At 47.9% G+C, this 243,385-nt stretch overlaps 6 protein-coding genes and 1 pseudogene across 9 annotated transcripts in view; 4 read left to right on the top strand and 3 right to left on the bottom strand.

Moving 5' to 3' along the window:
• Nucleotides 1-20,520: 20,520 nt before the first annotated feature.
• Nucleotides 20,521-120,690, bottom strand: PTH (parathyroid hormone). Of its 2 annotated transcripts, XM_083164079.1 has the most exons (4): nt 120,587-120,690; nt 111,637-111,782; nt 22,796-22,886; nt 20,521-22,383 (listed from the first exon to the last, which is right to left on the bottom strand). In XM_083164079.1, exons 3-4 carry the CDS (start codon nt 22,879-22,881, stop codon nt 22,080-22,082), a joined length of 390 nt encoding a protein of 129 aa, XP_083020205.1. In that variant the 5' UTR covers nt 22,882-22,886; nt 111,637-111,782; nt 120,587-120,690; the 3' UTR covers nt 20,521-22,079. The 2 variants fall into 2 exon arrangements, with proteins under 2 accessions (XP_083020205.1, XP_083020204.1); XM_083164078.1 differs by lacking the exons at nt 111,637-111,782; nt 120,587-120,690 and adding an exon at nt 28,257-28,411.
• On the top strand, nt 83,323-115,290 carry DHCR7 (7-dehydrocholesterol reductase). Its single transcript, XM_083164077.1, has 8 exons — nt 83,323-83,460; nt 99,544-99,639; nt 101,140-101,362; nt 102,595-102,685; nt 104,931-105,144; nt 107,901-108,105; nt 110,836-110,967; nt 114,414-115,290. The coding sequence occupies exons 2-8, from the start codon at nt 99,545-99,547 to the stop codon at nt 114,876-114,878; spliced, it is 1,425 nt and encodes a 474-aa protein (XP_083020203.1). The 5' UTR covers nt 83,323-83,460; nt 99,544; the 3' UTR covers nt 114,879-115,290.
• A 67-nt stretch (nt 120,691-120,757) lies between the features above and the next one.
• Nucleotides 120,758-148,940, top strand: ZDHHC13 (zDHHC palmitoyltransferase 13). The gene is made up of 17 exons (XM_083164076.1): nt 120,758-120,913; nt 125,216-125,355; nt 128,300-128,422; nt 128,509-128,586; nt 134,513-134,657; nt 134,755-134,819; nt 136,518-136,680; nt 140,202-140,327; nt 140,781-140,914; nt 141,284-141,388; nt 142,510-142,630; nt 144,864-144,926; nt 145,745-145,838; nt 146,456-146,539; nt 146,624-146,781; nt 146,953-147,050; nt 147,795-148,940. Exons 1-17 carry the CDS (start codon nt 120,902-120,904, stop codon nt 147,931-147,933), a joined length of 1,848 nt encoding a protein of 615 aa, XP_083020202.1. The 5' UTR covers nt 120,758-120,901; the 3' UTR covers nt 147,934-148,940.
• Nucleotides 148,941-156,993: 8,053 nt separating this feature from the next.
• CSRP3 (cysteine and glycine rich protein 3) lies at nt 156,994-175,771 on the bottom strand. 2 transcript variants are annotated; one of them, XM_083164068.1, is made up of 7 exons: nt 175,328-175,770; nt 164,820-165,100; nt 162,374-162,501; nt 160,683-160,851; nt 158,261-158,393; nt 157,745-157,838; nt 156,994-157,221 (listed from the first exon to the last, which is right to left on the bottom strand). In XM_083164068.1, the coding sequence occupies exons 3-7, from the start codon at nt 162,483-162,485 to the stop codon at nt 157,145-157,147; spliced, it is 585 nt and encodes a 194-aa protein (XP_083020194.1). In that variant the 5' UTR covers nt 162,486-162,501; nt 164,820-165,100; nt 175,328-175,770; the 3' UTR covers nt 156,994-157,144. The 2 variants fall into 2 exon arrangements, with proteins under 2 accessions (XP_083020194.1, XP_083020195.1); XM_083164069.1 differs by lacking the exon at nt 164,820-165,100 and having other exon boundaries at nt 175,328-175,771.
• Nucleotides 175,772-180,788: 5,017 nt separating this feature from the next.
• Nucleotides 180,789-204,514, bottom strand: E2F8 (E2F transcription factor 8). Of its 2 annotated transcripts, none has more exons than XM_083164066.1 (13): nt 204,308-204,514; nt 195,609-195,677; nt 195,298-195,519; nt 194,620-194,776; nt 191,683-191,973; nt 191,085-191,246; nt 190,303-190,440; nt 189,102-189,299; nt 188,932-189,013; nt 184,804-185,194; nt 184,109-184,226; nt 183,614-183,888; nt 180,789-183,376 (listed from the first exon to the last, which is right to left on the bottom strand). In XM_083164066.1, the coding sequence occupies exons 2-13, from the start codon at nt 195,624-195,626 to the stop codon at nt 183,209-183,211; spliced, it is 2,220 nt and encodes a 739-aa protein (XP_083020192.1). In that variant the 5' UTR covers nt 195,627-195,677; nt 204,308-204,514; the 3' UTR covers nt 180,789-183,208. The 2 variants fall into 2 exon arrangements, with proteins under 2 accessions (XP_083020192.1, XP_083020193.1); XM_083164067.1 differs by lacking the exon at nt 204,308-204,514 and adding an exon at nt 196,179-196,255.
• An 11,142-nt stretch (nt 204,515-215,656) lies between these two features.
• On the top strand, nt 215,657-215,876 carry LOC146046477 (U2 spliceosomal RNA; annotated as a pseudogene).
• Nucleotides 215,877-239,624: 23,748 nt separating this feature from the next.
• Nucleotides 239,625-243,385, top strand: part of NAV2 (neuron navigator 2) — a 426,783-nt gene continuing 423,022 nt past the window's right edge. The window contains exons 1-2 of the mRNA XM_083164058.1: nt 239,625-239,901; nt 242,505-242,967. Of these exons, the coding sequence (XP_083020184.1) occupies nt 242,893-242,967 (75 nt within the window). The 5' untranslated portion in view covers nt 239,625-239,901; nt 242,505-242,892. The remainder of the gene's footprint in view (nt 239,902-242,504; nt 242,968-243,385) is intronic.

Here is a 243,385-nt window from a genome sequence, read left to right as displayed (position 1 = left end):
ATAACCATCGATGGCATACAACTGACGAGACAGGGACCATCATTTGTTTCACCCACCCCCTGGTTCTCCATGTTTTAGGTATTACCATCATCATTGATGTTTCGAACCCAGCAAATGGTAGAGAATCAGGGGTAGAGGTAGAGAAACATATCAGGCTTCCCACCATCGATGATGCCAGCTTGGTTTGTTTTCCATCATTTTCCATACTGTGGCTTAAGGCGCATCCACTATTGATTGTTGCTACCAATGGTAACCTACTATGTAAACGGAGACCATTGATGGTTTCATTCAGATGCACAGCATCTATTCTGTGAGACCGAGGGGCTGGGGGTAAGAGGTTGGGCATCCCCATTGCTGTAAACGGTTCCACCCTGGTCAGGACCTGAGTAGAAGTCTTGTTTTTTAATGGACACAGGTTGACCCCTTGTACACCGCCGCTGACCCAGGTCCACGAGGGGAAACCTGGGTTTTTGTGGCGGTGTAAAAGGGGTATTAAAGATTTGGGGGAGCATTTATCATTAAGAAGCGATGGCGGTGCGGTCACCGCACATTGCTGTCCATCGCATTGCGGTATTTTGCAATGCTGCTGGGATGTATCAAAGCGGCAGTGCCAGGACAGCGGGTGCGAACAAAGGCTGTCCCGGCGATCAGTGGCTACAGTGGGAGAAGTGTCTTCTCACATTGAAGACACTCCCCTATAGTCACCCGGGCCAATCAGTGTTTTGAAGGCGGGCAAGTAGTGCTTCTCCACTGACCTGCAGTGCAGAGTGCAGGGGTGAGAGAAGCAATAGTAATCTGCCTGAAGTGCAAAATATTTTTTTACAATTTCTGCATTCCTCTCCCCAAGTTATTTTAAATAATTGTTACATTTAAAGAAATATTTATATATATATTTTTATGCTTGGGCATTCCGTGGAGTCAGGGGAGTCCGTGCAGTGGTTGCCGGTGTTCGGCTCCATAATATTAGTGTGCCGGGAGAAGAGACAGCAAGCGGGTGAGCATTGCAGGGGGAGGGATCGGCACCTTTTTTATGTTTACGCGGCCTCAGCATTGCTATACTTTGCCGTACAAGATCTGAAAGCAAAATACTTTTGGATCTTGATACATTTGCAAACATCGCAGTTCCGATTATAAACATAGGAACTGCAAAAAAACAGTACAAATGCGATAACTGTGCCCTGCTTTTTGTGAAATGCGATAGTCATTTGATACATTTGTGGGATACTGAAATTTTACGTTAATGGCCATTTTTTCGAATTTTTTTGGTCATTATCCCCATGATAAAAGCATCCCTTGGTAATAAATCTCCAGTTTTTTTTAAAGCGGGAAGAAAGTGTCAGGAAGAGAGAGACAGTGTCAGGTGGAGAGAGAAAGTGTCAGGAAAAGTGAAGCAATTTCATGGAGAGGGGGAGGAAGGGAGACAGAGGAAGAGAGAGGGGAAGAGGGGGGATTTTTTTCATTACAGGACTCTGAGCACAGCAGTCAGCCACATCTCTGATGGGGCAAGCACTTTCCAACATTAGCCCCCCCCCCCACCCCCCAAATACCCATGAATCGCAGCACCGAAAGTAGTTGGCCAGGTTGGGGAAAACTTTGCCTTGTGTGTGTGTGTGTGGGGGGGGGGGGGGCACCACTACATCCTCCACGACTGCAGCTAGCGGGGGCCCTTGAGCAAGAGTCTATGACAGTGGCCACCCTCTCCAGCAGGGCAGGAGGAGAGGTGATCTTTGGAGGCAGACTTGAGAGGGTGCAAGGAGAGCTCCAAGCCCTGCCAACAGCATTGGTCCCATAGCTCTGCACCCTCGGTAGTTACCCCACTGGCTATGACCAGAGTGCTCCAGTTTGATTCCTAGGCAAAGTTAGTAGGAAACTGTTCACTGTTTTCTAGTTTTTATGTTTCTCTGCAAAGTACCAGGATGCCTGCATGACACGGAGACGGCCTTTCGCCCAGAGAATAGTAAGCCTGTGGCTGGGTACTCCTAGGAGGGGTGTCTCTGGTATAACCTAGTTATAGTTACTGGGGAACATTTTTACCCTGTTCATTGGAGAAGCAATAATGGCTAACTAGAACCCGTCTACCAGGGATCATTTATTTGGGTGCGTTTGCGGTAGGGTCTCATCCTGCTGCTTAGTAAATCTGGAATTTCCATAATTATAAAGCAAAAAAAAAAAAACCATGGACTTTAGATCGTGAGTTGTTTTTGTTAGAATGCAGCGCCTTGCGTCTGTCTCCATACACTGTTTAGTGTGCAGCCTACGGACTGCCTTGTCCCCTTGCAGCCACTGTAGCTAGACGTCACCCTGAGTGACAGCTCACATAGCGAATAGCAGGGCAGAGACCCCTGACCCTGCTGGCAGCGTTTCCTTTCCTGTAGGGAAGTGATAGCGAGATAGTGTGCCTCAGCGCGTGTGTGACATCCTCCATGCCTGTTTGCAGCTCCACGTGCATCGGAGCGCGTAAGAGAAAGCCCCGCTGTACTCCCGTTACAAGCGTGACCTTTACACAGGGAGATCCATCATCTGTGGCAGCAGGTCCGCTGGGAGAGATACCGCAGCGTAAACCAGTCAATTGCCATTAACCCTGCACAAGCTGAACGCTACAGTTAAGTAACACCTGAGACTGTGATTCCATGCATCAGTTGTATTACACCTGAAGTTAACTACTGAAGTACTGTTATATTCTACAAGCTTGTCACTTGAATAAACCTCAAGCTGGTTATATCTTCTAAGTGTGTCGTCTAACAACCACACAGCACGTATTTATAGACACTCTGCCAATAGGTTATGGGCCCAGCACGTCACGTGCGCGAATATTAACCCCCTAAAGACCAAGTGCTAGCGCAGTACATAAAAGAACACAAAGGAATTATTTCTAAATTGTCATTTGTGGAAGAGTTAACGAGAATGCACAGTACAGGGCATAGCATGAACTTTCCAAAACTCAAAGGCTCAGAGAATTACACTACATGGAAGTTCGCTATGGAAATGCAGCTTAAAAGGGAGAAGCTATGGAAAGTCACAATAGCCCCAGGAGATAGTCCAAACCCAGAAGAGGTAGACAAGGCCATTGGCACAATAGGCCTGGCTGTAGAGCAGCATGTTTATTCTACAATCTGTGGGAAAGAGTCCGCTAAGGACATGTGGACAACTCTACAAGGTGCTTATGAGAATAAAGGCCTAATGAGGAGGATAAGTTTGAGACGCACACTGTATGGAACAAAGTTGAATGCATGCAAGGACATGAACGATTACATTGATAAGATACTATCAATAGCTCAGCAATTGGCATGTGTAGGAGCAAAAGTGGATGAGGAAGAAGTGGCGATGGTAATGCTGCAGAATTTGACAGAAGAATTTGACTTCCTAGTTGTCGCACTAGAGTCAAATGAAACCAAGCTTACAACAGAAGTTGTGAGGGCCAAGCTACTACAGTTCCAAGAGAGAATCCACAAGGAAGCCATAGCTGAGGGTTCTGCCTTAGTAGCAAAGGGTGCAAAACCCAAGAAATGCACAATCAAATGTTATGTGTGCCACAAAGTAGGGCACAAGGCTTCAGAATGCAGGATGAAGAACACTAGTGGTATGCACAAGCGGCATGACAAGAAGAACGAGTCAGCACTGAATGTAGCAGACAAGCCAAGGAGGGATCGCTGGTACATGGACTCGGGAGCCACTAGACACTTCAGCTGCAACAAGGAGTGGTTCAATTCTTTAACACAGTGTACACCCACAACAGTTACCGGGATTGGTGAAAAGGTCCTTACTGCATCAAGTGTTGGGACAATCACAGTGAGACTAAGAATTGAGGGACAGACAGTAGTCACAGATATCCAAGACGTCCTGTACGTACCAGAATTGGGAAGTAACCTCATCGCCATCAGCGTACTCGAGGCAAAAGGCTACAGAGTCCAGTTTGCAAAGGGCAGGTGTATGGTGCATAATGAAAGAGGGACTGTAATTGCTTCAGCAACCCGATGCAACCAACTATATGTCCTAGACACAGATGAATGTGTAGCTTTGGCAGCCTCTGCTGAAAATGAATCGATGGAACTCTGGCACAGACGTTTGGGACACTTAGGATATGATAATGTCCAGAAATTAGCTGATGGGATGGCAACAGGGATCACAGTGAAAGACACCGGAAGACCTGTGTGCGAGAGTTGCGTAAAAGGCAAGCAGACCCGCAACCCATTTCCCAAGTCAGCAAGCAGAGCAGAAATACAGTTAGCTCTGGTGCACACAGATGTGTGCGGACCAATGGAAGAGGAGACAACCAGTGGTTACAAGTACTTCATGACTCTCATCGATGACGCCACAAGAATGACACACGTGTACTTCATAAGGAAGAAAAGTGAGGTGGTCAAGAAAATTGTGGAGTACAAGAACCTAGTGGAAACTCAGACGGGCCTAAAGCTAAAAGCCCTGAGATCCGACAATGGGGGAGAGTACGAAAATGAAGAACTAACCGATTTTCTCAGGAAACATGGCATAAAGCATCAGCTGACGATGGCCTACACGCCTGAACAGAATGGCGTAAGTGAAAGGGCGAACCGAACAATCGTTGAAAGAGCACGAGCGATGGTAAACGATGCTGGCCTAGAGAAGAGTTTTTGGGCAGAAGCTGTATCTACTGCAGTATACCTGAAAAACAGAACACCCACAGTGGCCGTGAAGGGAAAAAACCCCTAAGAGGCCTGGTCTGGGAAGAAGCCAGACATCAGTCATCTCCGTGTCTTTGGGAGCAGAGCTTATGCGCATATACCAAAGGAGAAAAGGAAGAAACTTGACCCGAAATCGAGACAGTGCATATTGCTAGGCTATTGTGAGGAGAGCAAAGGGTACAGGCTCTGGGATGCAGAGAACAGACGTCTTTTGAAATCAAGAGATGTGATATTTCAAGAAACAGCACCACCCACAAAAGCAAAAGAGCAAGAAAAGCAAGCACTAGTAGAGGTGTGTGAAATAGAAAGCATACCTGAAACAGAAAATACTGAAGAGGGAAGCGAACCAACAAACAGAGCTTCCGTAAGAAGTAACAAGGGCATACCAGCCAGAAGATATGAGGAAGAATATGCGAACATTGCTTTCAGTGAACCTCAGAGTATTAGAGAAGCGAAAGCGTGCAGTGATTGGGCGAAATGGAAATCTGCAATAGACACAGAGCTATCAGCACTGAAAGAGAACGATACTTGGACCATAGTAGATAGGCCAAGCAACCGCAAGACAGTCAAGAACAAGTGGGTCTTCTGCAAGAAGTTAAATTCAGACGGAGAAGTTGCCCGTTACAAAGCCCATCTTGTTGCTAAGGGATACACACAGAGATCCGGAATTGACTATGGGGAGATATACTCACCAGTTGCGAGGTATAACACTCTTAGATTAGTAATTGCAGTCGCCACCTTACAAGACTTACTGCTATACCAACTAGACTTCGACTCAGCGTTCCTAAATGGAGAGCTACTTGAAGAAATCTATATGGAATCACCAGATCATTATAATGAGGATGAACTTCAGACAGAGAAGGTGTGTCTTCTGAAGAAATCCATATACGGCCTAAAACAGAGTGGTCGTTGCTGGTACATAAAATTGGACACAGTACTACTTGAAATGAATTTTATTAGATCAGAGACTGACCACTGCCTTTATCACAAAACTCTGGGAGAAAAGTTGTTCATCATAGCAGTCTATGTGGATGATATACTTATAGCAGGTCACGAAGATCACATCATAAGTGTGAGAGATCAACTGAAACAGAGATTCAAGTTGAAAGACTTAGGTCCAGCCAATCATTTGTTGGGAATGAGAATTGTCCAAGACATGCAAAAGGGAACAGTCACAGTCGACCAACAAATGTACATCGAGGCAACAATCTTAAAGTATGGGATGGCAGACTCCAAGTCAGTAAATACACCAATTGACAAAAGCATCAAGATTACAAAAGGTATGTCACCAACCACACAAGAAGAAGTAGAGGAAATGCAAGATGTTCCTTACAAGAACGTGGTTGGAAGTCTTATGTATGCAAGTATTGGAACCCGTCCAGACATCACTCATGCAGTCAGTCGGGTGAGCCAATTTGCAATAAATCCTGGAAGGCAACACTGGATCGCAGTGAAGAGGATTCTGAGATACCTAAAAGGTACAAGTTCCTTGAAATTAAAGTTCGCCAAGACAAGCAATTCAAATTTGAAAGTCTTCTGCGATGCCGACTGGGGAGCAGATGAAGATGATCGTCGTTCCCACACCGGTTACCTGTTCACACTGGCCGGGGCAGCAGTTAGTTGGGCGAGTAGAAAACAACCAACCGTTGCTCTCTCAACAACTGAGGCCGAATACATGGCTCTTACAGAGACATCAAAGGAAGCACTCTGGATCAAAGAGACTTTGTGTGAGTTAGGTCTACTTTTTGAAGAAGAGACTATCAGCATCGCATGTGATAACAGGGGAGCAATAGATCTTTCCTGTACTACCAAGCACCATGGAAGGTCGAAACACATCGCGATCAGACACCACTTCATCAGAGAACTAGTGGAGAACAAGTCCATCGATGTTGAATGCATTGCAAGTGAACAGAATGTCGCTGACATGCTTACAAAAGGACTGTCGACAAACTTGCTTATTAAGTTCGTGAAGGACTGTGGACTTGTCTAAGTTCAAAATGTTGATTTAAAGTTTTGATGTTCTGAATGTCTTTTCTCTCTAACCATATTTTCGGTTACAGGTATAACAAAAGGACAAAGTATTGTATTAAGTTCTTTTATGTAGCCGAAGACAGCCTTGAGCGAGGGGGAGTGTTAGAATGCAGCGCCCTGCGTCTGTCTCCATACACTGTTTAGTGTGCAGCCTACAGACTGCCTTGTCCCCTTGCAGCCACTGTAGCTAGACGTCACCCTGAGTGACAGCTCACATAGCGAATAGCAGGGCAGAGACCCCTGACCCTGCTGGCAGCGTTTCCTTTCCTGTAGGGAAGTGATAGCGAGATAGTGTGCCTCAGCGCGTGTGTGACATCCTCCATGCCTGTTTGCAGCTCCACGTGCATCGGAGCGCGTAAGAGAAAGCCCCGCTGTACTCCCGTTACAAGCGTGACCTTTACACAGGGAGATCCATCATCTGTGGCAGCAGCGTCGCTGGGAGAGATACCGCAGCGTAAACCAGTCAATTGCCATTAACCCTGCACAAGCTGAACACTACAGTTAAGTAACACCTGAGACTGTGATTCCATGCATCAGTTGTATTACACCTGAAGTTAACTACTGAAGTACTGTTATATTCTACAAGCTTGTCACTTGAATAAACCTCAAGCTGGTTATATCTTCTAAGTGTGTCGTCTAACAACCACACAGCACGTATTTATAGACACTCTGCCAATAGTTTTAAGTGTGAACTCTGGGTGGGATTCCGGGGGTTTTGGTTTAGTAAGTTTGGAGGATTTATTGGTACCTCTATAATAAAACTGCTTCTTAGTAAATATACAGCTTAGAGTAGACGGGTCATGCGCCAGTAGACAGACCTCTATGTACAGGAACTAAGAGTTTACAGATAATACAAGTTTATAAATTCATACATTCAGTCTCCATAAAAAGCTTGTTGACAAGTAATTGTCTGTTTAATTATTCATAGACTTGATTTTAATGTTTTATTTATGTATTTACATTGTTATCAGCATCCCAGTGAGGCCTCTAATATTAGTCCAGTCTCATAAAGAAATGGCTGAATGCAGATTTCTGTGCACTCTGCACCCAGCCAAGGGGGGAAACCACTGTCCCCCGGCCTATACTCCTCGCCAGAGACTGTCAGTGGCCCAGCTGAGGCCGCTGTGATCCTCTTATTCCAGGTCCAGGAGATTAATAGCTCTTTACCAAAAATGGATTACAGGAATACATAGAATAGCTTCCCTAACTAAATGACAGTATATGTATATCTCAGCCTGGTTGGTTAGAGCCAGTATGTGCATTATGGAAGAGGAATAAGGGGGGTGGGGGATTTGGAAGAGGAAGAAGGAGAGGGGATTACCCGGGGGCATGCTGCTTATTATATCATATCTCATGTGACTGTGCCTGCATCTGGAGTCACATGGCGTATTCTGTAAATCATTAGTAGTAGAAAATTAAAGGAAAGCACCCCTATTGTGTATGAAACCAGACTGATTCAGGCTAATAAAATGCACATAATATTTTCCTGCGACTGCAGCGTTAAAAAGTCATTGGGATTCATAAGATCACCATACTGCCCAAATTTGAAGCAGTGGCAATCAGGGTGAGGGGTGTGGCCACAAAGGGCAATGCAGGCACACCCCAGTGAAAGGGGGAGGGGATACTGATGGCCTGGGCTTCTTGGAAAGGCCCTGCAGTGGCTTGGGTCTATGCAGCCCTTCTCCCTACAAGTCAGACAGCAGCGTCAGCCTCTTTCTCCAGTCCAGCATATGGTTGCAGTAGGTCCAGGTAAACGGACATTAGGCTGACACTATAAAAGTTGACATACATTGAGTCGACCACTGAAGGCACAAGGTCAAGGTCAACACAAGCATTAGGTCGACAATAGCAAGGTCGACAGTCAAAAGGTTGACATGGGTTTTTCACTTTATTTTTGTGACGACAGGCGGTATTTAATGCCCTACAATCCACTAGGGAGTGGAGGGAGAATAGTTTCAGGGTTGCCGACCCTCCCAGAACTTCCGGGAGTCTCCCGAAAATCGGGTCCCCCTCCCGGCCCCCTGGAAGGGTGGGCAACCCTCCCGGATTCAGGGGGGATCCCCGCTGTCCCCCGGATCGCGGCATTAAAATGCCGCAATCCTCGGGTCTCAGAGGAGGGGGCGGAGCTAAAACGGCACAATCGCATCATTTTAGCCCCGCCCCCTCCACGGAGATCCGTGATTTCGCTGTTTTACCATCATGTGGCGGGGCTTAGTGATGTCACTCTTAAGCCCCGCCCCCTGAGCGGCTGCTGAAACTCTCCTCTCCGGGCTTCTCCCGGAGAGGAGAATAATAAAGTCGGCAACCCTGGAATAGTATTGTTTGCCAAGTGCATTGAGGCATGCGAGGGGACACGGTGCACCGATAAGATGTCCATATTGACCATGTGGACATTTGGGTAAAAAAAACCATGAAAAATCCATGCCAACCATTTGACTTTTGTCAATGCTTGTGTCAACCTTTTGTCCTTGTCGACCTTAGGCATAATGACTTTTTGCCTGTGTTGACTTAAGGCCTGTAGACCTTCAGTGGTCGACTCAATGTATGTTTAACTTAATTTGGTCGACACAATGACCCATACCCGCCGTGGGTAGGTGATTCTGAACCAAAACAATTTATTTATGGTCAAACTAATCGGCAAAACCATAAAACTCGCATCATTAACGATATGGGATACGGTCATTAGGTCTACAACAACTAGGTCGACAAGCATTGGGTTGACACCACTAGGTCGACATGCAGCAGTATCAACATGGGTCAAGGTCGACATGGCTCTAGGTCGACATGACATTAGGTTGACACAAACATTGGGTCGACATGGGCTAGGACGACGTGGTTTTTCACTATTTTTTTATGCCGACATATGCCGACAGGCATTATTTCATGCCCTACCATCCACTAGGGCGTGGTGGGAGAATAAAATAATGTGCCTGAAGCATAGTAAGAGATGTTAGGGGATGCGTTGCACTTCAGACTGTGTCCATGTCGACCTTTTGACTGTCGACCAAGTCCATGTCGACCTAATGCTTGTGTCGACCTAATGTCATGTCGACCTAGACCCATGTCGACCTTGCTGCATGTCCACCTAGTGGTGTTGACCGAATGCTTGTCGACCTAGTGGTGGTCAACCCAATGATCCCAACCCAACAATATATTGCGTATCCATTAGCCGATATGCACAGAAAATCATTATTGTGCATATCGTCAATGAAAATCGGATAATGTGTCCCCAGCCGTAGAACCACAACTTTGTCCTCCCCACTTATCTGTAATGAAGGGTGATAGATGTGCACAAATCACTTTTTTACATTTATTTATCAATAATGTAGGGTACACACCAGGGCGACCCGCTCACGATGCACATCGTGAGCGGGTCATCAGTGTCTCGTCCGACCCGCTCACGGTGACGTGTGGGGGCACGACCCGCTCACGATGTGCACCGTGAGCGGGTCCGATCCGATGGCGACCCGCACCCGGCTGTATGGTCGTCATTCAGATCCTACCTGCAGCAGGTAGGATCTCAATAACGACCGACCGACCCGCGGGACCGCGCTTTGGATCGGTATCGGTCCACACCAGGACAGAAAAGGGCCAATCAGCTCACAATCTACATCCGATTGGTCGGAATTGGATCTAGATTGAGGGGATCGGGCCCTAGTCGTCCTGGTGTGTACCCAGCATAAGACATTTTTGGACAAAGTGTGCCCTGTAAAATGCTGATACTCTATGGTGCCATGATTGGAGACAGTTTGGGAAGCCCTGGTTTACGCTCTCTCTCTCTCTCATGCCTTGAATATCACAAGCACTGACTGCTACAGACAGAGCCAGTGAGGGGGTTTCTGCGGCGAGGGTGGCTTGCTTTTGGCGAGGATCACCGTAAACAAGCCATCTAACCCCCTCGCCGGCCGCTCACCCTAATCTATGTTCCAGGGGAATCCTCACCGTCAGAGGACAGCGAGGATTCTCCCTAATCAGCGAGCCTGCTGCATATAGCGGTGACCCTCGCCATTTTGCCGGCTGCACTCACCATTTTCACCTTGCTGGAAAAACCCGGCAAGGTGGAAACAGCGAGTGCATGGGGGTCAGTTGAATACAGGCCCGCGAGCTATAGGCCCAGCTCATCATAGGCATTCAATACGGTTATGGAATTTTAGATCTAGGTCTACAGTCATAAAGTCGACAACTATAGGCCGATAGTCAAAAGGTCAACACACTATTATATTCACCCTCCACGCCATAGTGGATGGTAGGGCATGAAATACCGCTTGTCGGCACATGCCTTCTCAAAACTAAAAAAAATTATAAATCCACGTCGACCTTTTGACTGTCGACCAATAGTGCACGACTTTATGACTGTCAACCAGTCAATGGCCCTTATTCTGGTTCTCTTGCAAAGGCAAATTCCTTCTCAAATGGACAGAACCATGTGTGCTGCAGCGGGAAGCAGATGTAACATGCACAGAGAGAATTAGATTTGGGTGAGTTATTTTGTTTCTGTGCAGGGAAAATACTGACTGCTTTATTTTTACACTGCAATATAGATCTCAATTTGAAATAAAACCCCACCCAAATCGAATTCTCTCTGGACATGTTACATCTGCCTCACCTGCAGTGCACATGGTTTTGTCCATTTGAGAAGGAATTTGCCTTTACGAGTGAACCAGAATAATGCCCAATCCCTCATGAGTCTGGATACCATTGAATATACCCCACTTACTTTACTAAGTATAATTAGCTGCTGCCCTCTAGTGGACAATCACTCTAATACTCTCTGTCCCTTATTCTGGTTCACTCGCAGAGACAAATGCCTTCTCAAATAGACAAAACCATACGCACTGCAGTGGGTGCAGATGTAACATGTGCAAATAGCGTTAGATTTGGGTGAGTTATTTTGTTTCTGTGCAGGGAAAATACTGACTGCTTTAATTTTACACTGCAATATAGATCTGACTTTGAAGTAAAACCGCACCCAAATCTAATTCTCTCTGCACATGTTACATCTGCCGCACCTGCAGTGCACATGGTTTTGTCCATTTGAGAAGGAATTTGCTTTTGCGAGTGAACCAGAATAAGGGTCTCTGTGTAGATCTGGATATACACCTATGCAATTGTCCGGCAGATAATAAGGGGTCGACCCTATTAACTCTGAACGGTCCGAGTTGCCATTCAGGTGTCATTTTAACTCTGAAAAATATTCGCAAACAATAGGCGCATCCGCACCCTTCTGGTGTAATAGGATCGACCTTGTTAAGATTCTTGACCTTTAGGGGCCCATTTATGAAGGATTGCATTTACAATGCGATCTGGGCAGAATATAACCAGTGTTTTGGGGGATTTAGCTTCGAATATGTATTGATAATTGCGGCCCTTAGCCCCTGGCCCAGACTTCTGTGTGCGAGCGCTGTGGGCACTTGCACACAGCGGCTGCACATTCGCATAAAAGCCTATGCGCAGTCGCAAACAATCGGTCCCCCATGCAAACGCGCGGGGGACCGATTGAATCTGAATAACCCCCTTAATCCAGCTTCTCCCCCTGCAGGATAGTGCACAGCTGGACTTGCTGAGAGACGCTAGAGGAAGGCCCGAAGGCGTGAATACAATTTAAGAAAAGTATTTTGTACATGAACAATGACTGTGACAGCTGATGCGGAATTGTTTTTTTTCTTTGGTTATCGACTGATTTGGATACCATCTGGAATCTATGTTAGTTTGGATGTTGGTTGGAAACGATGGTAATGTGACTGACCGATGGTGATGGTGGGTATCGGCTGGAATAGAAGGAGACTGTGAGTATTGTCTGCAACCGATGGGACTGTAAATATTGGCTGGAACCAATGGAAACTGTGAATATTGGAACATATGGATATTGTGAGTATCATTTGGAACCAATTAGAGCTTATGAGTATTTTCTGGAACTCGAGAGCTTTAGGATATAAACCCTATACAGAGAAGGCGTGGCCTAAAGCCAACAAGATTAACAATGGCGCACGCTGCGACTACCGGAAATGTGTCATCACGAAACATCCGGATGCACCACATCCATCCGGAATAGCTGCCGGGACCCCTGGCTTACGGTCCAGAACTATGGATACCGGAAGTGGCCTGCATTCCAACTACCGGAAGCGCGTCACTTCCGGATATCCGGAATCGGCAAAACTTAGATTTTGGAGATATCTTTATCCAAAAAACTGCATTTATAATACTCGTTTTTCAATTATCAATGTTTTGTGTGCATGTTCCTGTCTCCTGCTCATGATAGGTAATATATATTATTTATTTTTTATGTTTATTTATAATAATTGACTAATCACTGTGCCAAGTAACCGCCCCCTAATCAATGGTCAGGGGTATATAAACCCCCTGGATGCAGCCATATACACACCTTGAAAAAGCTCAACCATAGAGCGAAACGCTTTGGTGGATACCTGAAGTGACTGAACCCTCTCAATACCACCCAATACAGCTGCCTTAAGCCCTGAGAGACCGGACCAGCCTCCAGACCAAATTTTGGCTTCAATATCGGGAGACTACTATGAATCCAGCCTACAACATACCATTCTGGTAATGAGAACTAACAGACGGTGAATATATTCCCCAAAGCTAAACTGGAATACATCCCCTGCCATCCAGGTCCTTGCAAAACTGAGGCGAAATAGGAACGGATCCTAGTGGGCTCATCACCCTTTATAAACCCAGCTGGACATTTTAATACGGTACCGTATGGACATTCAATACTTTTTTCAGTCACTTCACCCATTTTTTTAAGAGCTAAACGCTCTCCCAAATTTCCCTTTTTAATCCACTATCATGTTATATGCTAATTTTCATGCTACTTATTGTTTCTAATATGTGCTGCTAAATTTCATTTTTATTTTATTATATAATAAACATTGTACTTTTTATGAAGGTTACTTGCATTTCTTAGTATCAGATTCCACCTCTCTAATTAGCGCAGTCCACCCTTCTTCCCTTTGTATTTCATTGTTGGGGAGTGACACCCCCCTTTTTTTGTACTGCAGCTTTTATTGCAACCCAGCTCTAGTATCTGCGCCCCTTCCTGATTCTTTTTGTTATCAGTTCTTTTCTGCCGAGCTTTAGGACATCGTCTGGAACCGATGGAGCCAGGCAGTGCAGCAAGATCATAGAATGCACTGAAGTCACTGTTCAGGATAAGATCCACAGGAGATTCACAAAAACCATGCAGCTGGGCTGTGGACATCATTGCGCTGGCAAACTTGGGAGTGGCCTGCCAGCTTCTTTTATAGGTGCTAGTGACTGGTAATTGGTTGCAGAGATCAGCTGATGAAGGAACAGTGCCGGTATTGGCTATGAGGTGATCATGTGACTGTTTCCAAGACGCCTGCGCTAATGTTTGCAATCTACAAAGATCAGCAAACACAGCTACATGTGTCCCGCCTAGATGAACATGTCCAGCCACAGCTGCATGTATCCAGCCTAGATGTCCTTATGAGTGTAGGAACCACTGTGATAAATGGTAGATGTAGAGGAGAGCAGGCACAATATTATTAAAACCTGGGGCCAAAATGGCAGAATTCAAATAGAAACGCATTTTATTGGTCCTGTCCATTCTCCACTGACCTGTAAATTGTGGCATTTTTCGGGGGTATCAATGCGCATTCATACGCATGGATATTACCATGGAAGGGCTTCCTGTGCATTTGTATAGGATGCAGACAAGAATGTCGCGGAGTCGGTCTCTAAGGTATATATTTACTAACCAGCAGGTTGTCAATGCTGCAGACCATCATCAACTTTGGTTATGTATACTCAAATTGGCAATTAATACCAAGAAAAATTGTCGACTTTGAATACACACTGGTTAGTAAATATGCCCCCTAACAGAAACAGGGGTACTCTTTACCTAGAACGGCGCCCGCGATTGGCATCGCGGGCGTCGGGGGTAAAAAATCGCGGGCATCGCGGCCATCGTATGCACATAAAAACGGGTGCGACGCGATGCCCGCGATTTTCCCATAGGGATCAATGTTAAAAGTGAGATTGGACGCGATTTTAGTGTTAAATGCCTCAATGCCCGCGATTTTTACATAGGAAACAATGTTAAATGGGCCACAGAGCCCTAATAGTCCCCCTGAAGTCTTAAATGGCCACCACAATTTTTAACGCCACCCCACGATCAACGTGAACCCGAAGCGTGGCGAGCGCAGCGAGCCCGCGAGGGGAGGCGGTACGCGTCCTCCGACCTTTTCATACCCCCACTATCCACGTCGGCGTGGAGTTGAGAATAGCCCGAAGCGTGGCGAGCGGACGCGGATACCTGTGAAGCCCGCAAAGGGATGCGTTTACCTGTGAAGGTATCCGCGTCCCCTCGCGGGGCTCGCTGCGCTCGCCACACTATTCTATTCTCAACTCCACGCCGACGTGGATAGTGGGGGTATGAAAAGGTCGGAGGACGCGTACCGCTGCGCTCGCCACGCTTCGGGTTGACGTTGATCGTGGGGTGGCGTTAACAATTGTGGGGGCCATTTCAGACTTTAGGGTGACTATTTGGGCTCTGTGGCCCATTTAACATTGTTGTTTCCTATGGAAAAATCGCGGGCATTATTTATTTATTTATTTATTAACAGTTTCTTATATAGCGCACACAAATTCCGCAGCGCTTTACAGAGCATAGTTATTAGCAAAAACACATAACAATTTACAGCACAAGACCATTTAGGACAAGTACATGGTTAATATGGATAGTTGCATCAGGGGACAGAACACTGAAGCAATCATCAGGGTGGCAGTGGTTTATATATTCTAAGAAAGGCACATGAGGAGAGAGGGCCCTGCTCGTGAGAGCTTACATTCTAAAGGGGAGGGTTAGACAGACAGGGGTGACACAGAAGGGAAAGAAGTGGGCATAAACAGGTTAGTATGAGAGATGGTCAGGTTTTATGCAGGAGGGTGGGAAGGGGTCAGCTTAGTCCTTGATATTTTAAGTCTAAAAAAGAGCTGGGTCATCCAAGAGTAGACAGCAGAGAGACAGTTGGAGATATGAGTGAGGATAGAGGGAGAGCGATTAGGAAAGGAGTGGTAGATTTCAGTGTTATCAGCATAGATGTGATAGTGGAAGTCGAGTGAGCAAATAAGCTCACCCAGAGAGGACGTATAGAGAAAGAGAAGAAGAGGGCCAAGAATAAAATTTTGGGGGACACCTAAAATCAATGGAAGAGCAGGAGAGGTGAGGTGATTAGAGGCATTGAGGCATTGAACACTAAAATCGCGTCCAATCTCACTTTTAACATTGATCCCTATGGGAGATCTACAAAGATCAGCAAACACAGCTACATGTGTCCCGCCTAGATGAACATGTCCAGCCACAGCTGCATGTATCCAGCCTAGATGTCCTTATGAGTGTAGGAACCACTGTGATAAATGGTAGATGTAGAGGAGAGCAGGCACAATATTATTAAAACCTGGGGCCAAAATGGCAGAATTCAAATAGAAACGCATTTTATTGGTCCTGTCCATTCTCCACTGACCTGTAAATTGTGGCATTTTTCGGGGGTATCAATGCGCATTCATACGCATGGATATTACCATGGAAGGGCTTCCTGTGCATTTGTATAGGATGCAGACAAGAATGTCGCGGAGTCGGTCTCTAAGGTATATATTTACTAACCAGCAGGTTGTCAATGCTGCAGACCATCATCAACTTTGGTTATGTATACTCAAATTGGCAATTAATACCAAGAAAAATTGTCGACTTTGAATACACACTGGTTAGTAAATATGCCCCCTAACAGAAACAGGGGTACTCTTTACCTAGAACGGCGCCCGCGATTGGCATCGCGGGCGTCGGGGGTAAAAAATCGCGGGCATCGCGGCCATCGTATGCACATAAAAACGGGTGTGACGCGATGCCCGCGATTTTCCCATAGGGATCAATGTTAAAAGTGAGATTGGACGCGATTTTAGTGTTAAATGCCTCAATGCCCGCGATTTTTACATAGGAAACAATGTTAAATGGGCCACAGAGCCCTAATAGTCCCCCTGAAGTCTTAAATGGCCACCACAATTTTTAACGCCACCCCACGATCAACGTGAACCCGAAGCGTGGCGAGCGCAGCGAGCCCGCGAGGGGAGGCGGTACGCGTCCTCCGACCTTTTCATACCCCCACTATCCACGTCGGCGTGGAGTTGAGAATAGCCCGAAGCGTGGCGAGCGGACGCGGATACCTGTGAAGCCCGCGAAGGGATGCGTTTACCTGTGAAGGTATCCGCGTCCCCTCGCGGGGCTCGCTGCGCTCGCCACACTATTCTATTCTCAACTCCACGCCGACGTGGATAGTGGGGGTATGAAAAGGTCGGAGGACGCGTACCGCTGCGCTCGCCACGCTTCGGGTTGACGTTGATCGTGGGGTGGCGTTAACAATTGTGGGGGCCATTTCAGACTTTAGGGTGACTATTTGGGCTCTGTGGCCCATTTAACATTGTTGTTTCCTATGGAAAAATCGCGGGCATTGAGGCATTGAACACTAAAATCGCGTCCAATCTCACTTTTAACATTGATCCCTATGGGAAATCGCGGCCATCGCGGGCATCGCATCGCACCCGTTTTTTAGTGCATACGATGGTCGCGATGGGCGCGATGGGCGCCGTTCTAGGTAAAGAGTACCAAAACAGGAAATTGATAAGGAGTTCAAGTGTTCTGCATAACTAAGACAGGTCCTCTTGCCACGCCCACTACATCTGCCACCCGCATACAGAGAGGAGTGCAACCAATACTTCACCTCTCTGACACAATCTATTTATACACCAGCTGACGATTGGCTGATTTAACATCGACCCTGCACGCTACTTTAAGTACAGTTTCTTCCCACACAAGCAAGGGGAGAACATACAAACTGCATATTTAGGTGTTAATCGAACCAATGACCTCAGTGCTGTTAGGCGGCAATGCTAACCATTACACCATCCGTGCTGCCCCTAATTAAATTTAGTCTCTAAGTCGCTCTGATTTTGTAAGTACCAATATACTCGTTCTGTACAGCGCTGCCATCCACTTGTGGCGCCTTATAAATAAAATGGCATAATAATACTCCTACAACAATTCATGCCGACCTGCTAATGCCATCTCTTCCTATGGAACCCCCCTTCATGTCCACCACATCACATTATCAAATGATGCATTTCCAATAAAGTGAAATTCGGAAACATTTCAAATTCTGGAAGTTTAATTACATATGTGCCTTACAAATATATTTTTTGGTATTTAATATTACAGAAGTAAAAAAAAACAAAAAAAAATTGTGAAAAAAATAATTACGCTCAGACATTTACATAGTAAAAAACAATAAATAGAATTAAAGTGCTTCTTGCGGTAACGGCGCATGTCTCCGGACACGTTGTTGTCAAGCATCGATGAGCATTGTAGGAGACTCACACACCGAAAATGTGACTAGCGTCTGCTTCCGCACATTGAAAACTACCCCCCCATGCTCAGCAGGTCCTAGTGACATCACTGAACAATATAACTTATTGATATCATTCAGTGTGTACAGTGAATGTCGGCCAATGCGTACACACCATACAATATGCTTCATGAGCGATATCGTTAGGGTTTTTCATTGAATTCCTGGGTGAACGATAACATACATACATAATAAATGATGTTGCTAACAATATCTTTCAGTGACGTTATCCTAACATGACTCTGAATATGGTCTCATTGCCGATATAGCATACCTCCCAACAGTCCCGCTTATCACGGGAACGTCCTGATATTTTGGGACATTCCCTTGTCCCTCCCGACGCCGACAGTGTCCCGTAGCACGGGGGGGGGGGGGGGGGGGCAGTTGGGAGTCCCCCCCTGTAGTCCGTGAATAGACGCTGTGCACAGCATCTATTCTTGCAGGCAGAGTGGCTGGCCAGCAGCTCACAGAGCTGCTGGGCATGCCCCCACCGTGGTGAAAAACGGGGGCGTGACCTCGCAGCAGCGCTGTGAGTATATGCCACGCCCCCTTCCAGACAGGAAAAATTCACCCTGTCCCGCCGCCGGGGTCCCAGATGTTGGGAGGTATGATATAGTCAGGATTTGACCGCACACGAAAGGGGTGGTCGTTACCAATATAGGCCCTTATTCTGGTTGGTGCGGCCGGAGCCGCACACGGTGCTCCGGCCGCACAAACCAATCCCCGCCCACGAGACGGATCGCCACGGCCGTCCGTACACGGACGGCTGGCGATCCGCATAAAAATAGTGGGGCGTACGCCTCCACCATGGTGGGAGCTGCCCCCTGCATTCGATGGTCGTCGACCATCGAAGGCAGGGCCGCACGCCACAGCAGCTCCCGCAAGCTGAGACCACACGGACAATCGTCCGTGTGATAGCTTGTATGGGGGCTGAGAGCTGACATCCGGCGACGTCAGCTTTCCGCCCCCATCAGTGGCGTCATACCCTGATTAGCATGCATACGCCCCGCGTTTGCATGGGAACGCCCATGAAACGCGGGGCGTATACATAGGGAAATGAGGGTATGAAGCCCCTCACGCCCCTATACGCCCCCTTTGCGGCGGACGAAATACGTCTGCGGCGAATGGGGCTGCACATGCGCAGATTGACCTCTGCGCATGTGCAGACTAAAAACATCGGCGGTACGGCCGCACGCGGGCCGTACCGTCCGATTCAGAATAAGGGCCATAGTGTGTACACACTGGTTTATAGCATAATAACATCATTAACAATATCGTTATCGTGCTTATCATTACAAAAACTGGTGTACTGTGTATGTACCTATATGACAGTGAAAGAACATTGCCCACAGGGCTTGACTAAATGATGTTGGCAGTACGCTTAATACCACTAATACTTCATACCCCCCCCAATGAGGTACATTCATATAAAAAGTTGACAAACAAAATATAGCCTCTAAAGAATTATCAGACATCTAATACAAAATCAGGCATGGTACATGAATCATAGGAAATGCTTTCTGAAGCCGGCTGTTCACCTTGTATCAGGTAAGCCCTGGTCTGTTACCACCTGAAAAATCATCTGCAGCTCAATTAAAAGAGGTTTGTCAATAAAATACTTTGTGTGACATTTAAGATACAAAAATGTTGGAACATCAGAACAATAGTACTTTTTTTGTTTGTTTAAGGATCCACCGATCCTTAAATACAAGTTATCGTACTGATATTATTCACAAAATACATCGGAAGCTGGGATATGAGATATGTCTGAAGTTACTGCGTTACTGCATCGCATTCTATAGGCAAATGCTCGGGTGGGGGGTTTCCTGTTGCCCAGAATCACAGTAAACCTCCTGCATGCATGTTCCCAATAAGGGGCATAGCCTCTGGAAATGGGGAGTGGCTTTGCGGGAATGTCTGTGATCATGAGGCCACGCCCCCATTTCAACGCTGTGGGGGCATGGTCAGCAGTCTGAGAGCTGCTGGCCATGTTCCCTGTCCCTCTGATTTCCTGAATAGATGTTGTGTGCGAGTAATTGTTTCCAAACCCCCGCAGGAACACTGCCACAGGTGGGATGAACCATAGTCTCAAAAATGTGACTGTCCCGCGAAAATCAGGACAGTTGGGACGTATATTTGTGTGAATGCTATCAGTAGTTTTCTTATATAAGGATACTTATATGTTATACATAGTAAACCCAATTATATCGGAAGCGGTACATCTGTCAGAACAGACTTAGGTCTACAGTCATTAGGTCGACCCTGGAAGGTCGACTGTCCCCAAGGTTGACAGGGTTAAAGGTCGACATGGCTTAAGGTCGACATGGGCCAAGGTCGACATGGTTTTAGGTCGACAGTCATTAGGTCGACATGAGTTTTTCACTGTTTTTTTTACCCGAATGTCGACACAGTTGGAGTCGAGCCGCAGCCCCTCGCTGCGCTCGCTTCACTCGCGATGCTTCGGGCACGGTGCCTCGCTGCGCTCGGCACACTATTTTATTCTCCCACCACGCCATAGTGGATGGTAGAGCATGAAATACCGCCTGTCGGCACATGTCGGCTCAAAAAACAGTGAAAAACTCATGTCGACCTAATGACTGTCGACCTAAAACCATGTCGACCTTGGCCCATGTCGACCTTAAGTCATGTCGACCTTGAGCCATGTCGACCTTTAACCCTGTCGACCTTCCGGGGTCGACCTAATGACTGTCGACCTAAGTCTGGTCTGACAGATGACCGTTTCTCATTATATCCTATGTTCTACACTTAAAAACAGTGCAGAGAAAATCACTTCTAGCAGCTCTGCAAGAAAGGGGCATAAACTGAAAGTAGCAAGTGGTGAATTTGGTCTCTGCGTATTACAGTCTTTGATGTTTTAACTGTTTTTCTTATCATAATTTATATTATCTTAAGGGACCCATTTATCAATAATATTAGCCCCATGTATGAAGGATGGATCACAGTAGATTTATTCTATATCAGCTGCTATCCCTTCCTTATGTATCAACTGCAGCCATACCCCGACAGCAAGGGCATGACTACCATAGGTGCAGGGAGTGCCATAGCTGAGAAAGGCCACCTTCCCTGTCACAGTTACATGTGTTATATACAAGGGTGTAACTACCATAGGTGCAGGGAGTGCAGCTGCTATAGGGCCCAGAGCTGAGAGTGGCCACCTTCCCTGTCACAGTTACATGTATTATATACAGGGGTGTAGCTGCCATAGGTGCAGGGGGTGCAGCTGCTATGGGCCCAGAGCTGAGAGGGGCCACCTTCCCTGTCACAGTTACATGTGTTATATACAGGGTGCAGCTACCATAGGTGCAGTGGGTGCAACTGCTATGGGGCCAGAGCTGAGAGGGGCCACCTTCCCTGTCACAGTTACATTTGTTATACACAGGGCGTAGCTACCATAGGTGCAGGGAGTGCTGCTGTGGGGCCCAGAGCTGAGAGGGGCCACCTTCCCTGTCACAGTAACATGTGTTATACACAGGGCGTAGCTACCATAGGTGCAGGGGGTGCAGCTGCTATGGGGCCCAGAGCTGAGAGGGGCCCATTCCCCGCAGCTGGCACCATTTGATAATGGTGTTAACCACGTTGTAGCTTTCGGGCTACACTTTACATGATTAGCTGGTAGAGGGTTCCTCCAGAACACTCCCAGCAATCCACCGCATTTGTGTCCTACTTCCACATTGCAGTAACGGGCTTCTTGTCCCTGTGGTTGCACTTTATTACATCCTGCTGGTATAATGGCATATTGCATTACCTTTCCGTATCACTCCCAGATCCCAATGTAAATGCGATTGATAAATAGCCCCTTAATCATTTCCTCGCCTATTACCTGTCACTGGCTCCCAGAACATTGCAACTCGGAGTATATGAGCTTAGAACTGATAGTCCGCCCCGAGCAGCTGTTTGTGATCATTAGGATTTACAGGTTCCGGGTCTGTCACTGAAAATCTGGCTTTAAGGAGTTCTCTGTGTGGTTTTTCGCCCCATGCCTGTGTGATTTCTTGACGTGTGTTCGCTGGTTTTGATGAGCCGTGTTCTTGGTGCGGTTGTCCACAAACTTGTCTTTCTTGTAAGGCTTTAGCGGCTTGCTCTCCGAGACCTTGGGCGTAGATTCCTGGGGGGTGCTAATGGAAGCAGGGTACAGAGTCTGTAACTTCTGCTGCAACCAGTCCTGTCTCTGCAAGGTGTGCCTGAAATCCCCGTAATTATGCATTAACTGCATCTCGCTGACTGCCCTTCTCCTGCAGCAAAAACACACAGACTGTACATAAATGTGATGTCATACAAAGACAATTCCTCATCACAGTAGTTAACAAGACCCCGAACTGTAAATGGAAGAAAATGCTTGTTGTGTCACGTAAGGAGACTAAGGGGGTATCCAATCCCGGATCACAGCTGTCAATCCCTCCCGACAGCCGTGATCCTGGCCCGTTTGCGTTTTGCCCGACAGCAAATCGGCAGGCGGGATTCAATGTCCCGCCTGTCGATTGGCGAAAGGGGTCGTGTCCGCGTAAACAGCCGTGGATTGTCGATCTGCAGCCAGGATCACGACAATCCACGGCCGTTCTCTGTCAGTAAAGATAGCAGTGAAAAGGGCCCCACCGCTAAGGCCCCCCCCCCCCAAAGGCACATGTAAATAGAGTAGAAACTCACGTCACAGGTTTACCCTCATATCCAGAGAGCAGCGATACTCCGCACAGGATGAGTCCAATCTTGGTGAGGTCTGGGATTAGATGCATGGTGTCTGCAGGGAAAGAATAACACCATTCAGATGTACAGTACAGCGCATGACCTCATGGGGAAGGAGAGGTAACACAGTACATAAAGCCTGGAATGGTCGAGGGGGTGAGAGTAATCTCTGCGGTGAATCTAGAACCATGTATAAACATTGCAGACAATACGTCATATATTAGGAAGGAAGAGAAACATTTTTGTGGCCTTTTGATGTAATTTATTGTGGAAAAAGTAACAACAAAACATAATCCCATCTGCAGTTATTTGGCCCCGTTTTTATGGTGCATTCACATAGAGCCTGATCAAGGTAATTAATAGTCACATGCAACTTGTCTGGGATGTGATTAGCCAAGGCTGAAGCGGGGCATAGGCACAGGTGGAGCCGGGTATCACCATAATAATCATCCGGGTTATTGACGAAGCAACCCGGGTACTGGTTTGGTGTGGAAGGGCCCCTTTCACACATTCCGGCTCCTGTCGGGCGGTGACACCCCGCGCGGCCAAAAGCCGTGCCGCACACAGAAGTTAATAATGGACATTATTGTGTTCATTCACACGGGGCGGCCATGGCCCAGCCGCCCGTTTGCAGCCGGATGTGACCACTGGAAGGGACAGCTGCCGGGCTGTGGCCATCCGCACCATTGTAAACTTCTGTGTGCGGCACGGCTTCTTGGCCATGCGAGGTTTCGCGGTCCGGCAGGAGCTGGAGCGTGTGAAAGGGGCCTATGTAGGGTTTTTTTCCCTTGAAGCCCAAGGTGCATATAATTGTCACCAGGTAAACAGTGCAAAAACTGTGCCAGTGGCATGGGACTTAGGACCCTCTCCAAAAAGAGAAGGGTCCAGCTACTCCCCATCCTGTCAGAGCCAAAGGGCCTACTGAGGGAAAAAGTGTCTTTGGGTCACCACTTGCCAAAAGTCAGAAGGACCCCTTGAATCCCCAACCCACAGAGCCAGAGGGTCCCTTAGAGGCAAGGGTATTCAGGCTTCCCTCAGCCTCACAACTCGGGGTTGTCCCTTTCTTCCAAGGGTTGGCTAAAGCTTCTCCGTGGGTGACAGCTCTCCACAGAAGGAAAAAGGGCTGTATGTGACATGGGACAGTGACATGATGTGAGGAGGGGAATGGAGGCAGCAGGAAGCCACAGACTGAGAGTTATATAGTAGGAGGAGCAGGGTCTCCAGCAGCACACAGTGTATCAGGAGGTGGGTATTGTGACAGTGAGGACAGAGCTGTATGTGACATGGGACAGTGACATGATGTGAGGAGGGGAATGGAGGCAGCAGGAAGCCACAGACTGAGAGTTATATAGTGGGAGGAGCAGGGTTCCCATCAGCACAGAGTATATCAGGAGATTAGTGATGTGTTAGTGAGGACAGGGCTGTATGTGACAGGGGCAGTGACATGATATGAGGAGTGGAATGGGGGCAGCAGGAAGCCACAGACTGAGAGTTATGTAGTGGGAGGAGCAGGGTTCCTATCAGCACAGAGTATATCAGGAGATTAGTGATGTGTTAGTGAGGACAGGGTTGTATGTGACAGGGGCAGTGACATGATATGAGGAGTGGAATGGGGGCAGCAGGAAGCCACAGACTGAGAGTTATGTAGTGGGAGGAGCAGGGTTCCTATCAGCACAGAGTATATCAGGAGATTAGTGATGTGTTAGTGAGGACAGGGTTGTATGTGACAGGGGCAGTGACATGATATAAGGAGTGGAATGGGGGCAGCAGGAAGCCACAGACTGAGAGTTATACAGTGGGATGAGCAGGGCCCCCAGCAGCACAGAGTATATCAGGAGATTAGTGATGTGTCAGTGAGGACAGGGTTGCATGTGACAGGGGCAGTGACATGATGTGAAGAGGGGAATGGAGGAAGCAGTAAGCAACAGACTGAGAGTTATATAGTGGGAGGAGCAGGGTCCCCAGCAGCACAGAGTATATAAGGAGATGGGTGAGATGTCAGTGAGGACAGGGCTGCATGTGACAGGGGCAGGGACATAATGTGTGGAGGGGAATGGAGGCAGCAGGAAGCCACAGACTGAGAGTTATATAGTGGGATGAGCAGCAGCAGCACAGAGTATATAATGAGATGGGTGATATGTCAGTGAGGACAGGGCTGCATGTGACAGGGGCAGGGACATAATGTGTGGAGGGGAATGGGGGCAGCAGGAAGCCACAGACTGAGAGTTATATAGTGGAAGGAGCAGGGTCCCCAGCAGCACAGAGTATATCAGGAGATGGGGATGTGTCAGTGAGGACAGGGCTGCATGTGACAGGAGCAGTGACATGATGTGAGGAGGGGAATGGGGGCAGCAGGAAGCCACAGACTGAGAGTTATACAGTGGGATGAGCAGGGCCCCCAGCAGCACAGAGTATATCAGGAGCTGAGTGATGTTTCAGCGAGGACAGGGCTGCATGTGACATGGCAGTGACATGATGTGAGGAGGGGAATGAAGGCAGCAGGAAGCCACACATTGAGAGTTATATAGTGGGATGAGCAGGGTCCCCAGCAGCACAGAGTATATAAGGAGATGGGTGATTTGTCAGTGAGGACAGGGCTGCATGTGACCGGGGCAGTGACATGATGTGAGGAGGGGAATGGAGGCAGCAGGAAGCCACAGACTGAGAGTTATATAGTAGGAGGAGCAGGGTCTCCAGCAGCACACAGTGTATCAGGAGGTGGGTATTGTGACAGTGAGGACAGAGCTGTATGTGAGAGGGGCAGTGACATGATGTGAGGAGGGGAATGGAGGCAGCAGGAAGGCACATACTGAGAGTTATATATAGTGGGAGGAGCAGGGTCCCCAGCAGCACAGAGTATATCAGGAGATGGGTGATGTATCAGTGAGGACAGGGCTGCATGTGACAGGGGCAGTGACATGATGTGAGGAGGGGAATGGAGGCAGCAGGAAGCCACAGACTGAGAGTTATATAGTGGGAGGAGCAGGGTCTCCAGCAGCACAGAGTATATCAGGAGATGGGTGATGTGTCAGTGACTGTGGTAGATGTTATTTAGATGATGGCTGATCTTGGTGCGCATTAGCTGAGGACTTGTGGCTCTACTGTAGGAACAGATTCTTAGCTGGCCAGGTGGAAGTACAGTACTAGCTGTGGATTCTTGCCGGAGTTATACAAGGGTAACACTTGGACTGTACTGAGTTACAAGTTACTTCTACAATCAGTTCCCAACCTGTCACAATGACAGAACAACATAACAGTAATGTCAGCGCCAGCGGTTGTGTGCAGCCGAATTGAGCAACGTTTGAATTGCTTTATTGGCCTTTTATTAAAGTATATAGGATTAATGGTGTATTCCACTTCAAAAGAAACTCTATCGCTGGAACCCATCACCCCCTCAATATGTAAATGCAATAATAATTCCTTCATTTATAACAGACCAGCTTGCATCTATTTGCATCTATAAATGATCCTTTAAGACTAAACTTAACTGGGAACACGTGGATGTCGGAATGTAAACTTGGTTTCTGCGGGCTGCACATATTGTAATGTAACCTTGTAGCATTCATGTTGTAATATGTAAACCGATGCCTAGAGAGGATGCGCTTGTGTCATGGCCTTTCCTGAGCTTCTGCTTCATCTCTCTGCCATCCATCAGCCCTCGCTCCTCCGTGGGACAGGATTACTCTGCTGCCTGACAGCAGCATCCACTAAGAGACACTTATTACACAAGGCATGTATGTCAGTGCACTGGCCATGCTGGCGATGTGTTATGCGGTGGTCACATAAAACACCATGACATACTACTATATAAATAAAGTACCACTAGTAAGCCCGCTCGAAGCAAAAGCTTCGAAAGTTAGTCTGCTGCCTTCTGTGTTTGTGCATGTGTGAGAAAGAGATGTAGTTTCACTCTCTGACAGTAGATGGCAGTGTTTCGGAGACTCGCGGACACAGGAAATATATATAGATGATCACATAAAACTGGCTTACATAAAGCGATGTTAACCAATATTAAACATAAAGCAGAATATAATTCACTTCCACAACACCTGGAGGAGGTCAGAGATTGCTTTGTAAGGCTGCAATCCACTAGTGCGATATGGCCACTTTTTATGCGATTATTTACGTTGCTGCGACGGATCGAATGAAAAGTGACACTTCCCATGTGTATCCATCCTATTATATGTGTGCTTGAAACCTTCCCACCATACGTGTATGTGTAACCTTCCCATTACACGTGTGCTTGTTACCTTCCCATCAGACGTGTATGTGTAACCTTCCCAATATACATGTGCTTGTAACCTTCCCACCATACGTGTATGTGTAACCTTCCCATTACACGTGTGCTTGTAACTTTCCCATCAGACGTGTATGTGTAACCTTCCCACCATACGTGTATGTGTAACCTTCCCATTACACGTGTGCTTGTAACCTTCCCACCATACGTGTATGTGTAACCTTCCCATTACACGTGTGCTTGTAACCTTCCCACCATACGTGTATGTGTAACCTTCCCACCATACGTGTATGTGTAACCTTCCCACCATACGTGTATGTGTAACCTTCCCATTTGTAACCTTCCCACCATATGTGTATGTGTAACCTTCCCATTACACGTGTGTTTGTAACCTTCCCATTACACGTGTGTTTGTAACCTCCCACCATACGTGTATGTGTAACCTTCCCATTATACATGTGCTTGTAACCTTCCCAGCATACGTGTACGTGTAACCTTCCCATTATACGTGTATGTGCAACCTTCCCATTACACATGTGCTTGTAACCGTCCCATTACACGTGTGCTTGTAACCGTCCCATTACACGTGTGCTTGTAACCTTCCCATCATACATGTATGTGTAACCTTCCCATTACACATGTGCTTGTAACCTTCCCACCATACGTGTATGTGTAACCTTCCCATTACACATGTGCTTGTAACCGTCCCATTACACGTGTGCTTGTAACCTTCCCATCATACCCAGTGTAACTTTCCTATCATACATGTGCATGTAACCTTCCCATTGTGTGTGTGTGTGTGTGTGTGTGTGTGTGTGTGTGTGTGTGTGTGTGTGTGTGTGTGTGTGTGTGTGTGTGTGTGTGTGTGTGTGTGTGTGTGTGTGTGTGTGTGTGTGTGTAACCTTCCCATGTCAATTTAAATCTTTAACATCCAGTAAAACATGGCTAGTTTACCCAGCCTGCTTATTGCTCTGTTATGGTGCACTACAGAGCAATAAGCAGATACCTGGAGGCAGATTCTCTGGATTTGCCCCATTTCACGAAAGCAGAACATACTATTACATGATGTCGGTCACTGGATAGACAGCGTTACTACTTGTGAGACAGAACAGACAAACACATATAAGGCTCATGTGCAATAATACAGCACAAGGGAAGTACACAAGTATAAGATGCTGAGTTACTCACCCAGTGGGGTTTGGCTGTTGGTCCTGGCAGAGTCCAGCTGTGGACAGTGAAACGCTGAGGTTATACAGCAATTTGATGAACTTGCTCTGTGTGAGCAGTTTTATGGCCCATAGGAGCCAATGTAGCCAGCTTTATGTATTCCCAGTGTCTGTCACTCCCATCTCCCAGGCCATCCTCTACCTTATAGGGCTGACTCCCACCCACAGTCCAGGGACCACCTCTGTAATGATGTGACTATAGCCGGCTCAGTCCTCCCAATAGTACGCAGAGCTGATCAGGATGATAGTATAGATACTACTCACGGTAGCCCAAGATGACAGGAGGGGATATAATGGGGAGAGTTAGGCAAAAGATAGAAAATTGTGCTTCATTCAGCTTTGGTGGTAGTTATGTGAAAACTGCATGCGGTTCCCTTCCGTGTGCGACTACAATCACATTGCTGTTATGCTCGCATGGTAAGGGTATCCCATTGGCTGCACAGCCCAAGCTGTCTGAGGACTGTCATGTTTTGGGTCACAGCGGCTGCGTGTGATGTCACACGGCCACTGCTGTCCGCCCCATAAGAAGGTGCAGACAAGCCTGCGTTGTCCGGTCCGTGCCCCTGCAGTACCGGGTAGCCGGCCAGAAAACACCACCCCATCACCGCCCCCTTAAGGGGTCACACACACATACTGACATGTGTGCACATGCACAGATTTCCAAAAATCATCGGCTAATAGTGATTTTTGGGTAATTTGTGTCCCAATCTGAATCAGACCCGTTGACTGCTTGCATTTCCCAGGTGACTTAGCATTAACCCTTTCATATTGACGTGCAATGTGAAAGGGTCTATTTGAAATTACCCCGGTCCAGCATTCCGAACCGGTTTAAAAAAAAAATTAGGGTTGATCCTAGGTCGGGGGCAGCGTAAGGGTGCACAATGCCACACACACAAAAATGGCAGGGTGCATTTTGAGGTTTTAAAAATGGGCAGGGTGCGGCACCCTGCAGAAGAAGCTTAGAGGGAACACTAAATTCACTACAATGCGCCAGCCCTGGTGACGTCATTGAACAATATCATTAATGATATCTTCAGTGTGTAAATTTTCTACATTCGTAAGGTAATCATGCAAAATATCAGGGGTCAGGGAACATTTTTACCTTTTACCTCAAAATATATATATTTGAAAGGAAAGAAATGATATAATTGTAATACACACTGTACCCACAGAAATGTATGATATATCCTGTTAGTACGGTAGACAGCCCAGCAGCAATTGCTAATGACGATGAATGATTACCACCACAGACAGCCATACATGGTAATCATCATTATCATCACCAATGGTTGCCAGGCTGTGTGTGGTATAGCCATTGATAATGTGATGTCCGGGTAATTATTAGTGTCAATATTTCTAGATGATATAGTGACAGTCTGTGCAATGTTTTCCCTAGACTAGAGAGTGGTATACCTTGACAGAAGTCTAAACCCGGCAAAGAAACTCGGCTCCGCAGTGGCACTACAGATGCCCAAGATGGCGCTACTAGTTGACTCTGCTGAAGAAGTAGGTGGATTTGGAGGCGGAGCCCGGGGATCACGCAGGGAAGCGAGTTATACAAAAGGGCTGATGCACTGCACTGCGTCAGGTCTTTGTACATTTCAGTACTGTAACACACACACAGCCGGGTATGCATATAGCATCATATCTCCTATATATTTGGCTACATCTGTCACTCAAAGTGGGTGTCTGTGTCTATAACGCTCTGTTCCTGGACTTTCCTCTTAATGTGTGATTGCCTTCATCTGTGCTGAACACCTTTCTGAGAAATTAACCTGTTTAAAACAGGTGATGGCAATCATACATTAAGGGGAAGTCTAGAAACAGAGCATTGTGTCCCTCCTGGAGAGGGTCATGTTGGGAGGTATGTGACAGAGAACCAGCCCAGTGAGCCCACAGACAGTGGCAGACACCCACTGCCTTCCCATGTTGCCCAGCACTGCTACTCCACAGCCACCAGGTGAGCGCCCCCCTCCCGCGATTTGCGGCAAAACCGCCCCCCCCTCCCGCGATTCGCGGCAAAAACACCCGCTCCCCCGCGACCCCCCCCTACCGCGATTCGCAGCAAAAACACCCCCGCGACCCCCCCTCCCGCGATTCGCTGCAAAAAGAACCCCCCCACGACCCCGCCCGCAATTCGCGGCATAACCACCACCCCGCGACCCCCCCCTCCCGCGAATCGCGGCAAACCCTCCCCCGTGACCCCCCCCCCCCGATTCGCGGAAAAAACACCCCCCCCCGCGACCTCCCTCCCGCGATTCGCGGCAAAAAGAACCCCCCCGCGACCCCCCCTTGCACGATTGGCGGCACCCCCCCTGCGACCCCGCTCCCGCGATTCGCGGCACCCCCCCCCGCAATTTGCAGCAACCCCCAGGATTAAATGGCACATGCAAAACACTGACATGGCTATGGTCGACAATGAAAAAGGTTGACATGAGTTTTTGAAGATTTATTTTTATTTTTTTTAAATTTTTCATATTCATTGCCATGTGTCGACATGGACACCAATGAAGTGGCACACTTATGTCAACATTTACATGTGTTGACCTTTCTGTGTTGATTTTTTCTTCTGGCGATTCGCGTCACACCCCCCGCAACCCCCCCTCCCGCGATTCGCGGCACCCCCCGTGACCCCCCACCTCCCGCAATTCGCGGCAACCCCCCACCGGAACCCCTGTGAACCCCGCCCTCCCGCGATTCACGGCACCCACCGCCGCGACCCCCCCCTCCCGCAATTCGCGGCACCCCCCCGTGATTCGCGGCAGCTCCAGAATTAAATTGCACATGGAAAACACTGACATGGCTATGGTCGACAATGAAAAAGGTTGACATGAGTTTTTGAAGTTTTTTTGTCATTTTTTGAATATTTTCATATTCATTCTCATGTGTCGACATGGACACCAATGAAGTGCCACACTTATGTCAACATTTACATGTGTTGACCTTTCTGTGTTGATTTTTTTCTTGTGGCGATTCGCGTCACACCCCCCGCAACCCCCCCTCCGGCGATTCGCGGCACCCCGGCACCCCCCCACGACCCCCCCCTCCCGCAATTCGCGGCAACCCCCCACCGGAACCCCCATGAACCCCGCTCTCCCGCGATTCGCGGCACCCACCCCCCGCAACCCCCCCCCCTCCCGCAAATCGCGGCACCCCCCGCAATTGGCGGCAGCCCCAGGATTAAATGGCACATGCAAAACACTGGCACGGCTATGGTCGACAATGAAAAAGGTTGACATGAGTTTTTGAAGATTTATTTCATTTTTTGAATGTTTTCATATTCATTCTCATGTGTCAACATGGACACCAATGAAGTGGCACACTTATGTCAACATTTACATGTGTTGACCTTTCTGTGTTGATTTTTTCTTGTGGCGATTCGCGTCACACCCCCCCGCAACCCCCCCTCCCGCGATTCGCGGCACCCCCCACCTCCCGCAATTCGCGGCAACCCCCCACCGGAACCCCTGTGAACCCCGCCCTCCCGCGATTCGCAGCACCCAACCCCGCGACCCCCCCCTCCCGCAATTCGCGGCACCCCCCGTGATTCGCGGCAGCTCCAGAATTAAATTGCACATGGAAAACACTGACATGGCTATGGTCGACAATGAAAAAGGTTGACATGAGTTTTTGAAGTTTTTTTTTTCATTTTTTTAATATTTTCATATTCATTCTCATGTGTCGACATGGACACCAATGAAGTGCCACACTTATGTCAACATTTACATGTGTTGACCTTTCTGTGTTGATTTTTTCTTGTGGCGATTTGCGTCACACCCCCCCCACCCCCCCCCCACCACAACCCCCACTCCCGCGATTCACGGCACACACACACACACCTCCCCCGCGATTCTCAGCACCCCACCCCGTGACCCCCCCTCCCGTGATTCACGGCACACCCCCGCGACCCCCCCTCCCATGATTCGCCGCAACCCCCGCCCCGTAACCCCCCCTCCCGCGATTCGCGGCACCCACCCTCGCGACCCCCCCTCCCGCAATTCGCGGCACCCCCCCCCCCGCGATTCGCGGCAGCTCCAGAATTAAATTGCACATGGAAAACACTGACATGGCTATGGTCGACAATGAAAAAGGTTGACATGAGTTTTTGAAGGTTTTTTTTTTCATTTTTTGAATGTTTTCATATTCATTCTCATGTGTCGACATGGACACTAATGAAGTGCCACACTTATGTCAACATTTACATGTGTTGACCTTTCTGTGTTGATTTTTTCTTGTGGCGATTCGCGTCACACACACCCCCACCCCCCCACTCCCCCCACTCCCGCGATTCACGGCACACACACACACCCCCGCGATTCTCGGCACCCCACCCCGTGACCCCCCCTCCCGTAATTCACGGCACACCCCCCGCGACCCCCCCTACCATGATTCGCCGCAAGCCCCGCCCCCGTAACCCCCCTCCCGCGATTTGCGGCAACCCACCCCGCGACCCCCCTCCCGCGATTCTCTGCAATCCCTCCCGCGATTCGCAGCATCCACCCCCCCACAACCCCCCCTCCTGCAATTCGCGGCGACCCCCCCTCCTGCAATTCGCGGCACCCTCCGCGACCCCCCCTCCCGCGATTCGCGGACACCTAAGTTGCAATACAGGGCATCTTTCATACAATTCTAACCATATTTCTCATATACAAACGTTCACAAATTAAGGGGGCGCAGCCCCTTACGACGGTGTGAAGAGCGCCCGTAGGGCGCGATGAATCACCTAGTATATATATATATATATATATATATATATATTCTATAGGCAATGAAATGAAACTCCTGGGGGTAATGGACCGTCACGATGCTGAGACACGGCTGGGTATACATATAGATTCATATGGGGGCATATACAGATGGAGCGGGTCTCTTCTTTGCAGGGGATAGCGATTGCGACACCAGCCGCCATCCCCCGCCATCTGTATCTGCGAAAGGGGACGTGCGCACACGAGATGCGCATGTGTCCCCTTTTGCACGGTTCCCGCCGGTTTGTCGGCGGTCACCCGGAGTCCCCACCGCCTCCCCGCAACCCCCCCCTAACCCTGTCCGTCTCCCTGAAGCGGAGACGGACAGGTTCCCCTCACCCCGCCGCATGGAAACTTGCACGTTAGACGTACGCGCGTCTCAGTCAGATGATAGCTGGGCTGCTGGCGGATCGCCAGCGGTGACGTTCTGGCGATTCGCCAGCAAGAGGGAGCCCGGCTCCATCTGTAGATTCATATGCATTCCCGGCTGTGTCTCGGCAGCACAACTGTCCATTTCCCCCAGGAATTTAATTTTTACCTATTTGGGGTAATTTACCCCTGTTCCCTGACCACTGTAATATATGATAATTTGGCCACTACATTTTCTAGCTGATGTAACTTATTCTGTGTTCTGCCCTCAGACTCCTCAGAGCCTCCCAGTTACAGAAAGCATCTAAACACTGGTGGAAGACACCACTGGGTTAGACATAAGGATGGGGTTACAATTACAGCTATAATTACATACGCACAAAAATGTGTTTATCATTATTATCCTCATAGTCATCAACTTGGCAACGTACAACAGGTAAATGGACATACTGACTATACATCCTTACCAACTATAGAACTGGACTCTCTGGGACAGTCCCAGAGGGATACGATCATGAGGTCTACATACACCACTAAGTCGACATACATGAATGTTGAAATGGGGTTAGGTCGACAGGGTGATTAAGTCGACACAGGGAAGGTCGACAGTCAAAAGGTTGACATGGGGGTTTTCACTTATTTTTTTTTAAGCCGACATGTGCCAACAGGCGGTATTTCATGCCTTACCATCTGCTAGGGCATGGCGGGAGAATAAAATCGTGTGCCGAGTGTAGCAAGGTGCACGAGGGGATGCGGTGCCCTTTTTTAGTGCCCATGTCCACTGTGTTGGCATTCGGGACCAAAACAAAAATGAAACACCCCATATCGATCTTTTGACTGTCAAAATTTCCCATGTCGACCTAATGACTCTGTTGACCTAACCCCATGTCGACCTTCATGCATGTCGACCTAGTGGTGTCGACCTAATGCTTGTCGACCTTGTTGTACCCTACCAGAGAGGAGAAGAAGAGGGGTGGTTATAGGAGCGGGGCCCCACACATCATATTAGGCCACACCCCCTCACATTAAAATCCCAAGTTGATTCTCTAGGAAGTAGACAGGATGATGATGGGAAACCCACTCTTTTAGGGATACAGGGGACTACCCCTATAATAGTCCTTTTGGCCAAGTCGACATCATTTAACAAATCTTATGTGCAGCCGGTCCGACCTCCTGACTCCGATCCATCTGAGTGTGGTGAAATTGGGCCCAAATCGCATAGTGTATGGGGGCTTTAGAAACACAAATCTTTTCAAACCAATCACTTTGAAAGTGAAAATCTGTTTCCTCTCCGAAGCAGACGATGCTGTCACTGGAAACGTTCTATAAAAGGGTAGAGAGTATACGCAGCGCACCCAGACAACACACTCCGCACTGCAGGAACTCCTGATGTGAGGGCTACAAGCTTTTTGTCTCGTCCTGTGACTCACTAGTTCATGAGGCTGTTAACACAGCTGTCTGCTCAGGATTCAGCCTTCAATGATGCTGTAAGCTCAGCCATTTGTTGTATACAATGTAACAACTTCTTTACTGAATGAGGCCAGATTACGTCACGAAGACCCTCAGAAATTGGTAACAATGCCAAATACAAAGCTAATTACGTAGGATGGAGGCCTTGCTTTATTTCCAGAAGTGACACAGAAACAATCAAAAAGGTTACCTTTTTACACAAACTTCAAAATCGCCTGCATAGGCGTAACAAGAGCTTTATGGGCCCCATAGAAACATATTGGAGGAGCCCAAGGACGTAACTTCCATAGGCAGGGCCGGCGCCACCACTAGGCAGCCTTAGGCATTTGCCTAGGGTGCCGGCCACTGGAGGGTGGCAATTTGGAGCAGGTCACCCACCTGGAGCGAGGTGAATGGCGGCAGCGTCCGCAACAACCCCACTGGACCTGTTCCCCTCCCTACCCCTGGAGTTACGTAGCGGCACTGGCCGCATCCCCCATTACCCCCCACCCCTGACAACCCCCCGTGGAACGTCGCAGCGGCGTCCTGACACCCCCCCCCTGTGTGGAGCGGCCGGCCTGCCACCGTAATACCCGGACACCCCCCCCCCCCCCCGTGTGGAGCGCCCCCATCCCCCCACCCGCCTGGGGCGCTCCGATGTCTGGCACCGGCCCTGTCCATAGGTGTAAGGGGTGCAGCCGCTATGGGGCCCAGAGCTGAAGGGGGCCCATCTATACTGTGTAAGTTATATTTGCTATATACATTTATCACCATTAGTTGGTACATAGGGGCCCTTACAAACTTTTGCTATGGAACCTACGAATATCTAGTTACGCCCCTGTTGAAGCCCGATCTCAATGCTACTTGAGAGATGCCTCTCTGCAGCAGTTATTCAATTTATGCCCATAGTAATTCCCTAGTTTATTTTCTGAACCATAGCAGTGCCATAGTTACAATTATGGGTACTTGTTTAGTGTCACGGTGGCAGCATGAGACGCTCTAGCTTGAATATTGGCAGCTTGCCAGACTGCCTTAAGCTGCGCTTGTAGCGTAGCGACTGAATTCTGGCAGCTTGCCAGCTACCTAGCCGCCTTACAGTATCAGGCTACTTGTTTAGTTTCAGGGCGGCATCGCGTGCCGCCTTACGCTGACTTCTCCGTGGCAGCCCAGCGCTGCTACCCCTAGCCCTCCTGTCAAGTGAGCGCCTCTCACACAGTGCTTGTGCCCGCATGATATGCCCTCTCCTGTGGAGAGGGGATCATTAGGGCGCCGGCAGAGAGGCGCTCCATTTTTGTGATACGTAGGAGCATCTCAGACGCTCAAGCAATGAGACTCTCCTGCGTCTGATGCAAAATAATGGAGGCATTTGCCAGTGCTCCATGTTACATACTGGCAAATGCCTGCATTTCATACCCCCACCATCCACGCCACCCCGAAACGTGGCGAGCACAGCGATACGTGTCCTACCGACCTTTTCATAACCCCACCATCCACGTCGGCGTGGAGTTGAATTTATATAGTGTGGCGAGCGCAGCGAGCCCTACATGGGGACGCGGAATACATGTGAAGTTATCCACGTCCCCTTGCGGGGCTTGCTGCGCTCGCCACACTATATAAAGTCAGTTCCACGCCGACGTGGATGGTGGGGGTATGAAAAAGTCGGTAGGACGCGTACCGCTGTGCTCGCCACACTATATAAAGTCAGTTCCACGCCGACGTGGATGGTGGGGGTATGAAAAAGTCGGTAGGACGCGTACCGCTGTGCTCGCCACGCTTTGGGATGGTGGGGGTGTTTCAAGAACACATTTAAACCTGCCATATTATACATCTGAGCAATAGCTACTCAGAGGTCAGAGGCAGGAGGGTATCATTGCATTGCTGCTGGAGAGTCTGAGGCGCTGAAACCTATCACACACATGGAGCGTATGATTGCATTGCTACTGTAGCGTCTGAGAAGCTCCTACGTATCACAAACATGGAGCGCCTCTCCGCCGGCACCCTCATGATCCCCTCTCCACAGGAGAGGGCATATCATGCGGGCACAAGCGCTTTGTGAGAGGCGCTCACTTGACAGGAGGGTTAGGGGTAGCAGCGCTGGGCTGCCACGGAGAAGTCAGCATAAGGCGGCACGCGATGCCTCCCTGAAACTAAACAAGTAGTCTGATACTGTAAGGCGGCTAGGCAGCTGGCAAGCTGCCAGAATCCAAACAGTCGCTACACTACAAGCGCAGCTTAAGGCAGTCTGGCAAACTGCCAATATTCAAGCCAGAGCGTCTCGTGCTGCCACCGGGAAACTAAACAAGTACCAAATTATGCCCCATAGTAATGCCCTAGTTCATTTTCTGAACCATAGCAGTCCCCTAGTTAATATTATGCCCCATAGTAGTGCTCTAGTTTATTTTTGAACCATAGCAGTGCCCTAGTTAATATTATGCCCCATAGCAGTGCCCTAGTTAATATTATGCCCCATAGCAGTGCCCTAGTTCATTTTCTGAACCATAGCAGTCCCCTAGTTAATATTATGCCCCATAGTAGTGCTCTAGTTTATTTTTGAACCATAGCAGTGCCCTAGTTAATATTATGCCCCATAGCAGTGCCCTAGTTAATATTATGCCCCATAGCAGTGCCCTAGTTAATAATATGCCCCATAGTAGTACTCTAGTTTATTGTATGAACCATAGCAGTGCCCTAGTTAATATTATGCCCCATAGTGGTGCTCTAGTTTATTTTATGCACCATCTTATTTCCATAGTTTACTTGATGTCACATAGTTGGGCTGCCAGTACACATTATGCAACACAGTATCCCCAATTCTTATTATGACATACAAATATCCCAGGCTTATATAATACCACACTATAGTACAACTAATTTATATTGGGCCACATTAGAGTGCCCTCCAGTTCAAATGTTTCCAAGTGCCCCAGTTCATATTATACCACACTATAGTGCATCCAAGTCATATTGTATAGTACCACTTAAAGCACCCCAGCTCTTATTTGGTAACATTACAGTGCCCTCCATATTACAATGAGCAACTCAGATTATGACACATAAAACAGTGCCCTCCAGTTCATAATGTGCCACATTAGTGCCCCAGCCCCTGTTATATAACATTATAGTGCCCTCCACATTACAATGACCAGATCAGATTATGACACATAACAGTTCATATTGTGCCACCTTACATATAGCATCCACCACACACACCCCTCACTTAAAATGTAATGTCACACAATTTAGGCTGAGCATTAAATCAGACCCAATAGCTTAGCAGGCAAATCTGGGAAATTGGTATGCAACTTTATGAACTGGGTCCGGGCCCCCCTAAGCCTCTGGGCCCATAGTAATTTGAGGGGAGAAATCAGCCTAGTGCATTGGTTCCCAAACTGTGTGCCGTGGCACCCTGGGGTGCCGCTGGACACTTGCAGGGGTGCCTTGGGTTGGCGGCCCTGGACCAACTTAAATTATTTATGAACAGAGTGACAGACAAAACCAGTTCTTGTGGCTCCCAATCATTACATTTGTGGACAAAAGAAGCAAATCCCCCACAAGTGACCCCAAGGAAGACATAAAACACCCTCTTACTTAATTTAATATTTTTTCCAAAATTTATCAATAAGAAACATTCGGCCTAGGGGTGTCGTGAAAATCATTTGAGGCTCTGGGGCGCCGTGATTCAAAATAGTTTGTGCACCACTGGCCTAGTGTATGCCAAGCCTGAAAAAGCAGAGCAATCTCCGGCCTCACACCAACATTACATCAGCAATCAGCTGACCAACCCCTCTTGAGAGGAACCTAAAAGTTTTCTTAGACCCAGGTTGACCAGGAAAACTGGTGATCGTGGTTCCAGAAGATTTTCCATTTTGTGCTGACATAGGCAGCAGGTAGAGTAGAGATATGTTTCAGTGTTCATGTATGTACAGGTTTTATATAGACTTTCAGAGATACCGTATACAAAGCTGTAAAGCAAAACAGGTAGCAGATGTGACCACAATAGAATGCTTGTGGTGCTGATGGCAGCCTGCAAGAGACTAGATATTGGTGCGATGCACAGGATGTAGCTAGATGGAACCCTATGTAATAGGATACCTGCTCAATGGAATGCGCTGTACAGGACAACCCAGAAAATAGATGCAGACTGAACGACTAATGGGTGCACTTGTTTGCAGGTCACCAGTGGCAGAATCAGATGCAGAGGCAGTTTGTGGAGGCAGGTCACCGGAGGCAGAATCAGATGCAGAGGCAGTTTGTGGAGACAGGTCACCGGAGGCAGAATCAGGTGCAGAGGCAGTTTGTGGAGGCAGGTCACCGGAGGCAGAATCAGATGCAGAGGCAGTTTGTGGAGGCAGTTCACCGGAGGCAGAATCAGATGCAGAGGCAGTTTGTGGAGGCAGGTCACCGGAGGCAGAATCAGATGCAGAGGCAGTTTGTGGAGGCAGGTCACCAGCGGCAGAATCAGAGGCAGAGGCAGTTTGTGGAGGCAGGTCACCGGAAGCAGAATCAGATGCAGAGGCAGTTTGTGGAGGCAGGTCACCGGAGGCAGAGTCAGATGCAGAGGCAGTTTGTGGAGGCAGGTCACCAGAGGCAGAATCAGATGCAGAGGCAGTTTGTGGAGGCAGGTCACTGGAGGCAGAATCAAATGCAGAGGCACTTTGTGAAGGCAGGGCACCGGAGGCAGAATCAGATGCAGAGGCAGTTTTTGGAGGCAGGTCACCGGAGGCAGAATCAGATGCAGAGGCAGTTTGTGGAGGCAGGTCACCAGAGGCAGAATCAGAGGCAGGTCACCAGCGGCAGAATCAGATGCAGAGGCAGTTTTTGGAGGCAGGTCACCGGAGGCAGAATCAGATGCAGAGGCAGTTTTTGGAGGCAGGTCACCGGAGGCAGAATCAGATGCAGAGGCACATTCTGGAGGCAGGTCACCGGAGGCAGAATCAGATACAGAGGCAGTTTGTGGAGGCAAGTCACTGGAGGCAGAATCAAATGCAGAGGCAGTTTGTGGAGGCAAGTCACTGGAGGCAGAATCAGATGAAGAGGCAGTTTGTGGAGGCAGGTCACCGGAGGCAGAATCAGATGAAGAGGCAGTTTGTGGAGGCAGGTCACCGGAGGCAGAATCAGATGAAGAGGCAGTTTGTGGAGGCAGGTCACCAGAGGCAGAATCAGATGCAGAGGCAGTTTGTGGAGGCAGGTCACCAGAGGCAGAATCAGATGCAGAGGCAGTTTGTGGAGGCAAGTCACTGGAGGGAGGATCAGATGCAGAGGCAGTTTGTGGAGGCAAGTCACTGGAGGCAGAATCAAATGCAGCGGCACTTTGTGGAGGCAAGTCACCGGAGGCAGAATCAGTTGCAGAAGCAGTTTGTGGAGGCAAATCTCTGAAAGCTGAAACAGATGCGGGAAAATGGAACAGAGCTGGAAGCTAGTACAGCCAGGAGACTGTTGTAAATAGGGTGCTCCCAACATCTTTTGGCTGAACAGGTCACATGAGCGTGGCTGCTGGTACCTGATTGGCAGATAGAAGAATCATGTGGGAAAAATCCAAACTGGCCAGACTCAACAACCAGAAGTACAATGACGGTTGTTGTACGTTGTACCTGCTTAGACAGATCAAACAGTGATTGATTTTTTTGGGGACCTAGAACCAGAATTTTTCAATTTTGCTTAGACTTGGGTATACACCAGAACAATTTGGACTCAATTCTCTGAATTTTGACGCATCTTACGGCCGATTGTATGAAAAAAGAGCAGAATTGTAAATTTTCAATCCGATTCCGATTTGATGCGCGTTCCTGACGCTCGTTTGGTTGCTTTGGAGATTTTTCCTGCTGCACTAAAGATTCGTCATCTACACTGGATTGGGTGCAGATCGTGTACTCCAATCCAATCGTGCGACCATCATACGATTTCAAGGAAACGATTGTCACATGGTCACGGTCGTTCTGGTGTTTGCCCTACAGAACTGGTTGAAGATTTTTTTTTCCTATTCTGTTCTCATAGACAGAAATGATGTTTGTAACTGCAAAATCTAACACCCATCCCAGTTCTCTTTTGTGTTTGCTCTGAGCCACATTCCTTCTATCTTGGTATGGTCCAAAGTCCAATAAATGATGCACAGATTGTTAGCTACATTCTTTTGACTTCATTTGAAGGTTTAACCGTGTAAACGTCATCATATAAATAAAGGACAACGTGGGTGAGCATGCCATAGCGTAGCGGTTGCCACCTGTGTCACGGCCGCTACTGTGGATTTATGCTAATGTTGCAGCTGTCTTCTGAGATGACCGACAGTTGCTGCTCTAATATGCCATGGTGGAAAGGTTGCACCAACCGTCGGACAACGGGCACACCATCGGACTATATTCCCTGACACTGGTGAGGCAGCCAAAGGACTTTTAGAGCTGTTCTGGTGCCTTACAGTTTGAATAGTTCCTTGTACAAAAATAAAGTAATATATCCCAAATCCATAATAGGTCTGTATTTCCTTCCCGCAACAGATAATGGGGTAAATTTACTAAGTTGGGAATTCTATCGATTCGATCTATTATCTTCTAGAACAGCAATGTCCAACCTGTGGCTCTTGAGCAAAATGCAGCACCCATCTGTATGCATGGCTGCGGTAGTGCAGCTCCTAGCAATGGTTTATTACGGTGCCCGCCTGGATTCCTGGATGGGAACTTCCTCGGACCCCCTCCGGTCCCCCAAAGGCCTGGTCACCGGTCTGGCTCTCCGTATTAATGAGTTTAGTGACATTACGCAATGCAATGAACCGCATGATGTACAATGCTGCACCCTCCCATCTTCCCTTCCCCGTTCTGTCCCTGCAGTGGCGACAGTCTATCTACTTGGATGGAGCAGGACTGCAGGAGAAACACACGCAGTGTGGACAGGAACCTGGATAGCGGCACCAGCGGTACCAGGGAGGTGCATGGGAAAAGTGACAGCATGGAAGTTATTATACCCTAAAGGATAAAAAAAGGGGAAGACTAGATAGGCCGAGCGGTACTAATCCGCTATCAAATTCAAGTTTTTTTATGGAACCAATTTGATCATATCTTGTGTGCTCCCAATTTCCAGCATTGAAGACCGTGTTATAGGGCACTTTGCATAGTAATTACATTATTAAAACATGAGCCTATGCTGTATTCTTAGGGAGGATTGTGTGATACTGTGCTATGTATATGTACACAACAGTAGTTCAACCTATAAAACATATCAGAATTATTATTACTACTACGTATAAGCGGCACGTGGTTACAACAGGCAGCGAATCATACTGTATGGAGTATTATGGGTTAGTCCATCAGCATGCTGGGTATGTGCCGGAGTTCAGGGGCCCTACACGACCAAGGGGTTAATTCTGTGTGTTGCAGCGCTAAAATGATTACACAAGTCCTCCTGTCCATGGCCTTAAAAGTGTTGTCAAATCTTTTCAAGTAGGGTAAATGGTTGTCACTGTGGCAGGACGGGCGCATTCCTGTGCCACTTTTAGAAAGGTTACATCATTACTGTACATGATTACTTTGCCACCATCCAAAGGAACTGAATGACAATAAACATTGCTCTAGTATATCTTTCAGCACACTCGCTGAACGTATGAGATGACTGCGGGGATTTTGTATTGTAATTTTATAATGACCTAAAGGGATCAGTGATAAAACAATACATTGTAAACTGTAAAAATAACAACAATTAATATATTTCAGAAAACACTGACATTGCTTGCACTAAAATAGCAGCTAGATCCCCTTCGCCGGGAAGACCTTTCCCATAATGCACTGGGTCCACATCTCCTGGACGGGGAATAGTAATCTGTGATGAGCGCAACGAGCCACCATGCCCTGCAGCTAAAATAAAAAAAAAAATAACCTACACCAAACTAGATTACAAACAAAATAAAAAACGCTGTAGGGGCATTTAACAACTTCCGCCCTCACCTGACGTCACATCCTGATCCTTACCGCGAACGGGAAATAGTCACAACCCTTGCAATAAAGAAAGGCCTTGATAATAAAACTCACAAAACATAATGGGGGGAGTTACTAAGATGTGTATTCTACTTCACATGTGATGTTGCTATGGGCAACCAATCAGAATATACTTCTTATTTTTTTAGCACCCTCTAGAACAGTGGTTCCCAACTTTTTGAATCACAGCACCATAAAGTATCAGAATACTTTTCATGGCACCCCTAGGCCAAAAGTTGGTTACTAATTTCAGGAAAAATATTTAAAAAAGTTGTGATTTAAATGTTTTCCTTAGGTCCAGTTATGTGGTGAGAAACATGATTCACTTCTGTTTAACCTCATATTCTTAATTGGAAGCCACAAGCACTGATTTTGCCTATTTCATTGGCCATAAATAACTTGAATTGATTCTGGACCACCAACCTGAGGCAACCCTGCAAGTGCGCACAGTTTGGGAACCACTGCTCTAGAACAGTGGTTCCCAACCTTTTTTCTCTCACGTACCCCTTGATTAGGCTTTTCATTGATAAGTACCCCCTCCTCTCATTTTTAAATATGGACAGTACTTAGCGGTATGCGGATCCTTATGCATGTCCTTACATTAAGGAGGAGTGGAGGAGTAGTATGCAGCAAGGAATCGTGCCCTTCTGTGTCTAGACACTGTCTGTGTATTATCTCCAGGATTCCCGCTAACACCGGAAGGATTAATGCCGCTGCTTCCTCCACCTTTGTCAGTGCTGGGCAGATGACTGCTGATGTCTGAGTGCAGCATGGGAAGCTCCCAGTGGATTTCTGGTCAGGTATAGGACACAACATGGTTTGTCTCCATGGCAATGGGTCTTCTTCAGCCATCAAAAGACCTTTTCATCGTCCGCCATTACCGATATTATTTTCAAGTACCCCCAACTGGTCTGCAGAGTACCCCCAGGGGTACTAGTACCCCAGGTTGGGAACCACTGCTCTAAAAGATAGAATACAGGATCTGATTGGTTGCTCGTTGCAACATCACATGTGAAGTAGAATACATATCTTAGTAAATTTCCCCCAATTCCTACCTCCCACGTGTCACGATTTCAGAGGGACAGTCCCGATTTTCGGGTCCTGTCCCGCTGTCCCACCCGCGGCCGGCATTGTCCCGCTGCGGGGGGTGGCAGTTGGGAGCCCCCCCAAGCTGATTGAATAGATGCTGTGCGCATGCGCACAACGTCTATTCGCGGCTGAAAATGGGGTCGCGGCTAATTTGCATAAGCCGTGCCCTCATTTGCATAGGCCCCGCCACGCGAGTGTCCCTATTCCAGCAGCCAAGAAGTTGGGAGGTATGCCCAATCTATGTTTACTATGTCTGTGCAAATTAACTCTCTCTCTCTCTCTCTCTCTCTCTCTCTATATATATATATATACTGTACAGTATATATTTAAATGTGGATGAAGGTGTTATCACTGCTGCTTACATGGAAGTCAGGAGACATACTGGAGACTTGAACTTGTGCTAATCAGGGGAGGCGTGGCCATTCACCCTTAGATTAAAGCATAGTAAAAAAAAAAAAGCGATTTAAGCCCACCTCTAGCCACACTGCAGCCAGCATACATTAGGGATGGCCATGGTTGCCATTGATGGCAATAGAGCAACTGGCCATCGATAGTGGCATACTATGCAATGGCAGTGTTTTTATCTTTCAATGGTCATCCATTTTCTTTGATTGTCCTGTGTGGGACAATCAAAATATGGGGGTGGGGCTTAACAGGTGTTGGGGCGGAGTTATGCTATGCACAGTATATTACATAGTTACATAGTAGGTAAGGTTGAAAAAAGACTTGCGTCCATCTAGTTCAACCTGGTATAGATATCCATTGCTGATTTGGTAGGTTCTGGTATTTTACAGACAAATTATATTTCTTATTTGTACCCATGAATGTTTTTCTCCAGTAAATGTTTGTCCAACTTTGCCTTGAACGCATTTAATGAGCCAGCCGTTACCACCTCTCTGGGAAGAGAGTTCCAGAGTTTGACTGTTCTGACCGTAAAGAAATTCTTTCTACTAGCTGAATGAAATCTTTTTTCTTCTAATCTATACTCATGCCCTCGTGTCCTAGATTCCTTACTAGTAGAAAAGAGGGTGTGTGACAGTTCCTTATATTGGCCCTTGATATACTTGTACATGTTGAGCATGTCCCCCCTTAAACGTCTCTTTTCTAATGTAAATAGTCCCAAATTGCTTAATCTCTCCTCGTAGCTTAAATTCTTCATTCCCCTAATAAGCTTTGTTGCTCGCCTTTGGACTTTTTCTAATTCTATGATGTCCTTTTTATAGTGTGGGGCCCAGAACTGTACTCCGTACTCTAGGTGAGGTCTCACCAATGCTTTATATAGTGGCATAATTACCCTTGAGTTCCTAGTTTCCATTCCCCTCTTAATACATGCCAAAATTTTGTTGGCCTTTTTTGTATGTGGGGGTGATATATGATAATTACAAAAGCAGTCATATGGTTAAGTAGTATTGTGTACAGAGGGTAGGTGCAATTACACAGAAAGGGACCTGATATAACACAGTAACATCTATCATTGTATTATGTTACAATTCATAGTAACTTATACAACAATAAAAAAAAAAAAAAGATAAACTTTCTATTACTTATTCTATCACCAGTAACCTCCCTCTGTAACCGCTGCCATCTCTCCCTATTATTGTAGCATCTGATGTTATCTGCTATACTGAACAAAACAAATTCTATCCAATATTCTCTGGGATTATCAGCCCCTCTCTCATCCCCTCCGTGCACACTGTCGCCTCACCTCCTTCCTTTTCCCTCACAACTAATGAACTCTACTCGTTCCCAACACTCCGCACAATGATCAATGCCAATCATTCCAGAGCTTGCCCCAGTATCCAATGCCATCTTCGGGTGCTGTTAGCCATTGTAACGTATGGGCTACACAAAATGTACCAGGAGAGGGATCTTTATTATCCCTCCCTGGCAAAGTCCACTTGTACATGCATGCACTCATCCTCAGACATGTTGGTTTTTATCCTAGAAATAAATTGATCATATTACTTGTACACATTGCAAGGATGATAAGATATAATAATTACCAGGACAAGTTCCAATAGGTAATAAACATGCCCCATTCATTGAAAGACCTACAAAGCGGTCTCTGTGCTGCTGAGGAAGGAGTGGGGACTTGTCTCCTAGCATGGTGCCCAGCCCACGATATCAGATTATTGATAAGGCAGCGTTACGCAATGGAAGCTAGCTGTCCATCGTACTGTCTTTGTGCTGCCGAAGAAGGAGCGGGGACTTGTCTCCTAGCGTGGTGCCCATCCCACTATATCAGATTCATGATAAGGCAGCGGTACCCAATGGTAGCTAACTGTCCATCATCCTGTTTCTGTGCTGCTGAGGAAGGAGCGGGGACTTGTCTCCTAGCGTGGTGCCCAGCCATCAGAATATTGATAAGGCAGTGGTACCCAATGGGAGCTAGCTGTCCATCGTCCTGTCACTGTGCTGCCGAAGAAGGAGCGGGGACTTGTCTCCTAGCGTGGTGCCCATCCCACTATATCAGATTCATGATAAGGCAGCGGTACCCAATGGGAGCTAACTGTCCATCGTCCTGTCTTTGTGCTGCTGAGAAAGGAGCGGGGACTTGTTTTCTAGCGTGGTGCCCATCCCACTATATCAGATTCATGATAAGGCAGCGGTACCCAATGGGAGCTAACTGTCCATCGTCCTGTCTTTGTGCTGCTGAGGAAGGAGCGGGGACTTGTCGCCTAGCGTGGTGCCCAGCCATCAGAATATTGATAAGGCAGTGGTACCCAATGGGAGCTAGCTGTCCATCGTCCTGTCTTTGTGCTGCTGAGGAAGGAGCGGGGACTTGTCTCCTAGCGTAGTGCCCAGCCCACGATATCAGATTCTTGATAATGCAGTGGTACCCAATGGAAGCTAGCTGTCCATCGTCCTGTCTCTGTGCTGCTGAGGAAGGAGCGGGGACTTGTCTCCTAGCGTGGTGCCCATCCCACTATATCAGATTCATGATAAGGCAGCGTTACCCAATGGGAGCTAGCTGTCCATCATCCTGTTTCTGTGCTGCTGAGGAAGGAGCGGGGACTTGTCTCCTAGCGTGGTGCCCAGCCATCAGAATATTGATAAGGCAGTGGTACCCAATGGGAGCTAGCTGTCCATCGTCCTGTCACTGTGCTGCCGAAGAAGGAGCGGGGACTTGTCTCCTAGCGTGGTGCCCATCCCACTATATCAGATTAATGATAAGGCAGTGGTACCCAATGGGAGCTAACTGTCCATCGTCCTGTCTCTGTGCTGCTGAGGAAGGAGTGGGGACTTGTCTCCTAGCGTGGTGCCCATCACACTATATCAGATTATTGATAAGGCAGCGTTACGCAATGGGAGCTAGCTGTCCATCTTACTGTCTCTGTGCTGCTGAGGAAGGAGCGGGGACTTGTCTCCTAGCGTGGTGCCCAGCCAACGATATCAGATTATTGATAAGGCAGTGGTACCCAATGGGAGCTAGCTGTCCATCGTCCTGTCTTTGTGCTGCAAAGGAAGGAGAGGGGACTTGTCTCCTTGCGAGGTGCCCATCCCACTATATCAGATTCATGATAAGGCAGCGGTACCCAATAGGAGCTAGCTGTCCATCATACTGTCTTTGTGCTGCTGAGGAAGGAGCGGGACTTGATTCCTAGTGTGGTGTCCAGCCATCAGAATATTGATAAGGCAGAAGTACCTAATGGGAGCTAGCTGTCCATCGTCCTGTCTTCTGCAGGCTGATGTCACCTCTTTGGTATGCAAAGGACTTCTGTCCCCTATATCCTCCCAATCATGGACCAGGAGTTAATTAGGAATTTACTTGATTTGCCATATACAGGATGGTCTATTAAAGCAGTTTTTGTATTGGTATAACCAATGTTTTTCAAACACGATCAGGCTTTCTAATGTGGGATTAGTATTCTCCATCTGGAGGAAACCCAAAATGTCTTCATTCTTATTTATGGTTTTGCATGTTTTCGGTTGTAGACATATGGTAGAAATCGTGTTTTATATGTCTTTACTCCTCTTGTGATCGTTTATCATCCCAGGCCTGGTGTATAAAGATGCTTTAATCATTCTGCTACCGACAATGAGCAAGATGTGTTTACGACGGATACGGACAAATATTCTGCTCTGTTATTGACTTCAGCGGGGCCCCCCTGCGTGTCTCAGACTTATAGGGAATCTCCGAGCAGATGAGTCCGGAATCCCCACATGTCATCAAAGCTCCGGATAGGACATAATGATCACCTTGCCGGAGATTAGCCTAATGGCTCACATATTAATAATGCTTCTCCAGCATGAGTCAGGACCATGGCCCCCCTGTCCAGCTTGTGCTAATTAGAGTGTTATTCATTACATCAAGGTGACCTGCCTTCCAAACTGCTGGTCACTACATGAGTGCAGGCTCTACAGAGCAAACACTGTATAACTACATAATGTCATTATAATTAATATGGCACCAAAAGGGATATCAACGCCCAATTACAGAGTACATAGACGAATAGGCAAAACGAGGGCAGCATAGGCCAGAGTGCAGTTAAGAGCCCGGGGATTTGGGGGTTAACTTCATATGCAATGCAGCACAGAGCAGTGTATGATTCATAGGCAGTTTAGCATGTGGTGTAGCTGGGCCAATCAGCACCAAAAGGGGAGGCAGCTTAAGCGGGGTATTTAGGGTCCAGCTCTGGGGCAGGAACTTCCTCTTGGAATCCGGATCCCCACCCTCCCTTCCCTTCTTTTTCTTCTTCTCTCTGGTGCTCATTGCCTTCGGGCTGTCCAAACGATTTGGTAAATTTAATTTTTAGTTTAAAAATCGGCGAGAAGGCGCTCTCGACCAGCAGTCGGGTGAGGTGTCAGGTGGTCACCGTGCGGTATTACCCCCCCTTGCCAGGACGGTGGGCGAGTCCCGAACTGAGCGGGGACGGTGGGCACTTCCTTGAGGTGTCCGCGCCCTACCTTAGAGGGGGCGGGGAGCCGTCACAGTGCAGGCTGTACCTTACGTAAGGGGTGTGTTTGTTAGATTGGAGCGATGCAGTCGCTTCCATTGGCATACACCTCTGACTGGTGCTGGTCTCAAGTGCTTTCTTGGCCATCCCTTTGATAGACAAACAAGGGTCATACCACCTAAATAAATAACTTGACCATTTTAAACTTATGCCATGGTTGTCTGAGTCTTATTTTTAGATAAGGTGTCCGCGTGAATTATTTCTAGGCAGTAATGTAAAGGTAACAACACAAGGCAACCAACATAATCCCTTGGGCGCCTTAAGCAAAACAGTGACTTACAGAGGAATACAAAAAGGACAAGGACAGGGCACATAACCACAGCTGCGTCAGCAGACCTAGGGACATCTCTTACATTGAGCACTGGAGGGCTCAGACATTAATGCACATGCGCAGATCTGCAGAGGAATGGCGCAGCAGGGATTTATCTGAGGATTTACGCAGTACTGCTGCAGTTGTTACGGAGCTACATTTTAATTCCCATGAATAGGTGTGCAGGGGCCCCAGTGTATTGCTATCCTAGGGCTCTACACTGCTGTTAAGATGGCCCTGAGCAGACGCCACTGACATAAGTATCAGGGGGCAGAAAACTGCAGAATTTGGTGCCATTGAAGATGATTTCAGTAAGAAAATGAAAAGCACATGGGGGACGAGGGCCCTGCTCATAAGGGAAGGGGCAGACACACAGGGTTGACACAAATGGGGTAGACAATGAGTGCAGATGGGGATGTGTAAGTGAACACATTTGCTTGCATGCTAGTGAGGGGATTCGGGGGGCCCTCGCCGGAGACCTTAAGTCTCCTTGACCGACCACAGCTTCTTGCCCGTTCCTTTGAGCTTCTTCAAAAGAGCTTGAACAGTGCATCTTGAAACTCTAGTCTGCTTTGAAATCTTTGCCTGGGAGAGACCTTGCTGATGCAGTATACTAACTTGTGTCTTATTGCTATGCTCAGTCTTGACATGGCATGTGACAAGAAATCGCATGAGACAGTCTTCCACGACCTCACCTATATAGCCAAGCTTGGCTGTTTCTCAACCCCTACACAGCTGTTTCTGCTTCAGTTAATGACTGTGTTTCAACCTACATATGGAAATGATGATCATTATCACCTGTTTCCTATAATTAGTTAATCATACACCTGATTATAATTCTACTATAATTCTACAAATCTGTGCAAGTGTACCTAGAAGAATTGATGCTGTTTTTGTCAAAGGGTGGTCAAACCACATATTGATTTGATTTAGATGTCTCTTCTGTTCATTCATTTTGCTAATTGATAACAAAAAAAAACTCCTATTTTTGAAAGCATTCTTATTTGTCTGCATTTTTCCCACCAATAACAAGCAGCAACTCAGTTGCTGAACCTCTTAGTATCTATGACACAGGGGGAAATGTACTTAGATGGGACTCCTAGTTCAAATGGGATGTTGCTATGGGCAACCAATCAGATTCTACTTATTTATTTAGCACTTCCTAGAATATAATAGATAGTGATTGGTTGCCCATAGCAACATCTCATATGAAATAGAACTCTCATTTTAGTAAATTTCCCTCATAATCAGGTACAGGTTTATATATATATATATATATATATATATATATATATATATATATATATATATATATATATATATATTCTCTGTTGAGTGCATTTTTTTTCTATCTGTCTATATATCTGTGATACTGCACACACATATATCAGACAGCTAATACATAGATGTCTGTTCTAGATTTGCACCACACAGAGAATGTGTACAGTTGAGAGTTTGCATGAGTTTCACCATTGTAAATAATATTATAGAGTGGTGTGGCCCAGGAACGGTCATCTTCAAGTTCAACTTTGTTTCCTCCGCCTGTGAAATGGCATTCAGCACGTTACTTGTAAATTCTATCTGCATTGTGTGGATCTGAAAGTCTATTTATAGAGCCTGGAGAATGGAGGTGTCAATACACCCTCCTGTGTAGTGTGGATGAGGGAAGGACACAACCACCCAAAACAACTCAAATTTCACTAGAAAACCAATACCAAATGCCGCAATTTAGTGCATATTCAGCCTCCTAATACCATAGTTGCCTACCCTCCTGCATTCTGCATGAGAATCCCTGACATAGCAGCAATCTCTTTCTCTCCCTGATTAGTCTAGCAATCTCCCTCATGTCACCTAGCCCACATTACACAGTTACATCAAAGTTCCCTCCCCTCCTACATTCTGCAGGAGACTCCCTGACATAGCAGCAATCTCCCTCTCTCCCTCATTAGTCTAGCAATCTCCCTCATTTCACCTAGCCCACATTACACTGTTACATCATAGTTACCTCCCCTCCTGCATTCTGCAGGAGATTCCCTGACATAGCAGCAATCTCCCCCTCTCCCTCATTAGTCTAGCAATCTCCCTCATGTCACCAAGCCCACATTACACAGTTACATCATAGTTCCCTCCCCTCCTGCATTCTGCAGGAGACTCCCTGACATAGCAGTAATCTCTTTGTCTCCCTCATTAGTCTAACAATCTCCCTCATTTTACCTAGCCTACATTACACAGTTACATCATAGTTACCTCCCCTCCTGCATTCTGCAGGAGACTCCCTGAAATAACAGCAATCTCCCTCTCTCCCTCATTATTCTAGCAATCTCCCTCATTTCACCTAGCCCACATTACACTGTTACATTTTTGGAGAAAAAAGCAATGAGAGATAGATACATTTACATTGAATCATCAGCACCATTTCCCAGCACTTTACCAAGTCTAGTATCTCTTACTATCTGCTTTGCGGCTCATTTACATTTGTATACAAGTCATTTTAAAAGATTCCCCGTAGATGTAGCAGTGCACACCCACGCTTCTAGGTGCCACGTTCACAATCTCTTTTCACAATATCTCCATATATGGAAGTAGACACCCCCTTTGCGTGGAGCATTATACACCCTAATGCCTAAATGGGACGCTGTGCAAAATTCTACCAACTATAATCTCCCTGAAACTAGTTTTCAAAGGTATACCTTGCACAGCACTTATAGGAAATATTGTTTATTGCTCCAGCTGGAATGTGACAGATCTTACTTTGTATTGTATCAGGGAACATGACAGTCAAACTCGTGCTAGTAAATAAATATAAACATTTGTAAGGGCAATGCTTTTACTAAAATCCTGTCATGTTTTGCTTTTAATTTAAATGTATTCTTTTAGATTGTTGTGCTTAAACACGCCAGGAGGTGATCGTTTGAGATGTTGCAATGCCACCCTTAGTGGAGGCAATAGAACACTAGCTGTATGCATCCACCCAGCATAAGCTACTCACCCCTGCCACCTCCACTTCCAGATAGTATTAGGTGGAGTCTCTGCCAGGTTAACAACCCAGTTCTCAGTTGATCAGCCAAGCAGGTAAATCCCACATATTACAGCTATAAAAAGCTTCTGAAAGTTGTTCTTATAAACTGGTACGTACCCTCTCAACTTACCGATTGGGACTCCAGCCGGACCGCACACTCCCAAAAAAGGGGTTTGGACACTTTAAAGGGGGCACGGCCTTGGCAAGGCTGCAACCCCTATCCATGCCCCTGTTTCGCGTCAATTTGGGGGCATAGCCAGCACTATGTGGGCTGCTGGCCATGCCCCCTGTCCATCCACCCCCCCACCCCCCCCCCCCCCCCCCCCACACACACACACACACAAAAAAAAGGATCTGTCCCTCAAATATCAGGACAGTTGATTTCCTGGTGGTTCCAGTTGATAGGTCGACAGAATCTAGGTGGACATTCAATAGGTCAACCACTATTGGTTGGCAGGCAATAGGTCTGCGCATAAAAAAGGTTGACATGCAATAGGTCAACAGTGGCAAAAGGTTGGCGCAAACAAACGGTTGCTATTCTAATGGTCAATGCAAGCAAAGGTCAACATGAGTGTTCTATGATTTGTTTTCTTAATGACTTGTTCTTACTTCACGATACAAGTGGGCATTTAGGGGGAATAGAATAGCGAGCGCAGCGAGGGCACGCGGTACGCTAATACGGTAACCTTTTAGCTGTCAACATTCACAATGTCGACATATGGCTTGTGTCAACCTTTTTACCATGTCGACATTAGGCATGTTGACCGTTTACCTGTGTCGACCTAAGGACTGTCAACCTTAAGTGGTCGACACAATGTATGTTGACCTTAATTTGGTCGTCCCATACCCATATTATCTATAGCCAAAACTGGCTAAAATAATTCACAAACCAAAAGCTACGTGTGATGAGAGAGCAGGTTCTCAGCATTCACACGATTATCCGTACTGTACTGTCGCTGCATACACATGTACGAGGAACGTATAGGAATACGTGTGACGTTCTGTATGTATATTACTGGCCCGGGCACTTTTCCTCATCCTGTGGCAGTTGGATAAGTATAGTTGCCGGTCTGCGGATTCTCATCATTCCATCTCCCCCTCACTTAGAGTGATGGACACTTCTGTATTTTAAGGAATCCGGTCTCAGGCACATTCCTCCTCCATACATCATCTATCCCTTGCTGGATACTAGGGGATGTTGTCACTTTCTATTTGTTTGAGCGACTAGGTCATACATACATGGTAGCAGAGCCCAGTTAGAACTATACGTTGCACAATAATACCCTATTTTAGAACCCATTATATAATTACCACCACAGCGTTCAGTGCAGGGTTAAAGTGGTCCTGGAGAGGTGGTGGAACTAATTTCCTTTACACATAATGCCCATAGTAGTAGTGCCCCTTATACACATAATGCCCGCAGTAGTAGAGCCCCTTATACACATAATGCCCACAGTATTGTCCCTTATATTATTATTACTAGGTGATTCATCGCGCCCTACGGGCGCTCTTCACACCGTCGTAAGGGGCTGCGCCCTAAAGATGGTTAGAATTGTATGTAAGAGGCCTGTATTGCAGCTTGAGTTATAGGTGAAATGTGTTAAATAGAGAGCATATGATGTGGAAGGGGGTGTGTATTGTTTTGTTTAATTAAAAAGCGGTTACAGAGTAAGATGTACATTGATAGTGTGGAGGTACAAGGACATTTGTGGGTGTGGGGGGGGGGGTTGTGTGTGCGTGTTGTTTAGGTGTGTGTGTGCAATAGTATAGTAGGGTGTTTCTGAGTCAGCGGCTCCCCACTGGCGGAGGTCACGACACAGGAAAACAGGAGGCTGGGTAGTGATAGGGGTGTGTGGGCATAAGGGAGACTAAGGAGGAGGGTGGGAGATACTGTGCAGCTTCTGCCAGTGGGTGAGGATCCAGCGTGGCAGTACAGGAGTACAGGATGGTGGCCCTTAGTCAGTGTCTCCTCCTACTGGGTGGGAGTTCGGGTGCATGAGAGCAGGAGGCTGGGCTATGAGGCATGATAGGGGCATGTGGGCAAAACAGCGTCAGCGACTCCCCAGTGGTGGAAGTTATGGTTCAGGAGAGCAGGAAGCTGGGTAGTGATAGGGGTGTGTGAGTATACGATGGACCAAAGAGGGTCTTAGGGGTGCCGTGAATTGCAGGAGGGGCACGGGGGGTGCCGTGAATCAAGGGAGGGAGGGGGCGCAGGTGTCGCGAATCGCGGGAGAGGGCGGGGGTCCGCAAAGCGTGTGAGGGGGCGTGAATTGCGCGAGGAGGGGTTGCGAATCGCGGGAGGGGGGGTGCGTGGGGGGTCCGTGAATTGCGGGAGGGGGGGGCACGGGGCGCGATGAATCACCTAGTTGGTTATATATTCTTGTAGAAGGATGGTAGGATGTTGCTGTCATTCAGAATGCATTTACATAAACAGTAATAGTAGCAGTAAAAGGTCTGACTTAAAACACCTACAGTAAAACAGAACAGGTGTTATATATTATACAAAGAATTGGTTGATGATGTGTAGGTTGACTTGCACATAGTTCATAGTTGTCACTGGAAAAAAATTGCTACAAGAAAAAATCAACACAGAAAGTTCAACACATGTAAATGTTGACATAAGTGTGGCACTTCATCAGTGACCATGTCGACACATGAGAATGAATATGAAAACATTCAAAAAAAGAAAAATAAATCTTCAAAAAACTCATGTCAACCTTTTTCATTGTCGACCATAGCCGTGCCAGTGTTTTGCATGTGCCATTTAATCCTGGGTTGCCGTGAATCACGCGCGGGGGTGGGGGGAGGGAGGAGGTGAGGGGTGTCTGTGAATCACGGGAGGAGGGGTTGTGGGTGGATGCCGTGAATTGCGGGAGGGGGGGTCGGGGGGGGTGTGGGTGCCGCGAATCGTGGGATGGGGGGGGCTCGGGGGGTTGCAGTGAATCGCGGGAGGGTGGGTCGCGGGGTTGCCGCAATGACAGGAGGGTGGGTCAGGGGTGGGGAATCGCGGTAGGGGGGTCGTGGGGGGCACCGTGAATCACAGGAGGGGGGGCCCGGGGGGTTGGCGCGAATCGTGGGAGGGGGGGTCGCGGGGTGCCGCGAATTGCAGGAGGGGGGGGGTGTCACGGGGTGGGGCCGCGAATCGCGGAAGTCACCGGGGGGTGCCGCGAATTGCGGGGGGTGTGCTGCAAATCGCAGGAGGGGGGTCGCGGGGGGTGCCGCGAATCGCCACAAGAAAAAATCAACACAGAAAGGTCAACACATGTGAATGTTGACATAAGTGTGGCACTTCATTGGTGTCCATGTCGACGCATGAGAATGAATATGAAAACATTGAAAAAGTGAAAAATAAATCTTGTCAACCTTTTTCATTGTCGACCATAGCCATGTCAGTGTTTTGCATGTGCCATTTAATCGTGGGGATGCCGTGAATGGGGGGGGGGGTTGGGGGGAGGGAGCGAGGTGCATACCGAACATGACCCTCTCCAGGAGGGACACATTGCTCTGTTGCTGGACTTTCTTCTTAATTTATGGATTACCATCACCTGTGCTTAAACACCTTTCTTATCAATTACCCTGTTTAAAATGACAGGTGATGACAATCATAAATTAAGATGGAAGTCCACAAACAGAGTATTCTGTCCCTCCTGGAGAGGGTCATGTTGGGAGGTATGGAGGTGGGGGGCGCTCACCTGGTGTGTCTGGTGAGTAGCTGTGTCTTTGCTGTGTAACATGGAGAGGCAGAAGGTGTCTGGCTCACTGGGCTGGTTCTCTGTCATGTGAGTCAGTCATGTGAGTCAGAGGCTCCACCCAGCGTTATAGCTCCAGACACACTTTGAGTGACAGATGTAGCCAAATATATAAGAGATTATTTAATTATAAGGCACCACAAGTGTTTTGCAGCACCGTACAAAGGGCATACAAAGGAACAGTACGGGTAGACAAAACTTAACATTACAGTAAATAAAAAACAAAAATAAATCATCCCCCCTGTGATCCCCATCCCCAGTAGCCGTGTACCACACCAGGCAAATCAGATCCTCCTCGCAGCCTCTAGCCTGCCTGGTCCTGGAGATTCCTGCTGCCGCCCATTCATACCCCATTCCCCCGGCAGCTTACGCTGCTAAATCATCCCCCCTGCGATCCCCATCCCCAGTATCTGTGTACCCCACCAGGCAAATCAGATCCTCCCCTGGTCCTAGTGATCCTGCTGCTGCCCGTTCGTCCTCCGTTCCGAACCCGCTCATTACTTATGCGGCTGTTAGCGCCGGGGGAACGGGGGGATGAACGGGCAGCAGCAGGATCACCAGGACCAGGCAGGCTGGAGACTGCGGGGTGAGATCTGATTTTTCTGGTGGACCGCTGTGCGGTCTGCCGGCAATCTGAGGCAGAGTGCCCGCACCCTGACAGCCCAGCTCCTGGTCTGCTGCACGGAGAGCTCTCCCCCTCCTACACCTCCACTTATGTGGTCCCGGCAGCAGCATTGGGGAGCAGGAGGGAGGACTGACAGGGGTTGAGATTACTTATGCTTATGCGGTTGTTAGCGCCGGGGGAACGGGGGATGAAGGGGCAGCAGCAGGATCACCAGGACCAGGCAGGCAGGAGGCTGCGGGGTGAGATCTGATTTGTCTGGTGGATCGCTGTGTGGTCTACCAGCAATCTGAGGCAGAGTGCCCGCACCCTGACAGCCCAGCTCCTGGTCTGCTGCACGGAGAGCTCTCCCCCTCCTACACCTCCACTACCTGTGTGCAGCAGCATTGGGGAGCAGGAGGGAGGACTGACAGGGGTTGACAGAGTGCAGCTGAACATGGGAGCACATCCAGTTCACATCAGACAGTAGCACATGCGCACTCAGGGGGGGGGTTCCGAGTACCTGGTAACCCCCCCTGGTCGCTGATATACTGGAGCTGCAGACAGTGCTTTTAAAAAAAAACAACAGGAACTTAGGCATCCTCTGCAGGATCGCTGGTACCGGGCCTCCTATCCCCAGTGCAGGGACTCCTCCTCCTCCCACCCGCGATCCCCGGTGCAGGGCCTCCACCTCCCCTGGTAACAAGCGTGAGACCCCAGGCAACCAGATGTAACCTCTGGCATCGAACAAGAAATCCCTGGCATCAAGCATATAACTCCTAGCAATGAGCATGTAGGTAAGCCGAAGTTGTGTGGCATATTATGTAACAGGCATTACGCTGTGTGGCATTATGGCATGTTGTATAATATGTAATGGGAATTGCGGTGTGCTGTATACTATGTAATGGGCATTGCGGTGTGCTGTATAATATGTAATGGGCATTGCAGTGTGCTGTATAATATGTAATGGGCATTGCGGTTTGCTGTATACTATGTAATGGGCATTGCGGGGTGTGGCATAATATATAATGGGCATTGCGGTGTGCTGTATAATATGTCATGGGCATTGCAGTGTGCTGTATAATATGTAATGGGCATTATGGCGTGCTGTATAATATGTAGTTGGCATTACGGAGTTTGGCCTAATTGGCACTACGGTGTGGGGCATAATAGGTAATTGGCTTTGCGGTGTGTGGCCTAATATGTAATTGGTATTACGGTGTGAGGCATAATGGGCATCACCTTGTGAGGCGCAGTGTGTAATGGGCATAACAGTGTGATGCGCAACGTGGGCATTACGGTGTGTGGCATAACGTGTAATGGGCATTATGGCTTTTGGTATACTATGTAATGGCTGTGTGACGTGTAATAGGCATTACGGTGTAAGTTTTTGGTGTGCGCCTGTTGTCCCTATTTTACTAAAATGGGCATTACTGTGTGTAGCATTATGTGTGATGGGCATTATGGGGTGTGGCATTACAACACTGCATGCTGGGAAAGAGAATGCAACATGAGTAGAGTAAAATAAAGAATGAAAAAAATCAAAATATATTCATATAGGCAATGATAAACATACAAAATGTATTTATAAGCAAAATAACAATAAATTACATTGATTCATTTAATAAACTACATAAATAAAATAATATTTAATATTTTGTAGAGTAGTCCCGACAGAAGAAATTGTCTAGTTCACTTTGTCTAAAGCCTGCCTGAAAACTGTAGAATCCATTTAGACAATCACACACTGAATAGGCTAAATCAGATTAACATGACGGAGTTTAGACAAAGTGAAAAAAAAAGTCTAAATGACTCATTTAGACAGGCGAGGCAAACGAAAAGAGTTGACAGGTGAAATGCTTTAGACTGTCTAGAAAAAATTATAGTGAATACTACAATTCATCTAGACTTTTTTTCCAGGCGTAAAATATGCTGTTTTAGACAGAATGGACCTAACGACCAACAGTGAATACACCCCTTAACCTTAAGTTGTGCCATCTGCTCCTGTGAAATCGGTATGCACATCCAAGGGAAAGGTCAGCAGTGATGCAACAGGCATTTATTTCCCTGCAGAGAATAATGTATTATCCTGCCTTTGTATTTATCCCACACACAGTCACTTCAAATCAACTGCATCTCAGGCACCTGCCAAGACTAGGCAGACAAATGACTATACACTGCTGTCTGTCTGTGGGCTTATCTGTCCTGTAACCGTCTGAATCATTCCGCAGACCACACACAGCAGAGAACAGAGGAAACTTACATATTGTTATGTAGCTTCTTTGTAAAGGACAATGTCTTTGTAAGTAAAATTGGTACTTGTGTAGTTTAACGGCGGCACATCCCTGAGGATCGCATCATATGCAAATATCACACGCGTTTTGCATACGATTCGATCCGCCTACACACGTCAGCCCAAAGCATGGCGAGCGGATGCGGTAAGTGTTCTCCCGACCTATTCATACCTCCACTATCCACGTCGGCGTGGAGTTGATTTTATAAAGTGGGGGGACGCGGAAAATGAGCCCGAAGCTCGCGACGCTTCGACCTCGTTTTAAGCGGACGCTCGCCATGCTTCGGGGCTCGGTGGCTCGCCACACTTTATAGAATCAACTCCACGCCAACGTGGATAGTGGGGGTATGAACAGGTCGGGAGTACGCGTACTGCATCCCCTCGTGGGGCACACTGCGCTCACCACGTTTCGGGCTAACGTGGATAGTGGGGGTGTGCTAAATCGCATCACCGATCGAATCGCATGCAAATCATATGCAAATATCGCATACGATTTGCATACAATTTACATACGATGTGCTGGGAAGTTCCGCCGTGAAACTACAAAAGTACCGTAAAATTCATTACTGCTTGCAGAAGTAAATATATATATGTATAGTGCTCTAGTTCTATATATAATTTAAATGATTGAAGTGTGAACTCTCCCTACACAGCTGTTACAACAGCGCCACCTATGTGCAGGGCTAATGTAAGGCTTCAATCTACTGACGACCCCCAACCTGCCACCAATACCCACTGTCCAGCCCCTAAAGTGAAGTGTGGATGTGGCGTCTTAAATGCACTGCATTAAGTGCCACAGCCGGGCAGCGCATCAATTAGCAGACTCTGTAGTTGGCACCACACTTTGGGGTGTATTCACTGTTGGTCGTTAGGTCCATTCTGTCTAAAACAGCATATTTTACGCCTGAAAAAAAAGTCTAGATGAATTGTAGTATTCAGTATCATTTTTTCTAGACAGTCTAAAGCATTTCACCTGTCAACTCTTTTCGTTTGCCTCGCCTGTCTAAATGAGTCATTTAGACTTTTTGTTTCACTTTGTCTAAACTCCGTCATGTTAATTTGATTTAGCCTATTCAGTGTCTGATTGTCTAAATGGATTCTACAGTTTTCAGGCAGGCTTTAGACAAAGTGAACTAGACAATTTCTTCTGTCGGGACTGCTCTACAAAACCTTAAATATTATTTTATTTATGTAGTTTTTGACATGAATCAATGTAATTTATTTTCATTTTGTTTGTAAATATATTTAGTATGTTTATTATTGCCCATATGAATATATTTTGATTTTTATAATTTTTTTTTTTTTTACTCTACCCATGTCGCATTGTCTTTCCCAGCATTCAGTGTTATGCCCCTCTAGGACACGGTAAGCTGCAAGCTTTGCAACTTACAGAGTCAACCAGAATGAGGGCCAAAGTATGTAAATCATGGATATAATAATTGTATATTAAGTTGACCATGTATGTGTCAATCCCAAAAGATCGACGTGATTTAAGTTGACACAGGAACAAAGTTTCAGGGGGATGCAGTCCATAGGCCAACAGTAAAATAGGTTGACCACTATTGGTCGACAGTCAAAATGTCAATGCATGAAGATGGTTGACATGCATTAGGTTGACACAAACAATATGTCAACACAAGGAATATAACGACATGAAAAAGGTATTGTGGCCGAAGCATGTCAAGCAGACATGGTACACTTATATGGTGTCCATGTTGACTTTTGCCAACATAAACACGATAAAAATGCATGTTGACCTGTTTCCATGTCGACAATTTTTACAAGTCGACCTAATGCATGTAAACCTTTTGACTCTAAACTAATCACGGTCGACCTACAGTATTATGGGACATTTAATTAGGCAAATACCCCTAGCAAAATTGTATTTGTATTAGAAAATAAGAATTTTTTAGACGTACTCGTATTTTTTCACTACAGAGGTAATTATCTGCAATTAGCGGTATCCAGCCGCTAATTGATGGTAAAATATGTAAGGAAAATACACTTAGTTTTCCAGGCATATTTCGCAGAAGCCTGCACGGATTATTCAGATCCGCGCAGGCTTCAGTGTAAAAAAAAATATAGAAAAATAAATAATAAAAATGGCATGGGGTCCCCCCCCACGGACGTAACCAACCCCAGGCTCACAGAGCCCGTCCTGGTTCCCAAAATATGGGGGACAAAATGAATAGGGGTCCCCCGTATTTGAAGAACCAGCACCAGGCCCAACCAGCCAGCAGGGTAATGTCACAGCCGGGGGACACTTCTTATACAAGGTCCCACAGCCAAAACATTATCCCCATGACCGGTCAGCCTGTGCAGGGGTCCTGGGGACCACATCAAGGAAGGGGTCCCCCCCCCCTCGAGAATTTACCTGCCCAGGCTGCAGCCTGGGACTGTCCCCTGTACCCCTGGGCGGTGGGTACCGGGTTGATAAATGGTGTAAAAATTGAAGAAACTATTGTATATTGCTGTGGAACTATGAGTCCCAGCAAGCCTCCCCTGCATGCAGGGACTTGGAGAACCACAAGTCCCAGCATGCGGGGCATTAAAGGGCCCACTGGAACTTGTAGTTCCACAGCAATACAAATAGTAAAATAAACACACACTGACACCAGAATAATAAACCTTTAATACACACGGAGCCCACACATACTGATACTTACCTATGTTGACAGGGGGGGTGAAGGAGGCCAGCAGGGGGTGGAGCGCAGCAAGCGGGGGTGAAGGTGGGCATCATGGGGGGTGAAGGAGGCCAGCAAGGGGGGGTGTGAAGGTGGGCATCAGGGGGGTGAAGGAGCCCAGCAGGGGATGGAGCGCAGGAGGGGGCGATGGAGCCCAGCAAAGGGGGGGGGGAGAAGGAGCCCAGCAAAGGGGGGGGGGAGGGGGCGATGGAGCCCAGCAATGGGGGTGGGGAGGGGGTGGTGAAGGAGCCCAGCAAAGGGGGGGGGGGGTGGTGAAGGAGCCCAGCAAAGGGGGGGGGGGGTGAAGGAGCCCAGCAAAGGGGGGGGGGGGAGGGGGTGAAGGAGCCCAACAAAGGGGGGGGGGAGGGGGTGAAGGAGCCCAGCAAAGGGGGGGGGGGGAGAGAGGGTGAAGGAGCCCAGCAAAGGGGGGGGGGAGAGGGTGAAGGAGCCCAGCAAAGGGGGGGGGGGGGGGAGAGGGTGAAGGAGCCCAGCAAAGGGGGGGGGGGGAGAGAGGGTGAAGGAGCCCAGCAAAGGCGGGGGGGGGTGAAGGAGCCCAGCAAAGGGGGGGGGGGGGGGGGTGAAAGAGGCCAGCGGGGGGTGAGGCAGAATACAGTAATACTCAGTGTTGTCAGCAGCCAGACAGCGGGCGGGGGGCTGATGGACAGCAGGCAGGGAGCTGACAAACAGTGGGGATCCGGACAGCCGGAGCCCCTGTGCCTGCGCGCAGTGACCGGGGTGCCGTGCCGGGCTGGGCTCACAGATAGTGTGCAGCTCGGTGCTGCGGGAACACCCCCCCCCCCCCTGCAGACAGGGCACCGCTTGTACCTGGTGCCGGAGCTCCCTGCAGAGCGCAGCAGAAGCCGGCTGAGGGGGGAGACGGATCCTGGCCTGGCTGCAAGGGGCAATGTCTCTGTCCCTTGTGTCCCCCTGCCTGCCTGCCTGCCGCTGTCCGCCAGTGAGGAGGGGAGATGGCGGCGGGGGTTACAGCCAGAGCCCCTGTGCGCAGTGACCGGGGTGCTGGGCTCACAAATAGTGTGCAGCTCGGTGCTGAGGGAACCCCCGCCCCCCTCCCTACAGACAAGGCACCGCTTGTACCTGGTGAAGCTTTCTGACACCGGCTCCCAGAGCTCCCTCTCCCGCGAGTCTGCTGTGCTGCAGGAGCGGCAGTATCCGTCAATTCGGCTGGGAGCTTGTATCAGTCCCTGCAAATACTGATACAAGCTCCCAGCCGCATTGACGGATACTGCCGCTCCTGCAGCACAGCAGACTCGCGGGAGAGGGAGCTCTGGGAGCCGGTATCAGAAAGCTTCACCAGGTACAAGTGGTGCCTTGTCTGTAGGGGGGGGGGGGGTCACTATTTGTGAGCCCGGCAACCCGGTCACTGCGCGCAGGCACAGGGGCTCCTGCTGTAACCCCCGCCGCCATCTCCCCTCCTCACTGGCGGACAGCGGCAGGCAGGCAGGGGGACACAAGGGACAGAGACATTGCCCCTTGCAGCCAGGCCAGGATCCGTCTCCCCCTCAGCCGGCTTCTGCTGCGCTCTGCAGGCAGCCCAGCTCCTGGCTCAACCCAGTCCCGGAGCTCACATAACAGTCAGTCAGTGGTCCCCGTTATTCATGTAAAACTGTAGTCCAAATTTTTTTTTTTTTTTTTTTCAAATTAATATAAACTTCAGTGTCACATGTGCGCTCTCTTAATATTGGGGGTTATTCTCATTCACTCGGAAAGGCACAATCACTCTCTAATGGACAAAACCATATGCACTGCAGGGTGGGGCTGATGTAACATGTGCAGAGAGAGTTAGATTTGGGTGTTTTATTGCTTCTGTGTAGGATAAATACTGGATGCTTTATTTTTACACTGCAATATAGATATCAGTTTGAAGTACACCTCCACCCAAATCTAACTCTCTCTGCACATGTTACATCAGCCCCACCTGCAGTGCATATGGTTTTACCCATTAGAGAGTGATTGTGCCTTTCCGAGTGAATCAGAATAACCCCCATTGTGTATACATAGTGTACCACTGTCACTCAGCTTAGGCTTCACCACTGTAGTACCGTACTCTTGCTGGTGAATATACAGGAGCGTACCATGCTGGAATGCTTCTCCGTGATACAAAAGCCATACCATGCAAGTAGTAGGGATGGCCATCGTTGCAATTCTGCAACTGGCCATCGATAGTGCTAAACTATGCAATGGCTGACCATCAATATTTTTACATATGGTCAGCCATTGTGTTTGATTGATAGGCCTGTGGGCCAATCAGAACATGGGGGCGGGGCTTTGCGGGTGTCTGGGGCGGAGCTATGCTCAGTGTCCCGGCACTTTGAACAAAAAAAAAAAAAGCAAAGCATCGTTTTGCTGTTACATCGATGGAGGGAAACCAGCTGGTTCTCCCCCATCGATGGCAAAAGTGTTCGACATCGGCCATGAACCATCGATGATTTCGAATCAGTAGCAGGATGGTCACACTTCCTGAGATTAATTTCATGGCGAAGCTGAGGCTCCGCGCTTCTACAAAAGTTCCCCCCTCCTTCCCCTGCATCTCATTACATCTAACATCCAACAAAACACAGTCCTGTAAGTGCAAGACGTCACAAAGCAATCCATAGCCTGTGGGGGGGGACGTAGCCTGCATGGGGTGGGGAGGACGAGTTTTTGTGCGGAAATAACACCTTGTGACATGCAATTACATTTAACCTTTTGCCACATTTTAAAAATACCTTTTTTGACTTAAAACTAGTTCACCGTCAGCTAAAATATTCAACAAATCATTTTCTGGCATTTTGCAGGAGAACTGTAAAATCCGCCAACAAGGATCTATTTATAGATTGTCGTTTTCACATCTATTACTCATCACAAGTTACCCAAGGAATTATATTAAGCATTCCGTAATAAAAGAGGGAAAAAAACAACCATCGGAAAACCTAAATTTAGAGTACAGCTGCTATTTATTGCTCCTTTTAATGGGGGTTTAATGAGTCCAGACAGTATGTAAATTGTTCGTCTTTACGTGGCTTTGTATAGATCTGTTATTTCTATTATACTATGGATCTGGGCATTTTTTATGAGTTTTTAGCTGTGGTCTGGTCTTTATGTAAAACATCTTTACTAATGGAATGAGTACGTGTGGGCTTTGTATGCTGTTTGCTCACTATACACAAGTAGATGACGATGTAACTGGAAACGCCAATATAAAGTCACTTATTAGGGCATCGGATTGCCACGGCAGCCTGCACACCTGCATCCATGGTCTTGACTCTAGCAATATCTGGAGGTGTGCTCGAGAGACGGACGCTGTCTGAGCGAGACCAGGGAGACCATGCGCTGGCATTCCCGCCTAAGAAGTGCATCTTCTATATTAGCAGAATAGGATCATTGATCTCTTGCTATTTATAGCGCATTCTGATGTTCCTGACCTGTATCTCGGTATTTGACCCTCAGCTTGTCATTTTACTTCCTCTCTATTCCTGACCCTACCACTGACTGCACTGTAAATAAAGAGAGATCTCCGGAAACAGAGCATTTGGTACCTGCTGGAAGGGGTCGTGCTGGAGGCTTTGCGCTCTTATCAAAAACTATTGATAAGCCAGCTATAGGAAATTGAGAGAGGTCTTCAACCTGGATGTACCTAGAGGCCGAACTAGAATTTTATATTAAGTTTACATTTAGGGGATGTGAATTTGTTTTTTGGTGTTTTTTTGGGGCAATTTTTTGTTAAAAAAAAAACGTCCGAATTCGCACATTTTCCCGAAATCGCCGAGTTAATGGTATGCGAGTTGTGGTAAAATAAAAACAACACACTTTTTACTGCGAATTCACACATTCTGAAGTTTCAATTCGCATTCAGATGTTTTCCCATCGTGCTCTACTTATAAACTCTGGCATAAATTGAGACTTGCAAAAAATCTAAATGCCCACAACTCTTTATTCCTGACATCTGTGGGTAACGGGGACTTCCAGCGTGGGGAGGCCGCCTATCCCTTTACTCTATTTAATCGAGAAGGTATCACTGATTTAAATGACATATGCGACACCTCTTTGGGTAAAGTATTATCCTTCCAACAAGCTAACCTGAAATTCCCCATATTGAATAACTTTCCCCTCGCTTATTTCCAAATGAGCCATTTTGCAAAAACAGCAACCAAAAATCTTTCTGACAAGGACTGGTACAATGACCTTGACGGTACAGATGTAGCGGGATTCATCTTTGCAGGGGATGGCAATGGCGACGCCAGCCGCCATCCCCTGCCCCGCGCCATCTGTATGCCGGAAGGGGACGCGCGTGCACGAGGTGCGCGCGCGTCCCCTTCCGACGGTGCTGCCCTCGGTCGCCCGGTGCCCACACCGGGGCGACCGCACCCCCCCCGCAGTGCCCTTGGGTCCCCCCCAGCCCCCTCGAGCGGGAGGCGGACAGTATTGCGTCCGCCTCGCTGCCCGGATACTGAGACGCGCGTGCGTGGGGGACCGTGTTGCTGGCGGAACGCCAGCAGCATGCTGGCGATCCGCCAGATGGAGCGCCAGATGGAGCGCTGGCGATCCACCAGATGGAGCGCCGTGTTGCTGGCGGATCGCCAGCAACACTAAGGCCGGCTCCATCTGTATATTGAGAGCTAATCCCGCAACCGAAAGGGCTATTTCCATACATTACAACTACCGGAGACCACTTATAGTACATGCTAACACTTGATCAGGTATGAAGCTATGGCTAAAAGACTTCCCTGATTTAACGTGTGAAATACTTCTAAAGACTTTAGTGAACTCCTGCCGCCTGCTACCTGCTACCGACCAAATTCAATCATATCTTCCAGATGGACTGGCTTGAAACAACTCTGGATAGGGAGGAACGAACCCCTAAGTTCTTTGAAACCTGGGAGAGTTACATTGCGACCCTCCTGGTAGAATTTCAAAAGAGGATTGAAGCCACACTACAACACACAGAGTGGTACGGAACAAGGAGGTTGATGGGTGATCCACCTATAGTAGTGACTTAATTGTCTTAGTCATTTTGGAGGGCTCTGTAAATGAGGGTTTCAGGTCATGATAATCAAATGTATTATTCGGGAGGGCGCATTACTATAGTTGCCATGCTCTGCATACACTTACTAAAGGTCTATCCTAAATAATCACTCATAAGAGATTTTAGTTAGTTTCACATGTAAATTTATTTTGATGAAAAGTGTACATGTAATGTTCAAACAATGTCAGCCAATTGTTTTCCAAATGAAGCTGATTGTTATATTATTGTAAACTGTTGTTTTTATGCTATTGTCATGATTATACAATGCAATGCACAATAAAAGTTATTATAAAAAAAAAAAAAAAAAAGTATACAAATCGTAAATTTAATGGGATGCGATTTCGGGAAAATGTTACTAGAAATCGTCACGCAAACAGACACCGGGGGAATGTAGTGGTAGGGGCCCATGTTTAGGGTTGTGGCCAGCTGCCACAGAGGTTTGCTAGTCAGTGCATGATGATTTACCAGATTAATAAGGGTGTGGATCATCTAACAGACCACACTTAGGTCGACAGTCATTAGGTCGACCACATTGGGTCGACAGGGGGGAAGGTCGACAGGGTTGTAGGTCGACATGGGTCAAGATAGACATGGGTTTAGGTCGACATGGGACAAGGTCGACATGGGTTTAGGTCGACAGTCGTTAGGTCGACATGGGTTTTTCACTGGGTTTTTTTTTTACCCGAATGTCGACACAGTTGAAATGGACACAGTTGGAGGTGGAGGTGACCCACAGCCCCTCGCTTTGCTCGCAATGCTTCGGGCACACTATTTTAGGTACTCTTTACCTATCACGGCGCCCACGATCTCCATCGCGGGCGTTGTGGGTAAAGAAATCGCGGTGATCGCGGTCATCGCGGGCAGTACATTAACGGCCGCGACGCGATGCCCGCGATCACCGCGATTTCCCATAGGGTTCAATGTTAAATTTAGTGCTACCCGCGATTTTACATTCAATGCTTCAATGGCCACGATTTGGCCATAGGAATCAATGTTAAATGGGCTACAGAGCCCAAATAGGCACAATTAACACTTAAATGTCCCCCCAAATTTGTAACGCCACCCCACGATCCACGCCAACCCGAAGCGTGGCGAGCGCAGCGAGCCCGCGAGGGGCGGCGGTACGCGTCCTCCGACCTTTTCATACCCCCACTATCCACTTCGGCGTGGAGTTGAGAATAGAATAGTGTGGCGAGCGCAGCGAGCCACCGAGCCCGAAGCGTGGCAAGCGCAGCGAGCCCCGCGAGGGGACGCGGATACCTTCACAGGTAAACGTGGCCCTACGCGGGCTTCACAGGTATCCACGTCCCCTCGCGGGGCTCGCTGCACTCGCCACGCTTCGGGCTCGGTGGCTCGCCACACTATTCTATTCTCAACTCCACGCCGACGTGGATAGTGGGGGTATGAAAAGGTCGGAGGACGCGTCACGCCGCCCCTCGCGGGCTCGCAGCGCTCGCCACGCTTCGGGTTGGCGTGGATCGTGGGGTGACGTTACAAATTTGGGGGGACATTTAAGTGTTAATTGTGCCTATTTGGGCTCTGTAGCCCATTTAACATTGATTCCTATGGCCAAATCACGGCCATTGAAGCATTGAATGTAAAATCGCGGGTAGCACTAAATTTAACATTGAACCCTATGGGAAATCGCGGTGATCGCGGGCATCGCGTCGCGGCCGTTAATGTACTGCCCGCGATCACCGCGATGGGCGCCCAACTAAGTAAAGAGTACCCTATTTTATTCTCCCACCACGCCCTGGTGGATGGTAGGGCATGAAATACCTCCTGTCGGCACATGTCGGCTCAAAAAACAGTGAAAAACCCATGTCAACCTAACGACTGTCAACCTAAACCCATGTCCACCTACAACCCTGTCGACCCAACGTGGACGACCTAATGACTGTCGACCTAAGTGTGTCTGCTAAATGACCGTTTCCCATTAATAACTGCAATGCACTGTAGAGAATACATCTGCACTATGAGATAACAAAGGTTACAGCCAACTGCACTGGCTGTAACCTGATCCCTAGAGGATGAAAAAGGCCCCCAGGCAGTGGGGCCACCGGGGATTTACCCTGTGCCCCTATGGGCCAGTCCAACCCTGCAAACAGACCAGGTTGTGATGGGTGATTTTGACAGAAATCAGAACCATGGACAGATAACCATGCACAGACCAGTGCGATCTGTGCATGGTTCTGTCCCAAAAAAACAGCGTGGTGTCCCCCCTCCTGAGCATAACCAGTCCCGGGCTCAAATAGCCGGTCCTGGTTTCCAAAAATCACGGGGTAAACTGACTAGGGTCCCCCAGATTTTTTAAAACCAGCACCAGGCTCCGGGCCCAAACAGCCAACAGGGTAATGCCACAGCTTGGGAAACTTATTACGTAAGTTTCCCCAGCCAAAGCAAAGGTCCCCCTCCAGAGTGACCCCTGCCCATGCTGAAGCCCGGGTCTGTCCCCGGTGCCCTTTGGGCGGTGGGCATCGGGCTGATAAATGGTAAAATTAGAATAAACGATTGTGTATTGTTGTGGAACTACAAGTCCCAGCAAGCCTGCACCGCATGCAGGGACTTGGAGAACCACAAGTCCCTGCATTACAGGGTCCGTTGGAACTTGTAATTCCACAACAATACAAATAGTGAAATAAAACACAAACACACAATAAAAGTATAACTTTATTACATCCATAGCCCATTCCTACAGATACCTACCTTCACATGTAGGTAGCTATCCTCCGTCCGACAGTCCTGAAGAAAATCCAATGTGGGTACCCGTGGAAGGAAAACATACTCATGGTGGTCCTCCGGCGTAAATCGCGTTCTCTTCTTTCCAAGTAGCATCCAAAGACTTGGCAAAAAAACACTACGCACATCCTATGAAATGTCACCCTTAATATCTACTGTATGGTTATCAGGGAGCCTTTGTGTGAAAGCTGGTACAACTAAATTTAGTAATTGAAAGCCATGCATGTAGCCAGGAGTAACTGAGGGTCAGGTGTAGCCTATCTAGCTAGGAATACCTGAGGGCAGTGGCGTAACTAGATACACGTGGGCCCCATAGCAAAAGTTTGTAAGGGCCCGTATTCATCAACTAATGCTGAAAAATGTATATAGCGCATGATACTTTGACAGACAAAGTGGGCCCCTCTCAGCTCTGTGCCCCATAGCAGCTGCACCCCCTGCACCTATGGTAGTTACGCCCTTGCCTGAGGGCTTTGTGTATTTGCCCAGGAGAATCTGAGGGCCACATGTATATAGCCATAAGTAACTGAAGGCCATGTGTAACTAGCCAGGAATATATGAGAAATATAAATGGGCAGAGGCTGTTTCAGGAAGTCAGACAGTGCAATGTTGTCCTCAGAGTTACAGCGTTCATGTTTCCTCTGAGTACCTCCTGCTTATTACAGCATCTGCGGCTTACCACCTTGTTGCAGCCTGACTCCCTCCAGTGTCCAGACTGGTAAATTGCTCTGTGCTATTTAGTCATCACAGTATTATCTGTTTTTTCCTAACCATCAAGATCATCAGTTCTCTCTGTCTGCAGTAGTCTCCTGCTCATCCTTCAGTATCATCATATTTACCAATCACCACTCAGAGAGTAAATGTTGATATCACCACCATCGGTAGACATTCTCTGTAGCCATCATCAGTGGACCTCTTCTGCATCTGTGTTAGTGATACTCCCCTGAGCATACTTACATGCAATGCTTCCTCCAGTCATCGATGGTTGGCATCGGCTAGAGATAATTCATACTTACCAGTGATTCCCTGGCTCCAGTCCTCCAGAGACTTCCTCATAACTCCTTCTCGGGGTTCCTCCACTATCCCTAGTGGTCCTATATGCAGGCTAAACTCATTAAAGAACCCAGCTTTCATTACACTCTAGCCCCACTTCAAAATCACCCCTGAGACGTGACAGCTTGCACAGACTCCATGGATTCAGCCTCACAACAAGATCAAGGCTCTGCACCTGTTGAACGTCTGGCAGCCCAAATTGAACAAGAGGCAGCTCAAGGACAGGTTATTCGTGCATTACAAGAACTGTCATTAAGGTTGTCATTAAGGTTGGATACTATTCAGACCACCTTGCAAGGTGTTTATGGAACGGGACCTCCGCCAGCACGCAGAGAGACCACTGCGCCCCTGGCAACCACCACTACTTCTCATTTACAACTTCCTACTAAGTTCAATAGGTCACCCTACTTTTATTAATCAGTGTGAGATCCACTTCGAACTTCAGTCTAACTACTTCCCGTTGAATCGCATGAAGATCGCTTACATCATCTGCCTACTAGCTGGCTCTGCCTTAACCTGGGCATCACCCCTCTGGGAGAAATCCAATCCGGAATTGGCCGACTTTCAAAAATTCATATCGTCTTTTCGTCTCATCTTCGATGAACCAGGACGAATGACTTCAGCAGCCACGGACATCCTGTGTGTACGACAGGGTACCAAGACTATGTATCTCATCCAATTTAAGATCCTAGCTTCAGAATTATCCTGGAACGATGAGGCCCTTTATGCAGCTTTTTGGAACGGTCTGTCCGACTGGATCAAGGATGAGCTGGCTACCAAAGATTTACCCTCTAAGTTGGAAGATTTGATTTCCCTGTGTAATAAAGTTGATTTAAGGTTCAGAGAAAGAGCTCAAGAGAGAGGCAGACCATTATAGGTTCCTACACCTGTCCTAAAAAGCCGGGAAACTCCAGATCCTAGCTCATCAGGGAGAGGGCCGGCTAGGAGTAATCAATTCCTCTCCATCCTTCAATTTCTGTATTCTTCAAGCTTCTTTACAAGTTGGCCAACAGTTCAGAAAATTCCCTGCCCTTCTGGATTTGGGAGCTGCTGATGGACTTAGGCCCTTATTCAGTTGTAATGTTATCTCATCTGTCGTGAAAGTGAATTTTAGATCCGGGATGTTTGTCCCTTTAATAGTACCTGTATGCTCCACTGTCTGCTCTTCCCTAGTAAAGACTGATGAGAAAAACGCATTTAGCAGTTCTGCTTTTCCCTTATCCTCTGTAATGCTATTACCATTTATATTGTTTAATGGGCCTATGTTCTCTTTAATTATTTGTTTATTATTGATGTATTTGAAAAACTTCTTGGGATTGGTTTTGCTCTCAGTGGCTATGCACTCTTCATTTTCCCTTTACAAATTTTGTTTGATTCTTTGTACTTGATGAACGCCTCCTCGTTCATGCTATCCTTGTAAAATTTAAATGCTCTTCTCTTATTGTTAATTGATGTCCTTACTTTTTTTTCCAACCATGCAGGCTTTTTCTTATTGAATTTGCCCTTATTGCCTTTTAGGAATATATTTAATAGTTAGTGAATCGAGCACATTTTTTAGTGTATCCCACATTTCCTCTGCATTTTTCCCCTCAAATAACACTTCCCACTCTTTTTTTTAAAGAGTCCCTGAATAAATCGAAGTTAGCTTTCCTAAAATGTAATATTTTAGCCGGTCCCGTATGTGGTAGATTACAGAAGTTTCCAGTGAAACCATATTATGGTCACTGTTACCTAGGTGTTCTATTACTTTGGTATTTGAAACTAAATCTATATTGTTTGTTAATACTAAATCCAATAATGCCCCATTACGAGTTGGTGTTTCAACCGATTGTGTGATAAACTGATCCTTGAGTAAGTTTAGGAACCTACTGCTTTTTTTTTACTTAGATGTCTCATTGTTCAGTCAATGTCTGGTAGGTTAAAATCCCCCATAATTAATACCTGCCCCTGATCTGTAGATTTCTTTATTTGGTTTAAAAGTAGAGACTCATCCCTTTCATTAATGTTCGGCAGTCTGTAGCATACTCCAGTTAAAATGTTATTCGATTTTTTATTATTTTCTGTTAACTCTACCCACACTGCCTCAGTATTATCTTCTCTATCCCTGAGCTCATCTCCTTCTCGGATTAGTTTTAAGTCAGTTCTTACATAAAGGCACCCCACCCCTTTTATTTTCCCTGTCTTTTCTGAAAAGGGTATCATCAATCCAGTGGCCTACAAGCTGAAGCTTCCATTAATTCTAAAGATTCCAAATTCCTTTCATATTTCTCTGCTAAAGCCATTAGTTCTAAATCATTTTCATTATTTGCTGCCGAAAAACTCCAAAGATTCGTACTAAGAGGGGAGTTGAGTACGAGGTGTCAAAGGTTTTAGATTCCGGTGTCCAATATAAATGTCTTCAATACCTAATTGACTGGAAGAATTATGGTCCTGAAGAACATTTCTGGACTGATGCTTTCGATGTTCACGTTCCTAAACTCATTCAGGAGTTTCAGAGAAAATTTCCTCGCAAGCCCAAGAAGTGTCCTGGGGGTGCTGTTATAACTCAAGGTGTGATAAACACCTACTCTATTTACCATCTAGATGTTTCTCCAGGCTTTCTCAGAGACGGCTTTCTTCAGGCTGGTCACAGCGCTCCAGTGTCTTATCAGTGCTGAGTGCACTCGGTCACCGGCTCCTGCAATGTGATCTTGGTGAGGCGTTGTTTGAACGCGTCTGCGGCCTTGTCAGAGCGGCACTCAGTGCTAGTCTCCTACTCCTGCACAGGTCTCAGGCCTGTCCATGCGGGCACCAGGCTTCCAGCCAGTCACCAGCATAGGTGCCGCCATATTGGATCCGCTCACAGAATTCTCTCAGCCATTCCTGGTCAGACCATCTCTGACATCACTCTGCTACACCCAATTATCTGTATGCTCTGCCTATAACTAGGCAGAGGGTGTTCCAGGAAGTCAGTCAGTGCAATATTGTCCTTAGAGTTACATCATTCCTGTTTCCTCTGAGTACCTTCTGCTTATTACAGCATCTACGCAGTGCCGGGGGGGGGGGGGGGGTGGAATCACCGTTGCTCAGAGAAGCAACGTTGATATCCCACCATCGGTAGACATCCTCTGCTGCTATCATCATCGGTAGACCTCTCCTGCACCTGTTAGTGATACTCACCTGAGCATACTTACATGCAGTGCTTCCTCCAGTCAGTGTTGCACGCCGTCCGGGTGTCCCTGCACCCGGACGGACGGCGAGCACAGTGTCATCTGACGCTGCAGACGCAGCGTCATCTGACGCGGCGGGGGACGTTGCCGAGCAGCGTCCCAAGCCTCGCTCGGAGGCTAAGCGTCGGGGCGTTGCTAGGCAACGTCCCCGAGCTTCCGCCCGGCAGCCAGCAATGCGCGCGCCTGACGTCAGTCAGGCGGCGCGAAATTTGAATAAATAGCCGGCGTCTGCCGGGCACAGACGCCGGTTATAGCTTTAAGCTCCTGTGGCTATTTGCTGCCATTCTCCGGTCCCCTGGGTCCTTGGTCCCAGTTTTCCTGGCTGCAGGTCTCCATTGCAGCCCGCCTTGTCTCCCAGCCTGTCAGCTGTGTTTTCCTGTGGATCCCTTGTTCCCAGCACTTCACCAGACTCCTCTGCTGTATTCCATCGTCAGCCTGTGAGCCTGCAGCGGACCCACTGTCTCCATCTTCCGTGGGTCACGTAAGTGCTCCAGTGGAGCTCTGGTCTTTTGCTTCTTTGGTTCTCTGGCCCTCCGTGGCTAAGCCCCTCCGTGGGACTGTCCTTGGTTATCTTCTTTTGTATTCTTGTCCCCGTCTTTTTGTATGTGTACCCTGGCCCCCGTCTGTCATTAGTGTCTTGTTTAGGCAGGAGTGTCTCCGTTCTTCCTGATCCCTGCTTTGGGAGTCATGGTCCCTTTGGAGTATTCTTGGGGACTCCCGTCTTTCCACTGGTGTCTGCGACTAGGTCGCACTCCCCGTCTTGGCCTGGTGCCGGCAGTTAGGGGCCAGTTTCCAGTTAGGTCCAGTAGTCAGCTTATCCTCTTGAGTGTTCCCCGTGGCGATCGCTTACCCCTTGTCACCACATAAGACCTGGCTGCATCGGGGTCGGAGCGGGCTTAACTCGCTCCTTCGAACGCGGCGGCCACAGGTGAAGCCTAGCTCCGCAGGGGTTTGCCATCTGCCTCGGGGACTCAACAGAGAGAGTGTAGGACCCGCTGTGGCCGTCCTAACCGGCGGTCCCGGCTGTGGGCTCACGCCTTATCTTCTCACCGTCTGGAACCCGTATTGTCCCTGGTGCCCAGGCCAGGGCAGCGTAACAGTCAGTCATTATCGATGATCAGCATAGGCTAGAGCTAATTCATACTTACCAGTGATTCCCTGGCTCCAGTCCTTCAGAGACTTCCTCATAACTCCTTCTCGGGGTTCCTCCACTATCCCTAGTGGTCCTATATGCAGTCTAAACTCAATAAAGAACCCAGCTTCCATTACACTCTAGCCCTAGTTCAAAGTCACCCCTCAGACGTGACAACCAGTAGTATGTGAGAAACATGTATCTGGCCAGGAGTACCCTGAGGGACACGTGTATCTAGCCAGGATTATCTGAGAGACACATGTATCTGGCCAGGAGTAACCTGAGGACCATGTGTATCTAACGAAGAGTATCTGAGAGCCACAAGTATCTTGTCAGGGGTAACCGGAGGTACATTGACCTGTTCTACCCGGTGTCTGGCGTGTCCGGAGTCCATAGAGGAGAAGGTTCCAGACGTGCAGTGTTGTCCGTGGAGGACACAGAGCACGGCGCTGGAGAGAAGGCTGACTGCTGGTACCGTGGAGTGGTAGATATAATACCTTGTGGTATTCGTAGACCACACCTGAGGAATCATTTGGTACGCGTACCATCCTCTGGCTTTTAAGTGTGAAAACTTGCATTTTGACAATTAAAAAAACATACTACACTATGAGGCCCTCCTCTGTCCTTTCTTTTTCACAGAATTGTAACACCCGCTGGACACGGGTTCTCATTACATTGGGGAGCGATGGTCTAATTTAAAGTGACCAAAGTGTGGAGAACCTGGAATGGTGTAACTCCAAGGATCTGTCTAAAGAGGACTCTTTTGGTAGCAGAAGCTGCAAAAAGAAGGGAAAACAGCACTCGTCAGAATTTTGTAGATGGTGTTATCTAGGTCAATATCCAGTTTTAATGGTACAATGCAGAGCCTGCCAACATTTCAGTTCCTCAAGACCTTTCTCAGGTCAGTACAGAAAAGCAACAGGTACATAAGGTAACAAGGTATGGGGTAGGGAACTGGGACACCTTGGCAGTCTGGTGGGATCTGACAGCATACTGCAGGCAGAGGAGCAGAGAGAGCAGGGCTATGCACTGAGTCTTTGTCGCGCAATGATGTCCTTGTGCGAAGTGGTGGCCAGCTCTGATGTCTTCCCTGCATGCCCCTCCCACCGACATTTCCAGATATGTGCATGCACAGTGAGCGCTTCCGGGTCATTTGTTATGGTGGCACGGGGTACCGGCACAATGTTTTAGCGGTACATCGTACCACCCCATACCACCACACTTGCACCACTGAATTTATATCTGGCTAGGAGTTATCTGAGGGCCATGTGTATCTAGCCAGGAGTATCAGAGCAATGTATCTGGCTAGGAGCTTTCAGGGTTGCCTACTTTCAAAGTCTCCTCTCCGGGAGGAGTCTCTCAGCAGTACTTCAGAGGGTGGGGCCTGATGTAGACATCAGGCCCCCAGTAGGCAAATCCTGCCATTTGTGGGTCTTCGATGAGGGGTTGGAGCTAAATGACACAATTTGCATCTTTAGCCCCACCCCTTAACCCGAAAAGCCACAAATCGCAGGAAATTAACGTGCCAGTATCCGGGAGGGTTGCCCACCTTTCCAGGAGGCCAGGTGGGGGACCCAAGTTTCGGGAGCCTCCGAGTCATTCCAGGAGGGTAGGCAACCCTGGTTTATCTATCCAGAAGTATCTGAGATCCACATGAGTCTGACCAGAATTAACCTGAGAACCAAGGGCCTTATTCTGGTTGACTTACTCAGATGCAAATTTGCAACGAGCGCGTGTGTTTGCTTAGTACGCATGTGTACAGTCTGCAGTGAGCATGTGCAGGTTTGTTCACCCGTACACGCAAGCACCCTTGTGAACAGAAATACGCTTGGAAATGAGCACTACCAAAGTAGGCGTGATGTGGGCGTTTGTATGGCCGCGGCCAGAAAAGTGAGCGGAAACTGGGCCATACACAAGGGTGGTAACTACAAGTGCTGGGTGGTGGCTTCGCTGCACTGTGCGAGCACTCGGAGTGCTCGAGCTCAAAATCATTCGCAAGAAAAAAACAAGTCTCAGGTCTCGCAAGGCAACAGCTTAGGGGACAAACATTCGCAACACCAATCAACACGCACATGACATGCACCTTCAAACAATACACACCCATGCACCTGCACACAATACTCACCCATGCACCATACAAGTGTCTCTCATTAACCAATTAGCTAACCACATCTGCTCAATGCAGGCACACGGGAAGCACACTACTGCACTTTAAACATTTGGACCTTTCATGCATCATATCTATTATATCTTTCATTGGTTTAAACCACACTTTCGGTCCACTCCCCTTTGGCTGTCATTGCGAACTAACAGGTTTGCACATGTTATGGGAGTGCCTTTGCAGGCTGTGTGCATGTAATTGCTGTTCACACGGCCACGTGCGAATGTGCATTTGAATCAATGAACCAGAATCAGGCCCCATGTGTATCTAGCCAGAGTATATAAGAATAATATATATCTGGCAAGGAGTTTCACCTGTATCTAGCCAGAACTAGCTGAGAGCAACATGAATTTAGCCAGGAGTAGCGAACGGCTGTGCCAGTGGCAGGAGACATCTGGGGGACTCACAAGGCTGCAAAATTCACAACCAAAACCAGAATAAGGACCAGTATGTGTATATGACTATACAGTTCTCAGATCAGCCACTAGGGGGTGACCATGGGCTGTGTTAATGCTGTTTGGTAACATGATTACCATCAAAGGCTTTTTCCTGATTAGTACAATCGTTGCCTCTATTGATAAGTGAGTGTTTATAATATTAATAATGAAGGCTATGGCCTTGGTGTAACATTATTGTGTTTGCTTAACCTTCTGACTGTATTGCAGTTAGATTTGGGTGGGGTTTGTACTTCAAAGTGAGATCTATATTGCAGTGTAAAAATAAAGCAGCCAGTATTTACCCTGCACAGAAACAATAAAACACCCAAATCTAACTCTCTCTGCACATGTTACATCTGCCCCACCTGCAGTGCATATGGTTTTGTCCATTAGATAGTTATTGTGCCTTTGTGAGTGAACTAAAATAACCCCCATGATATGTAACTGGCACTACTGGGGACATTACATGTAACTGGCATTACTGAGGACATGATGTGTAACTGGTACTATTGGGGACATCTGTAACTGGCACTACTATGTAACTGGTACTACTGGGTACATGATATGTAACTGGCATTACTGGGGACATGATATGTAATAGCACTACTGGGGACATAATATGTAACTGGCACTACTGGGGATATCTGTAACTGGCACTACTGAGGACATGACATGTAACTGGCACTGCTGGGTACATGATATGTAACTGGCACTACTGGGGACATGATATGTAACAGCACTACTGAGGACATAATGTGTAACTGGTACTACTGGGGACATTTGTAATGGGCACTACTGGGGACGTGACATGTAACTGGCACTACTGGGGACATGACATGTAACTGGCACTTCTGAGGACATGACATGTAACTGGCACTACTGAGGACATGATGTGTAACTGGTACTACTGGGGACATCTGTAACTGGCACTACTGAGGACATGACATGTAATTGGCACTACTAGGGACATGACATGTAACTGGCACTACTGGGGACATGATATGTAACGGGCACTACTGGGGACATTTATAACAGCACTACTGAGGCCATGATATGTAACTGGCATTAAATATGTGTAAGAAAATGAATGCTTGGCATTCAAATTCAGTACCTGAGATATTACACAAACCCAGGGCCGGCGCCACCACTAGGCAGCTCTAGGCATTTGCCTAGGGCGCCGGCCACTGGAGGGCGGCACTTTGCAGCATGGAAGCGGCAGCCGCTGTAGCCTGCAGCCCCCGTGGAGTCAGGTAAGCTTTGCACGCACCCGTGTCCCTCTCCCTCTGGGGTTTGTGGATGAATTAAGATGTTTCTGCTGCGAGGAGGAGGGGGGGATGTCAGGACTCGGGTCACAGCTGCCAATGCCGCCGGGGGGGAGGAGGGCTGTCCACCACTGCTGCAGCACTGCGGGGAGGAGGGGGTGTTGGGAGTAACTCCCCAGTGCCGCCCCCCCTCCTGTGGATCGTGGTAAACCCCCCCCCCCCCCCCACGCCCAATGCCATGGAGCAGATCAGCGGCAGCCGCATCCACCCCCCCTTTCCTGAAACTGCTCAGAGCGGTAGGGGAGCGGAGGGTAGCGGGTGCAGGGGATTTTGCCTGGGGCGCGGACAGGGCTTGCACCGGCCCTGCACAAACCTGTTTGAAATATGCAGAAACAAAATATATTTGTATGTATTTCATGTGTTTGATGTGTTTATACAACATAAATGCAAGATACCTCATTCAAATCTAAAAATATTCAGAAATACGGAATAATCTGTCATCCAAAATTCTTCTGGTACCGAGCATTTTGGATAAGGGATACTCAACCAGGTATCTATCGAATTGCAGGAGTGTTCACATGTGTTTTTTTAACTTCATGTGATAGCTTGAATACATTCTGCGGGTGGGGGGGAGGGGCAGAGGGAGCGCTTTTGGTAGCGTCGGTTCGGGGAGAGGGGAGTGGCGGGAGCATTGGCGGCATCCGTCTGAGTAGTGTAGCGCTGTGAAGGAGTGCAGGGCCGGTGCCACCACTAGGCAGGTCTAGGCATTTGCCTAGAGCGTTGGCCACTGGAGGGCGGCAGTTTGACCCTCGTCCCCCGTGCAAAGGGGGTACCTGCTGCGCCGTCTGGGGAGCGGGCAAGGGGTTCATGCCGGCTTCTGACAGGAGCCTTCAGTGGTGTCCTTGCCGCGTGGGTACCTGCGGCGCTGTGTATAAAGCTGGTGGAGGTGGGGGGTTCCTGCAGTGAATAAGAAATAAATATCGCTATCCGCTGGGCTATTCAGCCAATCAGCGTGCGGCCAGTGTTTTCAAAACAGAAGCGCTTCCCGCGCCGCCACATAGCGCTAGTTATTTCTTATCCACTGCAGGGACCCCCCCGCCGCCGCCAGCTTTATACACAGCGCCGCAGGTACCCACGCGGCAAGGACACCACTGCAGGCGCCTGTCAGACGCCAGCATGGACCCCCCTGCCCGCTCCCCAGACGGCGCAACAGGTACCCCCCGCCCCCACCCCGACTTGCCTGGAGCGCTCCGGTGCCTTGCACCGGCCCTGGCGGTGGGAGTCAGTGGCGGTGGCAGAATTCGGAAAAAAAAAATCAGTTTGAAACACTGGGTGGCCCTCTGTTTGGCTGAGCTCTCAGTCAATCAGAGGACCGCCCTGAGTTTTACATGTTTTTCTTCAATTTCTGCTGCCGCACTGACCCCGCCACCCACTAGTGCTCCTTCACAGCACTGTGCTGCCTGCTCCGCTAGCCCTCTTCAAGCACCTGCAAGATGGCTTGTGACATCGGTTGGTGGAAGAGGGCACTATTTGCACCATAAGATGTGATTGGATGCGATGGACATTCGATCGCATAAGTGTATGGGCAGCATAGGGGTGACCATACACTGCTGTGATTTCTCGCAGCAGTGTATGGTCAGCAGATACTCCTTGAGCCACCCGGGACCTTCCCATGCGCTCCTTTGACATACTTTGTATCGCATGTGACCCTATTCCCCGCTGCCGGGGCTCCAAGTCGGAGGTCGAACGTGCAACAGGTCCAACCTTAAACTCCAGTCACAGGACCGCGCATCTGATTTGGGCCGATTTCACTCGATCTGTGACATTCAGGCACCTGAATGCTGAAGGGGGCAGTGGTAGGGTGGTCCGGCACCACACAGCACAAAGCTTGCTACCAGCCAGTCACACACCATCGGCGCCGCTGAGGAAGGAGCTGAGACTAAGTGAAATGGCTCCGACTTGCTCTCAGCACCTGGACGTCACAGAAATCCCAGCAGCATGGCCCCTTGCCCCCTCCCCCCGAAACCTCCCCCCCCCCCCCCCCCCAAAAAAAAAAAAAACATTATATTTTTTAAAACGGGTAACTTTTTAAGGAGGCAGACTGCGGCTCTGCATTTTGCCATGCGTTATTTTACCATAGAACTTTTATGTCAGTTTCTGCTTTTTTAAACCACTGTGAAAGTTGCATATTTTGTACAATGTTTCTTTTATGTTCTAACTGGTCATAAAAGTCACATTTCTGAACAGAAGACTATGATCCCTGAGCGATTATCACATAATTACTGGGCAGGACGGAGTGGCTGTAGCACTGCTGCAAGTTAATAACGTGAGTCATAAACGTGTAAAAGTGGCTGCTGTAACATTCGGTACAGTTCACTGTTTACACAACACTTTAAAACAACAATCATGTAATAAAGACATAAAAAACAAACAAAAAGAAATCTGATGTGTATTTAATATAAATCACTTGTAGCAGGCTAATGGGGCCTACACACGGGGCGATTTTTGCCTATTTTCTAAGCGATCTGACCAGACCGCTTAGAAATTAAGGACCTTATTCTAATCTCCACGCTCCCCTGCACGAACACGTAGGGGAGCGTGGAGATTAGAATAAAGTGCCAGATTCTCTAAACTTCAAAAGTGTTACAATGGAGAGTGATAAACAGCCAGCCAATCAGCTCCTATCTGACATTTTTCAAACACAGTCTGTGACATGGCAGGTAGGAGCTGATTGGCTGGCTGTTTATCACTCTCTATTTTATCACTTTTGAATCTTAGAGAATCTGGCCCAAGGTCTTTAAGAGATGGTGATTCTAAGGGCCCTAGGCTGAAAGCTGAGGGTCCCCTCTTTCCTTGGGTGCAAGAATTTTTTAAATCGTCCCTTGGGAGCCGGACATATCTGACTTCAAAGCAGTGGTCCCCATCCAAGCCTGTTAATTGCTCTTCCCAGTCTGATATTTTAGGTTCTTTCTGATTGAGAGTTTTTCTGAGGGTATATTCCAAAAGCTGGGACTCTCCCCCTTTGATGGACTTTAGTAGCTTGTCTCTATTGTTCCCAAAACCAGAGATATCAGCCTTCCAGCAGCTGGTTACTGCTCCAGTTCCACACACCTGGTATGTAGTTTTATATTCTCGTTGGCAGATTGCTCTGCGTCCTGAACTCTGATCCCCTAGTCCCCAATACCATTTGGTAGGTGGGATTCTCTAGTTTTTAATTCCATTAAAATCTAAGAAACCTTGTCCCGGGAACTGGAGATATCTGCAGTCAAGCAAGCTGTCCTGTCACCAGAAAATTATGAATAATAAGCCCACTCCACTATACACCCCTCCTCTGCATATTAAACATCCTCTACCACCCTGGAAATTATGTATCAGGGCCCCTTCATTCAGCCCAATGCCCCCTTCTCCCACCATCTGTTCAGTAAAGGGGTAATTAGTGGAAATTACTGATCCAGGCCCTACATGCTGAGCGGTTGATATAATACCCCCTACCACCCGCGGGACATCAAAGCTTCCCCCTCCTACCACTGGAGAATCCGTAGGGGTCACATTACATTGCTATGCCCAGTGGTCTACACTGCTGTTGACACCCCTGTATGTATTTATTTATATATATATGTGTGTATATACACATATATGTATATATATATATATATATATATATATATATATATATTTTTTTTTATTTGGTCTATCTATAATACTTTACCTGACCCGGCTTAAACTGGGTCACCTAAGTGTCCATCTCTGTGCTTTGCTCCGCCCCTCTGGAAACCCCCTTCTGAAAATCCAGCGTTTGCCCCTGCGACTGCACATGTGCTTGCTGCGGGCGGGCGCTGCAAACTCTTTGTTCGGCGTCCTGTGCGCACCCAGCAGTGTGGGTGGGGGATTTCATGGGCGTTCCCATGCTATTGCGTCCGTGACGCACGTTCTGAGGGGCGGCGGCTGACGTCAGCGGATGTCAGCTGCCCACCTACATACCCAGGTGTTTTCCGGGAGGGTCTGTGACGCCAGCGCTGTCCCCGATCAGCCTGCATCTGTCGCAGATGCCCGGTAGGGTCAGACCTACGCACATTTGCACAGACTAGGAAAATCATGGATCTGTGGGTGGATCACAAATGAATTTGCAGATTTGTAAACATATGACCCTGCAGGAACGGGGGAATCAGACATAAGAAAGACACAAGAAAAGTCCAGAGGAGTTGCAAGAACATAGTCATTTGCAGGCTCATCAGCAGGCTCCAGCAGGAACTGAGGCCCTTATTCTAGTTCACTCTTTCTGACAAAATATTTCTTAGATGGACAAAACCATGTGCACTGCAGGTGAGGCAGGTGTTACTTGTGCAGAGATAATTAGATTTGGGTGGGGTTTAACCCTGCCTCACCTGCAGTGCACATGGTTTTGTCCATCTAAGAAATATTTTGTCAGAAAGAGTGAACTAGAATAAGGGCCTCAGTTCCTGCTGGAGCCTGCTGAAAAATAGCCCTGGTCATTTGTAATCTGTCTAAATCATCAACTGCAAGCGTCTGTGATGTCGGCTTTATCCTTCGTTCAGACATAGGGCAGGGGGTATGAAATCCTAGAATGTATTCTGTGAGGCGTTACCGTCAGTGACAGCACTGCATGTGGCTGCAGTTTCGGATGCAGCGACACACATCTCTGGTATACACACAGTGACTGTGTCAGTGTAGAGGGATTGTTATGGTAACACACTCAGGCTGATGGTGGCTTCAGGCAGCTGCACCAATCCAGCTGTGTGTGAGCAGATGATGTGTTATGCCTGAGCTGTGTCATTGGTGAGCAGGCTGTGTGTGTCACACCAGGGGAGGAGATAGGAGAGGGGGAGGCAGGGACCTGCCTGGTGCTGCAGATCTATCCCATCCTGCTGCTGCACAAAGGATCCACACACAGGCCCAGAGACACAGGTAAAGGAACCTCCGCTACTTTATACAGGTCTAGGCTCCTGCTGCTCCCACGCTGTATATATGTGATAGCATCTGATATGTACCAAGAACAAAGCAGAGAAAGGGGCTGGAGAATAAGCACTGATAGAATTGTGGCCTTATTTGTTCCATGTTGGTTTAATGATTAGCAATCTCCCAGGAAAGCAGAACCGTGCCTGATAAACCTTTTACAGGACTTTGCTGGGGCGGCATTTATAATGCATTTCTCACTGTATTTTTATTTATAGGCTTTTTTGCTACAAACTGTAGTTTAGGTACTTCCTCATCTTTGTGGCCACCACTTACGCTACGGAACTTACGTAGCGTAATCGTCCCCTCGCGGGCTCACTTCACTTGTGAGCTCGGTGGTGCGTTCCGCTCCACTTCGCTCACCGCAACTTTACTAAAGGTAATAGATGGTCGTGGGGACATAGGGTGGTGAGCAATTGCTTTCAGAATAGCAGCCTAACGTAACTGGCGTAGCGGTGGCCGCAAGGAGGAGTACCGTTGTTTAATTTCTACCCACCCGTACAGAAAGCAGAACGCATGTAAAAACGTGTTGCAACCCCTGCTCACTGCGTTTACACTCTGTACACATATAGATAAATACAGGGTTTTAACTATAATATTGAAATGGAAAAAGGTTGATCAACATGAAAAAAGAAACAAAAACTGCACCATAAATTAAACAGATGTAATCCCACCCCCCTCCCCCTAATACGTACAGTCGCATTTGGTACGATAATTGTGGTTTTTCACATCCATTTACCACCTAACTTCCATTAGTGGCATCCTCATAAATGGAGACTAGTGGTACCTCTGTGTACATAATATTATATTGTATCAGTTATTTACAAAGTGCACTCAGCTGATAGTTACATTAATGACTATATTCATGGCCACGTGACACTTTTTGGGACCTTGCAGAGACATGGGGACACAGTTGCACCAGGTTAGCAATGTTGCTTCACCTCCATAAATGCTGCATTGTTGCGTCACCGTAACACAAGTATTGTGACCTCTTTATTAGGTGCATTGTCCTATAGTAAGTAGGGTTGTTTATTGAGCTGCAGTTATCTAACCTTTAGTCATATTACTGATCTGTAATTGTTTGTAGATAGCAATGGCAACTACAGGCACAGCCTACTGACCTAACCTACTGTATGACCTGCGTATATGGCAACTTGTAAATGCAAATTACTGTACACACAGAATAACTCTCCCATATCTGAAATGCTAGGGACCAGAAGTACTTTGGATGTCAAATGTGTTTCCGTAGTTTGGAATATTTGCGTCCCATAATAGGATATCTCAGGGTTGCCGACTTTCAAATTCTGCTCTCCGGGAGAAGTCCAGAGAGGAGACTTTCATTACCCGTTCGGGGGGCGGGGTGTGACTGTGACGTCATTCAGCCTAAATCACTGATCTCCATGGAGGGGGCAGGGCTAAAATGATACGAGTGTGTCATTTTAGCTCCGCCCCCTCCTCTGAGACCCGCGGATTGCGGCAAGGTTTGGCAACCCCCCCCTGATTCCGGGAGGGTTGCCCAACCTTCTGGGTGGCCGGGAGGGGGACCGGGAGACTCCCGGTAATTCCGGGAGGGTCGGCAACCCTGGGATATCTACACACAGAATGCATTTATGTTTCATATACACACTACTATACACATACCCTGAAGGTCATTTGATGCAATATTTGTAATCATTGTGTGCATTAAACAAAGTTTGTATAGACTGAGTTAGCAGAGAGCAAAGGGGTCATTAACTCAGTCGCACTGGATTCTGGGTAAGTTTGGATACCAGCTGTATTATTTCTTATGATATATTTATATAAAGGCTGTAAACATGCATGCCGTGCATATATTTTTATAAAATCTATCACTACATGTAACGCTAGAAATAGTTATATACACAGAGTTCTCAGTGCTGGTATGGAACGCCCTGGGTAGAGGGCTGCTTATGCTTTCAAAGCTTCAGGGATTCTCAAAGTAACATTTTGGGTGATTTACTGGTATGTTAAATTCTGTGACATGAGGTTATTGCCTTGTGTCTAATTATCTCTCACCTGTGTTTCTCCTGCTCCTCTCCCTCCGGTCTCTTGTGTTCTTTCATTTTCCCTTATACCCCCCCCCCCCCCCTCGTTCCCAACCCCCAGCTCCTGTTTCTCTCCCATCAGCAATGTGAGTTAAGCAATTCAAGCACTATCAATTATGTATATTAGTGCATGTTTTATAAAGCACACAATATATCTCTGAAATTTAGACTGGACTTCTCTCGTCAGGTGGTATATTTATTAAATGGTCAATTTTGGTTGATAACAGATCAATAAAAATTGATTGTAATCGATGTCAGGGTTTCACGGCTGAATAAATATACCTGTAAGGCTGGTTTCACACACTCCGGCTCCTGCCGGACGGTGAAATCCCGCACGGCCAGGGAGCCGTGCCGCACACATTAGTTGTGAATGGACACTATTGTGTCTATTCACACGGGACGGCCACGACCCGGCCGCACGGTTGCAGCCAGATCCCGCCACTGGAAGGGACGGCTGCCATGCTGTGGCCATCCCCTCCATGATAAACTAGTGTGTGCGGCACGGCTCCCTGGCCGTGCGGGATTTCACCGTCCGGCAGGAGCCGGAGTGTGTGAAACCAGCCTAAGGCCGGTTTCACACACTCCGGCTCCTGCCGGACGGTGATATCCCGCACGGCCAGGGAGCCGTGCCGCACACATTAGTTGTGAATAGACACTATTGTGTCCATTCACACGGGACGGCCACGGCCCGGCCGCACGGCTGCAGCCGGATCCCGCCACTGGAAGGGACAGCTGCCGGGCTGTGGCCATCCCCTCCATGATAAACTAGTGTGTGCGGCACGGCTCCCTGGCCGTGCGGGATTTCACCGTCCGGCAGGAGCCGGAGTGTGTGAAACCAGCCTTAGACCTCTCTCGGTATAGCCGGATACACACTAAACGATACACTGCACCGCCGACGACAGCTCCCGGACTAATGACATAGTGTATACACACTGTACGGCATCATTGATATAATTCAATGAACATGTGTGTGTGTGTGGGGGCTCTGTTTTGGAAAACCACCCCATGGTGTAATGTCTGACTTTGCTAACTCCCCCTTCCCTCTCTTCAGCCATCATCCTCTCACCTTTAGCTTTCCCCTACCTTCTTCTCACCCTCCCTCTCCCAGGCAGAGGTGGATTCCGGGGGGGGGGGGGGGGGGTGCAGCACAGGAACACGTGCCCATATTGGGATGCAGTTATATGGACAACATTTGCAATCTCGCCAATCATAATGTCAACACGTCAATGTCGGCAGTTATGTTGAAATGTCAAAAGGCCACAGAATGACAATATGTTTACAGTGCCGACATCTTAAATATCGACATGCAAATTACCAACACTCTGAGCATGAAGACATTGGCCCTTATTCAGATCTGATCACAGTACAAATTTGTTTGGAAAATGGGAAAGACCATGTGCACTGCAGGTGGGGCAGATTTAACATGTGCAGAGAGAGTTAAATTTGCGTGGGGTGTGTTCAAACTGAAATCTAAATTGCAGTGTAAAAATAATGCAGCCAGTATTTACCCTGCACAGAAACAAAGTAGCTCACACAAATCTTATGGTGTGTACACACGGTGAGATTCCCTTGCTATTCGACTTAAGATTTGAATGCTATGCAATCTTTTCTATCTTTGTACTCTTTACACACAATTCATACAATCTGCATTAGATTTGCACTATACAGTCAATGCTGCCCTGTCTATCTGGGTTTCGATTTGTGCTGTCACAGGAACGCGCATCGGGATCGCAAGGTAAAAAACCTGTGCGATCTGCTTACGATCAGCATACGATCTGCATGCGATTTTGACTATATAGTCAAAATTGAATGTCAAATCTCACTTGCATAACTCTCTCTGCACATGTTACATCTGCCCCACCTGCAGTGCACATGGTTTTGCCCATTTTCCAAACAAATTTGTACTGATCTGAATAAAGGCCTTTAGGGGGGAAGGTTACGGAAAGATTATTGGAGGCGAGGTTAGAGTTAGGCACTGGGGGGAAGGTTTGGGATACATTATTGGAGGGGAGGTTAGAGTTAGGTACTGGGGGAAGGTTAGGGATAGATTATTGGATCAGATCTGGGCATTCCTGACCCATTGAAACGTCCAATCGCTCAAATCGTTCTGTGTGTTTCGTACATGTAGATGATGATGCGCGTATCCGCCGGTTGTTGGTAGAGGTCTATGGTCTTTCCTGCATGCAGATAGATCATAGACCAATCTTCAGTGATGTGTACCAATTGTTTCATGGGTACTTGTTTCCTATCTGGGCGCCCGTCGCGGGCATCGCGGGTACATTTATGTATGGCCGCGACGCGACCGACGCGATGCCCGCGATTTCCCATTGAAACCAATGTTAAACTTGGAAATCGTGTCGGTCGCGGCCGGCCATAAATGTACCCGCGATGCCCGCGACGCGATGCTCCCGATTTCCCATAGGAATCAATGTTAAAAGCCGCGATGGACCCGATTTTACTGTTAAATGCCTCAACCCACCCGATTTGGCCATAGGAATCAATGTTAAATGGGCCACAGAGCCCATTAACCCTTAAATGTCCCCCCCAATTTTTGACGCCACCCCACGATCGACGCCAACCCGAAGCGTGGCGAGCGCAGCGAGCCCGCGAGGGGCGGCGGTACGCGTCCTCCGACCTTTTCATGCCCTACTATCCACTAGGGCGTGGTGTGAGAATATCATAGTGTGGCGAGCGCAGCGAGCCACCGAGCCCGAAGCGTGGCGAGCGCAGCGAGCCCCGCGAGGGGACGCGGATACCTTCACAGTTATGCGCGTCCCCTCGCGGGCTTCACAGTGAAGGTATCCGCGTCCCCGCGCGGGGCTCGCTGCGCTCGCCACGCTTCGGGCTCGGTGGCTCGCTGCGCTCGCCACACTATTATATTCTCACACCACGCCCTAGTGGATAGTAGGGCATGAAAAGGTCGGAGGACGCGTACCGCCGCCCCTCGCGGGCTCGCTGCGCTCGCCACGCTTCGGGTTGGCGTCGATCGTGGGGTGGCGTCAATAATTGGGGGGGGACATTTAAGGGTTAATTTGCCCTATTTGGCCCCAAATCGGGTCCATTGAGGCATTTAACAGTAAAATCGTGGTCAATCAGGATTTTTAACATTGTTCCCTATGGGAAAATCGCGGTCATCGCGGGCATCGCGGCCATCCCAATTTACCCGCGATGCCCGCGATGACTGCGATTTTTACCCCCGATGACCGCGATTTTGATCGTGGGCGCCCAGATAGGAAACAAGTACCGTTTCATGTGTATGCACAATGAACGATTTGGTAAAGCTAAATGACTGGCTCCCACTCCCCTCCACCATCGTTAAAGATCAATCGTTCATGTGTAATTGTTTGTACAACAAGCGTTGACTATTTTATACCAAATCGTTTGTCCAGGAGTTCTGAGGAAATAATTTTGGAGATTGGATCGTTTGCTAAATCTTTCCGTGTGTATATACCTTTAGGCTATGGGAGGGGAGGTTGGAGTGCTGCAGGAGGGAGAATAGAGGTGGATACTGGGGGGGGGGGTTAGGCTACATGGGAGGTGGAGATAAGAGTAAGGGATTCGGGTTACTGATGGGGGGGGGGGGGGGGATACTCACTGAAATGTTGCTTGTCAAATGTCTCCTGGGACTGCTTCTCATGTGATCCCTGGGACCCATAAATGCCCACTGGGACCAGGCGACTGCTGGCCCACCAGGTTTGTCATAATTTCCGCAGTGTCCACATGATTAATGTTTGCCACCACTTGCCCATGAAGATGGTTAGTTGCCCAACCCTTGCCTTCTGGCGCTACAAAGGTTCCGCATGACAATTTATACTCTATGACTATGACTGGTACTATGTAAACTATATTCCGACACTTTGTGACACCATAAAAATATGGGATATGGTCATTAGGTCTACAGCAACTAGGTCAACAAGCATTGGGTCGACACCACTAGGTCGACATGGGTCAAGGTGGACATGGGTCAAGGTCGACAAGTCAATAGGTTGACAGAAGCATTAGGTCGACATGGGCAAGGTCGACATGAGGTTTTTCACTGTTTTTTGAGCCGACAAGTGCCGACAGGCCGTATTTTATGCCCTACCATCCACTAGGGCGTGGTGGGAGAATAAAATAGTGTACCGAGCGTAGCAAGGCACCGTGCCGAAGCATTGCCCGCGAATCGAGCAATGCGAGGGGATGCGGTGCACTTGAAACTGTGTCCATGTCGACTGTGTTGACATTCGGGTCAAAACACAGTGAAAAACCCATGTCGACCTTTTGACTGTTGACCTTGCCCATATTGACCTAATGATTGTGTCAACCTAATGTCCTGACGACCTAGACCCATGTAGACCTTGACCCATGTCCATGTCGACTGTGTTGACATTTGGATTAAAAAAAACTGTGAAAATCCCATGTCGATCTTTTGACTGTTGACCTTACCCATGTCGACCGAATACTTGTGTCGACCTAGATCCATGTCGGCCTACTTGTGTCGACCTAGTTGTATACCTAACAACCTACACCCAAAAATATAGCATAATAATACCAACAACAATATAGGACACACGAGTTATCTGCACCCTATACACCCAATTTTGACTACACGACTGTCTGCTAATACATTCAAAAATAAACCCCGGGTGAGGCACACATACCATAAGGACAAACACCCCAAGGACAACCTGTCTACGTTATCTGGTTACAGTAATTCCTACTGTAAGGGGGAAGTGCAGAAAACTATTGACACAACATAAACTGTAGCAAGAAACCTTTTGTTCTTACATATTTGTCATAGGTTCGGCTGGGTACAGATGTTGCAGTTCTGGACAAAACTAGAACAATATACAACGTTTGTCTCCTACTTTACAGTCACTGCTGTTTATGTGTAGCCCATAAATAATGTAAGAAGATGGGCAGATGTAAGAAGTGGAGGGAGATTAGATTTGGATGGCGAGTATCCTAGCTTATATCTACATAGCAATGTAATAATAATGCTGCCCAGCAACTGTGGGCTACATGCAGAAGCAGACAATATTTACCTTGCATTAAAAAATGAAGAACTATGACCGCGTGGGTGGGGGGAGGGGGGGGGGATAGCAAGGGGTGGGGGGGATAGCAAGGGCTAACGACCCTCAGGAGCATGCATTGTTATGTATAGTGCATACACACTAGACAATATGCACGAATGGTCATTATCGTGCACATTGTTACCGATATAGTCTAGTGTGTACGCACCTATACAAGCGCCCGTGACCAATAAATTGATTTAAGCAACTGCTACTATGTGTAGCAGTAGTATAACTTCTCAGATCCGCTGCGACACAACATCAACCAGACTTGTGCCCACCTCTGCATCAGAACGGATTGTAACTATGGACTGCAGCCGCTGCCACCACCAGACTGCACTGCGAGTGGCAGTGACCCTTGTCAGCCACTCTCCGGAAAAGTAGTCCCACTGTGAAGTCTTTTCCCCCCTTGGAGCAGAGAGCATGTATCCTGTGGGAAGCCATTCCCTATCTTATCGTCAGCCCTACCTGGCTTATATGGGCTGCAGCCAATGCAGTCTCTAGCAGCCGTTAATTTGCACTTGTTCCGGTTCTTAACACTTGCATGCACCACGCTCCCCAGGGCCATTGTATCCACTGGGCTGGGTGGGCAAATCAAAAATAAAATGTTGCTTACAGAAATTCCATTAGCAACTGGCCACCGTTGGCCGCATCTCTCCTCCCCCTGTCCTCCTCCACCAGTGGTTGCACTGAATGTCATCACGCCCAACGTTATCAGTAAGGAGTGCCGAGAGGGGTGAGGTTGTGCTTTGCTAGGGGCCCATCATGGTGTTAGGATGGCCCTGATGCTCCCCAATAGCCATTATCATTATTATTGCACCCTAGCCCATCCCCATCATTGGTGCAATAAATACATTTAAGAAAGATGTGTTTTCACTTCTGCACAGCCTGCACTTTTGACAGCATTACATTTGTAACAACATCTTGTGACTCTCCATCAGTTATGTCCCACTACAGACGAAGTACCCCCCCCCCCCCCCCCCCCCCGAGAGAGGTACCTAAACTGTGTATGACCAAGGATCTCCCATATTTGTATAAGCATTGTTCCAGAGCATGTGTAGTGCTAGTAATGCACACTATACCCCATAAATTGACACGTCACACATAAGTGTAGGCGGGGTAGGATGGGAAGGGAGAGGGTTATTTTTTTATCTTGCTTTCAGAATAATCAGTTAATTGAAAACTTAGATTTGATTCCATAAGATTTGAATCAGCTGTGACTGAGGATGTTTGGAATTACAGCTGGGCCTTGTCATGGGGACATACAGTAGGTGGCATGTTACGCATTGTAATTTGTCTGTTAATCGCCAAAACCCCCAGATCAAGCAATTTCTCTGTCCATATGCGTCCCCTAGTCGCCTGGCGAACGGATTGTTCTGTGATGTCCCAGCAGGCGCGGAGCTTCTGCTAGAACAATTCCAGAACTTTGCTACAGGGAGTCATAGTATAGTATAGTAGAGAGTCATCATCTGTAATAGTCAGAAGGGACCTGTGCCAGCCACAGCTTACAGCTTGTCCGCTACTGCTGATAATACTGTAGTTCTGTCTTGTAGGAATAGCCCCTCAGTGGGTGTCCTTCCCCACTTACTGACTGCCAGGGGCTACGAGACTCAAACAAGAATGCTGGTGATAAATAAAAAGTGAAATAGCTGTGACTCTATATGCCTGCGGCTCCTGTCCTTAGTTACACAGCATGTTAGCCTGTCTTATAATAAGGTTAAAATCACCAGATACTAGAGGCTCTAGCCTGGCACCCAACAGCTGAATCAGGATTTACCTTTCCCAAGCTGGTCACACATTGACCAATTCTACCAATCACCCGAAGTACCCAAAACACAGGATCAGTCCCCTGTTTGGTGATCGCAGGGGGGGAATCAGCTGCTCACACTTTGGTGTAAAGGAATGGGGGTGGGCAGATATTTAAGTAGGGGCTGTGCAGAGGACAAACAGTTACACACATCAGAATATATACTGTATATACTGTATCTGCATTATTTTCCAACAAAAGCCCTTCCTAAAAAGTGTTTTAGATTTACTGTACAATTACTATATGGTGCTGGTAACCAACTGTGACAGAGGCAGAACTCTGGGAGGCCGCCGGGCTCCTGCCGGGCTCCTGCTCCCCAAGGGGGCACCTCTCCTCCACTGTGAGTTTGAATCAGTTAATTGAAAGCCATTTAGATCACTTCTGTGGCTGTCTCCTCCTCCTAGCAGGTCCACAGATGCCACGCTCACTTTATTCTAAACATAATATCCATAACATACATACATGCATACATTTATTTATATAAGGTGGTGTGTATGTGTGTGTTGGGGGGCACCAATATTTATCTTGCCTCCGGGCAACTGGGATGATACACCACTGAACTGTGAGCTGGGTGCTCAGCACAGATATGCCGTGCCTGTCACTTTAAGGGGGTGTCTATATTTGAAGGATGAGGATCACATACTGTATGTAGTGGTTCTCATACACAGAGTGCTGGTTTCTCCTGGCACAAGGCTTAGCTTCAGTAGGCTCAGTGTGTCCCTGTGACCTTACCAGTGGTGCTATTGGGAAGGGGACCCCTTGCAGCAATGCTACGTCGTGTTTATGTAAATCTCCCCGGCTGTGGGTTCTGGGTTCTGTGGATACTCACATGAGTAATCAGATTATAGCTATCCATTTAGCCACGGAATCCATAAGGCTGGCTGGATCGCGTGGCCATTAGTCCAATGGTATTTTTGGAACCACTGGAATCCATAATGTTACCCACCTATGTACTGGTGCAGACCCTACAATGCTCATTTCTGAATATTATTATTATTATAATATCACCCTTATCAAGTCAGCCATGTTAGCCGATGAAAAGGCCGAGTGTTTGGTCAGATTTTGGACTCATGGTTTGGTACACAGACAATACAGATAACTTGAGGATGAACAAAATGGAGTAAATCGGAATCGGCGTTCTGTATTTATAGGGTGCCGGACGGGGTCCCTACAGGCATTTACACGACGTCGGGATTCCGACTGTCAAAACACCGACAGCCGGGTTCCCGACGGCCACCTGCTATTTTCCCTCATGGGAGAATAGAATAGGTGAGAATAGAATAGGTGGCTCGGGCTTAGTTGCGCTCACCATGCTGTCTGGGTTCCGGCTAAGTCGGGATCCCAACATCGGGCTAATGACTGTCGGGATCCAGACTGTCGGACCCCTGTACTACACCCGTATTTATAGACACATATTTGATGTGGGTATGAAAACAGATTTACATATATATTATCTGCTACATCAGTCCTGGCCCAGCTACCTGTATGGGGTCTCCTCTCTTAAGGTGCCCAAACACTAGGGCGATTCACGTGCGGTGTGGTCACCTTTCATGCGATTGTTGCGATAAATCGATGGGACCGTGCATCGCATCGGAGCCGGCGAGTCGTATCGGCTGCAGGAGAGACTGCAGCCAGGCCAGGAATGCTTGGCTAGGACTGTATGCAATAGGAACGCATAGGATATATATCGTATGTAATCCTGCCGCCCCGGGAAGGTCACAGGCGGCTCTAGGGGACCTCGAGGGTAGACGTCACACAAGTGTACGGCCAGCTTTAGTCTGACTGCTTATACGTAATCTGAACATATTTAGCATGGGTAGGGCTGGTGGAAGGGTTTCTGACACCTTAGGCAGAACCTTAGGCAGAATGTCAGCTTCTGCTCCCACCGCCCACACACCATTAACGACCAGAACCTCAGGAGAATGTGTGGCGGAGGCGTCTTAGACATACCTGCCATTAACATTCATTTCACCAAGGGCGCCTCTCTGAGTCATCCTTCATTTTGTGACATTCCGATTGTGGAACCCCTATGCAGCTGTCTAATGCTAGAGACGGTCAAGAGGATGGTATATAGCCAAAGGACAATAATTACAATGTCGTAATAATGCAGACACCACAATATCGACATTTAGGCAGCTTATCGGCATTCTCAGAATGTCGATAGGTGAAATGTTGACATTGATAAATATGGATAAAGGTGTATGTTACACAGGATATTTGCCCGGTATCCTAATTTTGATCTTGGGCATCGCTCTTGACTCTCCTTCCCTTTGCCCCCCCCCATTTCCAATCTCTGGCTCAATCCCTTAGGTTCCAGGTATGCAGTAACACTTGCAGCAGGCCACTCCTCTCGTGACTACACTTAGGGCGAGATTTATGCCGCCCGAGTTCAGCGGCCGTGCGAGATGTCCGCCCAACTCAGACTTTTTGTAAAGGGAAATTAACTTACGAGGCAAAACCATCCACTCACTGGTCATCTCACGGTACGATTACTGCAGCACACTCTCTACCTGTCGCCTCATCTCCTGGCCATCCATGCCAAGCTCACTTCCTGCCTTCTGGCCTGCACCTCGTGTCACCAGTCTGTGCCCCCTGGTAGTATGTGGACACCTCCTCTGCTTCCCTACATCCCAGCTGGTGTTGTGTTGAGAATTGGGAATACAGTCACATTCGACACATTTTTCAACCTCTTTTTTTTTAAACCGACAGGCGGTATTTTTATGCCCTACCATCCAATAGGCGTGGAGGGAGAATAGAATAGCGCGCCGAGCGTAGCCACGTCGACCTTCAGTGATGGACCCAATGCATGGAGGCCTCACTGACCCATACCCGAGAACTGTGCTGCTTATTGTTACATGTGGTCTTTTGTAGTTTTTCAGTTACTGTTCGGTTTAGTTCAACTTCTGTGTCCCCTGTATTGTTCTAATGTGTGTCCTTGTACGGCGCTGCCAACCACTTGCGGTGCCTCACAAATAAAATGTAATAATGATAATAATCTTACTAGATACGAGACTGTAAATAAGCAACCCAACCATATGTAGGTGAAATAATGTAACTATAGGTGCCGATTTATGTTTTTGCTGCTGGGTGCTCAAACCAAAACTATAGGGGAGTGGCTTCATGGGGAAGGGGTGTGGCCACAAAATAATACCAATTTATATTATGGAGCACAGTTGTCTCCAATATTCAAATGACGGCAACAGAGTTCCACATACATAAATGCCCCCACAGTGCAGGTACATAAATGCCCCACAGTGCAGGTACATAAATGCCCCCACGGTGCAGCTACATAAATGCCCCCACAGTGCAGGTACATAAATGCCCCCACAGTGCAGGTACATAAATGCCCCCACAGTGCAGCTACATAAATGCCCCCACAGTGCAGGTACATAAATGCCCCCACAGTGCAGGTACATAAATGCCCCCACAGTGCAGGTACATAAATGCCCCCACAGTGCAGGTACATAAATTCCCCCACAGTGCAGGTACATAAATGCCCCCACAGTGCAGGTACATAAATGCCCCCACAGTGCAGGTACATAAATGCCCCCACGGTGCAGGTACTCCGCGGACAGAATACACTCTTCCCGGCATACTGTTTCCCAGGTGGCGGGTCCGGCGATGTAGGTGCTGCAGCCGCAAATTAGCAAGTTAATATGGCGGCTCAGCAGCGGGACTCGGGCCCGTGGGTGCTCATCAATTTCCATGGGTGCTCGGGCCCTTGAGCACCAACAGAATCGGCACCTATGTAATGTAACAACAAACTAGTGTCTTACGATTGCTAACAGTGGGACAAATGTATTAAGCCTGGAGAAGAGATAATCTGGAGATAAAGTGGAAGGAGTACCAGCCAATCAGCTGTGTTTGAAAGTGACAGTTGGGAGTTGATTGGCTGGTGCTTTATATCCTTTCACTTTATCTCCATTTTTAATACATCTGCCCCACTATGCCCTAAGGTCCCAAACTGAAAGATATATATTAAACGATATCGCTCTTTTTGGCCGTTCTGAACAATATTGTTCATAATATGGTCCAGTGCGTATGCAACAAATGATGAACGATGCGTGCTTCCGCGGGTCGCTAATGCCGCCCCCCAAAACCCACACACCCCTGTCGTCTGGTCAGTTTTGACTATAGCATCAATGCCTGCATGTACAGAGGTGAGGACCCGGTGACGTCACTGAATGATATTGTTAAGCAAAACACTTGACGATAATTGCTCATGGAGCCAGTCGTCCTGTGTAAGGGCCTTTAGACTTTCAGCGGCAAACTGGGCCTGGATGGTTGAAGCCAGTGTGTAAAGCTGTGGATGTTTGCTGCAGTCCCATGTACAAGGCTACTCCAGAGGCAGATAAGAACTCTCATGGCCTCAGAGATAACACATAATCTAGTGCAAAGGCTGAAGATACAAGGCCAGAGACTTTCCTCTGCCGACATGAAGCTGTCGTCACTGGTGGTATCACACAATTTGTGTAGCTTATATTGCACCTGGAAAACCCTCTTTATTAGGAATACCATACTAGGTGTATGGTGTAGGTCGACATGGGTTAGGTAGACAGTCAAAAGGTCAACATGGGGTTTTTCACTGTTTTTTTTGAGCCGACATGTGCCGACAGGCGGTATTTCATACCCTACCATCCACTAAGGCGCAGCGAGCCACCGATCCCGCTTGTGGACGCGGTGCACTTTAACCTGTGTTTATGTCGACTGTATTGACATTCATCTAAAAAAACAGTGAAAAAAAACCATGTGGCCCTTTTGACTGTCTACCTAACCCATGTCGACCTAATGACCCTGTTGGCCTAACCCAAGTCGACCTAGACTCATGTTGACCTTCCTGCATGTCTACCTAGACACATGTCGACCTAAATGCATGTTGACCTAATGGTGTAGACCTAATGGCTGTCTAACAACTTGCTGGTGACCAACTGATCCACACCCCTGTACAGGAGGTTCTGCCTTGCACTGTACTGTTCTGTACTGCAGACTGTGCAGCCCGCTAGGACACATGAAGGACTTCTGCTTTGTGGTGTTACAGAGCTGCCACGGGGAGTCAGCATAGTACTGAGCAATGTAGTTTATGTGCAGGGTTTTGCAGTTTTGTGGTTCTTTCAGACTTGCTTTCTCTGCCTCGTCTGTGCCACACAGGAAACCATAGCGTGTAGCTCGGAGGAATCATATGCTCTCTGGTGACCTATATGTCTCATGACATCAACTTCATCACTGTGTTATGAAACACTCTATTCCTTCAGTGACACAATCTACGCTCCCTGTTCTTCACTATAGTCCAGGCTTGCCTACCCTCCCGGAATTGCCGGGAGGCTCCCGAAAATCGGGTCCCCCTCCCGCCTCCCCAAAAGGGTCGGCAATCCTCCCACAATTGCCAGGCAGCTCCCGCACCCCCCTTCCGTGCCGCACTAATTACCGGGTTTTCGCGGGTCCGTGGCAAGGGGCGGGACTAAAATTACGCAAATCGCGTCATTTTAGCCCCGCCCCGCGAATTGTGGCGTTTGCCAGGATTGGGGGCGGGGCTTTCAATCATCAGCCCCGTCCCCGCCCCCCCGACCTGGAGATCCGGCTGTCCTCTCCGGGCTTCTCCCGGAGAGGCTATTTGAAAAGTCAGCAAGTATGCTATAGTCCCAGCGACCATGTGTGGATACAATCCCGTAATGTGTGATCCTGACACTCACCATATGTGCCTACTTTTGAAAACTAGAATCAGGGAGATTACAGTAGGATGTGCCGACGAAAACATGGAGAGTGGTTGAGGGGGCGTGTCACTCTGCTTAACAAGCGTGTCTAGCTCCACATATGGGCGTGTCTAGCTCCACATATGGGCGTGTCTAGCTCCACATATGGGCGTATCTAGCTCCACATATAGGCGTGTTTATGTTTACATGCTTGTTGTTGCGAGATATTTCTATATAAAACATGGTACTTGTGAGTTATCTGGGCGCCCGATTTTTAAATCGGGTCGGATCGGGCACATCGCATCGCATCGCATGCGACCATCGGATGCGATGCGATGCGATGCGATGCGATGACCCGATTTTTCCATAGGAATCAATGTTAAAATGGACTGAGTCCATTTTAACATAGAATTCAATGGGAAAAAGGGGTTCTTTTCATACCCCTACTATCCAAGTGGGCATGGAGTTGGATATAAACCTGTGGCGAGCGTAGCGAGCCACCGAGCCCGAAGCGTGGCGAGCGTAGCGAGCCCCGCGAGGTGACACAGAATACCGTCCCCTCGCGGGGCTCGCTACGCTCGCCACGCTTCGGGCTCGGTGGCTCGCTACGCTCGCCACAGGTTTATATCCAACTCCATGCCCACTTGGATAGTAGGGGTATGAAAAGGACCCCTTTTTCCATAGGAATCATTTTAACATTGATTCCTATGGAAAAATCGGGTCATCGCATCCGATGGTCGCATGCGATGCGATGCGATGCGATATCGCATCGCATCGCATCTGATTGTATGCCTTAACTTAAGGCATACAATCAAAAAATCGGGCACCCAGATAACTCACAAGTACCTAAAACATTATTAACAATATATTTTGGGAAGTTTTGCAAGCATTATTACTAACATTGTGGCCTGCAATACGGGGTTTATTGTTTGCAACTATATATTCATTGTGATATTTGTTTTCTTCTCACACAGCACAGTATACATGTCACGTGAGGCCTATGCAATAAATTCCAAATGCAATTTCACCTTGTGTGAATTCATCCCTAAGCATATAAGTATGTTTTCAGTGAATTAAATATTATTGTATTGTGAACACTGGACTATCTGCATCTCATAGACGCTACTTATTTATTTATTGGATGTGCTGTTTTCCATGCCATTATAGCATTAGCCAAATCAGCATGGACACCAGATCGTCTAATTAAACAAATGTGTTTAACTACAGAAAGATTACAAACAAAATTCTTACGCTAAGTCACTCCCTAGCAGCAGAAGAAGCAGCACGCTATGGATGAGTGCACACCAGCACAGATATGGAGAGCCTGTATGAGGTTTACTGTTATTCTGAAATCCAACAGCGCCACCTGTGTGTAGAAAGATGTCATAACACTGTATTGAAAAATTTATTTTTCCCATATATAGGATGGGTGAGCGCAGGAAACAGAACTCAACCAAAGGAGAGAGCAAGAAACTTGTGAATGGGACAAAAGAGGAAGATGGCCAATGGGGTCGTGCCTGGTGAGGAAAGCACAGTTATCCTGATGTTATAGGTCATACATACAGTGCGAGAACAGAACCCACTGTACAAGACTTTGGCGCTGTTTCCGAGTTGGATGCAGTTGCGATATCGGGTGCAGCAGAGTGATGCTCTTTGTCTGCACATGCGCTGGAGCTGCACCACGCATGCTACCCGGTTTTGTATGTACAAAGTCGCTGCAAAGAATTTGATGCAAATAAGAAGAAATGTGATGGGCGTTAACGGATGCATCCGACTCCGAATGAGCCCCTTAAGCTGCCCATACACGGAGCCGTTCGCCGGCATCCGTTCTGTACTATGCGATGCGCGCTCCCGCGCATCACATAGTAAGGTACAAAAAGTATGTGCTGCACATACTTTTTGTACTAAGTACACATCGTATCGGATCGCAGTGCATGCACACTGCATGCACTAGGGATGCGATCCGATGTGTGCTGTTTAAGTCTCAAACGGATCCGTTAAACGGACCGTGTATGGGCAGCTTTAGTCTTTAACCCAGAGGATAATTCTGTCTCTGTACAGTAATAAAGGAGCCCATACACGCTCCGTTTTCGCTGGCTCCGTTTTGTACTATGCGATGCGCGCTCCCGCGCATCACATAGTACGGTACAAAAAGTATGTGCTGCACATACTTTTTGTACTAGGTAAACATCGGATCGGATCGCAGTGCATGCACACTGCATGCACAAGGGATGCGATCCGATACGATGTGTGCTGTTTCAGCACAGAACGGATCCGTTAAACGGACCGTGTATGAGGAAATACAGCCATAACGTAACACCATAACCTAAGCATCAAGGAGTCCATACACGCTCCGTTTTGTACGGCTCCGTTCTGTACTATGCGATGCGCGCTCCCGCGCATCACATAGTACGGTACAAAAAGTATGTGCTGCACATACTTTTTGTACTAGGTAAACATCGGATCGGATCGCAGTGCATGCACAAGGGATGCAATCCGATACGATGTGTGCTGTTTCAGCACAGAACGGATCCGTTAAACGGACACGATACAGAAGAACATTATGCTATACTTAAGGGCCCCATACATCAGCAATTAATTGTGACAATTTTCAGATATGGAGATGATTGCCACAATTAATTTTAGATGTGTGGGCTCTCCCTTTTGGCAATCCCAATCAAAATCGCCAATCGATTGCTTAATCAGGTTTTTAAACATGCTTAATAATCTGGTATTATCTGCAGATCTTTTTTATATGTGTGGGCATTCCCAATTCGTCTTCTTCATCTATTTACATTATGAACAGCTGAAATGACAATCGATTGGGCAATTTCCAGATATGAAGATGCAATCTTTAGATGGAAAAATCTGTCGATCTCTGAAATAAATCTGTAATGTGTGGGCAAAGTCAGATAGATTGTAGAATCCATTTATCTGGCCAAAAAATCCCTGTATCTGGAAATCCATAAATTGTGATTGCTGATGTATGGGGCCCATAACGCATCTGTCTGTGTCCGCAGGGAAGTGGACTGGTTCTCGCTAGGCGGTGTCGTCTTCCTGCTTCTGTTTGCGCCACTCATTGTGTATTACTTTGTGATGTCATGTGACCAATACCAGTGCGCGCTCACTGGTCCCATCCTAGACATCTATTCCGGAAGAGCTCAGTTATCAGATATATGGAGCAAGACTCCGCTGCTGACCTGGCGCGCCGCAAACATCTACCTGGTCTGGGTCTCCTTCCAGGTAATGACATATCTGCTGCTATGCTTATACTCGTAATGCCAAACCACTTGTGTCCCAGAATTGTGCCTTTTATTGCTCTTGTGTACTAACTTAATGCACTGATTATTTTTTACAAATATTATAATATAACAGTGGTGTGAGTTTTATCTTTGCACGGTAGCACTATTATAAATAATTACACCCCCCTCCATTATAGACAGATCAGAGAATCGGGACCTTTAACATCTGTGATACACCAAATACATCATAGAGATATATGGGGGGGGGGGGACCTTTGCTGGGATGTCATTGCCCTGCCCCTTTGGGTTATATTTAATTAGTGTTCATTCTAGCACCCTGCTTGTAAAATCCTTGCAGTTCCTCCTTCATGCCTGGGGTGTCGCTGTCTGCTGTGGTGCTTCAAGAAAAGTCTGGTTTGTATCTCAATGTTGAAATACAAACCAGTCTGTTGTAGAAACACCACAGCAGACAGTGACACCCCAGGCAGGAAGGGGGAACTGCAAGGATTTTTCAAGGAGCAGGGTGCTAGAATGAAAACTATTTAATAAAGCACAGGTTTTTAGCCATGGAGATGTTGCCCGTAGTGACAATCAGATTCTACTTATTTATCTAGCACCTTCTAGAAGATAGAATTGCTACAATTGGATTGGTTGCTATGGGCAACTTCTAAAAACTCACACCTTAGTAAATATACCCCTACTAGTAAGCCCGCTGTAAGCTAGTACTTTGAAAGCTAGTAGATGCAGTTTCACTTGCTGCCAACAGATGGCAGTGTTTCAGAGCAACACGAACACTAGACCTATATATAGATGATAAAGGATTCAGTAAAAGCAACCAGTTATTCCATCCATACCGTTCAGCTCAGTAATTGTACAGTCTTTAAATATATATTAATTCCAAACAGTTACTAACAGTGCGATCCGGGGGGGATCAATGCATTGTCAGGCACCAGGGCACAATTCAGTGGCAGTCCAGTGATACCTATCCTGTATACTGCTGAGCATATAGGGGTCATGGGAAGAGAAGCCGTATCCGAGAGCAGCACTGCACCTTGCTAGGGTGACCTGTCACTGCTGCGCCACCTCTCTCATGGGCCCCATAGCGGCTGTATTTATTCTGCCACTGAGTGTGGTCACACAGGGATGAGACTGCCCATTCCATTTACAGATATTTCCCATGCAGAGATCCCACTAGGATTGTGCCATGCTCATAATCATTTGCTTATATTGCAGATCTTCCTCTACATGTTCGTCCCAGATATTTGCCATAAATTTCTGCCTGGTTATGTTGGAGGTGTCCAGGATGGGGCTCGAACCCCAGCCGGTGAGTGCGGACAGTTCCTTCTACTATAGGAACCTTCATACATTGCAGTATATCAGTCAGTGCCCAAGTCTCTGAGCTTGGTAATGTTATTCATTCTAAAAGAGCATGCAGAGGAGGCGGATCCATGTGGGCTGTGCCAATATTTATGTGAATGCAGGTGATTGGCGCATCAATGGGTAGATGTATTACACCTGGTAAAGAGCATGCAGAGCATCCACGTGGGCTGTGCCAATATTTATGTAATTGCAGGCGATTGGCGCATTGATGGGTAGATGTATTACACCTGGTAAAGAGCATGCAGAGGAGACGCATCCACGTGGGCTGTGCCAAAATTTATGTGAATGCAGGTGATTGGCGTATCAATGGGTAGATGTATTACACCTGGTAAAGAGCATGCAGCGGAGGTGGACCCACATGGGCTGTGCCAATATTTGTGAATGCAGGTGATTGGCGCATCAATGGGTAGATGTATTACACCTGGTAAAGATTAGACAAATTGCCCACAGTAACCTCCTAACTAGCATTTATCACGGAAATTGTAGAAAATGATAGGTAGATGCTGGTTAGTATGGACAACAACTCCACTCTTTAGAGCAGGCTTTCCCAACCACGGTCCTCAAGGCACACCAACAGGGCAGGTTTTAGTGATATCCAGGCTTCAGCACCGATGGTTAAATCAAAATATCCCCGGTACTAAGTAAGTCACCTGTGATCAAGCATGTATAGCACTAAAATTACTCAAATAGTTTTTGCACTGCGCATGCGGCGGCGGCTGCTGCAATCACCAGGGAGAAGAGGAGAAATCATTCGATGGAAAGTAAAAATCGAATGATGTTTACATCCATTCGCAGTCCTGCAAACCCCTGCAGGGCAGGGGGCAGCAGTTACCTGCTCGTTGGGCTCTAAACACTCACAGCCCAGCGAGCAGGTGTGAATCAGGCCCTTTGTCTTTCAGTAATGTCACGCGTGACTTGTACATTGCTGTTTTGTATTTACTAATTGTGTATAGTTGATGGACTTAATGTAATCTGCCTATGCGTGCTCCTGCTTGTAGTACATTGCTCAGCCATAACTGATCTGGGAGACTATGTCATTATTCCTCAACAGGAGATTCCTGATTGATGAGGGAGGATGGGTAGGTTAATAGATTATACACAGAATTATCAGGATTTAATGGAGATAGCGAGACGGATATAGCAACCACTATGTAAGAATACTCAACCCAGGTTTGCCTACCCTCCCGGAATGGCCGGGAGGATCCCGAAAATTGCGTCCTCCTCCCGCCCCCCCCCCCCCCCGAAAAAGTGGGCAACCCTCCCGAATTCTGGGGGACCCCCATGCCACCCCCTGATTGCAGCGTCTTCCCCCTGACCTGATTTAAATGCAGCAATCTGCGGGTCTCTCAAAGGAGAGGGCGGAGCTAAAATGTCCACAATCGCGCCATTTTAGCCCCGCCCCCTCCACGGTGATCCGTGAATTGGGGTATGTTACATCCTGGGGGTGGGGCTTAATGATGTCACGCTCAAGCCCTGCCCCCAGAACTGCAGCTGGAAGTCTCCTCTCCGGGCTTCTCCTGGAGAGGAGACTGATAAAGTCAGTGGAGAAGGACCCGTCACCCAAACTTTGTCCGTAGGATGAAGCTCCCCACTTTAGCACGCACACATCAATCTGGCAGTGACTTGCAGACAAGGGGGTAGCTACCATAGGTGCCACTGCTATGGGGCCCACAAAGTTCTAGCTGCACCCAGCTGCACATTATAAAAATTAAACCAAACTTGATAACCACTTGTATAAATTAGGTTTTCCTGTAGATTACTATTATGTACTCTGTAATTGTACTACTTAACAAGGGTGCCGGACGGGGTCCCGACAGTTGGGATCCCGACAGGCATTTACCCAACTGTCAAAACACTGACAGCCGGGTTCCCGATGGCCACCTGCTATTTTCCCTCGTGGGGGTCCACGACCCCCATAGAGGGAGAATAGAATAGGTGGCTCGCGTAGTGAGCCACCGTGCCCACAAGTGGCTTAGTTGCGCTCACCATGCTGTCTGGGTCCGGCCAGTTGGGATCCCGACGTAGGGTTAATGACTGTCGGGATCCCAACTGTCGGACCCCTTTACCACACCCCTTAACAACCCTGTGTACCCACACCATTGCTATATAGACAGGGAGGCAACCAGTATGGATGACAGTACTGCAATATGGAAGACTGTACTAATGACCACATATCGTGTCTTCATCAGGCACCATCAACAAGTATGAGATCAATGGACTGCAGGCCTGGATCATCACCCACATTCTCTGGTTTGCCAATGCTTATTTTTTCCACTGGTTCTCTCCCACCATCATCGTTGACAACTGGATCCCACTTCTGTGGTGCACCAATATACTGGGCTATGCCGTCTCCACCTTTGCACTGATTAAAGCCTACCTCTTCCCAACGAACGCCAAAGACTGGTAAGACAACAACAGACTTCACTTGTACTGTACGGCATAGCTTAACAGGATGTATGCAGAGTTTAGTGCTCCCGCTTTTCTAATATATGTGCGTACAAGACCACAGTCTTGGTAAGGAACTAAAAAGATAGGTGGCTGTCAAAAACTTCAATAAAGCTACTTGCAGCCATCCCTGCCTGCAAAAAATTTAAAATGCTCAGCCAGCTATGAATGTCCAGGAGACAGGATCTCAAAACTGTATTTACAATGGACGCAATTTAAAACACCCACTCACTTCGCAGGACAGCGCATTTCTCCACACATTTTAAGAAATCATAAAAAATGGTCAAATTCACAAAAATGTGCCAAAGACCAGATCTGCCTTCACTCCCAAAATGTATTTTAATGATTTCAGACTGGGAAGTGGGAGAGCTTGTAGACATGCTGTATTGTAGACATGTCACTAGCTGACATGCTGTATTGTAGACATGCTGTATTGTAGACATGCTGTATTGCAGACAAGCCGCTTGTAGACATGCTGTATTGTAGACATGCTGTATTGTAGACATGCTGTATTGCAGACAAGCCGCTTGTAGACATGCTGTATTGTAGACATGTCACTAGCTGACATGCTGTATTGTAAACATGCTGTATTGCAGACAAGCCGCTTGTAGACATGCTGTATTGTAGACATGTCACTAGCTGACATGCTGTATTGTAAACATGCTGTATTGCAGACAAGCCGCTTGTAGACATGCTGTATTGTAGACATGTCACTAGCTGACATGCTGTATTGTAAACATGCTGTATTGCAGACAAGCCGCTTGTAGACATGCTGTATTGTAGACATGCTGTATTGCAGACAAGCCGCTTGTAGACATGCTGTATTGTAGACATGCTGTATTGTAGACATGCTGTATTGCAGACAAGCCGCTTGTAGACATGCTGTATTGTAGACATGTCACTAGCTGACATGCTGTATTGTAAACATGCTGTATTGCAGACAAGCCGCTTGTAGACATGCTGTATTGTAGACATGTCACTAGCTGACATGCTGTATTGTAAACATGCTGTATTGCAGACAAGCCGCTTGTAGACATGCTGTATTGTAGACATGTCACTAGCTGACATGCTGTATTGTAAACATGCTGTATTGCAGACAAGCCGCTTGTAGACATGCTGTATTGTAGACATGCCGCTTGCTGACATGCTGTATTGTAGACGTGCTGCATTGTAGACGTGCCGCATTGTAGACGTGCCGCATTGTAGACGTGCCGCATTGTAGACGTGCCGCATTGTAGACGTGCCGTATTGTTGACATGGCGTATTGTAGACATGCCGCTTGTAGACGTGCCGCATTGTAGACGTGCCGCATTGTAGACGTGCCGTATTGTTGACATGGCGTATTGTAGACGTGCCGCATTGTAGACGTGCCGCATTGTAGACGTGCCGCATTGTAGACGTGCCGCATTGTAGACGTGCCGCATTGTAGACGTGCCGTATTGTTGACATGGCGTATTGTAGACGTGCCGCTTGTAGACGTGCCGCATTGTAGACGTGCCGCATTGTAGACGTGCCGCATTGTAGACGTGCCGCATTGTAGACGTGCCGCATTGTAGACGTGCCGTATTGTAGACGTGCCGTATTGTAGACATGCCGCTTGTAGACGTGCCGCATTGTAGACGTGCCGCATTGTAGACGTGCCGTATTGTAGACGTGCCGTATTGTTTACATGGCGTATTGTAGACATGCCGCTTGTAGACGTGCCGCATTGTAGACGTGCCGCATTGTAGACGTGCCGCATTGTAGACGTGCCGCATTGTAGACGTGCCGCATTGTAGACGTGCCGCATTGTAGACGTGCCGTATTGTAGACGTGCCGTATTGTTGACATGGCGTATTGTAGACATGCCGCTTGTAGACGTGCCGCATTGTAGACGTGCCGCATTGTAGACGTGCCGCATTGTAGACGTGCCGTATTGTAGACGTGCCGTATTGTTTACATGGCGTATTGTAGACATGCCGCTTGTAGACGTGCCGCATTGTAGACGTGCCGCATTGTAGACGTGCTGCATTGTAGACGTGCCGCATTGTAGACGTGCCGCATTGTCGACGTGCCGCATTGTCGACGTGCCGCATTGTCGACGTGCCGCATTGTCGACGTGCCGCATTGTCGACGTGCCACATTGTCGACGTGCCGTATTGTAGACGTGCCGTATTGTAGACGTGCCGCTTGTAGACATGCTGTATTGTAGACATGCTGTATTGTAGACGTGCTGTATTGTAGACATGTTGTATTGTAGACATGCTGTATTGTAGACGTGCTGCTTGTAGACATGCTGTATTGTAGACGTGCTGTATTGTAGACGTGCCGCTTGTAGACGTGCTGTATTGTAGAAGTGCTGTATTGTAGACGTGCCGCTTGTAGACGTGCCGTATTGTAGACGTGCCGTATTGTAGACGTGCTGTATTGTAGACGTGCTGTATTGTAGACATGCTGTATTGTAGACGTGCCGCTTGTAGACATGCTGTATTGTAGACGTGCCGTATTGTAAACATGCTGTATTGTAGACGTGCTGTATTGTAGACATGCTGTATTGTAGACGTGCTGTATTGTAGACATACTGTATTGTAGACATGCTGTATTGTAGACGTGCTGTATTGTAGACATACTGTATTGTAGACATACTGTATTGTAGACATGCTGTATTGCAGAACTAAAATGACGGCTGCTGTGTACAAATAAACTGGTTTATATTTCTTCTCTGCTCTTGGCAGTAAATTCACAGGTAATATATTCTACGACTACATGATGGGGATCGAATTCAACCCTCGCATCGGAAAGTGGTTTGATTTCAAGCTTTTCTTTAACGGGCGGCCCGGAATTATTGCCTGGACTCTCATAAACCTGTCCTATGCAGCGAAGCAGAAAGAGTTATACGGCCAGGTCACCAACTCTATGGTTCTCGTCAATGTCCTACAGGTACGTCTCACTGCATATCGCTTCTCTCCTGTTAACATGATCAAGACTGTCCAATGTGATCCAGTGGCTCTAAAGGCCCCCATACACTGGCCCGATTTGTCTTAAGGACAAATCGGACCAGTTTGCCAAGAGCCCACCGGCAGCTCCTCGGGAGGCTCACATGCGATCTGGCACTTGATGTGCCATTTTTACATGCAATAAATCGCATGCGATATATTGCATGTAGTTCTCCCGGGGAGCTGCTGTGGTGGCGGGGGGAGGGCAACGGGGTCCGGCCAGCTGGTGGTAGTGGGCAGGCAGCTTGTAGTGGCGGCGGCATCTGGGAGGCTTGAGCTTGTAGCTGCATCTTGCCTGGTGGCAGGATGCGGCTGCTGAATATTTTGAAATGACTGGCCGGCCGTTGATTGGCTGAGAATCTCAGCCAAGCAACGGCTGACCATTCATTTCAAAATATTCAGCAGCCGCATCCTGCTCCCCGGCAAAACTCCAAACTCCAGCCTCCCAGCCGCCGATTGGACCCCGCTGCCCGCTACTAATATGAGCTGCCCAGAGCCGGCCCTAGCCTAAATGACACCCTAGGCAAGATTTTGGCTGGTGCCCCCTAGCACCGCCACTAGTTCCGCCTCTGACGCTGCTCCCCTTCCCAGCACCATCAACCCTCATCATAGCAGTCATCATTTTGGTGCTCCTACCCGCAATATTTTAAATAGAAACAGTGCACACATTCGGTGTGCAGCCCAAACAGGGGTGTGTTCTTGCTGGGAAGGGGCATGGCCACACAATAGTACCCCCAATTCAAATTATGCTACACATTAGTGCAACTTTATTCACATTATATCATGCGATGGTGTCCCTTATTCACGTTACATCACACAGTAGTACCACTTTACCTTATATACATTACTCCTCACATTATTCACATTATACCCTTAGAAAAAAATCCTGAGAAAGTATTGTATTTTAACCACCTCCATGGCCACACTGCAACCCAGCACAAAGCAGTGTGTGCTGGGCAGAGGAGAAGAGCTGCTGCAGCTGCTGCTGTCACTTAAGGGGAGGGGGCCTTCCATCAGACTTTGGCCTGGGTAATTTGTACACCCTACCCCTTTCTCTCGGCACCCCTGATAATACCACACAGTAATGCCCCTTACACATTATGCCAACCTTTATTAATGCCCTTCATACACATAATGACACACATAATGCCCCTTACACATATGTTGCACATTATTAATGCCCTTATACACATGACACACATAATGCCCCTTACACATATGCCGAACACTATTAATGCATTTATACATGACACACATAATGCCCCTTACACATATGCCGAACACTATTAATGCATTTATACATGACACACATAATGCCCCTTACACATATGCCGAGCACTATTGCACAACCAACCCACCCGCAGACAGCACTCGCACAGCCGCTAACACTGTGACCTCTGCCTCTGCTTGGATACAGATGTTTCCTCATACATCTTGCCTCAATAGGCCATGCAGCTCCTGGCCAGTTCTGATAACGTTTGGTGCATTTTTTGCTGAAAACTTGCATTGTTATGACCAGCACACACAAGGAGCTTCCGATGATTAAAATTATATGTGGCATAAATATATTCTGTGTGCGACTGTGGCAGTACCTGCATACAGAATGCTATGTTACAGTGATTTCCATGAATACGCTATTTCATATGCAGATACAGCCTCACTTCCACACAGAATATAAGCATGCTGCATATCATTTTAATCAGCAGAAGCTGCTGATGCCCCTAGGCATTCCAAATGCCCTAGGCAATTGCCTAGTTTGCCTATGCCGAAGGCCGGCTCTGGAGCTGCCGGACGACACCCGCCACCACCACCACCACCAGCTGGCCAGACCCCGCTGCCCGCCCCTCACTACACGGGAAGGAGGTCCCAGGCCAGGTGGTCAGACGGCCAGCAGGTCCGACCACCTGCTCGGGTCCGATGGGCACTGGAACGCTCATCGGACCTGAGGGGACCTTAAACTGAGCCGATTTAGGCTGATTTCATGGCCCAATTCGTCGCAATCACCCGAAAATCGGCCCAAATCGGATCGGTGTACGGGCACCTTAAGGATCCCGATTTTTATATTATCTAACTGGTTCCCAGCCCATCAAAATAGTGGAATAACATAACCGTGATGTCAGTGTGGGCACACAAGCGTAGCAACACTTGAATACCTAGGTTGGGCTCAATCTAGTGGCTGCTAATGCGCACAACTCTTGAATTCCCCCCATAGAGAGGAGGAGCAGTGTTAGCCTTTTATTATATAGGATAGCTGCTATGGGGTTATTATCCCTGGTAGGCTATATGCTGTAGTAACACACTTGTTCTTCTGTTCATGAACGGGTTGGACAGTTCTGCACCACATAGCGGCACAGATGCTACAGTACCGGCAGGAACTGCTTAACCCAAACAATTTATTTCATGCTCCTTATTGTTATCTGCTGTTTACACCTCTCTGTCAGCCTTGCACAACACTTGTGCAATGAATGTTCCCTGCCCAAAATATAATCAAGACACACAATTAATAACATAATGATTCTGTGGGTATTATTAGTAGTCGGTGACTCAGAGGAAGTGAAACTACTATTGCACAAACGAGTATTTCTGGACAGGTAGAGGAAGCCAATGTTTATGTCAGTGTGTCTATGATATAAATATCAAGGTGTCTGATATTAGCGGCACTTTGTATCCACAGGCTATTTATGTAGTGGACTTCTTTTGGAATGAAGCTTGGTACCTGAAAACTATAGACATCTGTCACGACCACTTTGGCTGGTACCTTGGATGGGGGGACTGCGTCTGGCTGCCCTATCTCTACACATTACAGGTAATGACATTTATTCCCTTAGGATGGACAAATATAACTACCGTTCTCAGGCCTCGCAAAAGAGTCACATGGGGCCCAGTGACTGGCATTAGCCTATGACTGCATTGTCTGCACAGTCAGCCAGCATTCCCAATTCATGTAGCTTACACAATGCTGCTTGCTAGTGGATGACTCCGGTATTACACTCTATATGTAAGTAGTTGCAGGTACAGTAATTGTCACATCAGGCACCACCACCCTGCTAAGTACTTGCCAGCTCACCCTGCCGGCGGCCATTTCTCCTTCTCTTGTTCTGAGCTGCCCATCTGCTTTGTGCCTTGATGATTATTAACCAGCCTTTTCTGTATGACACGGGGCCACCTAAACCGACCTCTATAGGGGATTGTGAGCAGCAGCTTTTGTCCTGGACTATGAGGCAGATGTATTAAGCCCGGTGAAGTGGAAGGTGATAACGAAGCAGCCAATCAGCTCCTGTCATTTTTCAAATCCAGCCTGTAACTTTAGGAGCTGATTGGCTACTGCGTTATCACTGTCCCCTTTATCACCAGGCTTAATACATCTGCCCCTCTGTGTTAATTGTTTTATCCTAAAGGATATTTCCACTCTCAGATATCTATATTGCATTGTGTTGTAGTCTTACATCACATTTGAATAAGTCCATTTATTTACCTTCCCCTCTTCCATACGGCAGCCTTCAGTCGTGTCTATTTATCATCAAGGAGAGTTGTAGGTTTTCCATGGTCTAGGATGTGACACAAACCGCGTTCTGAACACGGTGGGATCCACTGGGGCAACGTTGGAGGCAAAGTCGTATCCTATAGGGCAAAAAGTAGAAGACTTGCCTGATTATATGAACACGTGACTGAAAGGCACAGGATTAAGAAGAGAATGTAAAGCAATGCATTTAGTAACATAAAATCTTAAAATTTAGAAGTTCCCTTTAGCTATAAACAATAAAAGAGGAGCCAACATGAGAGAGGAAAGCGAGAACCGTAAAAAAAAAAAACAGAATAATACAAAACATAAAAAAACATATTCAAGAAACTTTAAAGAAACAAAATGTTATTTTGACAAGCACTGTGGCGGTAATGCACTGTGGCGGTCATATCGCATGTTTATCTGGAGGTGCGAACAAACATTCTCTGACATAACTCAATATTAATAATAAGAATTTTAGGTACTCTTTACTTAGAAGGGCGCCCATCTCGGCCATCTCTGGCATTGAATGCACTAAAAAATCAGGTGCGATGCGACAGACGAGATGCCCGAGATTTCCCATAGGGAACAATGTTAAATGTCTCAATTGACCCGATTTTCCTGTTCAATGCCTCAATTGACCCAATTTTTCCATAGGAAACAATGTTAAATGGGCCACAGAGGCCAAATAGGCACCCTGAAGTGAATAATGGCCACCCGAATTGTTAACGCCACCCCACGATCAACGTCAACCCGAAGCGTGGCGAGCGCAGCGGTACGCGTCCTACGACCTTTTCATACCCCCACTATCCACGTCGGCGTGGAGTTGAGAATAGAAAGTGTGGCGAGCGCAGCGAGCCACCGAGCCCGAAGCGTGGCGAGCGCAGCGAGCCCCGCGAGGGGACGTGGATACCTTCACAGGTATCCGCGTCCCCTCGCGGGCTTCACAGCTGTCCGCGTACCCTCGCGGGGCTCGCTGCGCTCGCCACGCTTCGGGCTCGGTGGCTCGCTGCGCTCGCCACACTTTCTATTCTCAACTCCACGCCGACGTGGATAGTGGGGGTATGAAAAGGTCGTAGGACGCGTACCGCCGCCCCTCGCGTACCGCCGCCCCTCGCGGGCTCGCTGCGCTCGCCACGCATCGGGTTGACGTTGATCGTGGGGTGGCGTTAACAATTCGGGTGGCCATTATACACTTCAGGGTGCCTATTTGGCCTCTGTGGCCCATTTAACATTGTTTCCTATGGAAAAATCGGGTCAATTGAGGCATTGAACAGGAAAATTGGGTCAATTGAGACATTTAACATTGTTCCCTATGGGAAATCTCGGGCATCTCGTCGGTTGATCGCATCCGATTTTTTAGTGCATTCAATGCCCGAGATTTTTTACTAACGATGCCCACGATCAAAATCGTGGGCGCCCTTCTAAGTAAAGAGTACCGAATTTTATTCTAGGACAGGCTTGTGGCTCTCCAGCTGGTGTGAAACTACACATCCCAGCATGCCCTGCCACAGTTCTAGCATTCCCTAATACATGCATGTCCAAACTATGGCCCTCCAGCTGTTGTGAAACTCCAATTCCCATCATGCCTTGCCACAATTTTGCTATTAGGGAATGCTAAAACTATGGCAAGGCATGCTGGGATTGGCAGGTGGTCTGAAGCCTGCACAGGGCAGGTACCTGGCATCACATGACGTCAGCACCCGCCCCGTTCTTGGACATTTACGAAGCAAATAAAATACCAGTTTAAACTGACATATTTGCAAAGGCCTAAAAAATAAGTCAAAGGTCGCGACCAACAAATACTTTTTTGGCAAATGGATGTGTGAGCGTACACATCAATTTGCATAGCAGCTGGGGGCGGGAATTGATTCGGTAACCAGGTGGCGTTAGCCCGCTTGCTAAGCAGCAAAAGACCGCTGCTTAGCGAATGAACCAGAATTAGGCCTTCACTATGTCTCCTAGATGTCTGGGAGGCACCATGATGCTATAATGCCAGAATAGATCAGGTGTGTGCAATAATTCCATGTGCTGATCTCTGGTGATCATGGGGTAGATGTACTAATCCTGGGAGAGTGATAAATCCCAGGAGAGTGATAAAGTGGACGCAGATAAAGGACCAGCCAACCATCTCCAAACTGCCATGTAACCGGCTGTGTACGAGAAGTGACAGGAGCTGCCCATTGTATTTCTCTCCAAGGATTAGCACAAAGACTTACTGTACATGAAGAAACCTTTTTATTTTCTATGGGACACCAGCAAAATCAGCATGGCTCGCCGCCCTAATATCCCTGTAGTATGTGCGTGTACCATACCCTTACAGGTAACTGAATATGCCCCAAACCACAGAGGTTTACAACAATATCCTGCCGCCATTATTTGTATCCTTAGAAGTTCTGTGAAAGGATTAGAAACTTCTGCCTATTATTGTATGTATGTAACATTCGCTGCTTTACGAGCCAACTAAACGTCACCCGCAAAAACACACACCGTTCACAAAACACTGGGTGCATGCAAACACCCCCAGCCAGCACGCCTCCTTTACGCCCCCCCCCCCCCCCTAGTGTGAGCGCTATGAAGACTATGCAGGTCACCGAAGGCGCCCACCCATCGGTCCCCATAGCAAATTCGCAACAGGTCAAATGAACAAGAACGACCTCCTTAGTACGGTATATCTGAACCCACACACATACGGCTTTGTAGAGAATGCTAAGGAAGGGACAATAAGCTGTATTTATTTGTCATTGCAGGGTCTCTACTTGGTATATAACCCCGTGCACCTCTCCACTACAGCCGCAGTAGGAATCCTTGCACTAGGTCTGATTGGATACTATATCTTCAGGATGGCCAACCACCAAAAAGATCTGTTTAGACGCACCAATGGTAACTGTGAGATTTGGGGCAAAAAGCCCAAATTTATTGAATGTTCTTATACGTCGGTGGATGGAAAGAGGCACAGCAGCAAACTAATGACTTCTGGATTCTGGGGGGTTGCCCGGCACCTAAACTACACCGGAGATTTGATGGGGTCTCTCTCTTACTGCCTGGCGTGCGGATTCCAGCACCTGCTGCCTTATTTCTATATTATTTATATGACCATCTTGCTGGTTCACCGCTGCATACGTGACGAACACAGATGCTCCAGCAAGTACGGGAAAGACTGGAAGTTTTACATGGATGCAGTCCCGTACAGGTTACTGCCAGGCGTATTCTAGGTATTTCAGGTTAACGTTTGTTGGAACTGTGACCAATAAAGTTTCATTTTTAGGAAACAAGTGATTTTTTTTCTCACTTGGAGAAGTGCTTTATAAATATGGGGACCAGCTGAACAACACGTTGATTAATCTGTTCCAACACTGGATCTACAATTTCAGGAATTTCTTGGACAGACCCGAAACTTTACAAAGTAAGGAAGCCCACTCTGGGAGTAATAGCTAACCAGTAACCTATGGCTTCCCTGATTACAGCCTCTGCTGTACTGATTTATTTTATTATTACTGTCTGTCCCATGAGATTGGAGCTTTTGATGTAATTTTTTGTGTCACATAAGCCTCCTGTGTGGTTAACGTTCTCCACCACTCATCTGGATTTTTTCCTGAATAAAAAGTTTATTTTGTGTTGTCATGACCGCTGTCGCTGACTGAGATGGTTGGCAGGAGGTTCTCAGAAGGAGCGTTTTTACCAATTAAAGTTTTGTTAGAGTCACTTAGGGGTATTCAATGCTGTGGGCGAGTGGTGACAGTGAGCAGAGCTTCCTGCTCGCTGTCACCACTCACGCTGACAGTATTCAACGCAGCCCCCTCATACGCCAATTTTTTCCCCTCGCTCCATTTTTTGAACGAGGGGGAATTGGTGTATGTGGCTCCAGAACCAGCGAGACTCGCGGCTAAATACAGCGAGTTTTCTGCATTAGCCGCGGGTCTCGCTGTTTTGGGGAATTCTCATTGTCCTGTGACGGCGAGGATTTCCCCAGAACGTTGAATAGAGCGGGGGTTAAACAGCGAGGATTGCTGGTTTTCTGCAATCCTCGCTGTTTAACCCCCTCGCTGGCCACTCGCCGCGGCATTGAATACACCCCTTAGGGGCAGCTTCAATTACACGTGAATAAAAATGGGTTAGAACTGGCCCTAAAAAGGGACAGAACTGGGGGTGCTTGTAAGTGTGAGTTGTATTTCCTGCAGCTGCAAAAAATTGGGGTAGTTAGCCCTGTGAGTACATAAAATAGAACAGAAAAGATAAGCAGCGCACACAATATTTAAAAAATATAGTTTTATTTGAGTAAGCAGGAAATACAGCAAAATAGTAAAAAGCAGATTGAATATAATGAGTTGAAAAAATCTGAACTGAATAATTATAATAAGCCGTATGTGGCTATAAAACTTTCAAAAAAGAACAGTAATAACGAGTATATTTAATAGCTAGAGAACAAGAAGATATAATAAAACAAGGGGTGGTTAGTAGTGTGTTTAGCATGTCAAAGATTTTTACAAAGATTTTTAGGGGAAAAGAAGGAGTAGCGTTGTGTCATTAAGGGTGAACCGGGGCTGTCAGGTAGGGGTTGATGAACGAGGGAAGGGAGAAAAGGATTTGGATAGAATAAAGAAAAGAAAAAAGGAAACAAAAGAGAAAAAAAAAAGTAAATAAAAAGGAAAGGGGGCACATGAGTATGATTAGAAGGTGGGCATTACTTAAGGTCAGGGAGGGGAGTATTATGAAGAGAGTACCACGGAGCCCAGATAGAGTGGAATTTTTTAGCGAGATTATTTTGAAGGCTGGTGATGTATTCCATATTCACCACATGACGGATTCTGCCTAAAGGTGCGTACACACAGATAAATTTTGACCAATCGCTCAAATAGTTCCGTGTGTATGAACATATCGTTCATATTGGGCCATGCGCGTACCCGACGGTCGTTGGTAGAGGTCGCTGATCTTTCCTACATGCAGAAAGATCAGCGACCATTCGTTAGCGTTGTGTACCAATCGTGTCATGTGTATGCAGGTTGAATGATTTGGTAAAGCTAATTGACTGGCTCCCACTCCCCTCCACCATCATTAAAGATCAATCGTTCATGTGGAATCGTTTGCTCAATCGTTCATCATTTGACACCAAATCGTCTGTGCCAGAGTTCAGAGGAAATGTTAAAGACATTGAATCATTTTCCAAATCTATCCTTGTGTATGCACCGTAAGAGCTCTTGATGTCTCAGGGCCGTAGGTACCTTCCAATTGCGTGCAATCTGGTATTTTAGCAGAACATGAAATATGTAAGAAAAGTTTGTTAAATTCAATGGGCGTGTGGTCAAGAGGGGCACATAGGAGAAAGTTGGCAGGTGTTGGCGGAGTAGGGAGGGTAAAGAGTTGTGATAGGAGGGAGCGAACCTTGTCTCAATATGGCTCAATCGCCGGGCGGTCCACCATGTGTGATAGAATGTTCCCATCTGGGCACAGTTCCTCCAGCACAAGTTAGAAAAGCTTGGGTACATACGGTGCAAGAGTACCATCTAAGTACCATCTGGTATAAATTTTATAAGAATTTTTCTGTATGGCAACGCTTATAGAGCATTTGGACATTGCGGATCAAATCATAATCCATTCCTCGTCGCCAACATGGCGACCTAAGTTGGTCTCCCAGGCTTGTATAAATATTGAGTTATAGAATTGGGAGATGGCGCCAGTATCAGTGGGTCGGTGGATACAGAATCTTTCTATCGGGGAAGTAATTTGGGGTGAGTTGGGAGAGAGGTAGCAAAGTGACGTAATTTGAGGTAGTGTAGTGTCAGGAATATTGTGTTTTATTTGAAAATCAGCAAATGTTTTAGGTGCGGATAATGTGGTAAATTCTCGTAACGCCGGCTGATATCCATGGGGATGCCATCGTAGTTGAGAGGCCGGGAGCAAGAGGGATTGCTCCAGAGAGATGTTAGTGGGGATGGGTGTGTGGTCAATTAGAATTTTCTATCGAGAGTATCCCAGATTCGGAGAGTTATATCAACGGTAGGAGAGGGATGGATAAATTGAGGATGGGATTTGCAAGGGAGCCAGGGTAAGCATGAGATCGAGGGAGTACCAACTAAGTCGCTTTCCAGATCTACCCATCGTTTGAGGTTTCTCGGGGAGTGCCAGGCGATTAGTTGGAGAAGTCTAGTGGCATGTAGATAGTGCTGAAGGATTGGCAGACCGAGACCACCGTTCTGGGATCGTTTAGCAAGGATGGTCTGGCAGATTCTCGACTTTTTGTGGTGCCATATAAATTTACCTATTGTAGATGGTAAAGTGGTGATGGGATTGGGATCGTAAGGGTTTGGAGTAGGTATAATAATCTGGGGAGGGTGTTCATTTTATGGCATTAATACGTCCGGTCCAGGAGATGTAGTAAGATTGCCACTGCTGGAGGTCCTTATTGATAGATCTAAAGAGTGGGGGGTAGTTTGCCTTGTATAATGTGTGATATGATTTAAGTATCTGTACACCTAGGTATTTAAGGGAGCCACGTTTCCGGGTAAATTTAAAGTTGGACTGGAGAAGAGTTTTCGGTACTTGTTTCCTAGCACGGCGCCCGTCGCAGGTGATCGCATACCTTAACTTAAGGTATGCGATGGACGCGACCTACGCGATTTCAGGTCTATTTTTAGCCTTTTCCCCGACAATTAAAAAATCGCGTCCATCGCATGCGATGCGACCAATGCGATTTTACATAGGGAACAATGTTAAATGGGCCAATAGACCCGATTTTTCATTGTATACCCAGCCTTATGGATATTTTACATGTGAAATGCCCCCCCCCCCCCCATTGTTAACGCCACCCCACGATGAACGCCAACCAGAAGCGTGGCGAGCACAGCGAGGGGCGGCGGTACATGTCATCCGACCTTTTCATACCCCCACTATCCACGTCGGCGTGGAGTTGATTTTAAATAGTGTGGCGTGCACAGCTAAAATAAATGTCAGGGTGTGCCACCCCGAAAGCAACTCGGTTACACCAACCCAAGGGGAGCCGCGCCCCAAATCCATCCCCAAGACTAGCAATAAGTGTCAATTTTTATGTCTTAAGGCTCATACACACTGGGCGACTTTGAGCTGAAAGTCGCTCAAAACACCCAGTTTGAGCGGCTTTCAGCTCAAACCCAAACAGTGTGTATGCCCCGGCAATGAGCGCTGCTGCGCGCTCCCGCATCATCGCCGGGAAAGCCGTTCATCTGCTGGTTATACCAGCAGATGAACGGCTTTCAGGATGGCTTTGCATAGCGCTGCGCTATACAACGCTGTCCTCCCCCCTCCTTTGGAGCCGGGCAGGGGGAAAGCCGCTCAAAGTGTATGCACTGAGCGGCTTTCCCCGCAGCGATGTCCATACACGCTAGGCATAGTCGCCCAGTGTGTATGGAAACTGGAAAAATACAAAAAAATAAAATAAATCTCACTTTAAGTGAGTAGCCACTGCCACCAGTGTACAGTATAAAATGATATACTATATATAATGTACACAAAACTGCACATTTGACGCACATTATGATGTGGCGGTAACGCATACATTGCTGGCGCAGGCCAGCAATGTATGCGTTACCACCTCCACTGCCCACCAGTGTATATTATGGTGGTAATGCATACATTGTTGCCGAAGGCCAGCAATGTAAGCGTTACCACCACCACTGCCTGCCAATATATATTATGTTATGGCAGTAACGCATACATTGCTGGCGCAGGCCAGCAATGTATGCGTTACCACCTCCACTGCCCACCAGTGTATATTATGGTGGTAATGCATACATTGTTGCCGAAGGCCAGCAATGTAAGCGTTACCACCACCACTGCCTGACAATATATATTATGTTATGGCAGTAACGCATACATTGCTGGCGCAGGCCAACAATGTATGCGTTACCGCCGCCACTGCCGGCCAATGTAAAGTATGGCGGTAACGCATACATTGCTGGCGCAGGCCAATGTATATTTTGTTATGGTGGCAACATACATTGCTGGCGCAGGTGAATGGATTTTCTCCCTACTTGCACAGCTGCAAATTAAATCATAGCACATGAGCGGGGCGGCATGGGGTGGTGTTTACGAATATATGCAACACATTGATCACTCCTGAGAAACCCAAGAACAGAAATGCACTGAATAAAATGGTCCCTGCTCCCACCCTTGGAATTCAAACCCCGCCCATTATGTAAATAGCCTTTTATAATGAAAGATTTTCATCAAATTCTTTTGCCTCCTGAAAATCTCTTGCTTTTTGTGGAAAATAGCTCAGTGTGTACGCACTACTTTGGTGAAAGATATTGGTAAAGGTCCATACACACTGCGCGACTATGCCCAGCGTGTATAGACAGTGACAATTGCTGTCTTCGCTGTGGGGGAGGGGGAAGCTGCTCAGTGCATACACACTGCGCGGCTTTCCCCCCACCAGCAGATGAATGGCTTTCCTGGCAATGATGCTGGGGGCTCATCGCTGGGGCAAACACCCCGTGCGTTTTGTACTAGATCACATTACATGCATTTTTAATGCAATGCCAGAAGAGGCAATGCAATCTAGTAAGGCACATACTTTTTGTGCTGTGCGACGTGATGTGCGCGGGGGCATGCATTGCACCCATTAAATTGTACCGTGTATGGGCACCTTAAGTAAAGATAAAACAATCTTACAATAAATATCATTGTTAAAATCAGATTAGCCCTACTGACTACACACAAGCACCAGACAGCCACAACAGAGATAATGAGAGATCATTGCCATTTCTATAAGCATCTACTTATGTTCTACTAGTTCTCATCTATGTTTGTACCTTATATCACTGTGCTGAATACTGAATTACAAAGAAAAACAACACCAAGCCCAAAACAAGCTACTCAAATACATTATAAGTCCAAAAAACAAGAAACAAACAACCATCAAAATAAGCAACTCCGAAAAATAACAAACCAAAATCCGCTTGTTATAAGCTGACTTGGAAGAAGATACAAGAGTCTGTCAGACAACTTGTCGTCATAGTAACGCACACACTGTAGTTTCCCGCCATTTCCGCGTGCCTCGTTCTCGGCTTACTGTGTTGCTTTGGCACCGCCCCCCTGTCCCCATGACCATATTCGATCTTATTGGTCGCCGTGCTTTGATTGATGAATGACGACGATGGGCGGCTCTTAGTCGCGCTCCACCAATCACAATGGAGGAGTGTTCAGTAACCAGGAAGTGTCAGCGTGTGGGTGACAGAGGGGAGCGGCTGGGACCGGAGACACCATGAGCTCCCCGGTAAGTGTCCCCTTACCCTTTCTATGACACCGAGCCACCCTCCAACATATCACCCTGATCTCCCACGGCATATGCCCCCTTCACATCGAGCACCAATCCCACCTCTATATCACCATGTTCGATAGTATGTGTCCTCTCTGTATTCCTCTGTTCTCCTCCAGGAAGTGTCCCCCCCTTTCCCCTCTGTATCCCCTTGTTATCCCCCAGAAAGTGCCCCCTTTTCTCGCTGTATCCCCTTGTTCTCCCCAGGAAGTGCCTCATTTCCCCACTGTATACCCTCGGTCTCCCCCAGGAAGTGCCCCATTTCCCCGCTGTATACCCTCGTTCTCCCCCAGGAAGTGCCCCATTTCCCCACTGTATACCCTCGTTCTCCCCCAGGAAGGGCCCATTTCTCCACTGTAGCCCCTTGTTCTCCCCCAGGAAGTGTACCCTTTCCCCTTTGTAGCCCCTTGTTCTCCCCCAGGAAGTGTACCGGTACTCTTTACCTAGAACGGCGACCATCGCGATCATCGAATGCACTAAAAAACGGGTGCGATGCGATGGCCGCGATTTCCCATAGGGATCAATGTTAAAAGTGAGATTGGACGCGATTTTAGTGTTCAATGCCTCAATGCCCGCGATTTTTCCATAGGAAAAAATGTTAAATGGGCCACAGAGCCCAAATACTCACCCTAAAGTCTGAAATGGCCCCCACAATTGTTAACGCCACCCCACGATCAACGTCAACCCGAAGCGTGGCGAGCGGCGGCGGTACGCGTCCTCCGACCTTTTCATACCCCCACTATCCACGTCAGCGTGGAGTTGAGAATAGAATAGTGTGGCGAGCCCGAAGCGTGGCGAGCGCACGCAGATACCTTCACAGGTAAACGCGTCCCTTCGCGGGCTTCACAGGTATCCGCGTCCCCTCGCGGGGCTCGCCACACTATTCTATTCTCAACTCCACGCCGACGTGGATAGTGGGGGTATGAAAAGGTCGGAGGACGCGTACCGCCGCCCCTCGCGGGCTCGCTGCGCTCGCCACGCTTCGGGTTCACGTTGATCGTGGGGTGGCGTTCAAAATTGTGGGGGCCATTTAAGACTTCAGGGGGACTATTAGGGCTCTGTGGCCCATTTAACATTGTTTCCTATGTAAAAATCGCGGGCATTGAGGCATTTAACACTAAAATCGCGTCCAATCTCACTTTTAACATTGATCCCTATGGGAAAATCGCGGGCATCGCGTCGCACCCGTTTTTTATGTGCATGCGATGCCCGCGATTTTTTGCCCGCGATGCCAATCGCGGGCGCCGTTCTAGGTAAAGAGTACCAGTGTACCCTTTCCCCTTTGTAGCCCCTGTTCTCCCCCAGGAAATGTCCCCTTTCCCCTCTGTATCCCCCTGTTCTCCCCCAGGAAGTGCCCCCTTTCCCCACTGTATCCCTTTCCCCACACTATCCCACTGTTCTCCCCAGGAAGTGTCCCCATTCCCCTCTGTATTGCACTGTTCTCCACAGGAAGTGTCCCCTTTCCCCTCTATATCCCACTGTTTTCCCGCAGGAAGTATCCCTTTTCCCCTCTAAATCCCCTGTATCAACCTTTGCCCCATTAGTGATCCCCACACACCGTGGGCCTTATTTTGGTTCACTCTTTCTGACAAAATACTTCTTAGATGGACAAAACCATGTGCACTGCAGGGGGGCAGATGTAACATGTGCAGAGAGAATTAGATTTGGGTGAGTAATTTTGTTTCTGTGCAGGGAAAATACTGGCTGCTTTATTTTTACACTTCAATATAGATCTCACTTTGAAGTAAAACCCCACCAAATCTAACTCTCTCTGCACATTTTGCATATGCACCCCTGCAGTGCACATGGTTTTGTCCATCTAAGAAGGATTTTGTCAGAAAGAGTGAACCAAAATAAGGCCCCGTGTCCACATTAGAATTAGCCCACCAGTAAATGATCCCATAATCCTATTGCATGAAATCACAGTTTTATTGTATAGGGATTGATGTGGGTTTGTCATGTTATGCAGAACTGTATCTGCAGGACTTCACTGTCTAAACTTCCACATAAACCAGGATCCGTATATATGTCAGCACCATTAATCACATTAATGGACTCTGGCAGGTGCTGTGTGGTCATAATCCCCATCATTGGGTCCAGCATTAGGATCTGGGCACTAGGGAAGAGGATGAACTGAAGACCGTAAATGGCACTTTCAGAGACATTGCTAATAGGTGGGTCACAATAAAAGTGCATCCATTTCCCAAGCCTGTGATACAGATGTAAAGCTGTCAACACTGGCAACCGATTAGCTATAGTTCAGGTTGCTAGTGAAACCTAGTGGCGGTTGCTAAGGTCTGTATTTGCAACACTTGAAAGGTCAGAAGCTTTGTTATTGTCTAGGACAGAGGCTCAGAAGACAATGGCTGATTAGCTGCGTCCGGGATCCCAGTATAGGAAGGGCAGCAGCGCTGTCTTAGTGCCTGATTCAGAGCTGATTGCTGATGTGTGAATTTTGCAATCCTATCGATTGACTGCATATTGATCATAGTGCACAAGCCTTAATAGCGCCAAAAATTCCCTCGCAATTTGACTTCCAGGAAACCAGTGTTTGTGGGTGGTAACTGGATGCTTTCTGGGAGTGTTGGGAAAGACGCAGGTGCGCCCAGGCATTTTTAGGGAGGGTCTGTGACGTCAGCTCCGGCCTCCATCAGCCTGATTCTGTCACACATGGAAACAAAAAGAGTTGGGCTGAAGCGCTGCCTCTATGTGTAGTAATTTAAGCTAGATGGGGGAGCTTGTCCGTGGTAGTTGCTGCCGCTCGGCTCCACTGGCGATAAAGGAGCCGAGCGGCAGCAACTACCAAGGGGGGACCGAAGCGCTGCGGCTGCAGCGTCGCCCCACACCCACGGACAAGCTCCCCCATCTATTGCGGCTGCGCCCACAGAGAGGTAGAGCAATAGACACCAACAGCAGGAGCACGGACGGTAACCAACGGCAACCAGCCACACAGGGTAAGGAGCGAGTTAGTGGGAGGCCGCATCTCGCTTATCCCAACACCAACTTACCGCACACTCCTGCAGGAAACCATATTTAAGCACTCTGTGCCAGACTATACCCTCAACAAGCCCAGAAAACTGTCACTGTGAACAGCCTAAGAGACATAAACCCTGTTGTGCTTATGGTGTAAAGGGGTCTGTTGACACCCTCATTCCCCTCGGGGCTCTTAACACTGACAGATAGACGGGCTACCAAATAGTGGAAGAGACATACCAGTTACGACTGGCAACACCCTTCCCCCATCACGCACGTTATATTTGCATATTACAAATAAAATCATCAATTTATCTTTAAACAATCTCTCCTCATTCTTAAATTACTACACATAGAGGCAGCGCTTCAGCCCAACTCTTTTTGTTTCCATTTATGACCCACAGGGGAAGCGGGTAACCCCTGAGGCTAAGCAGCGCCCAAACCTCAGTAATCCAAAGCGAGCGCAGTATACACCCCAAATCACTGATTCTGTCACACAGTTGTGGAAGGGTCAGGGTTATGTACACTTGCACAGACTGGGAAATCATTCTGTGTTGAGTGAATTGCGAATGAATTTGCAGAGCATAGTGGCTAGCGAGGTTTTCACTGGGCAGATTGGCATGGGGTGGCTATCTATTCGCAGTTATCAGGTCTAATTCAGGCCTTTAGGGGCCCATTTATCATTTAATATTTGCAGCAAATTCTTTGAAAACACCCCTTTTCGGGGGTTAGCAGCAAATATGATGTACCCCCGGCATTTATCATGGAGGGATAGGAGCAGGGATCTCCGATACCCTATGGGGGCTGCGATGCTACCTGATTTACCAATATCCGGAATGCAAAGCATTTTGGATATCGGCTTCCGCAGCTACAGCCATCTCAGAATGGTGGTAGCACACCGGGCTACACACTGCACTTCTGTCCGTAGTGGCCGCTGTGCGGTGCAGTCAGTGGGTGGCCAGAGGTCACCGCCCAGATCTAATTGCATATGCGATCCATAGAAAATGGGCCCCTCTGTCGCATGTTTTCCCATTCACATAACATGCTCATTCTCTGTATCCATTGACATTGTCCTCCATACAGAGACGGCTGCTATCATCGTGCATTACCTAATGCTTCATTTGGGACTGGTTGGTCCTATGTATCAGGCCAGACTGCAGTGAGGTTGTATGGCTGATTCTCTAGCAAACTTCAGGTCCTGTTGCCTGCAGATCTGGCTGTGTCCGGACTACACAGTAGTAGATGCATTTATGCTGCCCTTGTAAATGTAATCTTTTTCTTTTACAGTGCAAATTATCCCATGGGCACAGTCACCAGCACAGCCACCACCATGCAGGGCAACACTGCATGCCCGGGGAAGACAAGGTGGTACCAGGACAGCAGGTAGTGGAGGATTACAGCAGCTGGGACATTGTGAAAGCCACACAGTAAGTATAGCGTTGGCGTGTCAGCCTTTTAGTTGGCTGACCCAATATTCATTAGTTTGCCATTGACACCATTGAGGTATAATGAGCTTCATGCTTCATTTATGTCTCTAGGGGCTTATGAACTACAGGAATATTGGATGTGTAGAAGATTGATACTTTTGTATTAGTGATCTACAACCGCAAACAATAAATAAGGCAAATTGACAGTCTCTTGTTTATATGGGATCAGTCTGACTGCCAAAATATTAATTGACAGTTATCTTCAGCGATTTACAGGTTTTATAATGTAAACATTGGGTGGAGCTGTATGTTCAGCCTAAACTCTAGCCCTGCATCGTTATCCACTCAGTGAGCGGCATTTCTAGCCACTTGCAGTGCAGAGCAGTAATTGAACTTTCCATTGATCTCTTGTCCACCTTCTCCTACATCTGCTGTTATCTGGTGTGGATGTACAGAATGGCTTCTTATGTGCATTGTGACTGATGTATCTATAGATGCTTTTATAAATGTGTGGAACTAGTCTCTTAGTGGAGTCCAATAATATGGTCACAGATTGTCTCATGCGCACAGGAAAAGTGCATCATCGGGACCCATCTCTAAGTTTGGGTATGGGCCCTACGGTGCTGCTGTGTGATCACAGCCACCTGCTGTGTCTAGGAGTGCAGAAATTAGGGGCCTGTTCAGGGCATGCATCATTATTGGCACATTAACTACTAACTCCAGAGATTTAAGCTACTACCTGCAGATCTATTCTTTCTACTTCTAGAATGTCCCTTTATCTCTGTCCCTGTCTTCCTCTTCCCTATTACTGTTTGTTTTGGAATGGTTCACTGCTTTTAGGCCACACACCATGCTAGTGTGTTACCACCTCTCTGTTTATTTTACAGTAATGAATCTGGCTGCAGTTGTTAAGCAGTGTCCTGTTTTTTTAACGGCTTTTTGTGAGAAGTGGGTGTATTCCTAGGCGTGTGATAGGGTGCCCGGTCATCCCCCTGCATCTCTTCTGTCCTTGTTGAATACCTGGGCCCGTATCTCTCACTGTGGGGTGGAGGCACTGGTAGGTTATGGTTAGGCAGCAAGTCAGGATGAATCTGCTGTGCATACAGTACTCTGGGTCGCTCACTTCGGGGTGGAGGCACTCGTGGGATATGGTCAGGATGAATCTGCTGTGCATACAGTACTCTGGGTCGCTCACTGCAGGGTGGAGGCACTGGTGGGATGTGGTCAGGATGAATCTGCTGTGCATACAGTACTCTGGGTCGCTCACTGTGGGGTGGAGGCACTGGTGGGATATGGTCAGGCAGCAAGTCAGGATCGTCTGTACATACAGTATTCTGGGTCTCTCGCTGCGTGGTGGAGGCACTGGTGGGATATGGTCAGGCAGCAAGTCAGGATGAATCGGCTGTACGTACAGTACTCTGGATCTCTCACTGTGGGGTGGAGGCACTGGTGGGATGTGGTCAGGCAGCAAGTCAGGATCGTCTGTACGTACAGTACTCTGGATCTCTCACTGTGGGGTGGAGGCACTGGTGGGATGTGGTCAGGCAGCAAGTCAGGATCGTCTGTACGTACAGTACTCTGAGTCTCTCGCTGCGGGGTGGAAGCACTGGTGAAATATGCTCAGGCAGCAAGTCAGGATCGGTTGTACACACAGTACTCTGGGTCTCTCGCTGCGGGGTGGAGGCACTGGTGGTATATGGTCAGGCAGCAAGTCAGGATGAATCGGCTGTACGTACAGTACTCTGGGTCTCTCACTGTGGGGTGGAGGCACTGGTGGGATATGGTCAGGCATCAAGTCGGGATCTATTGTACATACAGTACTCTGGGTCTCTCGCTGCGGGGTGGAGGCACTGGTGGGATATGCTCAGGCAGCAAGTCAGGATGAATCGGCTGTACATACAGTACTCTGGAGCTGTAAGCGCAAGGGAGATGGTAAAAGTCTCCTCTTATGAGACTTAGCTTAGCACTTCAGCAGCCTGTTCTGGGTAACAATGCCTGCTGCTGCCTCGCCGGCCCTCGCAGCAGCACATATGCGTCACTTTAGACACTTTGCAAGCACTGTGAGGCTGTATTGCTGACCACTGCTGCTATGCTTTCATCCTGAAGTAAGAGATCTGTGGGTAGACATTATTACTATTATTATTGTTGTTATTATTTTATTTATAAGGCGCCACAAGTGTTTCGCAGCGCCGTACAAAGGAACAGTACAGGGAGACAAAACTTGGCATAACATTGAATAAGTAACAAAAATAGAGTACAAATAAAGAGCGCCACAGTTCAATACACATTACAGCTTAAATATAAGTAGTGAGGACTCAATCAACATACAACTAGAGGCATGAGGCCAATGATGGAGATGAGATAAGATCATAGTGCAGGTGTGGCCAAACTATGGCCCTCCAGGTGTTGTGAAACTACAAGTCCCATCATGCCTTGCCACAGTTTTGTTATTAGGGAATGCTAAAACGATGGCAAGGCATCCTGGAATGAGTAGTTTTACAACAGCTGGAAGGCCACAGTTTGGTCATGCCTGCTGCAGAGTCTTGGTAGCAAACTGGTGTGGGTTATAAGGTCAACCGAGTCTAGTTTTGAAAGTCATTAGATTGACACATGCAGTAGGTGGACTATGGCAAAAGGTCGACATAGGAAAAGGTCAACATGAGTTTATCACTGGGATTTTTGTTTCCGTCAACATGGACCCCCAATTTGTGTAAACCGTACCCTCACATGGCTCATCTGCTTCCGGCGTGGTGCCTCCCTTTGCCCAGAACACAACCGGAACCCGTATCAAACATGCTCATTATGGCGTTTAGTGCTCCGCCTGTGCACTACAGAATGTTCTATGCGTCGCCAGTAGTAACAGGCATCTGGGTATTCGCATGGGATTTTATAGTTGCTTTGTCGCGTTTCCTATCTATTTGTAACTTTAATGTGTTTATTTCAGGCACGGCCTGCTGGATCGCTGCCGGGAGCTGGTGGAAGCCGGTTACGATGTTCGCCAACCAGACAGTGAGACTGTGACTCTCCTGCACTGGGCGGCCATTAACAACAGACTGGAGCTTATAAAGTGCGTAGCTGTGATGGCCTGTACCCACGCTTATGTCTCGGAATAACGCGAGGTTTCCTCTCACTGTGTCCTTCTTTCACACACAGATACTTCATCTCTAAAGGGGCGGTGGTGGACCAGCTGGGGGGGAACCTAAATTCCACTCCTCTGCATTGGGCTGTCAGGTAGGGGAGCTAATAATTATCTACACCATTGTTTTACTTCTTTAATCAAGGCTGGAAGAAGCTGATGTAATGTACGTCAGACATGATGCGGAGAGGATTTCCGTATATGTAATGTCACAATAGTCAGGATCTGTTCTGGATTACTTTGGGGTCTTTTATGGGGTGGTGACGTCACACATAATATGGTTGTCTCGCTTGACTGCATTTACCAAGTGTGCCCTACGGGAGGATTTCTGTAGAATCTTTATCAAGCCTTGCTGTCATATTGTGGAATATGCAGTAGGTCAGGGATAATCCACCTGCTGTGCAACTGCAAATCCCAGCATGCCCTGCCACAGTATTGGTTTCACAAGATGCTAGAACTGGCAGGGCGTGCTGGAATGTGTAGTTCCACAGCAGCTGGGAGGTAACATGGAGTATCCCCAGGTGCTTTGTTCAGCAGGTGACAAGGAATAATGTGGGTTTGGTCAATTAGAATATTATAAAGAAAAGCTGACAGAATATGAAAGAAGGTTCTCGCCATGACTCCGCAAATGAACGATACAATGGTGGCCGTTAGCGCACAGTTCAGTTGTTCCACAGAAGAAACGCAGTACGAGCAGCCACTTGGGTGACGCACATAATGCGTGGGGTGCAAGAGAACAAGGGACGGCGCAGAAGCAACCAAAGCGTTCTGCTGATAGGGTCATAAGGTCGACATGTAAAAGGTAACACTCAACAATCTCTAGAGAGGAAGCGAATTGACGGATCCATTCGATTCTTGTACAGTCCTTTAATAGACTCTGTATGCGTATAATATCGCCATTTTGGAACACGCCCACATTTGTCATCTGTTTGCACAGCCTACACTACAAGACCCTGAATGATTACACTTCCAATGTAATTGGAGAAGGGCGAAGCTCCTCGGTCAGTGACAGACCAGGGGAACCAGCCTCTCTGTAATTCCTGAATGATTATCTCTGCAGGATGCATTTAAGGCCGATGTCACCTGGTTCCCCACTGTTGAGGGTGTTGCAAGTCTAACAGCTATAACGCCTGCAACTCCGCATTTCCACACTATCGATGATGTAATACAGGGTCATGTGATCACTATATAGAAATCTCTGATTACACAATGCAGCTTATTCCGCAGCACAATTACTCTGATAAGGTGGCACTGCAGTAAACCTGTTCTCTTGCATTCTCGGTCTGTGATGAGCCCCGCCCAGGCTTAGCAGGGGTAATTATCCTGATGTGGACCTGGAAGCTGCAATAGATAAATATAGATATATCAATCTATCTTTTCTCTTCTCTTTAACCCCTTTCCGACATTTGACGTACATTTACGTCATGGTCGGGATGTACTTCCCGACACATGGCATAAATGTACGTCATGCCATTAAACTGTCACCGCGTCTATAGACGCGGTGACAGAGGGACGATGTCTGCTGTCCCTGACAGCAGACATCTTCCCTCATTGCCCAGGGGGGGCAGCGATGCCCCCACCCATCGGCGATCGCTGTGATTGGCTGTTCAATGTGAACAGCCAATTACAGCGTTTTCTGTGTACCGGCGAATAACGTCGCTCGGTGACACAGGGATCGGTGGTGATTGGTGCTGTTAAGTACAACACCAATCACCACCGGGTGTAAAGGTGTCACTGGTGGTCACCCCACCTGCCCCCAAAGGCTGTGATTGGTCCGACGGACCAATCACAGCCATTACACCACACAGAAAATAACAGACAGCCCTGCAGCCGCCATTCCGGTCAGGAACAGCGTGCAGAGCGGTCTCCGTGCCCATCTGTGCCCTTATACTGACCTGATCAGCGTTGGTGGCATCCGTGCTGCCAGCTGCTGGTGCTTCCTGGTTGCTGTGGTTGCTTTTGCTTCCTGGCTGCTTGTGCTGCTGCTGCTGCAGCGTCATTGTGTCAGAGATATATATTGTGTGATATAATTTTGTATCTGCTGCCCCCCTTTTGTGCTGATCAGTATAAACTAACTGATCAGCAACTTTTTTGGGGTGCAGGTTTTTTTTTATATATACCCTGTCAGGTTGCACCCAAATTTGTGTGCCTGCTGCCCCTCACTGCTAATCAGTGTTGCATCACTGATCAGCATTTTTTTTTTTTTTTTTTTTGAGGGTGCTGTGGGTTTTTTTTTTTTTTTTTTTTTTTTTTTTTTTTACACCCACCGTGCTTTTGTGGGTGTCCTGTGCCCGCTGAGCGCTGATCAGTGACGGACGTTACTGACCAACATCTGTGCTCAATTTTTGGCGCAGGAGCTTTTTTTTTTTTTTTTTAACTTACACGTGTTAAAGCACTACATACACACTACATACCCCCCGTGTTGAAATAAAGTTTGTACCCCCCCCCCTACACTATACACGTGTTGAAACACTACACTTAAAAATAATAAAAATGTCCCAATCATCGCAAAGACTGTTTTCAGCGGAGGAGGCATATGCCCTTATTGCCTCTGACACTGACTCAGCCAGTGAAGTAAGCGATGAATTTGCATTCGTCTTAAGCTCCTCTTCCTCCTCTAGTGATGAGGGACCCCCTCAAAGACGCCCCCGTAGAGCAGCTGAGACCCCCCCCCCCCCCCCCCCAATGATTGATCTCGTATGGACCCCACCACCAGACAATTTTGAGCCCCAGGTTCCTGAGTTTTTGGCCAACCCAGGAATCCAATTTGATACTACAGGCCTCAAAGAAATTGACTTTTTCAAAGTCTTTTTCTCTGATGATTTTATAAATTTAATGGTGGACCAAACTAATTTATATGCCCAGCAGTTTATTGCCCAAAACCCCACGTCATCATTTGCTAGGTGGACCCCTGTAGATGCAGGAGAGATGATGACGTTTTGGGGTCTGGTGTTACATATGGGCATAGTTAAAAAGCCAGAAATTAGGCAATATTGGAGTACAGATGTTCTGTACAGCACCCCACTTCATCGTATGGCCATGACCCGGACTCGTTTTGAGACGATCCTTCAATTTTTGCATTACAACGATAATGCACAGTGCCCACCCAGAGATGATCCCACCTTTGACCGGCTATTCAAAGTCAGGCCGGTCATTGATCATTTCAGCGCCAAATTTGCTGAGATGTACATCCCCCAAAATTCATTTGTGTAGACGAGTCACTTATACATTTTAAAGGAAGGGTTAAATTCCGCCAGTACCTTCCCAATAAGAGGGCACGGTATGGCATAAAAATGTATAAGCTGTGCGAAAGTACCTCAGGGTACACCCACAGGTTTAGGGTATATTAATGGGAAGGACACAAGAATTAAACCGCCAGAATGCCCCCCCTCCCTCGTAGGTGTTAGTGGAAAGATTGTATGGGATTTAGTGCACCCCTTCCTGGATAAGGGTTATCACCTCTATGTGGATAACTTTTACACCAGCATCCCCCTGTTTAAGGCCCTTGGTTCAAGAGGTACAGCAGCTTGCGGTACTGTGCGCAAGAACCAAAGAGGCCTCCCAAAAACGCACATTGCCCAAGTAATGAGAAAGGGTGAAAGCAGGGCAATATGCACCGAAAATATGTTGTTGGTCAAATATAAGGACAAGAGGGATGTCCTTATACTGACAACAATTCACGGAGACAGTACACCTCCGTCCCTGTACGAGGTACCAGTACCCACACCTCAAAACCTATTTGTATCCTAGATTACAATAAGTACATGGGCGGAGTGGATCTTTCAGATCAGGTACTGAAGCCGTACAGTGCCCTGCGGAAAACAAAAATATGGTATAAGAAGCTGGCCGTGTATATCATCCAGATGGCACTGTATAACGCTTATGTGCTATTCCGTTCTACCGGCCAGAGGGGGACATTTATGCACTTTCAAGAGGAAGTCATAAAGGGCCTAATATTTGGGAACCAGCAGGCAGAGGGCCCCAGTACTTCTAGTACTGGCCCCCGTATTGTATCAGGGCAGCATTTTCCTAACGAAATCCCCTCCACTGGAAAAAAGGGCAGGACACAAAAAAGGTGCAAAGTTTGCTATAAAAAGGGAATACGAAAGCAAACTATTTTCCACTGTGAAACTTGCCCCGACAAACCCGGCCTATGTATGAAGGAGTGCTTTCAAATATACCACACATCTATGGATTATTAGGTTTATCATTTCACCGTGCTTCGGGGGTCTTGCTAATGCGACATAGCACCCACCATTCATTCCACCAGAATCTGTGCTGCAAAATCCAAATATCACTCCTTCCCTTCTGAGTCCTGCCATGCACCCAAATGGTATTTTTTGGTCACATATGAGGCATTGCCGTACTCGGGAGAAATTGGGGCACAGATTTGAGGGTGCTTTGTCTCCTTCATTCCTTGTGAAAATGAAAAATTTTGAGCCAGAACTGCATTTTTGTGTAAAAAATGTAATTTTTCATTTTCACAGCCCAGTTGTACCAAAATTGGTGAAACCCCTGGGGGTTTGAAATGTACACTATACCCCTAGATGAATTCCCTGAGGGGTGTAGTTTGCAAAATGGGGTCACTTGTGGGGGGGTTCCTAACTTTTAGCATCTTATGGTGCCTAGAAACCTACATGGTGCCTAAAAAATAATCTCATAAAAAGGAGGCTCCAAAATCAAGTAGGTGCTCCTTCTATTATGAAGCCTGTGGTTTGGTCAACGTGCACACTAGGGCCACATATAGGATATTTATGAAAACAAAAGAATTGGGGGAATCAATTTTTAGTCACATTTCTCTAGTAAAATCTACTGTGTTCCTTAGAAAAATGTATTAAAATTGAAAATCTGCAAAAAAAATGAAATTTTGAAATTTCACCTACACTTTGTTTTAATTCCTGTGAAACACCTAAAGGGTTAACAAACTTCCAAAATGCTGTTTTGAATACTGTGAGGGGTGCAGTTTTTGAAATGGCATCATTTATGGGGGTGTCTCACATACATACAAGTCCCTCAAAGTCACATCAGAACTGAACTGGTCCCTAAAAAAATCAGTGTTTGAAATTTTCTTGAAAATTTGAGAATTTGCTATTCATATTTTAAGCCTCCTAGTGTCCAAAAAAATTAAAAGGAGGTTGAAATAATGATGGAAACATAAAGTATACATATGGTCTATGTTAGTTATTAACTATTTTGAGTGGTATGATTATTTGTCTCACAAGCAGAAAATTTAACATTTTGCAAACTGCAAAATTGTCAATTTTTTTACGACATTTTGGTATTTTTCACAAAAAAACACAGACTGTATCGACCAAAATTTACCACTTACTTGAAGTACAATGTGTCACGAGAAAACAATCTCAAAATCACTGGGATAAGTAAAAGCAAAAAAAAGTTATCCCCACTTAAGTGATACATGTCAGATTTGAAAAAAAGGGCTCTGACAGGAAGGCAAAAACAGGCTGCGGCGGTAAGGGGTTAATAAGGTTCTTATAAGGAAAACACATGATTTATACAATTGTTAGCTCTAACCTGAAGAGCTTACATTCTAGCTGATCATTTGCCATGGTTCTGGTTTTTATTTATAACTTGGAAGACGCTCTAAAGCTGCTCTCACATCGCATAAACGGCATTGACCCGGTAATTTGACCGGTTTCTACAAAAGGGTCAGACAGCCTTAACCCCTTTCACACCGCATAGCTTAAACCAGTATATTACCCGTTTAAGTGCGGTCTGAAAGGGGTATTACCGTTTCAATGCCGTTATTTCCCATCACTTTTTTTAAACGTGTAGGATCCTGCTTTTAACACGTTTCAAAATACCGGTATTCTGTAACCGGTAAATTGACAATGGAGTTTTCACATTGCAGCTGTCCCGGTTTTAAAACGGTAAAAAAACGGCAATATATTATATAATGTGAAAGGGGTATTAGTTTACTATTCCATCATGTGCGTATTCATTGACCAATGTTGTGATGTTTTTTGGTTGTGACGTGCAGTATATTCTTCTCTCCCTCCTCAGACAAGGACACCTCCAGACGGTAATACTGCTGATGAAATATGGAGGAGACCCGAACCTTATAGATGGGGAAGGGTATAACAGCGTCCATCTGGCTGTGCTGTTCCAGCACTTGCCTATTATAGCCTACCTGATCGCCAAGGGAGAGGTGTGTGTGAAGGGGACAGGGAAGCTGGTGGTGGGGGGGGGGGGGGGCGGGGTCTGCAGACGTTTGTATGTAACAATCACCGTTTCTCTGTTTGCAGAGCATAGATGTGACCGATCTGAACGGAATGACCCCCCTAATGCTGGCTGCACAGAAAATAATGGGGTAATGAGAGCAAATTCCATCTGTTACTGTGGGGACGCAGAGAATGACTTCGATTAGTGTTTTAGTGAATAAAAGTGTTCCAGAAGAATGGCCGCAGTATATATGTTCCACATAAAGAGCCTAATTCATGTTCTACACAAATGCGGAACTGCTAATGTCCGCAAGTGACGCTGTTGCCCAGGAATGAACAATTGCATACACATTCGCAGGCTATACGAAAGTAGGAGGAACGTCCAGTTAATGGTAGCCCCATGGCTATGCAGAACATATTACAGGCACCATGTATTTATACGTACAAGCCTATAGCCATCGGCAGAGACCCTAAAAACAGCCATAAAACTCCTGCGCTTTGCCAACCACCCCCCATAAATGCTCCGTGAACACCTCCAAGTGGTCACTTCGTGCCAATCCCTGCAATGTGATCATTATTGTGAGCACGATCACAGCGGGACCGTCACACATGCGCAGTCAGAGAATAATTGCTCTGATGTGTGACAATCCACCATTGCGTACAGAAGTGACTTGGGCTCAGAGAGTATTATGCACAGGCCGCATCCTGTATGTCTATAGTCCAGTGAGGGAGCTGCTGCATGTAGTAACATTACGTCCATGGCCTCCAGCAATCCTGCTGGTCTAACATTATACAGCAGTACCTTGCTTGCCTCGTATTAACTAGAACAGTGGATCCCCTTTTTTCTCTCCTGCACCCCTTAATTAGTACCTCCTCCTCTCTGTATGACCTATCCACAGTACTTACGAGTGGAGTGGAAGTGAGCGGTATGCATGTCCTTATATTAAGGAGTAGTGGATGAGTAGTGTGCGGTCAAGGATCGGGCCCCTCTGTCTGGCCCCTGGCTGTGTACTTTTTCCAGGGTCCCCCCTAACACCTGTAGGATTAATGCTGCTGCTTCCTCCACCCTTGTCAGGGCAGGTGATCACTGATGTCTGATCACAGTGCGGGTAGTGCCCAGTGAATCAGACAAAAGCATGCAGAGACACCAATGATGCTGAAGAAGAAACCGGAACTGAGAGACTTCTTCATCTTCCGCCACTATCAATGTTATTTTAAAGTACCCCCAACCAGTCTGCAGCATACCCACAGGGGTACACGTACCCCAGGTTGGGACCCACTGACCTAGGGCTTTGTCCTAGGATAACCAGGGCTGGCCCAACCACAGCCAGCTCACAGAAGCGTGACGGTCTCATGCCAGGCAGCTCTCAGTATTGGAGAACTTGTTTTGTCTAGCGCTGCAATCGCGTATGGGATGGACCCAATTCTCTCCACAAACGGCGCAGACGTGGGGCGAGGTGGGGTATTTAAATCTTTAGTACTTAGGTGAAACTACCCCTCATCTTTTTGAGCATGCAGTCTCTCAGTACCCTCTACACTGTAAATATTGTATATTATTGTAGGATTATAATAAAAAAAAAATTCCCACTAGTTTAGTCTAGTGAAAAATTTGGAAATGTACGTTCCTGCTAAATGCATCGGCTTAATGACATAGCGTCTGGAAGCGCTTTCCTGGTTTATTCTGTTTTCTACGGTCACTTACAGATCATTTTTGTTACATGTGCAGAGTATTACTGAAGTGTGTGCTATGTGTGTAATATATATATATATTATAGAATTCCACTCCAATCGATGTTCCTTATAAAGCGCACTAATACTCTGTGGGATAACCAGATTTCTGTCTTTAGAATGGAACCGACCAGTTTCTTGTTGAAGCTGAACCCATCTCTGAATCTTGTGGACAAGGTCCACCGAAACACCGCTCTGCACTGGGCCGTGTCGTCTGGCAACGTCAACGCTGTGGATCTGCTGTTAGAGGCCGGATCCAGTTTGGACGTGGAGAACGCCAAGGTGATCAATTGCGGCCTATTTAGTATCTGATGAGAAATACTTTTGTTATTGCTGCTTTTTCATATAACCCTTATCCACTAGCAACCTGGGCCAGACCTGGTAATTTGTCACCGGGTCAATGCCGGGTTGGACCTGGGTTCAAGATGCATTTCTAACGCAATGCTACATGGTAAATTGCCGGATCAGCCCCATTTACACTTAACCCGGGTAACGCCTGTTTTTTTTTTCTTATATATTACATAAGAAAATGCCTTTTTAAAGGGCTTTACCAAGAGGGAGGTCACAAAACGGGGCCACTATTACCCAAAAGGGCCACCATTAAAGAAAACATTTCCTTATTAATGAAGAGACCACACATTTATTTAAAAACCTTTTATGCTTTTATGTTGGTCCCAAATATAAAAACCTTTTTAAAAGTGTCTTCACACAAGACTGTTTGCAGTATATCTGAGCCATATGTGTATCCAGACATGTACAAAACGCACATTAAAATGCCCCAGAAGTCCCGATCAGCTCTGTTTTTCCAATATACCGGGTTAGGTCATTACCTGGGTTGGATTGGACAAACGAGCATTTCCACTAGCTGACATTACCGGGTTATTTCTGCTAGTGGAAAAGGGGTCATAAACGATCAGTTTCCATACAATGCCCATCTGCCCCGGGACATCACTCCCTCATCTCTGCCTCTTTGTTGGGGCGCTACTTGTTTGTTAATTAATTATTCTTAGGAAAGTCTAAGTTACTAATTATTAGATATATTATTGATAAAACTGAATTTATTATGTAATTAAGATAAAATAGGTTTATAATAAAATAATTCAGTGTTCTACAAAGAACGCAAACCCGTATAAAGGTAGAGAGACCCCATAATCCGCGTAGTGGAGTCTCAGAAATGTTTGGAATTTATGCAATTAGCCCTAAGTGTATAGGTAAATATTATATAGCAGTATATAGACAGTCCCGGAAACGTACACGGTTAATAGAGATATATCACTGAAAATAATTTTCCAGGTTTACCATAAATGGTCCGCTAATTTTCTGATCAATCTAGAACAAGGACCGGTCAATCTTTGGTCGGCAGATAGCCGCGGGATATCATGCGTGAGTCCGCTCTATAGCGTGTAACGTCAGAATGAGGAGACCATGCCGGCAAGAGCCGCGGGATATCATGCGTGAGTCCGCTCTATAGCGTGTAACGTCAGAATGAGGAGACCATGCCGGCAAGAGCCGCGGGATATCATGCGTGAGTCCGCTCTATAGCGTGTAACGTCAGAATGAGGAGACCATGCCGGCAAGAGCCGCGGGATATCATGCGTGAGTCCGCTCTATAGCGTGTAACGTCAGAATGAGGCGACCATGCCGGCAAGAGCTTATGATACAGTAATATGTAACAATTACTGAGAAAAGCTGCTACAGTGATTGATAAATTCCTCTCATTGTTACTATTAATGTAATGTATCATAAGCTCCAGAAGGTGTTGCAATCAATTCCCCTTTTCTTGCACCATAGATTCTCATTTCTCTGTACGGATAACCAATATACCGTATTACTGTCTTGCCGGCATGGTCTCCTCATTCTGACGTTACACGCTATAGAGTGGACTCGCGCATGATATCCCGCGGTTATCTGCCCACCAAAGATTGACCAGTCATTTAGCGGACCATTTATGGTAAACCTGGAAAAGAATTTTCAGTAATATGTCTCTAGTAACCGTGTACATTTCCAGGACTGTCTATATAGTTACATAGTAGGTAAGGCTGAAAAAAGACTTGCGTCCATCTAGTTCAACCTGGTATAGATATCCATTGCTGATTTGGTAGGTTCTGGTATTTTACAGACAAATTATATTTCTTATTTGTACCCATGGATGTTTTTCTCCAGTAAATGTTTGTCCAACTTTGCCTTGAACGCATTTAATGAGCCAGCCGTTACCACCTCTCTGGGAAGAGAGTTCCAGAGTTTGACTGTTCTGACCGTAAAGAAATTCTTTCTACTAGCTGAATGAAATCTTTTTTCTTCTAATCTATACTGATGCCCTCGCGTCCTAGATTCCTTTCTAGTAGAAAAGAGGGTGCATGACAGTTCCTTATATTGGCCCTTGATATACTTGTACATGTTGAGCATGTCCCCCCTTAAACGTCTCTTTTCTAATGTAAATAGTCCCAAATTGCTTAATCTCTCCCCGTAGCTCAAATTCTCCATTCCCCTAATAAGCTTTGTTGCTCGCCTTTGGACTTTTTCTAATTCTATGATGTCCTTTTTATAGTGTGGGGCCTAGAACTGTACTCCGTACTCTAGGTGAGGTCTCACCAATGCTTTATATAGTGGCATAATTACCCCCTGAGTCCCTAGTTTCCATTCCCCTCTTAATACATGCCAGAATTTTGTTGGCCTTTTTTGTAGCTACATTACAATGGGCACTACATCCTAGTTTGCTGTCTATTTGGACTCCTAGATCCTTTTCAAGTATGGAGTTACCCAGTTCCTCTCCGCTAAGGTTGTAACTTGCACACTGGTTGTGTCTCCCAAGGTGCATAACATTACATTTATCTACATTGAACCTCATCTTCCATTTTTTTGCCCACTCATCTAGAATTGCAAGATCATTTTGAAGCATACTTCTATATAATATTTACCTATACATGTAGGGCTAATTGCATAAATTCCAAACATTTCAGAGACTCCACTACGCTAATTATGGGGTCGCTCAACCTTTTTATGTGTTTGTGTTTTTTGTAGAACACTGAATTTTTTTTTTTATTTTTTTTTATTATAAACCGATCTTATCTTTATTACCTAATAAAATCGGTTTTATCAATAAAATATATCTAATAAGTAACTTAGACTCTCCTAATAATAATTAACAAACAAGTAGCGCCCCAACAAAGAGTCATCTTTCCTTCTTTTCCTACGTGTTTATTCCGGACTCTGGATCACCGCCAAACTCATCTAAACTACAAGTTTACTATTACTGGGAATTTTGGTAAAATAATTTAGTTTGTTACCGTCTTGATTTTTAACGGCACTGTTTTATATGTAATGACAAAGAAGTTATCCTGTGCGGACACTCGCACCTCTTCCTCCGCCATTCCTGTTATCTGCCCTGGGGTATCACTCCGTTCTCTCTGCCTGACATTCCCGTTATCTACCCTTGGGGTATCGCTCCGTTCTCTCTGCCTGACATTCCCGTTATAGTACCCTTGGGGTATCGCTCCATTCTCTCTGCCTGACATTCCCGTTATAGTACCCTTGGAGTATCGCTCCGTTCTCTCTGCCTGACATTCCCCTTATCTACCCTGGGGTATCACTCCATTCTCTCTGCCTGACATTCCTGTCATCTGCCTTGGGGTATCACTCCGTTCTCTCTGCCTGACATTCCTGTCATCTACCCCCGGGGTATCTCTTTATCTGCACCTTCTTGATATTCCCCCTTATCCTCCCCTACTCCTGAAGCTGGAGTAACTGGAATTGTCTCCCATAGGCTATTATTATAAGATGGTTGTGTTTGTCCTATCCTGCAGGGAGAAACGCCGCTAGATATTGGACGACAAACAAGAAATCGTCTAGTAGTCCATATATTAATGAGTGAAACCAAGTCTCGGGCAAACAAGAACTCCAGAGCCTTGAAGCTGTTACAGAAGTATGAGGTCAGTGAATACTCTGGATACCTTGCCTGTACGTACCTTCCGCCTGTGTGTACCTTCTGCCTGTACCTTCTTCTTCAAGTTTATTAGTTTGTAACGTCTCGGTTCTTCCCAATGCAGCTGTTATTTTGGCTGGGAGAAATCCAGAAAACCTGGATTGCGGGTGTTTTGTCTGATTTTACAGTGTAACCCAATTCACAATAACTTTCATGTAAATTGCACCACCTAGAGGTCAGTGCAGAAGTACCTGTACTACCTTCCTTTTATTCCTGTTTTTATGCCAGGTTTTCAGTATTTCACCCAATCACGTAACGCTGGTTGACCGGTTTTGTTATTTTACGTTTCTATCTTATGGTTATTTAATTTTTATTTTTTATTTATACCCAATGAAGATGTTCTTCTGTCCCATGGTAAATGTCCATTATAAAGATCTGTATTGTTTGGTCTCCCTGGCAGGTCTCCTTGGTGGCGCTGGTCTGCTTGTCTCTCCTGGGAGGTGTTGGATACATCCTTAACATGAAAACGGACTCCTGGTTACTGAAGGGGACGCTCCTCGCTTTGGTCACTGCCGGTTCCCAGCTCTTCACCAGGTTTGTGTCAGACTGAATGATTTATGCTTTGCAGAGTTCTCTTCAGAGCATTTATTGTCCATATGGAACACCAAAGTCCTAAGACTAATGAAAGTTAGCACATTCCCAGGTTACTTCCTGTTACCGTACGCATCTCCTGATTACTTCCTGTTACCGTACGCATCTCCTGATTACTTCCTGTTACCGTACACATCTTTTTTCAATCTACTTATTTGTAGTTGTGGTCAACAATCCTAAACCAGTATTAGAAGTGTTGGGAACAAAAACATTGGCCGGTACTTGGCGTCAGCCAGGGATTGGCCGAGGCATGGTGTCAGCCAAGGAGTGGTCAGTGATGTCGTTACTGGAGCTGTCCTTTCTTTTATACAGGCGCCTTGTTGGTCCCAACAGTCAGAAGCACCTGCCCGCCATCTTCTTCTTCAGCTCCGTTTTCTGGATGGTCATGACGTGGTTCCTCTGTTTCTTTCCTGATATCCTTCTCGTTTGTATAAAATGTGCGGCTCCTAATTGGAGCTGACTGTTCCCATTGTCTTTAGATGAACGTTGGTAGGAATTCGGGTGTAACATATTTTTGGTGAAGATGCTTTATGACTGAGGAGCTGACGTTTGTATGCAGATCCCTGATTTCTAATGCATCCCTGGTAGAAGACGCATGCAGTCCCTGTCACATGGATGACCGTAGACTAAAGAGTCTCCACCTGTCAGAACAGCGAATCTTCCCCCCCACCCCCCCTAGCTGATGGTGCTGCCATGATCCTATCTGTAATCCCAGCTCCCTGCAAGCTGGAGTTGATGGCAGAAGGGAGGTTAATGCGCATCGCTATGGCCGAAGTCCCCGAGCCAAAGGAAGATGGAACCAGCTAAGTAACAATATTATTAATAGGTTTTTATGTATAAGGCGCCACAAGTGGTATGCAGCGCCGTACCTATAGAACAATACAAGGTACACAGAACTAGACATAGCACAATTCTTAGTATACAATACAGCTGAGATATAGGGAAGTGAGTGAGAAGAGATGCAGGTATAGATTGTAGGTGAGTAAGAGAGCTGTCATTGAAATGCAAGAAGAGTGCAGTGAGAACAGGAGGAAAGAGGACCCTGCTCTAAGGAGCTTACAATCTAGAAACATGTGACTCTCCTGCCATATTGTAACTTCTGTCTTCAGTGAGGCCTGATGGTCAGACGGCAACTTAACAATATGTCATCCTCTGGGTTTTATTTATTTTTCTTTCTTGAGGGGGGATTTGTGATTACAAGTATATGAGACATCCCTGTCCTAGGGGCAGGGGGTAAATCTACTAGGGTGTGAAAAGCCGGAGATGCCGGAGAAATAAGTGTGACCTGCTATGCCAGGGGTGTCAAACTTGTGTTTTTCCAGCTTTTGTTGCACTACACAGCCCAGCATGCCCTGTCACAGATTTTTCTATTAAAGAATGCCAAAACTGTGCGAGGGCATGCTGGGCTGTGCAGTGCAACAACAGCTGGATACACCTGTGCTACACCTATAACCTATCTGTTTATAGTGAATTGCACACATTGCAAGTTTTGTTTAGATTATGGATTGTTCCTTAACGCCTCCTCTTTGCGCACATATGATGCGGGCGACGGTCCAGGTCCCGTTTGTGTTGAGCGCCATCCTTGTTTTTTATTACTTCTGCAAGACGTGGAGGACGGATCCCGGGTACATCAAGTCTTCGGAGGAGGAGAGGAAGCAGGTACTCATAGGAAGATACTACGTTACATTCTAGTAGATTGATATTCCGCATAGTCTTGACGTGTTTAGCTGTTTAGCTAAAAAAAAATAGCAGAGCTATCATGCAGTTCAACTGTAGTTCAATATATGGGGTATCTGAAAAATTACCCATTTGCAGGCAAAAACACAGAGGGGGAAATTTACTAAGAATAAGAAAATTCGTATTTGTATTCTTAATACGCCTGAATACGAATGCAGACGGCTGTTTTTAGCCGTATGCAAATCGTAGTCCGACGAAAACTAATCAGTAGTATTTGACTGATTTTGTATTTTCCGATGGCGTATGGATTCGTATTTTTGCCGATATGCATTTGTATCTTAAATACAAATTTGTATCGGCTGCAGTGATTAAAAAAAATAAAAAATAATATTAAAAAAAACTGCGTGGGATCCACTGTCTTTGTAAAACAAAATAACGCAAACGCCCGATCCATGCCGGACTGTCAGGAGGAGACGCAGGATGTTTGTTTACATCCTGCAGATCCTCCTCCGAATGCCGCTATTAGCTGCCTAGGCCAATCAGGAGGCGCTAAGCAGCCAATAGCGGCATTTGGGAGGAGGAGCCGCAGGATGTAAACATACATCCTGTGTCTCCTCCTGACAGTCTGGGCGTTTTTTTGTTTTGCAAAGACCATGGATGCTACATGGACCGAAGAAGACGTGATCTACGCCGGAGGACATTTATAAGTATAATTTGCTTCCACGGGTGACCCTATGGATTTCTTCAGGATGCACCGATGGATTGACGGCTACATACGGGCCCAGTATAAGTGGGCTATGTATGTAATAAAGTTTTAATTTTTCTTGTGTGTCTGTCTTTTTTTAACTATTTGTCTTGCTGTGGAACCACAAGTTCCAGCGGGCCCTTTAATGTCCCACATGCTGGGACTTGTGGTTCTCCAAGTCCCTGCATGCCGGGTGAGGCTTGCTGGGACTCATAGTTCACCAACCATATACAATAGTGTTCATCTATTTTTTTACACAATTTAGCAGCCTGGTGGCCACTGCTTCAGGGCGACTTGGTCCAATTTAGCAGCCTGGTGGCCACTGCTTCAGGGCCACCGGGGACATCCCCAGGCTTTAACCTGGGTAAGTAAATTCGGGAGGGGGGACCCCTTCATTGGGGGGGTCCCCACTCCCTCAGGATCCCTGCCCAGGCTGACCGGTCAGGGGGTTAATGTTTTGGCCGCGGGACCTTATACAAATGTCCCCCGGCTGTGACATTACTCTGCTGACTGGTTGGGCCTGGTGCGTGTTCTTAAAATATGGGGGACCCCCTAGTCATTATGGCCGCCGTATTTTTTGGGGGGGGGGGGGGGGGGAAATCAGTGGAACCCTATTCAAAAAATATTTATTTCCTTTTCTTTTTTTTTTACACTAAAGCCTGCATGGATCTGACTGATCCGTGCAGGCTTCTTCCAAATACACCAAAAAAATGAAGTGTATTTTCCTGGCATATTTAACCGGCAATTAGCGGCCGTCCGCTAACTGCCGGTAATTAGCGGCCATATACGAAAATACGTCCGCTTAGTTAATTAGGGATCACCATTCTTTTGAATGGTGATTCCCATTCGTATTTGTAAATACAAATACGACAGTGCCATCAATACGAATACAAATGAACATATTTTTAGGATTGTAATTTCTGAAAATACGAATACCGCAAAAAAAATGTGCAGTACAAATACAATTTTTTTAAGCTGTATTTGGCTTAGTAAATTCCCCCCAGTATTTGGTATCAGTTTCCAGATCCAGATCCATGAGTTTTTACGTGAAAACGTGTAATTTATCTGGTGTTTTTTTTTTGTTTTTTTTCCTCCTTGGGTAGGTTGAAATCATATCCTAGATACTGACTGCTTTTGGGGCTTATTTGATAGATCCTGGGCGATCAACTAGCTGTGGTAAATTATTGTGGCCAATTAAATATCCCCGTATTGTAACCTAATAAACCCTGTGTGCATGCGCTCTATTTGTAACTGCTGCAATGCACCTATAGGAACACAGCCTGCAGCGACCTGCACCAATTCATTAAGGGTTTCTGGTGCAAATATAGCAAATGAAACAACGCTTTTGTATGGTAATGGTGACAAATGTTTGATAAATAGGGTGTAACCTTTGTAACGTGATGATTTAATAACATATCTCTATGGTCTTTGAAGGTCACAAGTAGAAATGTTTGATTTCTTGTTTTGCAGACCATTATCACACTCGCTGAGGCCGGCTGCTTGGATGTCAGACTGTTCTGTACGTCCTGTTTGGTGAGTTCCCAGATTATTATTATATATTATATGGTGTACTAACATGGTTCCAAGCAAATTATGCACTGAATTGTGTATTGTGAGGTGCCGGTAAAGCTGTATGACCGTCTTACACGTTCCGTGCCGTCCACATAATCATCACCTGGATAATGAAACCCTAAACACTTGTGTGGACAAAGGGGGGTAATAAGGTGGTGCCCTGGAGGTCCAAGGGCAGCACCTGGGTCATTCCTGGTGACCTCTAAGGCTGGCGCATGTCATTATTTATATGGCCTCATGCTGTCCATTATTACATTAGATCGCCACTGTAGTGATCAATACAGAATTGCAGATAATGCCATTTACATATGTTCAATAGTATTGGAGGGTGTAATATTTTATACTGAGCTCTTGAAAGATCATTGAATATACTGTAAAGGTGCATACACACTGTACAATTGTTTGGACCAATTTTGTTGAAAGACCTTTCCCTTAAACCCAGTGTCCTGGATGAAAGATGTTGACAAGATATTGATGACAGATGAAAGACGAAAGATCTAGCTACAGTTTATAGGCTCTTTTTGAAAGATATCCAAATTGAGCTGCATGCACAGTTCATGAACAACTGACGGGTATGCGCATCATCATTCGTCGCAAACGCACTGAAAGATATTTTCACCAATTTAGTTTAGAATGGCGAAATGAACTAAATTGGTCAAAAAAGTTGGCCAAAAAAATTGTACAGTGTGTATGCAACTTTAGACGTGAAAATCTCAAATCTATTCTGTCTGGATCAGCCTCTTGTCGGCAGCTCATTAACCCTTTGTCTAATCTCACAGGTGAAGAAGCCCCTGAGGTCGATGCACTGTCACGCGTGTAATTCCTGTGTGGCTAAGTTTGATCAGCACTGCATGTGGACCGGGCGCTGTGTCGGTGAGATGCTGTACATTACTAATATTCTAGCTACTGTAAGTCTGTGCTGTTGTCTTCTGTTATCAGCCATTCAGCAGCATGTGGTACAAGGTGACTCTTGTCCCAGCCACACTATACACTGGGGATTATACTGCTCAGTGGCCAATGATGCATACAGGGGAGTAGACCATATCCGTGACCTATCACCTCCAAATATCTTCGACGTTAGGGGCTTTTGTACAGAACAGCGGCATGTAAAAACTAAGGCTTCCGTGACAGTTTAAACACAAAACTTTAAAGGGCAATGCTTTTTATAACAAAATGTGGCCCTGGCAGATTTTGGTTTTATAGATGCTGCTAGTAGCGGCTGCTTAGTAAATAAGCCCCACACCATGGCGATCCATTCCGGCTTCTGCGCAAGCTTAAGTTTTAATAAAAACTGAGACATTGGAGAAATCTCATATGGTTGACTGGTATTATGTGGTATAAACAGTTTGGGAAACTTTTACATTGGGAGAGTTTGTGGTTTTGTCCTTGGTCCATTGTCCTTCTTTCCGAAGATGCTTCTGACCTGAACCTAGAACCTTTTTACATAAATGCAGGAATAATGTCAGCCTTACCGTCTCTTGTATCCCCAGGGGCTGGAAACCACCATTACTTTGTGCTCTTCCTCGGTGCTCTTGCAGTCATGGGTCACTGGATGATATATGCGTCCTCCGTGTGTAAGTAGATCTCAGGGGACGTTGGTGCTGCCGCTCGCTCTGTGTCCGCCCCGTAATAATAATCTACATTTATCTTCCCTGCAGTTTGGGCCGTTCAGTGTTCCGCCAATGTACACAAGGACGGCGTTGGAGGTTTCCTGGCAGAGATTATAGCCTGTTCCCCTTGGGTCCTGTATATTTTCCTCCTTGTCTGTTCTCTTACAACCTGGTCCACTCTCATGCTTCTCCTGCAGATCTATCAGGTAACTGGGCCAGGTACTCTAGGGGGGCTTCTAGGTGAGGGGTGTTTGGTTCAGGGAGAGCCTGTCACCAGACTGCGATGCTTTGGTGACCTGCATGTACTATAATACAGGCCGGAGGTGACAGAATATACAGTAATCCTGCTGCTGACCCCAAAATGTTTCTCCATGCAGATCACATGCCTTGGCCTGACCACGCAAGAAAGATTCAATCTCCAAATGCAGAACCGATTCACTAAGCACAAGGTGTCGCTGCGGAGATCTCCCTACAAGTAAGTGATTGCTGGGGGCAGAGCAGTTATGAGAGGGGTTTAGAGGCAGGGAGAAGCGTGAGGGGGGGGGGGCGGTTTGGAATGAAGGGACTGGACAAGCAGCAGTAGGATCAGGGTGTAGCCGTGGGAGGGGTTTGAAGGCGGGAAGTGCAAGCGTTGGGGGGGGGGGGGGGGGGGGGCGGGTAGTAGACTGAGATGCCCTGGCATTTAAAAGATCCTTTTACACGTGTATTTTTATATTTTATATACTAGCCTGTGCAATGCCAAAATGTGACCAGTAGGTGTCCTACTTGCGTATCCCTGGGTATTCAGATCTGTGCAATGCCGCATGTGACCAGTAGGGAGTCCCACCCACATTTCATTATCAGGAACCACAGTGCTACTGCTGGCGGGCGTACCCAAGGGGTGCAACACCTAATATAGTACAATAACAGGGTAGGGGGGGGGTTGCTCAAACTCCAATGCAACATGTAAAACTCCTTTAATGAGAATTGGCGGTGGGGTGGTCTGGGTTCTAATTTAAAGGGCCGTTTGCTTATTGTGCTTGCTGCATTTCCTCTCACTGCCCCCATGCACTGTACCTAATACTCATATGGAGCATAGTAGTCGCTGCTGGAGTATGGGATTCTGCTTCCGAGATCAGGGCCTATTTAGGGAAGAGCAGGTAATGGGGCACATGAGCAGGGCAAGGTGCAAGAAAGCATTGCCGCACTATAACGCATTCCTGTTCTATTGTTTTCCCAGCCGGGGCTGCCTCCAGAACCTAGCCGACTTCTTCCAGTGTCATTGCTTTGGACTGATCAAAACCAAGCCTGTGGACTGGACTAAGCAATACCATGGCATCTTGCAGATGCCTAAGATGCGGGAGGCTGAGCCCATTTAGGTTCTATGTCTGCTTTTCTGCAATCCCTCCACTGGAACTGGAGTGTGCCTTTTATCTGACAACCTCCTAAAGCATAATCTCAGAAGCTGCGTTATCTCCTGATTTGCAGAAACCCTCGTACACTCCAGAAACCCGTGTACAGATTGGCTGATTCAGAAATGCTTTAATACTTTACAGAAGGAAGAAGAAAACCAGTTTGCATACATACGTAAGGGAGCTCCTGAATTTATAGACTTTGTATCCTGCGTGTTGTGTTCCTTCCCAACATCTCTGTAACAAGCCATTATAATGTTATTACTGATTAGGAAATAACCATCTCTGATGTTGTGCATAGGAAGTGCCTGTTGTTATAGAAGTCAGGTTTTGCACAATGTCCTTAATAACCACGTGATTATCCTAGAACCAGTTATTTTCTCTATAGCCCATTCTTCCTGATGCCTGGGGTAAGCATTCCATGGCGGAGGGTCCCCACCTATAGGAGTGTTGGCTGGGACAATCAGAATAAAATGTTCTCTTGGGGAAAACCATTAGACTCCTATAAGTGTATATGGTAATTCCTGGAACCTGTGATATGACGCTAGCGTAGTCTAACAGCCAGGGTAACGGTTATGTAACCTGAAACAACGGTCAGTTAGAATCAGTCATGGCTTCCCAGAACATGTGGTACTGTTAGATTCTATGTATGTTTGTGGATGACGGCAGCGCTGGATCATCTATTTGGTGCCCTCAGATCATCCGCACATGGCCAAGATTTCCCAACTTCTGTGTGTTTATGCCCACGGAGCCCAGACTGGGGGATGGTGGGTGGTGGAACTTGTTACCTTCCATCTGTGTCACATCTGTATTTGTTTTGTTTTTCTGTAAAGAAGGTTTTGGTCTCTGACAACTGATTTTGTTTCTCCGGAGAGGGCCGGTCCGAGCGCTGAGGACAGCGGAACCGTCCCTTCCGTGTGTGTACATTTCCATTTTACAAATGAGTCCTTTTAATAAATAATCTCCTATTTTGATTTGCCGGCTCTTGTTTCCCATTTGGCTGTAATTAGTGTTGGCAGATGTGGTATATACCAGTGTCTGTGCGCTAGTAGTTATTATACACTCGCCCAATGCTCGGCCACATAGCTGTTGTCAAATAACACTGGGATGGAACTTGGTGACAACTAAACTTCACAAGAAAGGAGCGGTTTCCCATAGTTACAGTCTAACTATTGGTTGCAGGGCTGTAAACTCGCAGTGTCGTACATGGTACCTGGATGATAGGGTGACATAGTCAAAAGGTCGACCTATAAAAGATTGACTGTTACCCTGTCAACTATATGGGGTTGTCCTAATACTGGTCCACACCCGTAGTACATTTACCCCAGAGTCTAAACCTGGGGTAGCCAACTCCAGTCCTCGAGAGCTACCAACAGTTAATGTTTTCCAGATCTGCTCACAGAATCACACGTGAAGTAATTAGTTCTACCTGTAGATCTTTGAAAATGTTTCAGCTAGTAACGAGTGCACCTTTGCAGCAGCTAGGTTGTCTGGAAAATGTAAACTGTGCTGAACTGAGTGTTATCCGGGGTCCCCTTTAGTGGGGTACCCCGGCTGATGTGCGGCAAGATGGCGGTGTCCCTGCATGGGAACCACTCAGCCCCCTGCTGACACGGGATGCTTTATACTGCCACTGGACCACCAGGGCATGTGTTATTAAGTTTTGCTAGCAACAGCGCTAGTATAAAGATTAGTAAAAGCACCAGCGCCATTGTAAGGGGCGGGGCTTACTCAGAGTGGGGACCTAGCTCTCTGGCGGGAATTTCCTGCTACTCTTTGCATGCTCTGGGTGTCATACAGCAGAAGCGGTGCTGGCAACTCCAGACAGAGTGGAAGAAATCTGCAGCAGAGACAGCAAGTGAAATAGCGCTGAAAAATATTATGTGTATAAATATCTATTACTGCTAACCAGCTCCTTAATCTGGCGGTTAAGGTTAAGGGTGTGTTGGTCCCCTCAGTATCTCTAAGTCCTTTTCCCACTTGCTTGTTAAGCATTCCTGGGCACACGTTATAAGTGTTAGAGAATTCACATAGCTTCTATACACTTCACACTGACTCTGATTGTTTGGTGGTTGTGTGTGTGTGTGTGTGTGTTGTGGGGTGATTACTTTTCTAAGATGGATAGACAGTTAACCTGTATGATTTCCAGCCCCTGCATCTACTTCACAAGTCACTTGTGAACAATGTATGTCACCCCAGACTAGTGGGGAGGGGGGGGGGGTCACCACAGCTTAGTGGTATTCCCACACAACTGTGTGGAGGATTACAGGGGGAGCCTCAAGAACCAGCTTGGGATAGCAGCATTAAATATATGCTGGAAACTATGTCTACTCAGCTGACTGCAAATACCCTGCAGACTGAGAGTGCAGCAGGATTTAAGAGTCCTTTCTGTCAGGTGGACATCCTCACTCACATGGGTGGCTTGTCACACAAACGTGATTTAGCTGCCATTGCGCCTGACTCTGATGAGGCTGTAGAAAAAGGGGAGGATGTGGATGATTCCCAACCAGGTTCTCAGGGGTCTCAGTCTCTGTTACAGGCGTCTGAGTCTTTCATATTGGCCATAGGAGAAGTCCTTGATCTTCCTCTGGCTGCACCTGTTGACGATGATCCCTTTTGTGTGTCTCAAATAAGGCAGGATGTGGTATTCCCTGAACAGTCGGATTTGGAAGATGCTTTTAAATCGGCTTGGAAAAATCCTGAAAAGAGATTTCAAGTGTCCAAACGCTTCAAGTCCACTTTCCCCTTTGATGCCACAGGTAGGTGTGGAAGGAGCACCCTTTTGTTGATGCCTCAATGTCCTGTTTGTCCAAAAAGATGGTACTCCCAGTGCCTGGGACTTCCACACTTAAGGATTCAGTAGATAAAAAGCTAGACGGTACGCACAGGTCTGTGTATACGGCCAGTGGGGCGGCTATGTGCAAAGTAATTGCTAGTTGCTGAATGGCAAAAATCCATTCATACCTGGGCGACCCAGATCCAGGAAGGATTGTTGGGCGACATGTCTACGACTCAGGTGGCCGATTCACTCCGTCACATACAAGATGTGGCAAAGGTGCTTTGTGATGCAGGTGGGCACAATTAATGCACGTAACTGGGCCATGGTGGTTTTAACTTGCAGGGCTCTGTGGCTGCGTCAGTGGGTCGCTGATGCTGACTCCAAGCGTAGCGTTGAGAATCTTTTTGGTAAGGAACTATGAGTAGATTTCTATGGCTACTGCCGGGAAATCCACTTTCCTCCCGACAACCTCTAGCCAGCCCAGGCGGTCCTTTTTTAGGCCAGAGACAGCAGTCCTTTCGGACTAACAAATTTCGCCCTAAAGTGAGAGGTTGCTCAAATGCTAACAGAGACACGGGTTGTAAATTAATAAAGACTTGGGTCCTCTGCACCCTCAGACTACAGCTCAGGCACAGCTTCCCAAAAACCCTCAGCATGACGGGTTACACCCACCACGAGACCTACTCGTGGTGGGGGCATGACTGTCGTTTTTCAGCCAAGCGTGGGAGGCCTCCTGCCTCAGTTCGTGGGTCAGGGGTCTTATTTCACACGGCTGCAAGCTGGAGTTCGACAGGTTGCCACCGCACAGGTTCTTTCGGTCCGGGCTCCTGGCAGTGGCGGGGATCAGCTTATCCTCAGGCAAGCAGTGCAAAAGCTGCAGGACTCTCAGACAGGGATGCCACTAAGGATTTTGGGGCCCGGGACTGATTTCCAGTCCGGGCCCCGACTCCTGCTGCAGGTCCTGAAGCAAAAGCCTTCTTCAATGCAGGATGCCGGTGGCCAATTAAAATGCAGCACCGGCTAATGAGCCAATCAGAGATCATGTACCGTCAACCGATCTGATAAAGCTAACTGTACACAAGCTCTGAAAAGCCGGTGCAGCATTTAACTGGCCGCCTTCGTCCTGCATTGAAGAAGCAGGCAGCACAGCGGAGGCAGTTGGGGGGGGGGGTTTGCGGTAGGCAAAATGAGCTTTCCAGGGACCGGGACAGCTGTACCCACAGCACCCCCCTGTTGGCGGTCCTGCTCTCAGTTGATATTACCAGTTCAGGAACAGGGCAAGGGGTATTACTCCACCCTGTTTGTAGTACCGAAGCCGGGCGGCTTGGTGAGACCCATCCTCACCTGAAATCCATGAACCCCTTTTTAAACGTGTTCAAGTTCAGGATGGAGTTGGTTATTGCCAGTCTCAAGGAAGGGGAGTTCCTAGCGTCTTTGGATGTGAAGGACACATACCTTCACATTCCCATATGGCAACCGCTCTAGGCACACCTCAGATTCGCAATCTGGAATGAGCATTTTCAGTTCCAGGCTTTACCTTTCGGCCTGTCCACGTCTCCATGCATTTTCACCAAGGTGATGGTGGAAATGATGTCCTTACTCAGGACTCAAGGGGTAAATGTTATCCCATACCTGGACGATCTGCTGATAAAGGTGCGATCAGAGGACCTGTTGAGGGAGGATATCAACACCACAATGCAGGTACAATCATCGCACAGATGGATTTTGAACCTGCAAAAGTCCTCACTAAATCCTTCCAGACGTCTCCAGTTCTTTGCGATGATTCTGGATATGGTGGAACAGAAAGTGTTCCTGCCAGAGGATAAAATGGTAGCCATTCAACTGCTGGTAGTGGCGGTCCTTACACCGGTTCTGGTGTCAGTCCATCAGTGCAGCCAACTACTGGGGAAAATGGTAGCCTCATTCGAGGCACTCCAGTTCGGGAGGTTCCACTCCCAGACTTTCCAGTTGGACCCTTTTGGCCCACCTTCAGATGCACAGGCGGATACGTCAGTCATCACAGGCAAGGCTGTCCTTGCAATGGTGGCTGCACCCGTAAAACCTGTTGGCGGGCAGACTGTTCAGGATCCGGGATTGGATCCTTCTGTCGACAGACGCCAGTCTCCTCGGCTGGGGAGCAGTGACACAGGGAAGGCGTTTTCAGGGAAAATGGTCTCTGTGGGAGTCCAAACTACACATCAACTGTTTGGCACTCCGAGCTGTATATTATGCGCTCCTGCGAGCAGCCCCCCTATTGCAGAACCTGGCAATCCAGGTTCATTCGGACAATGCGACTACGGTTGCTTACATCAACCGGCAGGGGGGGACAAAGAGCAAGTCCTGCATGAGGGAGGTATCCAAGATCTTGGATTGGGCAGAGTCTTATGCCTTAGCCTTGTTGGCCATATTCATTCCGGGTGTGGACAACTGGGAAGCTGACTTCCTCATCCGTCACGAGTTGCACCCAGGAGAGTGGAGTCTCAATCCCCAGGTGTTTGCGCAGATTGTAGATCGGTGGGGATTACCACAGATTGACCTGATGGTGTCCAGGATCAACAGAAAGGTGGACACATATTGCTCCAGGTCAAGGGACCCACAGGCAGTGGCAGTGGATGCGCTAATGACGCAATTCTGGTGGCCCTGGACTGGCCTCGAAGGGCGTGGTATGCGGATCTTCAGGCCATGGTTGTGGGGACCCTGTGGCATCTACCTCTCGTAGTTGACTTGCTCACTCAGGGGCCCTTCGTTTACCAGGACTTAGGGTGGCTTCGTTTGACGGCCTGGAGGTTGAGAGGCAGATTTTAGCCAGGAAGGGCCTTCATGCTTCTGTCATTACCACCATGACCCAGGCAAGGAAACCGGTGAAGGCTTCCCATTACCATAAGATCTGGGGAAGGTATGTAGCCTGGTGTGAAAATAATTATTTTCTACCTGCGGAGTTTAAACTGGACAGTTTCCTGCAGTCAGGCTTGGACCTGGGCCTACAGCTAGGTTCCTTGAAAGTACAGATTTCGGCTCTTTCCATTTTCTTTGAAAGAAAATTGGCAAACATTCCGGTAGTACAGACCTTTCTCCATGGGGTTTTGAGGAGTCAATCCCCCTTTGTACCTCCTACAGCCCCCTGGGACCTTGATGTGGTTTTACAGTTTCTGCAGTCATCCTGGTTTGAACCGCTGGCGTCAACTGAATTAAAGTACCACACGTGGAAGACCGTGGTACTTCTGGTGTCGGCTAGAATCAATTGCACATTGTATTTGTGCTACTATTTGTCAGGCTTATGGAGCAGCTGACGTCCCGATTCCACCTTCTGTGAAAGCTCATTCCACAAGAGCTGTGGGCGCATCCTGGGTGGCTGCTTGGGGTGTGTCGACTCTGCAACTTTCCAGGGCTGCTACTTGGTCGGCCCAACACAATTTTGTAAAGTTTTACAAATTTGACGCCTTGGGCAAAGAGGACACCCAGTTTGGGCAGGTGGTACTGCAGCCGTCAACGCACATTCCCCCACTTTCTGGAAGCTTTGGGACATCCCCATGTATTGAGAACCCAGTATACCATATGGATGATATAGAAAAGAGGATTTTAATTACATACCGGTAAATCCTTTTCTCGAAGTCCATATGGTATACTGCTTCTACTGCTCTGGTTGTCACTTCAAGGTTGTGACGTATTTTGGCTTGTTGCCTATGTTGTCACTTAGGTGATGTTTACTTGTGGTGTTCTACAAGTTGTTAACTGAAGACCTCTTCTTCCCCATTGTATTGAGAACCCAGTATACCATATTGACTTCAAGAAAAGGATTAACCGTTAGATAATTAAAATCTTTTTTTTTTTTGGTGTCTGTTGACATGGAGTATTCCGCGTCTCCTTGCTTGGCTTCGCTTGCCATGCTCCGGGCACGGGGCCTCGGCACGCTTATATTCTCCCGCTATGTCCACTTGGATGGTAAAGTACTAAAACTAAATAATAAATAAAACATGAAAAAACTCATGTTGACCTTTTTTCATTTTGACTTTTTCCATGTGTTGATCTATGGCCTGTTGACCTTTATTAGTGTTGACCTGCCGACAGCATCCCAGAGAAAGGTGGGACACATGCTCTGTGCCCACACGGGAGAGCTCCTTGTTTGCTCTGTGAATGTCCTTTTAAATAATATCCTCTTTATATACAGTACATGGGTGTTCTACTGCTGTCACCCACTGTCTGTGTGGGGAATTACTGTATACCACTGGCATGCACTCTCTGTGTGGGGTATTACTGTATACTTCTGGCACGCGCTCTCTGTATGGGGTATTACTGTATACCTCTGGCACGCGCTCTCTGTATGGGGTATTACTGTATACCTCTGGCACGTGCTCTCTGTGTGGGGTATTACTGTATACCGCTGGCACGCGCTCTCTGTATGGGGTATTACTGTATACCTCTGGCACGTGCTCTCTGTGTGGGGTATTACTGTATACCGCTGGCACGCGCTCTCTGTATTACTGTATACTGCTGGCACGCGCTCTCTGTATTACTGTATACTGCTGGTACGCACTCTCTGTATGGGGTATTACTGTATACCGCTGGCAGGCGCTCTCTGTATGGGGGTATTACTGTATACCGCTGGCACGCGCTCTCTGTGTGGGGTATTACTCTATACTGCTGGCACGCATTCTCTGTATGGGGTATTACTGTATACCGCTGGCGCGCTTTCTCTGTATGGGGTATTACTGTATACCGCTGGCACGTGCTGTGTGGGGTATTACTGTATACCGCTGGCACGCGTGCGCTGTGTGGGGTATTACTGTATACCTCTGGCGCGCGTTCTGTGTGGGGTATTACTGTATACCGCTGGCACACGTGCGCTGTGTGGGGTATTACTGTATAACGCTGGCGCGCGTGTGCTCTGTATGGAATATTACTGTATACCACTGGCACGCCCTCTCTGTGTGGGGTATTGCTGTACACTGCTGGCACGCGCTCTCTGTGTGGGGCATTACTGTATACTGCTAGCACGCGCTCTCTGGGTCTTATTCTGATTGAATCGGACGGATGTATATTTCGGACGGGCACCGAGTGTTCTTAGCCCCGCCTATCGTACAGATCGCTCACACCTTCTGAATGCGGTAAGATGCAGAGCGAATAGACCACGAGTGGATGTTTCATGTGAACACCTCCCCCATCTGTGGGAACCTCCCCCATTCTCCAATGGTCGCCGATGATTGAATGATGGACCGAGCGGTCAGGCAGCACCGAGTGCTCCAGGGCACTCGGGACATTTCTCCGTGCGAAAGCAGGGATATGGGCGGGCAGCTGACATCCAGCAATGTCATATGTCCGCCCCCCACATGTGCGTAACAGCCGGATTACCATACGTACGCCCAGCGATTTCATGGGAACGCCAAAGAAACGTGGGGCACACGCATATGGTAATGAGCCCAAACAGCCCTTCACGCCCCTCTCCACCCCCTGCTCAGATTGTTCCAACCGATCGTTTTCTGCACTGAGTTCGCGCCGTGTTTGGACTTGCGAGGCGTTTGCATATGCGCAAACACAACACATCGCCCACGCACTCTCTGTGTGGGGGTATTACTGTGGGGATGCAGTTAAAATCCCGGCGGTCGGGATCCCGGCGTTCAGAATCCCGACCGCCGAAATGCCGACACATTCTCCCTCCTGGGGTGTCCACGACACCCCTGGAGGGAGAATAAATTAGCGTAGCGAGGCACCGGGCCCGCTGCGAGCCCGCAAGGGGGGGCGATCCACGTCCCCCCCTTGTCGGCATTTCGGCTGTCGGGATTCCGAACGCCGGGATCCCGACCGCCGGGATTCAATACTGAATCCATTACTGTGTACCGCTGGCACACGCCCTCTGTATGGGGGTATTACTGTGTACCGCTGGCACACGCCCTCTGTATGGGGTATTACTGTATCATGTATTCCACAGAGGCATTATGCTGTTAGCATTATTGGGTCAGTCCATACAAATGTACTAACAGCTCCTCCCATCAGTAGATGAGACCTGTACACACCCCTGATCTCACCGTTTCCAGCTGCACAGCTGTGTGCATTGTGTACAAATTGTTTCCACATCCTCCTGTCCTTCATCAGAATCTGTCCGCTTTCTCATCAGACATTGACTATCAGTGAGGACTCAGCCTCCCCGTTTATGAGAAGCCTCTGTTTGTTACCATAGAAGAATTGAGTATAATATACAGCAGGACAGTATTACTGAGTGTGCCACAGGAGTCTGATAACAGGTAGTGTGAGTGGATTTATTATCTAGCGCTGCAGGATCTCTGCACTTAGTGACAATGAGTTCTAGCCGAACACTGACATTCATTTCAGACTTTTACATCTTGAAATAAGAACATTCTAGGAATAGACAGGTTATATAACATTGCCGGTGGGATGAGCAGGTCACCCTTCTTTCTGCTCCACCTGCGTAAGACCTCCAAATCCGATCCCCTTTGGACCAAAGTTTTTTGCATAACAAACTGCAGAAGAGAGAGAGGACGTTACTTTTATCTGTCACGCCACAAGCACTTAGTTATAAGCACTGCCTATATACACTGTAGCTTATAGCTCTAATGCTGCTGTGGCACTACAAGCACCAGCGCTTCCCTGTAATTGGCGTCATCCTCTGACGTGCCTTATCCCATCCTGTGTTATAGTATGGATTGTATTGTGCGCACGACTTTATTAGCTGCCCCAAACGCCAACAGGTCACTGGAAACTGCGTATATCTCTGCCCCCTACACAACGGGCGGCTTTGGAGCTGAAACTGCAAAACTGAGCGGCTGTCAGCTCAAAGTCCCCCGGTGTGTATGCCAAGTTACCCCTCTCCCCTGCGCTTCTGCCTCCCCTTTCAGCCTGCGTTTCTGTCTCCCCTTTCAGCCTGCGTTTCTGTCTCCCCTTCCAGCCTGCGCTTCTGTCTCCCCTTCCAGCCTGTACATGTATACCAAGCTATTAATGCCACAATCAGAATAAAACCATGTTGGGTAGAAATCTCTCTCGGACCTTTGCAGTAGATCTCTCCTTCCTTCTCAGTCACCGTGGTGGAGTCCAGACTCTTCCCGCAGATGGCGCACCGGAAACAGGTTTTATGCCAGGGCTGCATGGAGAAAGCATTGTTCTAATCAGTGTCATCTGTGCGATGATGTCCCGTACAAGGGACAAATCATTGTTCTAATCTGTGTCATATGTGTCATGTCACTTACAAGGAGATGTGTCACAGAGTTGAGACGTTGCTCATAGCAACCAAACATCGATTTCCTATCATTTTTTAGAATGTACTAGAATATGGTTGCTATGGGCAACATCACCAATATTTTCTCTTCTCCACTCTTTAGAAGGTTTAATACATCTCCATAGAATCTTACCCTTTCTATCTCGTACCAAATCTGCCATACCATTGTTGGGCTGAGACTGGTGTCGGGTGTGTCAGAATATATGGGGTGAGGTTTGTTAGTCAGATGGTGACAGCCGTGTGCTAATGGTTATTATCAGAGAAACTGGCATGGTGCGAACACTTACCCTGCCACCGCCCATCACCTTCTCAGCAGCGTAGACCGATTTACCACACCGGAGGCACTTATCCGTGGTGCCGATCTTCTGAGAGAACTTGGAAGTGTGTATGGTGGTGGGTGAGCCCCGGGCCGGGTGGGTTCTGTGAAAACACCTGGGTTTTAGTTACAGTAATAGATAATATAAAACATGACCGCTGCTACCAATACACACCATGGACACCATCACCGCTACTACCAATACACACCATGGACACCAGAACCGGTTCTGCCTATAGCCACCACGACTGCTGCTACCAATACACACTGGAACCAGTTCTGCCCATAAACTCCATCACCGCTGCTACCAATACACACCATGGACACCATCACCGCTGCTACTAATACACACCATGGACACCGGAACCGGTTCTGCCTATAGCCTCCACAATCGTTGCTACCAATACACACCCGAACCAGTTCTGCCCATAGACTTCATCTACGCTGCTACCAATACACACCATGGACACCATCACCGCTGCTACCAATATACACCAAGGACACAGGAAACGGTTCTGCCTATAGTCACCACAGCCGCTGCTACCAATACACACCGGAACCGGTTCTGCCCATAGACTCCATAATCGTTGCTACCAATACACTCCATGGACACCGGATCGGTTCTGCCCATAGACACCATGACCGCTGCTACCAATAAACATCATGGACACCAGAACCGGTTCTGCCCATAGACTCCATCACTGCTGCTACTAATACATACCATGGACATCAGAACCTGTTATGCCCATAGACTCCATGATCGCTGCTACCAATACACACCATGGACACCGGAACCGGTGCTGCCCATAGACACCATGACTGCTGCTACCAATACACACCATGGACACTGGACCCGGTGCTGCCCATAGACACCATGACTGCTGCTACCACTACACACCATGGACACCAGAACCGGTGCTGCCCATAGACACCATGACCGCTGCGACCAATACACACCATGGACACTGTGACCAGTGGTACTGGTACTTATGTAGTATCTGGGCTGACGATTTTTTGATTGTATGCCTTAAAATAAGGCATACAATCAGATGCGATGCGATATCGCATCGCATCGCATGCGACCATCGGATGCGATGACCCGATTTTTCCATAGGAATCAATGTTAAAATGGACTGAGTCCATTTTAACATGGAATTCAATGGGAAAAAGGGGTCCTTTTCATACCCCTACTATCCAAGTGGGCATGGAGTTGGATATAAACCTGTGGCGAGCCACCGAGCCCGAAGCGTGGCGAGGGGACGGTATTCTGTGTCCCCTCGCGGGGCTCGCTACGCTCGCCACGCTTCGGGCTCGGTGGCTCGCTACGCTCGCCACAGGTTTATATCCAACTCCATGCCCACTTGGATAGTAGGGGTATGAAAAGGACCCCTTTTTACCATTGAATTCCATGTTAAAATGGACTCAGTCCATTTTAACATTGATTCCTATGGAAAAATCGGGTCATCGCATCGCATCGCATCGGATGGTCGCATGCGATGCGATGCGATGTACCCGATTTAGAAATCGGCAGCCCAGATACTACATAAGTACCGTGGTACTTATATACCTGCACTTAGGGACCAGCCTTAGTTATATCTTCTATCAGCACCAGGCCACAATCGCAGGCTGTACCAGGACAGGAAATACTATCATCCAATGATTGGAATCAGCTGACGGCACAGGATCCATCTCCTGGCCTGGCCGTCCCATGCGCAGTCATTTACGCTACCACATTTCAGAGGTAGGGGAGGGGTGGTGCTGCACCCAGGATCAGTTGCTATAGTGCAGGGATAGCCAACTCCAGTCCTCAAGAGCTACCAACAGTTAACGTTTTCCAGGTCTCCTCACAGAATCACAAGTGAAGAAATTAGCTCCACCTGTGGATCATTTATAATGTGTCAGTCAGTAATGAGTGCACTTGTGCAGCAGCAGCAGCGAGGTGAGCTGGAAAACGTGAACTGTTGGTAGCTCTCGAGGACTGGAGTTGGCTACCACTGCTATAGTGGCATCATGGGAGGCATACAATGGGACAGATGTATTAAGCCTTAACCAAATAAATGCAAGGGTGATAAAGAGAGATAAACGTCCCGTCAATCAGCTCCTAACTGCCATGTTGCAGGCTGTCTGTGTTTGAAAAAAGTCAGAAAGGAGCTTATTGGCTGGACATTTATCTCTCTTTATCACCCTTGCATTTATCTCTATATCTACCCCAATCTCCCATAAAATCTTACTACTAGGTCCAACAGTCACCTGATTACAGGCAGTTGCTCCCACTTGTGAGTCCTTGGCAGGACTGGCTGCTCGGTTTCCCCTGATTGTAGGATAGGCAGATAATTACCCAGACTCCTCAGACGGGTTACGTATCCGTATATAAATTAGGAATCCATACTCACTGAGCTACTTCGATGCCAAATCTCTCCCCGGTGTCTGTGCTGAGGCACCCGGCACCTTGCCCATATCCGTAACCCTTTGGGCCGTACTTCCTTCCGTAACAAGATTTGCAGTAGATCTCTGATTCGTGCGCTGCTACCGTAGTGCTGTCCAGGGCCTTCCGGCAGACCACTGCAAGACATAACGTACAGATGGCACACTGTGTGCAGAACCGGCGCACATACCAGGGGCGCCTGCTGGCACATACATATGAGAACCCAAAGCCATAGACGCAACTACGCTTACTACCTGTGAGGGGGGAACGGTAGTGGGAAGGGAAGTTCTCTGCCAGGAAGTACGTGTGCAGGATCACGTGTCTTAGCTGGGGGGAAGCGTTTATATACGCTTGTTAGGGGGCTCGTCTTGGATGTTTATGCTAAACATTTTAATGGGGTCGTGTGGTTCAACATACAAAATGACAAACCAAATGAGCACACAACGTTTTTTTTTTTAAATGTGGACCGTATCCATGGCAACCTCTTTACTGTGTCAATTTGTCCTACCTGTCAACCTTTTAGGTGTCTACCTTTTCACTGTTGACCTACTGACCCTGTCGAAATGTCTCCTATGTTGACGATGTGTAGGTTAACCCCATGGGTTGGACCCAATGGGTGACTGTTGAACCTAATGATCCACACGCCTCAATCTTATTGCATTGTTTTAGTCGGTAATGCTCTAAGATAATAGGAAATCTGATTCTAATAAGTTGCCAGGTCCATGCCCGTTCCAGTATTTTGGCCGGCCACTGGCGCTCCAACACGCAGAGCTCTGTAGATAATGTGGATCTGACAGGTCACCCACTATTTTTGGCTCACAATCTGCGCTCATTGTGACTCATCGGCTGTCAGGACTCGGTGCCAACCTGGGGCCGGTGGGATGGAAACTCTGACAGATAAGCCCACTTATTCCTGGAAACTCTGGGACTATTTGCCGTGACAGATGGAAAGGAAAGCTACAGAGTGACATTGTCAGACCATTCCTGAGAGCTGTCACTTCAGCAAGGCCCCACAAGTACATCAAGGCCCTGAGATACACGAGAGGTGGCGGCTGACAAAAAGTGTCGCTCAGCTGTGATACACAAAGTGGAGTGGCCAATCAGGTCCCGGTAAGTAGTAATTGTGTCTCCTTATAAGTTCCAAGTATAATAACCATGATATAAAGTGGTTTTAGAGAAGTGGTGAAGAACATTTCGGCCAAGATTAAAATCACCTACAATTTTTTAAATCAAATTATACATAGAGCAGTCCCGGTGAGTTGCAATTTCACAGGCCCCACCCCCTTTTCATACAGTCCATTCATTTGCTGGATTTGCTGTAGACATAATCTGTGATTGCTATAGGTTACAGAACCTTTTCTTTGCTAAATTTACAGTCGGTGGCTTTGGATTCTACAACCTCCACTGATAAATTTGTGGAAAGAGAGCCCCAGTAATGGCCACCCAAATCCTACAGAACTACCCTTAGGGATAGCCCTTCATTGGTTAATATTCCCCATACTCTTATTGTTTTTTCATATAAGTCTTAGAACCCTTCGTTGCTGCTGCATATTACAAAATAGGGCTGCTGCAGAGGTGGATCACTGTTCTGCAGGGGTATAGTTATTCGATTGACCCTATGACCCATGCCCGTTCTGCAGGAATACAGTATGTACTTACTGCATGTAAAACACGTCTTGTGGAAGCTTCGCCCGTTACACTGGATCTCCTCCGCATGGTACACCGTCTTCTCACAAGCACCACACTTGGCACCGCCACCTAGATTCGGCATTGTCCAAATTATGGGTCTAGAGAAAAACACAGGGATTATTGATTGACACTGATAAATGGCAGGAGAATGGGACTGGTACATGGAACTTACAGAAGGGACCACCAACTGACACATTTCCCAGACCCCAACAGGTACACAGGTGTGTAACCAACTGCCACAAATCTTAGACCACCTAGTTAAGCACAGGTGTGTTACCAACCTCTGCATTTTAAAGTTCCACCATTGACCTAGAAAATATGAACTAAATCGGGTCCTGAGGACAGTCTGAGAACCACGTGTTTATACAACAAGTGCACAAGTAGTAAGATCCGTCCCATAGATGGCGATCACCTTCATACAGGCTTGGTGCAAACGTGTTGGTGGTTGAATGGAAGAGGCTACATTTTAGAGGGTAATATGTGACTGGCACTAAATGCATGGGCATTACTATAGTGGGTGCCAGGTTACACCCAGGGGTTAAAGTGTGTGTGTTTGTGGGGAATGGGCGGAAAATGAGTTCTGCCACATCTTTGGGACTACTTTAAGCCCTGTATACGCCCCCCCCCCGAAACGGGCATTATTTCATACCCTACCATCCGCAGCGCCCAAAGCTGCTCGCCATGCAAGGGGACGCGGTACACTGATAGTGCCCATGTCAACTTACGTCGATATTTGCAACAAAAAAAGTGTAATGTGAACTTAGCCACATCAACTTATTTCATGTGTCAACATAAGCCCTGTCGACCTTCATAGTGTCAACCCCATGACCCATTCCCCATTATACAAGGTGACACAGTGCTGTACCATCTGCATTGTGCATGTGTCAGTGTCTGTTCCTTATACATGTATGCCGTAGAAAACAAAAGTATATATATTAATATATTCAGGCGCAACTCATTATGAATCTTATATGTATATTCAATCAGCAGCGCACACAGGGGGGGGGGGTTCTCAGTACCCAGAAAGCCACCCTGATGGATCAAGTCTTTAAACAAATTCTACTTATTCATGCTGAGGAATATGTGCAGCGTTCCTGGACCATGACAAAATGAAGGTCATCTGATCACCGAGACGTTCTCTCATCTGTGTCACTGCGCTATTACAACACAAAGACAAGTGTGTGATATGGAATGGAGATAACATACCAGCCAATCCACTCCTAAATGCCATGTTACAAACTCATTCAGAAACTGGCAGTTAGGAGCTCTTTGGCTGGTACTTTATATCTCTCCAAGGCTTAGTCCGTAGACCCCTAAACCAACTCCTAAGCCCTGAGCTTCTGTGCAATACCGAGGCGTCACAGAGCAAGCCCTGAGCTTCTGTGCAATACTGAGGTGTCACAGAACAAGCCCTGAGCTTCTATGCAATACTGAGGCATCACAGAACAAGCCCTGAGCTTCTGTGCAATACTGAGGCATCACAGAACAAGCCCTGAGCTTCTGTGCAATACTGAGGCATCACAGAACAAGCCCTGAGCTTCTGTGCAATACTGAGGCTTCACAGAACAAGCCCTGAGCTTCTGTGCAATACTGAGGCATCACAGAACAAGCCCTGAGCTTCTGTGCAATACTGAGGCATCACAGAACAAGCCCTGAGCTTCTGTGCAATACTGAGGCTTCACAGAACAAGCCCTGAGCTTCTGTGCAATACTGAGGCATCACAGAACAAGCCCTGAGCTTCTGTGCAATACCGAGGAGTCACAGAACAAGCCCTGAGCTTCTGTGCAATACTGAGGCATCACAGAACAAGCCCTGAGCTTCTGTGCAATACCGAGGAGTCACAGAACAAGCCCTGAGCTTCTGTGCAATACTGAGTCATCACAGAACAAGCCCTGAGCTTCTGTGCAATACTGAGTCATCACAGAACAAGCCCTGAGCTTCTGTGCAATACTGAGGCATCACAGAACAAGCCCTGAGCTTCTGTGCAATACTGAGGCTTCACAGAACAAGCCCTGCGCTTCTGTGCAATCTGAGACGTCACAAAAGTAAAACCACTGAGCCATTAAACTATAAAATCTCTTCTATCACTGAGTAATTCCAAATCCAATGTTTCTGGACTGTCAGAAAGCCGAGTTCTCTGTCTCGCTGAGCCAGAGAGAGAGAGAGAGAGAGAGAGAGAGAGAAAGTATCAACCAATCAGTTCCCAACTGTCATTTTTCAAGCCCAACCTGTAACATGGCAGTTACGTTATTTCAATCAACTTTACCTCTGTCCAAGGCTTAGCACAAAGACCCCAAGGTCATTTACACCCAAAGGTAAGACAATTTATAGTAACAATTACATACAGGTGGCATGAAATCCCAGCCCTGATACAAGCAGCAGCAGTGATCACACATGGCAGTAAGTGGTCACTCACCAGCTCCCGGGACTCGCTCTCCGCTGGTATCTCAGGGACTGCTGGCTCTGGACAGCCTCATGGACCTTTTAATTCCCCAGAAAGAGCTTCTCCGGGGTGATGATGGATGAGGAGGAACATCTCTTAAATCAGAGGTCTAAAAATAGCTGCTGATCAACCCCTGGATTCCTTCCTAATACCGGGGGCGTGCGATAACAATGTGTCCAGGAATGTCACTCTGCATCACGGCCCCAGACAGGATCTTATGTCACCGTTACTGATGTCCCCAGCATGCGCAGGCGCTGCAGCAGGGAAATGGTTAACACGCACAAAACACAGGGTCAGCACAAAACCATAGCTAAATCCTAATGCTGCCAATTGTAAGGGGTGAGATCGCAACCAATCAGAATCTACTTATTTATTTAACACCTTCTAGAAGATAATAGAATTTGATTGGTTGCCCATAGCAATGCAGATTTCTTACTCACTTTCTGAATCTCTCACCCTATTACATTTCCCCCATGATCTCTGGATCCGATTGGATTTCAAAACACATCCAATTTGGCCAGTTTTCATCCAATCCATCGGAATCGGATGAAAACAGCCCAAACCGGAACTGTGTATGGGGGCACATTTACTTGTGCAAACAACAGCAAAAAAACTGAATTAAGAGAAGCAGGATCCTATTGTTCTACTGATGTAAGTCTTACTTCACATCACCTAAAGTAAACTATATATGTCCCTTAAAATGGTCACAAAGAAACAGAACTGCAACCCTGACATCAGCAAAGTCCCTGCAATACCAGTGCTGTCACTGACCCTGAGCGCAGGGCGCAATAAACTATAAACAGTAACAGTAGAAATATTTTGGGGCTTACCGAACACAGCCCGTCGGCAGAAACAGCTGCAGTTTGAAATTTCAGACTTTTATATACTGTATTCTGAAGCAATAAATAGATTTATGCAGTTATTAGTGGTATAGTGCACAGCTAATGCGTCATATAATACATTGTTCAATGGAGGGGTGAGGGTGTACCAGTCTGGGTAGTAAAGGTGGGAGTAGGGGAGGGGTGACGGTGTACCAGTGTGAGTAGTACAGGTGGGAGTAGGGGAGGGGTGAGGGTATTCCAGTGTGAGTAGTACAGGTGGGAGTAGGGGAGGTGTGAGGGTGTACCAGTGTGAGTAGTACAGGTGGGAGTAGGGGAGGTGTAAGGGTGTACCACTGGGAGTACTACAGGTGGTAGTAGGGGAGGTGTGACTGTGTACCAGTGTTAGTAGTACAGGTGAGAGTAGCGGAGGGGTGAGGGTGTACCAGTGTGAGCAGTACAGGTGGGAGTAGGGGAAGTGTGACGGTGTACCAGTGTGAGTAGCACAGGTGCGTGTAGGGGAGGTGTGAGGGTGTACCAGTGTGAGTAGCACAGGTGCGTGTTGGGGAGGTGTGAGGGTGTACCAGTGTGAGTAGCACAGGTGGGAGTAGGGGTGGTGTGAGGGTGTACCAGTGTGAGTAGTACAGGTGGGAGTAGGGGAGGTGTGAGTGTGTACCAGTGTGAGTAGTACAGGTGGGAGTAGGGGAGGTGTGATTGTGTACCAGTGTGAGCAGTACAGGTGGGAGTAGGGGAGATGTGAGTGTGTAACCACTGTGAGCAGTACAGGTGGGAGTAGAGGAGGTGTGAGGGTGTACCAGTGTGAGCAGTACAGGTGGGTGTAGGGGAGGTGTGAGAGCATACCAATGTGAGTAGTACAGGTGGGTGCAGGGGAGGTGTGAGTGTGTAACCAGTGTGAGCAGTACAGGTGGGAGTAGAGGAGGTGTGAGGGTGTACCAGTGTGAGCAGTACAGGTGGGAGTAGGGGAGGTGTGAGGGTGTACCAGTGTGAGCAGTACAGGTGGGTGTAGGGGAGGTGTGAGAGCATACCAATGTGAGTAGTACAGGTGGGTGTAGGGGAGGTGTGAGGGTGTACCAGTGTGCGTAGTACAGGTGGTAGTAAGGAAGGTTTGAGGGTGTACCAGTGTGAGTAGTACAGGTGGGAGTAGGGAAGGTGTGAGTGTGTACCAGTGTGAGGGTGTACCGGTGTGAGTAGGGGAGGTGTGAGGGTGTACCGGTGTGAGTAGGGGAGGTGTGAGGGTGTACCGGTGTGAGTAGGGGAGGTGTGAGGGTGTATACCGGTGTGAGTAGTACAGGTGTGAGGGTGTACCAGTGTGAGTAGTACAGGTGGGAGTAGGGGAGGTGTGAGGGTGTACCAGTGGGAGTAATTCAGGTGGGAGTAGGGGAGGTGTGAGTAGTACAGGTGGGAGTAGGGGAGGTGTGACGGTGTACCAGTGTGAGTACAGGTGGGAGTAGGGTAGGTGTGAGGGTGCACCCAGTGGGAGTAATACAGGTGGGAGTAGGGAAGGTGCACCTCCACACAAGGGGTGAGAGCTCCATTTCTCTCCGCACTGGCAGGTAGCCAATGAATGGGTGCACCGTAGGCATGCCTGCTTTAAAACACACCATCTCAGGGAACTACAGAGGAGCGGGTCAGTGGCTTTAGACTCTGTGGAAGTCTTACATTTCTAAGAACACTTTTTAACACTTCATTTGCTTGCTCTGACTAGTGTGTTGCCTTGGGATGGTTTAGGGGTGTTCCACACCCTAGGCGTGAACCCTTGGAATATTAGGGACTTTCCTCATGATAAAGTTACCTGGACGTGGTGGTTAATCCCATAATCTTGGCCGAGATCAGGGAAAAAAAACTAAAAACTATTTAATGGTAGAATGTATAATTCTTAAACATTACCCCCACACAGTAGTGTCCCTTAGATTAGATTAGTCTTTATTGTCATTTATTTTATTTATTTATTTGCAGTTTCTTATATAGCGCAACAGATTCCGTTGCGCTTTACAATAGTAAACAGTGATAAAACAAACTGGGTAACAACAGACAGACATGGAGGTAGGTCATCACCCCAATTAGGGTGACAAAATTCAGTTTAGCATCCATCCAAATACAAACATATAATAAAATAAAAAAATGATCCACAGATAATTTACCATAAAATTTAAGTCCCAATTACCCTCCCCCCATGACCCAAACTAGCATTTAATTCTAAAATGGCCCTAGGAAAAAAAACTATTCTTCATCCTACTGGTCCTATTCCTTAGGCAACTAAACAGTCTACCCGAAGGCAGTAATACAAACAACCCATTAGCCGGGTGGGTACCATCTTTTAAGATATTATGCGCCCTACGCAGACAACGCTTCCGCTGAATGTCATCAGCAGAAGGGAGAGTAGTAGAGTAGTACCCATTATCCGTTGGGCCAGTTTAATCACCCTCTGGATTGACTTCCGTTCTGCAACAGTACAATTCCCATACCAGACGGAGATACAACTGGTCAGAATGCTTTCCACTGCACAACGATAAAAATTTACCAAAATTTGCAGTGACAATTGTTGTTTTTTCAGCATTCTGAGAAAAAAAAGGCGTTATGTTAGTTGACCATGTTAAATCCTCAGAGATATAAGTGCCCAAGAATTTAAAATTAGAGACGGGTCAACATTTGTCCCATTAATCTGTACCGGCATAACTGGGGTAGATTTTATTCGAAAATCTACCACGATCTCTTTTGTTTTGCTTGCGTTGAGAAAGAGATTATTGGCACTACACCACTCAGCCAAGTGCTGAATCTCCTCTCTATATGCCGTTTCATCGTTGTTATTAATTAGGCCAATTAATGTTGTATCATCGGCAAATTTAATAATGATATTGGAATTGTAAACTGGTTTGCAGTCGGACGTAAAAATAGAACACATTACATTACACCACACAGTAGTAGTGCCCCCTACACATTATGCCACATAGTAGTATTGACCCTTATACAGTATGCCACACAGTAGTGGTGCTCCTTACACATGCACCACACAGTAGTACTCGTTATATACATTACAACCACACATCATCATATGACCACTCTTTCAGTGTTCTCTTCTCTGACTCTACCTCCTCTTCACTGCCTCTGTCAAACGGAGTTCCACAAGGATCTGTTTTCAGTCCTCTTCTTTTCTCAATCTATACCTAATCTCATGGCAAACTATTCAGCTCTTTCTGAATTCAGTATCACTTGTATGCGGACAATACTCAAATCTATCTGTCAACCCCAGAGTTGTCACCAGTGATCTTGGGCTGAGTCTCTGAATGCCTCTCTGCCATCTCATCTTGGATGTCTTCTCGCCACCTCAAACTTAATACATTTCCAAAATGGAATTACTTATATTCCCACCAATAACAGTTACCATCCTGATATCTCCATAACTGTCAACAACACGACAATCTACCCTACCCCACAAGCTCGCTGCCTAGGGGTTATCCTCAACTCTGAACTGTCCTTTGTTCCCCACATTCAATCTGTCTCCAAATCATGTTACATGTATCTAAAAAAACATATCCAAGATATGACCCTAAAGGCCCCCATACATTAGTCCGACTTGTCGGACCTGATTTCCCCCTGCAGCTCCCCGGGAGGGGGACACACGATTAGGCACTGATGTGCCAAGTTTTGCAAACGATACATCGCATGCGATGTATCATTTGCAACTCCCGGGGAGCTACAAGGTGGAGGGAGCAGGGGGGCAAGGGACATCCAGGTGGCGGGTGGAGGACGCTGCGAGGTGGCTCGGGGGCGCTGCTAGTAGCCTAGAGGCAGCGGACGCTGCGGGGGACACAGGCGGCAGTAACGTAGAGGCAGGCAGGGGGAGCCGGGAGCTGTCAGCGCTGGAGAAAAAAAAAAGCCCATACAATGAATGGGCGGCCTGTGATTGGCTGAGCGCTCTCTCAGCCAATTGCTGACTGGCTGAGAGAGCGCTCAGCCAACCCCGCCTCTGCGCTACTAGAAGCGTCCCCCCCCCCCCTGCTCCCTCCACCAGACGGAGCATTGACAGCTCCCTGCTCCGGCTCCCCCTGCCCATCTCCCTCGCCAGCATCCGCCGCCTGTGGCCCCTGCCCGGCTGCACATAAGATTTAGCAAATCTTATGTGCAGCCGGTCCGACCTCCTGAATCTGACCCGATGCGTACGGGACCACGCATTGGGTCGGACCAGGTGTCTATACCTGCGATTTGGCCCGATTCATCTGAATCGGGTGAAATCGGGACCAAATCGCATAGTGTATGGGGGCCTTAACTTACACAAGACACTACTAAATCTCTTATCCATGCACTCATTATATCCAGCATTGACTATAGTCCAACTGGTCTTCCCAAGAACAGACTCTCGCCACTGCAGTCCATTCTTAATGCTGTTTCTAGGCTGATCTTCTTATCAAGATGCTCATTGTCTGCTGATCCGCTCTGCCAGTCCCTCCATCGGTTACCTGTGTTTTACATAATTCAATCTAAAACCCTTCTACTAGCATATAAAGCTATTAACCATATTGCACCAGCATATACCACTCCGCTCTGAAGATTATCTGCGTCTCTATTCTGCACGGATCACCAGCTCCCATTTACTATTCACTATCTGGCTGCTCCCACCCTATGGAATGCTCTTCCACGCACAATAAGACTCTCCAGTAGCCTCCAAACTTTCAAGTGTTCCCCGAAAACTCACCTCTTCAGGCAAGCCTATCATATTTAAGTTCCACACGCATAACCCTCTGAGGCACTCATGTATTATATAGCTTCCCTTCTGGACTTGTAACTTGGTGGGACTGCTATGTTATTACTGGTGCCTGTCCTTGTGTTTCCCTCCTATGTCCCTATAGACTGTAAGCTTGCAGCAGGGCTCTCCTACCTCTAAGTCTGTCTGTTGTTACCCAGTTTGTTTTATCACCGTCTACTATTGTAAAGCGCAACGGAATCTGCTGCTATATAAGACACTGTAAATAAAATAAATAATAAATAAATATGACAAGCCCCGGGATGACATTCTCAACTCAACCTAGTTTACTAAACAGAGGTCCACAGTGACGCTACATGTAAGAAGGGCGCAAACTATGTAAAGCACTATTCACAAAACATTACGCCTTCTACGCAGTAAATCAGCTGAAGCCACAAGCAGCGGATGATAGTAGTGGAGTGTGTGTGTCTGTGGGGGGGCGGGGGATATAAATAAAATTCGATCTCTGTAGTTATTATATACGTGTCTTATGTGGACGGAACGTTCAGCAGAACATGTACAATTCTGCAGCTGTGACACAGATCAGATTCATACTGATTAAAGTAGATTCTGACTCTGTCTAGATCAAATAGCTGCAAAGCTCACATATCACACAAAGGTGGCGGGCGGCGATGATTACAGAGTGTGATACTGAGTCTGGTCAGTTGTCATTATCTTCAGAGAATAGAGCCACAATCTCCCCCTGCTATGAATAGATGGTGAATGAGCTCACAGCTAAAACACTTCCCCTCCCTCTGTCCCGTGTCAGATGCCAGCACCCATCCCCGACCTTCCCCCAGCAGCCCTGCAAGCACACGGTTTATCAACAATGCTGCAAAGTACACGGAGGGGTCAATTTACTAAGATGGGAGTTCTATTGAAGATGGAATGTTGCCCATAGCAACCAATCAGATTCTGTGGTACCTGTGTAGTTTCATGGCAGCACTTATGTAGTCATAGTAGGGTTACCACCTCCCACGGATTTCTGGGAATCTCCCGTTTTGGGTGGCAACCCTCAAGGAGGCTTTTCCAGTTTCCCGGATTCTCGCAGCCTCACGCTCGTGAGATGATGTCATCATCTCGCGAGTCTTTGTACTGCAGGCCCGCCGCTGCCGCTCGCCCTCCGACTCACGAACATCAGCGTGTGTGTGTGTATGATTATATGAGGTCCGATGTATATACACTATTATTATACTTAAGTCACACATCACGATATCCAGCACACTAGGGTCCCCCAGGACTAATACGCCCACTTTTTAAATAGACCACACCCATTTTATTAGGCCACGCCCTCTTCCCCGGGAGCACACGCATTCGTTTGAGATTGAAATCTCCAGGAATTGATGACCAGTGAGGTGGCAACCCTAAGTCAGCGTCATGTTCCCGCAGCCAGCTTCCCAGCGACTATGTTTGCGGCTAACCGGAGCTTACACAGTTGCACTTGCCACGCTTCTGGCTTTTTTTACGCATCCGCTCGAACCACTTTATAAAATCATATAAATCACGGTAAGCACTCACTCTACTGTCACAAGCGGACTGTCAGTCCTGTGGAGAACACTGCCCCCTGGGTCTGTGCCTGTGATTAGCAGGGAACACTTCCAATGAGACAGCAGTCACTGCAGGCGGGAGATACGCTTTTGGGCTGCAATAACATGCATGAGTCCATCGAGTTCCACCTATCTAACTTGTAACTACTGACTTAAGTCATATCTATAGGATTCCCTTAGTGGCCAAATATGCATTGAGTTTTGATTTAAATTCATTAACAGTAGTTGCTGTAATCACCCTCACGGGCAAAATCCACCACCGCCGGTCAAACACCACCTGTGCCAGGATTAATGCCAAACTTGGCTGCAAACATAAACTGGGGCTCTTTGGAGCCAGTTGCTGGATTTTGAAGCATATCGGAGCTTTCATTTGGGATTCCCAATTAAACAAGATCTTATTGGACACTCTGTAGGCAGCAGCGCATTGGTCAGACTTACGTTAGCCCTTGGCTTGTTTTCAATGCCCAACTCCTCTGTGACTTCTGCTATTCACACCATATACAGGAGAGGCCACATTACCCCATAGCCTTACCTACATTATAATACAATAGATCCTGGCTGTTCATTCTAATTGTTGAAAACTTATATTTAACGATCTATAAAAGTAATTGCACTCAGATAAAGCTTTCTGTTAGTCCATCCCATTAAAAAGAAGACGTGCTAAATATATCGTCTGCCAAGGAAATACCTCTGTATTCTGGTTACATTGCCAGTCTATCAGCAGATAACCGGCTACCCACTGATGTGGTGCTGAAAGGTGACATCATGGAAAACTGCGGGACAGACTAACACATTTCTCTCATTCCTGAATCCATGCCGACAAGACTTCTGTTATCACAGAGCGGCGGATGAGTGTAGTAGTCATAAACGTATCGACACCAAGGATGGAAGTTTTACAATTTAGTTAATTAAAAATTTCTGGACCACCAACACAGGAGGTATTGCGCGCTGAGACACATTGGCAGACGCCAGTTGGTGATGAAAGTTGGCACGTGTCACCAGGTCACTTTGTACCCCTTCAGCAGACGATGTAGGGAACTTTATTTTTTTTAAATATTTAATCAAAAGTGAAATCATGATTTAAAACCGGACACTTAAGGTGCACACACACTAGAACGATTTTTGGGCCGATTGCCGATAAATCGGCCGATATATCATCCGATGTTTACCAATAATCGGTCCGATGCTCGCTCCCGTGGATCTTTAGCTGAATCTTCTGATCTTACGTGTTGCACGAAAGATCAGAAGATTTAACAAAAGATCCATAGGAACCCACACGGGATCTTAAGAAAAATCTTTGGTAAAGATGTGCGCTTGCCTGAAATCTTTTGTCCAGGACGGCCAAAAGATTTCAAGGCGAATTTATGCCCACATCTTACGATCGCAGATCTTTCTAGTGTGTGGGCACCTTAAGGGGGATATTCAATCATCTCCTGTCGGGGAGATGCCCGCCGGGCCCTATTCAATGCCGTCTTCCCCGACAGCATTGAGCAGGGTATCTCGGCACAACGAGCCCGACATCACTAGCTGTCGGGCTTGTTCTGCCGAGAACAGCCGGGAAGTATCGAGCTGCCGGCTGCAGCTCGCCTCTTCCTTGCCGCAACTCACGGCCACGCCCCCTTCTCACTCCCTGGCAGACGGGAGATTGAATCCCGCCTGCGTGTTCTCGGTCGAGCTGACCCAGAACGGGACTGGGTCACGGTGGTCGAGCAAGCTCGACTGCAGTGACCCTCACACTGAATATCCCCATGAACCAAAAGAATAAATATGTGAGTCAGTCTGCTGGGAACAAATCAGGATATCAGACAACGAGATAGAGGACTGGAAAACAGCGAATGTAGTCCCACTGCACAAAAGTGGAAGCAAGGAAGAGGTAAGCAACTATCAACCAGTGAGCCTTACATCAGTAGTAGGGAAATTGATGGAAACACTCTTAAAACAAAGAGTTATAGAATATCTCAAAACCAGCAATTTACAGGATCCAAAACAGCATGGGTTTACTGGGGGGAAGATCATGTCAAACAAATCTTATTGACTTTTTTGACTGGGTGACTAAAGTAATAGATCAAGGTGGGGCTGTAGATGTAGCTTATCTAGACTTTAGTAAAGCTTTTGACACTGTCCCACATCGCAGACTGTTAAATAAACTTGAAAGCTTGGGATTGGATTCTAAAGGCCCCCATACACTATGAGATTTATCTGACCTGTAAAATTGCATCTGATTTCCCTTGAATTTCCCTGGCAGCTTCCCAGGACGCCTACATACAATTTGACACTTGATGTGCCATTTTTTACATCCAATTTGTGTCAGATAAATCACATGTGATTTATCACATGTGATTAATCACGTGATTTATCTGACGCAAATTGGATGTGCCATGAGATTTATCTGATGGGATGGACCTAGGGAGTGGCCTGAAAAGTGCTACACCATGCAGGTATTACTGTTCTGAGAAAAGGAGAATGTATTTATATATATACACATACACACACACACTATAGCAGGTATTCAATGCGCCCGGTGAGGGGGTTAAACAGCAAGGATTGCAGAAAACCAGCGATCCTCGCTGTTTAACCCCCGCGCCGGATGCTTGCTCTATTCAACGTTCTGGGGGAATCCTCGCCGTCACAGGACGGCGATAATTCCCCGAAACAGCGAGACTCGCGGCTAATGCAGAAAACTCGCTGTATTTAGCCGTGAGTCTCGCTGCTTCTGGAGCCGCATACGCCAATTGGCGTATGAGGGGGGGTACGTTGATTACTGACAGGGTGAGTGGTGACAGCGAGCAGGAAGCCCTGCTCGCTGTCGCCGCTCGCCCACAGCACAGTTTTGTGACAGTAATTAGCTGTTTGCATTTATTCTGATATAATAGCTTGATGTCAGTGCATTTTATAACAAGGGCGAGATTCTCTATTACAGAAATGCGGTAAAAACCCCGTTATCGGGGTTTTTACCGCATTTCTGTATTCTCTAACCTCCCTCCGCAGTGTCACCGCTGCGGAGGGAATCGCCAGCAAAAGCTGGCGGTTCCCTGCAGAAGCCTATGGGCTTCTTACCGCAGCGGTGTGTGAGGGATCCGTCACGGATCCCTCCCAGCATGCCCTGCGCGTCAGTCTGCGCATGCGCAGACGGACTCCCGGGTCATAGACCCGGAAGTCCAGCAACGGCGCCGCATCGCAAGGGACAGCTCTTACCGCAAGAGCTGTCCCTTGCGTTAATGACCGCATATTTTAGAGAATATGCGGTCATTAGAAATGCGGTGGCCGGCGAAGAGGGCTGAGGATTTTAGAGAATCCCGCCCCAAGTGTGGAGGTGGACAGACAAGGAAGGACACACACATCCAGTTATCTTACCAGTAGATGCAATTTAGAAAATAAATGTTTTTTGTACATTGCTGCTAAGAAGCCATAACTCCATTACATCTTTATGGTCAGTGTCTCAATTCAGCAGCTGGGGAGAGGGAGAGGGGGTCCCGGGCTCTACATCCCGTACTGACATTCAGCAGCAGGGGAGGGGGGGTCAGGGCTCTACAGACAGCCCGTACATTCAGCAGCAGGGGAGGGGGGGGGTCCGGGCTCTGAAGCCCGTACATTCAGCAGCAGGGGAGAGAATCTTGAGGTACATTCAGCAGCAGGGGAGGGGGGGGTCCGGGCTCTGAAGCCCGTACATTCAGCAGCAGGGGAGGGGGGTCCGGGCTCTGAAGCCCGTACATACAGCAGCAGGGGAGAGAATCTTTAAGCAGGGAAGCGTGTCACTGCCGCACTCTGCCCTCTGCAATCCTCTCCTGTCAGTGTCCGTCGCGCCTGTGACGTGCTCCAGGCTGCTGCTTCGTTCTGACTGGGGGAGGATGGCCGCGCACCTGAAGGAGCCGGAGGTACCCAGAGTTCAACATATAGATAAATCGGATCTGACACATCGTGGGTGCTAAAAAGCACCCACGATGTGCCCATGATGGCTCAGATGCCGATATATCTTATGTTCTGCAGGTCCGACCACCTGATCCAATCTGATGAGCACGGGAACGCGCATCAGATTGGATCAGATGTCACAAACATGCGATTTAGGGCCGATTTCACCCGATTTATCGGCCCAAAGTGCCGAAATCGGGTGAAATCGGCCAAAAATCGCATAGTGTATGGGGGCCTTTAGATAGTTGAATGGATAAGAGCGTGGTTGCAGGACAGAAAACAGAGAGTTGTAGTAAACGGAGTACAGTCAAAGGAGGGAAAGGTTACAAGTGGAGTACCCCAGGGATCTGTACTTGGACCGGTGCTTTTTAATATCTTTATTGGTGATTTTGCAAATGGAATTGAGGGTAAAATGTGCCTTTTTGCAGATTACACAAATGTATGCAACAGGGTAGACACACCAGGAGGGGTAAAACAAATGACTGAGGATCTAGGCAGATTAGAGAAATGGTCAAGAGAATGGCAACTACAGTTTAATGCCAAAAAATGCAAAATCATGCACTTGGGTCTCAGAAATCCAAAGACTCAATATAGTATAAATGGCACTATAATGGAAACTACTGAGGAAGAGAGGGATCTAGGTGTCACTATTTCAGGGGACTTAAATGCAGGTAGGCAATGTAACAAAGCAATGAAGAAGGCAAGTCAGATAACTTGGTTGCATAGGGAGAGGTATCAGCAGTAGAAAGAAAGAAGTAATAATGCCACTGTATAGGTCATTGGTACGACCTCAGAGTATTGTGTTCAGTTCTGGAGGCCATATCTCCAGAAGGATATACAGTATGTTACTGTCTACATCCTTGCTGGCGGGTCGCCAGAACGTACGCGCTGGCGACCCGCCAGCAGCCTCGCCAGCGAGGAGATTGAGACGCACGCGCGTCTCAGTCTCCGTCGCTAGCGCGACGGAAACCCTGTCCGTCTCCGCCTCAGGGAGACGGACAGGGTTAGGGGGGGTGCGGGCAGGCGGCGGGGACCCCGGGTTACCGCCGGCAAGCCGGCGGGACCCGGGGGAACGGATCGAATCGCCGTCGGAAGGGGACGCGCGCGCCGCTCGTGCGCGCGCGTCCCCTTCTCACCATCGCCATGGCGCTGGCGGGGGATGGCGGCTGGCGACGCCAGCGCCATCCCCTGCAAAGATGGGACCTGACCCATCTGTAAATACATTAGAGACTGTACAAAGAAGAGCAACTAAAATGGTGCATGGCCTACATCACAAAACGTACCAAGAAAGACTAAAAGATCTTAATATGTATACTTTAGAGCAGAAAAGGGAAAGGGGGGACATGATAGAAACTTTCAAATATATCAAGGGCTTTAACAAGGTACAGGTGGGAGACATTCTTCACAGGAAGAGGAGCAACAGAACACGAGGACATGCACTGACACTACAGGGAGGAAGATTCAGGGGAAATGTGAGGAAGAATTTTTTCACAGAAAGAGTAGTAGATAAGTGGAATAGCCTCCCAACAGAGGTGGTAGACGCAAATACAGTAGTACAATTTAAACATGCTTGGGATAAGCATATTGATATCCTTACAAAAAAATAAGGATCAAATATGGTTTGAGGTAACAGGTTTAAAACAAGGGGCAGACTAGATGGGCCAAGTGGTTCTTATCTGCCGTCAAATTCTATGTTTCTATGTAATTGCATCAGTTTAGTGGCAGTGCAGGACATTGGCCGAACTTGGAACACCGTGTACAGAGGCAATCCTTTACAAAGCATGGTTTTACCTTGTAAATGATTGCCCCTTTAAAAAAAAAAAAAAATACCCAAGCTCGGCTGATCTCCTGTACAGCCGCTGAACTCAAAAGCGTATCTGTCCCGTCCGGGAGGGTAAGGAATATAACCTTTATAAAATTACAGTTTAAAACCATTAACCCCTTCGCGACATTTGACGTATATATACACGTCATGGCCGGGATGTACTTCCCGACACATGACGTATATATACGTCATGACTTTAAACTGTCACCGCGTCTAGGGACGCGGTGACAGAGGGACGATGTCTGCTGTCCCTGACAGCAGACATGTCCCAGCATGCCCGGGGGTGGCGGCGATGCCTTCCCCCCGTCGGCGATCGCTGCGATTGGCTGTTCAATGTGAACAGCCATTCGCAGCGTTTTCCTGTGTTACCGGCGAATCAGACGCGAATTTAGACGCTCGGTAACACAGGGATCAATCACCGCCGGGTGTGAGGGGGCGTGAGGGTCACCGGTGATGACCACACCTCACCCCACCTGCCCCCAAGGCTGTGATTGGTCCGTCGGACCGACGGACCAATTACAGCCATGGCGCGTGATTTAAACTAACGGTGACTGCGCTGCAGACGCTATTCCGGTCTGGAATTGCGTGCAGAGCGGTCACCGTGCCAATCTGTCGTGATATACTGACCTGATCCTTGCCTGATACTTACCTGATCACCGCTGGTAGCGTGCTGCCAGCAGCTGGATGCTTCCTGGATCTTGTGACTTCCTGTGTGCTGCTGCTGCAGTGTCATAGAGTGACAGATAGTGACAGAGAGTGATAGAGAGTGCTATATTTTGTGTCTGCTGCCCCCCCTTTTGTGCTGATCAGTATATCTGTGCTGATCAGCAACTTTTTGGGGGTGCAGGTTTTTTTTTTTATATATATATACCTGTCAGTTGCACCAAAGGTTGTGCTGCCTGTGCAACTGACTGCTGCCCCCCCTTTTGTGCTGATCAGTATAAATTAACTGATCAGCAACTTTTTGGGGGTGCAGGTTTTTTTTTTTATATATACCCTGTCAGGTTGCACCCACAGTTGTGTGCCTGCTGCCCCTCACTGCTAATCAGTGTTGCATCACTGCATCACTGATCTGCAGTTTTTTTTTTGGAGAGTGCAGTGGGGTTTTGTTTTTACACCCACGTTGCTTTTGTGGGTGTCCTGTGGCCGCTGAGCGCTGATCAGTGACGTACATCACTGAACAGCATTTTTGGCACAGGGTTGATATAATTTTTTTTCTGCAGTTTTTGAAATGTACACTATACCCCTAGATGAATTCCCTGAAGGGTGTAGTTTGCAAAATGGGGTCACTTGTGGGGGGTTCCACTGTATTGGTGCTTCGGGGGTCTTGCTAATGCAACATAGCACCCACCATTCATTCCACCAGAATGTGTGCTGCAAAATCCAAATATCACTCCTTCCCTTCTGAGTCCTGCCATGCACCCAAATGGTATTTTTTGGTCACATATGAGGCATTGCCGTACTCGGGAGAAATTGGGGCACAGATTTTGGGGTGCTTTGTCTCCTTCATTCCTTGTGAAAATGAAAAATTTTGAGCCAGAACTGCATTTATGTGTAAAAAAATGTAATTTTTCATTTGCACAGCCCAGTTGTATCAAAATTGGTGAAACCCCTGGGGGTTTGAAATGTACACTATACCCCTAGATGAATTCCCTGAGGGGTGTAGTTTGCAAAATGGGGTCACTTGTGGGGGGGTTCCACTGTATTGGTGCTTTGGGGGTCTTGCTAATGCGACATAGCACCCACCAACATTCCACCAGAATCTGTGCTGCAAAATCCAAATATCACTCCTTCCCTTCTGAGTCCTGCCATGCACCCAAATGGTATTTTTTGGTCACATGTGAGGCATTGCCGTACTCAGGAGAAATTGGGGCACAGATTTTGGGGTGCTTTGTCTCCTTCATTCCTTGTGAAAATGAAAAATTGAGCCAGAACTGCATTTTTGTGTAAAAAATGTAATTTTTCATTTTCACAGCCCAGTTGTACCACAATTGGTGAAACCCCTGGGGGTTTGAAATGTACACTATACCCCTAGATGAATTCCCTGAGGGGTGTAGTTTGCAAAATGGGGTCACTTGTGGGGGGGTTACTAACTTTTAGCATCTTATGGTGCCTAAAAAATAATCTCATAAAAAGGAGGCTCCAAAATCAAGTAGGTGCTCCTTCTATTATGAAGCCTGTGGTTTGGTCAACGTGCACACTAGGGCCACATATAGGATATTTATGAAAACAAAAGAATTGGGGGAATCAATTTTTAGTCACATTTCTCTAGTAAAATCTACTGTGTTCCTTAGAAAAATGTATTAAAATTGCAAATCTGCAAAAAAAATGAAATTTTGAAATTTCACCTACACTTTGTTTTAATTCCTGTGAAACACCTAAAGGGTTAACAAACTTCCAAAATGCTGTTTTGAATACTGTGAGGGGTGCAGTTTTTGAAATGGCATCATTTATGGGGGTGTCTCACATACAAGTCCCTCAAAGTCACATCAGAACTGAACTGGTCCCTAAAAAAAACAGTGTTTGAAATTTTCTTGAAAATTTGCTATTCATATTTTAAGCCTCCTAGTGTCCAAAAAAATTAAAAGGAGGCTGAAATAATGATGGAAACATAAAGTAGACATATGGTCTATGTTAGTTATTAACTATTTTGAGTGGTATGATTATTTGTCTCACAAGCAGAAAATTTAACATTTTGAAAATTGCTAAATTTTCCATTTTTTTACGACATTTTGGTATTTTTCACAAAAAAACACAGACTGTATCGACCCAAATTTACCACTAACTTGAAGTACAATGTGTCACGAGAAAACAATCTCAAAATCACTGGGATAAGTAAAAGCAAAAAAAAAGTTATCCCCACTTAAGTGATACATGTCAGATTTGAAAAAAAGGGCTCTGTCAGGAAGGCAAAAACATGCTGCGTCAGGAAGGGGTTAAACATACTACTACAGTTATCAAAAAGGTTAAATTAATTTTCCGCTTCGCTCACTGTGCTTTGTGCTACTGTTCCCAGTCGGATTCCACGTTCCAAGTATAAAATAAGAATTTTAAACCGGTGGGAAAAAAAAATAACCAAAATGTATTTCAAAATATTGAATTTCAAGTTTATTTTGAATATTATATAAATATTAATTCATTTCAGTTTCAAATTTAAAACAGGCTGTACATAAAAAGGACACATTGTACATAACAATCATACCATAAGGCACACACATATATGGCAATGCGTAAATACTTACTACGCTGTGTACGGGTGCTCAATACAAATCCAATCATTTGTGTGCGTATTATGCGACAATACACACAAAAAAAATTTAAATATATCAACCCAGCAATTTAAAAATGAAAATAATTTTCAAGGATTTCATTGACCTTATTATTCAGAGTTTCAGATTATTATTTCTAGGCATAAACTAGGGGAACTTTTAGAAGAAAGGACCGGTACGGATGGTAGCGTTCATTCTAACACCCCGCACTTCCAAAACACGTTCACAGTTACACTTTCCTACATGTGGTGTCACAATGCTTCTAGCACAGTCTGGTATGTATTTTTGCATTGAAATACAGACCAGACTGTGCTATAAGCACCACAGCAGAGTGACACTCCAGAAAGGATAAGTTTTGCACAGGAAAGCGCAGGAACGAACACTTGGACTGTATGAGTAATTCTCATCATATCGTTTTTTTTTTTTTTTTAAAGCCGCAGGGTTAAAATACAAATCAGAGCTGGATTACTTACAAGGAAATCTGTTCTCCTGATAGTGCATGCCAGGTTATTAGCAGGTCAGCTATAACTACTGCACCCGTCTCCCAGTAATGTACAACTAGTTCTCCCTAACACTGACAGAAAGACCCAGAAACAAGGAAGCAACAAGCTGCAACCTCGGGGCCGGACAGAGAGCGGTTACAGATGCGTCCTTATACATCTAGCCGCAGCGCGGCATGCCAAATCCAGCTCTTGAAGCTTGGATGGTACATTGCAGCACTTCACGTACATATTCAGACATTCCAGGTGCGTACGCACTAAATGACATTATACATGATATGCTCAATAACTACCAGTCATAACACTTTTGTGCTTAGTGTGTACTTGTTATGGGGTTATATCAGCTTCTAATGCTAAAGCGCGGAAATAGCGATTCGGAGATTTCTGTGCATCTGCGCATGCGCTTTAACTGCAGAGCCTTAGTGACATGGCTTTGAGAATGCGTGGTCCAGACATTGCAGGGTGTATCGTAGCTGCTGCAACCAAAAACATGGCGCCCAGCACCAGCCTTTGCAGCCACCCTAGTGATATGAGTGCATTGCTATCCAACAAAACGGTCACATTTCTGCAGTGGTATTGAGGGGAGGGATCAAGCACGCTGGCCGGTCCCCCTGCATGCTAATGATAGTTGTAGTTTCGCGATTTCTTGCAAAGCTACAACCGATGCAGGTTTAGGCCCAATATTGTTAATGATGTGCGCTCCCATGGGTCATTAGTAACCGCCTCTGTTTTCTGTACATGCAGCTTAATTTTAGAATATAGTCAACAACGGCTATAATCCTAGATGCGACCGCTGACCGCATCTAATGTAAAATCGTTCAGCATGAACACACTATATCATTTGTCTGTAAATTTCAGGAATTTTAAGAGAAATCATAAGCGATATTGTATCGTATGCAATGTCGTCTAGTGTGTACACACCTTTAGTGTGACACAGATGTACAAGTGCGATATAGATTACATTAATCAGCATGTTATCCACGGGACTCGTCTCATTCTGCCAGACGCTAGAAGATTCTCACATGATCAGACAGCACGTGGGAGAATCCCCAGGAGAGGCTGTTAGGAATGACTGCAGAGGACACGTTTGTATATACAGGGCCTGTCTCATTTCATACAGCTGTGTTGGATCTCGCTGGTGAGGAGACAGTCCAGATAAAGGAGATTCGATGTACACATGGTTGTCCAAAAGTCTGTTACATAGGGAACATTCTAAAATTAACACTTAGTTATTGATCAGTTGATTTGCGTTGATGCCATTTATCGGCTGGCCTGTTACACTTCTTCACAAATATATCTGTAAGCTGGCACAGTGCTGCCCACGTCCCTCTTGCCAAGTTTCCTGAAAAGTGCACACAACCTTGAAACAGCGTCTGTATCCAGGCATGTTAGGTCATTGATACACTCTGCCTTCCTTAACGGGCATCTGTGTTCCGTGAATCAAGTAGCATTTTGTTAAAAAGTATTAACTCTCCCAATGAGACTCCTGCGCTTGTAGCGTTCAAGAAACATTTGCATAATTGATACGGGCAGTGGGAGCAAGCGATAAATAATGTGCAAGGAGGCTGCTTGTGTAATTAATGGGTACACGGTAGAGCTCTGAGGGGAGTACACCCGCGGGGGCTGTCCTGCCTATGGCCCCAACTGGTTTGTAATTCTGCGTGTCTGGCTCAGGTTCTCCTGTTATTGGAGTCGGCGGTCGTTCCCGATTGCAGGAAGAAGGACCCCATAGCTAATCCTCGCTGCCCACATCCAGCTTTCTCTGCGATACGAGTAGTGGTCCCTGAGTTCCTCCGTCAGAAGCAGCAAAACCCATGGGAGAGGAGGTCAGGCCCCCCGGGGTGTGGAAGAAACTGTCTTTGTGTGGTTGCGATCCTTTCGGGGTGAGTGGAACGCCAGACTGTGAGCGGAAGAAAAGAGGAGGAGTCAATCATAGTCTAGAGAAAGATGGTATGGGATCTCACCAACGCACAATGTAACAGATATATACAGTCAGAATCTACATTTCATATAACAAATATGTTTCCACCCTCATCTCAAGGGATACTGTAAAAGGGGCTCAGACTCAGTGACCAATTGCGGTATTCTGTGCTCAAAGATACGCCTGTGTTACACACAGATATAACGAGATACATACCTGCTGCAGAGTATATAGCGGGATATAAGGGATGGGGGACATGTGTTTGAAGTTTAACACTTGAGCCGCTGACAGTTCCTCCGGAGATCTCCCATTTCTGGGAGATATAGTAACAGACTGGGAACTGCCACAAGGTGGCGATATCAGGTCTTTGTTCTGTAGAGTGAAGTTGAATATTCCGGGATTGGGGCTCTGGCAGGAGACGCTGGGGGAAGTCACCTGCTGCCCGGCCTGGTTCAGGACTGGAGAAAACATGAACTTCAGCGGTACCATTCCTGGAAGGGAAATAATAAAGGAATTATACCAAGATCTGGCTGCTCCTCTATATGGCAGGACTATAGATCTGGGCTGAGGAACACCAAATGAGGCCTCAGCAGATCCCAATCATGTAAATAAATGCTACCACACAGGAGCGCCGGTAGTGGCTACACTAGCGAGCTCACATCTGTGAATGCCGGTAGGTCACATAAGTACGTCCAGCCGGGAAGGTCTTACCTGCCATAGGAGAAGTGAACATCTGTTGGCCTGGAGGGGAGGATGTGGGATTTTTAGGAGATTCATTGCCCACCTGCGCCAGCTGTACGGGGATTAGATACCCAGAAGGGATCATCCGCTGTAAGATGATGGAAAGAAGAGAGAAGTCAAACATGGTTTCCTTTCCCCTAGTTCTGTAGCTCTGTGTCATGGTCCCTTTAACTTTACACATGATGATTCTATTACATCACTGGATCAATCACCCCAACAGAAGAACGGTGCATCCAACTCATGGCACCCTCTGTCTCCCCATCATTCTATGCCTCTCCCTAGTCACTCTCCGTCTCCCCCTTAACCCACTGCATCTCCCTAGCTAATCTCTTCCCCTCCCTGCCAGTGGGAGAGGCAGGGGGATGAAATCTGCTTCCCCAGCCTCAACCCCTCGCCCTGTCATTCACAGTCACCCTCTGCCTTCCTATCACCCTCTTTCACCCACCGCCTCCCTGACATCTCCAATGCCCTCACAGCATGTAAAAAGATTATAATAATTTAAAAAAGCCAGTACATTATAAATAGAAAACACAGTATCTGTACTAAATAAAGTGCCATCCCTGTGTTACAGACTGAGGCAGACGGTTTTTAGTCTGAATTAAACATTAATCCCCCTAGGAGAAAGGTGAGCTCCTAGTCACCACCCCCCCTCCCCTGGGACGAACCTCAGGCAAATCATCCATCCCAGAGCATTTAATCCGCTTGGATCCGGGATCTGGAACTTTCCCAGAACTTTTCTCGTGCCCTGACTCATTCTCAGCAGTCTGATCCGCAGCCGGTGTCTTCCCATCATCTTGCAGCACATTCTTCTCCCCCAGGACAGTGCCATCAGCACACAGGACACCATGAGCAGCAGCGTCCGTTCTGCTATGCGGAGACTGCAAATAGACCGTGTACGTGGCCGGGGAGTTGGGGCGAGTCTGAACGAGAGGCAGGGCCTGGTAGAGAATGGGGCTGATAGAAGATTGCTGGTTCTGAGGTTTCATCATGAACTTGGTATTCCCGTTAAGGATCCCCCTAGACAGGCTGAGCTTCATCTTCTTTACATCCCTGCAGCTGGGAATATAAAGCAGAAGCAAAACCATACATTAGACATAAACTACAATATACCACAACAAGTGCCGTGATTGGTCACATGACCCGCAGAACAAACACCTGTTCCTGGCAACTATCTGCCAAACTCACGCAGGGAACAGTCTGTACAACTGGTAAAGGTCAGGACTTACCCCGCACCCCTAAAGGTGGCCATACACACGCAGATTTATCTGCAGATCTGTCTGGTTGGAACAAAAACATGGTTATGGATGAGAGTAAAATGACAGTTGACCATTTGCTTTGAAATGCTGGAAAACTGACAAACTGTCACTCATGCATAACCATGTTCTTGTTCCAACCAGCCAGATCTGAAGATAAATCTTACTAGTGTATGGGCACCTTTACAGCGTAAAACCGAGGGGGCTGGCTCAGCCACTGGACATCGGCAGGAAATGCTAGCTACTGATTAGAAGTATCTCTTATATATTTAGCCAGATCTGTCACTCAACCCCTGTGGAGAACGTTCCTGTGTAGAACAGTTTCACTTTCATGTGTCTGACGTTCCACCCCCTTGACATCACCTCCCCCCGTCCAGCCAGGGCTACAGTACACGCCCACCATCCACCATTACTCCACAGCCACCATCCACCATTACCTACCCTCTGCCAGGACCCCCGCGACCCCCCTCCCGCGATTCGCGGGACCCCCCGCGACCCCCCCCTCCCGCGATTCGCGGGACCCCCGCGACCCCCCCCTCCCGCGAATCGCGGGACCCCCGCGACCCCCCCCTCCCGCGATATGCGGGACCCCCCCTCCCGCGATTCGCGGGACCCCGCACACCCCCTCCCGCGATTCGCGGGACCCCCGCTTTCCACCCTCCCGCAAGTCGCGGGACCCCGCGACCCCCCCTCCCGTTATTCGCGGGACCCCCGCGAACCCCCCCTCCCGCGATTTGCGGGACCCCCGCGACCCCCCCCTCCCGCGATTCGCGTGACCCCCGCGACCACCCCGGTATCCGGACTATTGTTAGACAGCACTTACATCGACAGCCATTACATCGACACCATTAGTTCGACACCTCAATAGGTCGACATGGTTTTAGGTCGACATGGTTTTAGGTCGACATACCATTAGGTCGACATGTCATTATGTCGACAGTGTCTATGTCGACAGTCAAAAGGTCGACACGGGTTTTTTCACTGTTTATTGAGCCGACAGGCGGTATTTCATGCCCTACTATCCACTAGGGCGTGGTGGGAGAATAAAATAGTGTGCAGAGCGCAGCGAGGCACCGTGCCCGAAGCATAGCGAGCGGCTGCGGTACACTTCAAACTGTGTCCATGTCGACATTTCGGCCAAAAAACAGCGAAAAAACCCATGTCGACCTAATGAGCTGTCGACCTAATGAGCTGTCGACCTAATGAGCTGTCGACCTAATGAGCTGTCGACCTAATGAGCTGTCGACCTAATGAGCTGTCGACCTAATGACATGTCGACCTATTGAGCTGTCGAACTAATGGTGTCGATGTAATGGCTGTCGATGTAAGTGCTGTCTAATATCCGTCCCAGACCCGACCACCCCCTCCCGCGATTCGCTGGACCTCCGCGACCACCCCCTTCCGCAGATCGCGGGACCCCAGCAACCCCTCCCTCCCGCGATTCGCAGGACCCCTGCATCCTCCCCTCCCGCGATTCGCGGGACCCCTGCGACCCCCCCTCCCGGCATTAAAAGGGCCCCCCGCGACCCCCCCCTCCCGCGATTCACGGCAGCCCCCCCTACTGTGATTTGCGACCCCCCTCCCGCAATTCACGGAACCCCCCGTAGCGCCCCCCCTCCCGCGATTTGCGGGCCCCCTCGGCACTTCTCACGATTTGCGACCGCCCCCTAATTCACACATTCGGGGACCCCACCTCCCGCGATTCATGCCCCCCTCACGCAATTCACGGCACCCCCCACACCCCCCTTCCTGCGATTCGCAACCCCCCACGACCCCCCCTCCCGCGATTCACGAAACCCCCCGTAGCGCCCCCCTCCCGCGATTTGCGACCGCCCCGTAATTCACACATTCGGGGACCCCCCCTCCCGCGATTCATGCCCCCCTCACGCAATTCACGGCACCCCCCATACCCCCCTTCCTGCAATTCGGAACCCCCCACGACCCCCCCCTCCCGCGATTCACGGACCCCCGCACCACCCCCCTAATCCCACCCTCCCTTGATTCACGCCCCCCTCATGCAATTCACGGCAACCCCCCACACCCCCCCTCCTGCGATTCGCAGCCCCCCCACGACCCCCGCGATTCATGACCCCTCCCGTGATTCACGGACCCCCGCACCACCCCCCCTTGACTCACGGCACCCCACGCGCCCCTCCCGCAATTCACGGACCTCCGCAACCCCCCCCTCCCGCAATTTGCGGACCCCCCTTCCCACGATTCAAGCCCCCCCGCGCCCCCGCCCACGATTTGCGGACCCCCGCCCCCTCCCGCTAACCGCGGATCCCCACACACCACCCACCCTCCCGCAATTTGCAGACCCCCCAGACCCCCTTCCGGCAATTCCACCCCCCAGCGGACCACCGCGGCCCCCGCATTTCACGTACCCCCGTGACAATGAAGGGATCCTGTACCACCACAAGCAGGTACCGCCCCTAGGTGGGAAATCCGGCCCTGGCTGCCGCACTGCAGGTTTCCCCACTGCCCTCTGCACCAGCGCCACAACTTTTATCAATGTCTTGCCCACATACCACTATTATACAGCCTCCTGCTCTCATGCACGCTCACTCCCTCCCAGTGGGAGGAGACGCTCACCCACTGCCGGGAGCTGCATACTGTCCCCCACCCTCCTCCAGTTCTAGGGATGCCCATCGACCATCAATGATTTTCAAATAATCGATGGTTTATGGCCGATGTTGAATACTTTTGCCATCAATGTGGGAGGACACTGCCCTGCCTCCTGTTCTCCTGCCCCGTAACTTCCGACAGTGGAGACCCGCTCACCCTGTGTTGCCCACATTCCCCTATCATGCTTTACCGCCCAGCCTCCTGCTCTCATGCACCCTAACTCCCACCCAGTCGGAGGAGACACTGACTCCTGTATTTCTGTGCTGCCACGCTGGACCCTCACCCACTGGCAGAAGCTGCACAGTGTCCACCACCCTCTTTAGTCCCCCGTATGCCCACACACCCCTATCACTACCCAGCTTCCTGCTCTCCTGAACCGTAACTTCCACCACTGGGTAATCGCTGACGCTGTGTTGCCCACATACCCCTATCGTGCCTCATATCCCAGCCTCCTGCTCTCATGCACCCTAACTCCCACCCAGTAGGAGGAGACACTGACTCAGGGCCACCGTCCGGTACTCCTGTGCTGCCACGCTGGACCCTCACACACTGCCAGAAGCTGCAATACAGGGCATCTTTCATACAATTCTAACCATATTTCTCACAATACAAATGTTCACAAATTAAGGGGCGTAGCCCCTTACGCCGGTGTGAAGAGCGCCCGTAGGGCGCGATGAATCACCTAGTTATTTATACTAATCCAACTAGAAGAGCCCAAGAACGTTTAGGCACTAGTGGGGGAGGACTTGGGGTTAACCTGTGTGGGAGGAGAAGATTAGGCTATCGTCAGGGCCCCTGTGGAGATTTACATGATCAGGATTCCGGGGTCAGTTTTAGGACTGCCGGCACCCTGAGTAATGCTGCCTTATGCGGTATATAGTACAGTATATTATCACCAGGAAACAATCCACCTACTTGGTCTGATCCAGCTGCTCCTTGCAGATAGCTGCCAGCTGAGACATCTTGCTGGAGGCAGCAGCTGAGTCGCCGCAGTCATCTGCTTCACAAAACAGAGAGGGAGGGTGTGAATAAGGAAAAGGAACCCTATCGTTATCATCGTAAAGATCACAAATGGCAAGACGTACCGCGCTTTGTAGGGCTGCTGGGGGCGGAGTTGATCTTCCGCCTATCATTGTCAATACTCTTAGCCAGCTTTATAAGTGACTGGTGGCGAGTGAAGTTCTGTTTGCCACGGGGCGCGAAAAGATTCTTAGCGCAGTTCTCCTTCGGAGATCGCAGGTCCAGGGCTATGGGGGTTTGCGATGTGGGATTAGGTGCGGACTCTGGAAGATAAATTGGGGATCCATTAAGTAGAGCAGCATACAAATGACGCTATCATTAAGACAGATGTATTAAGCCTGCTGCAGTGATAACGCAGCAGTCAGCTCCTAACTGTTATGTTAGAGGCTGGGTTTGAAAAATAACAGTTTTGAGCCAACCACAGCCCTGTAAAAGCACTGGCTTATCAGGGATTTTACTTTGCCTGTCTGATGCAGTTGAAACAAAATTCACAATAAGTCATGAACTACCGGTGATCAATGATCTCAGGTTATTGGACACCACCTTCTGTGTCGGCTGATTATGCACACACTTACTGCATGCGTGTAACTGTCTACATTACCTGCCCATCCTAGAGATGATAAACCATCCCCAATGTATCAGTCATATTACAATGCGGAGGTTTCCTAGGCACAAGAGAATCCTATTATCCAACAGAAACAAAGCGTCTAATGTTTATTCAAATGATCGCTCCACCCAAACAGTTTACAAATAGTCTGGTCCTAAAAGCTTACCCGCCTGGGGTCCGGCCTTTTCCAGGCATTAGTCGCTGCCCCAGTTGCCAGTGTGTTGCCTACAGGCAGTCCAGAGAGGTCTGGTGACCGGGTACTTTAATACCACACTAGCAACAGAAATACACGGAGCAATAGAACGCCAGCAACAAAAGTTCTGGACCCACAAGATATCCTCTATGGAAGTAACAATCTGGGATACATCTGTATGGAGTATCTACAATTAAATTATACTTTATTCCTTTACTTCACAGGTTAGAGAATTAATATAATGATTTGACACTGTTACAGTGCAACACTTTGCCAGGTGAGACCAATTATATGAGTATCAAGGGTACAAAGATTCAGGAGTACCAAAACCCCAGGCCATCTATAGAGGAGGAGAAGGTCACCTACACAGTGCGTAATGTATATTCCATTTATTTCTCCCAAGCAGGCATGGCCGGCCAGCCACCCCCCCCCCCCCCCCCCTTCCAGTAGTCCCCAATCCCAATACCTTGCGGTTCTTTCAATGTTTCGGGTCCCGTCCATTGAAACGCCGGCTTCCGACCCCTCTCTTCAGTAACATGGACTTTCTTTATAAGGTTCAGGCTGCTGAGGACATTCGCTATATCGTATAAACGTCTTATTTTTGCTGTGAATGAAAAAAAAAGATAGAGTTTACAAGATTATACGACAGCACTTTACATGACTTTTGTACATTAGAATGTACAGGGTACATCATCATGTTGGGGGGGGGGGGACACGACACCCTTCCCTTCCCAGCTCTCCTCTGTGCCTGAATGCACAGCCAATTATACAATGACGCAGCGTACGTCCATTCTGTGGCACATAGCGTGTTTAAATTAACAGGTTTAACCCCTTCAGTTGTATTCCCGAGAATTTCCCGGGTTATGCTTCAGTGCCTAGACTGGCAAGCCCGTAAAATTCTCGGGATTACCACTGTCTGATGTTTAGTGCCGCTAAGCTCAGCGACCAGCTGAGCGGTGCTGCCCGGCTCCGGCTGCGCAGCACCGCCTCTTCCCCACCCTGCGGTGTAGCTTGCCAACATCACGCCGCACACAGCCAAGTTGCCGGGGGTAGTGCTCAGCGGTGCTGCCCGGCCCCAGGAGAGACGTGGTGGTTTTTTTTAGGGAGTGCTACCTAAAACCCACCACTGAAGGAGTTCAATTGTATTATATGTTGAAGTTTGTTTTAAGCATTTCCTGCAAAATGTATAATCAGATTTTTACTACCAAATAAAGTATGAATACGTCCATTTTACAGCCGATTACTTACTCTTAAATTTGCTTTTATCTAAATCATCAACTTGATCCTCCCCAATGAGAATTCTGGCAGCTGTATCCAGGCTGACGATCTGCGGCGTGGACACCAGGAAGAGCATAACGAATCTCTGGCTCATCACTCGTAACGACTTCTCCTTCCTGCTGTTCACAGAGGCTGGGGACAAAATAACGATCATGGTCAATAGAACGGGTTACACTTTGTTCCTATAGCGGGGATGTTTGGTCTAAGGGGGCAGCACATGTATAAACGTAAAGGCGGAGGTTGCATGCCCTTTTTTAAAGCTACTGCCAACAGACACACAGAAGGCTATAGCCGGTCCTGTCAATTATAATACCTTACATGGGGCGGGGGGCACAATTTAGCTTGGACTGTGGAAGTACACTTCAGGCCAGTTACCCTAGCTGTGAACGATGTCACGAGCAGGTCTATATGATGTTGCCCCCAGATACAACCCCATTTATATAAATGGGGGTATATGAATTCCTAATCCCCACAGTAAGGAAGAAGGCGGAGCAACGGCAGATGGGCAGACTAGCCGGTATACCACGACATTTGCCTCCGGTTCCCTTCCACGTCAGTAGAACCTTACCGGCTCGGAACTCCAGTCCAGGAAGCTCCACAAAGCTGATCTCCACTTGTCTCATCGGTGACTTTGTACCCAGGGCATCCTCTAAGGAATCCATTTCTTCCTGCTCTCGCTTCTTCAGGTGGACGATCTGTTCTGCGTATTTACTCTCCACGCCGACTCGTCGCAGTGCATCAAAGGTTTTGCTGAGGTTATGGCGGCCATGCCAGATGTACTTGTTCTTGGCGAGGCGACTGACCATATGCAGACTTTCCAGTACATTAACGATGTCGTATATCCGCCTGCGTTCCACATCTATGGGCAACAAACTAGTCAGTGATGACCCGGTGACATCACAAATCAGAAAGTGAGAGGATTTGGTAGAGTTTCCTCAGGTTTCTTTTTTTTATTAAATCATTTACACTGAACTGATCAAACCAGGTTGATTTTGCCTTGGAATTCATTTCGGCTTTAAGAAAATGGGAAAATCCCATCATACCATGGGTAATACCAGGAGATGATCGGTGGTCACCGGCGATGATGCGGGAGTGCGCATCACTGATCATCGCTGGGCCGTACACACTGGTAATACCAGGAGATTATCGGCGGTCACCGGCGATGATGCGGGAGTGCGCATCACCGATGGGCCGTACACGCTGGTAATACCAGCAGATGATCGGTGGTCACCGGCGATGATGCGGGAGTGCGCATCACCGATCATCGCTGGGCCGTACACACTGGTAATACCAGCAGATGATCGGTGGTCGCCGGCGATGATGCGGGAGTGCGCATCACCGATCACCGATGGGCCGTACACGCTGGTAATACCAGCAGATGATCGGTGGTCACCGGCGATGATGCGGGAGTGCGCATCACCGATCACCGATGGGCCGTACACGCTGGTAATACCAGCAGATGATCGGTGGTCACCGGCGATGATGCGGGAGTGCGCATCACCGATCATCGCTGGGCCGTACACACTGGTAATACCAGGAGATGATCGGCGGTCACCGGCGATGATGCGGGAGTGCGCATCACCGATCATCGCTGGGCCGTACACACTGGTAATACCAGGAGATGATCGGTGGTCACCGGCGATGATGCGGGAGTGCGCATCACCGATCATCGCTGGGCCGTACACACTGGTAATACCAGGAGATGATCGGTGGTCACCAGCGATGATGCGGGAGTGCGCATCACCGATCATCGCTGGGCCGTACACACTGGTAATACCAGCAGATGATCGGTGGTCACCGGCGATGATGCGGGAGTGCGCATCACCGATCATCGCTGGGCCGTACACACTGGTAATACCAGGAGATGATCGGCGGTCACCGGCGATGATGCGGGAGTGCGCATCACCGATCATCGCTGGGCCGTACACACTGGTAATACCAGCAGATGATCGGCGGTCGCCGGCGATGATGCGGGAGTGCGCATCACCGATCACCGATGGGCCGTACACGCTGGTAATACCAGCAGATGATCGGTGGTCACCGGCGATGATGCGGGAGTGCGCATCACGATCATCGCTGGGCCGTACACACTGGGCGGCTTTTGAGTTGAAAGCAGCTTAAACTGCAAAACTGCTTTCAGCTCTGAATCTCCCAGTATGTACTGTATGGGCCTTAGGTCTGATGTAGCTCCACACATAAATACACATTAAAGCAAACTATAAAGAATAAGTAATCGTGTGGGTAGCTGGCTAGACTCCAAGAAGGCCAAAACTACAGACGTGAATAGGAGTTCTACTTCACAAGGGATGTTGCTATGGGTAACCAATCAGAACCTACTACTTATCTATTATCTTGTAGAAGGTGCAAAATAATTATTATCTGATTGGTTGCCAATAGCAACATCCCATGTGAAATAAAGTCCCATCTTAGTAAATTTCCCCCAAAGTTTTTAAAACAAGAATGCTGACATCACGTTAATTAGCCCACATTCTCTGAGGGGGCACCTGCTTAGCTCACACTCACTGCAAAGGGACTTATCCTGTCTGTGACACCTTAACAATAAAAAAAATGAAATTTATGGGGAAGGGCGCCCCATTTTTTTTTTTTATATTCTTTGATAGATTGTATTCACCTAGAACAACCCAATTCGCCAATAAACATGGCAGAGCAGCACCCCCTAGCTGTATACAGTGTGAACAGCATTCTACACATTCCATCTTCACATTGCTAGTTAGGAATTTCACACTACCAGAGTGTGATCAAGCAAGCACTAGCGTCAGGGCATCCTCAATGTAAGCATACGGCTACCAAGCCCCGCCTTCCCATAAGGGCTGAAACGTACAACTACTGGTTTATAGGCTCCAGCCCATTCCTAGAGCATGTGAGAAATAATGGTCTATATGGAACTAAAAGCGGAATTAGTGGTCATGGTAACAGAATCATTTTGTGCACCAGGTTATAGAAAGGGTTCTTAGTATGTATAAACTGTATGAACAGAAATGTACAGTATAAAGCACTTGTGGGTGATGGGACGAGACAGTCTATTCACTGGGACGTAATTTAGATAATAAAATTCACTCTTGTCTTATGTTGCTTAAATGTACTAAACCGAGTTTTAGAAGCGAGAGATGTTGCCCATAACAGATTCTACTTATTTATCTAGCACCTTCTAGAGCAGAGATGGAAACCTTTGGCCCTCCAGCTGTTTTCGAACTACACATCCCAGCATACCCTGCTACAGTTTTGCTATTTGGCCATGCTAAAATTGTAGCAGGGTATGCTGGGATGTGTAGTTCAACCACAGCTGGAGGGCCGAAGGTTCCCCATTCCTGTTCTAGGACGTGCTAGATAAATGATAAAGATAATGGCTAGAATTTGATTGGTTGCTATGGGCAACATCGAACACTTCTAAAAACTCACTTGTGAGCGTTTGAGTTTTGTTTGTAAAACACAGAACAGGTTCAAGAAGTACTTAAAGAAACACAGTATATAGGACAGTACTCACGTAGCTCCCCGGCCACCTCATCTAAGCATATGCTGTTGTTAATGGCTGAATTGGGGTAATCCGGGTAACGTGCCAGAAATTTATGGCACAACAGTCCCAAACTCTTTTCCTTGCGACTTGGGAGGGTTTTTTCAAGTTCGTCACCTGAAAATTGTTCCTGTGAAAGAACGGAAAAACAACCATAAGTTTAATGTAAAACACACATAAACCTGTAGATCTAGAACGTCATCTTCCGTCCTGACAGCTTTAGATTTCCTAATCAGCAGACCTCCCTCTATTGGGGGGGGGAGACACCCCAGCAGGGGTGTTTGCCAACACATTTCACACAAAAGGAATCACACACAGTGCAGGAAAAGGACATAAATGACCCAGGGGACTGTCACACCAACAGGTGGCTGAGATGGTGGCTGTCTGTGCAGACAGGTGGTCGGAGTAACTACTTCACACAAGGTGCTGCCCAGCAGCTGTACAAAGCACTCGCAGGCTGGTGTCACACAAGCACTAACATCCTGAATACATTGCAGCTGGTGACATGTGGAATCAGGTGCTCAGCTGCAGCTTTGGGGACACGATGTAGCACAGGCAGACACACAACTAGTGAACTGAAAAATGACTGCACGTCTGTACTTTCCATTATAATACATAGAAATAAAATAAGCGCTCAAAGGATGTCCTTACCTCCAATATCTCACGCTCCCTATTCCGGATGTCAGGGCTGGCCGCACTGATCAGCATCTTCAGATTTGCCGTTGGCGTCCATGGATCGCTGCTGCCTTCACAAGGCTTTGTGGGAGTTTTGAGGTTGGCAGCATTGGGCTGTATCTCCGCTAATACGGCGGTGGCGGGACGCTTCAAGGGTGACAGCACAATCCTCTTGTTTAAATGAAAGATCGAATTTTCCTGCAACAACGGAGAACAACCGTTACATAAAATCACACTACATACCGAACCATTAACCCAACATGTCGGCAGTGTCGCTTCCTACCAACCTTCATGTCGTCCTCCATAACGCACGAGCGGGCGGAATCTCCCCAGGTAGGAATATGTTCATGTGCCTCCTGCAAAGAGACAGAATGAAACAATCATAAACTGGAGGTAGAGAGGTACAAAGGTCGCCGGGCATTAGAGCAAGACCACAATGGTTATTTTACAAGGTTCCCCCATAATATAATCATATTAAAGGCCACATCTGCACTCCGAGTGCCCTGGTATAACCAGTTAGTAATTACAGATTTGATGCCATGATTTGTGCAACCTGATACTTTGTAGCCCTTCATGAAATGTATAAAGTATAATAAATACACATCCAAATGCACACTTACTGTACTATCCCTTTAAACCTGTGCACTAATGAATTACACAGGTTCTGGGGCTGGCTGAATTCAAGTCTGGTTAACCTGGCTCTAATCATCCCCAGAACCTGTGTAATTAGTGTCCCGATTTAAAGGGATAGTACGGTATGTGTATATATACATACAGTTACTGGAAATAGAGCGTCATGTCACCGTGCTCTCCCTGTCTATCAGCCAGCAGTCACCCGCCCCGGACCCCCGGCTCACCCGCCCGAGCACTAGGAAGCCTCCAGAGTTAAAGAAACCGGAGCGCGGTGCAACCTATCACGACTGTACTTTCAATGACCTCAGCCAGCAGTGATGAGCGCGGTCGACCAAACCCACTGCAGCCGCCCCTCTAACTTCTGCACCAATCACTGGGCGAGCAGCGGACGGGGCGTGGCAAGAGACCGGAAGAAACGTTACATCCCGAAACTGCAGTTTCCCAACTTTAAAATTGGCGCCGGGAATAGGGCGGGAAGAGTGCGGAGTCTGCGGGCCGGTGCCGGGGACAGTGCGGGGTCTGCGGGTCGGGGACAGTGCGGGGTGTGCTGCGTGCGGGACACACACACACGGACACACACACACACACAGACATACAGCCGCTTGGTCAGGCTTTTATAGGTGAAGGGAGTGGGACAGGTTTCCACAGCAAGCAGTGAGTGTCACAGGCATAAGAAATGAATGAAATATTATATCCATGATGTCACTCACCAGATGCAGAACTACAGATTGTAACAAAGTATTTACTTCGTTGTCCAGGGGGTCAGTGGTCCAACACATACAAAATATTGACACATGACATGCCGTATGTAGACATGGGGTTTTTCACGTTTTATCTGTGCCGACAGGCAGTATTTCATGCAAAAAACACGTGAAAAACCCATGTCAACCATATGACCCTGTCGACCTTCAGTGGTCGGTCTAATGACCCATACCCGTCAAGGTACAAAAGTAAAGCCCCATACAGACTAGAGGATATAGTTTAAGAGATCGCTCAGAAAGGGCTTTGTGAGTAATACAGTATCTGTTACTATATCCCCTAGTGTGTACACTAGATATTGTTAATGATGCACAATCCCGCGCATTGTTAATGACCCCCACACCTCTTGGCTGAACGGGTGTGGTATATGGTCCCGACAGTTGGGATCCCAACAGTCATTAGCCCGACTGGCCGGACTCACACAGCGGGGCGAGCTAGGAATGGCCATCGAGGATTCAAAATCATCGATGGTTTAGGCTGATGTTGAATACTTTTGCCATCGATGGGGGAGAACCAGATGGTTTCCCTACATCGATGGGACAGCAAATCCGATGTTCTTTTTTTAAAGTGCCTGCACACGCAGCATAGCTCTGTCCGTGAAGCCATGCCCACGTGTTTTGATTGGCCCACAGGCCAATCACTCAAATATAATAGATGACCATCGATATGTAAAACTGGCAAAGTCACCGATGGCCAGTCACTAGGGCGAGTGCAACAAAGCCCCTGGACTGTCGGGATCCCGACTGTCTAGAAACTGACCGGCACCCGGCTGAACATCGGTCGATTTCCCTATATAGCCAACAACCTGCATGTTCATATTTCCACCGGGGATGTTCGCACGCATGTGGCGCTCCCATCCTCGGCCCCAGGAGAAGAGGCGCTCCAGCGTGTAGCAAGCGTCTAGCTCCGGCCCCCACCTCTCTCCCCTCACACTGGCTCAGCCCACAGCCACGGCTCCAACCAAGGCCCCAGACACGCAGGGCAACTCCTCAGTCAAATAACATGCTGACAAAATGGCCTGTTAGGCCCTGCTGCTTCATTGGAAGTAGCTATGACCAAGATGGTGCCGCTGATGGCTGCCTAGGAGCTGTGCAGCTCAGCCAAATATATGTTTCCCATGTCCGTGTCAGTCACCCTTCCCAGGTATATCTGTACTGTCACAGTTTACGTGTTACCTAACTGGTTGTTGCTCAGCAATCCATCTGTAATTCCTAGTATATGCAAGTATACCTGGCCAAATAAAGCCAATTCTGATGTTCAGCGGTCCCTGTGCAATTACTGAAGGATATCGTTTACAGATTTCATTCTGGGGGGAGATTTTCTAAGCTAAAAATGAGGTAAAACCCCAGTTATCTGGGTTTTTTCCGCATTTTGGGATGCACTAAGCATCCCCCGCAAGGTTACCGCGCAGGGGGGCATCGCCAGAAAAATCTGGTGATGCCCCATAGAAGCCTATGGTTTTTTAACCCAACCCACAGCCGCCCCGCATCGCCCCCCACCTGTGTCCGGAGAGCACAGAGCTGTGCTGCCCGGACCTGTGACCTCCTCCTCCTCCTGCACAGGGATGCTAATACACATTTTACCAAAGCTATGGAGTCTCCGAGTGCCTTCCTTTGCGGAATTATATATATCGTGCAGTGAATGATTACCGATATACTGCGCATGCGTCTGGGCCACAGTGCGCAAAGCCGGGGGATTAAATCCTGCTTTTTTTTTTTTTTACTTCACAAGGCGTCTGGGGGCGGTAACTGTTTAGTGGGTGTGCTAAGAAAACAAAGCGTGCCCAAGCATTTTAGGGGAGGGTGTGTGATGCCTGTATCCATTGCAGCCACAGAGTAAGTCCCTGGCTGCTGAGCTTGTGATGCCTGGTGGCCAGTGGGGAAATCATTGGATGGTGAGGCGGTTACGATGGGTTTTGGACATTTTCTCAGCTGAGAATTCTTCAATGGCCTACACATTTATTTGCAAGGAGGGATATCATCTAGCAGGGCGGCTCATAACTGATCACTGCTGAGTGACCTAGCAGCGCCCAGATCTGAATTGGGCCCTATATTTTATTTACAGCGTCAGCAGATTCCGTTACAGCGTCTTATATAGCGCAGCAGATTCCGTTACAGCGTCTTATATAGCGCAGCAGATTCCGTTACAGCGTCTTATATAGCGCAGCAGATTCCGTTACAGCGTCTTATATAGCGCAGCAGATTCCGTTACAGCGTCTTATATAGCGCAGCGGATTCCGTTACAGCGTCTTATATAGCGCAGCGGATTCCGTTACAGCGTCTTATATAGCGCAGCGGATTCCGTTACAGCGTCTTATATAGCGCAGCGGATTCCGTTACAGCGTCTTATATAGCGCAGCGGATTCCGTTACAGCGTCTTATATAGCGCAGCGGATTCCGTTACAGCGTCTTATATAGCGCAGCGGATACCGTTACAGCGTCTTATATAGCGCAGCGGATACCGTTACAGCGTCTTATATAGCGCAGCGGATACCGTTACAGCGTCTTATATAGCGCAGCAGATTGCGTTACAGCGTCTTATATAGCGCAGCAGATTGCGTTACAGCGTCTTATATAGCGCAGCAGATTGCGTTACAGCGTCTTATATAGCGCAGCAGATTGCGTTACAGCGTCTTATATAGCGCAGCAGATTGCGTTACAGCGTCTTATATAGCGCAGCAGATTGCGTTACAGCGTCTTATATAGCGCAGCAGATTGCGTTACAGCGTCTTATATAGCGCAGCAGATTGCGTTACAGCGTCTTATATAGCGCAGCAGATTGCGTTACAGCGTCTTATATAGCGCAGCAGATTGCGTTACAGCGTCTTATATAGCGCAGCAGATTCCGTTACAGCGTCTTATATAGCGCAGCAGATACCGTTACAGCGTCTTATATAGCGCAGCAGATACCGTTACAGCGTCTTATATAGCGCAGCAGATACCGTTACAGCGTCTTATATAGCGCAGCAGATACCGTTACAGCGTCTTATATAGCGCAGCAGATTGCGTTACAGCGTCTTATATAGCGCAGCAGATTGCGTTACAGCGTCTTATATAGCGCAGCAGATTGCGTTACAGCGTCTTATATAGCGCAGCAGATTGCGTTACAGCGTCTTATATAGCGCAGCAGATTGCGTTACAGCGTCTTATATAGCGCAGCAGATTGCGTTACAGCGTCTTATATAGCGCAGAAGATTCCGTTACAGCTTCTTATATAGCGCAGCAGATTCCGTTACAGCTTCTTATATAGCGCAGCAGATTCCGTTACAGCTTCTTATATAGCGCAGCAGATTCCGTTACAGTGTCTTATATAGCGCAGCAGATTCCGTTACAGCGTCTTATATAGCGTAGCAGATTCCGTTACAGTGTCTTATATAGCGTAGCAGATTCCGTTACAGTGTCTTATATAGCGCAGCAGATTCCGTTACAGTGTCTTATATAGCGCAGCAGATTCCGTTACAGTGTCTTATATAGCGCAGCAGATTCCGTTACAGGGTCTTATATAGCGCAGCAGATTCCGTTACAGGGTCTTATATAGCGCAGCAGATTCCGTTACAGGGTCTTATATAGCGCAGCAGATTCCGTTACAGTGTCTTATATAGCGCAGCAGATTCCGTTACAGTGTCTTATATAGCGCAGCAGATTCCGTTGCGCTTTACAATTGTAAACAGAGATAAAACAAACTGGGTAACAACAGACTGACTTGGAGGTAGGTGGGCCCTGCTGCAAGCTTACAATCTATAGGGACATAGGAGGGAGACACAAGGACAGGCACCAGTAATAGCACAGCTTGGAGGTCCAGAAGGGACGTTATTTTAGACTCCTCACATCATTTTGTGCCTCCGCAATGCTGCCATGCATGTGCTGTCTGCTGACCACACATGTGATGTGAGGACATGACCATCTGCAGTAACTTGCTGGGGTCCTGTAATTATTTCTATTGTCTGATGGGGTCTCAGACAAAATAGTTTGAGGAACCCTGGTCTATAGGGATAAAGGAGGGAAACACAAGGACAGGCATCAGTAATAGCACAGCTTGTAGGTCCAGAAGGGAAGCTATATAATACATAAGTGCCTCCGAGGGTTATGCATGTAGAACTTACATATGATAGGCTTGCCTGAAGAGGTGAGTTTTCAGGGAACGCTTGAAAGTTTGGAGGCTAGTGGAGAGTCTTATTGTGCGTGGAAGGGCATTCCATAGGATGAAGTCCTGTAAGTAAATGGGAGCTAGTGATCCGTGCAGAAGAGAGATGCAGATCTTGTGCAGAGCGAAGTGCCCGAGATGGGAGATATTTTGTGAGAAGTAAAGAGATATATGCTGGTGCAGTATGGTTAATAGCTTTATATGCGAGTAGAAGTGTTTTATATTGAATATGTAATATGTAAAATACAGACAACTAATGGAAGGACCAGCAGAGCGGATCAGCAGATGATGAGCGTCTGCTCCCGGCCTCGCTCTCTCTATACACTACTACTGATTTTATGTATAAGGTATATTGGGGCAGATAAATACGAGGGTGATAAGGAGAGATAAACGTCCAGCCAATCAGCTCCTTACTGACTTTTTTCAAACTCAGCCTGTAGCATGGCAGTTAGCAGGTGATTGGCTGGACGTTTATCTCTATCTCCCTTGCATTTATCTCTTGTTAAGGCTTAATACATCTGCCCCATTGTAACTATTCCCCTTCTGCACCCAGACAACACTGCAGTCTCATTTTCCATTGGTCTGTGCTGTAGCGCATATTCTGTCTTCTCTCTCAGCAGCTCCAGCGTTTTCTTCTTTACCTCAGTAACTGATGCAAACGGGTTCCCTTGAGTAGATTTGACTTTAGGGAAAAGAAAGAAGTCACACAGTGCCAGTTATAGAGGGTGGTCTAGCACTGCAATCTGTTTCTTGGCCAAAAACTTCACTGAGAGCCGTGTGGGACCATGTGGTGTCTTGATGGTGGATGCAATAGAGAGACAAAAGAGGGACATTTACTAAGATGGGAGTTTTAAGATGGGATGTTGCCCATAGAAACCAGTTTCTACTAATTTATAGGGATGGTCATCGGTGCAGTGCCAATTATGGCAATACTGCAACCACCCATTGATAGTTATAAACTATGTGATGGATGACCATCGATAGTTTTACCTATCTATTGTCATCCATTTTCTTTGACTGACTGGCCCGTGGGCCAATCGGAATGTGGGGGCGGAACTTCATGAGTTTTGACACTGTGGATCACACTTTTCTCTTACAAACACTACACTCCCTAGGTCTTAATGATACAGCCGTTTCCTGGTTCACATCTTACCTATCCGATCGCTCATTCAGTGTTCGCTTCTCTGACTACTTCCTCTTCACCACCTCTGTCAGTCGGAGTTCCGCAAGGCTCAGTCTTCAGTCCTCTGCTTTTCTCAATCTATACTTCCTCTCTTGGCAAACTAATCAGCTCTTTTGGATTTCAGTATCACTTATATGCAGAGGATACTCAAATCTATCTATCAACCCCAGAGTTGTCACCAGTGGGTTTGGGCCGAGTCTCTGAATGCCTCTCTGCCATCTCATTTTGGATGTCTTCTCGCCAACTCAAACTCAATATTTCCAAAACAGAATTACTTATATTCCCAGCATCTAAGAACAGTTACCATCCTGATATCTCCATCGCTGTTGACAACTCGACAATCTACCCTACAAGCTTGTTGCTTAGGGGTCATCCTCGACTCTAAAGTGTTCTTTCTTCACCACATTCAATCTGTCATTAAATCATGTTACATGGATCTAAAAATATATCCAAAATACGACCCTATCTCACACAAGGCACTACTAAATCTCTTATCCATGCATTCATTATATCCTGCATTGATTATTGCAATAGTCTCCTAACTGGTCCTCCCAAGAACAGACTCTCGCCACTGCAATCCATTTTAAATGCTGCTGCTAGGATGATCTTCCTAGCAAGACGCTCATCGTCTGCTGATCCGCTCTGCCAGTCCCTCCATTGGTTGACTGTATCTTACTGTATTCAATATAAAACACTTCTACTTGCATATAAAGCTATTAACCATACTGCACCAGCATATATCTCTTTACTTCTCACAAAATATCTCCCATCTTAACCACTACACTCTACACAAGATTTGCGTCTCTTCTGCACGGATCACTAGCTCCCATTCTCTATTACAGGACTTTTATCGGGCTGCTCCCACCCTATGGAATGCCCTTCCACGCACATTAAGACTTTCCACTAGCCTCCAAACGTTCAAGCGTTTTACCTCTTCAGGCAAGCCTATCATATTTAAGTACCACACGCATAACCCTCTGAGGCACTTATGTATTATATAGCTTCCCTTCTGGACCTACAAGCTATGCTATTACTGGTGCCTGTCCTTGTGTTTCCCTCCTTTATCCCTATAGATTGTAAGCTTGCAGCAGGGCCCTTTAACCTCCAAGTCTGTCTGTTGTTACCTTGTTTGTGTTATCACTGTCTACTATTGTAAAGCGCAACGGAATCTGCTGCTATATAAGAAACTATAAATAAATAGTCCCACCGCCTCCAATTTATTGTGTGGTACGGTATTAAAGGCATTGGCAAAATCCAGGTAGACTATATCCACTGCACTCTCAATATCTAAGTTCTTGGTGACCTCCTGTATAAGCTTATAAAGGTTAATATACAAGAGATCCCTACACCCACCGAGTCACCTAGGAGTAAGCTGCCGCCCCGGGTATGGGTAAAAACCAGACCAGGACAAAACCCCCGGACCAGACATCAAACTCTGCATTTTGGAGCTTGTAGCGTCCAGTCCGGGGGTGTCCTGTCTGGGGGTTCTGCCGGTGACACCTGTCACCAGGTAGAGGAGGAGGGGTAGAATAAAGTCTCCCTGTATGGTCCGGGCATGTTGCAAAAACCGGACGGTCCGGACCACAGGCTGAGGCTGTAATCTCCCCTTCCCCATGTCCCTGATAATAGCTACCACAGGGACCCCCCCGGACAAGGGACCCCCCGAACAGGACACCCCCCGGACCGGACCCTATAAGCTCCGGACTGCAGATTTTGATGTTCTGTCCGGCGGTCCGGAGTCTAGTCCGGTCTGGTTTATCACATAGTCCCTGCCGCCCCCCCAGCACCCACGCTACTGTACTACATGGAATAAGGGTGTCCGGGGAGACACTGTACACAGATATACACACGCAGCACTGTACACAGATATACACACGCAGCGCTGTACAGTGCTATACACAGCGCTGTACAGTGCTATACACAGCGCTGTACAGTGCTATACACACGCAGCTGTACACAAATAAACACACAGCGCTGTACACCAATATACACATACACAGAGCACTGTACACCAATATACACATACACAGAATTGTACATCTATACACAGCACTGTACACCAATATACACATACAGCACTGTACACCAATATACACAGACATACACAGAGAGCACTGTACACCAATATACACACACAGAGAGCACTGTACACCGATACACACACACACACAGCACTGTACGCCGATACACACAGCACTGTACGCCGATACACACAGCACTGTACATAGACTCACAGATGACGACGGGCACAGGGCCGGAGACTCTCACCTCTCTCCCCGGACACTTATTCCATCTAGCGCGGTATCCCAGCTACTGGGGGCGGCAGCTTTCTTCTAGGTGACCCGGCGGGTGTAGGGATCTCTCGCTGAGTAACCCGGCGGTATAGGTATGGAAGGGTGACCCGCGGGCGTTGGGATTGCCGGGTGTTACTCTCCAGGGCGCCAAACCGAAGAAACTTTTTTTAATTTGCCACTTCTCTGTTCTGGGGGTGAGAACCAATCAGGAAAGGGCGACTCATCCAATCCAACCAATCAGAGAGCAAGATGATAAGAGGGCGGGGAAATGGCCTGTGCAGTGACTGAGTGTGACGTGTGTGCACTGTGCCTGCCTGTAGCCCTGCATGACTGTGTGGTGTGGTGTGGTGTGGTGTGGTGTGGTGTGGTGTGGTGTGCTGTACCTGTGTAGCCCTACATGTCTGTGGTTCGTGTGTGCTGTACCTTTGGCCCTGCATGTGTGTGTGTGGTGTACCTGTGGCCCTGCATGTGTGTGTGTGGTGTACGTACCTGTGGCCCTGCGCGTGTGTGTGTGTGTGTGTGTGGTGTACCTGTGGCCCTGCATGTGTGTGTGTGGTGTACCTGTGGCCCTGCATGTGTGTGTGTGGTGTACCTGTGGCCCTGCATGTGTGTGTGTGGTGTACCTGTGGCCATGTGTGTGTGTGTGGTGTACCTGTGGCCCTGCATATGTATGTGTGTGTGTGTGTGTGTGTGTGTGTGTGTGGTGTACCTGTGGCCCTGCATGTGTGTGTGTGGTGTACCTGTGGCCTTGCATGTGTGTACTGTGTGTGTGCCTGCTACCCTGTGGTGTATACCTGTGGCCCTGTGTGTGTGGTATACCTGTAGCTCTATGGTTGCATCAGAGGGTTGTACACCTGTAGCTCTATGGTTGCGTCAGAGGGGTGTACACCTCTAGCTCTATGGGTGCGTCAGAGGGGTGTACACCTGTAGCTCTATGGGTGCGTCAGAGGGGTGTACACCTGTAGCTCTATGGGTGCGTCAGAGGGGTGTACACCTGTAGCTCTATGGGTGAGTCAGAGGGGTGTTCACCTGTAGCTCTATGGGTGTGTCAGAGGGGTGTACACCTGTAGCTCTATGGTTGCGTCATTGGGGTGTACACCTGTAGCTCTATGGTTGCGTCATTGGGGTGTACACCTGTAGCTCTATGGTTGCGTCATTGGGGTGTACACCTGTAGCTCTATGGTTGCGTCAGAGGGTTGTACACCTGTAGCTCTATGGGTGCGTCAGAGGGGTGTACACCTGTAGCTCTATGGGTGTGTCAGAGGGGTGTACACCTGTAGCTCTTTGGTTTCGTCATTGGGGTGTACACCTGTAGCTCTATGGTTGCGTCAGAGGGTTGTACATCTGTAGCTCTATGGATGCGTCAGAGGGGTGTACACCTGTAGCTCTATGGTTGCGTCAGAGGGGTGTACACCTGTAGCTCTATGGTTGCGTCAGAGGGGTGTACACCTGTAGCTCTATGGGTGCGTCAGTGGGGTGCACACCTGTAGCGCTATGGGAGTGGGTACAATAACAGCTTCTGATTGGCCCACGTGGTTCCACTGCATACCCACACCCATCCTAGCGCATGCAGGTTAGAGCGTGTACGCGTGGATACACACCCTGAGGTAAGGTTGCGTTGCGCACTCTGCTCCCGCTGGTAATGTTCTTGGAGGCCAGAGCTATTTGTGTACAGATTCGAAATTCGGCCCGAGGAAGAAGTGAGCGGTAATTACAGCCTCGGGGCACGTCTGTTGTTGGATAGGGGTGTCTATCATGGGAGCAACAGTAATTAGGTGAACCCCAAAGGTTTCACATGCACGGGGTCAACATGGAAAATGTTGACATACGTTTTTCCCTCTTCTGGGTGTGAATGTCAACACCAGAGCACGTGGACCTCCCATTAGTGTACTGCGTTCCCTTGCATGGCTCGCCACACTTTGGCCAGGTGTGTTGGCACACTTTACCATCCCCAGTCGTAGACCATGTGAATAGCTGTGAAAAATCCAAAACATAAAAAAAAATGTTAATAACTCATGGAAAAACTTTTCCATGTCGACTGTGCATGTCAACCCTTGGGGTTACCAGCAACCTTTTGCAGTAACTGGCAGGTACATGCATGGTGGGAAAATTGCAGGTATGGTGACAGACGCCACATGCAGCTGTATGAGGAACACTGTTGGGCTGCCAGGCGTGGCAGCGTCACGGGGTATTACACTGAGCCGCCAACCAATTTACATCCAGGAAACCTTACAGAAAGACAACAGGATATTGTTGCTGACAGTGGGGGGAGTAATATACAGGCTGTGGTCAGTCACCAGCGATAGCAGAATAGCACGTGTAGGTCTGTAAAGCAGTGTCCAGTCTTTATTATCAGTAACTTTGCCATTTAATATTCCATTAGAGAAGTGCCAGTGCTAACGTAAGCCCAGAACTCTGCCCTCTAAATATATAGAGCACATTTCTTATCCATCTTGGACGGCAGGGACACATTTTGGTACTTGTTTCCTATCTGGGCGCCCACGATCAAAATCGCGGTCATCGGGGGTAAAAATCGCGGTGATCGCGGGCATCGCGGGTAAAATTGGTTGGTCGCGATGCCCGCGATGACCGCGATCACCGCGATTTTTCCATAGGGAACAATGTTAAAAAGGCTGATTGACCGCGATTTCACTGTTAAATGGCTCAATTGACCCGATTTCGCCATATTAACCCTGAATTAGGCCCAATTAACCCTTAAATGTCCCCAACAATTTTTAACGCCACCCCACGATCCACGCCAACCCGAAGCGTGGCGAGCGCAGCGAGCCCGCGAGGGGCGGCGGTACGCGTCCTCCGACCTTTTCATGCCCTACTATCCACGTCGGCGTGGTGTGGGAATATAATAGTGTGGCGAGCGCAGCGAGCCACCGAGCCCGAAGCGTGGCGAGCGCAGCGAGCCCCGCGAGGGGACGCGGATACCTTCACAGGTAGACGCGTCCCCTCGCGGGCTTCACAGGTGTCCGGGTCGCCACGGACACCTGTGAAGCCCGCGAGGGGACGCGCATAACTGTGAAGGTATCCGCGTCCCCTCGCGGGGCTCGCTGCGCTCGCCACGCTTCGGGCTCGGTGGCTCGCTGCGCTCGCCACACTATTATATTCTCACACCACGCCGACGTGGATAGTAGGGCATGAAAAGGTCGGAGGACGCGTACCGCCGCCCCTCGCGGGCTCGCTGCGCTCGCCACGCTTCGGGTTGGCGTCGATCGTGGGGTGGCGTCAAAAATTGGGGGGGACATTTAAGGGTTAATGGGCTCTGTGGCCCATTTAACATTGATTCCTATGGCAAAATCGGGTTGATTGAGCCATTTAACACTAAAATCGGGTCCATCGCGACTTTTAACATTGTTCCCTATGGGAAATCGTGAGCGTCGCGGGCATCGCGGGTACGTTTATGGCCGGCCGCGACGCGACCGACGCGATTTCTCAGGTTTAACATGGTTTTCAATGGGAAAATCGCGGGCATCGCGTCGGTCGCGTCGCGGGCAGGCATAAATGTACCCGCGATGCCCGCGACGGGCGCCCAGATAGGAAACAAGTACCCACATTTTAATCAAAAAAGTAAAAACTGTTAAAATTTTAGTTTAGAGAAGGCCAGCGGGACGAGGCACCCTGCCCGAAGCATGGTGAGCGTACACGTTACACTAATTGGGGGTCCGTGTAGTCCCGTGTATAAACATGAAAATCTCATGGTACCTTTTTCCAGTGTCAACCATTTCTAGTGCATGTTGATCTTTTTTATGTGTTGACCTTTTCACTGTTGAGGAAGACACTATCAACCTAATAGGGCAGCATGGTTGGTGTAATGGTTAGCATTACTGGCTCACAGCGCTGAGGTCATGGGTTCCATTCACACCATGGCCCTAAGAGTTTGTAACTGGTAATAATATTGTCTGTACAGCGCTGCTGAATATGTGTGCACTATATAATAACTGGTAATAATTATCTCTGTACAGCGCTGCAGAATATGTGTGCGCTATATAAATTACGTAATAATATTTTCTGTACAGCGCTGCGGAATATGAGATTCACCACCCAGGATCGCATTGCAACATGCAAACCTGTATGTATGTCTCTGCAGACATAGGGACAGAGCTGACCCTGTGGTCTGCTGTGCCAAGGGTCTGCACATTGCCCCACCACACACACACACAGAAGGCCTGGGGCAATCTTGTGTACAGTGCAGTTGCAGTGCGGCCATAACTCAGGACACGGTGCATTGTGCGATTATTAGATACACAGAACATCAATCATTATGTGATCACACAGGATAACCTGTTAGATATGGCTGAGCACATAGTGCTGCATTAATAATGAATACCCCATCTCTGGGACTTCTTCCTATTACTGCGTGCTGCATCCTCCTGGGTCATTTTCAATCAATTTGAAGAAGGCATTTGGCGCAGTGTAGAGTAAACCCGCGGGACCCCACTCATATAATTGTGGTGAATCTCCACTCCCTGCTGGGCATTACGCTGTCTTATTTCCTGGATTCGGAGCGGTAAAAGATAGGATTACATGTGGTCGGGATGATGATGGAAGTTCCCTCTCCCCATTATTAGAGTGCTCCAAGGACCCATCTGCCCCGATGTGAAATGTGTTTCTCTCAGCCCGAGAGTCACTGTAATAAATCTCTTCTTTCCATGAACTGTCCCTGCAGCAATCTCTGTACCTGCTCTCTGCCACACGGCTGCTATTCACTTACATGACTTTGAAATAACTTTGAAAGAACTAGCAAACTCAAATATGAAACCATTTTATGATATGGGATCCTGCCGTTGAGGATACCAACATTTCGGCTACCCCATGCAGGAGGGGGCAGCTTGGTCAGTGAAACAAGGGGTGTGGCCTCACAGTGGGGGCATGACACATCATCATGGGGTGTGGCATCACAACGGGTGGGCGGTGCGGGGGCGTGGATGCATATATGCATTATAGTGGTCCTGCCCCCAACCCACGCACGATACTCAAAGGCAAATTCCTTCTTTAATGGACAAAACCATGTGCACTGCATTGGGTTTTGGTGATTTGGGTGGGGTTTTAATTCAAAGTGAGATCTATATTGCAGTATAAAAATAAAGCAGTCAGTAGTTACCCTGCACAGAAACAAAAGAACTCACCCAAATCTAATTCTCTCTGCACATGTTACATCTGCCCCCCTGCAGTGCACATGGTTTTGTCCATTTGAGATAGAATTTGCCTTTGTGAGTGAACCAGAATAAGGGCCAATGTCAGATTATCGGCATACTGTACCTCCCAACTGTCCCGATTACTCATGGAGAGCCTGCTAATTGAACACTGTCCCACCTGCGGGTGCAGTGTGGGAAAGAAAGTTAGGGGTTGCCCAGCTGCTCTGGGAGCACTTGGCACTCCCCTGAAATAACAAAAATGGGGGTTGTGGCACTAGGCCACACTTCTCAACCAGATACCACGCCCTGTGGTTCTGTCTCCTTTTTGGGCCAGAAGCGCATACAACTGGCATGTAGGATCTAATGCGTGTGGTGTGTGAAGGAGACTTTGGCTTTAGACTGCCCGGCTGGCGCTGTAGCACAATGTACATAACATATTGGTTCCATCAGTAAGTTAGGTACAGCCATCTGGCAGACACCTTAAGGCAGTCATGTCCAAAGTCCGGCCCGCGGGCCAATTGCGTCCCGTGATGTCACTTTAAGTGGCCCGCCACCTCCAGCCAGAAGCAGGCGGAGCGTTAGATGCGGGACTGTAGAGGCGGGGCCTCCGGCGAGCGCGCATTTCCTTGTGTGTGTTCAGCGGTGAGCGGGTGTCGGCAGGCACGGTTTGGTGTCTTCTTGTAAGTGTGTGTGTGGGCAGCAGCATGCAGAGCAGACTCAGTACAACGGAGGGAGAGGGAGCTCAGGCTTCTGTCTCCTCTCCTTGTGGTGGCTGCTTGGCCTCTCCATCCTCTGGCTTACACAAGGGGCCATACAGAGAAGGAGGGTCAGGCAGGTGAAAATACACTGAATGGGGGCAGAGTGGGGGACATGCAGTGAAGGGGGGCAGGCTGGGGGACATACAGTGAATGAGGCACGCTGGGGAACATACAATGAATGGGGCAGAGTGGGGGACATGCAGGGAAGAGGGAGCAGGCTGGGGGAAATAGATTGAATGGGGGCAGAATGGGGGACATGCAGAGAAGCGGGGAGCAGGCTGGGGGACATACAATGAATGGGGCAGAGTGGGGGACATGCAGGGAAAGGGGGGCAGGCTGGGGGACATAGTGAATGAGGCAGGCTGGGGGACATACAGTGAATGGGGCAGAGTGGGGGACATGCAGAGAAGGGGGAGCAGGCTGGGGGAAATAGATTGAATGGGGGCAGAGTGGGGGACATGCAGGGTGGGGGACATACAGTCAAGGAGGGTCAGGCAGGGGAAAATACACTGGGGGCAGACTAGGTGAAATAAATTGCCTGGGGGCAGAGTGAGGGATATGAATCATGGTTTAGGCTGAATGGTCGGCCCCCACACATTTTCATCTGACCAAATCGGCCATCTTTGCAAAAAGTTTGGACACCCCTGCCTTAAGGACTTTATCCCCCACAGTACATCAGGGGGGAGTGGTTAGGGTGTTCGGTCGCTGTTTACCTGTTTACTGAGCTGCACACATAGCCAGCCTAGCCAAGACCTCTGATCAGGCCTGTATATTGCTCTGAATACAAATATAACTTGTGTGTCTGTTCTGGCAAACTGTCACTTTCATCAGAGAAACATAATGTGATCTGACTATATATGGCCATAGTGGTGCTGACTAAGCAGAAGTTGTGTAACAAATGTGTAGTATGCCTGACAATGTCACTGCTGACTAAGGGGAGATTTGAGTCATAAAGGCCTGGCCATACATTACCCTGTCTCTTGTTTGCAGTGTGCACTGACGTCATAATAATATAATGGTGGAAATTTACTAAGATGTGTATTCTACGTCACGTGATGTTGCTATGGGCAACCAATCAGAATCTACTTCTTATTTATTTAGCACCCTCTAGAAGATAGTAGACATGATCTGATTGGTTGCCCATAGTAATGCAGCCCACACACGCACCGATCCCAGCGTGCGTTGTGGGCTTAACTAGCACACATAGCATCGCATCGTATGCCTTGTGCATACGATGCGATGCTATGCTAGAAAAGGCTAGTACAAAAAGTATGTGCAGCACATCCTTTTTGTACTGTACGATGAGGTGCCGCGGGAGCGCGCACCCCATAGTATAGCATCGCACCGCCGGCAACGGTGCGTGTGTGGGCACCTTACCACCACATGTGAAGTAGAATACACATCTTAGTAAATTTCCCCCAATGTGTCTTATCACACACTAAGCAGTATTCAATGCCGGTGCGGGCGGCCGGCGAGGGGGTTAAACTGCGAGGATCACAGAAAACCAGTGATCCTCGCAGTTTAACCCCCGCGCCGGCCGCTCGCACTATGCAACGTTCCAGGGGAATCCTCGCAGTCACAGAACTGCGAGGATTCCCCTAAACTGCGAGATCCGCGGCTAGTGCAGCAAACTCGCTGTAATTAGCCTCGGCTCTCGCAGCTTTTGGAGGCACATTCGCAAATTCCCCCTCGCTCAAAAAACGGAGCGAGGGGGAATTTGCGAATGAGGGGGGGTCAGTTGAATACTGACAGGGTGAGCGGTGACTGCGAGCAAAAAAGTCCTGCTCGCAGTCACCGCTCGCCCACGGCATTGAATATATGCCAGTATGTATCAAACAAAGAGAAGCGGTTTCAAATTACACAAATTGCCGAAATCAGCCATAACCAGTGCATTCAGTTTATATATTGTTACTATGTATTATTGCTACATGGAGCATTACACAAGCACTGACTAATTGCAGGTGATTGGTCAGTGGAGCTTATAAGCAAACATTGCATCAGGAACACAGAATGATACTGTATGTGGAATCGGGTTGCCTTTTTATTGATTTATTATGCAATATTTTTTTGCTAATCTTTTTTTTTTTAACCTTTTGGTGAACACTTGTTACTGGCTAGTATGGTTATGACCTATACAAGTCCATGTTTTCCATCACGCATGCCCAACACTACTCATTTGTCCCCAGGGGTGTGGTATCGTCAGCATGATTAGAATGTCCACAAAACATCCTTGGTGGTCTAAATAGAGGGGTGGAGTAGCAGCGCTGATGTCTGTTATAACAGTTTTGTATCAAATCAATTAAGAACGATTGGACAGATTTTACAATAAAAATAAAATATTTAATAAGGTACGTTCTGTGACCAAATATTAAAAGAAAGCATTTCTGGTATATACTTGCTAGCACGTATGTGAAATAAAGCCTCACACGAAAAGAATATTAGGCTGTCCATTCCTATAATTACCGTCCACCTTGGTTGAAGGCCAATGTGTCCATGTAACTCCGATAGGCTTGAAGCTTGGACATAGGAAGCTGAAGTGGTGTACCACAATTGTGGCCAATTAGGGTGGCACAGATGCCCTTATTCCAGGTGCAGTATAGGTCCAACGGAGGATGATGTAATCTGAGGCTGGTCCGGGTCAGTCCAAAGTAGGTAGGTATTGGCAAATTCTAACTCATTTCACCATCTCAGCTGCTTTATCTAAGGGTGACCTACCTGGTATCGGGTTTAGCAGTGTCTTCCGGTCCAGTCAGTGGCGAACGCAGGATTTTCAGAAGGGGGTTTCCAGAGGGGCGGAGCAAAGCACGGAGATGGACACTTAGGTGACACAGTATATGCCGGGTCAGTTAAAGTATTATAGATAGACCAAATGTATATAAATAATAATATACACACACACACATATATATATATATATATATATATATATATACATACATAACAGCAGTGTAGACCCCTGGGCATAGCAATGTATTGGGGCCCCTACCGATCCTCCAGCAGTAGGGGTGGGGGGAGTTTTGATGTCCCGCGGGTGGTAGGGGGTATTATATCAACCGCTCAGCATGTAGGGCCTGAATCAGTAATTTCCACTAATTACCCCTTTACTGCACAGATGGTGGGAGATGGGGTGGGAGAAGGGGGCATTGGGCTGAATGAATGGGCCCTAATACATTACTTCCAGGGTGGTAGAGGATGTTTAATACGCAGAGGAGGGGTGTATAGTGGAGTGGGCTTATTATTCATAATTTTCTGGTGGGAGGACAGCTTGCTTGACTGCAGATATCTCCAGTTCCCAAAAATAGATTTCTTAGATTTTAATGGAATTAAAAACTAGAGAATCCTACCTACCAAATGGTGTTGGGGATTAGGGGATCAGAGTTCAGGAGGCAAAATAATCTGCCAACAAGTATATAAAACTACATACCAGGTGTGTGGAGCTGGAGCAGTAACCAGCTGCTGGAAGGCTGATATCTCTGGTTCTGGGAACAGTAGAGACAAGCTACTAGTGTCCATCAAAGGGGAAGAGTCTCAGCTTTTGGAATATATCCTCAGAAAAACTCTCAATCAGAAAGAACCTGAAATATCTGACTGGGAAGAGCAATTAACAGGCTTGGATGGGGACCACTGCTTTGAAGTCAGATATCTCCGGTTCCCAAGGGCCGATTTTTAAAATTCGTGTACCCATGGAAAGAGGAGACCCTCAGCTTTCAGCCTAGGGCCCTTAGACTCCTGGGGGGGTTTCTGGGTACTCAGAAACCCCCCCTGCATGCGCTACTGGGTCCAGTGGTCAGCTTCGAGTGGTGAGTAGTCTTACAAAATCCCCTATTAACTTACCTTAAGCTCTCTTCCTGCAGCCTAATGCCAACCTCCCTTCCTGCTGTCTAACCATAACCTCCCTTCCTGCTGCCTAACCCTAACCTCCCTTCATGCTGTCTAACCATAACCTCCCTTCCCGCTGCCTAGCCTTATCCTCCTTTCCCACTGCCTCACCTTAACCTCCCTTCCGGCTGCCTAACCCTATCCTCCTTTCCCACAGCCTCACCTTAACCTCCCTTCCTGCTGTCTAACCATAACCTCCCTTCCTGCTGCCTAACCCTAACCTCCCTTCCTGCTGTCTAACCATAACCTCCCTTCCCGCTGCCTAGCCTTATCCTCCTTTCCCACTGCCTCACCTTAACCTCCCTTCCTGCTGCCTAACCCTATCCTCCTTTCCCACAGCCTCACCTTAACCTCCCTTCCGGCTGCCTAGCCTTATCCTCCTTTCCCACTGCCTCACCTTAACCTCCCTTCCGGCTGCATAGCCCTATCCTCCTTTCCCACTGCCTCACCTTAACCTCCCTTCCGGCTGCCTAGCCCTATCCTCCTTTCCCACTGCCTCACCTTAACCTCCCTTCCGGCTGCCTAGCCCTATCCTCCTTTCCCACTGCCTCACCTTAACCTCCCTTCCAGCTGCCTAGCCCTTACCTCCCCTTCTGCTAACCCTTACTCTCCAATCCCATAGCATTCCCCTCCTGCTGCTTAAGCCCAAACCTCCGCTGTCGGTCCATGCAGTATGTTGACATTTTGACCATGATGACATTCTGTAGATGCTCCTTTTGCTTACACCTTGCTCGGGTATTGTAAATATGTTGTCAACACTCAAAAAATAATGTCAACATAATCATAATGTCGACATGTAAGAGCATAAACCCAATGGAATAATAAGCAGTAATAAATAAAAAAACTAGAAGCTAACCAGTTTATTGAAGGGAAAGAAGCACAGAGCATTATGTGATTACATTCATGCTAATTCATTTGGCTTAAATAGATGAGGTTGTTTATTTACAGTTGCTTATTCCATCTTCCATCTTTATTCCGCAGGGCATAGCACTTAGTTATACATGCAGCGTTAGTCACTCGGCAATGCTTGTGCTGTGGGATGGTCTGTCTCGCTTTCCTGCCTCTACACCGGTGGTGGGGAACCTCTGTAGCCGGTCTGAGTGGCCCTCCTACCCACCCAGCGGTTTTGCCGGGAGTCAAGTACAGGAGAATTCTCGCGGGAGGTCGGTAGTTCTTGCGAGATTCCTCTTAATCAACAGCAACCGGAGACTGTCAGTCCTATTCAGCGGCAGCCGCCGGAGCGTGGGACGGCTGCAGCAGGATAATTTGTAAGAGAAATTTTTACATATGGCCCCCGAAGGATTTTTACACCATACAATTGGCCCTTGGCCCAAAAAAGGTTCCCCACCCCTGCTGTACACGGTCACCCCCAGCAAATTCACAGGTATCTGCTTCATCTCACCCTGATTGTGGGACACACACCCTCAAATCACCCAGGTGTCTCTCAGTGTGAGGACCTCCTTCACTCAGATGCAGGGCATGTACTGTAATACCCCTGCAACACTGCTGCAGTAACCTGGCACTGGGTTAACTTGGACCATGGCTTCTCGGCCTTTTGGCTAAGATCAAGTGTAGTATCTGTTCTTATCAGTGGGTATGGACTGGCCTCTGGCAGAGAATAGAGAAAGGCTGGACTGAGTAGCTGCTCTGATGGGCGGAGGGTGTGGGACCCCTCTTTTTTGCCTGGGAGTGGTGAAAAGTCTGGCTGAGTACCTTCACCTCTGCCTTTGGTAGGAGGTGTTGTTTCCGTAAATCCACTGGTAAGAGGGGGGGAGAAACACTGGGCCTAGTAGTTTGACTCTCTTGACGGGGTTCGTAGCCCCCGAAGGATGAGTCAGCGAAAGGCTCAGTCTAGTATCCATTCCCAGGGAGCTGAGAAAAGCTGAGACCGAGTAGATTGGTCCAGGTTGGCTAAGCCACCAGCCTGGGCACAGCGAAAAGCTCAGCCTAGTATCTTAACCCTGGGAGCGGAGAAACACTGGGACTGAGTAGATTGCTCTTCCGAGGGGGTCGTAGCCCCTAAGGGAGTCTTTCGAAAAGCTCAGTGGAGTACCCATTCCCATGCCAGGGGCTGGAAAATGCCCTACGATGGGAACAGAGAAACCTTGGTCGGACGCTGATCGGTCGGTTGCTTGGAGTCCGAGGCTGCACTGTGCCCCCGGGGAAACTCGGGGGTGCCAAACATGCACGGGTGATCCCAAAATCACCATGCACTAGTATGGCACTTGCACTGCGCACTTCCCCTTCAGGTAGCGCTTCACGTCCTTACCCCGTCCTTTTGGATGGGGTAGGACAATTTTTCACACCCCCACCCTGGCCTTCTGGCTAGGGTCCTTTATTATTTATTTCTCTTCTCCCTCTCACGTTTGTCACTTTTCACGTTCCTTGTTTTTTGTAGTTTTTGTCACTTTTTTTGGGTTGTGTGGTCGACCCTTTCGGGCCTTCCATTTCCCCAATGTGCCGAAGCTCTCGCCTTTTGGGGAGAGCTTCGTGCCCCCCGAGGACGACCCCGAGCCGCAAGGCGGAGGGAAGTCTACCGAGGGTCTCTCCAAACCTTCGGGTGCGGAGGACCCACCGTCCTAACCCTTCCGGGGGTTGAGGAATGAGGGTCTCTCTAAGCTTCGGCGAAGAGGACCCACCGTTCCCTATTTTCCCCTCTTCGGCCTTATGGTTGAGAGGGGTTAGGGGAAAAACGGAGCCCTATCTCCTTCGGGAGATGGACCCACTTCGAACGCACGGCCCCCTTTGCACGTGTTTAGGCACAGCACTGGTGGTAGGGAGCACACCTCGGGCTCCTGAGTTTTTTTCAAGCTCAGGGAGGTAATCAATCTTTTCTTTCAACTATCGGAACATTTTGGACAGTAGGAAATATCGTCCAGTTTGGCCAAAGCTATTCGATCTTTGACGATCCACGTGCATTAAGTTGCAAATGGTCCCGATTTGACAATTTAGTGGCCATTTTCGACTTTTTAAAAAGTGGAATCTTCACGGGAGAAAGACAGACGGAAACGTCCAAGATTGAATTGGTGTGTGCCGACATATCCGACTGTGGGAAATAACGGCACACATTGAATTGTATCCGGTTGATAGATCTACAGTGTCTAGATAGACAGTCAGTAGGTGGACACCCAATAGGACGACAGGGTCAAAATGTCGACATTTATAATTCGACATGATTTCTTCACAATTTATTCAATTTTTTTGCAATTTTTAATACTGCAGCATCCATGAGGGAGAGGGAGAATATAATAGTGCTCGCTATGCGAGGGTAAATGTTACACCAATTGAGGGTCCATGTCAACATTTATCGACATTGACACAAAATAATTTGGAAAAAAAAAAAACATTTCAACCTGTTGACCTTTTGATCCTGTTGACTTACTGCATGTTGACATTTTGCTGTCCACCTACTGACTGTCTATCTAAAAACTGAAGATCAATCAACAACCCATTGAATATGCCCCTCAGTGTGAAAGGGTCCCCGAAATATAACCTGGGTCCAGTGACCTGGGCATTCAACCTGGGTAGTGAGCAGGATTAGTCCAGGGTAACGGGGCAGTGTGAGTGGTACGGCACAGGACATCCAATCCAGGTCCTGGTTACAGCATAGGAAGAGCCAGGACGGTGGTGTGAAAGAAGTATTACACCCTGATCTGGTGTGCTCTCAGCCAATAGCATCATCGGCCTCTCTGCACTCAGACTCACAAATGTAATAGTCATCACAGACCAATCGCATCACCGGCCTCTCTCTGCACTCAGACTCACACATGTAATACAATCACCACCTATCAATAGCGCCACCGGCCTCTCTCTGCACTCAGACTCACACATGTAATACAATCACCACCGATCAATAGCGCCACCGGCCTCTCTCTGCACTCAGACTCACACATGTAATAGTCATCACCGACCAATCGCGTCACCAGCCTCTCTCTGCACTCAGACTCACACATGTAATACAATCACCACCGATCAATAGCGCCACCGGCCTCTCTCTGCACTCAGACTCACACATGTAATACAATCACCACCGATCAATAGCGCCACCGGCCTCTCTCTGCACTCAGACTCACACATGTAATACAATTACCACCGATCAATAGCGCCACCGGCCTCTCTCTGCACTCAGACTCACACATGTAATACAGTCACCACCGATCAATTGTGTCACCGGCCTCTCTCTGCACTCAGACTCACACATGTAATAGTCATCACCGACCAATCGCGTCACCAGCCTCTCTCTGCACTCAGACTCACACATGTAATACAGCCACCAAAGACCAATAGCATCACGGCCTCTCGCTGCACTCAGACTCACACATGTAATACAGTCACCACCGATTAATAGCATCACGGCCTCTCTCTGCACTCAGACTCACACATGTAATACAGTCATCACAGACCAATAACATCACCGGCCTCTCCCTGCACTCAGACTCACCCATGTCATACAGTCACCACAGACCAATAGCATCACCAGCATCTCTCTGCACTCAGACTCACACATGTAATGCAGTCACAACCAATCAATAGCATCACCGGCCTCTCTCTGCACTCAGACTCTCACATGTAATACAGTCACCACAGACCAATAGCATTACCAGGCTCTCTCTGCACTCAGACTCACACATGTAATACAGTCACCACAGACCAATAGCATCACCAGGCTCTCTCTGCACTCAGACTCACACATGTAATACAGTCATCACAGACCAATAACATCACCGGCCTCTCCCTGCACTCAGACTCACCCATGTCATACAGTCACCACAGACCAATAGCATCACCAGCATCTCTCTGCACTCAGACTCACACATGTAATGCAGTCACAACCAATCAATAGCATCACCGGCCTCTCTCTGCACTCAGACTCTCACATGTAATACAGTCACCACAGACCAATAGCATTACCAGGCTCTCTCTGCACTCAGACTCACACATGTAATACAGTCACCACAGACCAATAGCATCACCAGGCTCTCTCTGCACTCAGACTCACACATGTAATACAGTCATCACAGACCAATAACATCACCGGCCTCTCCCTGCACTCAGACTCACCCATGTCATACAGTCACCACAGACCAATAGCATCACCAGCATCTCTCTGCACTCAGACTCACACATGTAATGCAGTCACAACCAATCAATAGCATCACCGGCCTCTCTCTGCACTCAGACTCTCACATGTAATACAGTCACCACAGACCAATAGCGCCACCGGCCTCTCTCTGCACTCAGACTCACACATGTAATACAGTCACCACAGACCAATAGCATTACCAGGCTCTCTCTGCACTCAGACTCACACATGTAATACAGTCACCACAGACCAATAGCATCACCAGGCTCTCTCTGCACTCAGACTCACACATGTAATACAGTCACCACAGACCAACAGCATCACCAGAGCATAACATGTTTCTGGATTTCACCTGAAGCATTGTGTATTAAAAGGCCATCAAAGGACACCCAAACTTGTCCTACAACTTCCCTACCCCTGACTACTGTCACTCGCCCCCACTCACTTCCTAAGACAAAGGGACCCACCTGGGCCTGGGGCAGAGCTGACAAAATGTTTGATCACACTTAATTAGCACACACCCGTGCCACTAATGACCCCCACATCCTGCCACTATTGGTGGACATTACAAGCAACTGTCACCTACACTGGAGTCAGCCACGTGAGCATGTATAACCTACTTTCCTTATGGTGTCTATACTGGGGATGCTGTGGTGTGCAGCTGGTTTATAAAAGCCTCCAGCGACAGATGAGAAGGAACGGTAATTCGGGGCAAGGTGATTGTGTATTTCTTAAACAGGCTTTGTCGTATGCCCTGCTCCCTCAATCCCCCATCCCTTTTCCTTTTGTTATCCCCTTTTTGTTTACCCCCTTGTTATTACTATGAAAATTTGAAATAAAGATTTAATGTTGGAGAAAAAACAGGCTTGGTCTAGCTGATGCACTGTGCAAGCTGTGGGCTACTATAGAACAGGTGTGTGCCTCACACATGTGCAAATTACATTCTGCCTAGGAGTCTAAACATACATAAAAGGTCCCGGGGACATGGGATCTGATGAAGCAGAGCAACAGTGATCTCCGGCTGCCCCCAACGCCGCCCCACAGCAGGAGGGACAGTGGAATAGTCTCCAATTAGTGGGACTGTTCCGCTGTTATTGAGGCAGTTGGGAGCAGTGGCACAGAGAGGGGGGTACTTTTGTCCCAGGCGTAATAGCGTGGCCTTGTCCCCTATAGTTGGCCACACTCCTTTTTTTACCTGCACCGAGAAGCGCTGCAGCAGCTGTCGGCCCCCTGGTTGGGAGGTATGAATATGGTTCCAAAAAGATTAGACTACATGGCCAAGTGCTTCTTTTTCTGCCGTCACATTCTGTGTTTCCTGCAAAGTGTTTTCCTACTGATTTCTAGCACCATAGAATCCATCAATGTTTCCATTAAACCACTGATGTTGTTTTATTGAATATAAATTGTGCCAGAGGCACTAGCTCACTTCATTGCAGTGTAATTAAAGTACAACACATAATTTATCCCCATATTAGTCATGTGGAGCGCACAGAGGGCTGCGTATTGCACAAACAATCATTGCAGAAGTGCTTTTCATTCATTACAATTATTGTCTCAATTCAAATCATTAATCTGTCATCTGTTGGAACATACATTGCCAGTGAAATGCTTTGAGCAGCTGGAATAATTAGGGGAATCGGTTGTTAATGATACAATTTGTTAATTCATTATTTCTGTTTGTGTATCTAACATTAGCATGACAATTACAATGTAGCAAATCCCATAGCAAAGTTTGTTTATTCATAGGGCGACAGATTTTGGTCCGTTCTGATTGTTTCAGCGAACTGGCAATATTGCCGGTTCGTTGATATCATGTGGGGGTGGGGCAGAGCGGCGGAGTGTCATAGGGGGCAGGGGAGGAGGCAGCACTAAAAGCTGGCACTCCTCCAAGTACAGCCTCCTCCGTAGTGTGAACGGGAAGTGGGTCGCTCAACCCGATTAACCCGTTTACACTGCAAAGCAGCTTATTTTTAACCGGTTCGTATTGACGTGTTGCTACCGGTTTGCTGGACCGGGTAACCCCCCTCACCAATTACCGGGTCGATCCAGCATGAACGTGAGAATGAATGTTGTGAGCAACATTTAAACACTGTTTTTGTCAAGCCATGTAAAAAAAATGCACAAATATTAAACACTGAGAAACAAAAACATTACACAAAGGACATTATTTTCCCACTTATGACATCTATCGAACAAGAATTAGCTGCAGCACAATTCCAGAATGGTTGTGACTAGTTCCCCTTCGCCGTGAGGACCTGGGGAGGAGAGTGGGCGGGGAGAGGAGGAGCACGGTCGGAACAAGAGACCCAAACGGACACTCCCCATGCTTCAGATACAGTGTCTCACTCCGCTTCGCTCACCACCTGGTTACTAAAGGCGTTAACCATTTTCCCCATGATGAGGTGAGGCTTTGTGCACTTAAATGGACCGTTTAATGTACCATACAACTCAAACATTGTCAAGTGCTCTTCATCCCCTACGGGTCCTTTTTACCAGCTGTCCATATCTATATCTATATATACATCCTGCAGTATGCCGGCACTCAGGGGTTAAAGCAACAACTGAATTGGGTGCACTTAGAAAAATTCATTTATCCATCCAAAGAAAGGCACTCCAACACAATTATAGCAGTAAAAAGGCTTTAGTATGGCAACGTGGACGTCACCAAATACCAGTATTTCCAGAGTCTGTGCCCCTTCCTCAGGGTACAATCCACACCAACAGTATACCGCCGATAATAGACAACATTTTGGGGGTGTGGCCTCATGATGAGAGGGCGTGGCCTTCAAATTGCATCACTCGTGCGAGGCCATGCCCCCATTTTGCCGCTGCTGCCCCTCTGCCTGCAGGGAATAAATGCTGTGCATCTATTCACTGCTGACAAGCGGGTGGCAGCTGGGACTTTCAACTCTCCCAGCTGGGAGGTATAGCCCCAGTCAGCCTGTTTGTATATGTTAGTGTTCCTAACACACTGGGCGGTATTCAATGAGGCTGATTCGCCATGTTTTTATGGGCATTTTGTGCTGTAAGGCGAATTTTTGACAAAAACGGTGAATCACCCTATTCAATGACCAGATGGCGAATACATTTCAAGGTTTTTTTCGCCATGATTCACTGAGTAGCAATCGCTATCTTTTTATGGTGAAGTGAAATGTGAACTTTTAAAATAAAGTGTTTTGTTTTTTACATTTGGTGTAAAAAAAATCAGGAATTTTATTCTGAGGAGGGGCATGCTATTTTTATTCATGTGCTGTAAGCACATGAATATATATTTAATTAAAAACAAAATATATATATATATTTTTTACACAGACCAGCCAGCAGGGGGCCGGAGCCGAGCCGCTCATTAGATATTCATATATTCACTGCACCCGATCATTACATATGCATGATCGGGTGTAGTGAATATACCCGATCCCCTGCTGGCACCCCCGGGGGGCAGCCTGTGCTGCCTGGCACCCGGGGAGCCCACCTCCCCCCCACAAACGTTCTGGGGCAGGCAGGGAGACTTCCATCTCCCTGCCTGCCGCCGTCCTCGGGCTCCCTGCAGGAGTTAAAATTCGCCAGCCAGGGGCTCGCTGAATACTGGAGCCGGCGAGGCTCCAGAACGCAGCGAGCAGTGGCGAATGTGCAGCGAATCCTAAACAGGATTCGCTGCACATCACCAAAATGCTCATTGAATACTGCCCTCTGACCGGCCCCTAAGATGCTGTAATTGTCACTGACGGTTCAAACCCATGGGAGTAAAAACTGAGATAGTAGCAGGATAACAGCTGTTATGGGGTCCAGCAGCTGAGTGGGCAGCCCACACTATTTGGGGCCCACCTCCCTTCTGTGGTGTCTGTGTGTGCAATGCAAGGGATTGCCCCTGCATACGGTTGGCAGGAATTTGGTTGACCCCCAAAAGGTTGGCATGTACCGAGAACTTCAAATTCAACAGAGCACATTCTAAGCAAGTTCTGTGAGGATAGCATTATGGGACTTGTGGTGCTCTAAGGTCTGCTGAGACAATGGGGGTTATTCAGGTTGATTCGCAAGGCTGCGAATTCGCAGCCTTGCGAGTCCACCAAACCCCGCCCGGCGAACGCACCCCCCCCCCCCGCCGCCCCAGCAAAGTGCGGCTTTGCCCGCACAACAGCGAATGGATGTTTTGCATAAACATCCATTCGCTTTGCTGGGGTGTCCGCCCACATCATTCGATGGTCAGTGACCATCGAATGATGTTTAGCGTGCACGCTTATATAAGTGACTTTTGAGTTGCTTAGTTTAGCGTGCACGCTGGTGTGATATGGGCGGGCAGCTGACATCCGGTGATGTCAGCTACCTGGCCCACACACCCGCGTCACTGCCTCATTACCATGAGAACGCCCAGCGTTCTCATGGAAACGCCCATGGAACGCTGGGCGTTCCCATATGGTAATGGGGCAGCCCGGCGCTCCCCGCCCATCTCCGCCCCCCCCTCACTGCCATGGGTGCGTGCACCCGGCGACCCGAAAGGTCGCCGTGGGTGCACGCACCATGCGCCTGCACAGAAACACGCCTGCGCAGACGCACAACATCGGTACTGCGTGCGAATGCGCGCAGTACCGATGAAATCTGAAAAAGGCCCAATATCACATGGAACGTGGCTACATGCATGGAACAAGAAGGCTGAGGAATTACTTCCGTAGGCCGGCCCGATTCTGCGCATTATATACCTGTCATGCGTTGTAATAAACACCGGCAAGGCCGCTTATGTTGCTATCAGTTGTCATGGTAACTGTAGCACTCTTCATATCCGCTAATGCACACACCTGTTCTACAACAGTGACATAACTGCATGATGCATGTCCATGTCACTTGTGCATTTGCACTCACGAACCAATGCCCCCGTCACATTAGACAGGAGCTACGGGCGCAAGAAACAATTACATTCACTTTGAGCGTACGCCACCGTATACGGACGGGTCTCCTCTTAGACACCGTTAACTGGCGTACAACAGAGCATACGCCACCGTATACGGATGGGTCTAGTCCGTTTTCACACCGACATCTTCCGTATATCTGAGCGTACGCCACAGTGCACGGACGGGTCTCGCCTTTTTCTCAATGGAAAACTCAGTGTGTGTCACCGATCGTGAGAGTGAGCAGCCTTGCGAGTCCACCAAACCCCGCCCGGCGAACGCACCCCCCCCCCCCCCCGCCGCCCCAGCAAAGTGCGGCTTTGCCCGCACAACAGCGAATGGATGTTTTGCATAAACATCCATTCGCTTTGCTGGGGTGTCCGCCCACATCATTCGATGGTCAGTGACCATCGAATGATGTTTAGCGTGCACGCTTATATAAGTGACTTTTGAGTTGCTTAGTTTAGCGTGCACGCTGGTGTGATATGGGCGGGCAGCTGACATCCGGTGATGTCAGCTACCTGGCCCACACACCCGCGTCACTGCCTCATTACCATGAGAACGCCCAGCGTTCTCATGGAAACGCCCATGGAACGCTGGGCGTTCCCATATGGTAATGGGGCAGCCCGGCGCTCCCCGCCCATCTCCGCCCCCCCCTCACTGCCATGGGTGCGTGCACCCGGCGACCCGAAAGGTCGCCGTGGGTGCACGCACCATGCGCCTGCACAGAAACACGCCTGCGCAGACGCACAACATCGGTACTGCGTGCGAATGCGCGCAGTACCGATGAAATCTGAAAAAGGCCCAATATCACATGGAACGTGGCTACATGCATGGAACAAGAAGGCTGAGGAATTACTTCCGTAGGCCGGCCCGATTCTGCGCATTATATACCTGTCATGCGTTGTAATAAACACCGGCAAGGCCGCTTATGTTGCTATCAGTTGTCATGGTAACTGTAGCACTCTTCATATCCGCTAATGCACACACCTGTTCTACAACAGTGACATAACTGCATGATGCATGTCCATGTCACTTGTGCATTTGCACTCACGAACCAATGCCCCCGTCACATTAGACAGGAGCTACGGGCGCAAGAAACAATTACATTCACTTTGAGCGTACGCCACCGTATACGGACGGGTCTCCTCTTAGACACCGTTAACTGGCGTACAACAGAGCATACGCCACCGTATACGGATGGGTCTAGTCCGTTTTCACACCGACATCTTCCGTATATCTGAGCGTACGCCACAGTGCACGGACGGGTCTCGCCTTTTTCTCAATGGAAAACTCAGTGTGTGTCACCGATCGTGAGAGTGAGCGTACGTCCGTGCACGGTGGCATACCCTTCACATATATGGCACTGCAAATCTTGCCTTTCAACTATGATTAAGACAATTAATTAATTATTCTGTTATTCAATAATTGTTTTCTATTAACTCAATTGTCTACCTTAAAAAACTACCTTGACATATATAAGCAGGTCTTAGAATGAATCTTACCTAAAATTAAAACAACCTTTACATGTAGAGAAGTGTAGAAATATATGCTTCCAATGTGTTTGAGGGCTGTGTGATGCTTTGCATTGCTTATTACATTCAGGTTTAGTAATCAGCGTTAATTAGCAGACCCAGGCGTCCGCTCTCATACGGTATCTCTAGGGGTGGTCTGGATCTTTGGCGTCCGCCTGTTTTTGGCCCAAAATGCACGGTGCGTTCGCCGATCGAGCGATTGTAGCACCGTACATTTTTGGTGCACACCCCCCGTGTACGCCCATGTTTACGCCCAGTTTTCCTCATTATTCCGGCCGCTCCTCCTAAAAACACTCTCATGCCACCCACAATGACCGTACTCTTGCAGACAGGTTTTTTCACACGGAGAGACCCGTCCATGAGCGATGTGAGGTCGCCGCACCTGCGCATTGCGAAAGCTACGCATGCGCAGATGAAAAAAAAAACCGATCCGCCCGTATATGGTCCCACCGTACCGAGCAGAATAAGGCCCTATATGTGCGCTATATAAGATACTGGTAACAAATAATAAAATCTGGGGGATTTAACCTATTCATTTCATAAACAGCACTTTGCTTTTGCCCAGTGACAGCTGCAGCCTGTTTTTTTCAGGACCGTGACCCCGGTAACTGTGTCCCTGCTAACTCCCCGTTGGCCCTAAAGCTGTGACTGCAAGCCCGAAGGGGGTCCCAGTGACGGCACTGAACAATATCTTTAATATTGTGCAGTGTTCACCCGTTTTCGTGGCACCAGCGATAATGCATATCGTTTAGTGTGTACGGGCCTTTAGACTGTGGCCACATTTTCCTGAATGCGATTGCGGTTTAAGGGATGATGCGCGCAGGTGCATATTACTAAAAATGCCTAATAGTGGCCTGAATTAGGCCCAATATCAGCAAACGCGTTTGAAGCCTGACATTCATCTGCAAATCAATGATAAAGAGTCAATAATGTGCGTGTTATTGTAGTTGCTCAGTAGGTTTATGCAGCTGTGAGCGGTCAGGTAACACGGTGCTAATGCTGACCTCTCATGTCAGGGAGACACTGGTAAAAGGGGGAGTGGGGGAAGCAATAGGAACTCTGCTCACCAGACAGAATCACATTACAGATAAGGGACAGTCTGGAAGCTTTCATTAAAGAGAGCACCACTTAAGGCCCCCATACATTAGTCCGACTTGTCCTAAGGACAAGTCGGACCTGATTTCCCCTGCAGCTCCCCGGGAGGGGGAAGCACGATTAGGCACTTGATGTGCCAAGGTTTGCATATGATAAATCGCATGGATTTATCATATGCAGTCCCCGGGGAGCTGCAGGAGGAGGGAGTTGTGCGGGGGACGGCAGCGGGATGCCGGCTAATTGAGAGCCGAGCAGGGAGAGGCTACATAGGGACCCGGGCAGGAGGAAGCTGTTACGGTGGGGTGACAGCGGGAGGCGAGCAGGGAGAACTTGATGACATGATGCTGGCTGCCGGGCAGCGCCTCAGCGGCATTAGCCGGGAGGAACAGATAACTTGGAAAAAAAAAACGCCCATAGAGATGACTAGCAAGCCATTGATTGGCTGAGACCTCTCTCAGCCAATCGCTGATTGGCTGAGAGAGGTCCCAGCCAATCAATGGCTTGCTAGTCATCTCTATGGGCGTTTTTTTTAAAAGTTATCTGTTTCTCCCGGCTCCCGCCGCTGTGGCGCTGCCCGGCAGCCAGCGTCATGTCATCAAGTTCTCCCTGCTCGCCTCCCGCTGTCACCCCACCGCAACAGCTTCCTCCAGCCCGGCGCCATATGCAGCCTCCCCCTGCTCGGCTCTCTATAGCCGGCATCCCCCGCCCGCTGCTGTCCCCCTGCACGGCTCCCTGGCTGGTCTGCACATAAGATTTGCCAAATCTTATGTGCCGCCCGTCCGACCTTCCGACCCCGATCCGATGCGCACGGGACCGCGCATCGGATCAGAGGGGATGTCTACAAGTGCGATTTGGGCCGATTTCACTGCCCGATTCATCCGAATCGGGTGAAATCATTCCCATATCGCATAGTGTATGGGGGCCTTAAGAGCAGTCTATGTTTAAGCCTCTATTTCTTTTGACTGATAACTAATAATCTAATTGCTAGATCACTGATACTAAGGAACAATCAGTGGAATCGATTTTGTTGCATAAAACAATTGCTCTTGTTGAATTGTTAAAAGATCATTGTATGTGAAATAAATGTTCTATTAAATAGATCAATCAAAATGTGTCTGCCGTGGTAGGGAAATATTAGCATTTTATATGGAGGCTTTTGTACTGTAAGGATTCCGATCTGCTCAGCCTACTCTACATTACCCTGAGGTGTCTCTGCACTGTACAGATCAGTGGTCGAAGTGGGGCGGTATACGGGGGTATGCCATACCGCCACTTTAATCTGAAGATAAAAAAAACAACTTTTTTTTCCCCCTCAGGATGCTCTCTGATCACTCACCAGCGCATATTGTGCTTTTGTAATACCCCTGTACAACGGGGCAGTCTGGCAGGGGACGTTGATGGACAGGGGGGTGTCCGAAGGTGCGCACTATATTCACTCTTTACTTTTCCATACCCCCACTTCAAAATTTCCATACCCCCACTTCAAAATTTCCACTTCGACCACTGGTACAGATCATAGGAAATCTCTCTCTCTATATAAGGGTAACTACTCCTCAACTCTATGAGGTGAAGTACCGCTAGGTACCACTAGAGGCCACTGGATGGACCAAATTACTCCTTAACAGAAAATAAAAGGAATTTTTGCAGGGACACTGATGTGTTTCAAACTTGCTGGATAGAGAGGGAGCTTTGAAGACAGAGATTGGAGGTAGGAGCAGAGCGGGACTGGGTGTGGGGTGGAGAGTTTGTGGCCTAAAAAAGTCACAGCTCAAAGTGAAAGTAACAACTGTCACAGCTCAAAGTGAAAGAACACTGCAGAATCGTCATTTTGACAGACTTTTACCTAGTTAGGGGTATAGTCACTAATTTACTATATTTAAATGGACCTTAATCGATGTTCCAGGGCTAGAACACACATTCACTGGCAGATGAATTATTATATTCATTTGTTAACGTTAGTAAATGTGTTCTTGCTCTAGAAATACAACATCGATTAAGAGCGGAAACAAAAGGGCCAACATTTTCCTTTAGGAAATATACCTTTAGGGGTAAACTTACTAAGATGGGAGTTCTACTGAAGATGGGATGTTGCCCTTAGCAACCAATCAGATTATATCTATTATCTTCTAGAAGGTGCTAAATAATTAGTGTTTCCAAGGCCACCCTGCATGCTGGATCCCTCTCTGTGATGCGTTCGCAAAATGTTGTTGCTATGGCAGTGACGTGCGGTGAGGTTAGTGGATGGTGAGGCAACTAGCTTGGTGGAGCCAGCGCTGACAAGCTCTGTGGGGAGTGCTGGGTCCACGTTGCTTCTGTGCTGACAGGCAAGTGCGGGAGCAGCCGACCTGCATAAGCAGCAGAGTCTGGCAGAGCAGCTTCTACCCGGACCCAGCACTCCCCACAGACCCCGTCGGTACTGGCTCCACAAAGCCATCACGGAGTCTGCCCATTGTTCTACCACCCCTGCTGATGGGGGGCACTGGGCTGTTGGTGGGGGATGGTTAGATGGGGGGCACTAGGCTGGGGACGGGATGGCTGGTTAGATAGGTGGGAACTGGGTTAGGTAAGGGGATGGCTGGTTAGATAGAGGGGCACTGGGCAGGGGATGGGTATGGCTGGTTAGATAAGGGGGGCACTGGGCTAGGGATGGCTGGTTAGATAGGGGTCACTGGGCTGGGGGTGGCTGGTTAGATAGGGGGGTCACTGGGCTGGGGATGGCTGGTTAGATAGGGGTCACTGGGCTGGGGGTGGCTGGTTAGGTGGGCACTGGGCTAGAGAAGGGGAGTGGCTGGTTACATAGGGGGGCACTGGGCTGGGGACGGAAGATGGCTGGTTAGGGGGCACTGGGCTGGGGGCTGGAGATGGCTGGTTAGGGGGCACTGGGTTAGTGAAAGGGGGTGGCTGGTTAGATAGGGGGGCACTGGGCTGGGGAAGGGGGTGGCTGGTTAGGTGGGCACTGGGCTACGGAAGGAGGGTAGCTGGTTCGATAGGGGGGCACTGGGCTGGGGTCAGGGGTGGCTAGTTAGGGGGGCACTGGGCTAGGGAAGGGGGATGGCTGGTTAGACAGGGGGCAAGGGGCTGGGGAAAGGGGTGGCTAGTTAGGGAGGGACTCGAGATGGCTGGTTAGGGGGCACTGGGTTAGTGAAAGGGGGTGGCTGGTTAGATAGGGGGGCACTGGGCTGGGGACGGGGTGGCTGGTTTGGTGGGCACTGGGCTACGGAAGGAGGGTGGCTGGTTCGATAGGGGGGCACTGGGCTGGGGAAATGGGTGGCTAGTTAGGGGGGCACTGGGCTAGGGAAGGGGGATGGCTGGTTAGACGGGGGCACTGGGCTGGGGAAGGGGATGGCAAGTTAGATCGGGGGGCACTGGGCTGGGGACAGGGGTGGCTGGTTAGGGGGGCACTGGGCTACGGAATGGGGGTGGCTGGTTAGTTAGGGAGCACTGGGCTGGGGACAGGGGTGGCTGGTTAGGGGGCACTGGGTTAGGGAAAGGGGGTGGCTGGTTAGGGGGTCACTGGGCTAGGGAAGGGGGATGGCTGGTTAGATAGGGGGCACTGGGCTGGGGACGGGTGGCTGGTTAGGGGGTCACTGGGCTAGGGAAGGGGGATGGCTGGTTAGATAGGGGGCACTGGGCTGGGGACGGGTGGCTAGTTAGGGGGGCACTGGGCTAGGGAAGGGGGATGGTTGGTTAGGGGGGCACTGGGCTACAGAAGGAGGATGGCTGGTTAGTTAGGGGGCACTGGGCTGGGGACAGGGGTGGCTGGTTATGGGAGCAATGGGCTAGGAATAGGGGTTGGGAGATGGAAGCACTGACCTGGGGATTGCAGTTCCTCAGCTCCGGCTGTGCTGCAGAACAGTGCTTGCGTCAGGCGAGGGGGGAGCCATCAAGTCCCGCTGATCAGAAATGGAGCCTGGGCTGGGGCCAGGCGGCAGCCACCAAGACCAAGTCACTTCTCCTGCTGGTCTCAGCTGGAGCCACTGTAGCTGGGTCCGTGCCGGGGGAGAGGGGGAGCTGCTGGTGTCACAGTCAGCCGCTGATCAGTGCTGCTGAGCACATTCAGCTGCTGATCAGTGCTGGAGCTGCTGGAGCTGGGGCCAGCACCAGGAGAGACAGGGAGCCGCTGGTGTCACGCTCGGGACGGCGCTGGGCGGTAGCCAACAAGTAATCCCCCCTGCCGGTCTTACATTCAGCGCTGGTGCTGGGGCCAGCACTGGGGGAGAGGGGGGTCTGTTAAGTCATTCTCCGGTGATGCTGGAGCCTAGGCTGGGGTTTGGGGGGGGGGGGGGCAGATAACCACACCTATAGCAGTGCATTAGTGATAGTCAGAGACACGCTTTCTGTTTCTGCCTTTATGAGAGCACGCCCCTGTCACTGAGGCAGCGCCACTGTGCCCAATCATATCTGCCTCAGTGACAGGGGCGTGCTTTCATATAGCCAGAAACCATGTCCCTGACTGTCACTGAGGCACTGCTATAAGTGCCGCCTGTAATACTTTTTCTAATGGGCATTAACAGCATGCTACTTAGCCCGCCCTGTGCCCAACCCATAGTTCAGAAACTTTAACATTGACACCCGGAGGCACCGCTCTTGGTGCCTCCATAACCAATTCGAAGCAAAAAAAAAGGGGAAAAATTATTATTATAATATAAAGCATATACTTATGACACATAATGTGTCATAAGTATTTTCTTTGCATTATTTTATTAATCATTAATGACAGGGGAGACACTGCCTCCCCTGACTGCACGTCCCTGTGCTATGGGCAACACCTTTGTTTCCAGAAAGTACATATTCCCTCTGACACGATACAAATAATAATCATCGCAGGTGCTGTGACAGGGGTACTTCATTGATCTATGCCTATATCTACAGACCCAGAGACAACTACAGGAAGTCAATGCTAGGAAGCCCGCTCAAAGCAAATGCTTGGAAAGCTATTCTGCTACCTTGTGATTACCTCTGTGTTTGTGCATGTGTGAGAGAGAAAGAGATGTAGGGTGAGATTTAATAGGATGAGAGAATCAGAAAGTGAGAGATTTGGGAAGAAATCTCCAGGTTTTTTTAAAGCGGCAATCATTTACACTTCAAAATCGAACTGGTTTTGCAGTGTAAATGATTGCCGCTTTAAAAAAACCTGGAGATTTCTTCCCAAATCTCTCACTTTCTGAATCTCTCATCCTATTAAATCTCACCCATAGTTTCACCCACAGCAGATGGCAGTGTTTCAAAGACACACAAATGGACACTAGACATATACAGATCAGGGGTCTTCAACCTTTACGACAGTGTGGGCCCCATTAAAAAATTAAACGAAGCCCGAGGGCCACTAATCTCTACTGTGGTATTTAGCACAGCCCTTCATAGATAGACATCACAGCCCCCATAAAGCACAGCCTTTTATAGATAGACTGCACAGCCCCCGCATACATAGTTGGCACAGCTGCCCATACACATAAACCCGACCCCCAATATATAGTCAGCACCAGGACTATTTCTAGACAATTAGGGTCCCAGTGCGAACAGATAAAAAATGCAGCTCCCTCATACGTAACAGTATATTGAAGAAATTGCGAGCGCCTCAGGCACCCTCCCCAAAAGGGGTGTGGCCTAATTGCAAGGGGCGTGGTCTAATTATAAGAGTGTGAACTAGCAGGAAAACCATTACCTGACATCTCACTTTTGCAACCTGCATGACCAGACATTGGTTACAGCAGGAATGGTTGTTGTCCTTCCACGCTAAAGTTGGCTGGCTAAAGGCCGCACAGTGACCTATAAATATGAAGGCCCACACAGTGACCTAGAACGCCTCAAAAATCAAGCCTAAACAATGACAGGCTACTTAAATCAATATACACTGTTTATCCGTAATGCCCATTATACATTGTGCCACACACCGTAATGCCCATTACACATTATGCCACACACCATGATGCCCATTACACATTATGCCGCACACCATGATGCCCATTGCACCTTCTACTATAATGCCCCCAATACTCCTGCTTATACATTTGATGCCCCCAGCAGTGCCTCTCATAAAATGCCACCAGTAGTGTCCCTCACAAAATGCCCCAGTATTGCCCCCCCATAGTCAGCACTACATTGCACAGCCTGCCAGCCCTCCCATAGTCAGCACCACACATCAAGGTAGCCCCCCTCATAGTCAGCACCGCATTGCAGCCCACCCACCCCATGTTCAGCACAACATGGCAGCCAGCTCACCCCCCCCCCCCCCCATTGTCAGCAAAGCATTGCAGCCAGCCCACCCTTCATAGTCAGCACCGTGTTGCAGCCAGCCACCCCCCCCCCCCGTAGTTAGCACTGCATTTAGCCAGCTTCCCCCTTCCCTAAGAAACCTGCCTGCAATGTCACAAGATGCTCCGTGTCCCTGGCAGAGGTCTCAGGAAACACAACAGCTCCGTCAGAGGGCTGGCGGCAGCTGTCACTCTTTTCACTGAAAGCGCGCGGGCGGGACGGGTGCGTGGCTTCAGAAAATACACAATGCGCATGTCCGCGCACAGTCCCGCTTGCCCACTGCACAACCACCTCCACCGCGTCCCACATGCAAAGGGGACTAGCGCAGAAGGTTTTTTTTTTACACGGCAATGACAGGCGGCAGGCCACTCAAAACAACTCAGCGGGCCACGGGTTGAAGACCCTTGCTATAGATGATAAAGACTTAGTAGTTTTATTAAGCAGACTGTGACTATCCCATCTACAGACAATAATTCTGCCCTATTACCTGCAATTTACCATCTTTATCCCAACCTACCAGGAGAATTTCTGAGGCATCTCTCCAGCACCTGCTTGAGAGATCTCCAATCACCAACAGCTTCCAACAATACCAAAACACGGAACTTGATGTTTAGAGGCGAATTACCTTCACATTGTTTGCAGTATACATGCTACCTCTGGGTGATATGATCAGACGCCATGGCCTGGTCTATCACTGCTGATGATACACCCCTGAACCTGTCCTTTACTCCAGGAACCCAATAACAGACCTACAAAGCGTCTAGCTGTACTCCAGGAGTGGATGATGCCAGCTGGTTGCAACTAAACCCTGATAAAATGTATGTTTTCACCCTGACCTCCGTCCAGTCCAACCTGGTAGGTAGAACCGAGCACCTGCGGTCCCGCTACAAATGTGTGGACAGCAGCATAGGAACTAGTGAAGCAGGTCCTGTAATACTATATGTGACCTGGTATTTAATCCAGCCCTGCTCTGTCTGAACACTGCAATTAGCAGATGTGGGAGGAGCCAGTCTTGACAGGTACACGACTGCTTCCAGTGATTTCATAATTCTCTGTCCAATATGTTGGGATAATGGGTGCATCTAATGGTGTGTACACACGCTTCCATTTGCTTTAGATTCGATTTTCCATTAGATTTGGCATTAGATCTTTCCATTCAATTTATCATTAGATCTGTACTGTTGCATTCAATATCGAGTTCGATATCAAATTCGATTTACATTCAAGGCACAGTGTACACATTCAATTTACTGGATCAAATTCGATATTTCCTTGCCCGCATAGTCTATTTTTCTTTTCGATTTAGAGAAAAGTGGAGCGGGCATCGAATCTAATGCAGATTGAAAGCATCCTGCCAGCAGCAGATATAAATACAGAAAGAGACAGGTCACATAATCTAGGACCGACCATACAGAATATTACTCCACAGGAAACCAGGACATTGTGATGTCTTCTATGGCTCCTTATACCCCTTTCACACCAGAAAATGCAGGGATATTCCCGGGTTGGTCCCTCTCACAGCAGCCTAGTCCCTGAATTTTCTGGTGTGAGGGGGCAGGCTGCGGGGTGAGTGGGATGATGCCGGCAGGGGATTGGCTCAGAGTGGAACTATACTGTTTTAGTCACCCGGTGGCTTCCCCCAGCGGTGGGAGACCACAGGACTCAGCCATCTCTACCAGCAGCTACAGATCGGTTCCCCCTGACCAGAACCCGCCCCCCACACGCCTGACCACCTTAACCAGCACCTGCACCACCACATGTACGGGATCACCGGGGTCCGGCACCCTGGCTGCCACCGTTTCCTGACTCCACAGAACGACTGCGGTGAGTAGAAGCCAGGTTGGCCCCTTTTAAACCTGCCAGTAACCCGAGCTGGTCGCAGAAGCAACTCTTAACCCGGGAATTTAGGCTGGTGGTGAAAGAGGTATAATTGAACTGAGCAGTAAATTTGGTTTACTTTAGCCTAATGGGAAAAACTGAAATCAGCAGTTTCCTTATACAATATTTGAAGAATTAAATTTAATAGTTACCACAAGAGGGCGCTGAGGTAGTGCATTTTCGCACTTACGGTCCTTTAGTGTGTCTGTGACTTGAATGTCTAAAATGAATGAAAGTGCAAATTGTATTTCTTTTGACACAGAAACAGGTTACTTGCTCTCAAGGATACATGATATTGATGGTGTAAAATGTTACATTACATAATTAACCAGAACTGTCCTTGCGTCACCTTATAGGAAAGCCAAATAAGTGCAATAAGTGCACGATAAGTGCGTAAATGAAAAAATCTCGCTGACTGCTGTCAGTTTAAACTCGCTTGTTACCAGAGCAACATTGTCCTGTTTTTCCATATTCCTGATTTATAGCCCCATATTTACACCATGGCTGCTTGGAGGTTGTTTCACTGGTCTTATGGTTCCCATACACACGTGACATATGGTGTGCGATCACGACAAAACGCATGTGTCACTCGACACAATGCATGGTCCCGCCGGCCGAATGTGGTGTTGATAGATATTATGCTCTGCACATATTTATCACATTGCATGTACAATCGCATGTGTTTTTTTAATATTTTTAATGTTGATAGTACCGGGGTAGGCGTCAGATGGCAGAAGGGCTGGCATCGGTGTAGCGATGCAGGCGGCAGGAGGTCTGGCGGAGACAGTAGTCAGAAGCAGGCAGCAGAATTTGAAAAAAAAATTTTGTTCAAAAGACTGGGCGGCTCTCTAATTGGCTGAGAGTCTCTCAGCCAATCAGCGGCCACCTGAATGTGAGGCCTCTGATTGGCTGAGAGCTCTCTCAGCCAATCAGAGGGCCGCCCAGTGTTTTGAAATGCTTTTTTTTTTTCAAATTCTGCTGCCAGTCACGGACTACCGCTACATCGACACCCAGCACCCGATGTGTCATCGCAGGTGGCATGCAACATCTATTTATTTATAGCTTCTTCTATATATACAGTAGCAGCAGATTCCGTTGCACTTTACAATTGTAGACAGTGATAAAACAAACTGGGTAACAACAGACAGACTTGGAGGTAGGAGGGCCCTGCTGCAAGCTTACAGTCTATAGGGACATAGGAGGGAAACACAAGGACAAGCGCCAGTAATAGCATAGCATTTCCACCAAGTTGCAGATCCAGAAGGGAAGCTATATAATACATAAGTGCCTCAGAGGGTTATGCGTGTGGTACTTAAATATGATAGACTTGCCTGAAGAGGTGAAACGCTTGAACGTTTGGAGGCTAGTGGAAAGTCTTATTGTGCGTGGAAGGGCATTCCATAGGGTGGGAGCAGCCCAATAAAAGTCCTGTAATAGTGAATGGGAGCTAGTGATCCGTGCAGAAGAGAGACGCAAATCTTGTGTAGAGCGGAGTGGTCGAGATGGGAGATATTTTGTGATAAGTAGAGAGATATAAGCTGGTGCAGTATGGTTCATAGCTTCATATGCGAGAAGTATTTCATATTGAATACGGTAAAATACAGGCAACCAATGGAGGGAGGGACTGGCAGAGCGCATCAGCAGACGATGAGTGTCTTGCTAGGAAGATCAGCCTAGCAGCAGCATTAAGAATGGATGGCATGAATTCAGAAAAAGTGCTTTCTGCCAAATAAACGTATGAGCAATTTTGTGCGAATTCAGTAAAAAGCAGCCATTGAAAGGGAGCAAGATCGGGTGTCGTTGCTGGCAAATAGCACCCTTCGCACATAATAGGATTGACCCCATAGACTAATAGAATAGAATTCCTTTATTCGTCTCACAATGGAGAAATTTGCAATAAAAAGAATAGACCTGAGTGTCTGAGGGGTCACTCTCACACTCCGTGTCTAAGGGTTGTGGGTCACTCTCACACTCCGTGTCTAAGGGTTGTGGGTCACTCTCACACTCCGTGTCTAAGGGTTGTGGGTCACTCTCACACTCCATGTCTAAGGGTTGAGGGTCACTCTCACACTCCGTGTCTAAGGGTTGTGGGTCACTCTCACACTCCGTGTCTAAGGGTTGTGGGTCACTCTCACACTCCGTGTCTAAGGGTTGTGGGTCACTCTCACACTCCGTGTCTAAGGGTTGTGGGTCACTCTCACACTCCGTGTCTAAGGGTTGTGGGTCACTCTCACACTCCGTGTCTAAGGGTTGTGGGTCACTCTCACACTCCGTGTCTAAGGGTTGTGGGTTACTCTCACACTCCGTGTCTAAGGGTTGTGGGTCACTCTCACACTCCGTGTCTAAGGGTAGTGGGTCACTCTCACTCTCCGTGTCTGAGGGGGTCACACTCAGTCTCACACTACGCATCTGTGGGGTCACACACTCTACATCTGAGGGGTAAAGGTGCCCACAGACGCATCGATCCCGGCGTGCGTTCTGTGCTTAACTAGCACACATTGCATCGTATGCCTTGTGCATGCGATGCGATAGAAAGCTAGTACAAAAAGTATGTGCAGCACATACTTTTTGTACTGTGCAATGAGGTGCCGCGTGAGCGCGCACCCCATCGCATAGCATCGCCGGGATCGGTACGTGTGTGGGCACCTTTACACTCATTCCCTGTGCCTGAGGTGGTCATACTCACATTACGCGTCTGAGGTTTCACACTCACACTTTGTGTCTGAGGGGTCACACTCCATGTCTAAGGGTTGTGGGTCACTGTCACAATCCACGCCTAAGGGGGTACACACACTCTTTGTGTATTATGGTTTGGGGGCACGCTCACTCTCCCTGTCTCAAACTCACTTTCACACTCCATGTCCAAGGGGTCACTCTCACACCACAGTCCGTGTCTGAGGGGGTCACACTCACACTTCGTGTATTATGGTTTGAGGGCACACTCACTCTCCCTGGTCAAGCCTTGAAAGGTGATAAAATGGAGAGTGATAAACCACCAGCCAATCATCTCCTAACTCAGTGGCGGAACTCCCGAAGGCAATGGAGTCATCTGCCGCCGTGCGCCAGCCTTAAAGGGGCACTGGCTCCATTGCCCCTGATGTTCCTATTTTAGAGGTGCTCCCTGGCACATGTAGCGGCGTCCCCCGTCACCACCCTCCCTCCCGCTTCTCCTCCCCAAAGAAATATAAATCCGTCCTGGCCTCAGCGCAGCAGCTTCTGCTCAGCACTGAGCAGCGGACAGGTCCAGCAACCGTGCCGTGTGTGCATGTGCGTCAGCTGCCGGGTGTCAGCCCCACCTCCCATCACCTGCAGCGATTGAGGGCCCCCAGGGACAAGCATCCCCACGATGCCTTCCCCCAACACTGCTATCCAATGTGCGCAAATATCCGTGCTGCTGCCCCCCCCCCTCCGCAGCAGCTAATCTGCTACCACCTCCGGAAAAGTGCCACGCTGCAGCCGCTGCTCAAGGCCTGCTGAGACCACTACCGCAGCCCAGATCTAAGCAGGACTGATTGAGGACCTGAGGGCTGAACCCAGAAACATGCACCACCATCAGGAGAATGGAGAAGGTACCTTTACCTGACTCTCTCTGCCTGTCTCATTCTCTGTCTCTCTCCTCCCCCCCCCCCCCCAGGCCACACTGTCACCCATCTCTTTGTCTGACCCATCTCTCTTTGCATGCCCCCTCTTTCTCTGCCTAAGCCTAACCCACCCAATCCCCCTCTGCCAGGCCCCACTGTCACCCATCTCTCTTTGCATGACCCCCCTCTCTATCTCTCTGCCTACCCCCCCTCCCTCTCTGCCAGGCCCCACTGTCACCCATCTCTCTTTGCCTGACCCCCCTCTTTCTCTGCCTGACCCCACTGTCACCCATCTCTTTGCCTGACCCCCCTCTCTCTGCCTAACTCCCCTCTCACCCCATCCCTCGCTCTGCATGACCCCACTCTCACTCGCGCATAACCCCCCTCTCTCTGCATGACCTCCCCTCTCTCTTTGTACATGACACCTCTCTCTCTTACCCTTAAATCCTCTCACCCCTTCTCTCTATCCCTGACACCCTCTTTATTCCTGACACTCTTGCTCTCTCCTCTAATTTCCTCACTTTCCCTGATGCACCCCTCTCCCCCTGACATTCTTTCTTTCTCTCTGACACCCTTCTTTCTCTCTTCTCCATGATATGCTCTCTCTCGCTCCCCCTATTTATCATTCTCCCTCTCTCTAGCTAGCTATCTATGGGGGGCACTGACTTTTATCTTGCCTCCGGGCGACATCAACAAACTTACGCCACGGTCCTAACTGCTAAGTTACAGGCTGTGTTTGAAAAATGTCAGGCAGGAGCTGATTGGTTGGTGGTTTATCACTCTCCATTTTATCACTTTTCAAGAATTAGTACATCTCGCCCCCTGCCTCACACTCACACTTTGTGTGAGGGGCCACTCTCACATTACACTCCGTGTCTGAGGGGTCACGCTCACTCTCCCTGTCTCACACTTCATGTCTCAGGGGTCACTGGGGGTACGACGCTCACTCTCCCTGTCTCACACCCACACGCCGTGTATTATGGTTTGGGGTCACTCTCCCTGTCGCACACTCACTCTCACACTCTGTATGTCTCACTCTCCTCGCGGAGTTGTGCGCTCTGTCCCCGAGAGATGCTGCCTCTCCTCGGCTCTCCTCCGCGCTCTGATTGGCCGGGGTACCCGCACGTGAGTTCGCTTCGTGTACTGATTGGATGAGCGGGGCGGGAGATAGGGGGGCGGTGCCGAGTTGCCCGGGTAACGCGGGTGATGATGGGCGCCGGTCTCAGTACGGATCGGGGCTCCCGGGTGTCCCGGGTGAGGTGACGGCGCCGGGCGTAGGAGGTTTCCCGTGTGAGGCCGGATCAGCTGGAACCCGGAACCGAGCAGTAACACCGGACGGGAGGGAAAGAAGGAGGAGGAGCGGGGGATGGGGGGAGGAGAGGGGGCGGCTGCTCAGGACCAGCCCGGCCGCTGCTGCCGCTGTATTCTCAGCTCTCTGGAGCCCGAGCATCCCCAGCCCGACACTGACAGCCAGGTGAGAGCCCTGACTCCGGGGATGGTGGTCTGTGACATGTCATCATAGCCACATACATTGGGGGTTCCCCCAATATAACCACAACCTGGTAGGGGGATGGGAGACCCAGTATCACCTTATCTTGAGGGGACCCCTGTATTACTACAGCCTGGGGGGCCCTGTATCACCTTATCCTGGGGGGTGGTCCCCTGTATCACCTTATCCTGGGGGTCCCCTGTATCACTAAAGCCTGGGGGTCCCCTGTATCACTTTATCCTGGGGGGCCCTGTATCACCTTATCCTGGTGGTCCCTGTATCACCTTATCCTGAGGGGACCCCTGTATTACTACAGCCTGGGGGGGCCTGTATCACCACATCCTGGGGGGTGGTCCCCTGTATCACCTTATCCTGGGGGGACCCCTGTATCACCACAGCCTGGGGGGTGTCCCCTGTATCACTACAGCCTGGGGGGGGGTCCCCTGTATCACTTTATCCTGGGGGGCCCTGTATCACCTTATCCTGGGGGGCCCTGTATCACCTTATCCTTGGGGGTCCCCTGTATGACTACAGCCTGGGGGGGGTCCCCTGTATCACTTTATCCTGGGGGGCACTGTATCACCTTATCCTGGGGGGCCCTTTATCACCTTATCCTGGGGAGTCCCCTGTATCACCTTATCCTGGGGGGTCCCCTGTATTACCTCATCCTGGGGGATCCCCTGTATCACTACAGTGTGGGGTGGTCCCTTGTATCACCACAACCTATGGGGGGGGGGGGGCAAGTATCACCACAGTCTGGGGTCCCCTGTGGAAGGACTCCTGTATCACCACAGCCTGGGGTGTCCCCTGTATCACCTCAGCCTGGGGGGGACCCATGTATCACCTCATTATACAGAGAGGACCCCTGTATCATCTCAGCCTGGGGGGGGGGGGGGGTTGACTCCTGTATCACCTCATCCTGGGGGGGGCACCAGTGTATCACCACATTATACAGAGAGGACCAGTGTATCATCTCAGCCTGGGGGGGGGTGTTGACCCTGTATCATCTCAGGATGGGGGGGGGGGGGGGGAGATTTGGTAGGTTTGACCCATGTATAACCTCATTATACACAGAGGACCCCTATATAATATAACGGCTGTATACATGGGGGACCCTATATCACTGGTGTCTCATTATACACAGAGGACCCCTATATAATATAACGGCTGTATACATTGGGGATCCTATATCACTGGTGCCTCATTATACACAGAGGACCCCTATATAATATAACGGATGTATACATGGGGGACTCTATATCACTGAAGCCTCGTTATACACATTATCATATATGGTCGTTGTTTTTTGGGAAAGACAAAGCAAAACACATATCTGGAATGTATCAAATATTCTGCAGCTTTTTATTTAATTATAGTTGCTCTAATTTATTCTTTTTTTGTTTTGTTTTGATTTTTACAAAAGTCTAATTAAAGTCTGTAATTGAAGTAATTAGTGGTAATTACCATGCTACTACTCTGCTAATTGATGCCATTATTCTGCTATTTATTCCAGAATTGCTGCGCACAGGTTTATTTTAGTGTATTGTGTGTGCACGTGCGCACAATCGGACCTGTGTCACTAGCCCTAGTGTGTATATATTTACTGTTATCCGAGCCAAGGGATTCGTGCTGCCAATTACTATATTTTCCGATTCTCTTCTTAATTATCCACTGATTTCGCCTGTTGCCTGTATTTAGATTTTTTTCTCAATGGTTCCGAACTCGCTGGCCCTTTTGTCACCGTATTGTGTGTTTGTTGCTATAAATAAAATAATTGGCTATTCCAGGCTGTGCCTCATGCTGCTGATAGACCGTCAGCAAATACAAAGGTTCAAGGGTTTCCCCAGTCTGTATGCAAAGAGGTAAAGCTGTTCCGTGCGGAGCAAGTAAGGGGAACGATGGAGCAGATGTCTTCTCTCTCTCTCTGTACAAGACTCCATTAGCCTGTAAAGTTCTGTGAATATTCCCTGAGAATCGTTTGCATTTCTGTTTATCTAGACTCTTTAGCAGGAGATAAAATAGCTACAAAAATGGGAAACGGTCGTTAAGTCGACATACATTGGCCTTAGATCGACACAGACAAAAGCTCAACATGGTTAATAATGACAGGGTCATAAGGTCGACACATGCATTAGGTCGACATTGGGAAGGTCAACATGGGGTTTTTCACTTTTTTTTAGCCTTACATGTGCCGACAGGGGGTATTTTATGCCCTTCCATTCTCTAAGGCATGGAGGAACAATATAATACTGTGCTGAACATAGAGAGTGCACCGATATGGTGTCCATGTTGACTGTGTCGACATTTGGGACAACAAAAGTGAAAAAAAAAAAAAAATGTTGACCATCCCAATGTCGACCTAATGCATGTGTCGACCTAAGACCGTCAACCTTTATTTGGTACATAATAAAGTTGTCACATATATTGCATATTATCCAAAAACAGTTTTTTGTTGTATATTTCTTATTTCGATTGTATCTATAAAGCTGCACATATTAATTGAACAGAGATTTTTGTTAATATAGTTTTCGTTTTTTTAGTTGCTGCAATTTTTAATCTTTTGGTGTGATGATTATTTGTTTCTGCAGATATTAAATTGCTGCATGGAATACAAGATCACTCGGATTTAGGATCCCTCTGCTTTCCCCCTGTCCATTCTCCTTTGGTCCCTACATTATAGTTGCATTTCGGATTCGGCTTCTCCGCAGATAACGCTGGGAGTTTGCGCATGGTGGAAGACGGGCGAGACACGCCATGGATACGGGCAGGTTGCTCAGATTCTGGATTGGGCATGTGTGGTGGGATTGCAGGGATGAGTTTTGCTGAAAGACTTTTCGGGATTTTGGAAATGGCTCTTGTGATTGCAGCGGTGGGTTATCTGGATGGATCGCCCAATGGCGGGGCGTTATAAAGGAATACACCTGGTTGTTTTCTGGATTTTCTGAGGGAAAATTAAGGAATACAAATAATCAGGAAATGGAATCGGGGACGGAGGGTAAGCAGTACCAGCGGAGGAAGCCGGTGGCTCACGGCCTGGAGGATCAGAAAAGGGTAAGTCCCAGGCGTTCCCAATGGTCTGGGTGCTGCCTAACGTATTATATGGAAGAGATTACCTTAATTCCAGTGGAGAACTTGTAGTTTATGTATGAGGTTGTTAACACCTAGGGGGATATGTACTAACCATCGGAGATTGGGGATTTTCATACATTTTCTGTTCACAGGTTTACCAAAGATAAAAAGGTCGACCCGATGGGTTGAAATCGTATGAGAAAGGGTTATAGTGCACTAGTGGATGCAAGGATACCTTTCCTTTATGTTTGGTTATTGCAAAACTAAAAACACAGTGGGCGGTATTAAATGAGCCTGATTCGCCATGTTTTTATGGCGAATTTGTGCTGTTTGGCGAATTTTTGACAAAAACGGTGAATCCCCCTATTCAATGAGCAGATGGCGAATACATTTGAAGGTT

Source organism: Crinia signifera, chromosome 11, assembly GCF_055691185.1.
Source record: "Crinia signifera chromosome 11, ASM5569118v1, whole genome shotgun sequence".
Lineage (NCBI taxonomy): Eukaryota > Metazoa > Chordata > Amphibia > Anura > Myobatrachidae > Crinia > Crinia signifera.
This window is presented reverse-complemented; position numbering and strand designations above follow the sequence as displayed.

Bases quoted from the DNA above. Each gene is read 5' to 3' on its own strand.
- CSRP3 (XM_083164069.1), bottom strand. From the start codon at position 162,485: ATGCCGAATCTAGGTGGCGGTGCCAAGTGTGGTGCTTGTGAGAAGACG. The intron at 158,394-160,682 runs GTGAGTATGGAT...GTGTTTTCACAG, and splicing joins TTTGGCATCGAAGTAGCTCA to AACCCACCCGGCCCGGGGCT. The intron at 157,222-157,744 runs GTCCGAGAGAGA...TCTCTTCTGCAG, and splicing joins AGGAGAGATCTACTGCAAAG to TTTGTTATGCAAAAAACTTT.
- ZDHHC13 (XM_083164076.1), top strand. The intron at 141,389-142,509 runs CCTTCTCGTTTG...TTGCGCACATAT, and splicing joins CTCTGTTTCTTTCCTGATAT to GATGCGGGCGACGGTCCAGG. The intron at 147,051-147,794 runs GTAAGTGATTGC...TTGTTTTCCCAG, and splicing joins CTGCGGAGATCTCCCTACAA to CCGGGGCTGCCTCCAGAACC.
- PTH (XM_083164079.1), bottom strand. From the start codon at position 22,881: ATGCATCTAATCCCAGACCTCACCAAGATTGGACTCATCCTGTGCGGA. The intron at 22,384-22,795 runs GTGAGTTTCTAC...TTTTTGCTGCAG, and splicing joins TATGAGGGTAAACCTGTGAC to GAGAAGGGCAGTCAGCGAGA.
- E2F8 (XM_083164066.1), bottom strand. The intron at 191,247-191,682 runs GTAAGGTTCTAC...TTTTGTCCCCAG, and splicing joins TGGACTGGAGTTCCGAGCCG to CCTCTGTGAACAGCAGGAAG. The intron at 184,227-184,803 runs GTTCGTCCCAGG...ATCATCTTACAG, and splicing joins GGATGGATGATTTGCCTGAG to CGGATGATCCCTTCTGGGTA.
- DHCR7 (XM_083164077.1), top strand. From the start codon at position 99,545: ATGGGTGAGCGCAGGAAACAGAACTCAACCAAAGGAGAGAGCAAGAAA. The intron at 99,640-101,139 runs GTGAGGAAAGCA...CTGTGTCCGCAG, and splicing joins GGCCAATGGGGTCGTGCCTG to GGAAGTGGACTGGTTCTCGC. The intron at 101,363-102,594 runs GTAATGACATAT...CTTATATTGCAG, and splicing joins TGGTCTGGGTCTCCTTCCAG to ATCTTCCTCTACATGTTCGT.